Source organism: Mobula birostris, chromosome 6 (assembly GCF_030028105.1).
Source record: "Mobula birostris isolate sMobBir1 chromosome 6, sMobBir1.hap1, whole genome shotgun sequence".
NCBI classification, from domain to species: Eukaryota; Metazoa; Chordata; class Chondrichthyes; order Myliobatiformes; family Myliobatidae; genus Mobula; species Mobula birostris.
The window spans coordinates 18,335,518-18,541,666 of NC_092375.1; the positions used below are offsets into that span (position 1 = coordinate 18,335,518).

At 44.3% G+C, this 206,149-nt stretch overlaps 1 protein-coding gene and 1 long non-coding RNA gene across 13 annotated transcripts; one reads left to right on the top strand and one right to left on the bottom strand.

Annotated features, from left to right (window-relative positions):
- The first annotated feature begins 3,486 nt into the window (after positions 1-3,486).
- dop1b (DOP1 leucine zipper like protein B) lies at positions 3,487-197,436 on the top strand. Of its 10 annotated transcripts, none has more exons than XM_072259923.1 (39): positions 3,494-3,778; positions 6,485-6,610; positions 27,457-27,770; positions 35,705-35,868; positions 41,291-41,472; positions 44,437-44,607; positions 48,116-48,305; positions 49,583-49,681; positions 53,431-53,554; positions 59,666-59,766; positions 60,933-61,047; positions 65,956-66,070; positions 67,701-67,820; positions 69,361-69,469; positions 74,996-75,217; positions 80,499-81,129; positions 83,415-83,686; positions 91,148-91,300; positions 113,178-113,278; positions 115,749-115,939; positions 119,798-121,415; positions 130,216-130,327; positions 135,581-135,769; positions 137,502-137,627; positions 139,266-139,400; positions 140,979-141,034; positions 148,292-148,396; positions 150,493-150,559; positions 150,653-150,797; positions 156,948-157,030; positions 159,663-159,772; positions 164,667-164,816; positions 165,920-165,981; positions 174,425-174,553; positions 179,088-179,224; positions 180,614-180,663; positions 183,959-184,108; positions 190,876-191,005; positions 196,325-197,436. In XM_072259923.1, exons 4-39 carry the CDS (start codon positions 35,731-35,733, stop codon positions 196,601-196,603), a joined length of 6,867 nt encoding a protein of 2,288 aa, XP_072116024.1. In that variant the 5' UTR covers positions 3,494-3,778; positions 6,485-6,610; positions 27,457-27,770; positions 35,705-35,730; the 3' UTR covers positions 196,604-197,436. The 10 variants fall into 10 exon arrangements, with proteins under 10 accessions (XP_072116027.1, XP_072116024.1, XP_072116026.1 ...); XM_072259920.1 differs by lacking the exon at positions 3,494-3,778 and adding an exon at positions 3,788-4,150; XM_072259925.1 differs by lacking the exon at positions 6,485-6,610.
- LOC140198833 (uncharacterized) lies at positions 21,758-45,826 on the bottom strand. Of its 3 annotated transcripts, none has more exons than XR_011886268.1 (3): positions 45,757-45,826; positions 42,229-42,656; positions 21,758-22,651 (listed from the first exon to the last, which is right to left on the bottom strand). It is a non-coding gene; the product is annotated as an uncharacterized lncRNA (long non-coding RNA). The 3 variants fall into 3 exon arrangements; XR_011886269.1 differs by lacking the exon at positions 21,758-22,651 and adding an exon at positions 25,137-25,348; XR_011886267.1 differs by lacking the exon at positions 21,758-22,651 and adding an exon at positions 32,836-32,994.
- Positions 197,437-206,149: the final 8,713 nt, after the last annotated feature.

Here is a 206,149-nt window from a genome sequence, read left to right on the forward strand (position 1 = left end):
GTATACTTAATAAAGTGGCCACTGAGTGTATCTCACTCATGTATGTTTCTTCATCAATAATGGTGTCATCAGGGAAGTTATAGAAGGTGTTGGAGCTGTGCCTAGCCACACAGTTTTGTGTGCAGAGAGAGAGCAGAGCAGTGGGCTAAGTATGTATTCTTGAGAAGTGCTTATGTTGATTGTTAGTGAGAAGGAGATGTTATTACTGATCAACACTGACTTGGTCTCCTGATAAGGAAGTTGAGGATCCAGTAAGCATTCGGCACGGACTCGAAGGGCCGAGATGGCCTATTTCCGTGCTGTAATTGTTACATGGTTATATCTGGTTATCTCAATACAATTTAGATTCAAAAGATTCAAAAAAACTTTATTGTCATTCTAACCATACATCAGCTCTGCAGGGCAGAATGAGACAGCGTTTCTCAGGGGCAGTGCAATCATAACATAACAAACGCAACACTAAATAATAAACATAACAATAAATAGTAAAACACAACAGCCACATGTCAGTTAAAATCAGTTATGTGTCCAGTGCAAGTTAAAAGTGTCCACAGCAGAGTCAGGTGGAGCAGCTATTGAGCAGTCTGACTGCCTGTGGGAGGAAGCTGTTTAGTAGCCTTGTGGTTTTAGTTTTGATGCTCCTGTAATGTTTGCCTGATGGCAGAAGAACAAACAGTTCATGGAGAGGGTGTGAGGGGTCTTTAATGATGTACCGTGTCTTCTGGAGGCATCGACTCTGAAAGAGGTCTTGGACAGAAGGTAGGGAGACCCCAATAACCAATAAAATGTGGAGATTAGCAGCTCAATTTTACACATTGCACATTTCAATTAGTTTTCCCTTCAGCCTCCTCCAGTGGTCAGAAATTCCACCCCAGATGCTCATAGATTGCTGTATTTGCACATGAACCGTGGAGAGCATTCGAACTGGTTGTATCCCTGTCTGGTTTGGAAGGGCCATTGCACAGGGTTGCAAACTCAGCCAGCTCCATCGTGGGCACTAACCTCCCTAGCATTGGCAACATCTTCAAAAGCAATTGCCTGAAAAAGGTGGCATCCATCATTAAGGACCCCCACCACCCAAGACAAGCCAACTTCTCATTGCTACCATCACGGCTGAAGAACAGGAGCCTCAAGACCCACACTCAACATTTTAGGAACAACTTCTTCCCCTCCATCATGAGATGTCTGAACAATCTATGGACACTACCTTTCTATTTCACGCTACTACTTTCATTTCTGCACTACTTATTGATCTAATTGATTTTTAATCTATCTTTCATATTGAAACCTGTAGCAAATTTTTAATGTATTAGCTCTGTATTGCTGCAAAAAAACAACATATTTAATGACATACAGTACCTGGCAAAAGTCTTAAGTATATATATAAACTAGGGTGCCTTTGACTTTTGCACAATACTGTATTTGTCAAAGTGGAGCAGAGAGAGTTTGTAAATCTGCCAGGAGCAAAAGATTTTGGGAACGGTGAGGGTGGAGCGCTGTGGGAGGGGGAAGATTGAAAACACGTGGCAGACTAAGGAGTGCCAGGACCAGGAGATGGAGAAGGCGCAGACACACCTAACCCTGAGAATTAGGACTGCACAAATTATCCTAAGTGTGTGTAAGTGGAAGAAGAATCTCAGGGTGTGAGGGGTTCCTTCTGGATTGTAATGAGCAGGTATACTTTTCAAGACTCAGGATTGTTTAATGTCATTTCCAATACCTAAATGTAAAGGGGAATAAAATAATTGTTACTCTGGTTCCTATGCAACACAATAACAAAATAAGGAATACAGTAAAAAACATAATAAATATAAATAGGTACAAAAGATATTTTATATGCATAGATTGATTGTATGTCCAATCATACAATCCTGTATTTGGCAGTTTGTTTTGGGCCAAATGAGCGATCTGGCACTTGGCTGTCTCCAAGGGAGTTTGGTGAGTGTGCAGCCTGGAGACGGGCTATGAGCCCATGATCAACTCCATTTCTTGCCAGTCCCGCTGATTAAAGCATTGAGGAAGATTGAAATCAACCAGGATTTCAAATCTACTGTCTCTCTCTCCCTCTCATCTGCTGCTCCTGGAGGAGGGTGCCTACGTAAGAATGCCCTCTCTCTCTCTCTCTCTCACTCACTCAATGCAGTCAGAGGATGGTGCCAGAGTCCATGGGTCTTGGGCAAGGTTTAATCAACATGGTTTGTGGATTGGACTCTGTATTTCACGTTATGATGTGTTTCTAGTTTCTGGTTGCTCCTTTTTTTTTGTTGTTTTGTGCATTTTTGATCAGGCCGAATGAGTGCTATGGCTTGCAGATAGCTAGAGACATGGCACCGGATTGAACTGAACTGAACATGCCTGGACTCTAAATGTCTTAGATTTTTTTTATTGTGTTTTTCACTTTTTTGTCATTTGTGTGATTTGAATTTTTTTTGCGCATTGGGGTCTTTAGTTACGGCAGTCTGAGAGAAGAGGAATCTCAGGGTTGTATACTGCATACGTGCTAAGTGTACTTTGAATCTTGAATAGGTACAGTAATGTCTGTACACAAGGTGACTGACAGGAAATGATAAAGTAGCGGTGGAGGAGTGGGTTAGTGGTGGTGATGTTGATCAGCCTTACTGCTTGGAGGAAATAACAGTATTTGAGTCTGGTGGTCCTGACGGCAGCGGGATAAACAGTCCACGAGCTGGTGGATGGGATGCTTCCTGATGAAACAAGCTCCTTTCCGGATCCTTTCTCTACACGTGTTCCTGTTGGCGGGGAGGCCGGTGCCGGTGACGCATTGGGCAGTTTTGACTACCCGTTCTAAACGCATTCTCTCGGGAATAGATGGGCACGTGATGTTTAGGCACCAGTTTATGAGGCAGTTAATCAATCCCACATCCTCCTTCGATAACATTATGCAAAGAAGTCTGAAAACGTGGACTTAATCTACAACGTTTAATCAGAACTGGGAAATAATCAAACAGAAAAGATATTACAAGTGAACTGAAATATAATCCAAATGAATTGTTTTTTTTTAAATTGTAGCAGTGGGATGCGATAATGCAAACACAGCAGAAAAGATCCTGTGTGAAATTATTCCTACATTATGTCATAAAAATCATGAACTCTGAGAAACGATGAAATGTTGAAAATAGTCAACGTTTCGGGCAACTTCTCTGGAAATCGTGGCTGCAACCCACTCCGCTGAGCATTTCCAAAAAATGCTCAGTTTCATTGTACAGTAATTACAGAAAAAGCGGGGAGGCTTGAACGACCAAGCCGATATAAACTTGCAAAATGTATGTGTCATAACAATGACAATCCCCTCGCAAAAATAGATATATTCCAAATACTCCCAGATTGATTTAGCATTTTACCACTTACGACGTATTTATTTTAAGAGGAAATTGCAAGTCGTCTCCGCCGGGGATTGGATTCTACCACATCGGCGGGAACCGCGTTGGTAGTCATCCCGTGGAAGTGTTGTTTTGCACCGTGAGTCGTGGACACCTCTGCTTCGAGTTCGATTTTGTTACAAAAGCAGACGTAGAAGGTGGGGGAAACCCCTCTCATTGGGGGTTCCGGGCGGCGGATGACAGTGTTACATCGGCGGCATCCCCCACCCCTACAGCGGGAATGCCTGCGTTCCATCCGAACGTTGATACATGCGGAATGTCACCGCGTTCGTGGCTCTGTGAGCTCCTGACGTAAGTCCCCTCCCTGTCCTCAGCTGAGTGCGGACACCCTCCGAACCGGGCCAGTGTTCTCCGCCCCTGCTGTCCCTGCATATCTGGTGAGTAGCTACTTCCCAACACCTCATCTTTATTTGCTTATTCCTCTCTACCCCCGTGCCCCTTCGGACGACGGTATTGTTTTCTTCATATCTGTTTTGTCGAATTGTGGGTGTCAGTGTATAACATCCCCGGGATTAGAGACGATGTTGTCATGTCCGGCTTTGCACAACACCAATTCTGCTCCGAAAGCGTCAGATCATCCTTAAACGATGCATTAGCAAGCAGTTGGAGTTGCTGTCCAAGAACTACGCTGAAATAAATACCGAAGAGCAGAACGCACTTTGAAGAACGTGTAGGCAGTTACGAAGGTTTAAATCGATAACTCCAATAATCACATTGTTGGTTATTTGGAATAGCTGTCTTGTAGGCTGGTGAGTTGTGCCTTCGTGTACTTCATAAGGATTGCGACTTTGACTTCATGTTGAGCGTTTTGTTTCTGGCCTTGCTCTGTTTTGTAATAACTGAAGTCTCGGATGTTTTGCATTTTAATCTCATTTTATTTAGTTTAGGTGGCGAAATAAATTGTATTTATGTTCACTTGTAACCGCTTAGCTTGGAAACTTTCGCAATTACCCTAAAAGTTTTGGATCAATATTGCAACACTTTCATTCAATTTCCTTAGCAACGTTGTTCTTAGTAAGACATCCTGTGTGCAAATAGGAATCTGTTACTTTCTAGTCAGATTAACCTAGGAGCAAAAAGAAACTTCTGCTGTTAAGACCTAGTTCATCTGTTTGTTCTTTGCTGAAGTACAGTGCTGTATATACTTCGGAATTGTGTGTTATTCTACTCCTTGTTGATAGTGTAGTTTTAGATTTAAGTTTAGATTCCTTTAATATCAGAGAATATATACAGTATATAACCTGAAATTCGTACTCTTCACAGGCATATGAGAGACCCCATAGAATGAAATATAGAACATCAGAGTCCTGACCCCCCCCCACCCTTTGCAGAAGCAGCAGCAAATGTATCCTAATTTGAAGGTAACCATTCAGAGTCTTAGAGTCATACAACATGGAAATGGATACTTTGGCCCCACCAATTCATAGCAACTAAGATTGCCATCTAAGCCAGTCTCATTTGCCCGTCTTTGGCCTATATCCCTTAAACCAGTGGTTCCCCTACCATTAACTGAGAGGTCACTGGACCCCAGGTTTGAACCCTTTCCTAACTATTTATCTGTTTAGGTGTCTTTTACATGTTGTTAATGCATCTGCCTTGAAAACACTTCCTCTGGCAGCTCATTCCACGTGTGGGCCTCTTGTACAAAAAAGAAGAATTCTTGATTCTTGTGACGGTAGCTGTAACACCATATTCTGTTAATGCTTTTAATTCTCTACTTTGTTGATTTCCATACAGTATGTTTTAGCAGAAGGCAATGGCAAAACACTTCCGTAGAAAAATTTGCCCAGAACTATCGCAGTTAAATAAACAATGATCACCCACGTCCTATGACGTAGCACACGATGATGATGTGTTGAAATAATCTGTATGGATGGCTTGCAAAACTAATTTTGCACTCTATCTTCTGACAGTAATAAGTTATTTATTAATTACTGCCATCCAGGTGAAACAGTTGCTCCTTGGGTTCCTATTAAATCTCTCTTCCTTCCCCACTGTAGAAACCTATGTCCTCTGGTCCTTGATTCCCCAATCCTGGGAAAAGACTGTACACATTCAAATGAATCCATTTCCATTAGTTTGTGCTGTTCTCTTTATTTGATGCTATGCTGCTGTATGAAGCTTCCTCAGTGAAGACAAACACCTCAAGGTTGATCAACACCACCTTATAGAGCCCATCTAGTCTGTGCCGAACCACTAATCTGCCTAGTCCCATCAACCTGCACTTGGACTGTAGCCCTTCATAACCCCCACCCCCATCCATGTACCCATCCAAATTTCTCTTAAGTATTGAAATTGACCCCGCATCCACCACTTGTGCTGGCAGCTCGTTCCACACTCTCACCACTGTCTGAGTGGAGAAGTTACCCCTCATTTTCCCTTCAAAGATTTCACCTTTCATCCTTAACCCATGACCTCTAGTTCTCGTCCCACCCAACTCAGTGGAAAAAACCTGCTTGCATTGACCCTATCGTTGACCCTCATAATTTTGTATACTTCTATCAAATCTCCCCTCTGTCTTCTGTGTTTTGGGGAATGGTGTCCTTACCTGTTCAAATCTTCACCACACTCAGGTCCTCAAGTCCCAGCAACATCCTTGTAAATTATATGTGCACTCTTTCAATCTTATTTACATCTTTTCAGTAGGTAGGTGACCAAAACTGCACACAATACTCCACATTAGGCCTTATCAACACCTTATACAATTTCAACATTACATCCCAACTCCTGTACTTAGTACATTGATTTATGAAGGTTAATGTGCAGAGAGCTTTCTTTATTGTTCTGTCTACCTGTGATGCCACTTTTAAAGAATTTTAAATCCATATTCTCAGATCCCTCTGTTCTATCACACTCCTCAGTAGCCTACTGCTCACCATGTAAGACCTACCATAGTTGGCCCTCCCAAAGTGCAACACCTCACACTTGTCTGCATTAAATTCCGCCCGACTTTTTTCAGCCCAATTTTACACGTGACCCAGATCCTGTTACGAGCTTTGATAGTCTTCCTTGCTGTCCACTACACCCCCAATCTTGGTGTTATCTGCAAATCCGCTAATCCAGTTTACCATGTTATCATCCAGATCGTTGGTATCGATGACAAACAACAATGGACCCAGCACCAATCCCGAATGAATCTTCTTGACCAATCTCTCACGTGGGACCTTGTCAAAGTCCATGTCACTACTTTGACTTCATCAACTATCCTGGTAACTTCCTTGAAAAAATCTATAAGATTGGTTAGACATGACCTACCACAAACAAACCCATACTGACTATTACTAATCAGCCCCTGTCTATCCAAATACTTGTATATATGGTCCCTTTGAATGCCTTCCAATAACTTTCCTACTACTGATGTCAGGCTCGCTGACCTATAATTTCCTGGCTTATTCTTAGAGCCTTTCTTAAACAACATGACAATATTGGCTGTCCTCCAGTCTTTCAGCACTTGTCTAAAGATGTTTTAAATATCTCTGCTAGGGCCCCTACAATTTCTGCACTAACCTCCCTGAGGGTCCGAGGGAACAATTTGTCAAGCCTTGGGATTTATCCACCTTAATTTGTCCCAAGGCAACAAACACCTGCTCCCCTGTAATCTGTAAACCTCGCTGGTGCATTGCCTTGTCTGCTGGAACAACCACGTCTTCTTTTGCCCTCCTGATTTCCTCCTCAAGTGTTCTGTCACATTTCTCTTACTCCTCAAGTGCCTCCGTTGTTCCTGCCTGCCAACAGCTGCTATGCACCTCCTCCTGTTTCTTAAGTAGGGTTCAACATCACTCAAAAAACAAGATTCCCTGAACCTGTTCTCCTACCTTTTATTCTGACAGGAACAATAAAACTCTGTACTCTCAAAATTTCAGTTTTGAAGGCCTCCCTTTTGCCGGAGAACAACCTGCCCCAATCCACACTTGGTAGATCTTTTCTGATACCTTCAAAATTCACCTTTCTCCAATTTGGAATCTCAACCTGAGGACCAGATCTATTCTTTTCCATAATTACTTTGAAACGAATGGCATTGTGATCACTAAATGCAAAGTGTTCCCCTACACAAACTTCTATCACCTGCCCTGTCTCATTCCCTAATAGGAGATCAAGTATCGCAGTCGGTCTCGCTGGGACCTCCACGTACTGATTAAGGAAACTTTGCTGAACACATTTGACAAGCTCTTTCCCATCCAGCCCTTTTACAGTACGGGAGTACCAGTTTATATGTGGGAAGTTACAATCATCTTTTTAGATTAGATTAGATTATGAAGACACACAGTCCTCTTTTATTGTCATTTAGTGATGCATGCATTAAGAAATGATACAATATTCCTCCGGTGTGATATCACAGAAACACAGGACAGACCGAGACTGAAAAACTTACAAAAATCACATAATTATAACATATAGTTACAACAGTGCAACAATACCATAACTTGATGAAGAACAGTCCATGAGCACAGTAAAAAGTTCAAAGTCTCTCAAATGTCCCACACCTCACGCAGACGGGAGAAGGAAGAAAACTCTCCTTGCCATGCCCGACCACAGTCCGACTCTGAGTCGTCCGAAAGCTTCGAGCCTCTGATCAGCCCTCCGACACCGAGTACCGAGCACCATCTCTATCCGAACGATTCGACCTCAGCCTCGGTCGCCAGCAGCAGGCAAAGCCAGGGATTTTGGGGCCTTCCCTCTGGAAGATTCTCGATCACGCAGTAACAGCGGCAGCGAACCAGCATTTCAGAAATTTCTCCAGATGTTCCTCTCTGCTTTCACTTCTGTCTCCATCAAATCAGAATTGTCCACGGCCCTATTTAACAGATACAATATCATTTCACTGGAGAGCTGCACACGCTGTGTCGTGCTGCCACCTTCTCCTCCCGCCTCGCACAATCTAGTAGCACAATCTCAAAGGAGAAAATCTGCAGATTCTGGAAATCCGAGGAACACACACAAAATGTTAGAGGAACTCAGCAGGCCAGGCAGTATCTACGAAAAGAGTAAACGGTTGACATTTCTTCCCGAAACTTCGACTGTACTCTTTATCATAGATGCTGCCTGGCTGCTGAGTTCCTCCAGCATTTTGTGTGTGTTGCTCTAGTAGCACAATCTTGTGTTTCTTGCAACAGTCTGTGATCTCTCTACAAATTTGCTCCTCTAAATCCCGTGGACTGTTTGGTGGTCAAAAACATAATCCTGTTAACGTGGTCATACCTTTCTTATTCCTCAGTTCTACCCATACATCCCCACGAGATGACCTCCCCAGTCTGCCCTGACAGCCCTGCTGTACTATATTCCCTTCTCCCTTTAATCCATCCCGCTCTGTCAGGCTTAAAACAACAGGACCCCTTGAGCTGCCAGTCCTGCCCCAAGTCTCATGACTGGCTACAGTATCATAATCCCATGTGCTGATCCATGTCCTAAACTCATCTGCCTTTCCTCCAATTCCCCTTGCCTTGAAGTATATGCAGATTAGAACTTTAGTTCCACCAGGCTCAACCTTTTGATTCCTGAGCTTGTGTGTAGGCTTAACAACATCTTTTTCCACTATCTGTTGTGGCACCCTGCTTCTTAACCCCTGTAACTCTAGCTTAAATCCCCCCTGCCCCAATGCAGCTCTGTTAAACCTTGCTGCCCGGATAACATGTCGCCTTGGTAGCATAGTGGTGAGTGAGACACTGTTACAGCTAATGGCATCTCGGAGCTTGGAGTTCAGTTCCGGCGCCATCCTGCGCGGAATCTCTGCAATGCCTCTGCATGGAGCGCCTGTGTTTTCCCCGGGTGGTTTCCTCATGCAGTCCAAAGACGTACCAGGTAGGTTAATAGGTCGTTATAATTTGTCCTGTGATTAGTTTAAGGTTAATCGGGGTTGTGGGGTTTTTGGGGCCGTGTGCCTACTTTGCACTGTATTGCAAAATATGAAATATATATTAGTCCTCCTCTAGTTCAGGTGCAAGCATTCCCTTCTGCACAGGTCTCACCTTCCCTGCAAGAGAGCTCAGTGATCCAGATATCTGAAGCTCTCCTTACTGCACCAACTCCTGAGCCACATGTTAAGCTATATGATTTTCCTATTTCTGGCCTCGCCAGTACGTGGCACAGATAGCAATCCTAAGGTCACAGCCCTGGAGGTTCTGTCCTTTAACTTGCACCGAACTCACTGAGCTCACTTTGCAGGACCTCATCACCCACGCTACCCATGTCAGTGGTACTGGCATGGACCACAACCTCTGGGTGTTCACCCTCCTGCTTAAGAATGGTGTGGAATTGATCCAAGATGTCCTTGACTCTGACACCCCGGAGGCAACAAGCTATCTGGACACCTTGTTCTTGTCCACAGAACCTCCTTTCGGTTTCCCTAACCAACAAATCACCCATCACTACAGCTTGCCTCTTCCCTGCCCATTCTCAGCACACTAGCCATGTACTAACAGAAAAAAAAACTTACTCTGAGCCTGTCCTTGTGCTTACTCAAGCCTGTTCTTGCCAAAGTCTGACCATTCCAACACCCACAAAATGCTGGAGGAACTCAGCAGGCCAGGCAACATCCATGGAAAAGAGTAAACTGTTGACGTTTTGGGACTTTTTATGAGGATGGTCTTGAAATGAAACCATAAGACATTGGAGCAGAGTTAGACCAATTGGCCCATTGATCCACTCCACCATTCCATCATGGCTGATTTACTATCCCTCTCAATCCCATTCTCCTGCCTTCTCCTCATAACTTTTAATGTTCGAAAACCTACTAACCTCCGCTTTAAATACACCCAATGACATGGCTCCACAGACATCTGTGGCAATGAATTCCACAGATTCACCACCCTCTGGCAAAAGAAATTCCTCCTCATCTCTGTTCTGAAGGGAAGTCCTCCTACTCTGAGGCTGGGACCTCTGGGCCTAGAGTCCCCTCTATAGGAAACATCCTCTCCTGTCCACTCTGTCTAGGACTGTCTACTCAGGAGGTAGCAAATTTTGCTCAAGTTATCAGTGAAGAACAAAGCTGCATTGTGTTTGTGATGCAAAAATATAACCCTGAAGTTATTGCTTTATTTGATTTTCAACACTCTTTGCAGTATAATGTATGTGTTGCATGTTCTATGTTATGAATAAAAGACATCTGATTTGTGTTTCTGAATTGCAGTTTGTTTTATTTCATTCTTAATTTAATAAGATTATAATTGCATTATATCTGTGTTTTCTTCGGACTTGCTCAATCCAAAAAGGAGAGAATAAACAGACATGAAAGGGAAATCCTTATTCTGATTTGTTTCAGCATCTGCAACTCACGCTAAGTTTAAAGGGGTATGGGCCAAGCAGGGGCAATTGGGCTAGCTTTGATGGGCATTTTGGTCGGCAAGGTTGAGTGAGCTAAAGACTGTTTCTGTGCTGTGGTATTCCAAAATTCTACTATCCTTTTTGTTTTAAGACCATAAGACAGGGGAGCAGAATTAGGCTAGTCAGCCCATTGAGTCTGCTCTGCTATTCCATCATGTATGCTTTATTATCCCTTCCAACTCCATTCTTCTGCCTTCTCCCTGTAATCTTTGTAGGAGCTATGTATCTGTTTTTTGTCTGCATCGTATTTTGCATTGCGGGTTAATTATGTTTATTAGACCGTAAGACATAGGAGCAGAATTAGTCCATTCAGCCCATCGAGTCTGCTGTGCCATTCCATCATGGCTGATCCCAGATCCCACTCAACCCCATTTATTACGGTAGTTGGTCACATGGTGAGGCATGGTAAAAGTGAGGAGTTTAGTTATATATTTGTGTCCATTCAGAAATTGGATGGCAGAACAGAAGAAGCTGTTCCTGAATCATTGAATGTGTGCCTTCAGGCTGTGTAGCTCCTTCCTGATGGTAGCGATGAGAGCAAGGCATGACCAGGGTGATGGATGTCCTTAATGGTTGTTTGTTTGCTAGTTGTTTAATAAAGGATCAAATACATGTCCTTGACTTTGAACTTCACTATTGGATTGGATCAGAGGGCATGCCATACAGGGTAATTCCGTGTGCTTGGTCTCCAACAGCGGTGTTGGTTTGCTTGAGTAGCTGCTATAATCCTTAACAACCTTTGCATCAAACATACCCAATGACTTGGCCTCCAGCCACCTGTGACAATAAATTCCACAGATTCACCACACCCTCTGGCTGAAGAATTTCTTCCTCGTCTCTGTTCGAAAAGGATATCCTTGTGTGCTGAGGCTGTGCCCTCTTGTCCTAGATTCGCCCACTATTGGAAACCTCCTCTCCGCATCCAGCAGTTGAGTGTTGGTAAACTTACACTTATCCAGGCAAGGAGATTATTTCTGCACCGTGGCACGGTAGTGTCGTGGTTAGCACAATGCTTTACAGTACAGGCGACTCTACACTGTATCTCAATAAATAAAAAATAAATAATCCAAAGCACTCTTGTACTGTATACGGTGGAAAGACTTTGGAATGTTGGGAGGACATTTGCTCATTGCAGGATAACTAGCCTCCGTACTTTTGAAAGAAGAAATTTTGTGGCTAATCAATTGAGTTTCTGGTCAATGTTTTGCAAGATGTTGTTGATAGCAGATGGAGAAATGGCAATGCAACTGAATTTCAAAAGTAGGTGGTTAGATACCCTCTATTATGTTCTGAAGTACATATGGGACACCATGTGTATTGCCTGTGATTCTTTTGTTCTCCCCTCATTGCATATGGGACAGTTACCCAATCTGTGTAGTTATCTCAATAAACAAATTCCAGTATAATAAATAATTTAATTAGACAAATAATTCCCATTCCAAGATGTCAACCCATAGTTGAGGCCACTCTCAGGCTGGAGGAGCAACACCTCACTCTGTCAGTAGCCTCCAACCTGGTGGCATAAACATTGATTTCTCCAACTTTCTGGTAATTTCTGCCCCTTTGTTCCTTTCCCCACTCTGGCTCCTCTCTTACCTTTTCTCCTCACCTGCCTATCATCTTCCTTTTGTGCCCCTCCTCCTTCCCTTTCTCCCATGGTCTACTCTCCTCTCCTATCAGATTCCTCTTTCTTTAGCATTTCTTTACCTTTTCTGCTTATTGCCTCCCAGCTTCTCACTTCACCCCTCCCCTACCTGCTACCTTCTCTCTCACCTGGCTTCTCCTATCACCTTGTTGTGTTCCTTTCCTTCCCCCCCCCCCAACATATTTTTATTCTGGTTTCTTTCCTCTTCCTTTCCAGTCTTGATGAAGGGTCTTGGCCGAAAATGTCAACTATTTATTCCCCTCTGTAGGTGCTGCCTGACTTTCTTACTTCCTCTAGCATTTTGTGTGTTCGAGCTATCTGAATGTCACCTTTCCTGCTGCAGCTGGCTCCACTGTTTATTCTTCTTCTAGTCCCTGATTCACTGCTGCGATCTACTGTCAAAGACAAATTTATTATAGTTGAAGTATTGTTGTACCGCTCCGGGCCTTGTGGCGCATTGGGTGTCAACTTTGCCGTTTCTTTAGCGTTTGTCTGTTTTCTTTTTAACGAGGCTGAGTTGCTAGCTCATTGGTCAACCTAGCATGTATGGAAAGTGTACAAGGAGCCGGCCGGATTCGAACCCGGGACAACTCTGCTCGAAGTCCAGTGTGGATGCCACTACTCTGGCTGGCTAATCAAATTAGACTCCTGTGCTTGTGTTTTCTTTACATTTACAAGGAATCAAGTTTGGCCAGACATGACCCTCTATCTAATAAATGTGACGACCTTCATATTTAGATCCTGATGCTTCGTAATTGTGTGTTTGAGAAGGGGATACAATTTTTATTCCCAGCATGCTTCATTCCCTAAGTTTGTTCTATTTCCCTTTTCTTGATCATCATCATCATTATGTGACATGTCACATGATGTGGGCAACCATGGTCTCCCTGACCATGATTGTTTCTGACAATTTTTTTCTGCAGAAGTGGTTTACATTACCTGCTTCTGGACAATGTCTTTACAAGACGGGTGACCCCAGCCGTCATCAATACTCTTCAGAGATTGTCTGCCTGGCATCCATGGTCACATAACCAGGACTTGTGATATGCACCACCTGCTCCCATGGCTTTGTGTGACTCTGATTGGGGAGTTAAGCACCTTACCCAAGGGTGATCTGCAAGCTAGCAGAGGGAAGGAATGCCTTGCACCTCCTTCGGTAGAGTTGTATCTTCACCCCGCCACACCCTTTCTTAATAAAAGAATAATATTACCTATCCAGTTGGACTGGTTCCTTAAAGTTGTTTTAGCCAAGGTTGATAGTGGGAGATAAGATCCCACTATCTATTAAATGCTCCCAATGGCACACATCTCAAATAGCCTCTGATAACCAAGTCCAGCTCTTGGACTTTATGTACGGCTTAGCTACTAATCTTGGTGGAATCACTTCTACTGACGGGGCAGGAGCAGAGATGGCTTACTAGTGTCTTAAAACCAGTTGCTTCGGACAGTTGGGGCTCATCAGCTGTGGTTGGCAGTTCACCTACGAGAAGGAAAGCTCTGATCTCAAACCTCTGCTGCCTGGTAGCTATACTCACTCGTGGGGAAGGCTTTAGGAGTAAACCCCAAGGGAAAAATCTGGAGCTGGAGTTCCTAAGGTGATCCTCCATTGAGAATAATGCTGTCGGACAATTCCTACGGCACTGCTGGCGCCAAACTGTATCGGTCTCTGCCATTCCTTTGGATTCGTCCGCTGTGTAGAGAGGGGGAGCCTGCTGCACGGGCAACAGCTTGCTGTCCATATCGTACTGCCCTGCCTTGCATGTCACATAGACAGCTGGAACACAACATCCGTGGTGGACCCTGACCAACAGAGGGCCCCAAGTTGGACTATTTGCTTATCAAATCAATTTATTGTAAATTGGTTTATTATTGTCACTTCTACCGAGATACAGTGAATAACTTTATTTAATTTGCCATCCATTTTAATTCCACCAATTCAGGAGTAGGTTCTTCCCTTCCATCATCGGATTTCTGAATGGTCCGTGAACCCATGAACACTACCTTGATATTCCTTTTGTTTTGTACTATTTGTTTATTATAGAAGAAGAAGAAAGCCCTTAACTCCGAGTGGAGTCATTGAGAGGCTGTCATGACGGTGTTTTTTTTTAAGAAGGCTTTCTTATTTTTACAAGGCCGAGTTGCTAGCTCAGCCCTCAGCCCAGCACGGATGGAAAGCGTGCAAGGGTGCCGGCTGGATTCGAACTCGGGAGCCTTCGCTCCGAAGTCCGGCGCTGATGCCACTACGCCACCAGCTGGCTATTTGTTTATTATCCTTCTGTAATTTTAGATTTGTTAACTTGGCGCTGTACAGTTGCTGCAAAACGACACATTTTATGTAACGCAAACACAAGGAATTCTGCAGATGCTGGAAATTCAAGCAACACACATCAAAGTTGCTGGTGAATGCAGCAGGCCAGGCAGCATCTCCAGGGAGGTACAGTCGACGTTTCAGGCCAAGGCCCTTCGTCAGGACTAACTGAAGAAAGAGCTAGTGAGAGATTTAAAAGTCATTTTATGTACATTTTATGTAATTCCAGTGATAACAAGTCTGATTCCTCAATACATATCACTTCATCACAGCAGTTCTGGTCACCTACCTACAGGAAAGATGTTAACAAGGTTGAAAGAGTACAGAGAAAATTTATGTATTGCACTGTACTGCTGCTACAAAAAAAAAACAAATTTCATGACTTATGAGTGATGATAAACCTGATTCTGATACGGGTCTCCCTATTGTGGACTGAGAGTGGGAGGGGGGAAGGGAGAGGGGAATAATGGTTGGAGAGAGTGGAAAGGGGAGGGGAGGGAGTGAGAAGCACCAGAGAGACATTCTGAAATAATCAATAAACCATTGTTTGGAATCAAATGGCCTTGCGTGGTGTCTCAGGGGTGGGTGTGTCTGCACTCATGCCAACCCCCCCCCCCCAACTCCTGGCACTCCTTCTCTGCCACCTCTCCCACATTCCTCTCACGGTGCCCTATCTTCCTACCTTTGCCATTCCCAACATACTTTGCTCTTACCAGATTTACAACCATGAATAAGATGGTGACGGCTGGAGAGACATCAGACAGCACGGAAAGTCGGCAAATGGGGCAGCAAGGCCTAGCACCCCGAACTGCAGCTCCCAAACAAGCTACGAAGAACCCTTCTGAAACATACACCCGGGGGTGCCCGGGAGGTGGGGGAGGGGCCCAATCGGACAGACTCAAGTAAACGGACAATTGACTGTGAGCGTAGTCTGTATCTGCGGCAAGGTGTGCAAAACCCTGATTGGTCTGAAGATCCACCAGACTAAGATGGTCTGCTTGAGGAGGGAACGAGTGAAGTAACGCACAGGAGCAGTAGCTAGTACTGCAAGTTCTGTGGTGCTGACTACAGAACCTGGTCAGGCGGAGGAGGAGCCCGGCCCGGAGTCACCCCACAGTGCCCGGAACCTCCAAGCAACACAAGTCCCCCCAATGAGCAGAAAGTTGGAACAGCGTCAGGCGAAGTGGCCTGCCGCTAGCAAGAAGGAGTGGCTCCAGTTGGAAAAGGATGTCGACAAGATTCTGGAGGCGATATTGAAGGGCAATGCTGACCAGAAGCTCCGGACTATGTGCACCCTCATAATGAGCATAGGCTCAGAACGGATTGGTGTCAAGGAAAATCATGGAACAAGTAATTCAGCGAGACCAAACCGCTGGGAAGAGAAGATCAGCCAGCTGAGACAAGAACTCAGATCTCTGCAGCCCCAATTTAAGTTGGCCAAGGAGGAGGAGAAGACTGCCCTGTCAGACCTCACAGATATCATCAGGAGGAGGCTCATCACACTCAGGTGGGCTGAGTGGCACCGAAGGAAGGGCAAGGAGAGGGCCCGGAAGGGCAGTGCTTTCATTACCAATCCCTTCGGCTTCACCAAGAGGATACTAGGACAGAAGCAAAGTGGCTACCTCACTTGTTCTGTAGAGGAGATAAACCACCATCTCAGTATCACTTTCAGTGACACCTTGAGAGAGCAGGACCTCGGCCCGTGTGAGGCACTGGTGACATCTCCAAAACTGGTGACCCAATTCAACATCTCTGAACCCACCCTGAAGGAGGTCAAAGAAGCAGTCAAAGCTGCAAGAGCAAGTTGGCCCCAGTGGAGCGCCTTACAAAGTCTGCAAGCAGTGTCCAAGGCTCCTTGTGCGACTCTGGAAGACCTTAAAGGTGATCTGGTGGAGAGGAAAGGTTGCTGCTCAGTGCAGGCACGTGGAGGGTGTCTGGATACCAAAAGAGAGGATTCAAGCAACATCAAGCAGTTTCGTATTATCTGCTGCTCAGCTTTGAAGGGAAGATCTTCTTCAAGATTGTAGCCCAATGCTTAACTGAGTTTCTCTTGAAGAATGGATGCGCAGATGCCGCAGTACAAAAGGGGGGAGTCCCAGGAGTACCTGGATGCCTAGAGCACACGGGAGGGGTGACCCAGCTGATCCGGGAGGCAAGGGAGAACAAGAGACCGTGCAGCACTCTGGCTAGACCTAACCAACGCCTATGGATCCGTCCCACACAAGCTCGTGGAAACAGCACTGACAAGACACCAGGTTCCACAGATGATCCGAAACTTCATTCTGGACTATTACAGCAACTTCAGGTTGAGAGTCTCCTCAGGGTCATTAACATCCGCCTGGCATCGGCTGGAGAAGGGCATAATCACTGGCTGCACAATCTCAGTGTCACTCTTCTCATTGGCCATGAGCATGATTGTCAAGTCAGCGGAGGTGGAATGTAGAGGCCCCAAGTCTAGATCTGGTACTCGGCAGCCCCCCATAAGAGTATTCATGGATGATCTAACGGGGATGGCAACATCCGTTCCTGGGTGCAGATGGCTCCTTCCAGGGCTGGAACGGCTCGTCTCATGGGCAAGGATGAGCTTTAAACCAGCCAAGTCCGGGTCTCTGGTCCTGAAGAAGGGTAGAGTGGCCGACCGGTTCCGCTTTACCCTGGGAGGGACCCAGATTCCAGTGGTGACAGAAAAACCAGTCAAGAGCCTGGGCGCGATCTTTGACAGTTCCCTGAAGGACACAGCCGCGCTTCAACAAACCAGGAGCGACTTGATAACCTGGCTCACCACAACTGACGAATTGGGGCTTCCAGGAAAATTCAATGCCTGGATGTACCAACACAGAGTCCTGCCAAGGCTACTCTGGCCCCTTCTGGACTATGAGGTGCCAATGTCAACAGTGGAGGCTCTGGAGAAGGCCATCAGTCAGTCTCTCCGGAGGTGGTTGGTGCTCCCCTGGAGCTTAAGCTGCATTGCCCTGTATGGGCATTCCACCAAGCTGCAGCTCCCCATCAGCGGCCGATCGGAGGAGTTCAAAGTCACTCAAGCCAGGGAGGTTATGATGTACCGAGACTCCTCCGATGTTAAAGTTGCCTCAGCAGGAATCTGCGTAAAGACCGGAAGGAAGTGTCAGGCACAGGAAGCTGTCGACAGAGCGGAGGCACAGCTGTGGCACAATATCTTGGTGGGCAATGTGGCGGTGGGGCGGGCAGGACTGGACTGTTTTCCCAAACAACGCTACGACAAAACCCGTGGAAAGGAGAAGTGTCAACTGGTTCAGAATGAGATACGAGGAGAAGTGGAGGAAGAATGATACAGCAAGATGGCCGGCATGTACAAACAAGGTGCCTGGATTAGATGGGAGCATGCGGAACCTCGCAGGTTCACCTGGACAGAGCTCTGGAGAGCCAAACCATTGCACAGCAAGTTTCTCATCCAATCAGTCTATGATGTTCTCCCAAACCCGGACAACCTGCACAGGTGGGGCATGGCAAACACTCCAGCACGCCAACTGTGCCAGAAAAGGGGCACTTTGGAGCATTGGGGGAAGGGCAATACCGCTGGCGCCATGACCAAGTCCTAAGGTCTATTGCAGACGCATTCAGCACAGCGATTCAAGACAGCAAAAATCAACACGCTCCCAAACAGTCCATCACCTTTATTAGAGCGGGAGAGAAGGCTCAACATCGGCTTAGCTCCTCGGGAGGGCTTCTTGCCACTGCACGAGACTGGCAGCTCCAAGTCGACCTCGGGAGGCAACTCAAGTTCCCGGAGAACATCGCAGCCACTCCGCTCCGCCCGGACATGGTATTAATATCGGAGTCTACAAAGCAAGTGGTCCTGGTGAACTTTCTGTTCCCTGGGAAGACCGGATTGAAGAGGCCAACGAGTGCAAGAGGGCTAGATACACAGATCTTGTTGCAGAATGCTGGAGCAACGGCTGGAGAGCTCGCTGTGAGCCAGTCGAAGTTGGGTGCTGGGGCTTTGCCGGCCATTCGTTACAGCCGACTCCAAAACTCCTGGGAGTTAAAGGACTTGCTGTGGCTGTGGATACGGAAGGGGGATCCGTGGATTAGTGCGCCACTTGGACACAAGTCGGGGGCTGATCACCCCCGGCTGGGTTGCCCGGTCGAGGTTGTCTGATGATTAAAGACCCGAAACACCCTATGACCCCAGGTTCATCACTGAAGACGTGTCCAAGTAGCACCAGAAGGTGTATTCCACATCAACGAACCTCATTTCGTGACAGGAGCGAGATGTACCAGCGAGTTGAGTGCTGTTGCAGCAACCAGCTTGCACGCGGTGTCAGTAAGACCAAAGAGCTGCTTGTGGACTTTGGGAAGGTTAAGATGAGGGAAAATAAACTAATCCGCATAGAGGAATCAGTAGTAGAGAGAGTGAGCAATTTCAGGTTCCTGGGTGTTAATATCTCTGAGGTCCTAACCTGGTCCCAACATATCGATGTAGCTATAAAGAAAGCAAGACGGTGGCTATATTTCTTTCCAAGTTTGAGGAGATTTTGTACGTCATCAAAAGCACTCAAATTTCTACAGATGCATTGTGGAGAGCATTCTGACGGGCTGCATCATCGTCTGGTATGGGGGCGATGGGTTATTGCACAGGACCGAAGAACACTCTGCAGCTTACTTAAATTGGTCAGTTCCATGATGGGTACTAGTCATAGTCATACTTTATTGATCCCGAGGGAAATTAGGTTTCGTTACAGTTGCACCAACCAAGAATAGAGTATAAATATAGCAAAATAAAACCATAAATAATTAAATAATATGTAAATTATGCCAGATGGAAATAAGTCCAGGACCAGCCTATTGGCTCAGGGTGTCTGACCCTCCAAGGGAGGAGTTGTAAAGTTTGGTGGCCACAGGCAGGAATTACTTCCTGTGATGCTCTGTGTTGCATCTCGGTGGAATGAGTCTCTGGCTGAATGTACTCCTGTGCCCAACCAGTACATTATGTAGTGGATGGGAGACATTGTCCAAGATGGCATGCAACTTGGACAGCGTCCTCTTTTCAGACACCACCGTCAGAGAGTCCAGTTCCATCCCCACAACATCACTGGCCTTACAAATGAGTTTGTTGACTCTGTTGGTGTCTGCTACCCTCAGCCTGCTGCCCCAGCACACAACAGCAAACATGATAGCACTGGCCACCATAGACTCGTAGAACATCCTCAGCATCGTCCGACAGATGTTAAAGGACCTCAGTCTCCTCAGGAAATAGAGGCGGCTCTGACCTTTCTTGTAGACAGTCTCAGTGTTTTTTGACCAGTCCAGTTTATTGTCAGTTCGTATCTCCAGGTATTTGTAATCCTCCACCATGTCCACACTGACCCCCTGGATGGAAACAGGGGTCACCGGTGCCTTAGCCCTCCTCAGGTCCACCACCAGCTCCTTAGTCTTTTTCACATTAAGCTGCAGATAATTCTGCTCACACCATGTGATAAAGTTTCCTACCGTAGCCCTGTACTGAACCTCATCTCCCTTGCTGATGCATCCAATTATGGCAGAGTCATCAGAAAGCTTCTGAAGATGACAAGACTCTTTGCAGTTGCTGAAGTCCGAGGTGAAAATGGTGAAGAGATAGCCAGGACATCTTCAAGGAGCGGTGCCTCCGAAAGACAGTATCCATTGTTAAGTACCCCCACCACCCAGGGCATGCCCTCTTCTCATTGTTACCATGAGGAAGGAGGTACAGAAGCCTGAAGGCACACACCCAGCGATTCAGGAACAGCTTCTTCCCCTCTGACATCCAATTTCTGAATGGACATTGAACCCACGGACACTACCTCACTACTTTTTATATCTGTTTTTGCACTGCTTATTTAATTTAACTATTTTACATCTATTTACTGTAATTTACAGTTTTATATGTATTATGTTATCATGTATTGCATTGTTATGCTGCTGCAAAGTTAACAAACTTCACGACATATGCTGGTGATATTTAATCTGATTCCGACAAACATGCTTTCCACTCCACATCGAGAAATATAGTACTGTGCTAAAGTCTCAGTCAGCCTAGCTATATATATGTGACTTTGACTTTTACACAGTACAGTCGGCCCTCCTTATCCGCGAGTTCCGCATGCGCGAATTCAACCAACTGTGAATCGAGAAAACCCGGAAGTGCTCTTCCAGCACTTGTTCGAGCATGTGCAGACTTGTTTTTCTTGTCATTATTCCCTAAACAATGCAGTATAACAACTATTTTAGTTATAACATCAGCAAGGGAGATGAGGCTGAGTACAGGGCTACGATAGGAAACTTCGTCACGTGGTGTGAGCAGAATTATCTGCAGCTTAATGTGAAAAAGATTAAGGAGCTGGTGGTGGACCTGAGGAGAGCTAAGGTACCGGTGACCCCTGTTTCCATCCAGGGGGTCAGTGTGGACATGGTGGAGGATTACAAATACCTGGGGATACGAATTGACAATAAACTGGACTGGTCTAAGAACACTGAGGCTGTCTACAAGAAGGGTCAGAGTCGTCTCTATTTCCTGAGGAGACTGAGGTCCTTTAACATCTGTCGTACAATGCTGAGGATGTTCTACGAGTCTGTGGTGGCCAGTGCTATCATGTTTGCTGTTGTGTGCTGGGGCAGCAGGCTGAGGGTAGCAGACACCAACAGAATCAACAAACTCATTCGTAAGGCCAGTGATGTTGTGGGGATGAAACTGGACTCTCTGACGGTGGTGTCTGAAAAGAAGATGCTGTCTAAGTTGCATGCCATCTTGGACAATGTCTCCCATCCACTACATAATGTACTGGGTGGGCACAGGAGTACATTCAGCCAGAGACGCATTCCACTGAGATGCAACACAGAACGTCATAGGAAGTCATTCCTGCCTGTGGCCATCAAACTTTACAACTCCTCCCTTGGAGGGTCAGACACCCTGAGCCAATAGGCTGGTCCTGGACTTATTTCATAATTTATTGCCATAATTTACATATTACTATTTAACTATTTATGGTTTTATTACTATTTATTATTTATGGTGCAACTGTAACGAAAACCAATTTCCCCTGGGATCAATAAAGTATGACTATTTTACAGAGCATTTACATTGTATTAGGTATTATAAGTAATCTAGAGATGATTTAAAGTATATGGGAGGATGTGCGTAGGTTATCGTGGATTGAGATCGAAAAAAACCGGAAGCTCTCTTACTACGTAAGTCAGAACAGGTACATCTGGTATTATTTAGTATCAGTTAGTCAAATATTTGTCTTAGTATATAGTATATATTTTACCTTTCTATGCATATAAAACACTTAAGAAACATATGTTTCAGCGCCGGGCTCGGGAACGGAAATTCCCGAGTTCAATCCAGTGACAGATCGCTCCCGAGCGCACTGTCCGTCCCTGCTGGGTTGATGTGGAGGATCAAAAACCCAAAACCCAATAATTAAACCACTGCATTGCTGCGTAATAATTGTTGCTTTAATTGGGCAGGGCCTTTCTCACTTTATCTTTTAAAATTGTTCCTGTCGTTGACCGACTGTAGCCTAATGCTTTTTCAATGACCGATGGCGTTTCACCTCTTTCGGATCGCTTTATTATTTCCACTTTATTTTAAACTGTGATCGTGATTATTTTCGTGAACAGCAACACTGCAGATTCAGAGCTCCGCCACCGGGTCCTAATGCCCACTGCATTGAGACAGGTTAAATAAGGTCCGGGGTTCCGCTGGGTCCTAAGATCCACCGCATTGAGACAGGTTGAATACGGGACTTGAGCATCCGCGTGTTTTGGTATCCGCGAGGTGTCCCGGAACCATTCCCTCGCGGATAAGGAGGGCCGACTGTACTGTATAAAGTTCTGTATTGTGTTAACATGTCGATATTCTCTCCAATCATTGTAGATTTCCTTTCCTCCGCATGGGATAGGGATTTATTGAAATCATACCAGACACCAACATTGACAGGTCCACACTATATTCTTCTCCTGGGGTCACTGCAAGTCCTGTAATTGAGATTTGAGATAAAGATTAGCTGTATTTGTTGCATGTACATCAACACAAACTGTGAAATGCATCTTTTGCAGCAAATCAAATCACGTGAGGATGTGCTAGAGACTGGCTTCTGGCGCCAGTAAGTCATGCGGATATCTCACTAAATCAGAGTAGGTGGATTTACTGGTGATCAAAATCTGCAGATGGAAGTAATAACATGATATTTCCAGCTTGTGAACAGAAATTCTTTCTGTGACATGGCAAGGTTGCCTCTCGGTAAATGCTGAATCTAACTTTACAGTGCATAATTAACAAAAATACATCAACTTCAACTAATATTGCCCTGATTTAAATATGACCATAAATGCATGCAAGAATAAATTGATATATGTAAAGAATTGTACTTTAATCAGTTGGAGCTTTTTGTATTTGTTCTAAGCATGGTCTGCAGTATTGGAATACAGTACTCCCTATTATCTGCAACACACATCAAAGTTGCTGGTGAACGCAGCAGGCCAGGCAGCATCTCTAGGAAGAGGTACAGTCAACGTTTCAGGCCGAGACCCTTCATCAGGACTAACTGAAAGAAGAGCTAGTAAGAGATTTGAAAGTGGGAGGGGGAGATCCAAAATGATAGGAGAAGACAGGAGTGGGAGGGATGGAGCCAAGAGCTGGACAGGTGATTGGCAAAAGGGATATGAGAGGATCATGGGACAGGAGGCCCAGGGAGAAGGAAAAGTGGGGGGGGACCCAGAGGATGGGCAAGTGGTATAGGCAGAGGGACAGAGGGAGAAAAAGGAGAGAGAAAAAGAATGTGTGTATATAAATAAATAACGGATGGGGTATGAGGGGGAGGTGGGGCATTAGCGGAAGTTTGAGAAGTCTGTACCTCTTCCTAGAGATACTGCCTGGCCTGCTGCGTTCACCAGCAACTTTGATGTGTGTTGCTTGAAATTCCAGCATCTGCAGAATTCCTCGTGTTCGTGTATTACCTACTTGACATTTTTGTCCATTTTTATTTGGAGTTTTTAAAAATCCAGTTTCTTATTGAGTATGTACCTGGGAACCTTTACTAATAAAGATGTTTACTCAGTAAATGATTTTTTAAAAAAAAACCTGTGGATCCTGGACATTTGAAATAAAAATGGAAAATTCTGTAAACACTCATTAGGTCGCTATTGTCTATGAAAAGTGAAATGGAGATGGTTCATTGGGTCCATGGCCCTCTATTGTAAACATGTTTTATAGTTTAAGAACGCCAGTCATTAGTAAGCAGTGGTTTTTCAGGCATGCTTTTACACATAGGCATTTTCCTCGAAGCTTTAGCATTAGATTAGGAGATGGATTGCGACCTCAGTAATTCACTGCAGAGGCACACCTGAATATTCGCCCATCCAAATTTGCAAAACCTGTTTGTAATGGTATCTGCTCAGCATGCAAGAACACTGTACATAGTTTGGGTATATGTAAATGAGACGACTAAGTCCTGTAAAAGGGCTTTCTGTTCTTTAAAAAGCCGAGATGTGGCTGGAGCAGGTAGATGTGGCACAGTAGTGTGGTGGTTTGTGTGATACCATTACAGAGCCAGTGATCACCAGTCAGGGTTTAATTCTCTTTGCTGTCGGAAAGGAGTTCGCATGTTCTCTCTGTGACTGTGTGTGGGTTTCCTCTGGGTGCTCTGGTTTCCTCCCACATGCCAAAGATCCGAATGAGCACACATGCACGGAATGAGAGTGAGAGAGAGTGAGAGAGAGTGTGTGAGAAAGAGAGAGAGAGAGAGAGAGAATGAGAGAGTATGAGAATATCATAGAGGGAGAGGTAGGAGAGGCACAGAGAGAGAGCCATATATAATATGTATATTAAATAGTTAAATAATTAGTGCAAAAAGTAGAAATAAAAGAAGTACAAACAAGAGAAAATTTGTAGGTGCTGCAAATCTGAGTAACGCACACAAAATGCTGGAGGAACTCAGCAGGCCAGGCAGCATCTATGGAAGAGAGTCCAGTCGACGTTTCGGGCTGAGACCCTTTGGCAGGACTTGCAGTTTGTGTTGCTCGAGTGAAAGAAGTAGTGAGGTAGTGTTTATGGCTTCAGTGCTTAGAAATCCAGTGGGAGTGGGGAAGAAGCTGTTCCTGAATAGTTGTATGTGTGCCTTCAGGCTTTTGTACCTCCTTCCTGATAGTAGCAGTGAGAAGATGGCATGCCCTAGGTGATGGGGGGGATACTTACTGATGGACACCACCTTTTTGAGTCATTGCTCCTTGAAGATGTCCTGGATACTGTGGATGCTAGTGCCCATGATGGAGCTGACTAATTTTACAACTTTCTGCAGCTTACTTTGATCCTGTGCAGTAGCACCCCCCGCCCCATACCAGATGGTGATGCAGCCAGTTAGAATGCTCTCCATGGGTCAACTGTAGAAATTTGTGAGTGCTTTAGGTGACACACCAAGTCTCCTCAAACTCCAAATGAAATACAGCCACTGTCGCACCTTCTTTGTAGCTGCATCGATATGTTGGGCCCAGGATAGATCCTCAGAGACCCAGGAACTCAAAATTGTTCATTCTCTCCACTTCTGATCCCTCGATGAGGACTGGTGTATGTTCTGTTGTCTTGCACTTTCTGAAGTCCACAATCGGCTCTTTGGTGTTACTGACGTCAGCTGGTATATTTTGCTCCTGTATGCCCTCTGGCCACCATCTGAAATTCTGCCAACAATAATCGGGTCATCAGCAAATTTATAGATGCTGTTTGAGCTGTGCCTAGCTACACAGTCGTGGGTGTAGAAAGAGTAGAGCAGGTTAGTAGTTTAATTGGTCACATGGGTATAATTGAGCAGTGCAGGCTCAGATTCCTTGGGACAGAAGAGCCTGTTACCGTACCATATAGAAACATAGAAAATAGGTGCAGGAGTAGGCCATTCGGCCCTTCGAGCCTGCACCGCCATTTATTATGATCATGGCTGATCATCCAACTCAGAACCCCGCCCCAGCCTTCCCTCCATACCCCCTGACCCCCGTAGCCACAAGGGCCATATCTAACTCCCTCTTAAATATAGCCAATGAACTGGCCTCAACTGTTTCCTGTGGCAGAGAATTCCACAGATTCACCACTCTCTGTGTGAAGAAGTTTTTCCTAATCTCGGTCCTAAAAGGCTTCCCCTCTATCCTCAAACTGTGCCCCCTCATTCAATATCTCTAAATAAATATTATGAGGAGTCCTCAATGTGGGGAACTTGTAATATAGTTCCAGAGGCGAAGCTTCTCTGTTCTGAATATTATGTTCTAATCAAGCAGTTGTGTTTCTCATGACATAGAAGGAAACCCACTGGGTTTCTGCTGGCTATCAACAATTCCTTTAATCTCATTCCCCAACCCCCATGACTTCCCAATAATGCATTCTCTGTCAACTCCCTTCTCATTCACCTGCCACCCACCTACTGAGGTTCAATGTTCAATCGCCCATTAACTTACCAATCAGGACATGAAAGAAACATGAGTGAATCCCGTGTGGTCACAAGGCAAACATGGAAACTTCACACGGACAACACCAGAAGTCCGGGGGGGGGGGAACCTGGGTCCTGGAACCATGACGCAGGAGTGCTAATGCAATGTGCCTCCCCCTCCCCTCCCTCGATGCTCCAGTTCACTTCTGTGGAACACTGACTGGCTTACTCAGCTGGCAAAGCCTCCTGATATCCTTGTCTTCATTTTGCTCTCTCTGCAATGATTTAAATGTAACTGGTATTGCATATTTTTACTTCCTGCTGTCTAATGTTTGGAGTCTTCTGAAAGTCCATGAGCAGGTCTACTGGAGATGAACGATGATGATGGGAATCCTGGTCCGCATGGATGAGTTGGGTCGGAGGGGCCCTCTTCCAAGCTGTCTGACTCTGGACACAAAACGGGCCGTGAACAAAACGTGGCCACAATGGACCCCATCTTGGCATGCATGTTTGGCTCGGTTACTTCTCTGCATCCCAAATCCCATTTGCATCCTTAAGATTGTTTCCGAAACTGCTTCCTTTGACTTGTTTACAGTACAGTAGCTGCATAAACATTTATATTGATAAGGATGGGAGGAGAATATGGCAGCACGACGCAGCGCTCGTGGCCTCTCCAGTGATGAATATCTGTTATCTGTCAAGTAGGAGGCCATGCACAATTCTGATTTGATGGAGGCAGATGTGAGAGCACGGAGGAACATCTGGTGAAACTTCTGAAATGCCTGCTTCGCTGCCGCTGCTACTGTGCGATCCAGAATCTCCGGAGGAGAAGGCCCCGAATCCTCGGCTTTGCCTGTTGCTTGGCGGCCAGGGTTGGGGTTGAAGCACTCGGCAGAGATGTTGCTCGGTGTCGGAGGGCTGGTCGGAGGCTCGAAGTTTTCAGACGGACTCAGAGTCGGACTGTGGTCGGGTGCTTCCAGGATGCTGCATCGGCAAGTTTGCGGCGCTGGAAGCTCATGGCAGGGAGAGTTTCTCCCTTCTACCGTCTGCGTGAGGTGTTGGGGCTATCAGGACTTTGAGACTTTTTTTAAATGTGCCCATGGTCTGCTCTTATCAAATTACGGTATTGTTTTGCACTGTTGTAACTATATGTTATAAATATGTGGTTTTTGTCAGTTTTAGTCTTGGTTTGTCATGTGTTTCTGTGATGTCTTACCGGAGGAACATTGTATCATTTTTTAATGCATACATTTCTAAATGATAATAAACGAGGACTGCGTGTCCTCATAATCTAATCTAATCTAATGTCATGATATATTCTTAGTGAGAAATTATCTAAATGTACAAAATGGCTACTTTACTCCATTTCAGGACTGCAGACTTTGTTTGTGGATTTACTGTGCTGATGGCGAGGAAATAGTGACATTTTTGCATCACCAGCTGTGAACACCTTTCCAAGAATCAGAACGGAATTGGACAATTGACAACCTCAAGTTCCCCTCCATCCAGGCATTGTTCCCTTCTAGCTGCTGCCATTGGGAAGGAAGTACAGGAGCCTTGAGTCCCGCGCCACCAGGTTCAGGAACAGTCATTTCCCTTCAACCATCAAGCTCCTGAACCAGCGTGGATAACGTCACTCACCTCAACACTGAACTGATTCCACAAACTATGGACACATTTTCTAGGTCTCTACAAATCACGTTTTCAGTGTTATTTAGATGTTGTTTTTGTATTTGTGCTGATTGTCATCTTTTGCACATTGGTTGTTTGGTAGTCTTTATGTGTGGTTTGTCATTGATTCTGTTGTATTTCTGCGTTCTACTGTGAATTCCTGCAAGAAAGTGAATCTCAGGGTAGTATCTGACAACATACGCACTTTGTTAGTAAATTTCCTTTGAGCTTTGAACCTGAGAGAGCTTGGTCTTTGAAGCGGCTGCTTTGTTTAATGAGCAAGACACCCTACTAATCCTGAGACTCGAGATTCTGCGGATGCTGGACAGTTTGAGCAACATGCGTGCGCACGCACGCACACACACACACACACACACACACACACACACACACACACACACACACACACACAAAATGCTGGTGGAACTGGGAAGATAAGGCAGCATCTCTGGAGGGAAGTGAGCAGTCAATGTGATCTGTCTTGTGACTTTAATAATTTATTTGCTGATACACACCAAATGACTCAGAAGCTTGTGGGTGAAGATGGCCTCATTGCCGGAACAAGTAGTGAGGACTTCTGGGCTTGATCATGGAATTTCATTGAGATATGGCGTGGAATAGTGTCTCCTGGCCACCCCCCCCCTCCCCGATTTAACCCTAACCTAATCGCGGGACAATTTACAATGACCAGTTAACCTATCGACAGGTACGTCTTTGGACTGTGGGAGGAAACTGGAGTGTGCGGAGGAAACCCAGGCAGTCACGGGGAAAACGTACAAACTCCTTACAGGCAGCAGCGGGAAGGAGTTTGTACGCTTTCCTCTTGAGCGCGTACGTTTTCTCCAGGCGCTCTGGTTTTGTGAGGGGCGGGTCGTATCTGACAACGTGGTGGTCAGAGGGCCACAGTACTGTGTTGTACTGCTCTACGTTCTGTCAGAATCTGGGTGGAATTATACGTCTTCCACTGTGTGCCTTTTTACGATTGTTATTGGCTCTTGCGTTGTACGCTGCATTGGCAATTATGAAACAGAGGCACAGTGGTGCATATAATCAAGCTGCAGGCTCTGTTCCAGCAACCCGGATTCGAACAGGACTGTGGTGCTGTCAGGGTGGAGTCTGGACCTTCCCTCTGTGATTGCACCGGTATTCTCTAGGTATTCTGATATTTGTTCTCCCCACCCTCCTACCCCCAACCATCCTAAGAATGGTAATCAATTAACTGCTGTAAGTTGCTCCTAGTGTGTATGCGAATAGTTGCATCTCGGTCCTCAGTGGTTCCCAAAATGGGCAACATTGGTCCCCCTGGGGTCGGTGGGAGTTTCTAAGAGGGCGATCTAAGGCAGTTGGATCTGGAAGGGGCTGAATGACCAAGCCAAGCCTTCTCCTTTTCTTGAGCACAAACTTCCCAACAAAGCGGGCTGCATTCTGATTGTCATAGTCATACTTTATTGATCCCGGGGGAAATTGATTTTCGTTACGGTTGCACCATAAATAATTTAATTGAAGGATCAGGATGGCGTGTGGTTTCTCCTTCCTGCTTCTCCTCTGGTGGTACGAAGTCCAGGGGTCACCTGAAGTGCACTCATGCCATTGTTCTCTTAACAATCAGCCAGCTCACACACTGATGATAAACAGAAGCACCCTTTTTAAAGCAGGATAAGATAGTCAAAAAGAAGTGTCCAAGTAAAATTTATGATTAAAGTAAGTATGCATGGGATTTCTCCCCCAGTCTGGAGACATACCGAGTAGGTTAACTGGACATTGCAAATTGTCCTCTGATTAGGTTGGCGTTAATCGGGTTTATCAGGGTTGCTGGGACGGCGTGGCTTTTAGCGCCCCAATGGTTTACTCCGCGCTGTAGCCCCCAAATAAATAAATAAATAAATAAAATAAAATAGTTTTTTTTCTTGCAGGTATTTGCAGTAAAATAAAAAAATACTGTAGAATCTACGAAAAAGCCACACATAAGCAGATTGACAATCCAATTAACAAAAAAAGACAAATCGTGCAAATAAAACTTGAGTTGCAAAAAGTCTCTAAAAGTGAGGCTGTAGGTTGGGTTGTGGTGAGTGAAGTTATCCAGGTCAAAGGGTTAGGTGTAGGACATTCTGGTGGATCACGGATAATTATTGACCAGGTGATTTATTACTGAGTTACTGTTGAATTAATGGGGAGGTGAGTTCACTGAGTTAGATAAGACAGAGAGAACATTTCAAAGTAATTTACTCTGTTGGATGAGTTAATTTACCCAGAGAATAATCTTGGAACTGCAGTGTTTTTACCATTTTTAACCTTGTTAATAAATCAGAAAGTTTGATGTCTGTCTCCAGGACTCTAGTTAGGATTTTTCAAGAATCTGATCAGCTTGTTTTTTTAAATGTAATGGCGACACAAAGGAAATTTGAAATGCAATTGGAAATTCAGATTCTGATTAATTTTTTTAAATCATGTGTACATCAAAACATACCGTGAAATGCCACATTTGTGTTAACAACCAAGATACTCAAGGATGTGCTGGGGCAGTGCCCGCAACTGTTGTCACACATTCTGGTGCCAGCATAGTGTGCCCATAATGCTTGGTCGAACAACATAGAACACAACGAGCAACAAAACAATAACTGCAAAACAAGCCCTTTTCTTCCCTCCCTCCCCCGCCACCCACATGTGGATAGGAGGCTTCCAGTCTCCAGTCTCTGGGCTTTGGGCATTGGCTTCCAGACCTCTGATCAATGATTTTCCAATGCAAAAAAATCATAGTGGTGGGATCAATTGAAGTACCTGTGAGTAAGAATTTAGGCATCTAGGATTCCAAGAGATCTCCATGGCTTTCAAATTGATCTTTTGTTCATTTTATATTTGAGCTTTTCTTCTTGGCCTGAACACAGACCCGTGTTCCTCAACATTGTGCAAATTGTTCTGGTTGTAATATACCAAAACATTGGGCAATTTTTTTAAGATAAAAGTAACTCTGCTAGCATACACCAGTATTGCATCTGGTACAGACAATAAGGATCTGTTAGTTGACTCAATGTGTATTTATAAAGCTAAAATTTAAAAACTCTTTGTACTTGTAAAAGCAGTGATTTAGGGTCTGGTGGTAATTAATGGTGTTGCATTGTAGAAGCTGTTTCACTTGATGTCTGTGGTAAATGACCTTAAAAAGTTCAAATTTAATTGTCATTCAACCATATATGAATACCCATGAGTTTAGCCAAATGAAACAGTGTTACTCCAGGGCCAGGAGTGGAAAACACAGTACTGACAGTGACACACAGCACAAGGCACATGTAGGCTAGCAAGCACATATAAGATATCAGTAAAATACAGTCACACTAAACAAAAATTATAGTCCAAGACCCTGAGTCCGTGGATGTTGCAGCAGTCTGCAGCTGAGCACAATATAGCTTGTCTTCTGCCAAGTGAACACTGGGGGCAGCACTTACTCCAGCTTGGACGTCACGCCTCACTGCCTCTGGAGGAGTGCATCGACACCACCGTATCTCTCCTGGATAGTTGTAAACAGGCAACACTGTGGCTTGAGGTCTGGTCCTCGCTATAATGGAGGCCACATATTTCCCCCACTGTCTGCCAATAAAGCTGTGAATCAGACTTGCAGGATTCCACATTAACAAAGTTAAGATGGTAACAAAGACATTTTAATTTCCTGTCTATCAAAGATGATTGTGTAGCTGTGGGTGTATTGATGATTACAGCTAGTTGCATGTGACATGAAAAGCTACTGCTGATGGAATGCTTAGTCCCAGGAGATGTGACATGTTTAGGATTCAAAACCATATTTACACATTGGATTCATAAATTCATAGTTACATAGCACTAAGTCAGGCCTTTTTGGCCCAACATCCATGCTGATCAAGTGCCTTCCCAAGCTAGTTCCATTTGATTGTTTTTGTCCCATATCCCTCTTAATCAGAGGTTCCCAACTTGGGATCTACGGACTCCTTGCTTAATGATATTGGTCCATGGCGTAAAAAAGGTTGGGAACTCCTTTTGGAATCTAAACCTTTCCACCCATTTATCTGTATAAACACCTTCTAGACGTTGATTGTGTCTGCCTGTACCATTTCCTCTGGCAGCTCAATCCATTTTCCCACTATCCTCTGTGTGGTAACAGGTTTCCCTTGTGTCCCCGTTAAATTTCCTCTCCATTCACCTTAAACCTACACTCTCCAGCTTTATGGCTCTGTCCACCACACAAAGCAGGATCTATCACTTCATCTCTCCATGGCCTCCTCTACTGCTATGATGAGGCCAAACTCAGGTTGGAGGAGCAACACCTCATACTCTGTCTGGGTAGCCTCCAACCTGATGGCATCAGCATCAATTTCTCCGACTTTTGGTAATTTCTTTCCCTCCCTCGTCTCTCTTTTTCCATTTCCTTTTCTGATTACCCTATCACCCCTTCTCTTCCCCTCACCTGCCCATTATTTTTCTCTGGTGCCCCTCCACCTTCTCTTTCACCCATGATCTACTGTCCTCTCCTATTAGATTTCTTCTTCTTCAGCCCTTTACCTCTTCCCTCTATGACCTCCCAGTTTCTCACTTCATCCACTCTCCCCCTCGCCCACCCACCTTCCCCCTCACCTATCACTGGCCAGCTGGTACTCCTCCTCCTTCCCTCACCACCTTATTTTGGCTCCTGCCTCCTTCCTTTCCAGTCCTGATGAAGGATCTTGGCTTGAAACCACCTGTGTATTCTCTTCCATACAAGCTGCTTGACTTGAGGAGTCCCTCCAGTATTTTGTGTGTGTGTCCCCCAGTTCTAGTTTGCCCTGTTCTGGAGGGAAAATGTCAGTGTCCTTATTATGCCCCTCACAAGTTTATCTAATTCTATAAACTTACTGTTCAACCTCCTACACTTCAGCATAAATTAAAATTCCAGTCTTTCAAGCTTCGTGGTATTGCTTAAGCAGTTCAGTCCTGGTAACGTCCTTGGTGTACTCTCTCTCGAGCGTGGCTCGATGCTGAGGAGCTCCAGGTCTCGTGACGTATTTGCCAGTGTATTTAAGCCCCCCCCCCCCCCCAAATAAAGCATCAACAGATGTCATTGACTCTGGCTAATTTCTCTGGCGAGAAGATTGTCCAATCAAGAGAGACCAAACAATGTGGCTTTGTACTCTTTGGAGCTCAGAAGACTAAGAGATTGGAGATAGGTGGCTTTGAGGTCCTAACGTTCTTCTCTCATTCATTCTTTGGGATTTTCTTCTGTTTTGTGGATGTCTGTGGAGAGTAAGAATTTCAGGTCGTATATTGTTTATATTCTCTTATATTAAATGGAACTATTGAACATATAAGATCCTAGGAGGGTTTGAAAGGGCTGAGTTGTTTCTACTCGTGGGAGAGTCATGAATGAGGGGACATACTGGTATAGCAGGTGTAGGCAGTTTAAATGGTTTGACACAGACTAAAGGGCTGAAGGGCCTGTTTCTGTGCTGTACTTTGCAATGACGTGTGACTCTTAAGAAGCCGGTCATTTAAAACTGAGGTGTGTAGAAAATTCAGGTGTTGAATCTTCTGTTCCCCTGGATGGTGGAGACCAGATCACTTGATATATTTAGGGTGAAGATGGATGAATGTTTGAAAGATTGAGGGTTGTGGGAAACTGGCAAGGACGTGGACTTGTCCATAGATGGGCCACAGTCCTGTTGAATGTGGGACAGGTTGGAGGGGCCAAATGGCAGTCTAATTCTACTAAAATGATTAAAACTTCTGTTTATGAAGAGTCACTTTGGAATTGCAGGTCCATGTGATTCACTGCCTTCAAAAGAGAAGCAAAGATAACAAAACTACAACAGAGTATTCAGTTAAAATTCGGAAATCCATCTGGTTAATAATTGGTGTGTTTTGTTTCACTGTGTTAACTTCCAATTGTTCTGTCCCTGACATCTTTACTTGCCATCGATTTTAATTCCCCTCCCCACTCCCACACTGACCTGTCTATCCTCAGTCTACAAGGGTGAACCTGAACACAAACTACACCAAAAGCATCTGGTTCCTCCTGGATAGTCCATATCCCGTTGGAATGAACATTGATTTCTCCAATTTGTAGTGAACTGCCTCTGCCAAGCAAACCTTTTTTTCCCCCGTCTCCTTATGATCTACTCAGTTCCTCCTTCATCCACCAGGCACTCATCATCCACCCCGTACACACTCCACCTCCTCGCTTCACCCTTCCAGTATTTTCAGCCCTTTGTTGCCTCCGGCAGTCACCTCCCAGCCTCTGCCACCATTTCCACGCTCCCTCCTCCATCTGCCTATCACCTGTACTCAACTGAACCTCCCTATCACTTGTCAGCTCTTGCACCACCCCTTCATACTGCCACCTCCCCTTTTCTGGCTGTCTCCTGTTTATACTTCAGTCCAAATGAAGATAGAGCAAGGATTGAGTTCAAGAGCTGCGAGGTAATGTTTTGTTTATTTATTTATTTTGATATGGCGCGGAAAAGGCCATTCTGGCCTGTCGAGCCATGCTACCCAGCAATCCCCTGATTTAATCCTAGCCTAATCACAGGTCAATTTACAATGACTGATTAAATTACCGACTGGTATGCTTTTGGACTGTGGCAGGAAATCAGAGCACCCAGAGGAAACCTACCTGATCTCTCGCTTGCTGCTCCTGAGGGAAGGCCTCTGAATTTGAGTGAGCTCTCCCTCTCCCTCAATGTTACCACAGTTCTGCATTGATAGGCGGACTGAGTTCCAATTGGACTTTTTTCAGCTTTGTTTTTGTATTCTGTTTTCACCCTTTTTTGTTGCAGTCTGTGTGAATTGTTATTTTCCTTCCCCATGAGGGGAAGGTTTGAGGTTTGATGTTCTTGTTGCTGTTTGCACTTTTTTTTGCGTGGGGGCATGGGGGTGAAGTTTTTCTTTGAACGGCATCCATTGTTTTCTTTGTTCCATGGCAGTCTGGAGAAGACGAATCTCAGAGATGTGTACTGCATACATACTTTGATAATAAATGTACCTGTGACCCTTTAGAGCACAAGAGCATTTACAATGCCTAATTAATCTATCACCCGGTCCGCCTTTGGACTGTGGGAGGAAACTGGAGCACCCGGAGGAAACCCATGTGGTCACAGGGAGAGCGTACAAACTGCTTACGGGCATGGACGCGAAATGAACCTGGATTGCTGGTATTGTAAAGCGTTGTGCTAACCACTACGCTACCGTGCCTCCCTCCCTGAGCGAATATAGAGGCTTTATAAACCCTCCGTTTTCCTTTTGCTGTTTGGTTCAAGTTCAAAATTCATTTGGTTAATAAGTGGTGTATTTTGTTTGACTATGTGTTAACTTCCAATTCCTCTGACTGATGTCAGTATTTATTTGAATCTTGCTGTTAAGGTTGAGGAACACCCAAAGTCTGCATGTTGCCAAGGCCTTTGCCACATCTGGTACCAGGCAGAGTAATTCAATATCTAGTGAACTCATGTCAACAGCCCAGAGAGAATGGTTTAATTTTCAACAGGTTGACTTTGAATTGACTTGCGGCGCAGGATAGCATAAAGCCAACGTTGAAAATTAACACAAGATTCTGTTGATGTTGGAAACACACAAAATGCTGGGGGATCTGAGCAGGTCAGGCAGCAGGGTTTCCCAGCTTGGGGTTCATGGACCCCTTGGTTAATGGTAAAGCTTCACGGCATTAAAAATGGTTGGGACCCCCCCCAATCAGTGCTTTGGGCAGAGACTGCTTATCAGCTATGTTGAAAATTAAACCACTCTCTGGTTTAACAATGATGCACCCATGTTAATTAACTCCGGAAACAGCTGTTGAAAATCCATGGAAGTAAACGCAGTTTTATACCTCATTGTTTTCCTAGGGAGTAACCGAGATATGTGGAGCTAACTATGAAATGACCATTTAATATTTATATGCATCACCTGATAGTGATATCGTTTAACTGACCTGCAGTTGTCTCTTGTGCCCAAGATTAAGTGAGCTACGATGAGAAAGAGATGGATCAGGAAGAGCTGAACTTGATAAATGATTACAGATACAGAAGTTATTCTGCTACAATTGACAAAGCTCTGAAGAACTTTGAGTCATCCAGTGAATGGGCAGATCTTATCTCGTCACTGGGAAAGCTTATCAAGGTGAGCTTTGATGTCTTTGTATGAAAGGCCCTACTTTTTGTCGGCTTTTCCATTCAATACTATTGATACAAATTTAATATTGCTGTGGTAAGCTCTAGGTCCTTTTTGTCGTAAGTACAGTTATAATTGGTTGAAGGTATGTGCATATTCCTTCTTAGGAGTGTTTCAAAATTCAACAGCAGTAATTAGGACCATGGAAGGGAGGAACTCAGAAGATTTCAGTGTTTGATTTAGATTGAAGTGCTCCTGAAATCTAATCCTATAAGTGCGTGTGGCCTTGACTGCCTTTTCTCAAGTGTTTGTGATCCTTTGAGTGAAGTTCAGTGTGTACACTCAGTGTTAGGTGTACCTGTTAATGCAAGTGTTGGGCACATGGCCAAGTGGTTAAGGTGTTTATCTAGTGATCTGAAGGTTGCTAGTTCGAGCCTCAGCTGTGGCAGTGTGTTTGTGTGAGCAAGGCACTTAACCACACATTGCTGTAGTGTGCTCCACACAGACTTCCAATCTGCGTAAGGCATGAAAATGCCCGGCGCAGGCCTCTTATGGTCTGAGTCGATGTTCCCTCCCTCCCATTAATGCAAGTATCTAATAAGCCAATCATGTGACAGCAACTCGATGCTTAAAAGCATGTGGATATGGTCAAGAGGTTCAGACCAAACAACAGAATGTGACTTAAGTGACTTTGACTGTGGAATGATTGGTGCCAGATGGGATCGTTTGAGTGACTCAGAAACTGCTAACCTGCTGGGACTTTCACACAGAACAGTCTCTAGATTTTACAGAGAACAGTGTGGAAAGACAAGAAAAATCCAAAGGGGCAACAGTTCTGTGTTAATGAACTGTTAACACAGTTCACCTGGTTAATGGGAAAGGCCAGAGGAGAATGGCCAGACGGGTTCTAGTTGACAGAAAAGTAACAGTATCTCAAATAACCACAAAATAATCTGCAGATGCTGGGGTCAAAGCAACACTCACAACACGCTGGAGGAACTCAGCAGGTCGGGCAGCCGAAACCCTTCGTCAGGACTATAGAGGGAAGGGGCAGAGGCCCTATAGAGAAGGTGGGGGGGGGGGCTGGGAAGGAGAAGGCTGGTAGGTTCCAGGTGAGGAACCAGTAAGGGGAAAGATAAAGGGGTGGGGGAGGGGAGGCAGGGAGGGGATAGGCAGGAAAGGTGAAGAAGGAATAGGGGAAAATGCAATGGGTAGTAGAAGGAGGCAGAACCATGAGGGAGGTGATAGGCAGCTGGGGGAGGGGGCAGAGTGACATAGGGATAGGGGAAGGGAGGGGGAAGGAATTACCAGAAGTTGGAGAATTCTGTGTTCATGCCAAGGGGCTGGAGACTACCTAGACAGTATATGAGGTGTTGCTCCACACATTAACCACACATAACCACACATTTCAACAGTGGTGTGCAGAAGAGCATCTCTGTACATACAAAAACACCTCGAACCTTGAAGTGGCTAGTCTGTAGCAGCAGAAGACCATGAACAAAGAGGAGGTACCTAAATTTAGTGGCCACTGAATTTAGACAGGCAGAACTTACTGTCAAGATATAATGGCCTTAAATTTCTGTGGGCAATGGCTGATACTTGTGTAATAATTCCAGACAGATGAACCAATTTCCATTCCTGTGGAGACAGGTGTGAGCATTCTACAGCCATAGTAATTGGTCCTTGCCATTCAGTAATGGCCTTCCCTTTCATCACCAGGCCCGAAGCTGTCTGGGTATTGGTGCATGCAGACATGGACTTGCTGAAACGTTGCAAATGGGATAAATATTATGCACTCATTTGCAAATATCCCCACTTCTGATCTGGTAATGGAAGGACAGCCATTGAAGTAGATTGAAGATTCAAGCTTATTTATCATGTGTACATTGAAGCATACAGTGAAATGCGTCATTTGCGTTAGCAACCAAACTGGTGTGCTGGGGACAGCTGACAAGTGTCACTTCATCATTCTGGTGCTGACACAACATGCCCACAGAACACAACAAGCGATAAAACAATAGCAAAGACAAATCCCAGTTTTCCCTCCCACCTATCCACATACACAGCCCTCTAAACCCAAGACGGATCTTTTCTTTAGCCTCTAGTGTATTTGGATTTAGTCTTGGGCCTTTGACCAAATCAGGATTGTGCAGTGCCCCCTACTTGACAAATAACAGACATCACCACCAGAGTGGCCGCTGCGAGCTGCGTCGCGCCCCCATCTTCTCCATACTCTGTAATCTTTTGATTCAACCCTGACTCCACGATTCTCAGCATCAACCACAGGGCTGCAGATAACTACAGCAGGCCTCCAACTCCAGACTTGCTGCTGAAGGAATTTCGAACACCTGGCCTTGAACTGAAGATATTCGGGCTTTGGGCACTCTCCTGGAATGACTGATCTCTAGTAACTACACCCGTTAGAAAGTATTCTTCATGCTGCCCAATGACTTCTCTTTGAGTTGGGCTCCTTGATGTCACACCCGGTCAATTGCTTCCTGGGAGTCAAGGAACTCAACTCATTGGTGCATGTCAGAAGAGAAGTTGCTCTGGTAAAACCCAGACTAAGTATTAATCAAATAATTGTTATAATAATACTATTAATCATATCTTCCATCACTTTGGTTAGGCAAAAACTGGGTGATAATTAATTGGATTGGATTTGACCAATCATATTCACGTCGGTGGTGGGCAAACTGATGGAGAAGTTTCTTAGGAACAGGATTTATGAGCATTTGGAGAAGCATAATCTTATTAGGAATAGTCAGCATGATTTTGTGAAGGGCAGGTTGTGCCTCATGAACCTGATTGAGTTTTTCAAGAAGGTGATAACCCCAGTTGATGAAGGTAGAGCAGTTGATCAGAATCAAGTTTAATAATCCTGGCATATGTTGTGAAATTGGTTATTTTTGCGGTAGCAGTACAGTACAATACATAATAATAGGAAAATAAGATTGTGAATTATAGTAAATGTGTATATACCTTCTTCCTGATGGTAGCAACATGATGTAAGGTATTTAACAGGGTTCCAGAAAGTTATGAGGCATGGGATCCATGTAAACTTGGCTATGTTGATTCGGAACTGAAGGCAAGAAGGTGGTAGTAGATGGAGTGAATTCTGTCTAGAAGTCGGTGACTGGTGGTGTTCCAGAGGGATATATTCTGGGACCACTTGACTCTGGGACCAAGTGACTGGAATGGGGAAGTGGAAAGGTGGGGTAGCAAGTTTGCAGGTGACAAAGGTTGTTGGTGCTGTGGATGGTGTAGAAGGTTGTTGAGGGTTAGAAAGAACATTTGACGCTGCAGAGCTCTGAGGAGAAATGGCAGATGGAGTTCAATTCTGAAAAGTGTGAAGTGATATACTTTGGAAGATGGAACTTGAAGGTAGAGAACAAGGTTATCAGGAGGATTCTTGGCAGTGTGGAGGAACATCAGGATCTTGAAGTCCAAGACGATGGACCTCTCAGCTGTTGTGCAAGTTGACATGGTGGTTCAGAATGCATATGGTTTGCAAGCTTCGTCAGTCTGGCGATTGAGTACAAGAGTGTGAGGTACTGTTACACCTTTATAAAATTCTGGTTAGATCACACTTGGAGTATTGTGTTCAGTTCTGGTCATCTGATTATATAGGAAAGATGTGGAAGCTTTACAGAGGGTGCAGAGGACATTCACCAGGATGCTGCTGCCTGGATTAGAGAGCATGTCTTATGAGGAAAGGTTGTGTGAGTTAGGGCTTTTGCCTTTGAAGTGCAGGAGAATAAAAACAGACTTAATAAAGGTGCATAATATTGCCAGAGTCGGTCTGTGTTGGCAGAAACATCTTTAGCTCCATCACGCGCCATCGCCTCCCCTCCCAGGCTGCAAGCTCAGCCTGCTGCTGTTCACACTGTTGATGCATGACTGGACTTCTAGATCCAGTTCAAACCGAATCAGCAAGTTCGCTGATGACAACTGTGGTTGGCCTCACCAACAACAATGAAAGGATGGCATTCAGAAAGGAGGTAGGGTGGCTGGCAGGATGGCGCCAGCACAACTTGAGTCTCAATGCGGACAAGACCAAAGAGATGATTGTGGACTTTGAAAAGGTGCAGGATGCCCACTCCTCACTGCACGTGAACGGCTAATCTGTGGAGAGAGTTAGGAGCACCAGGTTTCTGGGAGTGCACATAACAGTCCATCTCACCCGCTCCCCCCACACCAGTTCTTTAGTCGAAAGAGTACAGCAGAATCTCCACTTTGAGGGATTGAGGTGAGGCTTCCCTGACTCCCCCCCCCCCCCCGCCATTCAAACTAATTCTTACAGGAGTATCATCAGGAGTGTCTTGACCAGCTGCATCACCGTCTGGCACAGGGAGTATGGAGCGCTGAGGGAGGGGTGTGGGGCAGGTGGCAGAGAGACAGAGAAGGAGTGCCAGGGTGTTGTGTGGCATGGGTGCAGACACACCTTGCCCTGAAGCACCAGGCAAGGTCAGTTGGTTCCAAATAATTGCTTTATTGATCACTATAGATTGTCCCTCTGGTGCTTCCTGCTTCCTCCCCTCTGCTTCCTCTTTTCCCAACCATGATTCCCCTCTTCCTGAGTCACTCTCAGTCTCAGTCGACAATAGAGACCCGTATTAGAATCAGGTTTATCATCACTCACGTGTCATGAAATGTGTGTGTTTTTTTTTGTGGCAGCAGTGCAGAGCAATACATAAAATTACTACAGTACTGTGCAAAAGTCCTGGGCACTCTACAGATATATATATCCAAGACTTTTGCACAGTACTATATGAGGCAAATTTTTTAACACAGCAAGTGATGGATGTCTGGTAGGGCTAGTAATGGAAGCAGATTTGGTTGTGGTGTTCAAGAGGATTTAATGAATTGCAGAGAATGGAGAGATATAGGCAGAAAAATATTAGTTTAATTTGGCATTGTGCTCAGAACTGACAATGTGGACCGAAGGTCCGGTCCTGTTCTGTTCTGTTCTTTGTTCCTGTACTGCCCTTTGTTAACATATCCTGTACTGTCCTTTGTTAGCATTTCCAGACTACTTGCACGCTGCGTGGGTAAGCTGGGAAGTTTTTTTAAGTTTAGAAATACAGTGCAGAATAGCCCTTTCTGGCCCAACAAACCGCACCACCCATCAAGCCACCTATTTAACCTCCCCCCTAGTCTGAGGACAATTTACAATGACTAACTAACTTACTAACTGGTACTAGGGGAGGAAACCGGGGGAAACCCACGCAGAGGTCACAGGGAGAACATACAAACTCATTGCAGGTGGGGGCAGGAATTGAACTCTGAACTCCAACAGCCCGAGCCGTAATAGTGTCACGCTAACTGCTACACTACCATGGTGTTATCTCACCCTTTGCGTTTATGAATGAATAATTCTGTTGTCTTTTCTCGACTTTGCTGCGTTAATAACCCTGTTCTGTACACACAGGCGCTCCAGAGCAGCTTGAAGTACTCACTCCTGCCGAAACGTCTGATTATCAGCAAAAGACTCGCACAATGCCTGCACCCAGCGCTGCCCATTGGTGTCCATCTGAAAGCACTGGAAACTTATGAAGTCATATTTAAAATCATTGGAACCAAATGGCTGGCCAAAGACTTGTTCTTTTACAGGTACAGTAGATAGTACCCCTGTATAAAAATATAATTGGAATTGGTTTATTATTGTCCGATGTCCTGAGTTGTAGTGGAAAATCTTTGGTTTAGCAGGGCATGTGGGAGAGGCCTTTGAGTTCCATTAGGAGTTTGAGGAGATTTGTTACGTCTCTGAAGACTGTAGCAGATTTCCATGGATGTACCGTGGGGAGCATTCGGACTGGTTGCATCACCGTCTGGTGTGGAGGCTCCAATGTGAAGGATCGGGAAAGGCTGCAGCATTGCAAACGCAGCCGGCGCCATCGTGGGCACCAACCTCCCCACCATCAAGAACATATTCTAAAGACGATGCCTCAAGAAGGCAACATCCATCATTAAGGACCCTCACCACCTAGGACATACCCTCCTCTCATTGCTACCATCAGGGAGGAGGTACAGGAGCCTGAAGAGACATATTCAACATTTTAGGAACAGCTTCTTCCCCTCTGCCATCCGATTTCAATAAGTTTTAAAAGGTACATTTAATGTCTGAGAAATGTATACAATATACATCCTGAAATTTTTTTTCTTCACAAACATCCATGAAAACAGAGGAGTGCCCCAAAAAATGAATGCCAGTTAAATATTAGAACCCCAAAGCCCCTCCATCTCCCCCTTCCCACGCATGAGCAGCAGCAAGGCAACGACCCCCCCCACCAGCAAAAAGCACGCCAAGCATGTAGCAAAGCATCAATAAAGACACAGACTTGCAGTACCCCAAAACTACTCACTTACCTGGTAATTCGACATATGTCAGGCTCGCTCTCTCTCCCTAACAAAGGAAAAAAGAGCTGTCTCTGTTTCACAGCGAGAGGGGAGACATAGCAAAACAGCTTGCTGGTTTATGGTGTTAAAAGTCTGTTGCGACGCTTTTTCTGAGCTCTGTGCCACAAAGTTCTCGGGTACCTGGGCACACAGCGAGCCGTCAGCACGTTGCCTCTAATCTTTCATGTAATTCCACAACACATCAGGCGGTGACACTGGCCTTGAATCAGCCCATCTCCAGAGCCACAAAAATCCGGCACCATGAAGGCGCGCTAATCTCCCAGGCTGCTTCCTTGGCATATCGTAAAGCGGCCGGTCGTGAGGCCCTGAGAGCGGGTGCCATTTCCGCAAAGATCCAAAGTCAGCGTGTAGCTCCAGATCAGCGTCTTCAAAAGGACCTTGAAAGGGAAAAAAAGGGATATTAAATAGACAACAGACAATAGGTGCAGGAGTAGGCCATTCGGCCCTTCGAGCCAGCACCGCCATTCACTGTGATCATGGCTGATCATCCACTATCAGTATCCAGTTCCTGCCTTATCCCCATAACCTTTGATTCCGCTATCTTTAAGAGCTCTATTGATCTCTTTGTTTGAAAGCATCCAGAGACTTGGCCTCCACAGCCTTCTGGGGCAGAGCATTCCATATATCCACCACTCTCTGGGTGAAAAAGTTTTTCCTCAACTATTTCTATTTCAAGATAGAAATAGATCTGTTTCTGAACAGTCCATGAGCCTATGAACTCTACCTTACTATTTTACTCTGTTTTTGCACTACTTATTGTTCTTATTGATTTTTAATACTATATTTCATATTGTAACCTGTAGTAAATTTTTAATGTATTGCACTGTATTGCTGCTACAAAACACAACATTTCACAACATATAGTACCTTGGAAAAGTCTTGGGTACATATATGTAACTAGGGTGCCTATAACGTTCACGCAGCACTGTATTTGTCAAAAGTGGAGCAGAAAGAGAGTTTGTAAATTTGGCAGGAGCATAAGATCTTGGGAATGGTGAGGGTGGAGTGCTGCAGGAGGGGCGTGAGACAAGTGCAGAGAAGGAGTGCGGGGGCCAGGAGATGGCGTGGGTGCAGATACACCTAACCCTGAGACACCAGGCAAGGTCATTTGATTCCAAATGATTGGTTTACTGATTATTACAGAATCAGATTATTACTGGTACTTCCCCTCTCCCTTCCCCTTTTCTCAACATGATTCCCCTCTCCCTACTCCTTTCCCACTTGCAATCCACAATAGAGACCCATATCAGAATCACTCATAGATGTCATAATTTTTTTTTGCGACAAAAAATATTGAGTACAGTGCAATACATAAAATTACCACAGTACTGTGTAAAAGTCAAAGGCACCCTAGCTATATATAATTGCCCAAGAGTTTTGCACAATTCTGTATGTCAGTGATGCTAAATCTGAGTCAGATTCTGATTACGGATGGGAGGCTGCTTTTCCTGTATCCAGTTTCTAGTGGCCTCGGGCAGAGCAGTTGCCATACCAAGCTGAGATGCATGAGGATGAGATGCTTTCAGTGGTCAATTATGATTTTCCCCATTCGTAATCAGCTTTTCAGGAATTATTGCTTGCTTGTTTTCTGCTTCACTAAGATGTGTAAAAACTGAATTTTGATTTGGATTTGATTGCAAAACTGAAAACAGAAATTTGACCCCTGGCATAGATTCACAGTGTGATCGCAACGCTCTGGCGTTGTGCTGAGTTCACTCTTATTTTTGGGTCTCACTGTTGGCCGCTTGTGAAAGGGTATATTCAGTATTGTGCACGGGGTAGGTTGACCAAGTTTAACAAAGACCCCACCCACCTGGTCATCTTCTCTTTTCCATATGTACCACCCGGCTTCTACTCCCACTGTTAGAAAACTTCTGAAGGGTTCCCACATAGGATTAAATGTACTATTGACCTCAATGTACCTCGTTATGACCTTGCATTGCATTGTCTACCTGCACAGTGCTTTCTCTGTAGCTGTTAAACTTTTTTCCTGCACTTTATGATCATTTTACCTTGACCTACCTCAATGCACTGTGGTAATCATTTGATTTGCATGAGCAGTGTACAAGTCGAGCCTTTCACTGTATCTCAGGATGTATAACATGAAGAAACCACCTCAAATTTGAAAACGATTAATTTCTATTTATACTCTTGTAGTTCCGGCCTGTTTCCTCTGCTGGGCAATGCTGCAATGTCAGTGAAGCCAGTGCTTCTTGGACTTTACGAGAAATACTACCTCCCTCTGCAAAAGTCCTTAAATCCCAGTCTTCAGGCGTTCATCACCGGATTGCTTCCGGGACTAGAGGAGGGATCAGAGATCTACGACAGGTGAGATCAAGAGCAAACTTCATTTCACCTACTTCAGAAACTTGTGTCTCAACTTTTGTGGGCGTAAGTCAGTAAAAGGATTAAGGAGTGGTTCCAAGTTTGAAAGGAACAGCTGTTTGTTTGATTACTGAAGCAATTTATGAGCAGATATACAAATCCCAGGGTCAAACGTGGTTTACATCCAGCCTGGACTGGAGAGAAACATCCCATCAATTTAGTGACTTAGTAGAATATATTATAGCGACCTTGAGCCAATTTCCAGAATACAGTTCTAACTGAAAACTGTCTGTAACTCAGTCCACAGCCACAGGTCCATGTAGGAAAATGGGAAAGCCTACCTTAATCCATAATGGTCAAAGTTCGAAGTAAATTTATTATCAATGTACATGTACGTCATTATACACTACCCTGAGATTCATTTTCTTGCAGGCATGCACATTGCTTAAGATACTCCTTGCATTAAAATAGACACATATCAAACCATCTGGCTGAGTGCTTCTTTGCTCCATCATCTGCCTGTCCTTCCTCACAAGCTGTCGCTACTCGTGCGCCAACCTCCCCATCTTATGCCTCTTCACTTCAGTTCCCACCTCCCTGCAAATCTAGTTTAAACCCTTCCCAGTAGCATTAGCAAACCTCCCTCCCGGGATATTGGTTCCCCTCCAGTTCAGGTGCAACCTGTCGCACTTGTACAGGTCACCCCTTCCCTAAAAAATGTTCCAGTGATCCAAGAGCTTGAAACCCTGCCCCCTGCACCATCTCCTCAGCCACTCATTCATCTGTGATATCTTCCTGTTCTGACCTTCCCTGGCTCGTTGCACCGGGAGTAATCCAGAGATGACCACCTTGGAGTTCCTGCTCTTTAGCCTCGTTCCTAACTCCCTAAATTTACTTTGCAGGACCTCAACCCCTCTCCTACCTATGTCATTGGTACCAACATGTACCACGACCTCCAGCTGCTCACGCTCCCCTTGGAGAATATTCTGCAACCACTCAGAGATGTCCTGGGCCCTAGCACCTGGGAGGCAACACACTATCTTGGCATCTCTTTTGCTGCTGCAGAACCCCCTCTTTGTCTCCCTAACTATAGAGTCCCGTATGACAATTGCTCTGCCTGACTTCAGCCTGCCCTTCTGAGGCTCTACATACCTGTCCAAATACTTTTTTAAATGCTGTTGATGTCCCTGCCCCAACCACGTCCTCTGGATCTTGTTCCATAGACTGACCACTCTAAGGGTTAAAAAAAAAAGTTGACCCTATCAGACTCACCATAAACCCATGGATGCTGGTTCTTGATTCTCCAACCCAGAGAAAAAGACTGCACCCATCTTATCTATGTGCGTCATGATGTTGTACATCTGGAGGCTGAAGATAGAGAAAGCTATGAATGTGTGCTAGGTCACTGAGAGACGCCAAGGTTTTTATGAGATGAAAGCTTGAACAAGACTGAAAGAATATGTGCAAGTACAGTTTGTGAAACCCGCTGTCAGGAGAGAACACATTATCCTCTAAGCTGGAATTAGAGTATTGCGGTTTGTACTAATTATAACTTGATATATTGGTATTGAACAGAAAGCTATTACTTTATTCAGATGAGTTATTTAGAATGCTGGTATTCTGTTGGACACTTTTTAAAACACACTATGGGGACGGGAGGATGCCAGAGGTAACTTTTTTTTACATCGGGTGGTGAGCGCATGGGGCATGCTGCCAAGAATGGTGGTAGAGGCAGATAAGTCAGGAGGATTTAGGAGAATCGTAGATAGGCATGCAAATGAAAGGAAAATGGAGGGCTAGGCAGGAGGGAAGCGTTAGATTGATCTTGGAGCAGGTTAAGGAGTTAGCACAATGTTGTGGGCTGAAGGGCCTGTACTGTTCTATGTTCTAACATTGTTATCATTAAAGGGTGGTGAAACTCTAAACAATGAATTCAGGAATTTCAGTTTTAAGGAAAATGAGAATTATTGCAGGTCTGAGGCTACTGTAATGAAGCCTTTTATTCTAGAACCCCTTTAACCCAGGTAATAAGTTTAGGATTTTGCTAAAATTGTCAAGCTATTCTATTAAATGATGAAGTAAAAGAGAGGTGGTATTAACAGTCTGTTTGCCTCTTAACCATGAAGTGATTAGGTGATTCATGAGTAGGCCGGGTGAAAGTGTATGACTAATGTATGAGTAATTAGGATATTGTCCACTAAAGTACGTTGCTAGGACTTGAGGACCTGAGTCGTAGGGAAAGGTTGAATAAGTTAGGGCTTTATTCCTAGAGTGCAGGAGAATGGGGCGGTGGGGGGGATCTTACAGGGCAGGGGTTCTCAAACTTTCTTCACGCCATGGAGCCTTCCCAGGTCGGCAGCCCCTGTTATAGGGATTGGGTGAGACCAGAGCTATTGTAGGGTGAAAGGTGAAATATTTAAGGGGATCTTCTCCACTCAGAGGGTGCTGCAAGTGTGGATCGAGCTGCCAAGCGAAGTGGTAGATCTGGGCTCAGTTATAACACGTAAGAGAAGTTTGGATAAGTACATGGACAGGAGGACTATGGTCCAGGGGGAGGTGGATGGGGCGAGGCAGAAGATCAGGTTGGCATGGACTAGATGGGCTGAAGGGTCTGTTTCTGTACTGCAGTACTTTTTGAATCTATGACTCTATTTATATCCATCGATTTACTGTGTTTGCATTACATTTGTAGCCAATGGAAAGAACAAGTTGAGTTTTACAGAGTGTGCACAACGTCAGAACTCTACCTCTGACTACTCTCTATCCAGTTAGGAACAGAAAACATAGAACAGTACAGCACAGGACAGGTCCTTCGGCCTACAATGTTGTGCCAACCTTTTAACCAATATAACCTGTCCCTCCCACATATTCCTTCATTTTTCTATTATCCCTGTGTTTACCTAAGAGTTCCTTAAATGTCCCAAATGTATCTGCCTCTATCACCAGCCCTGGCAGGGTGTTCCACACTCACATCAATCTCTGTGTGTAAAACAAAAAAAAACATAGCTTGCCTGTGATATCCTCCTTATACTTTCCTCCAATCATCTAACATTATGCCCCCTTGAATTGACCATTGGCACCCTGAGAAAAAAATCTCGGTTGTTGAATAGATCCTGTGAGAAAGTATTTGGTTCACACAGTGATAGTTAAAATGGCAGGTGATGTAATTGGGTTCCTAATCTTGGCTTGCAGACAGTCCTAACAGTTGTTTCTCTTTCGCCTCTTAATTCTCTGAAGCAAGATGCAATTGTAGTTTCATATCTACACCAGGCAGACACCAAATGTAATCGACCTGCCCCTGTGTATTGTTAGCTGGTACCTTTTGCCTTCACGGTGATTTACAAGCTGACAAGTACATCGATGAAATTTTATGTTTAGTATTCTGAGCTACTTGTTTGCCGTCTCGTCCTTGAAATCAGGATAACGTCAGTGTTTTATTGTGTTTCAAGGTCTGACATTTTAAGCTGCTAATTTTTGTTTTTGTCTCCCCTTCTCTCTATGCTCTCTGAAGGACGGACATCTTGCTGCAGAAGCTCATTCTGGTAGTAGGCCAGGAGGTCTTCTATGGGGCGCTGTGGGGCAGTGTCATTGTGAGCCCTTCCATTCGCCTCCCTGCTTCCCTCTTCATTGTCAGTCACATAAATAAATCTATGCAAAGGAAGGACCAGAAATACATGTTTGGCTCAGACCCTAACCTCGCTGTAAGTCTGTTAATCCAATCCAGCTACTGTTCTTGTGTGTTGCTTTTTTACTGGTGTCATACCCTCTGGAAAAGGGGGAACAAAGCAAGTGATTTGCAGTTTGTTGGAGCTGTGAGCGGCTGAGGAGTTTAGGATGAAGCTGATCAGATTCACATTTAGATTTGTCTATCACTTATACACCCAGTGGCCACTTTATTATGTTTGTGGTCTTCTGCTGCTGTAGCCCATCCACTTCGGGGTTCGATGTGTTGTGTTCGGAGATGCTCTTCTGCACACCACTATTGTAACATGTGGTTATTTGAGTTACAGTTGCCTTCCTGTTGGCTTGAACCAGGCTACTCATTCTCCTCCGGCATCTCTCATGAACAAGGCGGTTTTCATCCACAGAATTATATAACCATATAACAATTACAGCACGGAAACAGGCCATCTCTGCCCTTCTAGTCCGTGCTGAACTCTTACTCTCATCTTGTCCCACCGACCTGCACTCAGCCCATAACCCTCCATCCCTTTCCTGTCCATATATCTATCCAATTTAACTTTAAATGACATTGTGCTCACTGGATTTTTTTTTGGGTTTTTTTGCGCCATTCTCTGTAAACTCTAGGAAAACAGCATTTTCTGAGATACTTGGACAGCCTCCTCTGGTGCCAACAATCATTTCACAGTCAAGTTAGTGAGATCACATTCCTTCCCCATTCTGATGTTTGGTCTGAACAACAACTGAACCTCTTGACCATGTCTGCGTGCTTTTTTTGCATTGAGTTGCCGCCGCTTGATTGGCTGATTAGATATTTGCATTAACGGGCAGGTGTGCGGGGGTAGTGAATAAAGTGGTCACTGAGTGTATGCTTTAGTTTTTACTGCTCACCTTGTTTTCGGACAACCTCAGAAAGGAGGATAGCAATCTTCTGGGCAAAGACAGAGGAGAATGGCTCGACTGGTTCATACTGACACCAAGCTTTACAAAAGTGGTGTGCTGAAAAGCATCTCTGATCACAACACGTTGAACATTGTAGTGGATGGGCTAGAGCAGCAGTGAATCATGAACATGCACTCAGTAGCCACGTTTTTAGGGACAGGAGGTACGTAATAAAGTGGCCACTGTGGAAAGCGAAGTATTTTAGTTAGTGACCTTTTGTCAGAGTTGCCCAATTCTGATGTCACTGGTTCCTGTACCTAAGAGAATTGCCACAGAGTGTAGCTGCCAGGGGAAAATGATATGTTAATGTTCTCACCAGTCTTCTAATCTATTTGTCCATTTCTTTGTTTTTCAGGTGAAAGGTTTGTGTGCTTCTGTGAAGGATTCAAATGTTCTTGTGCAACGGAATACTTTAGAAATTTTATTTTACTTTTTTCCACTTAACACGTGCCTGGTAAGCAGTAACATTGATTTTAAAATCTACAGACTTACTGCAGCATCTCCATTGATCCACTGTGTTAGACTAACTTGCAGAAAGCAATGTGCAATGTCATAATTCACAGCAGAAGTTACTGTGAATTCTATGCATTTTGTTGGAAACGTTGTATTGTGTTAATCCTGTCATTAATCCTTAGTAGATGTTTTATTTGGAGATATAAATTGCACACGTTGCACACTTGAACTAATTGAACATTGAACACTACAGGTCATTCAGCCCACAATGTTCTGCCAGCCTTTTAACCTACTGTAAAATCAATCCAACCCTTCCCTCATACATACCCTCCATTTTTCTGTCATCCATATGCCCAAGTGTTTCTTAAATGCCCCTGATGTATCTGCCTCTACCACCACCTCTGGCAGTTTTCTGTGCACTCACCACTCTGTGTAAAGATCTTGCTTTTGACAACTCCCTCAGATTTTCTTCCAATCATCTTAAAATTATGCCCTTTTGTATTAGTCATTTCCACCCTGTGGGGGGGGGGGGGGAGTCTTTTGATCTATGTCCACTTGCTCTACACCTCCTATCATCTTGTGGAAAAGTGGTTGCTTTGAAAGGGTTACTAAGACTGAAGTATGTTACAATGTTTAAAATTATACAGTTAGCTAAGCAGAGAACCCTAATATTTTTGCCCCTGAACTAAAATTTGCTTCCACCATTTTGAGGTGCGATGGATGTGAAGTTGGCTAGCAGACTGCTGAAGTGTCAGAGTAAATATGTGCTTTACTGCATGATCCAATGATCTTGTTTTGAGTGGGGTGAAACATTCTTGCATTTCGCTTTTGTTATACAGGACGTGATATCTGGTTGCAATTGGCTGCAATGCAAATACCCGAGTTTGGTTCTTTTACTGAGCAATATCACTGTTTAAGCCTCGTCTACTGTTTTGTCGTTCTAGAACGGGTGCTCATTTGGTGGGCAGCTGAAGTGGTTGATGGTAACTTTCTGAGGCAGCACTTGTTGGTGAGAGCATTACTAGGGGTCAGAATCAGGTTTAATACCATTGACATCTGTCCTGAAATCTGCTTGCGGCAGCAGTCTCGTGCGATACATAAATTAAATTACAATAATATACTGTAAGTATAAAAAAATGAACAGGTAGTGCAAAAAGAGAGTAAAAATAATGCAGTGGTTATTAGATGGCTCATTGTCCGTTCAGAAATCTGATGGTGGAGAGGAAGAAGTTGTTCCTAAAATGTTGAGTGTCTGTGTTTCCTGTATCTCCTCTCTGGCAGTAAGAAGAAGATAGCAGGTCCTGGTTGACGATGGTCCTTAATGGTGGATGCCGTCTTGTTGAGGCATCCCCTTTTGAAGATGTCCTTGATGCTGGCGAGGCTAGTGCCCACGATGGAACTGGCTGCAACCCTCTGCGGTGGCCTCTCTACACCAGATGGTGATGCAGGGGCCATTACATAGGAGATGTGGAGTGACTGCTTTCATAGAACATAGAACATAGAATAGTACAGCACAGTACAGGCCCTTCGGCCCACAATGTTGTACCAACCCTCAAACCCTGCCTCCCATCTAAGCCCCCACCTTCAATTCCTCCATATACCTGTCCAGTAGTCTCTTAAACTTCACTAGTGTATCTGCCTCCACCACTGACTCAGGCAGTGTATTCCACGCACCAACCACTCTCTGAGTAAAAAAACCTTCCTCTAATATCCCCTTTGAACTTCCCACCCCTTACCTTAAAGCCATGTCCTCTTGTATTGAACAGTGGTGCCCAGGGGAAGAGGCGCTGGCTATCCACTCTATCTATTCCTCTTATTATCTTGTACACCTCTATCATGTCTCCTCTCATCCTCCTTCTTTCCAAAGAGAAAAGCCCTAGCTCACTTAATCTCTGATCATAATGCATACTCTCTAAACCAGGCAGCATCCTGGTAAATCTCCTCTGTACCCTTTCCAATGCTTCCACATCCTTCCTATAGTGAGGCGACCAGAACTGGACACAGTACTCCAATTGTGACCTAACCAGAGTTTTATAGAGCTGCATCATTACATCGCGGCTCTTAAGCTCTATCCCTCGACTTATGAAAGCTAACCCTCCATAAGCTTTCTTAACTACCCTATCCACCTGTGAGGCAACTTTCAGGGATCTGTGGACATGTACCCCGAGATCCCTCTGCTCCTCCACACTTCCAAGTATCCTGCCATTTACTTTGTACTCTGCCTTGGAGTTTGTCCTTCCAAAGTGTACCACCTCACACTTCTCCAGGTTGAACTCCATCTGCCACTCCTGCATCCTCTTCTGCATCCACAGTCAAGCTGACCATGTTTTGTGATGTGTGCACTCCTCATTTAAACAGAGTCGTCAGCTGTCTTATGAAAACAATAGGTTCTCTGAACCGACTCGAATAGGCAGAAAGATGCAAATACTAATTATCTGCAAAACTACGTTCATAAGGATGGAACTGAGCAAGCAATAAAATACCTATGGTGGTGTGCAGAGGCCCAGCTGGCTGCAGCACACCTCCCACTGGATCAGCGGCACTGTTCACAACCAGCGCAGCTGTGAGACATCAAAGAACTACCCCCATGTCCCCCCCCCACCGAAAGCTTTACTCTTCTACCCTCTCCACTGATATGAAATGCTGCAGTAAGTGGACCAATGCACAGCACCATCTCAAACCACCTAATCAGAACCGGTCGTCATTCACGAGTCCCACCCTGTGTTCGATTCTTTCCTGTTCCCAGTGTACTCCCATGCTGAGGAGCTGATGGTGGAGATATGTCTTTACCAAAGGAGGTGTAAAGCGATCCTTCCCTCTGCTAGCCTGCAGGTCACCCTTGGGCAAGGTGTAGCACTTGCTTAGCCCCTCCCCTATCAAGGTCATGTTAAACCATGGGGTCAGGTAGTGGTGTCGTGTGAGCAGCTGGTGCATATCACAATTCCTGGTTATGCGACCATTGACGCCAGGCAGACAAGCTCTGAAAAGTATTGGTAGTGGCTGGGGTCACCCATCTTGTAAAAACACTGCCCAGAAGAAGGCAATGGCAAACTGCTTCTGTAGAAATATTTGGCAAGAACAGTCATGGTCATGGAAAGACCATGGCACATACTGGTGATGGTGTATTCCCATTGTAGTAGTCAAAGCTCCTGCAGCCAGTTCTGTTGCATTCAAGACCACGGTGGCAGTGAGACATTTAACAAGCATAAAGACTAACCTTTTGCAATACACCATGAAGCACCTTCAATAACTCCAAAAGACTGAGGTTTGGTAAAATACTGAAAGGCTTTTATTCGCTGTACAATACGACCTCCACGGTGAGTGTCTGCCCCCGGACTGAGGGGGAGGGGCAAGGCGAAACACCTTTATACAGGATTCTGTGGGAGGAGCCACAGGGGCAGTCAGCAGAGGGGCGTGTCCAGACAGGTAACCGAGTTTCAACATATATATGGTTTACCACACACCAGCAAAAAGCAAAGTCTGATGATTGAGATAGTCCTTTTTTAACATTGTGCCCAACAGTACAATCTGTCTATGTAAAATCACTTGTGAACTGCATTGAATTCAAGTATCAGGTGAATCTGCTGCTCAAAGGACACTTGTTTAAGTTCCATATTAATTAAATTTCTTGTTTTTCCAATGTTGATTAAAAATAATTTCTAAAGGATGTTTATTTGGTGAAAAAATTATGGAGGCTTATCAGAATGGTGTGTGCTCTTGTTTTTAAAGCCACTGGCTATTTATTTCCAGGATCCAAATAAATCAGTTATCCTGATGACCCAGGCAGAAGTGGTGTACATTCTCTCCGCTGCTCTCCACGCCATACTGAGACGAGACATGTCACTGAATAGGCGGCTATATGCATGGCTATTGGGTAACATTTTGTATTTGTTCTTTTAATTACATTTGTACTTAATTTGTTTAAAAAATTATCTTTTTGAATTACCGTGTTACTATCTTCACAATGAGAGCTGCCAAGCAGTTAAGTTGTAAATGAGACCACGAGACCATAAGAGATAGGAGCAGAATTGGGCCATTGAGCTCATCAAGTCTGTACCGCCATTCCATCATGGTTGATTCATTTCCCTCTCACCCCCATTCTCCTGTCTTCTCCCCATAACCTTTCACACCCAGACTAATTAAGAACCCTACAACCTCCACCTTAAGTACACTCAATGACTTGGCCTCCGCAGCTGTCAGTGGCAATGAATTCCAGAGATTCATCACCCTCTGGCTAAAAAAATTCCTCCTCATCTCCATTCTAAATGGACGTCCCTCTGTTTGAGGCTGTGCCCTCTCGTCTTAGACTCCCCACTATAGGAAACATCCTCTCCACATCCACCCTGTCTAGGCCTTTCAACCTTCCATAGGTTTCAATGAGCTCCCTCCTCATTCTTCTAAACTCCAGGGAGTACAGGCCTAGAGCCATCAAATGCTCCTCATACAATAAGCCTTTCATTCCCAAAATCATTCCTGTGAACCTCCTGGGAACTCTCTCCAACGTCAGCATATTCTTTCTTAGATAAAGTGCCCAAAACTGCTCTCAATGCTCCAAGTGAGGCCTCACCAGTACCTTATAAAGTCTCAGCATTACATCCTTGCTTTTATATTCTAATCCTCTGGAAATGAATGCTAACATTGCATTTACTTTCCTCACCACTGACTCAACCTGCGAGTTAACCTTTAGGGAATCCTGCAGGAGGCTCAGATTGTTGAATTTTCTAACCATTTAGAAAATAGCCTATGCTTTTATTCCTTCTGCCAAAGTGCATGATTATACACTTCCCAATGCCGTATTCTACCTGCCACTTCTTTGCTCATTCTCCTAATCTCTCTTAAGTCCTTTTGCAGTCTCCCTGCTTCCCCAACTCTACCTGCCCCTCATCTTTGTATCATCTGCAAACTTGTTCACAAAGCCATCAATTCCATCATCCAAATCATGTAGCATATAAGAAGCAGGCCTAATACTGACCCCTGCTGAACACCACTAGTTACTAGTCGCCAACCAGAAAAGGCCCCCTTTATTCCTACTCTTTGCCTCCGACCTAATCCTTTATACATTCTGGTGTCTTTTCCTGTAATACCATGGCCTCTTATCTTGTTAGGCAGCCTCATGTGTGGCAGTTGTCAAAGGCCTTCAGAAAATCCAAATATATTAGCATCCGGTGATTCTCTTTGTCTATCCTGCTTGTTATTTCCTTAAAAATTCCAACAGATTTGTCAGGAAAGATTTCCCCCTATGGAAACCATGCTGACTTTGCCTTATTTTATCAGATGCCTCCAAGTACCCTGAGACCTTATCCTTCACAATCGACTCTAGTATCTTCCCATACTGAGGTCAGGTTAACCAGCCTATAATTTCCTTTCTTCTGCCTCCCTCCCTTCTTGAAGAGTGGGGTGACATTTGCAATTTTCCAGTCCTCTGGAACCATACCAGAATCTAGTGATTCTTGGAAAATCATTACTAATGCCTCCACACCACTTCAGCTCCCTCTTTCAGAGTCCATCTGGTCCAGGTGACTTATCTAACTTCAGACTTTTCAGTTTCCCAAGCACCTTCTCCCTAGTAATAGCAATTGTACTCACTTCTTCCCCTTGACACTCTTGAACTTCTGGCGTACTGCTAGTGTCTTCCACAGTGAAAGACGGATTCAAAGTGCTTATTTAGTTCGTCTGCCATTTTCTTGTTACCTGTTACTACTGCTCCAGCATCTTTTTCCAGTGGTCTGATATTTACTCTCACTTCTCTTTTACTCCTTGTATATCTGAAAAAATCTTTGGTATTCTTTTTGATATTGTTGGCTAGCTTACTTTCATATTTCAACTTTTCCCTCCTTGTGACTTTTTTAATAGCCTTCTGCTGGTTTTTGAAAGCATTCCAGTCCTCTAACTTTCCACTATTTACTAAGTGGCCTCTCTTCTGCTTCTATTCTGTCTTTGACTTCCCTTGTCACTCATGGTTGCCTCATCCTCCCTTTCAAATAGTTCTTCTTTGGAATATATCTATCCTGTGCCTTCCAAATTGCTCCCAGAAACTCCAGCCATTGCCTTTTTACCATCATCCCTGCTAGTGTCCCCTTCCAATCAAATTTGGCCAGCATCTCTCTCATGCCTCTGTAATTCTCCTTACTTGGCTATAATAGTGATACATCTGACTTTAGCTTCTCCTATTCAAATTGCAGGGTGAAGTCTATCTTATTATGATCACTGCCTCCTAAGGGTTCTTTTACCTTAAACTCCCAAATAAAATCCTGTTCATTACAGAACACCCATTTTAGAGTAGTCTTTCCCCTAGTGGGCTCATCTGCAAACTGCTCTAAAAATCAGTTTCATAAGTATTCTACAAATTTTCTCTCGGGATCCAGCATCAACCTGATTTTCCTAAACTACCTGCATATTGAAATCCCCCATGACTATTTCCCATGTGTCTTCTATCTCCCTTTGTAATTTGTACCCCATGTCCTGGATACTATTCAGAGGCCTGTATATAACTCAAATCAATGTCTTGCAATGTCTTAACTTTACCAACAAGGATTCGACATCTTCCTATCCTATGTTATCTCTTTCTAAGGATTTGATTTCATTTTTTTTTTACCAGAAGAGCCATATTACCAGCTTTGCCTATCTGGCTGTTCTTTCGATACAATGTGTATCCTTGGATGTTGAGCTCCCAACTATGATCTTTCAGCCACATCTCAGTGATGCCCAGAATGCCATAACTACCAATCTCTAACTGCACCACAAGATCATCTACCTTATTCTCTACACTGCGTGCATTCAAATCTAACACCTTCAGTCCTGTATATGTCACCCTCTTCGATTCCCCCCCCCCCTCAATGTTACATCTCAACTCATCCCCACTGACTGCAATTTTGCCTGTCTTTCCTTACAGTCTCACTCTGTAGTACACTCTAATCTTTTAATCTGATCATGAGTGCTAATTAGTTCCTGTGTGGAAATGATCCTACACTGTTTTCCTTCCTGACTTCCTGTGGAAAAACAGTAAAATTCCACTAATCTGGAAAAATTCAACCATGATCAAATGACTGAGGACACTCACTGAGCCAAGGGAGCAGAATTAGGCCACAAGTCTTATGGTCCTATACCTTGATAATAGGAACCAGGGAATAATAGTGCAGAATTGTATTTTTTAGACTGGATGCCCATGACTGGTAGTGCTGGAGAAGCAGATTTTCTGGATTAATGGATGCTGCACAGTAGAGCTATCAACTATCCAGAGCAGCTTTTGAGTGCGAAGGAACGTAGGAACTGGGGTCCCACTGAGTGAAAGCGGATCCAGCAATCAGCACCTTATGTGCCAGATGCCAAGTCATTCGGATTTCTGAATAGTCAGATAGCGGATTATTGGAATTTTGCTGGAGAGGAGGTGGGAGTTGGAAGCTGAAGCGTAGCCCAAGAAGTTATATCTGTTCTATCCTTCAGTAAAATTGTGTTAGATTTTGTCTAAAGTCCACATTGATGCCTTCTGATTCTCCTAGTGTCCAAAAATCTGGCAATTTTCTGATACTCTGGATGAGAGAATGCCCAAAGAAATGGGACTGTTGCCAAATTGTCACATGGCAGTTTTGTGAAGGGCAATTTTTCCCTAGAGAATGCTAAATGGCTGGAATAGTCCACTTGGGTAGTAAAGGAAGTAGGCAGTTCTGTCATCTTTTGGCTTTGTAGAATAACAATCACATTATTGTGGATTATTAAAATGTAGATCTGAGCATTGCATTCTCAAGGTGACTTCCTACAGCTGTGAAGAAATGTAGAATGGTGTAATAGGAATGGGTGTAAAATTTGATTTCTGGTTCGTCTTCATCCATTTCCTGCTTGAAAGTGCCAAAAAAGATTTAAACTATTTTTGTTTTCACAGCTCTGGTCTGACCTTGGCATTGATTGACTTCATAGACCAAGAAAAGGGGTGGGTGGAGAGTGGAAAATGAAGGGATTCTGATCTTGTGTGTAGACGTTATCCAGGTTGTCCTTTTGGCACTGATCAGACTACATTTGGAGTATCGTCAGCACTTTTGGGCCCCATATTTAAGAAAAGATGTGCTGACACTGGAGAGGGTCCAGGGGAGGTTTACAAGAATGATCCTATTAATGAAAGGGTTAACATATAAGGAACATTTGATACCTCTGGGCCTATAGTCACTGGAGTTTAGAAGAATGTGGTGGGGGGGAGGGGTGTGAAATCTCATTGAAACCTGTCAATTTTGTCGTGGACATGGAGAGGATATTTCCATAGTGAGGGAAGTCTAGGACAAGAGGGAATGGCCTCAGAATAGAGGAATGTCCATTTAGAAGAGATGTGAGGAGGGATTTCTTTAGCCAGAGGATAGTGAATCTGTGGAATTCATTGTCATAGATGGCTGTGGAGGCCAAGTCAATGGATATATTTAAAATGGATATTGACAGGTAGTGATTAGTAAGGCATCACAGGTTACAGAGAGAAGGGAGGAAAATGAAGATTTCTTTGTTCTACTGTTAATGCCTGCAAGAAATTGAATCACAGGATAGTATAAAGTGAAATAAAGAATTGAAAGTGCACTTGGAATAAGATGTTAACTGTCCAGTGTTGTCACCAGTGGGATCATCATTTGATCTGCCACCTGTCTTCAGGAGTTTCGGCCCACTTATGATCAAGGCTCCCTCGAGGTGGTGGGCCAGCAGTGCTAAAGCACCACCTCCCACTGGTGAGCTTAAAAACTTGGCATCTGCCTCTATCAGAGTTGTTGGTCACTTCCATCCAACAGATCGTCTACTCTTCAGGTGTCTATGCAACTACTGAAGGGTTTGCAAGATATTGTATACACTGTCTGACTATCTACCCCTCTGGACATACTTGGTCCACTCCCATGGTGATCCTGTCGCTGCTGCTCAGCTACAGCCCTGCTGGTTGACTTGATCTCTCTTCTAGTGAAGCCAAGGTCATGCAGCCACTTCTGGAAAATGAACATAATAAAGCCACGGCAGCCTACTTCGAATGGATAGCATGAGACCTTCCACCCTCTGTCTCTGCACTCTGATCTTAATTCTGCATACTTGGTTAACTTGCGCTCATGGGCTTCATCGATGTTGTCTTCCCAGGGGACCGTGAGTTCACCAATAACCACTTCTCTACTGGTGTCAGACCATGCGATTATATCTGGACGCAATGTGGTGCAAGCTACCTGCTCTGGGAAACTGCCTTTCTATCCATGTCGGCCTTGATACGCCAATCTTTGGCTGAAGAAAGTACGCTTGATCATGGGCCTGCACTGTACAGTCTTGACTTGGAGCCTTCTTTCACAAATGATATGCGACGTTCTGTGCAGCATGGGGCATGAGTTAAGTTGTGCTGCAGTACTCTCTGCTCAACCGCTTCTGTTACAACTTTGAGAACGTTGTTATGTCTCCAAGTGTACATGCCGCTGGAGAGATTGACTCTGTATGCACTCAAGATATGTTGAAGTGTTCCCTTCCCACCACAAGCAGCACACCTGTCTGTCTTATCTTCATACCAGGTGTTGAGGTTGGCAGGTGTTGGGAGCAGATCGTACGCTGCTCTGCATAGAAAAGAAATGCGGAGCGGTTCTATCTGCCACAGAACATTCCAAGATAGAAACAGTGAAATATGAATACTTTGATAGTAAAATTTTTACATTGATCTTTGAATGGGGTTGAAAGGGGAAAAAATAGCCATGATTAAATGGTAGAGCAAATTTTATGGGCCAAATAGTCATTTCTGCTTCTATGTCTTGTGGTTTTCCATAATCATCCTGCATTAATAACATAATTAGTAAAATAAAAGTGAGCTGATCTGAACTTACTAAATCTGTTGATATCTCTGTATTGTCCTTATGGAAATAATAATTTTTAACATTTGCATCTTTTTCATCTGTTAATTGTGCCGATGAAATCTTTTCTGCACAAAGTTTGGCAGCAAAGGCTGAGCTTGTTTTGTTTTCTCTGTGATGGTTCATATTGATTCCTTCAGGTACAGATATCAAAGGAGGCATGATGACTGCAGGTACAGAGTTTTCCGAAGACAAAACCAAGACTTATTTTGATGAGCATTCCAAGGACTTGCTAGTTCGAGTGAGTACATTTGTAATGATGGTTTAGCGGTCCTATCAAACCTGAGGAGGTGCTGTACCTACAATAGCGACAAACGTGACTTTACACTCAGTGGCCACTTTATTAGGTGCCTCCTGTGCCTACTAAACTAGCCACTGGGTGTATGTTCATGGTCTTCTGCTGCTGTAGCCCATTCTCTTCAAGGTTCGACATGTGTGTACAGAGATGCTGTTCTGCACACAACTGTTGTAATGTGTGGTCATTTGAGTTGCTGTTGCCTTCCTGTCAGCTTGAACCAGTCTGGTCATTCCCCACAGACCTCTCTCATTAACAAGGTTTTCATTCACAGAACTGCTGCCACCTGGATGTAGTAGTTGTTGTTTCTCGCACCATTCTCTGTCGACTCTAGATACTGTTGCGTGTGAAAATCACAGCAGATCAGCAGTTCCTGAGATGCTCAAAGCACCCCGTCTGGCACCAACAATCACTCCACCGTCAAAGTCATTTAGATCACATTTCTTCCCCATTCTGATGCTTGGTCTGAACAACAACAGAACCTCTTGACCATGTCTGCATGCTTTTATGCTTGGGTTGCTGCCACATGATTGGCTGATTAGATATGTGCATTAACAAGCAGGAGGACAGTTGTACTTAATAAAGAGGCCACTGACTGTAATTGTCATATTGTTTTGTAAGTCTTGAAGTTAATTTATTGACATCCTGTGAATGGCAAAAGTGGTAATTCTTCTGTAGCCTTGAATAAAATTTAAAAAAAATCTCAACTTGAGAAATTGTTGGGTTTTAATCAAAGGGAAAAATTAAATTCTTTATTTAAGGAGTGGAACTAAAGCCCCAATATATATAGTTGAGGACAGTTACTTTCCACAAGCAGTAAGGCTGATCAACACCTCCACCCATTAACCCACTCCGCAGCACCACTACTTTATCGTTTCCTATCAGAGTCACCTTATGTACAGACACTCCTGTGCCTAGCGTCACTTTATGGACCTACAATCAATCTATGTATATTGGCTATCTAGTGTATTTATATTTATTGTGGGTTTTTTTGTGCTGCATCAGACCCGGAGTAACAAATATTTCATTCTTGATTATACATGCGTACTGGAAATGATATTGAACAATTTGGATCTGAATTGGATTTTGTAACCCACATGCTTTATCCACAGGCATTGACAAAATCTTTGCAAGAGGTGATCCCGGAGAGTGATCAGGACCACGGGCCTCAAGGGCATCTGAAGCCCTTCCGGATTCTGATAAGTCTGCTTGATAAGCCTGATTTGGGTAAATTAGAAAATAATTTTCTTTTAATCTTTTGAAGTGAATAGTCCCTTAAGACTGGTATTATATTTGTATTAGAAGTTGGTTAAGGTCAATGGAGTTGAAACAAACTCCGTTTACTTTTGCAACAAATATCGTTTTATACCTTTGACTTATACATTGTGTTTTGCTTGACTGTTGATGAATGAGTAAGTCTTTTATTGGTGCGGTGTGTAAATCGAAGGTTGCATGTTTGGTCTTTGGTCTGGTGCTAAATTGATTGACCCTCAACCACTTAGTGGGCACTTTATCAGGTACAAGAGTGGCTGAATAAAGTGGCCTTCTGCTTTATGTGATCTTCTGCTGCTGCAGCCCATCCGCTTTAAGGCTTGACATGTTGTACACTTCGAGATGCTGTTCTGCACACCACTGTTGTAACACATGTCATGTGAGTTACTGTCATATTCTTGTCCGTTTGAAACAGTCTGACCATTCTCCCCTTACCTCTCTCATCAGCAAGGCATTTTCGCCCGAAGAACTGCCGTTCACTGGATATTTTTGTATCATTCTCTGTAAACTCTAGGCTTCTGTGTGTGTGAAAATCTTAGGTGATCAGCATTTTCTGAGATCCTCAAACCACCCCATCTGGCACCAACAATCATTCCATGGTCAAAGTCACTGAGATCACATTTCTTCCCCATTCTGACGTTTGGTCTGAACAACAACTGAACCTCTTGACCATGTCTGCATGCTTTTATGGATTGAGTTGCTGCCAAATGATTGGCTGTTTAGATATTTGCATTAAAGAGCAGCTTTACCTAATAAAGTAGCCACTGAGTTGTCTAGTTCATTAAATCTTCATTTCTTAAAGGGAAATCACAGGCTGCAGATTGTAGTGATAACAGTTTGGAAGATGAATAAATGGTACTTTAGTCAGCTGTCTGCAAAACATCACCATATATCGTAGTGGTTGAAGAATTAGGTTTGCCACCACCTTCTCAATGGGAGTTGAAGTTGGAGAATAAATGTTGGCACCTGTAAAATGATTTGAAAAAAAATTCTGCTTTCCCAGTTGGATGCTAGGAGAGAACTGTAATCAGATTAAACAAACAATGAGCACCTAAAGGTATGATATCGGAAGGACTGTTGCACTTTGGTTCCCAATATTGATTCTAGAGCAGCTGGGAACTGTTCAGTAAGTTGGCCTATGTCCACTAGCATAACAACCAAATACTGAAGTCAAACCAGGAATGAGGGGAGGAATATGGTAACACCTGGCTGATAGTGAAGGAAGAATCAATAATAATCTATCAGGCTGATCAGCTCTTCCACCCATTTACCCTACCCACTCCACCACATCCGCATCAGCCACTCCTGTCCACAGCACCTCAGCACCCTCCACTGCCACTTTATGCTTACACTCCATGCCTCATATCTATACTGACACACTCACTGTCCTATTGTATTTTCACATGTCCTGCTGCTAGCTGGATGAGTTCCTCTTGCCAAGGGTCATGCTGTAACTTTATAATGTCCTGTCAGAGCCAACTTATGTTCAGATGCTACTGCACCTAGCGTCTTTTTATCTGCATACAAGCCATCTATGTGTATGAACTGCTGTATATACGGCCATATTCAAACAGTCACTTGTAAACTGTGTTTTATAGGATTGCTTTTGTATATATATTGTGTTTTTGCTTATGTTTGTGTGTGTTCTTTCTTAAATGTTGCTTTGGATCTGGAGTAACAATCATTTCATTCTCCTTTTGGGATGGACAAGATAAGCTGAAGGGCCTGTTTCTTACGTGTAGAGTTCCATGACTCTATTACTCAATGACTTTACGCTCAAGTACTGAAGGATGACAATAAAGAGTCTAGAGTAATGTTCAAAGTGAAGTAAAATAGTTTAAATGACATGACCAAAAGTTGTGGCCACATCCACTGTGGGTAATAAATTGTTAAACTTTGAAATAGTTACGTGTTAGGAAGTTCTATTTTTAAAGCATTAAAAATAACCTAACTCAAAATTAGTGAGTTCACACATATCGTTATTCTGGCAGAATGATAGACTTGCAATGCTGATGAAAGTGTAGATACAGTACTGTGCAAAAGTCTTAGATGCATCTATATACTGTAGCTAGAATGCCTGAGACTTTTGCACGTTACTCGAGTAATATGTAAGGCATGTTCCTAGGCAGCAGGCTGAGGGTAGCAGACACCAACAGAATCAACAAACTCATTCATAAGGCCAGTGATGTTGTGGGGATGGAACTGGACTCTCTGATGGTGGTGTCTGAAAAGAGGACGCTGTCTAAGTTGCATGCCATCTTGGACAATGTCTCCCATCCACTACATAATGTACTGGTTGGGCACAGGAGTACATTCAGCCAGAGACTCATTCCACTGAGATGCAACACAGAGCGTCATAGGAAGTCATTCCTGCCTGTGGCAATCAAACTTTACAACTCCTCCCTTGGAGGGTCAGACACCCTGAGCCAATAGGCTGGTCCTGGACTTATTTCATAATTTCCTGGCATAATTTACATATTACTATTTAACTATTTATGGTTTTATTACTATTTAATTATTTATGATGCAACTGTAATGAAAACCAATTTCCCCCGGGATCAATAAAGTATGACTAATTTTATGTGTTGCACTGTGCTGTCGCCACAAAAAAAGAACAAATTTCTTGATGTATGTGAATGATGATAAACCTGATTCTGATCTGGGTCTCTGCTGTGGACTGAGAGTGGGAAGGGGGCAGGGAGAGGGGAACCATGCTTCGGAAATGGGGAGGGAGCAGGAAACACCAGAGAGATATTCTGTAATGATCAATAAGTCAATTGTTTGGGATCAAATGACTCTGCCTGGTGTCTCAAGTCTGGGTGTGTCTGCACCCATGCCATTCTCCACACTGGCACTCTTCTGTCACCTGCCCCACACCCCTCCTGTGATGCTCCACCCTCACCATTCCCAACATCCTTTGCTCCCACCATATTTACAAACTCGCTCTCTGCTCCATGTTGGCAAATACAGTACCGTGCAAGTCTTGGGCACCCTAGCTTATATACTGTGTCCATAAAAAGTATTCACCCCTCCCTCCCACTTGAAAGTTTTCATGTTCTAATGTTTTACAACATTGAATCACAATGGATTTAATTTGGCCTTTTTGACCCTACCAACAGAAAAGACTCTTTTCTACAAATTGGTCTAAATTTATTACAATTGTTAAACAATAATTGATTGCATAATTACTCATCCCCTTCAAGTCAGTATTTATTAGATGCACCTTTGGCAGCAATTACAGCCTGGAGTCTGTGTGGATAGGTCTCTGGCAGCATTACCTATCTGGACACTGCAAATTTTCCCTGTTCCTTATAAAGCTACTCAAACTCTGTCAGATTGCATGGGGATAGCGAGTGAACAGCCTTTTTCAAGTCCAGCTACAAATTCTCAATTGGATTGAGGTCCGGACTCTGACTTGGCAACTCTAGGACATTAATTTTGTTGTTTTTAAGCCATTTCCTGTGTAGCTTTGGCTTTTGTTGGAAAACAAATCTTCTCCCAAATCGCAGTTCTCTTGCAGACTGCATTAGGTTTTCCTGCAGGATTTCCCTGTATTTTGTTCCATTTATTTTACCCTCTGCCTTCACAAGCCTTCCAAGGCCTGCTGCAGTGAAGCATCCCCACAGCAAGGTGCAGCCACCACCATGCTTCATGGTAGGGATGGTGTGTTTTTGATGTGCTGTGTTTAGTTTAATGACCTAAAAGCATAATTTTGGTTTCATCAGACCATTGCACCTTCTTCCAGCTGATTTCAGAGTCTCCCACATGCCTTCTGTCAAACTGCAGCTAAGATTTCATGCGAGTTTTTTTCAACAGTGGTTTCCTCTTTGCCACCCTCCCTGGTGAAGCAACCGGGCAGCAGTTGTGTGTCACAAATGAGAGAAAATCTGCAGATGCTGGAAATCCAAGCCACACACACACAAAATGCTGGAGTCCTGCCAGAGGGTCTTGGCCTGAAACATCGACTGTACTCTTTTCCATAGATACTGCCTGGCCTTCCGAGTTCCCCCAACGTTCTGGACAGTTGTTGTATGTGCGGTCTCTCCCATCTCAGCCACTGAAGCTGGTAACTCCTCCAGATTTGTCACAGGTCGCTTGGTGGCCTCCCTCACTAGTCCCCGTGCACGGTCACGCAGTTTTTGAGGATGGCCTGCTCTAGGCAGATTTACAGCTGTGCATATGCTTTCTGTTTCTTGATGATTGACTCAACTGTACTCCAAGGGATATTCAGTGACTTGGAAATGTTCTTGTATCCATCTCCTGACTTGTGCTTTTCAATAACCTTTTGGTGGATTTGCTTGGAGTGTTCTTTTGTTTTCATGGTGCAGTTTTTGCCAGGATACTGACTCACCAGCAGTTGGACCTTCCAGATACAGGTGTATTTTTGCTACAATGAATTGAAACACCTTGACTGAACACAGGTGATCTCCATTTAACTAGTAGTGTAACTTCTGAAACCAACTGGCTGCACCAGTGATGATTTGGTGTGTTATATTAAAGGGGGGGGGAACACTTGTGCAATCAATTATTCTGAGTTTAATATTTGTAATTAATTTAGATTGTTTTGTGGAGATCTGTTTTCACTTGACACAAAAGAGTGCTTTTCTGTTAATCAGTGTCAAAATAAGCCAAATTAAATCCACTGTGATTCAATATTGTAAAAGAATAAAACATGAAAACTTCCGGGGTGGGGGGGGTGAATACTTTTTATAGGCACTGTGCGTGTGTGTATGAAATTGCAAATGTAGTGGAGTAATTAGATATTCATTGTGATTGTGATTAGGGTTTACAGATTTTTAACCCGCTCATTGATAACAGGAACAGACCACTGCCCTCTGAATTAATCATCTGTCCCTTTGTCAGGCCCACAGGTCATTGGGGACTTGCTACTGGAAGTGATTAGAGCATTTTACTCCATCTGCAAACAGCTGCTGGATTTAGATGTTCAGTCAAGTCGGAATGAAAGTCTGATCTTAAGGTACAGATAATGATTCCCGAGTCAGTTTGGATTGGCAAAAACATCTCCTCCATAATCTTCCTCAGAACAGGTACACCACAAGGCTTTGTGCTTAGCCCCCTGCTTTACACTTATGACTGTGAGGCTAAGCACAGCTCGAATCCCATATTTAAGTTTGCTGATGACACCAGAGTCGTTGGCCAAATCAAATCAAGTCGTTGGCCAAGTCAAAGGTGGTAACAAATCAGCATTTAGGAGGGTAATAGAAATGTCAGCAAGACCAAGGAACTGATTTTGTGGGAGGAAGCTGCAAGTGACCAGGTGACCCAGACGGGGGAGGTTGTATGATGTTGAAAGACCCGAAACACCCGATGATTCCAGGAATATCACTGAAGATGTGTCCAGAAGCATCAGTAGATGTATGTACACGGCAAGTGCATGAGCCAATCCTCACTGGGGGATCAGAAGTGGAGAGGGTCAGTAACTTTAAATTCCTCAACGTTAATCATCTCAGAGAACCTGTCGTGAGCCCAGCCCATAGGGACCATTATGAGAAAAGCACGGCAGTGCCTCTGCTTCCTTGGAAGTTTCGGAAGATTCAGCATGAGACTTAAATCTTTGACGAATTTCTCTAGATGTGTGGTGGAGAGTACATTGACTGGTTGCATCATGGCCTGGCAAAGAAACACCAAAGCCCTTGAATAGAAAATCCTATGAAAAGTAGTGGTTATGGCCCAGTCCATCATGGGTAAAGCTCTCCTCACCATTGAGCACATTTACACCGAGTGATACCGCAGGAAAGCAGCATGCACATTCACATAGTCCCCTCCCCTCCCCCCCCTTCCCCCACCCAGGCCATGCTGTCTTTTCACTGCTTCCATCGGGTTGAAGGTACAGGAGTCTCAGGACTCTCAACTGTTGAGGAACAGTTGCTACCCCTCAACCATCAGGCTCTTGAACCAATGACGATAACTTCACTGGCCCCATCACTGCTGTTTCCACAACCTATGGACTCACTATCGAGGACTCTTCATCTCATGTTCTCTATATTAATTGTTTGTTTATTTATTACTTTTGTTTTGTGTTTAGACAGTTTGTTGTCTTTTGCAAGTTGGTTATTTGTCCTGTTGGGTGCGGTCTTTCATTGATTCTATTGTGTTTCTTGGATTTACTGCGCATGCCTGCAAGATAACGATTCTTAGGGTTGTATATGGTGGTGATAAATGTTTTGATAATAAATTTGCTTTGAACTGTTCTGCTGGAGCCTAAATGCGTAAATATGCATGCTATTAAATTGCTGGTAGAATGTCTTCAGCTGTTGGTGTCTCATCGATTTTCTTTTCTATAGGCTTATTGCTTTCCTCAACTGCAGTTACAGTGACATATTTGCTATTTCTTTTCAATGGTCTTGTTGATCCTAAACTCTTTCCGGTTCAGTTTGTTTAATTCTGTCAGCATATTTTCAATACAAGTTCAAAGGAAATTTATTATCAAAGTGTGTATATGTCACCAAATACTATCCTGCGATTCATTTCCTGGTGGGCGTTCTGAGTAGAACAAAGAAACATCATTCATCTTCAAAAAGATGGCATTGGTGATACACAGTGGCATTTTCATGGGCAGCTCACAAATCTTTATCTTCCCTCTCCAGCAAAATGAAAGAAAATAAGAACGTATTGGAAGTAATAAAGACAGTGAACGTATTGATTGGCTCACTGAACACAGACTTCTTGTGGGATTATGTCACTAGACTCTTCGAGGACTGCATCAGGTAAATTTGGGATGAGACAAAATCATTGCGACTTCTATCTCAATTCAGTAAAGCATGCAGACGTGGTCAAGAGTCATTTGTTCTTCAGATCAGAATGGGGAAGAAATGTGATCTGAGTGACTTTGACAGTGGAATGATTATTGGTGCCAGATGGGGTGGTTTGAGTACCACAGAAACTGCTGATCTCCTGGGATTTTCATGCTAAACAGTCTCTAGAATTTCCCTCTACTATCATCAGATTTCTCAAGTTAGTGAACACTACCTCATTATTCCTTTTCTCCCCCATTTACAAAATATCAGTGTCAAAATGAAAGTTTTTGCACAGTATTGATGCCATAAAAGCAATGCGTTTCACAGACAAAACATAGAGGCAGGATGAGGTCGTTCGGCCAAAAAAGGCTGCCCCACCATTCCATCATGGCTGACTTATTATCCCTCCAACACCATTCCTCCATTAAAGGTTACAGGAAGTCTTCTTCCATTACTTTTGATACATTTACTAATCAAGATTCTATGAAACTCTGCTTTAAATATGCCCAATGACTTGGCTTCCACAGGTGTTTGTGGCAATGAATTCTACAGACTCGCCACCCCCTGGCTAAAGAAATTCCTTCTCATGACTTTTTTAAGGGGACGGCCTTCTATTGTGAGCCTTTGCCCTCTAGATTCTCCCACTACAGGAAACATCCTCCCCACATCCACAATATCCAGAACTTTCAACTTTCGATAGTTTCAATGAGATCCCCCTCTAATTCTTCTGATCTCCAGTGAGTATAGGCCCCGAGCCATCAAATGCTCCTCATACATTAACTCTTTCATGCCTGGGATCATTCTTATGAGCCTCCTCTGGACCTTCTCCAATGCCAGCACAGCCTTTTTCAGGTAAAGGCCCAAGGCTCCTCGCAGTAGTAAGTAGTGACCAATGCCTTGTAAAGCCCTCAGTATTACCTCCATGCTCTTATATTCTTGAAGACTCAAAATGAGTGCTAACATTGTATTTGCATGCCTTACCACAGACTCAACCCACAAGTTATTAACCTTTAGGGAATCGTGCACCAGGACTCCCAAGACAGCGATAATAAACCTGATTTTTGATCCTGTAAGGGCAGATGTATCATGGGCCAAAAACAGGAGCTGATGTATTGAGCGAATGTGTTTGGGTGTTGCCAGTGCAACAGGATGTTTCCACAGCAGAACATTGAGCAAACTGGATCCCATTTGTCCTTCTATCTGTCTCTTCCTTTATGTTTGTTCTCTGCATTTCCCTTCCGATGAAGTCTTCCCGACCAGGTGGGCTGAAGAGCAAAAAGAAAGATCCAAGAATTTATCAAGTACTCTAAAGCCATCCGTTCGGCTTTCAGTACCTGATATCTTCCGAAACATCATTGAACCTCGTGGTTGGGGATTGGTGTTCATTCTCTTCAGTAACATCAACAAACCGAAGACGTAATAAGCAACATTCTTAAAGCTTCAAGTAATGAACCGCGCACCACTGCTGAAATGAAGTGAGGAATGAAGGGCAATGTTTTCTGACTTGCAGGAACAGATCGCGAGTGATGAGCCAGGTGGCAGAGGAAGATGCAAGTCCCCCTCCCACAGTTGAAGAACTTTGCACTTTGTTAGTGTTCCTGTTGGAAGTCATCCCACTGGTATGTTGATATTGATCTGATGTGTAGAACAGGACCTCAGTGGTTCCCTGTTCACAGAAAACTTGATTTCCTTCCATTTTTTTTCAACTACTTTACAGTATTTAAGAGTAACACACGCAAAATGCTGGAGGACCTCGGCAGGTCGGGCAGCATCTAATGAGAGGATTCATGTCCACCCCCTCCCCGTTCTCTCTTTTTCTATTCCCATTCTGGCTTCTCCCTTAACAACACACACAAAATGCTGGAGGAACTCAGCAGGCCAGGCAGCGCCTATGGAAAAGAGTACAGTCGACGTTTCGGGCTGAAACCCTTCAGCAGCATCAACTGTACTCTTTTTCATAGGTGGTGTCTGACCTGCTGAGTTCCTGCAACATTTTGTGTGTGTTGCTCGGATTTCCAGCATCTATGGATTTTCTCTTGTTTGTGACTGGCTTTCCTCTTACCCCTTCCCGTCTCCTCGCCCGCCCATCACCTCTCTCTGGTGGCCCTCCAACTTCCCTTTCTCCCATGGTCCACTACCCTCTCCTATCGGATTCTTTCTTCTTCAGCATTTTACCTCTTCCACTTATCACCTTCCACCTTCTCACTTCATCACCCAGCTTCCCCTCACTTGTCTTCACTATCACCTGCCAGATTGTCCTCCTCCCCCCCCCCACCCCACCACTAACCTCCTTCTGCCCCTTCCTTCCCAGTCCCGATGAAGTGTCGTAGTTGAAATGTTGACTGTTTATTCCTCTCCGTAGATTCTGCCTGACCTTCTGAGTTCCTCCAGCATGGGGTGTGTGTGTTACTTCTGCGTTCCTAGCCACTGCAGGGTCTCTTCTTTACAGTATTAAATGATGCTTAGGCTGTATTAAGTTTCTGAATTTGATTACTGAACAGAACTGTGTTTATATGATGTGTCTTCCCAGGATGTTCCAAAGTAATTGAAATGTTGCAATGCGGGGAGTTTGAACAGCGCAGAATCACAGAATAATAATATCATCAGGAACCTGGTCTAGTTATACACATTGAGTAGTGTAGTGTCATAGTTATAGAAACGTAGAGCACAAAATCATGGCCCATCATATGCATACCGTCCATTCACCTATCCATATCTACTTAGACTATAGAAGATTAAGAGGAGATTTGATACAGGTGTACAAAATTGTGAGGGGTATAGATAAGGTAAATGTAAGCAGGCTTTTTCCACTGAGATTGAGTGGGGCAACAACTGGGTGTCATGGCTTAAGGGTAAAAGGTGAGAGGTTTAAGGGGAATGTGAGGGGAAACTTCTCCAGTCAGAGGTTCGTGAGAGTGTGGAATGCGCTGCCAGTACGTGGTCCATGCGAGCTCGATTTCAATGTTTAAGTGAAGTTTGGATAGGTACGTGGATGGTAAGGATATGGAGGGCTAGGGTCCCGGTGCAGGTCTTTGAAAGTAGACCGTTTAAATGGTTTTCAGCATAGACTAGATGGGCCAAAAGGCCTGTTTCTGTGCTATACTCCTCTGTGACTCTATGGTTCCATCTGCCATCTTAATGGTTCCATTTGTCACCTTCCTCACTGAACTGGTTCCAGCAATGTGTTCCTGCTTGCATCCCTCTAGTTCCCATCTCCACCCTCACTTTCCCTTCATCCCCTATCAGACTCTATCTACCTATCTTTTGTTTTCACCTGTCTCCGTCTCTGTCATCCACATGCATGTCTTTCACCTCCTCATTTCCCAGACCTGACTCTGAGCTTGACGTGCCTACCGTCTTTGACTTCGATTCAGTAAACCAGTTGCTCATGGTTTCTGTCTCCTGTCACTCCACTCTCAGTCCTGATTTTGCACAGTAACATTGCATTTACAGTGCCAGCAACTAGGGTTCATTTCTTGCTGCCCTGTTTATTCTCATTCTTTGCCTCCTGCCATTTCTGGTTGGCTGCCAGTAATTAGTGGTGTTCTGCACGAGTCAGAGTTCGGTCCACTTCTTTTCATGTTATATGTCTTATTATTTGGATGGCCTAGTGGCCAAGTTTGCGGACAATGCAAAGGTAGGTGGAGGGGCAGAGATTGCCCTTATGCCTATTCTTGTATTGTCCACAAACTTGGGGAAGTAGGGAATCTGCGGAAGGACTTGGATAGATCAGGCGAATGGGCAAAGAAGTGGCGGATGGAATATAGTGTAGGGAAGTGTAAGGTCATGCACTTTGGTAGAAGGAATAAAGGCACGGACTATTTTCTAAATGGGGAGAAACTTCAAAAATTAGAGGTGCAAATGGACTTGGGAGTCCTTGTGCAGAATTCCCTAAAGGTTAACTTGCAGGTTAAGTCGGTGATAAGGAAGGCAAATGCAATGTTAGTATTCATTTCAAGAGGATGAGAATATAAAGCCTCAGCATTACGTCCTTGCTTTTTATAAGGTATTGGTCACACTGCACTTTGAGTATTGTGAGCAGTTTTGGGCTTCTTAGCTGAGAAAAGATTTGGCATTGGAGAGGGTCCAGAAGAGGTTCATGAGAATAATTTCGGGAACGAAAAGATTAATGTTTGAGGAGTGTTTGATGGCTCTGGGTCTGTACTTGCCGGAGCTTAGAAGAATGAGGAGGATCTCATTGAAACCTATCAAATATTGTCAGGCCTAAATAGAGTGGATGTGGAGAGGATGTTTCTTATAGTGAGGGAGTCGAGGATCAGAGGGGATGGCCTCAGAATAAATGGATGTTCATTTAGAACAGAGATGAGGAGGAATTTCTTTAGCCAGAGGGTGGTGAATCTGTGGAATTCATTGCCACAGTCGGCTGTGCAGGCCAAGTCACTGGGTATATTTAAGGCAGAGGTTGATGGGTTCTTGTCTGGTCAGGCCATGGAAGGTTACGGAGTGAAGACTGGAGAATGGGGTTGAGGGAGATAGTGAATCAGCCATGATGGAATGAATGGTGGAGCAGACACAGTGGACCAAATGGCGTAATTCTGCACTTGTATCTTCTGTTGTTGTGGTATACGACATTGGCACTGGAATCACGACAACACTTATGAGCTGCCCCCAGCAAATCCTCGGCCTGTGTTAATCGTTGACACAAACAAAGTGTTTCACTGTACGTTGCGATGTATATGTGACAAATAAAGCTCGTCTAATCTAAGGAGAGGCAGGAGCGAGAACAATTCCTTCCCCAGCTGAGTTCCTCCAGCAGGTTTTTTGTCTCTGTATTTGAAGAATTCACATATGGAGTCACAAAGAGCCACATTATCAATTCTTAAATTCTCAGCATAGAGTTCATTTAGCATAGGATCCTACCATTGCCACTTGATGTCCGTAATCAGCATTACATTAAAACTTGCAATTTGGTGACGACTCCACAGGATGTCCCAGAGTTTCACTGGTTCAACTATGATACAGGGTTGCCACCAGTACAAATTTCTCTACAGAAATGGTTTGTCATTGTCTTCTTCTGGGCAGTGTCTTTACAAAACAGGTAATCCCAGCTATTATCAATACTCTCCAGAGCTGGTCTGCCTGCCTGGTCACATAACCAGGATGTGCACCGGCTGCTCACACGAACATCCACCACCTGCTCCCATGGCTTCATGCGACCCTGATCGGGGGTGAGGAGGGGCTAAGCCTAAGGCAGAGAGTCTAAAAGAAGGGGGCATATATTCAAGCTGAGCAGAACATGCAGCCTCTCCGAATGATATCATATTTGTGAAGTAGGATGCCGTGCACAATCCTGATTTGATGGAGGCAGACGTGAAGAAGCACGGAGGAACATCTGGAGAAATTTCTGAAATGCCTGCTTCGCTGCCGCTGCTACTGTGCGATCAAGAATCTCCGGAGGGGAAGGTTCCAAATCCTCGGCTTTGCCTATTGCCTGTTGCCGGGGCCGGGGTCGAAGCGCTCGGCAGAGATGGTGGTCGGTGCTCGATGTCGGAGGGCTGGTTGGAGGCTTGAAGTTTTTGAACGGACTCGGGGTCGGACTGTGGTCGGGGTGCTTCCAGGATGCTGCATCGGCAAGTTTGTGGCGCTGGAAGTTCGTGGCAGGAAGGGTTTTTCCCTTCAACCGTCTGCATGAGATGATGGGACTTTCAAGAGACATTGAGACTTTTTTTTTCACCGTGCCCATGGTCTGTTCTTCATCAAGTTATGGTACTGCTTGCACTGTTGTAATTATATGTTATAACTATGTGGTACTTGTCAGTTCTTTTAGTCTTGGTTTGTCTTGTGTCTCTGTGATATCATGCTGGAGGAACAAATTGTATCACTTAATGCATGCATTACTAAATGACAATAAAAGAGGACTGCGTGTCCTCATAATCTAATCTAATCTAAAATTTAGGAGAGGTAGTAGAAAAACAATATTTAAAAAAAAAAAAAAAAGATTTGGAGAGGGACATGGATCGGAAAAGTTCAAAGCAGGGGTTCCCAACCCGGGGTCCTCAGACCCCACAGTTATTGGTAGGGGTCCATGGCATACCAAAGGTTGGGAACCCCTGGGGAGGGATACAGGACCAGCTCAGGTGAACAGTTGGTCAGCATGGCTGAGATGGGCCAAAGGGAACTCTATGAATCTGATTCCATAGGGCCTTTGAAACTACTGCACGTAACCTTGTCTTTCTCTTTGTTCTCATTAACTTGCCTCACGGACCTGTCTTCAGAAGGTATGATCCGTTTAATAACTTCCATCATTTCTGTTGACATTCATTTAGCATAAAATTGAAAATGTCTTGTCACTCGGAAGAAAAATCAAAGCATTGAAAGATCAGCTTTTTATTTTGAGTTACAGACTAATTTATATTTCATTTTTCAATTGTGTTAAAGTTCAAACTGCATTTATTATCGAAGTGTGTATATTATATACATCCTTGAGATTTGTCTCCTTACAGGCAGCCACTAGACAAAGAAACCCAACAGCCCATTAAAACAAGACCAGCAAACACTCAATACGCAGAAAAATAACAAATTGTGCAAACAATAAAAGTCAGCAAATAACATTCAGAATTGAAGTTCATGAAAGTAAGTTCACGAAAGTGAGTCCACAGCCACGAAGCCAGTTATCACTGCAGCACTGAATTGCCTCCAAGTCTGCTCCAGCCATGCCTTGTTCCCCGCACTCGGGCTGGGCCCCACTGCCTCGATTTGGCCCGTACCCACCACTCCATCACTGTGCGCCACCTTCGAGACTTCAGTTCACACTGCAAAGGTGCCAGGTCGTGCAGGCAGTTCAGTTGCTCAACTTCGAAAGGGAAGTTGTAGGCTGTTGATCGCAGTGATCATATCTGGAAAATCTGTGATGGATACAGTAATCTGTAGTTTCTGTTTTGTTGGCTTTGCTACCAGCAAGTTGACCAGTGCCATCTTTGCCCAATATAGTGTTTGTTTTAAGAATGTGTCAGTGAGTGAGGGAGACAGACAACTGTTGAAAGGCAGAGATGAGCTGAGGTGAATATTGTAATGGTCTGGAGATGAGAACACATTTTTTTACCGTTTTACCCATGAGAGTCAAAAATTGTTTTCCTTGTTACTTGAGTATTTTTTTAAATGTTTTTTTTCACCATTGCCCTCAGGAGCTCTACATTGAGGTTCAGACTCAGTGTCTCCCTCAAATGCTGTGTCACGTCATACAGTGTTTGATGGAACACATGGAAAGCCTAAATCTGCAAGAGTTGACAAAGATCCTGAAGATGTGCTGTGTGACGCTCTCCAAAATACAGTTGCCTGCAGCGTTTATGGACACAGAGGCAGGAAGAACACAGGAAGCTGAGGTGGATACCAAACGACCATCTGAGGTGAGGGTTGGGGGGAGGGGGTTCAAGTCCTGTGGTTTAATCTCAGAGATGAGAGTGAAATGATCTTATTCATGTCACAAAATCCACAATTACTTTAGATGCCAACAGGTTACAGATGGGATGGGAAAAAAGTATAGTTCCCGTAATGTGTACAAACAAATTCGGGCCTATTCCGCCATTTGAGTCTGCTCCACCATTTGATCATGGCTGATTTATTTTTCCTCTTAACACTATTCTCCTACCTTCTTTTCCCATAACTTTTACACCCATACTAATTAAATACATATCAACCTCCGCTTTAAATGTGCTCAATGACTTGACCTCCACAGATGAATTTCACAGATTCACCTTCCTTTGGCTAAAGAAATTCCTTCTCATCCCTGTTCTGAATGGACATTGTTGTATTCTGAGTCTGTGCCCTCTGGTCCTAGACACTCTCACTACTGAAATATCCTCTCCATGTTCACTTTATCAAGGCCTTCCAAACACTCCTCGTACATTAACCCTTTCATTTCCAGGTGAATTCTTGTGAAGGTCCTCTGGAACCTCTCCAATGCCAGCACAATTTTTCTTACATAAGGGGCCCAAAACTGCTCACAATACTCTAAGTGAGGCCTTACCACTACCTTATAAAGCCCTTGGCATTACATCCTTGCTTTTATATTCTAGTTCTTTCAAAATACATGTAGCACATCTGTCTTAGATAATGGAGCCTAAACCTGCTCACTAGACTCCAAGCATCTCATGAACCCCTGCTCAAACATGGACAGTTATGGATGAAAGCACATGAACAAGCCCTTTGACCAACCATTATATCTTCCAAGGTTCAAGCTGACTTTATTATTTTGTGCCCAAAAGCAGTGAGGTAAAAGAATGAAAAATGCAAGTGTTTCTACAAATGCTGGAAATCCAGAGCAACACACACAAAATGATGGAGAAACTCAGCAGATCAGGCCTCCTGATGAATGGTCGGACCAAAGCGCCAACTGTTTATTTCACTCTATAGGTGTTGCCTGATCTGCTGTGATCCACCATCAACGTAATATATACTTAATATTGAACAGAGTACCTGGTCACCTCTGACCCACTAATGTGGTTTTCTGAGCAACACACACAAAATGCTGGAGGAACTCAGCAGGCCAGGCAGCACCTATGGAAAAAAAGTGCAGTCTACGTTTCAGCCCGAAGTATTGACGGTACTCTTTTCCACAGATGCTGCCTGACCTGCTGAGTTCCTCCAGTGTTTTGTGTATGTTGCTCGGATTTCCAGCATCTGCAGATTTTCTCTTGAATGTGGTTTTCTAACGTCAACGATTAGCTCCTTAAGTTTTGTTGACAGTAAATGTGAGTTTGTGTTTGTGGCATTGCTCGGGTTTCGATCTCATTGCTCTGCACTAACTCTTCACCACTAATCTGGCATGATTAGGTATTTATAGTGTGAATACCTTATCATTTCTATCTTATCCTTTTGCTGTTTCAACCCCACACAGGATACAGAATGATCCCCCAGTAATATTTCTTGTGACCGATAGTCTCCACATTCACACCAACACCACCACCCCACCCTGGATTCTACTTCAGTTCTGATCACCTCATCATAGGAAGGACCTGGAGACTTTGGAGAGAATGCAGAGGAGATTTACCAGGATGCTGCCTGGATTGGAGAGCATGTCTAATGAGGGAAAGTTTGAGGGAGCTGGGGCTTTTTACTTTGGAGCGAAGGCGGATGAGAGGTGACTTGTTAGAGGTGTACACGATGATAAGAGACATAGATTGAGTGAGCCGACAGCACCTTTTTCCCAGGGTGTAAATGGCTAATACGAAGGGGCATGATTTTAAGGTGACTGCAGGAAAGTATAGCAAGGAATATTAGAGGTGTAAACAACAGGAATTCTGCAGATGCTGGAAATTCAAGCAACACACATAAAAGTTGCTGGTGAACGCAGCAGGACAGGCAGCATCTGTAGGAAGAGGTGCAGTCGACGTTTCAGGCCGAGACCCTTCGTCAGGACTAACTGAAGGAAGAGTGAGTAAGGGATTTGAAAGTTGGAGGGGGAGGGGGAGATCCAAAATGATAGGACAAGACAGGAGGGGGAGGGATAGAGCCAAGAGCTGGACAGGTGATTGGCAAAAGGGGATACGAGAGGATCATGGGACAGGAGGTCCGGGAAGAAAGACAAGGAGGTGGGAGGGGAACCAGAGGATGAGCAAGGGGTATATACAGAGGGAGAAAAAGGAGAGAGAGAGAAAGAATGTGTGTATAAAAATAAGTGACAGATGGGGTATGAGGGGAAGGTGGGGCATTAGTGGAAGTTAGAGAAGTCGATGTTCATGCCATCAGGTTGGAGGCTACCCAGACGGAATATAAGGTGTTATTCCTCCAACCTGAGTGTGGCTTCATCTTTACAGTAGAGGAGGCCGTGGATAGACATGTCAGAATGGGAATGGGATGTGGAATTAAAATGTGTGGCCACTGGGAGATCCTGCTTTCTCTGGCGGACAGAGCGTAGATGTTCAGCAAAGCGGTCTCCCAGCCTGCGTCGGGTCTCGCCAATATATAAAAGGCCACATCGGGAGCACCGGACGCAGTATATCACCCCAGTCGACTCACAGGTGAAGTGTTGCCTCACCTGGAAGAACTGTTTGGGGCCCTGAATGGTGGTAAGGGAGGAAGTGTAAGGGCATGTGTAGCACTTGTTCCGCTTACATGGATAAGTGCCAGGAGGGAGGTCAGTGGGGAGGGATCGGGGGGACGAATGGACAAGTGAGTTGCGTAGGGAGTGATCCCTGCGGATTGCAGAGAGAGTGGGGGGAGGGAAAGATGTGCTTAGTGGTGGGATCCCGTTGGAGGTGGCGGAAGTTACGGAGAATAATATGTTGGACCCAGAGGCTGGTGGGGTGGTAGGTGAGGACCAGGGGAACCCTATTCCTAGTGGGGTGGAGTGAGAGCAGATGTGCGTGAAATGGGGGAGATGCGTTTAAGAGCAGAGTTGATAGTGGAGGAAGGGAAGCCCCTTTCTTTAAAAAAGGAAGACATCTCCCTTGTCCTAGAATGAAAAGCCTCATCATTAGAGGTGTTCTTTTCTTTACCCAGAGAATGGTGTTACCAGGAGTGGCAATAGAGGCATTAGGGTCATTTGACAGACCCTTAGTTGGGTACATGGATGAAAAAAAAATGGAGGGCTGTGGGGAAGGGAAGGGTTAGATTAGGGGTTCCCAATCTTGGATTCATGGACCTCTTGCTTAATGCTATTCACTCATGGCATAAAAAAGATTGTGAACGCCTGGGTTAGATTTATATTAGAGTAGGTTAAAAGGTTGGCAGAACATCATAAGGCCTTTACTGGTTTAAATTCAAAGTCCAAGGAGCCATTTACAATGGCCTATTAAATGACTAATTTGCATGTCTTTGGGATGTGAAAGGAAAATGGAGCAGTGTGGGGGGGGGGTGAAGGAAGAGGAAGAAGTACATGTTCACGACCTCCACGCTTACTGTCTCTCAGCCGTGCTGTCACCTGGTATATGTCATGTGACCTCCTTTCACTGTGGCCCATCCTCCACCTCGGAGGCCACAAACCCCTCGCACCTCTCTGGAAAGATCCAGGTGGGCAAGGTGAAGGGACATGAAATCAGGAAGTGAGTCCAGATGTCAAAAACTAACAGGTTACTTGTGTAATGTGAGGAGGTGTCAGTTGAAGTCTATAGCCCAAGTGGGAGAAGGCACTCTTTAAGAGCTGTGCAGTGAGCCAGAGGCTGAGAACTGGATATCCATTTTCAGCCACCGTGGCGAGAAAATGGCCTGGATTGCCTGAGAAACACAAACAAAACACTGGACGATCTCAGCAGCTCAGGCAGTGTCCTAAAGATAAAGATAGGCTTTGTCACATGTATATCGAAACGTACAACGAAATGTGTTGTTTGCGTCAAATTCAATCTGCGAGTCATGCGCTGGGTAGCCCACAAGTGTTGCCACGCTTCCAGCACTAACACAGCATGCCAGCAACTTGCTACCTGTGGAAGGGGAATAAGCAGCTCGATGTGTCGGGCTGAGACCCTTCATGAGGACTTGGGCCCGGAACATCAGCTGTTGATTTGCTGCCTGACCGGCTGAGTTCCTCCAGTGTTTTGTATGTGAAGATTCCCAGCAGCTGCAGAATGAGAATCAGGTTTAATATCGCTGCCGTAGGTCGTGAAATGCACTGTTTTGCGGCAGCAGTACGTTGAAATACATAAGAATAAAAAAACTGTAAATTACAATATGAAGTAGTTTGTTGTTCTGTGGTCTGATTGGCTATAAGTTTCAATCATTTTATAAAGAGCAGAAAAGCAAATAGTTGGTTACTGTTGGGATTTTTGCCCCACTCACAGCCCCTCCTGCACACTACCTTCCACTTCCAGCAACCTGGATTCCGATTCAAATTGTTCTCTTAAAATTGAAATTTGGGACACATTGAAGGCATTTCTGTCATTACAGTGGAGGCACTCGATGCTGGAATATGGGGCAAGGACGTTTGTGCTCTCTTTTTGCGAAACTGTCTTTTATGGAGGGGGTGGGGGGGGGGGTCACTGCACAGGACTGGAAAAATGTGGCAGAGGGTTGTAAACTCTGCCAGCTCCATCGTCAGCACCAGACTCCTCATCGTCGAGGCCATCTTCAAAAGCTGATGCTGCAAAAAGGTGGCATCCATTATGAAGGACCCTCACCTCCCAGGACATGGGTGAGGAAGAGTTTTCTTTTTAGCCAGAGGGTGGTGAATCTGTGGAATTCATTGCCACAGCTGGCTGTGCAGGCCAAATCATTGGGTATATTTAAGGCAGAGACTGATAGGTTCTCGATTAATCAGAGTGTCAAAGAGGAGAAGGCAGGGGAATAGGATTGAGAGAGACAATAAATCAGCCATGATGGAATGCTGGAGTAGACTCAATGGGCTGAATGGCCTAATTCTGCTCCCATGTCTTATGGTCTTATAATTTACAGTATATTTTATGTGTTGTACTGTACCGCTGCAGCAAAAGAACGTATGCCAGTGATGATCAACCTGATTCTGATGCTGAATAAATGACCTGCTGGAGGAACTCAGCCAGTCGATCGTATCAGGACCCTGTGTCCTGATGCAGGGTTTTGACCTGAGACATCTGCGGTTCCTTTCCCCCTGCACATGCTGCTTGACCCGCTGATTTTCCCTGGTAGCTTGCTTACTGCTGTTGATCCGAGACCCTTGTTTTGGTCCATATTTGCCTCTTCCTCGTGATGTACTTTTATTAACTGTGCCCGTTTCAGAGCCCTTCGCGGGAGGAAGCTGGTGAGATGGCGTCTGACGGAGACCACAGTCCAGGAGATGGCACGGACTCGACTTACCCCCCGCTGCGGTCAGAGGACAGTGGAATCGGTTTGAGTGTCATGCCGACGGAGCAATCCCAGGACGCTAGCCATCCTAAAGTGTCTTCCGAAAATGTCAATGTGTGGAGGAACAATGGGAGCATCCAGATGACCCTGAGGAACACACAGGGGCTCCTTGCGCACTTCACCTTGAAGTACATCTTTGGGATGAAATGTTGGGCCCAGGGGGAGAGCGAGAAAGCAGTCGCCAAGGAGGGCCAGAAGATGTGGGAGAAGGAGCAGATCACCATGCCGCAGTTTAAGCAGATGCTGTCCGAGTTCTTCTCCGTCCGTGGGCCGCCACTGAAGGTGAAGAGCCGTCAGCAAGGTGCCTTCCCGCCAGGCGACAGGGGGAGCGGGGACGAGAGCTGGAGCATGGATCGCATGCTGCAGGAAGTGAAGGAGGTGACGCAGGAGTGTCGGCTGGCGTTTGCCGCTATCTGCCAGCTGCTCCTGGACTGCAGCAGTTTTCCTGTCTATGTGTCCTTCAGGGAGATCGAGGCCCTTCACTCCTCAGCAGTCCAGTCTGTTGGTAAGCTCATGTCTGCTTCATAGAGCAGCACAGGTCTCTCGGCACATGATACTGTGCCAACCTGTTAGCCTATCAATCCAACACTTCCCTCTCACATAGCTCTCCACTTTCTTTCATCCATGTGCTTACTGAAGTCTTTTAAATGTCCCTAGTGTATCTGCCTCTGTCACCATCCCTGGCGGGCCATTCCACACTCTGTTTAAAACTTGCCTCAGACTTCCTCAACCTTTCCTCATAAGAGATGCTCTCTAGTCCAGCTGGTATCCTGGTAAATCTCCTTGTACCCTCTCTAAAGCTTCCACATCCTTCCAATAAAGAGGCAACCAAAACTGAACACAGTACAGTGTGGTCTAACCAGAGTTTTATAGAGCTGAAACATCACTTTGTGGCTGTTGAACTCAATTGACTAATGAAGGCCAACCTACCATAAGCCGCCTTAACCATCCTATCAATTTTACAGCAACTTTAAGAGGTCTATGCATGTGAACCTCAAGATCCCGCTGCTCTTCCACATTGCGAAGAGTCCTGCTATTAACCTTGAACTCTGCCTTCAAGTTAGGCCTCCTAAAGTGCATCACTTCACACTTTTCCAGATGGAATTCTATCTGCCCAGCTCTGCATCCTATCAGTGTCCTGCTGTAATCCTCAATCACCTTCTGTACTGTCCTCAACACCACCAACTTTCATGTCATCTGCAAACTTACTAACCCACCCTTTAATGTCCTCTTCCAAGTTATTATGAAAATCATCTTCCTTGGGCACAAACTCTGACTTTGCCGTTTATTACTGCTCTTTTTAAGTTCAGATGGCACACACAGTGGGGTGGAATGCTTTTTAGGGGTAAGGAGAAATTCCTCTTCCACCTATGCCCTCCCAGCTTCTTACTTCATCTTCATCCCCCTCCTCCACCCACCAGGACCTGCTGAAGGGTCTCAGCCCCAAACCTCAACTGGCCTGCTGAGTTCCTCCAGCATTTTGTGTTTACACCTTCCCTCTTACTTGGCCCCACCTATCAGTTTGTTCTCCTTCCCCTCCACTCACCTTCCTCACCGGTCCTGATGAAGGGTCAAAATGTTGGCTGTTTACTCCCCTCTGTCGGTGCTGACCTGCTGAGTTCCTCCGGCATTTTGTGTGTGTTCCTTTACATAAAGCATTGTGAATCTTGGGAATTTATCATCTGAGGTTGTGACCCCCGTGGACAGCAAACGCGTTATAGGCCAATAGATTTCTGGTCTAAAATTGAGGGGGTGAGTAGTGATCCAGCCTCCGATGATCTGGGTTTGCTCAGGACCTCTGGTGCTGCTCAGTGTGGAGTCGATAGGTTCACCCTACTGCCATGGTGATTTCCTTTGGCTGCTGTGCTTTCCTCCCAAGTTGTAAAGGCAGGCAGATGGGTAGGATATTTGGCTGCTGTAAGTGGCCCCTAGTGTGTAGGTGATTGGTAGAATGTGGGAGGAATTGGTGATACTACAGGAGGAATAAGATTGGTTGAGTATAAATGGTGGTTGATCCTTAGCACAGACTCGCTCCACTAGATGGTCTGATGCTCCACCTATTTAACCCTAGCCTAATCACATGACAATTTACAGTGATCAATTAACCTACCAACTGGTCTTTGGAGTGTGGGAGGAAACTGAGCACCCAGAAGAAACACACACTGTCAAGGGGAGAGTGTACAAACTCCTTCCAGACCCTGTTGGTGCCGGGTTTAATGATAAGAAAGGATGTGCTGACATTGGAGAGGGTTCAAAGGAGGTTCATGAAAGTGATTCTGGGATGGAAAGGCCTGTCACATGAGGAGTGTTTGATGGCTCTAGGCCTGTACTCACTGGAATTCAGAAGAATGAGGAGGTCCTCATTGAAACCTACCGAATGTTGAAGGGCCTTGATAGAATGGATGCGGAGAGGATGTTTCCTATGGTGGGGGAGTTAAGACCAGAGGACATGGCCTCAGAATAGAGGGGCATCCTTTCAGAACCAAGATGAGGAATTTCTCTAGCCAGTGGGTGGTGAATCTGTGGAATTCATTGCCACAGTTGGCTGTGGAGGCCAAGTCTTTATGTATATTTATGGCAAAGGTTGATAGATTCTTGATTGGTCAGGACGTGAAGGGATGTGGGGAGAAGGCAAGAGATTAGGGCTGAGAGGGAAATGGATCAGACATGATGAAATGGTGGGGCAGACTCGATGGGCCAAATGGCCTAATCTGCTCCTATATCTTAAGATCTTACAATAATATTAATGACATTAATAATGAGTTCTGCCCTTTTTTTTACATCCTGCAGGTGATGGTAATGCTTGTCTTCCTCTCTGGCTGAAATCACTCATGACTTTATCGTGTTGTATCAGCGATTGTGACGTGCAGAATGTTGCAATATCCACTTTGCTGGAAATCATCAATCGCTCTCACTCGTTAGCAGTTGTTATTGAAGACAAGGTCAAGCGTTACAAAACCTCTGAGTATAAAGCGTTTATCGAGAAGCTGCAGATGATAACCGCACCACCCATTACACAAACAACTCTGAAGCTGATTGCAGACAGCACTAATTTCTATCAGGTACCCGATGTGGAAATTATTATTTTAGTGTGAAGTTGGGATTTTTTCAACCTTTCAGATATTTGAAATCCATCACTGAAAACCGAATAAAATGTAACTTCGATAAAACTTAGGTCAGGGAGAGCGAGGAGGTGATAGAAAGGAGTTATAGGCAGGTGGTCACACCGGGGCCACGGGAGACAGACAAGTGGGTCACAGTCAGGAGGGGGAAGGGGAAGATTCAGGTACCAGAGAGTACCCCTGTAGCTGTGCCCCTTGACAATGAGTACTCCTGTTTGAGTACTGTTGGGGACAGCCTACCTGGGGGAAGCAACAGTGGCTGTGCCTCTGGCACAGAGTCCAGCCCTGTGGCTCAGAAGGGTAGGGAAAGGAAGAGGAAGGCGGTAGTGATAGGGGACTCTATAGTTAGGGGGTCAGACAGGCGATTCTGTGGACGCAGGAAAGAAACTCTGATCGTAGTTTGCCTCCCAGGTGCCAGGGTCCGGGATGTTTCAGATTATGTCCAAGATGTCCTGCAGTGGGAGGGAGAATAGCCAGAGGTCGTGGTACATATTGGTACCAATGACATAGGCAGGAAAAGGGAAGAGGTCCTGAAAAAAGACTACAGGGAGTTAGGAAGGAAATTGAGAAACAGGACCACAAAGGTAGTAATCTCGGGATTAGTGAGAATAGGAATAGAATGAAGTGGAGAATAAATGTGTGGCTGAGGGATTGGAGCAGGGGGCAAGGATTCAGATTTCTGGATCATTGGGACCTCTTTTGGGGCAGGTGTGACCTGTACAAAAAGGATGGGTTGCACTTGAATCCCAGGGGGAACCAGTATCCTGGCGGGGAGGACGTGGCAGACCAATTGAATAATTACTTTGGTTCTGTCTTCACTAAGGAGAACATAAATAATCTTCCAGAAATAGTAGGGGACAGAGGGTCCAGTGAGATGGAGGAACTGAGCGAAATACATGTTAGTAGGGAAGTGGTGTTAGGTAAATTGAAGGGATTAAAGGCAGATAAATCCCCAGGGCCAGATGGTCTGCATCCCAGAGTGCTTAAGGAAGTAGCCCAAGAAATAGTGGATGCATTAGTGATAATTTTTCAAAACTCGTTAGATTCTGGACTAGTTCCTGAGGATTGGAGGGTGGCTAATGTAACCCCACTTTTTAAAAAAGGAGGGAGAGAGAAACCGGGGAATTATAGACCGGTTAGCCTAACGCTGGTGGTGGGGAAACTGCTGGAGTCAGTTATCAAAGATGTGATAACAGCACATTTGGAAAGCGGTGAAATCATCGGACAAAGTCAGCATGGATTTGTGAAAGGAAAATCATGTCTGACGAATCTCATAGAATTTTTTGAGGATGTAACTAGTAGAGTGGATAGGGGAGAACCAGTGGATGTGGTATATTTGGATTTTCAAAAGGCTTTTGACAAGGTCCCACCCAGGAGATTAGTGTGCAAACTTAAAGCACACGGTATTGGGGGTAAGGTATTGATGTGGATAGAGAATTGGTTAGCAGACAGGAAGCAAAAAGTGGGAATAAACGGGACCTTTTCAGAATGGCAGGCAGTGACTAGTGGGGTACCGCAAGGCTCAGTGCTGGGACCCCAGTTGTTTACAATATATATTAATGACTTGGATGAGGGAATTAAATGCAGCATCTCCAAGTTTGCGGATGACACGAAGCTGGGTGGCAGTGTTAGCTGTGAGGAGGATGCTAAGAGGATGCAGGGTGACTTGGATAGGTTGGGTGAGTGGGCAAATTCATGGCAGATACAATTTAATGTGGATAAATGTGAAGTTATCCACTTTGGTGGCAAAAATAGGAAAACAGATTATTATCTGAATGGTGGCCGATTAGGAAAAGGGGAGGTGCAACGAGACCTGGGTGTCATTATACACCAGTCATTGAAAGTGGGCATGCAGGTACAGCAGGCGGTGAAAAAGGCGAATGGTATGCTGGCATTTATAGCGAGAGGATTCGAGTACAGGAGCAGGGAGGTACTACTGCAGTTGTACAAGGCCTTGGTGAGACCACACCTAGAGTATTGTGTGCAGTTTTGGTCCCCTAATCTGAGGAAAGACATCCTTGCCATAGAGGGAGTACAAAGAAGGTTCACCAGATTGATTCCTGGGATGGCAGGACTTCCATATGAAGAAAGACTGGATGAACTAGGCTTGTATTTGTTGGAATTTAGAAGATTGAGGGGGTATCTGATTGAAACGTATAAAATCCTAAAGGGATTGGACAGGCTAGATGCAGGGGGATTGTTCCCGATGTTGGGGAAGTCCAGAACGAGGGGTCACAGTTTGAGGATAAGGGGGAAGCCTTTTAGGACCGAGATTAGGAAAAACTTCTTCACACAGAGAGTGGTGAATCTGTGGAATTCTCTGCCACAGGAAACAGTTGAGGCCAGTTCATTGGCTATATTTAAGAAGGAGTTAGATATGGCCCTTGTGGCTACGGGGATCAGGAGGTATGGAGGGAAGGCTGGTGCAGGGTTCTGAGTTGGATGATCAGCCATGATCATAATAAATGGCGGTGCAGGCTCGAAGGGCCGAATGGCCTACTCCTGCACCTATTTTCTATGTTTCTATGTTTGCTAAGGCTACTGTGGAGAGTTTAAACTAGAATTGTTGGGGGCCGGGAACAGAACTAAAGAAACTGGGGAAGAGGAGGTTGGCTCACAAATAAAGAAAGCTTGGAGACGGTGTGTGAGGGAGGATAGGCAGGTGACGGAGAAGGGGCGCACTCAGACTGAAGGTTTGAGATGCGCCTATTTTAATGCAGGGAGCGTTGTGAACAAAGCAGATGAGCTTAGAGTGTGGATCAATACTTGGAGATATGATGTGGTGGCCATTACAGAGACTTGGATGGCTCAGGGACAGGAATGGTTACCAAATGCCGGGTTTTAGATGTTTCAGAAAGGACAGGGAGGGAGGAAAACGAGGTGGGGGCGTGGCACTGTTAATTAGAGATAGCGTCACAGCTGCAGAAAAAGTGGACATCATGGAGGGATTGTTTATAGAGTCTCTGTGGGTGGAAGTTAGGAACAGGAAGGGGTCAATAACTCTACTGGGTGTTTTTAATAGGCTGCCCAATAGTAACGGGGATATCGAGGAGCAGATAGGGAAACAGATCCTGGAAAAGTGTAATAATAACAGAGTTGTCATGATGGGAGATTTTAATTTCCCAAATATCGGTTGGCATCTCCCTAGAGCAAGGGGATTAGATGGGGCGGAGTTTGTTATGTGTGTTCAGGAAGGTTTCTTGACACAATATGTAGATAAGCCTACAAGAGGAGAGACTGTACTTGATTTGGTATTGGGAAATGAACCTGGTCAGGTGTCAGGTCTCTCAGTGGGAGAGCATTTTGGAGATAGTGATCATAATTCGATCTCCTTTACAATAGCCCTGGAGAGGGATAGGAACAGACAAGTTAGAAAAGCATTTAATTGGAGTAAGAGGAATTGTGAGGCTATCAGGCAGGAAATTGAAAGCTTAAATTTGAAACAGATGTTCTCAGGGAAAAGTACGGCAGAAATGTGGCAAATGTTCAGGGGATGTTTCTGTGGAGTTCTGCATAGGTACATTCCAATGAGACAGGGAAGTTATGGTAGGGTACAGGAACTGTGGTGTACAAAGGCTGTAATAAATATAGTCAAGAAGAAAAGAAAAGCTTACAGAAGGTTCGGAGAGCTAGGTAATGTTAGAGATCTAGAAGATTATAAGGCTAATAGGAAGGAGCTAAAGAAGGAAATTAGGAGAGCCAGAAGGGGCCATGAGAAGGCCTTGGTGGACAGGATTAAGGAAAACCCCAAGGCATTCTACAAGTATGTGAAGAGCAAGAGGATAAGACGTGAAAGAATAGGACCTATCAAGTGTGACAGTGGGAAAATATGTATGGAACTGGAGGAAACAGCAGAGGTACTTAATACTTAACTTCAGTATTCACTATGGAAAAGGATCTTGGTGATTGTAGTGATGACTTGCAGCAGACTGAAAAGCTTGAGCATGTAGATATTGTTAGGTACCCTGTAACTGGGTTGCCAAACCAGCAGAAATGGATCACTCAGTTGGAGTCTGGATTACTGGAACTAAGAAAGTTTTATTAAAGAAATAAGCAACACAGTACTCTATTCAAAAGGATAATAAATGCAACAGTTCAGCAATGATAAACACACATGTACACAGAACTAGGATAACAGGATCAATCAAGCTCTATCGTCGTCTAGGGGTAAATGACCAGTTTCAAAGTGACGCAAAGTTCAGTTCAATTGAGTTCAGTTCACAGTAATCACTGCCGTGGCGGTGGATGGGGGGGGGAGGGGGAAGGAGAGAGAGGGCAAAAGCGAATGAATATTCAAAACGGCTTCCACACAGACCTTCGATATTCCTCGCAGTCAGCTTTCGGGCGAGCCCTTTGTAATGTCTTCTGAGGTCACCGACTGTGACCCCTCTGTTTCAGATACGATCGTTCCTCTGCAGTGAACCTGGCACCCAGGCAAGGGCGGACATACACCAGGTTCCCACCGATCGTACCTTTCCACCCTGTGCGTCTATGGCTTGGTCCCGCGAGCAGCCCTCCAAAACTCCCACCGATTGGTGGGAGGCGCACCGCTTCCAGGGTCTCGTTGCCTTGTGGTGTCGTGTGTCCTGCCTTAGCGAACCTGTCCCTTTTTATCCCCCTGCTGGGGTATCGCCTGTCCTTCACTCTTCAAACAGTTCAGGGTTCAAAAAGGAGCTGATCTTGACAGCTCTCAGACCGTGTCTCCTTCCGTTAAACTCTCCCATCTCTTCATTAACATTTCCAAATGCTGCTCCATTGTCTTCCTTACCTCTCTTTCTCCTGAAGACAGGTGGCAGATCAACTGTTGATCCCACTGGTGCCAGCACAGGACAGTTAACATCTTAATCTATAGGTACTCTTTGTAACCCTCTTTCGTCACAATATTAAGAAAGAGGATATGCTGGTGCTTTTGAAAAGCATCAAATTGGATAAGTTACCGGGGCCGGATGAGATGTACCCCCACCCCAGGCTACTGTGGGAGGCGAGGGAGGAGATTGCTGAGCCTCTGGTGATGATCTTTGCATCATCAATGGGGACGCGAGAGGTTCCGGAGGATTGGAGGGTTGTGGATGTTGTTCCTTTATTCAAGAAAGAGAGTAGAGATAGCCCAGGAAATTATAGATCAGTGAGTCTTACCTCACTGGTTGGTAAGTTGATAGAGAAGATCGTGAGAGGCAGGATTTATGAACATTTGGAGAGGTATAATATGATTAGGAATAGTCAGCATGGTTTTGTCAAGGGCAGGTCATGCCTTACGAGCCTGATTGAATTTTTTGAGGATGTGACTAAACACATTGATGAAGGAAGAGCAATAGATGTAGTGTATATGGATTTCAGCAGGGCATTTGATAAGGTACCCCATGCAAGGCTTATTGAGAAAGTAAGGAGGCATGGGATCCAAGGGGACATTGCTTTGTGGATCTAGAACTGGCTTGCAAGAAGGCAAAGAGTGGTTGTAGATGGGTGATATTCTGCATGGAGTTCGGTCACCAGTGGAGTGCTCAGGGATCTGTTCTGGGACCCTTACTCTTCGTGATTTTTATAAATGACCTGGATGAGGAAGTGGAGGGATAGTTTAGTAAGTTTGCTGATGACACAAAGGTTGGAGGTGTTGTGGATAGTGTGGAGGGCTGCCAGAGATTACAGCGGGACATTGACAGGATGCAAAACTGGGCTGAGAAGTGGCAGATGGAGTTCAACCCAGATAAGTGTGGAGTGGTTCATTTTGGTAGGTCAAATATGATGACAGAATATGGTATTAATGGTAGGACTCTTGGCAGTGTGGAGGATCAGAGGGATCTTGGGGTCCGAGTCCATAGGACACTCAGAGCAGCTGCGCAGGTTGACTCCGTGGTTAAGAAGGCATACAGTGCATTGGCCTTCATCAATCGTGGAATTGAACTTAGGAGCCGAGCAGCTATATAGGACCCTGGTCAGACCCCACTTGGAGTACTGTGCTCAGTTCTAGTTGCCTCACTACAGGAAGGATGTGGAAGCCGTAGAAAGGGTGCCCAGGAGATTTACAAGGACGTTGCCTGGATTGGGGAGCATGCCTTATGAGAATAGGCTGAGTGAACTCATCCTTTTCTCTTTGGAGTAATGGAGGATGAGAGAGGTGTATAAGATGATGAGAAGCATTGATCGTGTGGATAGTCAGAGGCTTTTTCCTAGGGTTGAAATGGTTGCCACAAGAGGACACAGGTTTAAGGTACTGGGGAGTAGGTACAGAGGAGATGTCGGGTAAGTTTTTTACTCAGAGAGTGGTGAGTGCGTGGAACGGGTTGCCGGCAACGGTGGTGGAGACGGATACAATAGGGTCTTTTAAGAGAATTTTGGATAGGTGCATGGAGGTTAGAAAAATAGAGGGCTATGGGTAAGCCTAGTAATTTCTAAGGTAAGGACATGTTTGGCACAACTTTGTGGCCTCAAGGGCTTGTATTGTACTGTTGGTTTGTATGTTTCTAAAACTCTTTATTAACACATATTTTAGAATGCCAACAATACAGTTGATTTAAAGAATGGTTCTTGGGGGTTGCTTTGTGGGCAAAGGCCTGAATGCACCAGTGAGTAACCCTGACACAGATGGCAGGGGCTGTTTTTGAATGTCCTTGTTATTTATGGTTATTGCTAATTAATTGCAGGTATTATCGAAACTGAAATTTTGCATTTACCTGAGAATTTCTTTTGTAACTGGAAGTACTTGCTCTCGTCACAAATAGTTAAATACAACACCCCTAAACTAAACAAAAATTGAAAAATGTAAAGTCCACTCTGTACATGAACGCAGCAGGCCAGGCAGCATCTGTAGGAAGAGGTGCAGTCGACGTTTCAGGCCGAGACCCTTCGTCGGTCTCGGCCTGAAACGTCGACTGCACCTCTTCCTACAGATGCTGCCTGGCCTGCTGCGTTCACCAGCAACTTTGATGTGTGTTGCTTGAATTTCCAGCATCTGCAGAATTCCTGTTGTTGTCCACTCTGTACATGGTCTGTTTATATATTTTAAAAAAGACTTATTCTGTTTGCATAAACACAAGAGATTTGCATGTGTAGAGCAATACACTCACATTTCTGGAGGAATTCAGCAGGTCAGGCAGCATCTGTGGAGGGGAATAAAAGGTCCTCTGTACATTTCGGTGCAGTTTAAAAAAAATGATAGAGGTTAGGGCTAAGTATGTGTTAACCTATGGAGAAGAATTGGGCACTTGTTATTAAAGGGAAAATTAATCAACTATTAATTTCTGTAATGAATGGCAATTAAGTTGATAAATGCTGGAAACCATTTTGTTCTGTTGCTTTGCTCTGGAAGATGCTGAAGCCTGAATTCTTCCTGTTATTTTGCATTGTATGTTGAACCTGTGGAAACTGTTCAAGCTTACTCTTTCTCCAATTGCTTTAACACAGCGAGCTGCAAACGTGCTGTGGAACCAGCTGGGTAAGGAGAGCAGAGAACACCACTCTACCTGTGTTGAACTCTTCTATAAGCTGCACTGCCTTGCTCCATCCGCCAACCTTTGTGAGGACATTATTTGCCAGGCCTTGCTTCACAAGAATAAAGTAAGTTTCATTTGCTGAAGTGTTTTGCTCAAACACTGTGTAAATTTAACAGCTAGCTCTAAGGTCATCAACCATAAGACATAGGAGCAGAATTGGGCTGTTCAGCCCATTGAGTCTGTTCCATTGTGGATGATTTATTATCCCTGTCAACCGCATTCTCCTGCCACCTCCCTGTAACTTTTGACAACCTAACTAGTCAAGAACCTATCAACCTCCACCTTAAATATACGCAATGACTTGGCCTCCACAGCCATCTGTGGCAATGAATTCCACAGTTTCACTACCCTCTGATTAAAGAAATCCCTTCTCATCTCTGTTGTAAAGGGACATTCCCCTATTATGAGGCTTATTCCCTTTGTTAATCGACTCACCCACTTAGGAAACATCGTCTCCACATCCACTCTATCTGGGCCTTTCAATATTGAATAGGTTTCAATGAAATCCCCCCTCATTCTTCCGAACTCCAGTGAGTACAGGTCCAGAGCCATCAAACACTCATCGTATGTTAACCCTTTCATTCCCAGAATCATTCTTGTGACCCTCCTCTGGGTCCTCTCCACTGGCAGCACATCTTTGCGAAGATAAGTTTCACAAAACTGCTCATAATACCCCTCAAGTGCAGTCTGACTAATGCCTTGTTAAACCTCAGCATTAAATCCTTGCTCTTATATTCTAGTCCTTTCTAAATGAATGCTAACATTGTACTTGCCTTCCTTTATCACCGACTCAACCTGCAAGTTAACCTTTAGGGAATTCTGCACAAGGACTCCCAAGTCCCTTTTTCTCCCCATTTAGAAAGCTGTCTACACCTTTATTCCTTCTGCAAAGTGCATGACCGTACACTTCCCTACACTATATACCATCTCCACTTAGCCCATTCTCCTAATCTAGGTCCTCCTGCAGACTTCCTATTTCTTCAATACTACCTGTCCCTCCACCCATCTTTGTATCATCCGTGAACCTGACTACAAAGCCATCAATTCCAAATCATTGTAAAATCATTGAAAAGAAGTGGTCCTATTACTGACCCCGGTGGAACACCACTAGTCACTGACAGCCAACCAGAAAAGCCCTCCTTTATTCCCACTCATTGCCTCTTACCAATCAACCAATCTTCCATCTGTGCCAATACCTCTCCTGTATTACAATGGACTCTTAACTTGTTAAGCAGCCTCATGTGTGGCACCTTGTCAAAGACCTTCTGAAATTGCAAGTAAACAGCATCCACCGTCTCTCCTTTGTTTACCCAGCCTGTTAGTTCCTCAAAGAATTCCAATTTGGTTCAGAGTATAAGGGAATATACAGTGTCAATAGATTGTCAGGCAAGATTTCCTCTTAAGGAAACCATGTGAGTTTTGACCTACTTTATCATGTGCCTCAAAGTATTCCGAAACCTCATCCTTAATCATGGACTCCAATATCTTCCCACTATTATCACCTTTCAGCCACAACTTAATGATGTCCACAACATCATTGCTGACGACATTTAAATACATAAAAAGATCATTTACTTTATTTTGTGTGTTTTGTGTTACACTTCAGCTCATCTCACTGACTGCAGTTTTGCCCTATCATTGGCCTGTCTGTGCTAGCTGTCTCACTACACTTTGCCCGTTTGTAAACCAATTGCCCCATCATCAGCACTATCACTCCGTTTCCCATCCCCTTGCCAAATTAGTTTAAACCCACCCCAACAGCTGCAACAAAACTATCCGCAGGGGAATTGGTCCTCCGTGGGCTCAGGCGTAACCTGTCTTTTTGGTATAGGTTATACTTTCCCCAGAAGAGATCGCAATGATCCAGAAATCTGAACACCCTCCCCGTACCAATTCCTCAGCCGTGCATTCATGTGTCATACCATCCTAATCTTATCCTTGCTGGTGCTTACAACGTTCCTCTAGTTTTTTTTAAACAGCTGAGCAGACCAACCATTGCTCAGCATCGCATTCCTGCATGTAACTTAAGGCATAAAAATCCATGCTTGTGCTTGCTTTAACAAAGTCGTAGCTGGCTGTCCATGATCATGTTATAACGTAGTTAAACCGAATACCAGGGCCTGTGTCTTTGTTTAAGTCTAATCGGTGATAGTAATTTTCTCTGACACCCTTCCCCTTTAGAATGCTTCGACCCAATCTGTGTCATCCTTGACCCTGGCACCTGTGAGGCAACATACCATGTAGCTGTGTCTTTTATGTCCTCTGAGTCACCTGTCTGCTGCTCTACGGAGCCCCTATCACTTACTGCACTTCTCTTCTTCCCTCTTCCCTACTGAGGCACAGAGCGAGAGACCTGGTCACTGCGATTTCCCCCGGTAGGTCACTCCTCCGTCCCTCCCTCCCCGTCAGTATCCAAAGTGGTATACTTGTCATTGAGGGGAGTGGCCATTGGGGTACCCTGCACTGCGGCCTATTCTCTTTCCCTCTCCTGACAGTCACCCAGGTCCACAACAGAGAACCACATCAGAATCAGATGCCATAAAATTAGTTTGCTTTTTGCGACGGCAGTGCAATGCGATGCATACAATGACTACAGTACTTTGCAAATGCCTCGGCATCTGAGCTATATGCACGAGCCTGAGACCTTTGCACAGTATTGTACAAGTTGGTGTCGACAGGTCTTGTTGAAACATGGTGACCTTTGCAGGCTGCCCTGGCACATCCTCAGCCTGTGGTGGGCATTGATGCAAACGATGCATTGAACCGTATATTTTCAAATGTACACGTGACAAATAAAACTCAACCATCTGATCTAATAGTGGAGTGATTGCGAGAAGTAAAATTAATAGTCATAGTCATACTTTATTAATCCCGGGGGAAATTGGTTTTTGTTACAGTTGCACCATAAATAATAAATAGTTAAATAGTAATATGTAAATTATGCCAGGAAATTATGAAATAAGTCCAGGACCAGCCTATTGGCTCAGGGTGTCTGACCCTCCAAGGGAGGAGTTGTAAAGTTTGACGGCCACAGGCAGGAATGACTTCCTATGACTCTCTGTGTTGCATCTCGGTGGAATGAGTCTCTGGCTGAATGTACTCCTGTGCCCAACCAGTACATTATGTAGTGGATGGGAGACATTGTCCAAGATGGCATGCAACTTGGACAGCATCCTCTTTTCAGACACCACCGTCAGAGAGTCCAGTTCCATCCCCACAACATCACTGGCCTTACAAATGAGTTTGTTGATTCTGTTGGTGTCTGCTACCCTCAGCCTGCTGTCCCAGCACACAACAGCAAACATGAGTCTGAGAACACGGCAGCACCAATAGGAAGGAGACGTGTGACAGTTCAGAAGCCTGACAGCAGTGGCGGGAAAGCTGTTATAAAGCTGGACTCCTGGGTTTTTAAGCACTGGTATGTTCTCCCAGATGGCAGAAGAGAGAAAAGGGGATGGCTAGGCTGACAGGGTCGATGCTCTCGCTGTTCTACAGAAATGCACCAAGAAAGTGGACTGCATGGAAGGACGTAATCGGTCTGTGATACACTGGGTGATGTCTATCACTGTCAGCAGATTCATCAGTCCAGTGCTGACTGTGTCTATGACAATAATCTAACTTGAATCAACAGATATTGCAAGTATGGGGAGGCATAATTTTAAGGTCTTTGTAGGAAAGATGTCAGACAGAGTTGTGGGTGAATGAAACACCCTCTCGGGTGGTGGCAGAGGCAGATACAGTAGGAACATTTAAAAGACTTAGATAGGCGCATGGATGAAGCAGAAGTGAAGGAAATGTGGGAATGAAGCATTAGATTGATCTTAGAGTAGGTTACCTTTTCACCAAGTTGCCATCAGGGAGACGCTATAAGTCCACCACCACTAGGACTACACGTCTTCTCTGAAGCTTCTTTTCTGCAATTACCAGCTTCTCAACAAAACTCCCTTGGGTGTAATTCCTTAGCTGTCCCTGCACAACATCTGTTCAATGGTCCTTTCTGCTCTCCTGGTTCTGTTGGGGCTGCTCATATGTTAATTAGATTAGATTAGATTCAACTTTATTGTCATTGTGCCGAGTACAGATACAAAGCCAATGAAATGCAGTTAGCATCTAACCAGAAATGCAAAGAATAGTGTTAATCTCACCCGGTCCCTCAACACCAGCTCCATAGCCAAGAAAGCCCAGCTGCGTCTCTACTTTCTGCGAAGGCTGAGAAAAGTCCATCTCCCCACCCCTCATCCTCACCACATTCTACAGAGGTTGTATCAAGAGCATCCTGAGCAGCTGCATCACTACCTGGTTCGGAAATTGCACCATCTCGGATCGCAAGACCCTTCAGTGGATAGTGAGGTCAGCTGAGAAGATCATCGGGGTCTCTCTTCCCGCCATTACAGACATTTACACCACACGCTGCATCCGTAAAACAAACAGCATTATGAAGGACTCGACGCACCCCTCATACAAACTCTTCTCCCTCCTGCCATCTGGCAAAAGGCACCGAAGTATTCGGGCTGTCATGACCAGACTATGTAACAGCTTCTTCCCCCAAGCCATCAGATTCCTCAGTACCCAGAGCCTGGACTGACACCAACCTACTGCCCTCTACTGTGCCTATTGTCTTGTTTATTATTCATTGTAATGTCTGCACTGATTTGTGCACTTTATGCAGTCCCGGGCAGGACTATAGTCTAGTGTAGTCTTGTGTTTTTTTACATAGTTCAGTGTAGTTTTTGTATTGTTCATGTAGCACCATGGTCCAGAAAAACGTCGTCTCGTTTTTACTGTGTACTGTACCAACAGTTATGGTCGAAATGACAATAAAAAGTGACGACTTATTTACAAAATAACTGCGAATAAAAAGTAAGTACAGCACACAAATGTAAAAGTACTGAGACAGTACAATATGGGTGCAATACTGCTTAGCACTGTGATGTGAGGTTCAGCAGGGTCGGGGAAGAAGCTCTTCCTGTGCCTGCTGGTGCGGGAGCAGAGGCTCCTGTAGCGCCTACCATTTTATGCTTGACACCGAACCACAATCAGTTCTGGTATGTTTCACATACTGGCAATGAAGTGATTCTGATTCAAGTCAGCCTAACATAGTGGGGCAAAGTGCCTGTACTGTGCAAGTCAGCCTAACATAGTGGGGCAAAGTGCCTGTACTGTGCAAGTCAGCCTAACATAGTGGGGCAAAGGGCCTGTACGGTGCAAATCAGCCTAACATTGTGGGGCAAAGGGCCTGTACTGTGCAAGTCAGCCTAACATTGTGGGACAAAGGGCCTGTGCTGTGCAAGTCAGCCTAACATTGAGGGGCAAAGGGCCTGTGCTGTGCTGGCCTGTACGGTGCAAATCAGCCTAACATTGAGGGGCAAAGGGCCTGTGCTGGCCTGGCCTGTACGGTGCAGATCAGCCTAACATTGAGGGACAAAGGGCCTGTACTGTGCAGTACTGTTCCACGTTCAGAGCAGTGGCCATACTTGGCGGCAATGCAACTTGTCAGGAAACTTTTCCTGTAGCATATCTGTAAATGATCAAGGGAATCCTGTTAGGCATATTAGTTGTTTTTATCCATGCTGATAATTTTCGGAGGGCTAAATCTGTTAATTTACTCTGCTGTGGTACTTCATGAGGAATCTAGTGATCACCTAGTCCTGTTGACTTTCCTTTGGGTTGTCCTGGGGAATTGCCACGAGGATACAAACCCCTAAAACCCATTGGTTTTGATTGAACTACAGGTCAAAGATAATTAGACCATAAGACATAGGAGCAGAATTAATCCATTTGGCCCATCGAGTCTGCTCCACCATTTCATCATGGCTGATCCATTTCCCTCTCAGCCCCAATCCCCTGCCTCACCCTATATCCTTTCATGCCCTGGCCAATCAAGAATCTAATACTGGAGAAGGTAATTGTGTTTTTTTTTGGTTTAATGGTTTTTGATTACTTGTTGCTTTGTGTTTTTAGAACCTTTTTAGTACTTCATTAAAGTATGAAAATAACTTTTATTGGCTCTGAATGTCTACAGAATTTTAAAAACTATTGAAATATGCGAACCTGGGTTTGACTGGACTTTGTGTGGCTTTGTACACTTTAGATATTGTGTATAATTCTAGTTGTCCCAGTGCAGGAAGGATGTGAAGGCCTTGGAGAGGGTGCTGAAGTGGTTTTCCAGGCCGCTGTTTGGATTGGAGGGTATGAGCTGTCAAGAGAGGTTGGGCAAATTTGGGCTGTTTTTTTTTCTGGAGTGTCTGAGGCTAAAGGCAGCTTTGATACAAGTTTATAAGATTGAGAGAGATAGATTGGTTAGACAGTCAGAATCTTTTACCCAGGGCAGAAATGTACTAAAAGTACTAGAAGACATGCCTTTAAGGTGAGGGGGTAGTTTAAAGGAGAGGCAAGATTTTTTTATTGACACAGAGTGGTCAGGTCTTGGAGTGGGCTGTCAGAAAGCAGATAAGGTAGTACTGTTAAAGAGGCTTCCAGTAAGATGATGGCGTGCTGGGTTCCAGTGACTTTTATGGGGTCAAACAAAGGAGTTAATTGTCTTTCCAAAATGTATTTTTTATGATAGTAAGATGGACATTAAGAACTTAAAGTACTGCAGGTTTACCCCATCTATGAGTTGCTTATTGACAGAGAAACTGAAGGAGCAGTACTTGGAACGGATCGTGCTGATGTCTGCGCCAGCGGGGTGTTAAGACAATAAGACCATAAAACGTAGGAGCAGGATTAGGCAATCTGGCCCATCGAGTCTGCCCCGCCGTTCAATCATGGCTGATCCTATTTATTTATTTATTTTTTATCTCTTCCTCAACCCCAGTTCTCAGCCTTCTCCCTGTAACCTTTGATGCCATGTCCAAGCAAGAACATAATCATTCTCTGCCTTAAGTACACCCAACGACCTGTCCTCCACAGGTGCATGTAGCAACAAATTCCACAAATTCAGAACCCTTTGGCTAAAGAAATTTCTCTGCATCTCTGTTTTGAATGGACGCCCCTCTATCCTGAGGCTGTGCCCTCTTGTCCTAGACTCTCCCACCATGGCAAACATCCTTTCCACATCTACTCTGTCTAGGCCTTTCAACATTCGAAAGGTTTCAATGAGATCTCCCCTCATTCTTCTGAATTCCAGCGAGTACAAATCCAGAGCTATCAAATGTTCCTCATATGATAACCCTTTCATTCCTGGAATCATCCTTGTGAACCTCCTCTGCACCTTCTCCAATGCCAGCACATCTTTTCTAAGATGAGGGGCCCAAAACTTCACAATACTCAAGGTGAGGCCTCACCAGTGTCTTATAAAGTCTCAGCATCACATTCCTGCTCTTGTATTCTAGACCTTTTGAAATGAATGCTAACATGGCATTTGCCTTCCTCACCACCGACTCAACCTGCAAGTTGACCTTCAGGGTGTTCTGCACAAGGACAACCAAGTCCCGCTGCATCTCAGATTCCTGAACTTTCTCCCTGTTCAGAAAATAGTCTGCACATTTATTTCTACTACCAAAGTGCATGACCATGCATTTTCCAATACTGTATTTCATTTGCCACTTTCTTGCCCATTCTCCTAATCTGTCTAGGTCCTTTTGCATCCTGCCTGGTTCCTCAACACTACCTTGCCCCTTCACCAATCTTCCTATCTTCTGCTAACTTAGCAACAAAGCCATCTATTCCATCATCTAAATCATTTATATACAGCATAAAAAGAAGTGGTCCCAACACAGACCCCTGCGGAACACCACTAGTCACTGGCAGCCAACCAGACAGGGGTCCTTTTATTAGCACTCGCTTCCTCCTACCAATCAGCCAATGCTCTAACCATGTTAGTAACTTTCCTGTAATACCATAGGCTCTTAACTTGGTAAGCAGCCTCATGTGTGGCACCCTGTCAAAGGAATTCTGAAAGTCCAAATATACCAACATACACTGCATCCCCTTTATCTATCCAACTTGTATCTCCTCAAAGTATTCCAACAGGTTTGTCAGGCAGGACTTTCCCTTAAGGAAACCATGCTGGCTTTGTACTATCTAGTCCTGTGTCACCAAGTACTCCATCACCTCATCCTTAACAATTGACTCTAACATCTTCCCAACCACTGAGGTCAGGCTAACTGGTCTATAATTTCCTTTCTGCTGCCTTCCTCCATTCTTAAAGAGTGGAATAACATTTGCAGTTTTCCAGTCCTCTGGCACCATGCCAGAGTCCAATGATTTTTGAAAGATCATTTCTAATGCCATCACAATCTCTAACACTACCTCTTTCAGAACCCTAGGGTGCAGTTCCTCTGGTCCGGGTGACTTATGTACCTTTAGGTCTTTCAGTTTTTTGAGCACCTTCTCTCTTGTAACAGTAACTGCATTCACTTCTCTTCCTTCACACACTACAACATCAGGCATACTGCTAGTGTCTTCCACAAAATACTCATTTAATTCATCAGCCACCTCCTTGTCCCTCATTATTATTTCTCCTGCCTCATTTTCTAGCAGTCCTATATCCACTTTCATTTCTCTTTTATTTTTTAACATATTTGAAAAAACTTTTACTATCCACTTTGATATTATTTGCTGGCTTGCTTTTCTATTTCAACTTTTCTCTTCTCAGGGTGTTTTTATTTGCTCTCTGTAGGTTTTTTTAAAAAAAACTTCCCAATTCTCTATCTTCCCACTAATTTTTCCTTTGTTGTATGCCATTTCTTTTGTTTTTACAATGGCTTTGACTTCCTTTGTCAGCCACGGTTGTACTATTTTACCATTTGAGTATTTCTTCATTTCTGGAATATGTCTGTCCTCTGCCTTCCGCATTTTTCCCAGAACCGCACGCCAGTGCTGCTCTGCTGACATCCCTGCTAGCCACTCCTTCCAATTTACTTTTGTGTTGGAGGAGTCCGTGCGTGAAGGTGTGCAGTCTTAACAGCGAGCGATCGACTTAGTTGCTTTTCTCGTCATCGCAAGTCCCCGCTGGACGTTGTTAATGTGGAATGCTGCAAATCCAAATCACTGATTTATTGGCGGATGGTGGGGGAGCTGCGTGGCTTCAGTCATAAACAGGACTAGGCCACAAGCTGCAGTGTTGCCTGTTTGCAACCGCCCAGGAGTCGGTGTGCTCCACCGGAGTGCTGGTGATGGTGCGGTGCAGCGTCCAAGCTGGAGTCAGTGCTGCCCCCCAGTGTTCGCTCAGCAGAAGATGAGCTATGTTGTATTTGAGTGCAGACATTCATAGATTCAAGGTCTTGGACTATGTCTGTTTTGTGTGACTGTATTTTACTGCTATCTTGTATGTGCTTGCTATCCTATATGTGCCTCGTACTGTCTGTGACTGTTAGTACTGTATTTTGCACCTTGGCCCCAGAGTAATGTTGTTTCGTTTGTTTGTGTTCATGGGCATTCGTATAGGTATGGTTGAATGACAGTTAAACGAGCTTGAACTAGCATGTGGAGAGAGTGGAGAAAATGGATCTTTTACAGGCACAAGAGAATTTATTGATTTTTGCACTGTTCCTGACTGGAAGGGCATGCTCCTGTGCTGTACTGGTCTGTGTTCTAAATGGTAATAATTGATAGTTGGAAAAGCTCAGCCACAGCTTTGCAAGGGGTATTCAGGAGTGAGACCTCCTCCTTATGCAGTTTGATACCTGGTAATACTCCAGTCCCTTTCGGTGGACTCCCAAACAAATAATGACATGGTCAGACCACAGAAATCAGCTTTGGAAAGAACCACGTTATTAGGAACAGGGAGTGGAACCCGGTGTGGTCTTCCGCTGCTGCAGGCTGCCCACTTCCACTTTTGATGTGTTGAGCAGTCAGAGTTCTTCTGCACATCACTGTTGTAACACATGGTTATTTGAGTTACCATCATCTTCTTGTCAGTTTGAACAAGTCTAGCTATTCTCTTCCAACTTCTTCTCCCTTAACACGGCGTTTTTACCCACAGAACTGCCACACGCTGGATGTTTCTTGCTTTTCGCACCATTCTCTGTAAACTCTAGAGCTGTTGTACGTGAAAATCCCAGGAGATCAGCAGTTTCCAAGATACTCAAACCACCCTGTCTGGCACCAAAACTCATTCCACAGTCAAAGTCACTTAGAGCACATTTCTTCCGCGTTCTCATGTTTGGTCTGAACAACAACTGAGCCACTTGACCACACCTGCTTGTGCTGCCATATGATTGGCTGATTAGACGTTTGCATTAACAAGCATGTGTACAGGTGTACACCCTATCCTCGTTATATGCGAGGGGATACGTTCCTCGAAGTCAACGCATAATGTGAAAGCGCATAACATAAATAATTATTTAAATGGAGAAAATAGGGATGAGTTCTTGAGGGCCTCCTAAATATGTTTTATCTGTAATTTATTCATATTTTCATACCAATACGACACAAAAGGAGTACTACAAGGCAACATTCGTACTTCATCAATTTAAGATGATAGCATATAAATCATAGAAAGTTAACATACTAGGATGTACAGTACTCACCAACAGTGGTAGGTGTGTTCGCTCTGGGAGATATGTGGTTGTTGTAGTGTCGGGCAGTTTTACACAGATAAGGTGGATGGTTGTGGTCGTCAGGATCATCAAGGACAGCAAGGGGTGAAGGAAGACTCACAGAACTCTCAGTACTGCTGGCAGCAGGAGATGACACCAGTTTGAAGAAAGTGGTGAGGATTGTTTGCTTGGCAGCATTTTGTTTTTCACCATAAATTTGTTTGTAGGGAAGAAGGCTTGACTGCAGGGAACGACTGAAATGCTGACTCCGTTCTAAACGTGGGTCCACGTCCATCGCCATTTGTGCCAAGTGTTCTGCAGCCTTAAAAAAATTCTGCCAGTTGCTTCAGAGTGGAAGACCTGACCTCTTTCCAGGATTCATCGATGTTGTTGATGGCATGTCTGATGTTGAAGGTCTTCCACCATGCCCTCACCGTTGGTAAACTCCCGGGATTTTCAAAATCATCTGTTGCTTGCAGTGTCTGAGAGACGGTTCGCTGTAAAAAAAAATGCCTTGAATGTGGATATCACACCTTGGTCGAGTGGTTGAATCAGCGATGTTGTGTTTGGCGACAGGAAACGCACTGTTATGTTAGGATGAATGCTATCCAAGTGTTTAGGATGGGCTGGCACATTGTCAAGCAACAAAAGAACTTTAAAGGCAAGATTCTGTTCCTGGTAGTAGCGTTCAACTTCAACAGCAAAATGATTAGCAAACCAATCTTCAAAGATTTGACCAGTGACCCATGCTTTTTTGTTAGCTGCCCAGTGGACAGGAAGCATATTCTTACACAAACCTTTAAGAGCACGGGGGTTTAGTGAATGGTAAGCTAAGAGAGGCTTCATCTTACAGTCTCCTTCAGCATTGGAACACATAAGCAAAGTCAATCTATCCTTTGCTGCCTTGAAACCTGACGCAGTTTTTTCATCCTTACTTATGTAAGTGCGTTTCGGCATACACTTCCAAAAAAGTCCGGTCTCGTCTGCATTAAATGCCTGCTTTGGTGTAATGCCCAACTCAGCTATCATAGCCCACAACTGCACAGGGTAGCGTCCCAGAGCTGTGTCACCTTCACCTGACGCCGCCCTGTTTATAATTTCCAACTTTTTTCCCCCCAATTGTTAAAGCGGTTCTCTGCCGATTGGCTGATAGCCCAGGACTTGACGTCGGATGCTTAGGAGGCATAGTTAAATATTTCAAGCACAAAATCACTGCACCGTAGGTAAAAACACAAAAGTTTAAGAGCGCAAGGAGACTGGCGGGAGTGAGACTGTGAAGCATGCGCACGTGACTTGTATTGGTGGGAAAGCAGTGCTCCTCGCATAACTGTGAGTTTTGGACACATATAAATGAGAAGTTGGTTGAAATAGGTTCCTCGCATAACTGAATCCGCGTTGTCTGAAGACGCATATAATGAGGATAGGGTGTACCTAATAAAGAAGTCACTAAGTGAATATCACGGGGAAACTACAAATCCTGAAAGTTTACTGATGGTAGATTATTTACTGGAGCTCAAATTCTCTGCCTGTTGAATTTTATCCACACTTCCGCTTGGTTCCCTAATTCTTGCATGGTGATGTGTTGAATTCTCAGGAAAATCTCCGTGGATTGGGATTAGGCTCCTGACTTCAAATTATTCTTGTTCATGAACAAAGCTGATATGTTTTAAATTTCTTAATTCTACCTCAGAAGTACAGGACTTTGCTTCTGATTGACAGGATTTAATTGCTATTATACGTTGAGGTTCTGATTAGTTTCACTTCTCACTTGCAAGATAACAATATGCTTAGGTTAATTTTTCCATTAAATTTGTGCTAGTCACTGACGTTGTGGTGTAGAACTTGCACTTGTATTAGACACGCTACCAATGGCTGGTGAAAGGAACACTTCTCTTTATTCAAACTTTTGATTGTAAACACATGTTCAAGCTCTTACGGATTGCACGGTACACCACTGGCAGGGGTTGAGGGGAGACAAGGGTGGGTGGTATGGTAGCGCTAGTGATCCAGGTTCAATTTCCCTGCTGTCTGTACGGAGTTTGTAGATTCTCCCCATAACCACATGGGTTTTGCTTGGTTTCCTTCCACAAAGGTGTATAGGTTAGGAGGTTAATTGGTCACATGGGTGTAATCGGATAGTGCGGGCTCATTGGGCTGGAAAGGCCGGTTACTATGCTGTGTGTCTCTAAAATAAAATAAAGAATAATGATGCGTTGTGATCAGTCTCAGTCAGAACTGGGGAGTCCAGTATTGTGGGACCCAGACTTTGCGTCTCTGCCTGTGATTGTTGGCCCTTGGCTCTTGTGTGGTCTCCAGTAATTGTCTGTAACAGAGCTTGGTCGAGTTAAATCCTTTTTCCCTCCTATTTCTTTCCAATGGGAATTTTCCACTCAGTGTCTTTCAGTTATGACTCATTTCCACTATCGTTATTCTATGTGGCAGGACTGTTTGTAGCCACACCTTGTGTGGCAACCTAGTTACTGATACGAAGCCAATGGACACAGAGGAATTTGGAATTGAATACTCTTGGTCTTTCCTAGAAGGGTCTCAGTCCCCACTTGAGTCTGATGACTAGGCATATTTCTGCCTTACTATCGTTCTCTGGTTATCATTGCTACATAATGATAGTCAGCTTTTCTGTTTGCTGTGTGGGATTGGAAATGTCCTAAGAGTGAGCCCAGTGCTCCTTTCCTCTCTGTGGCCCAATAGTACCTGTTGTTTATTGACGTCATTTAGTGAAACTGAGAGAATGTCACATTTAGGACTTGTCTCTTGTCTGGTTGCAGCCTGTTGTTGTTCCTTTTCATTGCCTTACAGTGCATCAGGCGGCAACTAGCTGTTCCTTCAGCATTGTTTTTTGTCTGTTTTGTTTTAACGAGGCTGAGTTGCTAGCTTAACGCTCAACCCAGCATGGATGGAAAGCAGGCAAGGAGCCAGCTAGATTCGAACCCGGGACCATTCACCTCAAAGTCTGGTGCTGATGCCACCAGCTAGCGCAAGATTACAGCCTGTTGTTGCATTGATTTCTAGTTACTTAATTGCCATCAGTGGCTTTTCAGGCTAATTACTGATTCTAGAATTCTGTGAAATCAGGCCTGGAGATTCAGTTCTTCAGTTCATCGTCATCATCATTATGTGTCATGTTGTATAATGTCGACAATCATGGTCTTCCATCTACTTGTTGCTCTAATTCTTTTCTTTATCCATGACCAGGATTATTCTTGGAAAATGTTTTTACAGAAATGGTTTGCCATTGCCTTCTTACAAGGTGGGTGACCACAGCCATTATTAATACTCTTCGGAGATTGTCTGCCTGGCGTCAGTGATAGGCACCGGCTGCTCATATGACCATCCACCATCTGCTCCCATGGCTTCATGTGACCCTGATCGGGGGGCTAAGCAGGTGCTACACCTTGCCCAAGGGTGACCTGCAGGCTAGCAGAGAGAAGGAGCGCCTTACACCTCCTTTGGTAGAGATGCATCTACTCCCTGCCACCCAATTCTTGAATTAAGTTGACAAATTCTAGAAAAATCGAGGTAGGTTGTAAGTGTTACATTTGTTCTTAATAAACATAAACAGTGTGGGTAAAAACGAACACGCCTTTGTTCGGGATACCCCAGTCACGACTTCAGCTCAACATGAGTGTGTACAACCAGCTGTCCAATGTCACTTCTAGTTCAGGAGTGAATCACCCACATTGCCCACTGGGCACTGCAGTTGACTTTATTAACTTTGCCTCCAACTTTTACCCTGCCCTCAAGTTTACCTGGTCCATTTCCGACACCTCCCTCCCCTTTCTAGATCTTTCTGTCTCCATCTCTGGAGACAGCTTATCCACTGATGTCTACTATAAGCCTACTGACTCTCACAGCTATCTGGACTATTCCTCTTCTCACCCTGTCTCTTGCAAAAATGCCATCCCCTTCTCGCAATTCCTCTGTCTCCACTGCATCTGCTCTCAGGATGAGGCTTTTCATTCCAGGACGAGGGAGATGTCCTCCTTTTTTAAAGAAAGGGGCTTCTCTTCCTCCACCATCAACTCTGCTCTCAAACGCATCTCCCCCATTTCACACACATCTGCTCTCACTCCATCCTCCCGCCACCCCACTAGGAATAGGGTTCCCGTGGTCCTCACCTACCACCCCACCAGCCTCCGGGTCCAACATACTATTCTCCGTAACTTCCACCACCTCCAGCGGGATCCCACCACTAAGCACATCTTTCCGTCTGCCCACCCCCTCTGCTTTCCACAGAGATTGCTCCCTACGTCATTCCCTTGTCCATTCGTCCCCCCCATCCCTCCCCACTGATCTCCCTCCTGGCACTTATCCTTGTAAGCGGAACAAGTGCTACACATGCCCTTACACTTCCTCCCTTACCACTATTCAGGGCCCCAAACAGTCCTTCCAGGTGAGGCGACACTTCACCTGTGAGTCGGCTGGGGTGATATACTGCGTCCGGTGCTCCCAATGTGACCTTCTATATATTGGCGAGACCTGACGCAGACTGGGAGACCGCTTTGCTGAACACCTGCTTTCTCTGGCGGACAGAGCGTAGGATCTCCCAGTGGCCACACATTTTAATTCCACATCCCATTCCCATTCTGACATGTCTATCCACGGCCTCCTCTACTGTAAAGATGAAACCACACTCAGGTTGGAGGAACAACACCTTATATTCCGTCTGGGTAGCCTCCAACCTGATGGCATGAACATTGACTTCTCTAACTTCTGCTAATGCCCCACCTCCCCCTCGTACCCCATCCAACTCTTGGCTCCATCCCTCCCCCTCCTGTCTTCTCCTATCATTTTGGATCTCCCCCTACTCCTCCCACTTTCAAATCTCTTACTAACTCTTCCTTCAGTTAGTCCTGACGAAGGGTCTCGGCCCGAAACGTCGATTGTACCTCTTCCTAGAGATGCTGCCTGACCTGCTGCGTTCACCAGCAACTTTGATGTGAACTGCAGTTCTTTACTATGTACACATACAATAACACGCCTTCCCCCTTTAAAGAAAAAACAAACACAATACTATATTGTCATAAATCTGCAAGAAGCAATAATGCTTTCCAACAAAGATATTTACATGAGCTTTAATTGTAATGAGCAAATACAGTACCCTATTCACTCATTAACTCTCAGTCGGTCTCTGAGGTGGTTTGGTTATCCTTTTCGGTCTGCTCTTTGTCTCCAGAGATGTATAGTTTTCACTTTCTATGTTAATATTAGTGTCTTTTTGAGAACTCTGATAAACATTTTCATTTCTTTCATAACTTCCTGCCAAGATCTAATCTGTTGGTCTTTGTTATTGTTTTCTTGCTGTGTGCCCATAATTTACTCCACATGTCTCATAATGGAGCCCTGGGTTCCATCTAGTGAGTCTTTGCACAAGTTCCAACTGAATTTGTGCCCTCAATTCATAAAGCTCCTTTTGTTGGCTGCGTATCTCAGATAGCAACTCCTCCTGAAGTTTGGAAATGGACCAGGACAGCAACTTTTCTGACAACAGTTGAGTTAACCACGCACAAAGGGCCAGATTGTACCTGCACTTGATCCTTGTGGCTTCAACGGATTGTTGGAGCGCGGGTGGGGAGGGTCCAGAGTAGACCGTGCAAGTACAGTACCCGCTGGATGGAACATTTCTGTTATCTGACCAAAATAACTTAAAAGTGGTTGAAAAGGATTCAATTTTATCTCGTTTTTTTTAATTCCTTAAATTAGTTACTAGAAATTAACTGAAATGCAAGCAGGATGAAGAGGGTATGAAACATGTAAATGCAGAAGTGATTTAGTTTGATTTGGCATTGTGTTTGGTATTGACATTGTGGGCCAAAGGTCATTTTCCTGTGCTGTGCTGTTCCAGGTTCTCGCCTGAATGGTCAGTGCAACAAGTTGATAAGTTTGACTGGAGCTGTGTGATCAATGTATGGTCAGTTCGGGGGCACCCTGTAATGTTTACCAGACTCTTGTCTGCTCCGGTCCTTCAGAATGAACCAGAATCCTCAAGATTGAGATGGGAACAAGAGGTCATGGGTTAAGGGTGAAAGGTGAAGTGTTTAAGGGGAATACAAGGGGCAATACCTTCTCTCAGAGGGTGGTAAGAGTGTAGAATGAGCTGCCAGCGGAAGTGGTGGATGCAGGATCGACTTCAACAATTAAGATAAATTTGGAAAGGTACTTGGATCGGAGGATATGGAGAGCTATGGTCCAGGCACAGGTCGATGGGGCGAGGCAGCATAATAGTTCGGCCTGCCTGAAGGGCCTGTTTCTGTGCTGTAGTGTTCTATGATTCCTTTATCCCAATGACTCCCCCTTGTTCTACAATTGTGCTAATGAGAGAAGTCCAGCTGAGCAGTTTATGACTCTGGTAACCATGGGAATGTAAAGTCCCATGATGCCTCGCACTCAGACCAGAGTTCTCCATTTTATAATATAATCTGTGTCTATATGTAGTTTCCTTTGCCATGGTTGACCTCAACAGACTACATGTGGTTCATTTAACATCCCTATTGCTTAGTACTTAATTGTACTCCTTTTGTTTCTCATCATCTTGTACAATGCAGCCCATCAGCTTTATTCTGTTTTGATGCAGGAAAATTTATTTGATAAAGATGCGCACAAAAAATGCTGGAGGAACTCAGCAGGTCAGGCAGCACCAAGAAGCAGTTGAAGTTTTGGGCCGAGGCCCTTGATTGGAGCTGGAAAGGAAGGGGGAAGAAGCCAAAGTAAGAAGGTGGGGGGAGGGAAGGATTACAAGCTGGTAGGTAAAAGGTAAAATGCGATGAGGGGAAAGGTGGGTGGGGCATTGTTGAAGTAAGAAGCTGGGGGAGGTGATAGGTGGAGGAGGTAAAGAACTGAAGAAGGAGTCTGATAGGAGGGAAGAGTGGACTATAGGTAAAAGTGAAGGGGCAGGTGAGAGGGGTGGCAGAACAGGGAATAGAAATGAGGGAAGGGGGAGTAATTTTCCTATTACCTGCCAGCTTGTCATCCTTGCCCCTCCCTCCATCACCTTTCTTTGGCTTCTTCCCCCTTCCTTTCCAGTCCTGCTGAAGTGTCTTGGTCCAAAACGTTGACTCCTTATTCCTCTCTATAGATGTTGTCTGACTTGATGAGTTTCCCCAGCATTTTGCGTGTGTTGCTCTGGATTTCCAACATTTGCAGAGTATCTTGTATTTATAATTTGTTTAAAATTGGTCTTTAGTTAAGACTTAGTCCTGAACTATCAGAAATTTTGTTTGAGTCTGTAAGCTAACTTATGAGGAACAACACCTTATATTCCGTCTGGGTAGCCTCCAACCTGATGGCATGAACATCGACTTCTCTAACTTCCGCTAAGGCCCCACCTCCCCCTTGTACCCCATCTGTTACTTATTTTTATGCACACATTCTTTCTCTCACTCTCCTTTTTCTCCCTCTGTCCCTCTGAATATACCTCTCGCCCATCCTCTGGGTCCCCCCCCTTGTCTTTCTTCCCGGACCTCCTGTCCCATGATCCTCTCGTATCCCCTTTTGCCAATCACCTGTCCAGCTCTTGGCTCCATCCCTCCCCCTCCTGTCTTCTCCTATCATTTTGGATCTCCCCCTCCCCCTCCAACTTTCAAATCCCTTACTCACTCTTCCTTCAGTTAGTCCTGACGAAGGGTCTCGGCCTGAAACGTCGACTGCACCTCTTCCTACAGATGCTGCCTGGCCTGCTGCGTTCACCAGCAACTTTGATGTATGTTGCTTGAATTTCCAGCATCTGCAGAATTCCTGTTGTTTATGTGATCTGTAGCTCAGCTGGAAGTAAGAGGAACAAGTTCTGGGTTCAGGGCCCACTCTTGAGTATGGAAACGTGGCTGCCGCCCCGTGTCGAATGAGGAGACAGGATGTTCTCAACTTTTGCACGTGTTGTATTTTGGTTGAGTTTTAAAAAATTGTGCTCACAGTTGGGTATAGACTTGAGAGCAGTTGGGGTTGACTATTTCTGAGAGGTTATGCCAGCAGTTCTTGTAGTTCTTGCATTACAGCAGTGATCACATGAAAATTGGCTTGGTTCTCTTCTCTTCTTTCCCTCTGCTTTGATAATTAGCTCTGTGCTCTGATAACACTGGACAACAAATTTTTCTTTTTGAAAGTGTTCTTCCTCAGAATTTTTTTTTGTTTATGATAAACTACTAGAAGCTGAACACAAAAATAATTTCAGACTACTTGTATCACATAGGAATTTGGAGAAACAAGAACGTTACTTAGTTGCCCAGCAGTGCTGACACTTTGCAATAGTTCAACTAAGCTCAAAATGTTTTGTTAATAAGAACGTAAGAACATAAGAAACAGGAGCAGGAGTAGGCCATCCGGCCCATCGAGCCTGTCCACCATTCAATAAGATCATGGCTGATCTGTCCGTAACTCAACTCCATCTCCCTGCCTTTTCCCCATAACCCTTAATTCCTTTAATATGTAAAAACCTATCTAACTGTATCTTAAATATATTTAGTGAAAAAGCCTCAACTGCTTCCCTGGGCAGAGAATTCCACAGATTCACCACTCTCTGGGAAAACCGGTTTCTCATCTCTGTCCTAAATCTTCTCCCCTGAATCTTGAGGCAATGTCCCCTAATTCTAGTCTCACCTACCAATGGAAACAACTTTTCTACTTCTATCTTATCTATCTCTTTCAAAATTTTGTATCTATAAGATCCCCTCTCACACTTCTGAACTCCAGAGAGTATAGTCCCAAGCGACTCAATTTATCCTCATAGGTTAACCCCTTCATCTCTGGAATCAACCTGGTGAATCTCCTCTGCACTGCCTCCAAAGCCAGTATATCCTTCCTCAAGTATGGAGACCAGAGCTGCACACAGTATTCCAGGTGCGGCCTCACCAGTACCCTGTACAATTGCAGCATGACCTCCCTGCTCTTGAATTCAATCCCTCTAGCAATGAAGGCCAACATTCCGTTTGCCTTCTTGATAACCTGTTGTACCTGCCAGCCAACTTTTTGTGATTCATTAACAAGTCCCTCAGCACAACAGCATGCTGCAATCTTTCACTATTTAAATAATAATCTCTTCTATTATTCCTTCCAAAGTAGATGATCTCGCATTTACCAACATTGTATTCCATCTGTCAGACCGTGGACCACTCACTTAACCTATCTATATCCCTCTGCAGACTCTCCACATCCTCTGTACAATTTGCTTTTCCACTCAGTTTAGTGTCATCAGCAAATTTTGCTCCACTACACTCAGTCCCCTCTTCCAAATCATCGATGTTAATGGTAAACAGCTGCAGGCCCAGCACCAACCCCCATGGCACCCCACTCACCACTGACTGCCAACAGGAGAATCACTCATTCATACCAACTCTCTGCCTTGTGTCGGTTAACCAATCCGCTATCCATGCCAATACACTTTCATGCACCCGTATCTCATAAGTCTTTTGTGTGGCACCTTATTGAATGCCTTCTGGAAATCCAATTATATGACATCGGCCTGCTCCCCTCTATCCACTGCATTCATTATGTCCTCAAAGAACTCCAGTAAGTTTGTCAAACAGGACCTGCCCTTTCTGAATCCATGCTGCATCTATCTAATGGAACCACTCCTTTCTAAATGTTTCGCTATTTCTTCCTAAGTGACAGCTTCAAGCATTTTCCCGACTACAGATGTTAAGCTAACTGGCCTATAGTTGCCTGCCTTTTGCCTACATCCTTTTTTAAAAAGTGGCGTGGTATGTGCTGTCTTCCAATTTTGTTGATAATTTTCATTTGTATTTGGTGTGTGAGGCTTCTCACTAGTGTCCCAACAGTAATCAGCCAGCATTGATGGATTCCAGTTGCCCTGATACTGTTTCTTCATGACCGTAATGTCCTGGTGAAACCTTTCACCACTGACAGTGCCGAGTTTTGCAGGGAAGAAGTCAAAATGGGAATGCAGAAAATGAATCTTTCGTGACATGTTGCACTCCATAGTTTTGTATCCTTGAAGCATGTTGTCAACCAGCTGTACCTAGTTTGGTGCTCTGCAGTTGCCAAGAAAATTTTCAACAACATCCTTGAATTTATTCCATGCAATTGTCTCTGGTTCTATTAGAAGTTCTTTGAGTTGCCTGTTATTGATGACTCGTTTGATTTGTGGGCCAATAAAAATGACTTCCTTAATCTTGACTTCAGTTGTTCTGGGAAGCATCTGTGTCGAATATCGAAATCTTTCACGGAAATTTATAGTCTTTTTAAAACATGGCCTGCCACGCAGCAACCACCATGCCTGGACAAGATAAAGAAACTTCTCAGCTTACGTTGTGGGGAACATTTTAATTGACTTGAATTATGGATTGAAATAATAAATCTCATCAATTTCAAAATAAAATGGTGCATGATTGGGAAATTTCATGGTGATTTTCATGATCAGCAACCCAAAATCCATAAGGTTCACCCAAAGGTATTCATGAAGTGAAATCATCTTGTGTGCTTTGATAACCAGCTCTGTGCGCTTTGATAACTGGCTCTGTTCTGTGATAACTAGTTGTGTGTCCTCTTCTAGACCCAGATGAAACTGATGAATCTAACTAAAAAAAAAGTGCAGCCAAGAGTAAAAGTGTCATGCTGTTTTTTTTTCCCATTTTGTCTTGCCATGATTGTTCAGTGTGATATTTGTTTGTAACATTTACTCCCAATACTGTGATCGGTACTCCAGCTGAATTCTGAAGAACTCCCAGTCAAATGTTCCATTTAGTCATGGCGTAATACAGAATGGAAACAGGCCATTCAGCCCAATTCATCCATGCTGACCATGGTGACCGACAATTGAGTCCTATTTGTTCATGTTTGGCCCATTTCCCTCTAAACCTCTCCTATCTATGTACTTATCCAAATGTCTTTCAAATGCCATTGTTGTACCAGCCTTAACTACTTCCTCTGGTAGCCAGCGCCATCCTCTGTGAGGAGAAATTTTCCTTCAGGTGCCATTTCTTTTTCAAATCATTCATCTCTCATCTTAAATCTTGTTTTTAGCTCCACTTCCAAGGGGGAAAAGCCATAAGACATAGGAGCAGAATTAGTCCATTCAGCCCATTGGCTCTGGTCTGTCTTTCAGGAATGGCTGATTTGCTTTTCCTCTGAAACCTTTTCTAATGATACCATGACTAATCATGGACCCATCAACCTAACCCTATCTCTACCTTTGTGATTTTAGAGAATGTTATAAGGTTACCCCTCTGTTTGCTGCGGTCCAGGGAACAGAGCCTGCTTAACCTCTCCAATTAACTTGGGCCATTGAATCTATGCAACATGCTGTAAATCTTCTCTGCACTCTTTCTACGACAGAGCGATCAGAACTCTACGCAATACTCCAAGTGTGGTCACTTCTATAAAATTGCTGGTGACTGAGTTCTACAGTCATTTTGCAAGATGACGTTTCTGATGTCGAACATGGATAACGTATCCACCACTAATTATTCACTTGTATTTCTCTCCCAGGGAATCCGCTTGGAAACACTCTTCAGGTTTTCGGTATTGTGGCACTTTACCCGGGACATTCAAGGGAACAGGACATCTTTCTGCACTCGTTCATTTGATAGGTAATATAGTGGACCGAAAAGGAAAACCTTTTCCAGTTTGTCTTGTCGTTCTGGGATTGACTGCAGCCTTTTTAAATCGTTCCCAGTGTAGGTAGGTGGTAGGAGAACTGGGGTGGAGTTGATGTTATATGGTGAGAAATTAGATTATAGGGAAATGGGTGAAGAAAACCGAGGTTGAAAGCAGACATAGATTCAGTGAATTGAATAGCCTCCTTCATTATGAGAAATATGGAAAAGTATAACACCCACATTAACTAAGACGGCCAGGTCCATGTCCTTTGACACTAGAAGCCTGCTCTGGATTCAAGAGAGGCGGTGGCAGGAAAAATATGGTAATATTGGGCACTCCCAGTATTTTGGCCTGTGGTCTATGCCGGGTACACACATACATATCGTGGACCACCTTCACACAATGTAGTCTGGGCATCTTGGGTTCTGAAATCCGAAATAAAAACAGAAAATGCGGAAACACTCAGGTCACGCAGTATCTGTGTGGTTTATATTTTAGGTTGGAGATTCTTTGTCAGAATAGAACATTGAACATTACAGCGTAGTAAAAGCCCTTCAGCTCACAATGCTGACCTTTTAACCGACTCAAGATCAATCTAATCCATCCCTCCTACATAGCCTTCTTTTCATCCATGTGCATATCCAAGTGTTTCTGAAATGCCTCTAAAGTATTTGCCTCCAGTACTTGTATCTGCCTTTGTGGCATTAAGCATAAAGAAAAAGATGTTGCTACCAAGTTCTGATATTGGCTCAAGTTTTCTCTCTGTGACACCGCTTACCATTTCTGGATGTTTACACTCCATGTTCTTATCCTCTTTTCACAAACTGTACAATCGGAGGAAGGTGATTTCTCTCCCTAACTGCCCATCAACTTGATTCCCTCATTTGCTGATTATCCCCATGGCAACCCTGGCCTTGACCTGTCAAAGGTGTTCCTTTTATTCTATCCCTTCCTCCCTACAGTTGATGTTTTCATCTGGTAAATAGGACTAGCCTGGATGGGGCATCTTGGTCACATTGAACAGTTGGGCCAAAGGCCTGATTTTGTGCTGTTGAAGAGTCCGCTTCTCGCTCAGTTCTGACAAAGGATTTCAATCTGAAACACCTACTCTGTTTCTCTTTGCACTAATGCTGCCTGACCTGCTCAGTGTCTGATGTGTAGTGGAGAGTACATCGACTAGCTGCATCACACCCTCGTATACAAATACCAATGCCCTTGAATGAGAAATCTTAAAGTAGAGGATACGGTCTAGTCTGTCATGGGTAAAGCCTTCCCCACCATTGAGCACATCTACACGAAGCATTGTCGCAGGGAACCAGCGTCGATCACCAGGGACCCCCACCACCCAGGACGTGCTCTCTTCTCGCTGCTGCTGCCATCTGGAAGAAGGTACAGGAGCCTCAGGACTCACACCACCAGGTTCAGGAATAGTTATTATCCCAACCATTGGACCCTTGAACCAAAGGAATAATTTCATAGAACTTCACTTGTCCCTCCACTGTACTGTTCCCACAGCCTATGGACTTGCTTTCAAGGACTTTTTATCTCATGTTCTCAATATTTATTGCTTATTTATTTATTATTATTATTTCTTTTTGTATTTGCACAGTTTGTTGTTTTTTTGCACACTGGTTGAATGCCCAATTTGGTGCAGTCTTTTATTTGCTCTATTATGGTTATTATTTTATTATGGACTTATTAAGTATGCCCACAAGAAAATGAATCTCAGGATTGTATATGGTGACGTGCAGGTATATGTACTTTGATAATACACTTACTTTGAAATTTGAACTTTCTTTTCTGTTACAGTCAGAATGAGACCATAAAACATAGGAGTGCCATTAGGCCATTTGGCCCATTACACCTGCTCCGCCATTTGACCATATCTGATTTATTTTCCCTCTCAACCATTCTCTGCCCTTCTCCCAATAACCTTTGACACCCTTACTAATCAAGAACCTATCCACCTCTGCTTTAATTATACCCAATAACGTGACCTCCACTGCTGTCTGTGGCAATGAATTCCACAGAGCCAGCACCCTCCTCATCTCTGTTCTAAAGAGAGGTCCTTGTATTCTGAGGCTGTGCCTGCTGGTCCTAGACTCTCCTACTATTGAAAATAACTTTTCCATTGCCACTCTATCTAGGCCTTACAATATTAGGTAGGTTTCAATGAAATTCTCCCTTCATTCTTCTAAACTCTGGTGAAGACAGGCCCAGAGCCATCGAATGCTCCTCATATGTTAATCCTTTCATTCGCAGGATCATTCTTGCAAACCCCTTCTGGACCCTCTCCAATGCTAGCACTTCCTTTCTCAGATAAGGGGGCCAAAACTGCTCGCCATACTCCGTGTGGTTTGACCAATGCCTTATAAAGCCTCAGTGTTACATCCTCGCTTTTATATCTGGAAATGAACACTAACATTGCATTTGCCTTGAATGTTTAATTCCCTTGCTCAGGTGCCTGTTTGTGGTGTTGGACAGCCTCAACTGTTGGGATGGAGCGATAGGAGCAGCTGCACAGGGCTGGCTTGTCCGAGCCCTGAGCCTGAACGATGTCTCTCGAATCCTAGAACCAGTCTTCCTCCTGCTTCTCCACCCGAAGACCCAACGCAACTCCATCCAGTTCCTAAAGAAGAAAGTTATGGGAGGTAATATCAATGACTATATGGATGGTTGAAATCTGCCTTTCCTCCATTGTACCCAATCTGTGGGTTGTACGTATGGAATTGCCAGCTAATGAGATTGACCTTTCCCTGCCAGAGCTTAATTAAAATGAGACTTAGAGTAATACAGCACCAAAACAGGCCCTTCGGCCCAACTCATCCATGCCAACCAAGGTGCCTGTCTAGGCTAATCTCATGCTCCCTGATTTGGGCCATATCCCTCTTTGCCTCTATGTGGACAGGTACCGTACATTGATAGGAAAGGTTTAGAGCCCAAATCTTTCCTATCAATGTGCATGTCCAAATTTCTTTTAAGTGTTATCTTCTTCTTTAGTCCATCACCCCTACTAGGCCGCCGGTAGCAGCTCAGCTGAGTCCTCTGTCCTGGGTCAATAGAAGGTTGATCTTCCGTTCTCACCACTTCATATGTCGTCAAGGTGAAGGTCCTTCCTCCCCCAGGAAGGAGGTATTTCGAGCTTCTGCTGGTGTTTCTGTAGCTCTGAGTTTTTACAAGATGGGGTTCCTAGCCCCATGCCCAACCCTCCTCCTTTCACAGCTAGGCTTGGACTGTCCCTGTTATCATACATACCTTATCCAGCTCCTCTGGCACCTCATACCACCCTCTGCATTAAGACGTTGTCCATTAAGTTCCACTTAACTCTTTCATCTCTCACCTTAAACCTATGTCCACTTGTTCTTGTCAAATTTTTCTACAGAAGTGGTTTGCCACTGTCTTCTTAAGGGCTTCTTAAGGGCAGTGGCTTTGCAAGATGGGGGATCCCAGCCATTATCAATACTGTTCAGAGATTGTCTGCCTGGCGTCAGTGGTCACATAACCAGGACTTGTGATGTGCATCAGCTGCTCATACAACCATCCACCACCTGCTTCCCTGGCTTCATGTGACCCTGATCGGAGGGCTAAGCGGGTACTACACCCTCACCCAAGGGTGACCTACAGGCTAGCAGAAGGAAGGTGCACCTTACACCTCCTTTGGTAGAGATGTATCTCCAACCTACCACCCTCATGATTTTATAACATCCCTGTAAGATCATCCTTTAGTAATGCTCTAAGGAATAAAGTACTATCTTGCCAAACCTCCCTATAACTTGGGTGCTTAATTTGTGGCAACATTATTATAGAACTACTTTCCTGCTTAGTTATATCTTTGCATATATTTTTGTTATCCTATTACAGCAATGCTCCAGGTGTGGCCTCCCCAACGTCTTGTGGAACTGTAACATAACGTCCCAACTCGTGTACTCACTGTCCTGAATGATGAAGGCCAGTGTGTCAAATGCCACTTTCACTCCCTATCTACCTGTGTGCCACATTCAGGGAGATGTGTACTTGTTCTCCTAGGTCCCTCTGTTCTACAAACTACTTGAATTCCTAGGTCCAAGGAGTTGACATGGATGTCTCCATAATACAGTCAAGATGGTGACTAATGAGTCAATCATGGAAATTAGGAAGAGATGCTTTACAAAGTGGGTTAGAATTTGGACCTCACTACCACAGGCAGGTAGTATAGACCAAGCGTTCCCAACCTTTTTTTTAATGCCATGGACCCCTACCATTAACCAAAGAGTCCATGGACCCACCCCCCGCCCCAGGCTGGGAACCCCTGGTATAGACGGACATCTTCAGGTACAGGTCTTCCCAGGTTACAGCAAAGTTTTGTTTCTGTGACGACAAGGTAAGGACAATTTGCAAGGTGGAAGCTTGCACAGAGTTTCCACCTGATAGATGGCTAATACCAGAGGATGTGAGTTTCAGGTGATTAGGGGAAAGTATAGAAGGGATGCCAGTTATTTCCTTTTACACAGAGATTCATAAGTTCTTGGGACATTCTGCCATAGGTGATGGTAGAGGGAGATATATTAGGGACATTTAAGAGACTTTTAGATAGGCACATGGATGAAAGAAGAATGGAAAGTTATCCAGGAGGAAGGGGTTAGATTGATCTTGGAGTAGCTTAGAAGGATAGAAGATAGTGTAAAAGGTTGTCATATGTTACAACAGGACATTGACAAATGCAGAGCCAGGCTGAGGAGTGGCAGATGGAGTTCACCTGGAAAGGTGTGAGGTGATTCACTTTGGAAGACTGAATTTGAAGGTAGAGTACAGGGTTAACGATAGGATTCTTAGCAGTGTGGAGGAACGGAGGGATTTTGCGGTCCATGCCCATAGATCCATTGAAGTTGCTGCACAAGTTGGTAGGGTTGTTAAGAAGGTGTATGGTGTGTTGGCTTTCATTAGTTGGGGGACTGAATTGAAGAGCCGCGAGGTAATGTTGTAGCTCTATAAAACCCTGATTAGACCACAGTTGGAATATTGCATTGAGTTCTGGTTCCCTCTTAGGGAGGATGTGGAAGCTTCGGAGAGGGTACAGAGGAGATTTACCAGGAAGCTGTTTGGATCAGAGAGCATGTTTTATGAGGAAAGGCTGAGCAAGCTGGGGCTTTTCTCTTTGGAGCAATGGAGAATGAGAGGTGACTTGATAGACGTGTATAAGATGATAAGAGGTGTAGATCGAGTGGACAGCCAGACTTTTTCCCAGGGTGGAAATGGCTAATATGAGGGGTGCATAAATCTAAGGTGATTGGAGGGAAGTATAGGAGGGGTGCCAGAGGTAAGTTTTTTTACACTGAGGGTCATAGGTGCGAGGACCGTGATATCAGGGGGTGGTCCTAGAGGTAGATATATTAAGGACATTTAAGAAACTTTTAGATTGGCATAAGAATGATTGAAAATGGGGGCTATGTTGGAGGGAAGGGATTGATCGATCTTATGGTAGGTTAAAGGTTAAGCACAACACTGTCGACCAAAGGACTTGTACGGTGTAATAATGTTATGTGTTCTTTTTTATATTAAAAAAAAGAGCTTTCTTCTAACAGTGGTGAGCTATGGGTATTGAGCTTGAATTTTACATGATATTATAAAGTTTGAAGAAAATAAAAAATGGCTGATATAGAGCAAGTGTTTACAGTACCATTGGTCACCATTTGGAGTTGATTCCTGCCACCGTCTGTAAGGAGTTTGCACGTTCTCCCCATGACTGCGTGGGTTTCCTCTGGGTGCTCCAGTTTTCTCCCACTTCCAAACATATATGGTTAGGGTAAGTGAGTTTTTGGCATGCTATATCGGCACCGAGAACTTGGCAACACTTGCGGGCATCCCCCAGCACATCCTTGTAGTATGTTGGTCATTGACATAAATAACACATTTCACGACTATGTTTTGATGTACATGTGACAAATGAAGCTGATCTTTTAATTCTTGCAACTTAACCCAGGATTATCTCAGCCAATTATCACCATACGAATTGTGAAGGGTAATGAAGTTCGGGTGGTGGAGTGGAGATACAACTCTACCAAAGGAAGTCTGTGGCACTCCTTCCCTCCGCTAGCCTGCAGGTCACCTTTAGTCCCCCCGACCCCGACCATGGGCATGTTGAAGCCATGCGAGCAGGTGGTGGATGGTCATATGAGCAGCTAATACATATCACAAGTCCTGGTTATGCGACCACTTTCACCAGGCAGGCAATCTCTGACGAGTACTGATAATGGCTAGGGTCACCCATCTTGTAAAGACACGGCCCAGAAGAAGGCAATGGCAGACCACTTCTGCGGAAAAGTTTGCCAAGAACAATCATGGTCACAAGACCACTCTTGCCCATGTCATATGGCATGGCACGTGATGATGATGGTGAATCAAGTTTAGTTGCAATGCAATTTTTGAATCTTTGTTCTGTCTTTGGGCTCTTCAAAGTGATACAAGTACTGTTTGAGGTTTGACTGGAACAGAACGGAGAAGTATTAATTTGTCTTGTGATTGTGTTTCAGAGGACCTTCGCTTGTTGTACAACCGGGTGTCTGCTTATCCGAAAGCATTCAGCACGCCGCTGGAAGTGGCAGAAAGCAGCTCTGAAGAGAGCTTCAAAACTGCCTATATCTCCTCGGTGGACAGGGACGCTCTTTGGGCTGAAGTGGAAGGAGAACCCGATAGGCCGGCCCATCAACCAAGCCTGAAAAAAATCACCAGTCACCCCGCCAATGAGCTACGTCAAGGTGTCCACACGGAAGAAGGCAAGGACAGCAGTGAGCACACGGAATCTATAGACACCAGCTCAGGAGCGGTTTCTTCGGGGCTCACTTCCTCTGCATCGCCACCATCTCCTGAACATCAGGATACTATGAGCGCCACCGACGATGAAGGACACGCGCCGCCTGATAGGGTTACCACGGACAAGCTGGTCAACGGCGACCCACTGCCGAACAGCCAGCTGATGCTGGTCCACACCGATTCTGACAGAACTCAGATGTCGCAGTCCCTGTCCAGTGACGAGGAAGAGATAGATCTGGAAATGCAGCTGATCACTCGAGAAAAGGTTTTAAAACGTCAGAGGGAGAAGCACGCCTTCGTGGAAGCTTTGTTTAAGCACATCTTGTTATACATCCAGCCATACGATTCTAAAAGGGTGTTGTATGCTTTTTCTGTTCTGGAAGCTGTGTTAAAAACTACTCCCAAAGAATTCATTGAAGCCCTCTGTTCCACATTAGTGGATACCAATTCCACCAGCCAGCTGAACCTCATTCACAATCTCCTCACTCGCCATCAAGAATCGCTCATTGGCCTGAGCTTCTACGGGAAGCTTCCAACTCCAGCATTGCCCACAATCCATCGCCAATCCTCGCTGATGGAATTGCTGACTTATCTTTGCCTGAATTTCCTGAGATCCTATTACCCCTGTCAGATGAAACTGAGCCACAAGGATTTGTTGGGGAACAGGGACGTCCAGGTGAACAGTGTGCAGGTCCTGATTCGGATTGTGACACAACTGATCGCCAACGCGAAATCGCCAGATGGCAAAAGCCTTGATGTTATCAGGAGCTGGCTGACCAAGTGCAAGGTTCAGGAGTACGTGCTGCTCTCCCTGTCTGCCTCCATGTACCTCAGCGAGAAGAGCTACGTGCTCAGCTTGGCAGAATCTAGCGACGAGCTCATTGAGGAAGGTCTGTCAGAGGAAAACCTCGTGAACTTTGGCCAGGACCAGATCTGGAGCGAGCACCCGCTTCAGATTGAGCTCCTCAAGTTGCTTCAGGTGCTCATCGTGCTGGAGCACCACCTCGGCCAGACAGCCGATGATCACGAGGGCCCTTCTGACCTCTCGAAGGAGTGGCACAAGGTCATGGGTTTCCAGATGTCTATCACTGCCATGGGCTATGTGCAGACTCAGCCAATCACTGCCCAGGGGATGTTCGTGTCAGCTGTTGTCAGGGCCTTGCAGCCACAGTACGGTTATAGCATTCACCCGCCGTGGGTGAGCCTGGTCACTCTCTCTCTTCCTTACCTCGGCAAATCCCTGGGACTGGTTGTCGCACCGTTTGTCGCCCAGGTCTGCAGAAACCTGAACGATCTTGTCCGACAGTATGAAGGTGAAGATAAAAAGAGCACAGCAAGGTAGAGAAATAACTTTCCTTTTTTTTCATATATTCACCATAGAAGCCTTGCTGAGGGAGAATTATGATTCAATCATCCAACTGCTGTTACATTTGCTTAGGTATCATCGCGGGTTGTTGTACCACAATAATATGGGCAGTCAGTATTGATAGTGGGCACATGGCCAAGTGGTTAAGGCATTGGACTAGCGACCTGAAGGTCATGAGTTCGAGCCCCAGCCGAAACAACGTGTTGTGTCCTTGAGCAAGGCACTTAATCACACATTGCTCTGCGATGACACTGGTGCCAAGCTGTATGGGTCCTAATGCCCTTCCCTTGGACAACATTGGTGTTGTGGAGAGGGGAGACTTGCAGCATGGGCAACTGCTGGTCTTCCATACAACCTTGCCCAGGCCTGTGCCCTGGAGAATGAAGACTTTCCAGGCGCAGATCCATGGTCTCGCAAGACTAATGGATGCCTTTACTTACTTTACATTACTGATACCACGGCTATGATAACACTACATCAGGAATCTTTTAGTTAAAATCAGAATCCTTTATTATGGCTGACATACAGTATGTTGTGGAATTTGTTGTTTTGTGACGGCAGTGTTAAAATTATCTTAAATTATTAAAAGTAGCGATACAAAGTAAAGAGTGCAAAAGAGGAATAGCGAGGTAGTGTTCATGGACTGTACAGAAATTTGATAGCAGAGGGGGAGTAAGCTGTTCCTAAAACTTTAAGGCACGGCTCTGTATGAATAAAATTGGAGGGGATGCTGTCCAGCACTGAAACCTGAGTCACACTCAGCCAGCTCCAACAGGCAAGCCTTACTTCAGACTCCCGAAACAGACACTTCACACCAGGTCCTGTCCAGGATTTTCTGAAAACCTCCTTGAAATGGAGCAAGCTCACGGATTCTAGTCCCACAACTGCTCGAAACGCAGAAGGAACACTTGGGGTGGCATTAGGGACCTTCAGTTCATCCAGTGGAGACACACACACAAATGCCCCACTTCCCAAATAATCAACCTGCCCAGATTGCCGACCACCTACTGATGGTACCAAATCTCCTCAAACTACTAATGAGATATCGCTGCTGCTACTGTATTCATGAAGCAAATGGTTTATTGCAATGCGAGTTTTGATATTTCAATATACATGTGACAGAAGAGATCTCAATGATCCAGAAATCTGAAACCCAGCCTCCTGCACTAATTCCTCAGCCAAGCATTCATGTGTCATGCCATCCTGTTCTTACCCTCACTGGTATGAGCAATGTTTCCTCTAATTTCTTTAACAGCTGCGCGGACCAACCATTGCTCTGAGCAGGAAATGTTTACTCAGCCTGAGAACTGCGTGGCACTTTAAATTGATTTTTTTATATAATATACACATCAGACAAACACAAACCACAACTCACAACCCAAATAAATGATGTCAGGCTGTCAAAACAACTCTCAGGCACAATAGCAAGCGTAAAGTATCTTGACTAGATGGTGACGATGTTCAGTGGGCCAGCAGTTTATGATAAGTATCTAATCAGCCAATCATGTAGCAGCAACTCAATGCATAAAAGCATGCTGATATGGTCAAGAGGTTCGGACCAAACATCAGAATGGGGATGAGATATGATCTAACTGACTTAGATCGTGAAATGATTGTTGTTGCCCAATGGGGAGGTTGGAATCTCTCAGAAACTGCTGATCTTCTGGGATTTTCACGCTCAACAGTCTCTAGACTTTACAGAGCATGGTGCAAGAAACAGAAAATATCCAGTGAGCAGCAGTTCTGTTGATGAAAGAGGTCAGAGGAGAATGCCCAGACTGGTTCAAGGCGACAGTAACTGAAATAACCACGCATGAACAACAGTGGTGAGCAGAAGAGTGTCTCTGAACACACAGCTTGTTGAAACTTGAGGTCGATAGACTACAACAGCAGAAGATCACACTGGGTTTCACTTCCTATTTGCAATAAAGTTGCCTCTGACTGTAGATGAGTGGTGATTCACTTCCCCTGGGGCATAGGAGGAGGAAGTGAATCATACCAGGCCCTAACTGGTCTAATGAGTGAGGGAGGAATGGGTAGGGTAAAAGGAATGTTTCTGATGCACTGCTGATAATTTCCAGCATTCTGCTTTTAGTTTTGTGTTCCTACCACAGCTTTGGGTAGCGTTTTACAGGTTTACTACCTCCCATTACTTATTTTCTTTCTCACTAAGCCTACATATAGCGTAGCCGTACGTAAGGAGTTTGCACATTCTATTAACAGTCAGCTACTGATTTCCAGCTTATTCATTTAATATTGAAATATAGTGTGGAAATGGTCCTTTTGGCCTTGCGAGCCACACCACCCAGTAACCCCCAGTTTAACTCTACCCTAACAATGGAACAATTTGCAACTACCAGTTAACGTACCAACTGGTACATCTTTGGACAGTAGGAGGAAACCGAGGTGGTCACAGGGAGAAAGTACAAGCTCCCTGCAGACAGCAGCGGGAATTGAACCCGGGTCACTGGTGCCAGTAAGCATTGTGCGAGCGACTACACTACCATGCTGTAGTAGAGTGCTCAGTGACGCTGGGGCATTGGTTTACATATTCCGACAATGCATTTTGGAGGATTTTACAGCGATAGTTTTCCTGGTTTATATCCAATGATCTCCTGTTGCAGGAAAAGCCAGAAGCAGGTAGGAAGGCGGACATCATTGCCGTGGGAGCCCAGGGGCCTTGTATTGGATTTGATGTGCTGCTCTTTAGCCACTCTTCTTCTGTTGGCCAAAGGTCGTGGGGGCACTAGAGACGATGGTGTATTTCGACATATGGAATGAGCTTTGATGGGGATTCTTGGTAGGCATGCACCAGATGGGTTGAAGGGCCTGTTTCCATGCCTCATAACGCTGATTATCAACTGCCTGAGGAAGTGGTTGAGGCAGGTACAATAATAGCATTGAAAAGACACTTGGACAGGTACATGGATAGGAAAGGTTTAGATCAAGGGTTCCCAATCTGGGGTTCACGAATCCCTCAATTAATGTTAGGGGTCCATGGCATAAAAAAGGTTGGGAACCCCTTGTTTAGATGAATTTTGGCCAAAGGCACGAGCTCAGATTGGCATCTTGGTTGGCATGGTTGTTCTCAAGGGGCTGTTTTTGTACATTATGACTATTGACTAAAACAGAAGAGATTCTGCAGATGCTGCAAGTTCAGAGTGACACACAGAAAGTGCTGGAGAAACTCAGCAGGTTAGGCAGCATCTGTGGAGTGGAATAAAGAGGTGTTTGGGCCAACACCCTTCATCACTGACTTCTGCCCTCTTTGACAGGTGGCTGTAAGATATAGGATGGGCTCCATGTTTCTCAGGTAGTGGGGGGAGTCACAATAGACCATCTATTGCTGTAAGTAATTGTATAATCAGTGGGGTACAAGACCAAAGACGCTTTCATGTGTTATCGATTACATTGACAGTGCCTTGTCTTCCAGTTGTGTGCAACCCAAGTTTCATTTGTGCACTTCTGCTCAGTGACTGAGGTTGGATTATAATTCCTTCTGGAATGAAGGTGACCTTGTTTGGATGTTAGTCCTTTAGATTGCAGCTCTCCTCGGGTGCAGAGCTGGCATTGTGATGAGAATGATTGAGGGAAGTGTTGGGAGTAAATGGTTTCTTATGGACCACTCCCAATGTCATGAGACTGTTAGACATAGGAGCAGAATTAGGTCATGATTAAATATGTAAATGCCCTCTGGCAATAAAATTTGACAGGCTTTTAACACTAATTCCTATTGTCTGCAGGTAACCTGTGAGGAAATGATTTTGAGAAACAATGTTTAGATTATTACACATGTATGACGGGACTTCCGGTAAACATTATATTGCATTATATGACTGATTTATAGGATCGGTCCATGGTTTGCAGGTACATACTAGAAAAAGAAACAAGCCAGTATTAGAGATTTTTTGGCAGATTATCAGAATCAGCTTTAATATCATCAGCATATGTCATGAAATTTGTTGTTTTGTGACCGCAGTACGTTGTAGTACATAATAGTGAAAAAAATTTACAATAATAAAAATATATAAAAAGTTAAATTAACCAAGCAGTGCTAAAATACCATATACTACCCTGAGATTAATTTTCTTGTGGGCATTCTCAGTAGATACAAAGAAACACAAAAGAATCAATAAAATACCGTACGCGAAGGTGGATAAGCAACCAATGTGCAAACTGTGAAAATACAAAAATAATTGAAAATTATAAAAGAAAAAATGGATAAGGTTAACATTATTATATGTATTACTAGCAGTTTTATTGGTGTAAAATAAACAACTTAGCAAAGTCCTGAAATGTTTTTCTTAGTTCTATTTGGTTAAAAACCCAACAGCTTGAAAAATAGTTAACTTGAACTGGGTATGTTATGAATTTGAAATGAGTAGTCATCAGCTAAAATCAGGCACATGTGTAAACTCTCTTAATATTGATTTCTATAATTTCTGGTAATTTCTCTCTCCACTCCCTTCCTACTTATTCCATTTCCAACTCTGATTTTCTTCAACCCTTTACCTCTTCCATCTATCACCCCTCAGCTTCTCACTTCATCCTGCCTGCCCCCACCAACCCACCATCCCTTTCACCGATCACCTCCCAGATTGTTCTCCTTCCCCTCCCCTCCCCTCTCCTTTTCTGGCTTCTCAATAGGTAAATTTAATGTCAGAGAAATGTATATAATATACATCCTGAAATTATTCTTCTTCGCAAATATCCACGAAAACAGAGGCATGCCCGAAAGAATGAATGACATTAAAATGTTAGAACCCCAAAGCCCCCCAGCTCCCTCCTCCCATGCACAAGCAGCAGCAAAGCAAAGCCCCCTCTCCCACCAGCAAAAAAAAGCATCAGCACGCCCCCACCGAGCACTCAAGCGTGCAGCAAAGCATCAATAAATTCACAGTCTTGCAGTACCCCAAAGACTACTCGTTTACCCGGTAATTCAACATACCACAGGCTCTCTCTCTCTCCCTAATAAGGGAAAAAGAGGTGTCCCCATTTCACAGCGAGAAGGGAGACCAGACAAAGCTACTCTCTGATTTATGGTGTTAAAATTCTGTTGCGCCGCTCCTGCCGAGCTCCGTGCCTGAAGAACTCAGGTCTCCGCACACAGCTAGCAGCCAGCTCACTGCTTATGATCTTCCGTCTCCCACGCGCATCAGGCAGTGGTGGCACTGGCCTCGAATCTGCCCGCCTCCAGAACCGTGAAAATCTGGCACCCTGAAGGTGCGGTAGTCTTCCAGGCATATCGAAAAGCGGTCGGTCGTGAGGCCCCGAGAGCGGGTCTCAATTCCGCAGAGGGCCGAAGTCGGCGTGTAACTCCAGGTCAGGGTCTTCAAAAGAACCTTGAAAAGGGGGAAAAAAAAAGAGATGTCAAAGGTAGAAATAGAGCTGTTTCTGAAGATGCGAGCAATGGAGTTCTCCTTCCTTTCCAGACCTGATGAGCCTTAGCTTGGCACAACATGTGGCCTGTTTATTCCTCTTCATGGATGCTACCTGATCTTCAGTTCCTCAAGTTGTTTCTCTGGATTTCCAGCATCTGCACAATCTCTATTCATTTCTCTTTTATCAATCTTGGTTTCAAATCCAGTGATAGAGTATTCCAAATTTTTCCGCATTTCCATTCTAAATGGCCTGGGCCTTGTGACTGCGACCCACTAGCTCAGACACTTCTTACCAGAGTAAACATTCTCCCAGTAACTACCCTGCCAAGTTCTATGTTTCAACCCATGCAAAACAGTGCAAGAACTCAGCCAGTCAGGCAGCATCTATGGCGGGGGAATGAACAGCCACTGTTTTGGGCTGAGACCCTTCATCACAAGCATCAACTGTTTACTCCTCTCTATAGGTGCTGCCTGACTTGCTGAGTTCATCACTCACTGTGTGTGTGTGTGTGTGTGTGTGTGTGTGTGTTGCTCAGGTTCCCAGTATCTGCAGAATCTCTTGTGTCTACGTTTCAACACTATATTGCCAGATCTGAACTGGCTTTATGGGTGACACAGTAGTGTAGTGGTTAGTACTGTCACTTTACAGTGCCAGCAATCGACGATCACGGTTCAATTCCCACTGCTGTCTGTAAGGAGTTTGTATGTTCTCCTCATGACCATGCAGGCCTCCTCCAGGTGCTCCAGTTTCCTCCGCTGTTCCAAAGACATATGGGTTAGGGTTAGTAAATTGTGGGCTTGATACGATGGGGCTGAACTGTGTATTCACTGATGTAAATGACACATTTCAGTGTAAGCTTTGATGTTTCGATGTACATGTTACAAATAATCTTTATCAGCCAAATTTAGGCTGCAGGCATTGTCTGTGACTGGAATTTCCAGCCATTACTCCCATCCATGAGTGAACCCACAGGTAACACAGGATGTGTCACTCTGCTCCAGTTCTATGTGTCCAGTGGGAGCCCAGAATTCCACTTATTCCCCCAGATCTTCACTGAGCAATCAGCACTCAAGCCCTGTGCCAGATCAAAGGATCATTAATATGAGCAGACCCATGGTAAATTGGGGGACCGCTTCATCAAGCACGTTCATACCATCCGCCAAAATTGGCGCTTCCCCTTGGCCAGACATTTTAATTCCCATTCCCGTTCCCATTCCAACATGTCAATCCATGGCTTCCTCTTGTGCCAAGATGAGGCCAAGCTCAGGATGGAGGAGCAACATCTTATTTTCTGTCCGGATACCCTCCCAACTTGATGGTATGAGTATCCATTTCTCCTTCCAGTAAACACAATTCCATTCCTCTCGCCTCCCTCTATTCCCCACTCTAACCTTTTACTTCTTTTAACCTATCACCCCCCCCAGATCCCCCCTCCTTCCTTTTCTCCAAAGGTCCACTCTCCTCTCCTATCAGATTCTTTCTTCTTCATCCCTTGACCTTTTCCACCTGCCTGACTTCACCTATCACCTTCCAGCTAGCCTCTTTCTCCTCCCCCCACTTTTAAATTTAGGCATCCCGCTCCCCCCCCCCCGCCCCAACCAGTCCTGAGGAAGGGTCGCAGCCTGACATGTCGACTGTTTCCTCTTTTCCTTAGATGCTGCCTGGCATCTGAGGTCCTCCAGCATTTTGTGTGTGTTGCTTTGATTTCCAGCATCTGCAGATTTTGTTGTGTTTGAGACGTTCTTTACCTACAGGCTGGGAAAAGAAGAGAAGATGGTGGCGCGACGCAGCATGCAGTGGCCACTCCGGAATGAATATCTGTTATCTGTCAAGTAGGATGCCGTGCACAATCCTGATTTGATGGAGATGGATGTGAGAAGCACAGAAGAACATCTGGTGAAACTTCTGAAATGCCTGTTTCACTGCTGCTGCTGCTGTGCGATCCAGAATCTCCGGAGGGGAAGGTCCCGAATCCTTGGATTTGCCTGTTGCTTGGCGGTCTGGGCCGGGGTCGAAGCATTCAGCAGAGATGGTGCTGGGTGTCGGAGGGCTGGTCGGAGGCTCGAAGTTTTCGGACGGACTCAGAGTTGGACTGTGGTCGAGTGCTTCCAGGATGCTGGATCGGCAAGTTTGCGACGCTGGAGGTTCATGGCAGGGAGAATTTTTCTTCCTTCTACCGTCTGCGTAAGATGATGGGGCTATCAGGACTTTGAGACTTTTTTACCATGCCCATGGTCTGTTCTTTATCAAATTACTGTATTGCTTTGCACTGTTGTAACTATATGTTATAATTATGTGGTTTTTGTCAGTTTTAGTCTTGGTCTGTCTTGTGTTTCTGTGATATCATATTGGAGGAACATTGTATCATTTCTTAATGCATGTATTACTAAATAACAATAAACAAGGTCTGAGTGTCCTCATAATCTAATCTAATTACTCAATTGCCTGATGTCATAAATCTGTTCACACTTGACCCTTTTCCAGAAGCAGGGAAGGGGGGGGTTATTTTGCCCACACACCACTCCTGGGTACAGAGAAGCAGTGCTGACCATTTTGGGAGTGGGCACATGTTAATGTGAACATTGGGATGGGTCCCAGAAGATATAGCACCATTTACAGTCGCCGAGGTTTGGAGTGCGAAGCTGGGAGGTGATTAGTGGAAAAGAGAAAGGACTGAAGGAGAGGGAATCTGATAAGAGAGGAGAATGGACCTTGGGAGAAAGGGAAAGAGAAGGGGCACTAGAAGGAGGTGATGGGCAGGTGAGAAGAAATGAATGGGTAAGTGGTGGAGTGAGAATGTGGAATGGAAAATGTGGAAGAGAGAAACGGGGGAGAAATTACCAGAGTTTAGAGAAATCGATGTTCTTGCTGTCAGGTTGGAGGCTACCCAGGCGAAATATGAGATATCGCTTTTTCTACCTGAAACGAATTAGCCTAAATACTAATGAATGTTTATTTATTTTTATTTGGCAATGCAATGCGGAGTTGGCTCCTCCATCCCTTCAAGCCACACCGTCCCAGCAACCCCACGACCCCAATGAACCCTACCCTATTCAATGATTTACAATGATCAGATAACCTACCCGGTAGGTCTTTGGACTGCGGGAGGAAACTGGGGACCCGGAGGAAACCCCTGCATTCCACAGGGAGGACATACAGAGACTCCTTAGAGAATGTCGCCGGGATTGAACTCCTAAACGCCCCGAGGTGTAGTGTCATCGTGCTAACTGCTGCACTGCCGTGGTGAATAGAGGAATAGGCTGGATTGGGCCAAGTGGACTACTGCTATTGCAGGGTTTCTGTTAACCTTGAGCACAATTAGGCATTTCTGGGGTCAGACAAAATGCATTCAATTAATTTTATCAATTTCTTTTGCTTTTTGTTCCTCAGCACGACTTTAAAGAAGGAAAATATTCCACCGGACTACCCACTCACTCTTTTGGAAGGACTCACAACCATTTCTCACTATTGCCTTCTGGATACCTCGGCACAGGCAAAAAAGGTACTTTGCTGTTAAACAAGGAACTTCCACTAGCTCAGCTTTGATGTGACTATACCAGTGGCTACAGTGGTAGATTGAGAAGAGTAAATTGAGTTGGAAGGGTGAAGAAAGACAGTTGTATGCACAGATGGATTCAGTGGCCATTTTATTAATTACACCTTTACACCTGCTCATTAATGTAAATATCTAATCAGCCAATCATGTGCAGCAACAAAGTGCATAAAAGCATGCCAACATGGTCAGGAGGTTCAGACCAAACATCAGAATGGGGATGAGATATGATCTAAATGACTTAGATCGTGAAATGATTATTGTTGCCCAATGGGGAGGTTGGAATATCTCAGAAACTGCTGATCTTCTGGGATTTTCACGCTCAACAGTCTCTAGAGTTTACAGAACATGATGCAAGAAACTAAACACATCCAGTGAACAGCAGTTCTGTTGATGAAAGAGGTCAGAGGAGAATGCCCAGATTGGTTCAAGCTGACAGAAATAACCACGCGTTAACAAAAGAGATGCAAAAGAGCATCTCTGAACACACAACTTTTCGAATCTTGAAGTGGATAGACTACAGCAGCAGAAGACCACACTGGGTTCCACTTACTGTATCCAATAAAGTTGCCTCTGACTGTAGATGAGTGGTGATTCACTTCATCTGGGGCATGGGAGGAGGAAGTGAATTATACCAGGCCCTAACTGGTCTAATGAGTGAGGGAGGAATGGGTAGGGTAAAAGGAATGTTTCTGATACACTGCTGAAAATTTCCAGCATTCTGCTTTTAGTTTTGTGTTCCCGCCACAGCTTTGAGTAGCGTTTTATAGATTTACTACCTCCCATTACTTGTTTTCTTTCTCTCCAAGCCCCCGTTTAGCGTAGCTGTATGTAAGGAGTTTGCACATTCTGCCGTGAACTGCGTGGGTTTCCTCCGGGTGCTCTGGTTTCCTCTCATAGTCCAAAGACGTACTGGTTAATTGGTCATTGTAAATCATCGTGTGATTAGGCTGGGGTTAAATAGGTGGGTTGCTAGACAGTGCGGAAGGGCCTGTTCCATGCTGTATCTCTAAATAAAATAAAATTAATTAATTAAAGTACCAAACTGCTCGGTAAACATGAGAGTCATCCTGGCTTCGTGTTCAAAGCCAATGTGTTTACTTGTTGAAGAAGGGTCTTGGCCTGAAACGACGGCGGTTTACTCTTTTCCATAGATGCTGCTTGACCATCTGAGTTCATCCAGCTTCTCATGTGGGTAGCTTTGGATATCCAGCATCTGCAGACTTTCTAATGTTTGTGTGTTAGAGTGATTTTTGGGTTTAGGTCATTTACATTTAGCAAATGGCTTTGGCTACCAGTCTTCTGTTCCTTGAAAATATTTTGTAGATTTAATTTGGAACAATGCATTCCTGGAAGCTGTGAATCCTAGTTCACAGAACTGCTGGCATCTGTGGGTTGGATGCGAATCAGAAGGTGTGAAGTATGTTGCTTCAAAAGAAAGCATCGTCTATACTTTGTAAATACAGAATTGTCCTTTGTGTTTAGCAAATAAATATCGAGCCCCATGTTGGGCCAGCAGACCTTTCCACCAAAAGTGTCTCCATATGATGCCTGCTATATATTGTTTTGTCGAATAAAGAAGCTGCTTTGTATCTACCAGTAACTCTCTCCAGTGATTTCATTCACGCAACAACAATGTTTTCTTGTTTTCCCATTTCAAATGAAGGGCCCAACTTGAAATGTTTCTCTGTCCACAGATGCTGCCTGACCTACTGTGCATTTTCAGCACTTTCTGTTTTATTTTGCTTTTCCTTCCACTATAACCCCACTTCTCCAGTTGATTTGGACCCTCAGGTGTCAGAGTGCTGTGTGAAGTTTGCTTATCATCTCTCTGATCTCTGCTTCCATCCACAGTGAAAACAGTGGGCAATAATTTGCTGATAGAAACTGCACATAAAAATGCATTCCATAAGCAGAAGTTAGGGAGCTGGCTATATTTATGATCTAAGCATTGATATCATGGGCAGGTACATGGATGGGAGGGTATGGAGATTAGTAGTTCAGCGTGAGCTAGATGGACCTAAGGCACTGTTTTATTGCAGTAGGCTCTATGTCCAGGTTAATCCTTTTCAATGTGACTTGTAGCTCTCTACAACAAGCCCTAGGTTAGGTGTCATTAACACAAGAGATTCTGTAGATGCTGGAATTCTTGAGCAACACACGCAAGATGCTGGAGGAACTCAGTAGGTAAGGCAGCATCTATGGAAGAGAATAAACAGTTGATGTTTCGGGCTGAAACCCTTATGGCACGCGTGACCAAGGTGGCACAAGATGAAGTGTCGAACCTGGATTCTTTGAACCTGACCATAATACAAAGATGCATGGTTATCAGTGGTTACCTTTGCTGCCGAATGAACCAAGGAATGATAATTTTTACAACCCAAGAGTAGCGGGATGTTTTCACAGGAAACCGTCTCACGCTGGCTTGGCGATAACAATTAAAATACTTTTTAGAAATTGTACCATCTACTACGGTATGGTAGCGTAGTGGTTAGCACAATGCTTTACGGTACGAGTGACCCGGGCTCATTTCCTGCTGCTGCGTGTAAGGAGTTTGTACATTACCCCCCGTGACCGCTTGGGTTACCTCCGGCTGCTCTGGTTTCCTCCCTCAGCCCGAAGACCTACCAGTTGGTAGGTTAATTGGTGAATTGTCGTGTGATTCAGCTGGCATTAAGTTGGATCGCGTGGGCCAGCTGGTGGCATAACGACATTGGCGGTGGACCCAGGAGCGGAGGTTCCCGTGTTCGAAACTAGTTGGATCTGCCCCCGAGTACGCTTTCCATCCGTGCCGGGTTGAGTGTTGAGATCGCAACTCGACCTCGTAGAATAAAAAAAGAGGGAAAATACTGCGAAAATGTCTGTGTGGGGAGTGGCGTGCCACACAGTCTCTCTCTCTCTCGCTCAGCAGCTTGTAAAAGCCATGAAAAAGACATCATAACGGACACACGCACGGAGGCACAGACGCATATGCACAGATGCGCACGTACAAACTTGCACGCATGCAGGCACATGCCAAAAAAGAAAGTTGGGGGATCATGGGGTAGCATGAGCCAGAGGGACCTGCTTTGCAATTACTCTCTCAATAAATACGTAAATAAACACAAAAAACAAAAAAAAATGGGTTTTCTAAAATGCTTCATTTATTTCAATCTGTTGCACTTCTATAAATAGTATTTTGATTAATTTATTGTATTTCAGTAACTATATGTAAATAGCTAACAGGACTCATCTACCTCCCTTAAAGTCCATGATTATTATTGTTATCAATGATCATTTCTCCTCTGAAATACCATGGCATCTGAGAGAATTGTTTTAGGAGATTGTTGCCAATTTGTGCACACACTCTTTAAGAGGCTCCCCACCCCTGCTGTAGTGTGTAACCAAATGGTAACGTCTGAGAATGCAAACACGAGGAATTCTGTAGATGCTGGAAATTCAAGCAACACACATCAAAGTTGCAGGTGAATGCAGCAGACCAGGCAGCATCTCTAGGAAGAGGTACAGTCGACGTTTCGGGCCGAGACCCTTCATCAGGACTAACTGAAGGAAGAACTAGTAACAGATTTGAGAGGGGGAGGGGAGATCTGAAATGATAGGAGAAGACAGGAGGGGGAGGGATGGAGCCAAGAGCTGGACAGGTGATTGGCAAAAGGGATATGAGAGGATCATGGGACAGGAGGCCCAGGGAGAAAGAAAAGGGGAGAGGGGGAGAAAAACAGAAGATGGGCAAGGGGTATAGTCAGAGGGACAGAGGGAGAAAAAGGAGAGAGAGAGAAAGAATGTGTGTGTGTGTGTGTGTGTGTGTGTGTGTGTGTGTGTGTGTGTGTGTATATAAATAAATAATGAATGGGGTATGGGGGGGAGGTGGGGTATTAGCAGAAGTTTGAGAAGTCAATGTTCATACCATCAGGTTGGAGGCTACCCAGATGGAATATAAGGTGTTGTTCCTCCAACCTGAGTGTGGCTTCATCTTTATGGTAGAGGAGGCCGTGGATAGACATATGGGAATGGGACGTGGAATTAAAATGTGGGGCCACGGCCACACATTATATGTCTATCCACAGCCTCCTCTACTGTAAAGATGAAGTAACTCAGGTTGGAGGAACAACACCTTGTATTCCGTCTGGGTAGCCTCCAACCTGATAGCATGAACATTGACTTCTCAAACCTCGGCTAATGCCCCACCTCCCCCTTGTACCTCATCCATTATTTATTTATATACACACATTCTTTCTCTCTCTCTCCTTTTTCTCCCTCTGTCCCTCTCACTATACCCTTTGCCCATCTTCTGGGTTTTTCCCCTCCTCCCTTTTTCCTTCTCCCTGGGCCTCCTGTCCCATGATCCTCTCATAATCCCTTTTGCCAATGAACTGTCCAGCTCTTGGCTCCATCCCTCCCCCTCCTGTCTTCTCCTATCATTTTGGATCTCCCCCTCCCCCTCCCACTTTCAAATCTCTTACTAGCTCTTCTTTCAGTTAGTCCTGACAAAGGGTCTCGGCCCGAAACGTCGACTGTACCTCTTCCTAGAGATGCTGCCTGGCCTTCTGCGTTCACCAGCAACTTTGATGTGTGTTGGTAGAATCTGAGGATAGAATGCAAGGGGAACAAGATTACTGCGGAATGAGTGTAAATGGGTGGTTGATATTGTGGACTCAGTGGGTTGGAGGGCTTGTTTCTATGGTGCACTTCCCCATAAGTTGGTAGTCTGCTGGGTTTTGAGGGACCTGAATGAAATGGGATAAACATTCTTAAGCTAGGTACAAGTTTCACAGAACTGTCTTTAACTTAACAGCTAATCGACGTCCTTGACCAGGACATGTTTAAGGAAGATATTAGCGTTCTGTCCATGTTCTCCTGAGGTCGGGGCTACGGTTCTTTGTTGTCTAGAGTGGTGGAAGTTTATTCAGAATTTACCCTGATAGATCAGAATAGGGAAAGTTTAACACAAATACTAGATACATGAGGTAACGAAGGTCTCACTCCTCATTTTTAAAAAATGATCTGACTCTTATGTTAGAAATCTGAAATAAAATTTTGGTGAAAGGTACTTTGGGATGGGGGGGGACAACTTATAAATGGACTCCTTTTCTAACCCCTGGTCTGAAGTGATTTAAGATGTGCTTATGCTTTTGTGAGGGCTGTGTGTCTCTAACACTGCATTCATCAACTGTAACAAAGTTGCTTTTCTTCCTGTACTAGTCTGCCACCTTGGGTGATTCCACAAGCCTGAAGAATGCCAAGAATGCCATCCTGGAAGAACTGCCATTAATCATCGACTCCATGTCTCTCCTCTGGGGAATCATCCAGCGGGAGGAATCCCAGAGAAAACCCATGAACTTACTCAATACCACGAAGGGCTCATCTTCAGTTTACTTCAAGTCGACAAAGGTATGTAGCAACTTGTCACCGTGAGAGGAAATGGGAGATGCAGGAAAAACTTTTACTTTGCAGAGGGTACAGTCACAGACTTGGTGGAAACTAATTTAATCAGAGATGTTCAAAGGCAAGTTTGTTATCCATTTGGTGGGGGAGGGTCGGGCGGTCGGTCGGAGGAGGTGAGAGCAAGAATAGTTTGTGCTGTTATCTCTCAGCTCCAGTGACCTGGATTTGACATTGACCCCCAGTGCTGTCTTTGTGGAGTTTCACATTCTCCCTTTGACTGTCTGGGGTTTGCCCAGGTGCTCCTCTTTTCTCTCGGATTTGCATAGGCGTACTGATAGGTTAATTGGCCGTTGTGAAATCATTCCTCATGGAGAGAAGTGGCCAAGTGAGAGCTGATGAGTAGTGTGTTCAAAGGAAATTTATTATCGAAGCACATATATGTCATCATATGTTACTCTGAGATTCATTTTCTTGCCGGCATTCCCAGTAGATACAAAGAAACAAAATAGAATCAATAAAATAACCACATGCAAAGATGGACAACCAAAAATGACAAACTGTGCAAATATAAAAAGAAAACTGAATATAATTATAAATAAATAGGTAATAAAGTATTATCTAATTAATGACTAGGGTTACAGGGAAATAAGTTGGGGAGATGGAGCAATGGGAATATTTGGCTGGATGAACCCTTCTGTATCATAATCTATATGTTATGGGAAAGGTTTAGCAGGATTGCTGTACATAGGGTTGGCATAGACTCAATGGGCTGAATGGCATCCCACAATATTCAGTGGGCCACCGTGATAGCGTAGTGGTTAGTGTGACGCCATTACAGCTCGAGGTGTCGGAGTTTGGAGTTCAATTCCGGTGTTAGTTGTAAGGAGTTTGTATGTTCTACCTGTGAATACGTGGGCTTCCTCCGAGAGCTCCGGTTTCTTCCCACAGTCCAAAGATGTACTGGTTAGTGGATTAACTGGCTAGGGTTAAATAGTTGGGTTGCTGGGCAGTGTGACTCATTGGGCCAGAAGAATATGTTCTGAGCTGTATCTCTAAATAAAACAAAATATATCCAAACATCCTGAATAATTTGGGCCACAAACTCTGCTGTCTCTAAAATCCAAGGCAGTCTTATCATGCTTCAAGCTTCAAGCGGACTTTGTCTTGGACTAGGTGACTATTTGTAGCTGAGCCTGAATACAAAAATAGTTCCAAAATTAGGATCCTTTTGAGTTGTACAGTGCATTCTTCGGACGATCTGGCGTTTAAACCTTGACCTACAGTGTGTAATAAGTCCCTGTTTGTTTTTTTGCAATATGAATAGAAGTTTTGTTCAGTTTTATGGGGAGCTTTTGCTTTGTGATTCAGATTCAGCTTTATTTACCACGCCTTCATTGAAACATACAGATTTGAAATGCATTGTTTGCACCAGCGGCCAGCACTATCTAGGTCTTGTATACAGGGTGAAGGCAGGAGATTGTGGCTGAGAGGGCAAATAGATCAGCCATGATGAAATTACAGAGCAGACTCGATGGGTCAAATGGCCTCATTCTGCTCCTGTATTTCATGGTTTTATATGCTGGGGCCAGCAAGCAAGTGTCAACACACATTTTGACACCAATGGTTATGCTGGGTTATCCTTTGAGATGAGGATTAGTCTGAATGAATGGGCTGTGAAAAGTTGGGGAAAATTGTGTTTTAAGCCACTTTAAAAATAACCTTGATTGTCTATTTTAAGACACTGAGGCAGAAAATTCTGGACCTTCTTAACCCATTTGCTGCTCAGATGGGCATTCACCTGATGGCAGCCGTAGCAACAGTGTGGAACAAGAGGAAAAGCAGCAAGAAAGTGAACCAAAGTAAGGTACGGACCAAGGCTAATCACTCGAGACTTTGTCGCAAGGTTTCAGCTTTAATTTCGTTCTCGACTGTCATTGAGTCCAGAATCATCCTGCCTACTGGTTCGCCGTTTTTCCAGTCATCTCTTAAATACTATGTAGTTCTAGATAGATTGTCTTGTACAGAGTAATTCTTCTTCAAAAAAAACTCTTTAACTTTTTTTAGTTTTAAAGTCTCTGCAACTTTAGGGAAATCTTTTAAAAGTAATCTTATAAAACTTAAATGTACAAACAGCTATTATATACTGTTCATTCATAGACTTTGTTAATAAATCAGTTTATGTGCATAACAGTTACTTGTACATTGTTTTACAGAATTGCTCTTGTATTTATTGTATTTTTTATTCCTCATGGATCTGGAATATCGTGTTCAAGTTTTTTTTTAAAGATTTGCTTTATTTGTCACGTACATGGAATAGGGGTAGCAGGCTGGAGATTCGTCTCTACCAAAGGAGGTGTAAGGCGTTCCTTCCCTCCGCTAGCCTGCAGGTTACCCCTGGGCAAGGCGTAACACCTGCTTACCTCCCTGATCAGGGTCACGTCAATCTAAAAGGGCAGGGGGTGGATGGTCGTAAGAGCAGCTGGTGCAGATCACAAGTCCTGGTTGTGCGACCACTGACACCAGGCAGACAATCTCTGAAGAGTGTTGATAATGGCTGGGGTCACCCGTCTTGTAAAGACACTGCCCAGAAGAAAGCAATGGCAAACCACTTCTTTAGAAACATTTTTCCAAGAACTGTCATGGTCATGTTGACTGTAATTGCCCACGTCATACAACACGCCGCAGAATGATGATGGTGATACATAAAAACATACAATGAAATGCGTTATTTTGCGGCAATTTTGTGATGCGCTGGGGACAGCCCAAGTGTCCAGCACCAACACCTTCTGTATTTGACAACACAAATCTGTGTCCCCTCTTATCTCAAGCTATGTCCCACTCTATTTTGTATTTTCATCTTCATCCTTGTAGAAAGACTCTGACGTCTACCCTATCTGTGTCTTCCATAATTTTATATACTTCTATTGAGCTGCCTCTCTGCTGATCTAGGAAAAGGCATTCTAAGTTTTTCTAATCTCTCCTAGTAGCTAATACTTTCCAATCTAGGTAACATCCTGGGGAACCTCTTTCAAAGACTTCACATCGTTCCTGTAGTGTGGCAGCCAGAACTGTACACAACACTCCGGAGTTAGAAACACAAGAGGTTCTCTGGATGCTGGAAGTCATGAGCAATGCACACACTGTGCTGGACGAGCTTCTGTCAGGCTGTATCTGTGGAGAGGAATAAACAGTTGATATTTTGGGCCAAAACATTCACTGTTTATTCCCTTCCATAGATGCTGCCTAACCTGCTGATTTTCTCCAGCATTCTGTATGTGATATCCAGTTTTATACAGCGGCAGCACGGGCTGCCAATTTGTGCTCAATATCCGAGTAATGAAGGTGATTATGCATTACTCCTTTTTAACTGTCCTATCTGCTTGTGTTGGAAGAACTTCTGGTGTTGAAAAAGGCCATTAAAATATTTTGTGTATGTAACTGCGGCATTTTGCCAGGGGTATGGATTATACATTGAAGGCTCTTTTCATCCTTGTCTTCGCAGGTTTTGCCGGTAGCTGGTGAAGCTCAGCTGACGTTGGTAGGGCTAGTCCAAGCACTGGAAACACTCAACACTGACAGCATATTACAGCTGATAAGGGAGGTTGTCAAAAAGCCACCCCAAACCAAGGGGGAAGAGGTAATTTATGAAGTTCTGGCCTGACTTTGATGCAAGTATAGCTCCAAGCAGTTGGTCTCGCATTTATTGTTTAGTAGGTTTGGATGTTTGATATGGATTTGGGATGGGACTGCAAGCTACTCGTCTCAGCTTTTGCAGAGTGATACTAGTGGAACTGTTGCTGTGGAAATGTTGTCACTTTTATTTAAAGATACAGCATGGAAATGGGCCCTTTCAATCCAACGAGATGGATAGACAAAGGAGAGTCGGTGGATGTTGTGTACTTGGATTTTCAGAAGGCCTTTGACAAGGTGCCACACATGAGGCTGCTTAACCAGTTAGGAGCCCATGATACTACAGGAAAGGTTTTAGCGTGGATAAAGCAGTGGCTGATTAGCAGGAAGCAAAGTGTGGGAATAGAGACAACCTCTTCTGGTTGGCTGCCAGTGACTAGAGGTGTTCCACAGGGGTCTTGTGGTGGTACTGATTCTTTCTATGTTATATGTCAATGACTTGGGTGATGGGATTGATGGCTTTGTGGCCAGGTTTGTGGATAATACGAAGATAGGTGGAGGGGTAGGTAATTTTGAGGAAGTAGAGAGGCTACAGAAGGACTTAGACGAGGAGAATGGGCAAAGTGGCAGATGGAAAACAGTGTTGAGAAGTGTATAGTTATGCACTTTGACAGAAAAAATAAAAACATAGGCTTATTTTCTAAATGGAGAGAAAATCTAAAATCTGAGGAGCAAAGGGACTTGTGAGTCCTCATGCGGAATTCACTAAAGGTTAATTTGCAGTTTGAGTCAGTGGTGAAGCAGGCAAATACAATGTTAGCATTCATTTCAAGAAGACTAGAATATAAAAGTAAGAATGTAATGTTTGAGGCTTTATAAAGCAAAGATGAGGCCTCACTTGGAGTATTGTCAGCAGTTTTGGGCCCCTTACCATGAGATATAGGAGCAGAATAGGGCAATTTGGCCCATCTAGTCTGCTTACCCAAGCAAGGGTGTGCTGACATTGGAGAGGGTTCAACGGAGGTTCAAGAAAATAATTCTGAGATTGAAAGGCTTGTTATATGAGGAGCATTGATGGCTCTGGTCCTGTATTCACTGGAGTTGAAAAAAATGAGGGTGACCTTATTGAAACTTATCAAATAGAGTGGATGTGGAGAGGATGTTTCCCATGGGGGGGGGGGTGTCTAAGACAGGAGTTAAGAGGAATTTATTTAGCCAAAGAGTGGTGAATCTGTGGAATTCATTCCCGCGGATGGCTGTGGAGCCTAAATCGCTGTGTTTATTTTAAGCATAGGTTGATAGATTCTTAATTAGTCAGTGCATGACGGGATATAAGGAGAAGGTAGGAGATTGGGACTGGGAGGGAAAATGGATCAGCCATGATGAAATGACAGAGCAGCCTCAATGGGCCAGATGGCCTAAATCTGCTTCTATATCATATGGTCCTAAATCTTATGGTCTTGTATCATAATTATGTGGTGCACTTATTCATGGACACAAAGCTCTTGATTCATTCTAATGGTGCAACTGGCTGATGTGTTGAAATGCAATTGAAGTTGAAGAATTTGTCAATTTTTTTTTTCAGAAGCCAACTTTGGTTGATATCCCAATGCTGCAGTTCAGTTTTGCATTACTTCAAAGGTAAATATCTTTCAGAAAGCTTCATGTATATACTTTAAGAGAAGATGCAACAATAACATGAAAGAGTTATTGAAATAATTTGGGGAGATTTTACTAACTGCACAAGGTAATGTAACAACACAAAATGATTGAACAAGGTTTTCAGGGAAACCTTTGGAGCCACAGAGATATAGTATACTTCCTGTTCTTCATGTGCTTTGTGTGTTACACACTTGGGCGATCATGGCTCTCCACATTGAACAATCCCTTGCAGCGTCAAATGATATCTCGCACACTTAGATTACACGACAGCACAGAAATAGCCGTATTCAACCCACCTAGTCCATGCTGAATCATTAATCTGCCTACTCCTATCAACCTGCACCGGGACCATAGCCCCCCATTTCCATCTTATCTATGTAACTATCCAAACTTTTCTTAAATGTTAAAATTGAACCCACATCCACCACTTGCACTGGTAGCTTGTTCCATACTCTCAGTAGCCTCTGAATGAAGAAGTTTCCCCTCATGTTCCCCTTAAAAATTTCACCTTTCAACCTTAATCCATGACCTCTAGTTGTAGTCTCCCCCAATGTCAGTGAAAAAGTCCTTGTATTTACCCTACCTATACCACACATAATTTTGTATACCTCTGTCAAATCTCCACTGTCAATCTTCTATGTTTTTGGGAATAAAGTTCTAACCTCTTCAACCTGTCCCTATAACTCAGGACCTCCAGACCCAGCTACATCTTTGTGAATTTTCTCTGCACTCTTTCAATTTTGTTGATATCTTTCCTGTAGGTAGGCGACCAAAACTGCACACAGTGCTCCAAATTAGGCCTCATCAACATCTTGTGTAACTTCAACATAAAATCCCAATTCCTGTACATAGTATGTTGATTTATGAAGGCCAATGTACCAAAAGCATTCTTTATGACCCTATCTACCTGTGACGTCATTTTTAAGGAATTCAGGATCTCCATTCCCAGATCCCTTCGTGCCCTCCCATTCAGTGTGTAAGACCTACTCTGGTTGGTCCTCCTAAAATGCACCTCCTCGTACTTGTCTGCATTGAATTCCATTTGCCAATTTTCAGGCCACTTTTCCAGCTGGTACAGATCCTGCTGCAAGCTTGATAGTTTACTTGTTTAATTAGCAAGACAGCACAAAACAGGCCCTTTCAGCCTAATGAACTGCACTGCCCAGCAGCCCACCTGTTTAACCCGAGCCTAATGACAAAAGACAACTTACAATGACCAATTAACCTATTAACTGGTACATCTTTGGACTGTGGGAGGAAACTGGAGCACCTGGAGGAAACCCATGTGGTCATGGGGAGAACCATACAAACTCCTTACAGGTGCTGCCGGAATTGAACTCCAAGCTCCGATGCCCTGAGCTATAATATCATCTTTCAAACTGCTACACTACCATGGTATCTAGTTCCTCCAGCATTTTGTGTGTGTTATTCTGGATTTTCAGCATCTGCAGAATCTCTTGCGTTTCTGTCCTTTGACAGACTTCTATAGGTGTGTGGTGGAGAGTATATTGACTAGCTGCATCATGGTCTGGTATGGAAACTCCAATGCCTTTGAACAGAAAACCCTCCAAAAAGTAGTGGATTTGGCCCAGAATATCATGAGTAAGACCCTCCCAACCATTGAGCACATCTACATGAAACACTGTTGTATGAAAAGACAGTGCATTATCAGGGATCCCCACTGGCCAGGTCATGCTGTCTTCTCGCTGCAGCTATCAGGCAGAAGCTATCATACCACCAGGTTAAGGAACAGTTACTACCCCTCAACCATCAGGCTCTTGAACAAAGATGTGTTAACCACACGCAGCACATGCCCCATCATTGAAGTGTTCCCACAGTCAATGATCTCACTTTCAAGGACTTTTTATCTCATGTTCTCATTATTTATTGCTATTTATTTATATTTGCATTTACACAGTTTGTTGTCTTCTGCACTCTGGTTGACCTTTCATTGATTCTGCTATAGTTACTATAATATAGATTTGTTGAGTATGCTCACAGGAAAACGGATCTTGGTTGTGTACGCTGACATATATGTACTTTGATAATAAATTTACTTTGAGCTTTGAAGAGTTTTGAGAAGGTAGTGATGAAACACATCAACTCTTGTCTAAGAAACGATTGGACCCCTTCCATTTTGTTACTGTCACAACAAGTCAACAGCAGGTGCCATTTCGTTGGCTGTTCATTGAACCCTGGAACATCTGGACAGTGAGGGTGTATACATTGAAATGCTCTTCACTGATCACAGCTCAGCATTCAATACCTAATCCCCTCAAAGCTAATCAATAAGCTTCAAGTGCTAGGCCTCAATACCTCCTTGTGCAACTGGATCCTCTGTTTTCTCACTTGCAGACCCCAGTCTGTTCAGAATGGCAACAACAGTTCCTCCACGATCTCTATCAGCAAAGGTGCACCACAAGGTTGTGTGCTTAGGCCCCTGCCTTACTCCTAGGACTGTGAGGCTAAGCACAGCTCCAACACCATATTTAAGTTTGCTGATGACATCACTGTCACTGGCTAGGTCAGAGATGGTGACTTCTCAGTATATAGGAGGGAGATTGAAAATCTGCCTAAGTGGTGTCACAACAACAACCTCACACTCAATATCAGCAAGAGCAAGGAGCTGATGACTGAATTCAGGAGGAGGAAACTCAGGTTCATGAGCCAGTCCTCATCGAGGGATCCGAGGCAGAGAGGGTCAGCATCTTTAAGTTCCTCAGTGTTATCATTTCACGTAAGTGCAATTGCGAAGAAAGCATGGCAGTGCCTCTACTTTCTTCGAAGTTTGTGAAGATTCAGCATGTCATCTAAAACTTTGACAAACTTCTATAGATGTGTGGTGCGTTGACTGATTCCAGTAACCAATATGGAAACATCAATGCCTTTGAACAGAAAAGCCTACAAAAATTATTAATACATCCGTTGAAACAAGAGTTTTTTCTGATGCTTTCAAAACCGCAGATGTCAAACCCCTAGTTAAAAAGTCAAACCTTGATAGTGAGATACTAGCTAGCTATAGGCCTATATATCTCCATCCTGGGCAATATTCTTGAAGTAATTTTAAATCAGCTCAACTTTCTGAATGAGAACAATATTTCTGAGAAGTTTCAGTCAGGTTTTGGAGTAAACCACAGCATAGAGACAGACCTCATTAAGATTGTCAGCAGCCTTATGCTCAGCACAGATGCCAAGAGAGTCATATTTCAAATTCTTCTGGATCTAAGTGCTGCTTTAGACACAATTGATCACAGTATTCTCCTAAATTGCCTTGAGAACCGGGTTGGCCATTTTGGTAGTGCCCTTCATTGGTTTGGTTCATATATCTTAGAGAGAAAATGTTTTGCCTGTCTTGGAGACCAATTTCTAAGAGATACAAAGTACCTTTTGGTGTTGCTCAGAGAAGCTGTTTTGGTTTCCTACTCTTATCCTTATACGTGATCCCCTTAGGAGACAACATTGGAGAATACAGGTGATCTCCACAGTTACGCAGATAACACACAGTTATATATCTTGGTTGAACAAATGATGAGCAATAATTTCCTAAACTAAATAATGCTAAAGTTGAAATACTTTACATTGGTCTCAAAGCCAAAAGGGATAAACTACTTGGTAAACGTAGAAACCAGCTGGTGTCTTCATAGATAAGTTCAACCTCTCACTCCAGCAGTGTGGCTTCAAGCAGGCTTCAATTGTACTGGTGCCCAAGAAGAGCGTAGTAACCTGTCTCAATGACATTTGCCCAGTGGCACCTCCATCCACAGTGATGAAGAGTTTTGAGAGGCTGGTGTTGAAGCGTATCAGCCCCTGTCTGAATGGCGACTTGGATCCGTTCCGATTTGCCTCTTGATGCAACAGGTCCACAGCAGATGCCATCTCATTGGCTCTTCACACAACTCTGGGACATCAGAACAGCAAAGATGCATACATCCATATGCTCTTTATTGATTGCAGCTCAGCATTGAACACCATCATCCCCTCAAAACTAATCAGTAGCCTCCAGGACTTGGGCCTCAATACCCTCTTGTGCAGTTGGACCATGGATTTCCTCATTTTCAGACCCCAGTCAGTTCAGATTAGCAAAAACATCTCTACAATCTCCATCTGCACAGTAGCACCACAGGGATGTGTGCCTAGCCCCCTTCTCTTTTTGCTTTACACCTATGGTTGTGTGGCTACAGCTCCAATCCCATATGCAAGTTTGTTGCTGTGGGCTGTATCGAAGGTGGTGATGAATCAGCATTCAAGAGGGAGATGGAAAACTTGGTTGAGTGGTGTAATAACAACAACCTTTCACTCATTGTCAATGAGACCAAGGAACAGGTTGTAGACATCATGAGAGGGAAACCAGAGGTCCATGAGCCAATAATCATCCAAGGATCAGAGATGGAGAGGGGTCAGTAACTTTAAATTCCTGGGTGTTACTATCTCAGAGGACCTGTCCTGGACCCATCGTATAAATATAATTGCAAAGAAAGCACAAGAGCACCTCTACTTCCTCAGGAGTCTGTGGAGATTCGGCATGTCATCAAAAACCTTGGCAAACTTCTACAGATGTATGGTGGAAAGTCTACTGACTGGATGCATTATGGCCTGATATGAGAATACTAATTCCTCTGAGTGGAAAATACTACAAAAGGTAGTGGATTCGGGGTAAAACCCTGCCAACCATTCAGCACATTTCCAGGAAACATTGTTGTAGAAAAGCAGCATCCATCATCAAAGATCTTCACCACCCGGACCATGCTCCTTTACCACTACTGCCACCAGGTAGAAGGTACAAGAGCCTCGGGACTCTCACCACCAGGTTCAAGAACAGTTACTACCCCTCAACCATCAGGCTCTTGAACAAAAGGGGATAACGACACTCATTCAGCTTCTGGTGTGCACACAACCGAGGGTCTCACTTTAAGGACTGTGTCTTGTTATTTATTTCTGTCTGCATTTGCACGATTTGTTGTCCATTGATCCTGTTTACAGTTACTGTTCTATCAATTTGCTATGTATGCCCGCAGGAAAAAGAATCTCAGGGTTGTATTGGTGACATGTATTTACTCTGATAATAGATTTTACTTTGAGCCTGGCTCACCTTGTAAAATCAGAAGTAACTACCCTGGGTGTTGTCCTTGATTCAGATTTGAATTTTAAATCCCACATAAAGAAAGTGGCCAGAGCAGCACTTTTACACTTAAGAAATATTGCAAAGGTATGTTTGTTTCTATCACGTAATGATGCTGAAAAACTAATTCAAGCCTTTATATTGAATAGACTAGGTCAGTGCAACACACTTTTTACTGGCCTTCCAAAACAATCTATTGGTAAACTGCAACTCCAACTGCTGCTAGAATATTAACCAAAACCAGAATGAGTGAGCATATCACTCCCATCTGATCTACTCTGCATTGGCTTCCTGTGTCTTTCAGAATTGATTTTAAAATTCTCTTGTTTTTAAAGCTGTTTATGGTCTGGAACCAGAGTACACGTCAGAGTATTTTTTTGTTTTATAATCCTGCTCAAGCTTCAGGTCTTCTTCCACCAGTATCTTAAATGTGAACAATTTCCCTCAAAAGATAATTGGTAGGTCAGCATTTTTTTTTGAATTACGCTCCCAAATTGTGGAACTCAATACCTAAAACTATAAGGGATGCAAGCTCAGTTGAGACTTTTAAACACCAGCTCAGAACTTATTCATTTAACCTTGCTTTTAACTAACATCCTTTTGTCTTTTATTTTCATGTTTGCTGTTATTTTTTATCTTTTATTTTATTTTCATGTTTTCTTGTATCCCATTGTAAAGCACTTTGAGCAAAGTAGTCTGTATAAAAATGCTCTATAATTAAAAATATTGGAAAGAAGAGTAGTGAACACAGCCTAGTCCATTGTGGGTAAAACTGTCCTCACTGTTGAATACATTTGTGTAGAGCTCTGTCACACGAAAGCAGCATCCACCATCGTGCTCACTGCGCAGGGCCTCTTTTCTCTTTTCTGCCTATGTCTTTGATACCAATGTGCACTGCGACCTCTGGCTGCTCACCCTCTCCCTTGAGAATATTCGGCAGCTTCTCTGAGCCATTCCTGACCCTGGCACCTGGGAGACAACGTACCATCCTGGTGTCTCTTTCACAGCCACAGAATCTTCTGTCTGTCCCCCTATAGTCTCCTATCAGTATTGCTCTGCTTGACTTTCCTTCCCTGCTGGCCACAATGCTACTGGCCTGACTGCTGTGCCCTGATATGTCGTCCTTCCAGCAGTGTCCTAAGGGGCAGAGTTGTTGCTGTGGGGAATGGCCATGGGGAACCCTGCATTGACTGCTTACTCCCCTCACTTCTCCAGGTGGTCACCCATCTGTTATCTGAAGTCTGCACTCTGGGTGTGACCACCTCAGTAAAAGTTTCATCTCTGAGGTTTTCAGCCTCCTGCGTGGTCCTGAGTGCATCCTGCTCCAGCTCCAGTTCCTTGACCTTGTCACCCAGGAGCTGAAGCTTGGTACACTTACTGCAGATGTGGTCATCAGGGTGACCGTCAGGTATCTTGCAATCCCACATCTCACAGGAGGAGCATTCCACCACCTTAACCATCCTGCCGACACTGAACAAAGGACAATAGAGTCACAAACAATTAAAAAGAAACTTGCCCGTTGTTACCTGTATCTTCTCACTGAAACCTTTTGAGTTTTGCACTCGACTCGCCTGTTCTCACCGAAGCCTATTGAGCCAAACACAGACCACTTTAACACTGCCCCACTCCAACAATGGCAGCTCCGCTTACACCTCCCTTCTTTTTATTGGCTTAAATAACTCTATCCTGACGAGACTTGCTGCCCTGCAAAATGTCACTCTCTCACCCACTACTTCAAAGAATGATTCACTCCCGACAGATTTGCTGCTTGCTGTAAAATCTATTTCTTGTTTCAATGATATGCTTAACTTTATGGAAGCTTATATGGCATATAGCTCCGGGGTTGTGTTCCCAATGGTTTTTTTTTTGGTTTTTTTTTGTTTTAGTTATTAGGGGTTCTTCTTTCCTTTTTTTCCAAAAAAAAGTTTTAACATTTTATTTTTTCTTCTTACTGATATATTGTTTAGCTTTGATCAGTTATTTGATAATTTACTTTACATATTGACATGTTGACTTGATTAATGTATTTTTTTTGATTTTCAATAATAATAAAAAAGATTTGAAGATGAAATGAAATGATATGCGTATCTGACCTTCACTACTGTGCTTTGTCACAGGCTTTACTTTGCTGATCCGCAGGTTGTTCTCCCGTCATTGCTGTACCTCTTAAAAGAATCTGTGTCGTTGAACTTGGCCCCGCCAGGACATTTCCTGTTACTTGGGTAAGGAAGTGCACTTCTGTTTATTTGAATCTTCTCTGTGGACTTCCTTGTTTTGGCAAATTTTAAAGGTGAAATTTCTTCCTTGAAGTATCAGACCAGTTTGTTAATGGTGATAACAAAAGAGACAGTCCAGGGGAGGCTTAGGGGAGTGATTCTGGCAATGAAAGGGGAGTGTTTGATGGCTCTGAGCCTGTACTCGCTGGAGTTTAAAAGAATGAGGGGGCAGTCCTCACTGAAACCTATTGAATATTGAAAATCTTAGATAGAGTGGATGTGAAGAGGATGTTCCTAGTGGAGAGTCTGGCACCAGAGAGCACAACCTCAAAATAAAGGGGTGTGCATTTAGAGGAGATGGGAGGATTTCCTTTAGCCAGAGGATGGTTAATCTGTGGAACTCATTGCCACAGACAGCTGTGAAGGCCAAGTAGTTAGGTATATTTAAAGTGGAGTTTGAAGGTCTTGGTTAGCAAGGGCATCAAATGTAATGGGGAAGACAGGAGAATGGGGTTGAGAGGGAAAATCGGCCATGATAGAATGGTGAAGCAGAATCGGCAGGTCAAATAGCCTAATTTTGCTCCTATGTCTTATGATTTTTAAACCTGTCCATTTTAGAGCACAGCATCATTTTATTATCTCTCTCCGCCGTCTTCGCAGTAATAGAGCGAATTTTGTTTTGGCCTTGGTTTCCCACGATTGGAAGAATATTTCCATACAGCATGGATTGGAGCCCATAATGGTTTCACGTGACATTTCTTGTTTTGCGGGCTTCTTTGCAGATGAGTCATTGCATGTAGAGACAGCTTTCACAGAGCCTTCTTTCCCCACAGATCGTGAAGCAGCACCAGGCACCTGCCTTCATGAGCACAGCTTCAATAATGCTTAAGAAGCTTGGCACCTTACATGATAGAGCAGCCTACTTGATAGGCACCCGATAAGAAATTGGAGCAGAATTAGGCCATTTGACCCATCAAGTCAGCTCTGCTATTCAATAATGACTGCTTTATTACTCATCTCAAGCCCATTTATCACCATTCACTTGCTCCATCACCACATGGCAGAGCAGTTTGTATCCCTTGCTAGACATACTGCAGCAACTCACCAAAACTCCTTAGACATGCCTATGACCTCTACCAGTTAGAAGTTCAGGGGTACCAAAAGTAGCAGCTGGGAGTTGCCCTCCAAGCCACACACCATCCTACTGTGAGGTGTGTCACTGATTTCGTTTCTACTACCGCTGGGTCAAAAATATTGGAACTCCTTCGCCAACAGCATCGTGGATCTATTCTCACTTCAAGTACTGTAGTAGTTCAAGGAGGCAGCTCTTCACCATCTTCTCAAGGGTAATTAGGGATGGGTGGTGGCAAGGAAACTAAATGCAATGTTAGCATTCATTTCAAGAAGACTAGAATATAAAAGCAAGAATGTAATGCTGAGATGATATAAGGCATTGATCCAAACAGCACTTGGACAATTGTGAGCAATTTTGGGCCCTTTATCTAAGAAAGGATGTGCTTGAATCGGAGAGGGTCCAGAGGAGATTCACGAGAATGCTCTTGGGAATGAAAGGGTTAACACGCAAGAAGCATTGATGGCTCTAGACCTGTACTTGCTGGAATTTAGAAGAATGAGGAGTGATCTCATTGAGTTTTTAAAGTCCTAGGTAGAGTGGATGTGGAGTGGATGTTTTCTATAATGGGGGAGTCTTGAACCAGAGGGCACTGCCTCGTCGTAATGGAAGGATGTCCCTTTAGAAAAGAGGTGAGGAGGAAATTCTTTAGCCAAAGGATGGTGAATCTGTGGAACTTATTGCCACAGAAGGCTGTGGAGGCCAAGTTATTGGGTATATTTAAAGCAGAAGTTCTTGATTAGCAAGTGTGTCAGAGGTTACAGGGGAAGACAGGAGAATAGGGCTGAAGGGGAAATGAATCAGCCATGATGGAAATGACAAATTCTGCTCCTCTGTATTATGGTCTGGTGTCAATTAAATGGTGGCTTTGCCCATGAAGCCCACTAGAATTTAAAAAGTTGCTATCTTCTGGTGTAGCAGTAATTTTATTTCAGTTTCAAAAAAGCTTTCTTTTAAATTTAATTTGCAGAATACTGAATGACTTCATGTCTAGAAATCCTAATTTGGAAAATAAGAAGGATCAGAGGGATCTTCAGGTGAGGCTCAACAGCTTGTGTGAAAGGCCACACATTAGACTTGTAAATTCTGTATGCAGGATGATTTTTTTTTAATATAATGTTCTCTCTTAGGAAGTGGCCCAGAAAATGATTGAAGCAGTGGGAAATGTTGTCGGCTCCTCCCTGGAACAGACCAGCTGGCTGAGCAGAAACCTGGAGGTTAAGGCAGGACCTCAAGTTTACTTGGAGGATGCTAATTCTGACACTGTTGAAGACGGTGAATACTTTGACTCTGAATCCTTCTTTGAAGCCTACTCCTGTAACACCAGTTGCTTAATATCTTATGGTCATTAAACTTGGAAATACCAGTTACGGTATTGGCTGTCATGCAAGTGAACAAAACTCCCCTTGCCTCCCACCCACCCACAATTAGTCCATAGGCAGGATGGGCAATTTCTAAGTACAATAGAAGGGCATGTGCAATATTTGGGTTTAAATGGGACAGCTACCTTCCTTTGATTTCAGAGCTCTTTGTTATTTATATTTCAGTTTTAGTTCTTGATGCCATTTTATACTTAATCATTGTATTTTGTAACATGGGCGAGTGCAACGGGGCAGCGGCTGTTTCTTTTAATTTTAGAGATTTTGTTTTTAAATCAGTTGTCATTCTAAATAACTCAGGCGTTATTTTAAATTTAGTGGCTGTGTTTTTAGTCGTTGATTTGCCAGTGTGCTGTTTTACACTGAATGGGGGTGCACTGCAGTCTCATTGTCCTCAGCAATGACAATAAAGCTCTGACATTTATTAGTAGACGGGAGGGGAGGGTTTGTGCCCATCCCTCATTTATCTATCTATCTATCTATTCATTCATTTATTCATTCATTCATTCATTCCCACCTTTTTTCCTCACTTTTTTCTCCCTCTGACCCTCTCACTATAACTCCTTGCCTGCTCTCCACCCTCTGGGCTCCCATCCCATGATCCTCTCCCTTCTCCAGCTCTTAGATCCACCTCTCCCCTCTTGTCTTCTCCTATCATTTCGGATCTCCCCCTCCCCCTTCCACTTTCAAATCTCTTACTAGCTCTTCTTTCAGTTAGTCCTGACGAAGGGTCCCGGCCCGAAACGTCGACTGTACCTCTTCCTATAGATGCTGCCTGACCTGCTGCGTTCACCAGCATTTTTGTGTGTGTTGCTTGAAATTCCAGCATCTGCAGATTTCCTCGTGACTACCAATGTATTATATAATTTCCCCGCGACAATGACAAAATGGCTGTTTGTATCTGATATTGTTTTGTGGAGCTCAAAGAGAATGTTTTGATTTATGAAAATTTGAGAATCCCCTGGCCTTAGCCTGAAAAGTGGAGTGGAAGTGCTGCCCCACCCATCGTGACATAAGGCGAGAATTGTCAGAACTGCGAATGTGTGTTTCTTGTAAAAATGCAATTGCTGTATTAAACTGTTTGAGATGTGAGAACACCTTCCTTCTTTTAACAGGGTGATTCAGCCCCTTGACATTCCAGCTTACAAAATTTAACGGACTAACCGTTCTCCTTTAAAAGAGATACAGGTTGATATGCATAAGTGGTGTCAAGATTTCGGGTATCAGCTCTGAGGCAAAAATGGAAAACAAAGAGAAACAGGGCAGAAATAAATTCTGTGTAACAAGGACTTATAAGGGTTCTTAAAACAGTACTGGCATTGGAGTACCCTTCCCTCGCTCCCCCAACCCGCAACAAGACAGCTGCCAGAGAGCATAGCGGCAAGCTCTTAAGAACCATAAACATCCAACAGTACAACTTCCTGTCACTCGTAGCATCATCTTCAACTCCGTTAGTGATATTTAAAGGAAACAGTAAGCATTCCACACTCCTAAACTGACCTTGTGCTTGGTGACAGACAAAACAATTCCCCCAAAGTTTATTAAACATGGCTCTGAAAAATAAACCATAAAACAGGAATATAAACTGATAATTGAAGAAACAAATAAGAAATAAAACATAAACAGACTTTACCCAGTGCTCTTCCCACGAAGGGTTATATAGAGTTCACTGAATTGAAAGTAAAAAGAAATACTCTCTCAAGAGAGCAGTCTGAATAAATATTATTCCACCTGTTGCTGTAGAGTTTACTGAATTGCGTGGTAGTCAGTACCTAACCCGGCCAAACCAGACCAGACCTTGCTATCCAAGCACTGCTAACGTTACCTGGTAGAGGGTATGGGAGAAAAGTATTTTGTGAAGAATTCGACGTAGTGGGGAGGCTGTCGATGCATTTCTGTGCTTTGTCTACCAAGCGTAGCCACTTCTTGACACCGCTGGGAAGAGTGATACGGAGCTGTGCAGGGTATAGTAGAAAAGGCCTGACTCCTTGGTTGTATAGTTCCATCATTACTTCTCCGTACTCGGCTCGCAGGCTCAAAACTTCGGGAGAGTAGTCCTCCACAACCAGAATCTGCTGGCCGCAGTGTTCTAGCTTCCCTCTCTGCCGGGCCTCTCTAACTGGAGGATCTTTAATCTGGTAGCGGTGCAGGTGAAGAATGACGGGGCGCGGTCTCTGTCCTGGGGCTGGTTTAGCTATTGGTGAACAATGGGCTCTATCAACCTCCGGTGGGAATGGAAGTGTCTCCTTCCCAAAGATCTCACAAAGCAGACTGGAAAAAAATTTAATAGGACACACGCCTTCAATAGAGTCCGGCAGGCCCAAGTTGTATAGGTTCTGCCATCTGCTCCGGCCCTCCAGGTCAGTAATTTTACGGGCAATTGTCCTGTATCAGACCGCAAAGCACTCCAGCGGGTGGTGAAAACTGCCCAGCGGATTATCGGCACCCAATTGCCCACCATTGAGAAAACTACCATAAACGCTGCCTGGGCAGGGCGAAAAGCATTATCAATGATGCATCTCACCCTAACCATGGATTTTTTACTCTCCTCCCATCCGGTAGGCGCTACAGGAGCCTCTGCTTCCGCACCAGCAGACACAGGAAGAGCTTCTTCCCTGAGGCTGTGACCCTGCTGATCCTCACATCACAGCGCTAAGCAGTATTGCACCCATATTGGACTGTCTCAGTACTTTTATATTTGTACGCTGTAGCACTTACTTTTTATTCACAGTTATTTTGTAAATAACTCTATTCTTTGCATTTCTGGTCAGATGCTAACTGCATTTCGTTGGCTTTGTACCTGTACTCGGCACAATGACAATAAAGTTGAATTGTATCTAATCTAATCTAATCTTTAGCCATTAACTTGGTATTATTTTCACATAAGCTGGAACAAATGTTTTCCAGCTCACTAATACAGGTTGTCCGTAGCAAGCTCGAGAGAGGGTAGGCGCTGGGCGTGATCCTCCACTTTGCATTGGATTTGGTTGAGTTTCGTTTCCAGCAGACTGAAGAAAGATATAACTTCGGCCGCTAACGCCTCACGGTGTTGGTCTAGCAGCGTGGAGGTAGCCTCGACTGTCAACCCAGCCGCCAAATCGTCTTGTTTTCCCGGAGTTGGTACTCTTTGAGGTCATTTTGAAGTGAGCGTAGTCGCAGGCAGGGGGAAGAGCAAAAGGTCCAACAGTTTGGTATGAGAAAAGGGGGAAGAAGGAGTGTGGAAATAAAAATAGAACGGAGCGTCCATTCTCTGCAACTACTCCATGTAGCTGCCAACTGGAAGTCCAATACTTTGTTTTTAATGACTTCACTACAGCATTTTTGAGCACACGAGTAGCACAACTGTCTTTTATTTTGAGAGCCCTGTTGATTTTTGTTTTAACAAGGTCCAGCTTGCTATTTATTCTCCTCCAGCATTTTGGAGACATTAATCACATTAGCTGATGATTCATTACTGATCACATGTCCCTTGTACAGAATTTACCTAGGGCTGCTGGTAAACAGTTATGACGTTTCCTCATTCTTTGTTTCTATAAAGAAACTTGTGTCCTGTGCAAAAAAAAAAAGTATTGAGCTTTCAATCATATGGTTCTATTTTCTTGATTGAGACCAAAGAGTCAGGATAATACTAGTAAGAAAGCAAAAAGAAATGTAGCAGCTCCTGATAAACTTGCCATCTTGGCCATTTCTCATCAGGCACTTACATTCTCAGCAAGCAGTAGCATTTCATAAACACGAATCCTGCAGATGTTGAAATCCAGAGCAGCAAACACAAAATGCTGGAGCATGCATGGAGAGGAATAAGCAGACATTGTTTTGGGCTGAGACCCTTCATGACCCGAAATGTTGACCTTTTATTCCTCCATGGAATGGCCGTTGAAGGGTTTTGGTTTGGACAGGAGGAGGATATAGATTAAATACAGAACAGAAAACTAATAGAAACAGCAGCAGGTTAAACAGTATCTATGCAGGATAGAACAGAGTGGAGATTTTGACACATCTTTCTTTTAAAGACCTGTATCCTTAAATTTTTTTTTGTTTACAATTTCTTTTATTTTGCTTGTGTGTCACGTGGTTTTGCTATTGCTGGGACGGTACTGAATTGTCATTGATTGTAAGGAGGGTAATCTTGTGTCACAGGATGAAGTTGATCAGCTGATAAATTAATTGGGTAGAGCAGTAGCTTTTAAATTTAATCTAGATTAAAATCAAAGTCAAATTTATTGTCATATGCACAAGTACATGACTGCATAGGTGCTATAAAAAAACTTACAGCAGTAAGACAGGCACAGAGCATCAGATGAACAGCTTTCACAAGTAAAACTTAACTTAAACAAAAGATGCAACCCAAATTTTACAAGAAAGAACATAATTAGAACAAAATATACCGAAGTCCATTGTGGTGCAAAATGCTCATCGTGTTGATATACTGGGGTAGTGATTATGCTTGTGCAGCTTGGTTCAAGAACCAGATGGTTCGAAGGCAAGTAGCCGTTCTTGAACCTGGTGGTGTGGAACTTCAGGTCTCTGTAGCTCCTGCCTGATGGTTGCTGTGAGAAGATGGCATGGCTCGATGGTGGCGGTAATGGACGTTGCCTTCTTGAGAGAGTGCCGCATATCAGTTCCACTGCTGGTGGGACGGTGTGCCTGTGATGTATTGGCTTGAGTCTCCAGCTTCTTGCATCCCTGTGCGTTTGAACTGTTGTACCACACAATGGTGCAGCTAGTCAGCATATTTTTAACATTGCATCGATGTAAGCTTATTAGTGTTTGGTAACATGGCAAACTTCCTCAATCTTCTAAGATGGGTTCCCAACCTTTTTTATGCCATGGACTAATACCATTAAGCAAGGGATGTGTAGCCCCAGGTTGGGAACCCCTGTTCTAAGAGGTGATGCATTCTTGACAGTCTTAATTGGTGCAGGACATACCATTCCTGGTATGGCCCAAAGGAGTGTAGGGATGTTCAAGTCCAAGGAACCATGAGAGTGGCAGCAGACGGAGATGGAGTGGTGCAGAAGGCATATGGGATGCTTGCCTTTGTCAGCAGGGGCACAAAATGCAAGTCCAGGGAGGTCCTGTCACAACTTTATAAAAGAGAGAAAATCTGCAGATGCTGTAAGTCAAAGTAATGCACACAATATGCTGGAGGAACTCGGCAGCCAAGATGTTGACTGTTTACTCTTTTCCATGCATGCTGCCTGGCCTGCTGAGTTCCTCCAGCTTTAGTCTGTGTTACAACTTCATAAAACATTGGTCTGGCCACAGCCTCGACTGTTCTGGTCACCGCATTATAGGAAGGACATGATTGTAATGGAGAGGCTATAGATGAGATGCACCAGGGCGTTGTATAGGTCGAAACTTCTCAGAGTGGGATTGTTTCCCTAGGAGTGGTAAATGGGATGAGTAGATGGGTACTCGATAGTTGGCTTACGTATGATAGGCTAAAGGCCTTCTTCAGTGTGGGATGAATGTGACTCAGAAATGGCTATTGATACCAACAATATATTTTTTGAAGAACTTGTTGAATTGCCGATAAAAATGGCACAAGTCAGAAAGGTTTTTTTTTTAAGTCAGATTTGGGGTGTGACTCTCACATGGGAAGCAGAAAATGCTGTTTAATTTTTGCTGCTGTCATGTTGTGTATCCTCATATATTGCCATAGAATTAAATGCAGTCATAGCCCAAAAAAAAACACCTCCATGAAAACACACTGTTAAGATGATTATGCTTCAGTCCATTCAGAAAGTGGTATTTTTGTTCTGTGGGACTGTGTGGTGCTAGAGATGAACGTATTGGTGCTGAGTGTTGCACTGTGCTAACACGACTTGCCAAACACATATGTACAATAAGTAACTTGGATCGATTCGCATTCTATTTATTTAAATATTGTCCAGTTCAGAGTTATATATTTGATCAAACCGATATATTTTGTAAGTATCTTATACAGAATGCAACATATAGTTTGTGTCTTCCAACAGTAAGTGAATGATATTAATGTGTCACTGATTAAAGTAAAGCCAGATTCTTTGTTTCTGACTCCAAGGCTCTTCCCCTCCACCTTCTGCTGTGGTGTCGACGACAGTTGCTTCTCTGTACAGTGTGCAAGCTCTAACTTTGCTGGCTGAGGTATGTAAATATGTGCAAATTTATAACTTCCCCAGCAACGATCATGTTAATTTTTATCAATAAATATTTTTGAGCAACCTGAAATGCCATCCATATTTTCAGATTCAATCAACGATTGTGTAAATTCTTTCAAATTAATTTTTTACAGTGGAATCCTTCCTCATTGCTACATGTTCGGTAAATTCATTGTTTTGCAGTAACTGGGCTTGCCTGAGGGTGAAGGAGCTGTAGTTAGAATTGTCACAGCAATTCAGAAAATTGCCTAGTGTAACTACTACCAGTTCAGTAATTATATCAGTCCTATTCCTGCACCCATTGTACTGGGAATTGTTCCCTCTCAAGCGCCTATTTCCCCCATTGAGATGATAATTCAATTTCCGCCACTTTCTGATCATAAATTCCCGATCTGAACCACAATTCCATAGCTTTCCTTAACGCTTCCGAAGTTTCTTTTGCACAGAATTTTACTTCCTTGTTCCCTAGTCATTCAACCATCTCATTTGCATAGTTCATGACAAGTTTAGAGAAGCTTTCTTTACTCTTTCCTCTACAGCAAGGGTTCCCAGCCTGGGGTCCACAGATCCCTTGCTGAATGTATTGGTCCATGGCATAAGCAAGGCTGGGAACCCCTACTCTATAGTTCAAAAACAAATAGCATTAGCACAGGAGCCAGGAACCTCTGATTGTCATACGCCACATAATCACCAAATGGCATGAAATTCCTTCAGGTTCACTAATGTACTTGAGGAAAGAAATGTCTAAATCTTACTCGGCCAGTGGCAGTATATGATCTCCTAATATATTTGACTCTTAAGTGTCTCTGTAATAACCTGGCAAGCCACTCTTTTCAGGTTGCCAATAGAAACTGACAATGAATATTGGCTGTGCCCGTCACATCCACATCACATGTACAAGCAAGTAAAATGAAACTTAGATTTGCCATGCTGTCATACTGGTAACAATGGTGAAGGGTGAGCAACGCCATTCACTTCTTGTCAAGCAGACTTGCCTCAGAGTCATAGAAAACTACAGCACAGAAAGAGGCCTTTCAGTCCGTCCAGTCCCTGCCAACCAGATTGACTTCTTAGTCCCATCTACCCGCACCTGGACCATATCCTTCCAAACCCTCTCCTGCATTGACCTGCACCCGGACCATATCCCTCCAAATCCTCTCATGCATCTACCTGCACCTGGACCATATCTTTCCATGTACGTATCTTTCTGATGTAACGGTATCACAGTTGAATCAAGGTAAATGCACATTCATTCTTTCGCAGTAACTGGGCTTGCCTTTGACGGTGAAGGAGCTGGAGTCGGAATCGTCATAGCAATTCAGAAAATCGCCTAGTGTAACTGCTACCAGTTCAGCAATCATATCAGTCCTATTCCTGCACCCATTCAGCTCATCGAGTCTGCTCCGCCATTTTATCATGAGCTGATCCTTTCTCCCATTTAGTCCCACTCCCTTGCTTTCTCACAATAACCTTTGATGCCATGGCTACTCAGATACCTATCAATCTCTGCCTTAAATACACCCAATGACTTGGCCTCCACTGCCACCAGTGGCAACAAATTCCATAGATTCACCACCCTCTGGCTAAAAAAATTTTTTCACATTTCTGTTCTGAATGGGCGCCCTTCAATCCTTAAGTCATGCCCTCTCGTACTAGACTCCCCCATCATGGGAAACAATTTTGCCACATCCACTTTGTCCATGCCTTTCAACATTCGAAATGTTTCTATAAGGTCTCCCCTCATTCTTCTAAATTCCAAGGAATACAGTCCAAGAGCGGACAAATGTTCCTCATATGTTAACCCTCTCATTCCCGGAATCATTCTAGTGAATCTTCTCTGTACCCTCTCCAACGTCAGCACATTCTTTTAAATAAGGAGACCAAAACTGCCCACAGTACTCCAAGTGAGGTCTCACCAGCGCCTTATAGAGCCTCAACATCACATCCCTGCTCCTATACTCTATTCCTCTAGAAATGAATGCCAACATTGCATTCGCCTTCTTCACCACCGACTCAACCTGGAGGTTAACCTCAAGGGTATCCTGTCTGAGGACTCCCAAGTCCCGTTGCATCTCCGAACTTTGAATTCTCTCTTCATTTAAATAATAGTCTGCCCATTTATTTCTTCTTCCAAAATGCATAACCATACACTTTCCAACATTGTATTTCATTTGCCACTTCTTTGCCCATCCTTCTAGTTGGTAACTGGTGCCCAAAGCACTGAAATGTTGAGAGAAGTTTTTATATATTGTTCAGGGGGAGCAGGATAAATTAGCAGTTTTAGCAGTGCTATACAATTCTAGCTGTAGGATCAGGGTTCAATTCCACTAGTGCCTGTAAGGAGTTTGTTGCTTCTCCCAGTGACTGCATGGGTTTCTTCTGGGTGTTCTAGTTTCCTCCCATATTCCAAAGATGTACAAGTTAGGGTTAGTAAGTTGTGGGCATTATTTGTTGGCACTGGCCCTGCGACGATGCTTATGGACTGCCCCAGCACATCCCTGGTGCAAGTGACACATTCCACTGTATGTTTCAATGTACTTGTGACAAATGAAGCCAATCTTTTTTTTTAAATCTGTTTCTGACATGCTTTATTTGAATTTCATTTTGCAAATGGTCAGCTGCTGGCTCATCTCCTGGACGTTATCTACCGGAGCGATGAGAAGGAGAAGGCAGTGCCCCTTATCTCTCGGCTGCTATACTATGTCTTCCCGTACTTGAGAAACCACAGGTAATTAAAAGAGATGTTTCCGTGGTTTAAGTGTGAATTGAAAGAAATCCGAGTTTCAGGACAAAATTGACAAAAGCTGGATTTAAATACGACCGAGTATATCAATAACACAAGAGCTTTGAATATATCCATGCATACTGTATATCTCCACTTTATCTAGTGATGTTAGCCTAATATTGTTTTGGAATCTGAAACTGTTTCTCCTTCCTCAGACTCACTCCAAGCCCACTAAGTGTTTGCAAAATTTTCTGCTTTTATTTCTCATTTCCAGAATCTACAGCTTTACTTTAAGTTTCTCATTGCTTCATGGTTATATTGACCAGTTTATGCTCTTCCTTCTAAAATACTCTCAGTGGCCACTTCATTAGGTGCAGGAATGGAACCTGATGTGGTCTTCTGCTGTTGCAGCCCATCCACGTCAAGGTTTGGCATGTTGCGCTTCCAGAGATACTCTTCTCCACATCACTGATGTAACGTGTGGTTATCTGAGTTGCTGTCACCTTCCTGTCAGCTTGAACCAGTCTGGCGTTCTCCTCTGACCTCTCTCATTAACAAGGCATTTTCATCCACAGAACTGCCGCTCACTGGATGATTTTTTTTGTTTCTTTGCACCATTCTCTGTAAACTCTAGAGCAGGGGTTCCCAATCCTTTCTATGCCATGGACCAATGGCATTAAGCAAGAGGTCCATGGACCCTCCTCTGGAGACTGTTGTGTGTGAAAATCCCGGGAGATCAGCAGTTTCTGAGATACTCAAACCACCCCATCTGGCGCCATGTCACTTAGATCACATTCCTTTTCCATTCTGATATTTGCTCTGAACACAACTAAACCTCTGGACCACGTATGGATTCTTTTATGCATTGAGTTGCGGCCACATGATTGGCTGGTTAGGTTTTTGCATGAATGAGCAGGTGGACCAAACAAAGTGGCCACTGAATATTTGTCTCATGTGGTGAGCTGGGCGATATTGTAGGCACAGCTCCTTTGTAGTGAGTTGTTTCGTGTTCTCAGCTCTGGCACATTTCGCTCAGTAGTGCAGAATGAATGTATGAACCAGCAGTAACTCAGATTGGTAGTGCATCATGAAATGCTCTGACAGAAGATTTGCTAGAGTGTTCCACTGCCCTGTCAAGTTTTGAAAAGAGTTGAGTTATTAAATATACAAAATCAATGATTTAGCCGAGTTGGCAGAGTGCATGCCACATTTCACCAAAAAATGCTAAGATATTTTCACTTGAGGTTGGGTGAGACTTAGAACTGGAGGTCGTAGATTTAGGGTGAAAGGTGAAATATTCAAGGGGAACCTTGAGGGGGAACGGTGTGAGTGTGGAATGAGCTGCCAGCGGAAGTGGTGGATGCAGGCTGAATTTGAGATAAGTTGGATAGCTACATGGATGAGAGAGGCTTAGAGGGGCTAAGAACGGGTGCAGGTGGAAAGGACTAGGCAGAAAACCCAGCTGACATAGACTAGATGGGACAAATGGCCTGTTGCTGTGCTGCAGTACTTTGTGGCTCTGTAACTGAATCTGAGATTAGTGTAAAGCAGGGGTCCCCAACCCTTTTTGCACCGCGGACTGGTTTAATATTGACAATATTCTTGTGGACTGGCCAACCCAAGTAGAGTTAAACTCACCTCAACATGTCTTTTACAGTTAGGGTTGCCAACTTTCTCACTCCCAAATAAGAGACAAAAGTAGCAGTCAAATGCCGGGACAATTTACCCCTGGGAAGACTACCATGACCATGAAGCCTTGCGCGGGCACCTTTGTGCGCATGTGTGACGTGCGCCTGTGTTGTGCGCATGCGCATACGTGCCGATTTTTTTTTTCTCTCCCCACAAATTGGTTTTGCCTTCATCTTCCCGACTAAACTGTACATACATTATTTCTACTTTATATATAGGCTGTGTATTTATCATATCATTCCTGCTTTTACTGTATGTTGGTGTTATTTATTTGCGGTTTTATGTGTTATTTGGTTTGATTTGGGTCTGGGAACGCTCAAAACTTTTTCCCATATAAATTAATGGTAATTGCTTCTTCGCTTCACGCCATTTCGGCACGAGAGGTTTCATAGGAACGCTCTACCTTAGCGAGGGGAAATACGAGACAAACCAACTTAGCCCAATATGTGGGATGTCCCGGCAAATACGGGACAGTTGGGAACCCTATGTTTAAGTTCAACAGTGTGTGACAGGGAATGAGGAAAGGTGCAGCTGACTCGTATTGTTTCCTCGCAGCCCGGTACCAGTCCGCGGCCCAGTGGTTGGGGACCGCTGGTGTAAAGTGACAGTGAACAGGGAGAACAGAAGGGAGTTTGATAAATCGGAAATAAGTTTAAAATGAGAGTGGGCGAATAATCCCCACATCCCCACACAGTAGAGTTCTACAGCACTTCAGCTCTGAAACAGGCCTTTCGGTCCATCTAGTCCACACTGAACTATTCTTCTCTCCAGTCCCCTCGACCTGTAGCTGGACCATAGTCCTCCATATCCTTTTCATCCACGTATCTATCCAAACTTCTCTCAATGTTAAAATCAAACCTGCATCTATCACCTCCTCTGGAGGCGTTTTCCACACTCTCACCACCCTCTGAGTGAAGAAAATCCCCCTCATGTTCCCTTTAAATATTTCACCTGTCACCCTTAACCTACGACTTTTAGTTTTAGTGTCACCAAACATCAGTGGAAAAAGCTCCCTTGTGTTAACCCTATGTATACTTCTCATAATTTTACACATCTCTATCAAACCTCCCCTTATTCTCCTACGCTTCACAGAATAAAGTCCTGAGCTATTAAGCTATTCAACTATTCCCTATAACTCAGGTCATCAAGTCCTGGCTAAATCCTTGCAAATTTTCTCTCCACTTTTCCTATTTTAACATTCCTGTACATAGGTGACCAGAATTGCACAGAATCATCCAGTAAGGTCAAGGGTTATCTGATCACAGGCCTTGGAGCTGTTGCCTCATTCCAGTAAATCTTAATTTAGAAACCTTTGTATCTGTGCCTTGAATATACATTCAGTGGCTACTTTATTAGGTACAGGAGTGTACACAAGAATGGAACCAGGTGTGATCTTCTGCTGCTCTAGCCCATCCACTTCAAAGTTTGACGTGTGTACAGAGATGCTCTTCTGCACACACTGTTGTAATGTGTGGTTATTTGAGTTGCTGATGCCTTCCTGTCAGCTTGAACCAGTCTGGCCATCCTCCTCTGACCTCTCTCATTAACAAGGCATTTTCATCCTCTGAACTGCCACTCACTGATTTTCTTTTTTGTTTTTCCGCACCATTCTCTGTAAACTCTAGAGACTGTCGTGCATGAAAATCCCAGGAGATCAGTAGTTTCTGAGATACTCAAGTCACCCCGTCTGACACCAACAATAATTCCATGGCCAAAATCACTTAGATCACATTTCTTCCCCATTCTGATGTTTGGTCTGAACAACTAAACATGTGTTTATGCATTGAGATGTTCCCACGTGTTTGGCTGATTAGATATTTGCATTAATGAGCAAGTGTACAGGTGTACCTAATAAAGTGGCCACTGAGTGTGCGTGCTAGCCTGGATACACCACCCAAAATCCATGGCTTTCACATCGTTGAAGAGTGGAACTATGTGTGGTTTTCTGCTGTAGCCCGTCCACTTCAAGGTTTGATGTGTTGTGCATTCAGAGATGCTGTCCTGCACACCACTGTTGTAACATGTGGTTGTTTGAGTTACTGTACCTTCCTGTCAGCATGAACCAGTCTGGCCGTTCTCCTCTGACCTCTCTCATTATTAGGGCACTTTTGCCCATGAGTTGCCGCTCACTGGATGCCCTTATCTCTGTGCTTTACATCTGGGTTTCTGGATGATGTGATTCTTTTATTTTAGTCTTTATTTTCCCATCAGTTTAATTGTGTTGGTGCAGATTTATAATTTTTTGTTCAAATCTATTTATGAACATGTTCTGGTAAGAGAACTTTTTGAATATTTTATCAATGAATGTAAATGAATGCAACTACTTTGGAAAGCATGCAGAAACTGGAGTGGAAAAATAAACAGGTGGACAAACTCAGACCAAAACACATAGGACCATAAGACATAGGAGCAGAATTAGGCCATTCAGCTCATCAACTCTATTCCGCCATTCCATCGTGGCTGATTTATTATCCCTCTCAACTCAATTCCCCTGCTTTCTCCCTGTAACCTTTCACACCCTTACTAATCAAGAACCTAACAACCTCTGCTTTAAGCATATACAATGAATTGATATTCACAAGGGCGAAGAATTCCACAGATTCACCACCCTCTGGCGAAAAAAATTCCTCCTTAACTCTGTTCTAAAGGATGTACTTCTGTTCTGAGGCTGTGTCCTCTGGTCCTAGACTCTCCCATTATTGGAAGCATCCTCTCCATATCCATTCTCTCAAGGCCTTTCAATACTTGATCGGTTCAGTGGGAATCCCCCCTCCCCATTCTTTGAAACTCCAGCAAGTACAGGCCCAAACATCAAATGCTCCTCATACATTAACCCTTTCATTCCTGTAATCATCCTTGTGATCCTCTTCAGGACCCTTCCAGTGCCAGCACATCTTCTCTCAGATACAGGGCCCAAAACAGTTCACAATACTCCAAGAACGGTTTGGCCAATATCTTATAGAGCCTCAGCCAACTCAGTGGATCAGACAGCATCTACGGAGGCGAAGGGATGATTGATGTTTGCAGTCCTAAAGCAGAGTCTCAACCCGAATTGTTGACTGTCCCATCCATTGCATCTGTAGATTTTGAGACTTGCTGAGTTTGTACAGCAGAGCTTTTGTTTTGTTGAGGTGCAAGTATGTTCTATCTACCAAATAGTGGATTTTTTTCCTCTTTTCTGAAAGTATGACCTTTTGTTTCTTTATAGTGTGCACAACATACCAAGTTTTCGAGCTGCCGCTCAGTTACTGAGCAGTTTAAGTGGCTACGCGTACACTAAGAGGGCTTGGAAAAAGGAAGCCTTTGATCTCTTCATGGACCCACTCTTCTTTCAGATGGACTCGTCATGTATTAATCAGTAAGTCCCGCTAAATTTATGAGTCCACAGCCATGATTCAAGCAAGAATATTACCACTGAGCTATCTTCTTATCTTCAAGTCAGAATGTTCAAATGTTGAAATATTTTTGTGTCATTTTGATTGGTTGTCCATCATTTCTGACAATAACAGCAAACCTGTGCAGGGGAGTTTTTAATGTGGGAAAGCTGTTGCACTGGGGGCATTTTCACTCTCTTGACCTTGGAAGTCCGGGTCCAGTGGTATGGGTAATCTTCGCAGACTGGGGTGTCCCTTAGTTCCAGTGGATGACCATGACGGGTTTTGTGCCTCGTCATGCCCTTCACTCTCCGTGAAGCATTATTTCACTGCCTTCCTGGCCCTTGGATCTCACTGTAGATCTCAACCGCCCTGTTCTCCAAACCTGACCCCGTGCTAGCTCAGGCTTACCTTTTGAAGTGATGTAATGGGGGTGACCGCTGTTGTGTGCGAACAGCTACTTGGAGCCACAGGTGAGAGCTGAATGTTCTGTGGGGACCAAAGGTGACTGAGCTGCCGGGGAATGGAGGTGACCCACCCCTTCACCAGAGGTGCTGCACCTCCCTGGACACCCCTTTGCACCCCTGTCCTTCGATATTTTGTATAAATAGTGGCTCGGATGCTGGGAGGAGGGGAGTTTGTTTTTGCAGTAAAACTTGCCAGTCACTTCAGCGCAGCAGTGAGGAGTGGGACACCCTCACCGATATCAGCTTCCAGATGAGATGTTACCCGTGGATCAAATGGCAGTGAAGTTATATGTCATCTTTCCAGTCTCACTCAGATCCTAATAAATGAAGCTTCTGTTGGAATATCGGTGTCACTGCTCAGGTGATGAGCAGGACTTTACCTGGGGGTATTGCACAGTAGAAGCACAACATTGGGGACGTTTAAGCAACTCTTAGATATAACATGGATGATAGAACAATAGAGGGCTATGTGGGAGGGAGACTTAGATTGATCTTAGAGTAGGTTCAGAGATCAGTACAGCATCATGGGTTGAATACCGTGTACTGTGCTGCATTGTTCTATGTTCTGTTATTCAGAGACAGAAGAATAAATGATTACGAAATTGTCTTTTTGTTCCCAGCTGGAAGTCCATCATTGATCACCTGTTGACTCATGAGAAAACAATGTTCAAGGATTTGATGAGTAAGTCCAGTTTATTGTGGTTTCAAATAGTCATTCAAACTAGCATTCAATCCAAGTGTAAGCAGTTTTGCTATTTGAATATCAAGTTACACACACAAGATGGTGGCAGAACTTGGCAGGTCGGTCAGCGTCTATGGAGAGGAATACGTAGTTGACGTTTTGAACCTAGACCCTTCATCCAGACTGCTCTGCATAATCTGGTGTGTTTATGAATACTAAGCTGTTACTTGATGAGAATGTTTGAAACAGCAATTGTTAGCAACGGTAGACAATGAGCATATAAGACACAGAAACAGAATTAGACCATTCAGCTCATTGAGTCTGCTCTGCCATTCCATCATGGCTGATTTATTAACCCTCACAACCCCATTATTCTGTCTTTTCTCCATAACCTTTGACACCCTTACTAATGAAGACCCTCTCAACCTCTGCTTTAAATATTCATTGCCACAATGACTTGAGCTCCACAAGTATTTGTGGCAATGAATTCTAATTTGTCTACCAGAGCAACAGGTACCATTTCATTGCCTCCTCACTCAACCCTGGAAGATCTGGACAGCAAAGATGCTTACATGAAGATGCTCTTTATAGACTACATCTTGGCATTCAATGCCATCATTACAGCCCCCCCCCCCCAAATCTATCAAGCTCAAAACCTTGACCTTAATACATCCTTGTGCACTTGAATCCTCAATTTCCTCACTTGTAGACCCCAGTCAGTTTGGACTGGCAGCAACATCTCTTCCACAATCTTTATCAGCACAAGTGCCTCATAAGGTTGTATGCTTAACTCCCTGCCTTACTTGTTTTACATTTATAACTGTTGCTAAGCACAGCTCCAACACCATATTCCAGTCTGCTGATGACACCAGTGTCATTGGCTGAATCAAAGTTGGTGATGAATCAGCGTATAGGAGGGAATTTGAAAATCTGGCTGGTGGTGCCATAACAACAACCACTCAGTCAATGTTATCAAGAGAAAGGAGATGATTATTGACTTCAGGAGGAGCAAACCAGAGATCCATTTGCAGCCCTCGGCAGAGGTGGAGAGGGCCAGCAACTTTAAATTTTTCAGTAGTATCCTTTCCGAGGACCTGTCCTGGGCCCAGTGGGTAAAGACAATTATGAAGAAATCACAGCAGTGTCTCTACTTCGTGAAGATTTGGCATGACATCTAAAACTTTGAGAAGCTTCTATATGTGTGAGGGGGAGAGATTATTGACTGGCTGAATCATAGCCTGGTATGGAAACATCGACACACTCGAAAGGAAAAACCTTCAAAACGTAGTGGATACGGCAGTCGATTACGAGTAAAGCTCTCCCCACCACTGAGCAGATCTACACAAGCATTGTTGTCGGAAAGCAGCATCTATCATCAAGGACCCCCACCTCCCAGGTCATGCTCTCTTCTTGCTCCTGCCATCAGGAAGAAGGTACGGGAACCTCTGGATTCTCACCACCAGACTCAGGAACAGTTATTACCCCTCAAGCATCAGGCCCTTGAACCAAAGGGGATAACTTCGCTCAGCTTCGCTTCACCTGTCATTGAAGTGTTCCCACAACCTATGGACTCATTTCAAGCACTCTGCGTCACATGCTCTCAATACTTATTGCTTTTTTATTTATTATTATTTTTTCTTTCTTTCTTGTATTTGCAACAGTTTGTTGTCTTTTGAATACTGGTTGATTGCCCAGGTAGGTGAGGTGTTTCCTTGATTGTATTGTAGTTATTTTCTTATTATGGACTTATTGAGTATGCCAGCAAGAAAGCAAATCTCAAGGTTTTAAATATTGACATATATGTACTTTGATAATAAATTGACTTTGAATTTTGAAGTTTAAGCATGATTGTTATGGCTGAATTCCAGTTGTTCATGAAGGAAAAGCTTTTGAACATATTGTATTCATGTAAATTTATTGAAATGAATAAATAGGAATACAAGCATGTTTTCATGTTGAATGAACAAACATGAAGTCCTTAAGGCAAGGACATGTGCCATATGGAAGTATGCCAATGCCAGAAAGGAAGTCTCCACAAGATGAGTTGAAGAACAGGGTTGGAACTCAGTGGTGATATATTGGCCAGTTATATTTAAGTTTGCCGACTGTCGATGGCGGAATCAAAGATGATGCTGAATCTGCATAGAGGAGGGAGATTGAAAACATGGGCGAGCGGTGCCATAACAACGACCTGTTGCTCAATGTCAGCAACACCAAGGAGCTGACTATTGACTTCAGGAGGAGGAAACCAGAGGTCTATGATCAATCCTCATCGGGGGAACAGAGGTGGAGAAGGTCAGCTGCTTTAAGTTCCATGGTGTTATCATTTCGGAGGACCTGCCTTGGGCCCTGCATGTAAGTGCAATTACGAAGGAAGTCTCTGCTTCCTTAGACATTTGTGAAGATTCAGCATGACATCCAAAACTTTGACAAACTTCTAGGTGTGTGGTGGAGAGTATATTGACTGGTTGCACCAGAGCCTGGAATGGAAAGACCAATGTTCTTGAATGCAAAATCCTACAGAGTTAGTGGATACAGCCCAGTCCATCACAGGTAAAGTAGCATCCATCATCAGACCATGCTCTCTTCTCACTGCTACCATCAGGAAGAAGGTACAGATGCCTCATGACCCACACCACCAGGTTCAAGAACAAGTATTATCCCTCAACCATCAGGCTGGTGAACCAAAGGGGTGAACTTCACTCAACTTCACTCACTCTGTCACTGAACTGTCCCCACAACCTATGGACTCACTTTCAAGGACTCTTCATCTCATGTTCTCAACATTTATTTATTATTATTATTATTATTTTCCTTTGTATTTGCACAGTTTGTTGTCTTTTGCACATTGGTTGTTTGTCTGCTCTGTGAGTGTGGTCTTTCATTGAATCTATCATGGTTCTTAGATTTACTGAGTAATCCCACAAGAAAATAAACCTCAGTTTTATATACTGTATAGATAGATGCTATAATTTCCTTTGCGGTCAATAAAGTGTCACAGTAGCACTACAAGTGCACAGATATACAAATGTACAAAGTTAGAAAGTATAAAAGATGAGTTACCTCATATATGTACTTAGATAATTACTTTGAATAATATGTTGGACAGAAGGTACAAGGATACAAGAGTTGGTATTTTCACTTAATCTGCCAGTGTGAGAATATAAAGCTAAAGATGGTGACATGTAAGAGTGGACATAAAATGACAGTGGTTGGTGTCTTTGCTGATAATAAAATAAAATAATTGGGCCCAGAACATACACGCTTACAACTCGAACCACACTTTATTTTACTTGTGCACAAGGAGAACAGCATGGCCCCTATCACCCACACTGTTCTAAATTCTGAACAGAGAAATACCATTTCAAATCAGAATTAACCAGCAGTTATGGACATTGAGTATTTGGTGAAGTATGAATGTTTGAATCCCTTACTTGCAAGAACAATCACCATTAACAATACAGGTGCTAAGAGTCACTAGAAACTGTAAGCTGACAACTAATGATACTTTGAAGTTAGTTAGGCAATTGGTGCATGCCTTCTCATCTCCAGACTCCTTGTGTCCAAAGGGAAGCTATGTTCTTCGGAGACTTTTAATACCCAGGCTGCCCATACTCTATCTGCAGTCTATCCCTGCCTGGATATTATGTTAACCCTTGCCTTACCACTTAACATGATGAGAAAAAAATGCTGGCGTTGAACAAGAAAACAAGTGAATTTATATTTCCCCCCCAGCTTTAATTGCCTCTGTTCAAGGTTGTAGTGAACTATTGACTCGTTTATTTCATCCTGTCCTTCCTTCCATTTCCTTCCTCAACTCATTATGTTTAAAGAGCAGCTGAAAGTGGACTACATAAGCATGTGTTTACTGTTAATGCAATACATATGACTGTGACTAAGGCATAAGTAAAAGATAAAAAATAGATTAGAACATACAACATAGAAAATCTACAGCACATTACAGGCCCTTCAGCCCACAATGTTGTGCTGATCATGTAACCTACTCTAGAAGCTGCTTAGAAATTCCCTACTGCATAGCCCTCTAATTTTTCTAAGCCCCATGTACCTATCTAAAAGTCTCTTAAAAGACCCTATTGTATCTGCCTCCACCACCTTCACTGGTAGTGCATTCCACACACCCACCACTCTCTGTGTGGAAAAACTTACCTCTGACATCCCCCTTGTATCTACTTCCAAGCACCTTAAAACTATGCTCCCTCATTTAAGCCATTTCAGCCCTGGAAAAAATCCTCTGGCTATCCACATGATCAATGCCTCTCATCATCTTATACAGCTCTATCAGGTCACCCCTCATCCACCATCGCTCCACGGAGAAAAGGCCAAGTTCACTCAACCTATTCTCATAAGGAATGCTCTCCAATCCAGGCAACAACCTTGTAAATCTCATCTGCACGCTCTCTATAGCATCCACATAATTCCTGTAATGAGTGACCAGAACTGAACACAGTACTCCAAGTGGGGCTTAACTAAGGTCTTGTGTAACTGTGACATTACCTCAACGGCTCTTGAACTCAGTCTCACGGTTGATGAAGGCAAACACACCTTACGCCTTCTTAACAACACTGTCAACCTGCACGGCAGCTGTGAGTGCTCCATTGACATGGACCCCAAGAACTTGTTGATCCTCCACACTGCCGAGAGTCTTGCCACTTATATTCTGTCTTCAAATTCGACCTACCGAAATGAACCACTTCACACTTATCCGGGTTGAACTCCGTCTGCCACTTCTATTGGATTTGTGACATATACATCAAAACATATAGTGAAACGTGACATTTGCATCGAATCAAATCAGTGAGGATTGTGCTGTGGGCCAAGCCCATAAGAGTCGCCGTGCTTCCTGCGCCAACATAGCATGCCCACAACTCACTAACCCCAACCTTGTGTCTTTGGAATGTGGGAGGAAACTGGAGCACGCAGGGGAAATTCCTCACAGGCATGAGAAGAATGTTAAAAGTCCTTACAGGCAGTTGTGAGAATTGAAGCCCAATTGGTGACCACTGGCATGGTAAAGCCATTGCCCTAACCACTACTCTACCATGCCACTTGTGTTTCATGCCCCAGCACGTTTCTCTTTCTGGCCTGCAGAACTTGCTGTAACATGTCACATCTTGATGTTACAGGAGTGTTATCTCTTAATTGTGAGGTATAAATCTGTAATTTACACATGTTTATTCTGCTACTTCTTACCTGTTAGCCACATGTTGAGAATGTAACGGCTGCTTTTTTTATTGTATCTGCTGGTATTGTACAAAACAATAGTTGGAACTTCAGCTATTTACCATTTTGTGTCTTGCCTCTGAGTTGACAGGTGGCAAGTTTAGTCGGAGACATTAGAGAGAACATCCTTTTTGAAAATGAGTCTAATAGGTCGAATACAAAAAGAGATGAGTGTTTATAGATCTGCCAGACCAAAGTAGGGTAGAGATTAACAAGGTCATAAAGTTGCAGATCTTTGAACTGACTTTTAGTGGTGCAATTCAATGCGTCAATATTTGAACATAAAGAATGATTAGATAAATGAAGTTGTCGGCTGTTTTCTTTGTTCTTTATATACCAATGAAGGTGAATGAACATTCTACAAATTGTAAAAATTTCAGTTTAATTGCTTTTTTTTAAAAAAATCTTTCTCCAGGACTAAACTCAGTGGCCCCTTTATTAATTTCATCCTGTACCTCATAAAATGGCTACTGAGTATACGTTTGCGGTCGTCTTCTGCTATAACTCATCTACTTCAAGTTTCGAAGTGATGCTCCTCTGCACACCACTGTTGTAATGCCTGGTTATTTGAGTTACTGTCACCTTCCTGCTAAGGTAAAGCTGGAGGTGCCTGGAAAGGTGTCAGAGCAATGGCCAGCCTCCATACTCACCAGCCTCCATCCCGCCCAGGTCAGGAGGAATGTGTAGTGTTTACAGAAGGACCGAACAGCTTTTACTGCAGGTTTGATCAGCACAACTTCACACTGGCGGTGGGGGAGTTGACCACCATGCTTCTATCAGATGCACCAAGCAGCACCAATTTAGAATTTCAACCAAGAGAGGTGGAGAGAGTGCTCAGGAGAACAAACCCCAGGTAAAGCACCAGGTCCAGACAACATCAGTGGATGGAGACTGAAGCTCTGCTGTAGACAACTGTCAGCGGTTTTCTGTCATCTCTTCAAACACTGTCTGCCTGAACATTCCATACCAACTATCTGGAAAACCGCCATCATATTCCCAATTCCCAAGAAGAGCAATCCCACCTGCAATAATGACCACCGTCCTGCAGCTCTAACATGGCTGGTAATGAAGTCCTTTGAAAGGCTCCACCTTCCACAGCTACAGGTGATGGTGAGTGGGCTCCCTGACCCACTCCGGTTTGCTTATAGGCCGAAGAGAAGCCTGGATGATGCAGTACTGACGTTACTGCACCATACCTACACATAACTGGGGAGGCCCGGAGTATTTGTTAGGATGTTGCCTGTTGTTTCTCCAGCGCACTTAACATGGTGCAACCTCATGTCATGGGACGCAAACTCCAGCAGATGAATGTAAACCCCAACCTCATCCCCTCCTTCCTCACAGACAGGAGTGAGATATAACGGTCGTATGAGCACCAACAGGCAAGTATCAACTGGAGCACCACAGGGCTCGGTTATCTCACCAGCCTTGTTCACACACTACACAGACGACTGCAAAAGCTCACACCCAGACATGCAGTGCATCAGGTACTCAGATGATACAGTCATCGTTGACACGACCGAATCTGATGACTGCATCAATGAAGAAATCAATAAATTTCCTGGACGGTGCATAAACAACTATCTGGACCTGAACCCCAGTAAAACTAAGGAAATGGTAGTGGGCTTTAGAAAACAACGTGCACTGTCCCAACCCTGGAAATTAAGTGGCCAGTCGATAAAGCATGTTGGAGAATACAAGTACTTCAGCACAACTATAGATAAGAACATCACCTTTCAGGCCAATGGTGGGTTGGTACTCTCCAAGTGCCAACAATGGCTCTTTTTCCTTAGGAAGATGAGGAAACTTTACGTCCAGCCATCAATTCTCCAGATATTTTATAAATGCTTCATTGAATCAATATTAACCTACAACATCACGGCATGGTTCGGAGCAATGAGCATTGTCAAACTCAGCCCACTCAACAGAATTGTCAGAATAAGTAGTAAAATCATTGGCCAGGAACAAGAGTCACTCAGTAGCATCCATTAAAGACAGACAATAAAGAAAGCTCAGCAAATAGTAGGTGACATTACACAGACACTTCACACACACACACACACACACACACACACACACACACACACACACACACACACACACACACACACACACACACACACACACACACACACACACACACACACACACACACACACACACACACACACACACAGACACACACATACACACACATACACACACACACACACACACACAGACACACACACACACACACACACAGACACACACACACACACACACACACACACACACACAGACACACACACACACACACACACACACAGACACACACATACACACACACACACACACACACACACACACACACAGACACACACACACACAGACACACACACACACACACACACACACACACACACACACACACACACACACACACTACACTCTCGTGCCATCTGGACGCTGCAACAGCTCCCTGCCCATCAGCACCAGAAGAGCCTTATCCAGTTTTGTGCCTTCCTCCATTCCCCTCCTCAACACCCAGTTTTGAATATATAGTATGCACAGCACCCTTGACAGTAAAAACAGTTAGTTTTATTATGTGTATTTGTATTTTAAATTACATGCATTAATTTTTAGTATTTATTATCTATTGAGAGTATTTTATGGTGTGTTTAACTATATGTAGTGTGGAACTATGTATCGTAAGTTCTGTCACATTGTCCTTACCACTGCACAAACAAAGTTCCTCATGGAAAATAGAGTGAATTGAAAGCTTGAAAGCTGTCAACGGAACCTCTTGACCATGTCTGCGTGCTTCTATGAATTGAGCTGCTGGCACATGATTAGCTGATCAGATATTTGCATTAATGAGGAGGTGTATGCAATAAAGTGCCCTTTGTTTGTTTATTTATTTATTGAGCTACAGCACAGGATAGGCCCTTCAAGCAATCCCCAAATTAATCCTAGCCTAATCATGGGACAATTTACAATGACCAATTAACCCTTCAACCGGTATGTCTTTGGACTGTGGGAGGAAACCAGAGCGCCCAGAGGAGACTGATGTGGTCACAGTGAGAATGTGAAAATTCCTCTTGAACCCTGGGCCACTCGTACTGAGAAGCGTTGTGCTAACCACTACGCTACCCTGCCGCCCTTAGTTTGCATAGTTTTTTTTTGCTGTTGCATTTTTCTAATTGATGTTTTCTCTCTTCAGGTATGCAGAGCAGTTCATTAAAGCTTTTTGCTAATTATGAGCAAAAAGCGATGCTGCTGAAGCGCCAAGCCTTTGCAATCTTCAGTGGTGAAGTCGACCAGTATCATCTGTACCTCCCACTCATCCAAGGTGACCTGCATTAATTGTTCACAAAAAATGATACCTTTGATCAAACAGAAAGAAGCGTGACCAAAACAGGTTAAAGTACAACATTAAGATGACATTTTTTCGAATAGTTTTTTGAGAAGCGTCCTTGGGTTTCCTGCTTCTAACCTACGACTGTGGTTGAAAATTGTGCTTAGCAGTTAGCACATTTTGGTCAACAGCAAAGTTCCTTATGAACGTAATAAAACACTAAGCCCAAAGCAGCTTATAACACATAAGCTCTGTAAAATGAGTAACATTAAAATTAGAATCATGTTTATTATCAATGACATACAGTCTGTATGTCACGAAATTGGTTGTTTTGAGGCAGCAGTGCTGTGCAAGACATTAAATTGCAGGTTACTAAATTAAATAAATGGTGCAAAAGACAAATACTGAGCTAGTATTCATGAGGTCATGTACTATTTAGAAATCTGATGGTAGAGGAAAAGAAGAACTTATTTTTAAAACATTGACTCTGGGTCTTCAAGCTCCTGTACTTCCTACTTGAAGGTAGTAATGAGAAGAGGGCATGTCCCTGGATGGTGAGGGTTTTTAATGATGGATGCTGCCTTCTTGAGGCACACCCTCTTGTAGATGTCCTCGATGGTGCCCATGATGGAAGTGGCTGATTCTACAACTCTCTGCAGCCTCTTGCAATCCTGTGCATTGGAGCCTCCATTTCAGACAATGATGCAACCAGTCAGAATGGTTTCCATGGTATATCTGTAGAAATTTGCAGGAGTCTTTGGTGACGTACCAAATTTCCTCAAACTCCTGATGAAGTGGAGCTTCTCACATCAGTATGTTGGACCCAGGGTAGATCCTCTGAGATGTTGATGCCCAGGAACTTGAAGCTGCTCACCCTTTCCACCACTGAACTCTTAATGAGAACTGGTGTGTGTTCTCCTGACTTTCCCTTCCTGAGTGACAGGTGCCACAGATTGTTGGTTCCTGGCAATCCAGCCTGTTATTCCACCGATTGAACACTGGAGGGCGGCACTGACAGGCAAGGCCACCCTGCACTGGCCTCCAGTGTCTTCTCACCTGGACTGCAGCAGCAGGCAAGCCTGTGGCTTGAGGCCTAGTCCATGTTACAACCAAGGTTATGTTGCTGCCTTGCCGCCCATCTCACCATCAGACAAGGGAAACAGGCCTGCGGCAATCAATGTTCAACAAGGTGTTGCGATAGCAAGAGAAACGTTCAAGCCTATCAATTATTGTCCCTCATTCCTTCGCATCAGTTGACGTGGAGGTTTTCAAATTTGTATTGTGAACTTCAGCATGGGACTCTGACACAGGTGACTGCAGGTGCTGCAAACTGCAGCAACCAACAAGCTGCTGGAGGAACTCAGCAGCATCTGTAGAGGAAAATGGACAGTCCCAATGAAGGATCTTGACCCCAAAACTTTGCCCATTTCCTCTCTGCAAATGCAGCCTCACCAAGTTCTTCTAGCAGTTTGTTTTCAGCTTACATTTTATTGTAGAGGTGTCCCCTGCTTTTCGAACGTTCGCTTTACGAAACCTCACTGTTAAGAAAGACCTACATTAGTTCCCTGTTTTCACTAACAGAAGGTGTTTTCACTGTTACGAAAAAATCAGCGTGCACCCCGAGCAGCCGCTCTCCCCCAGATTCGGAACGTCATTCTCGCTGGCATTGCTTAAACACGTGCCTGTGAGCAGCCGTTAGCAAGATGAGTTCTAAGGTATTGGAAAAGCCTAAAAGAGCTCGTAAGGGTGTTACACTTAGTGTAAAACTAGACATAATTAAGCATTTTGATCGTGATGAAAGAAGTAAGGACAAAGTGAGTTTGCCTTGTGGAAGCTGACGAAGATGATGTTGAAGAGGTTTTGGCATCCCATGACCAGGAACTGATAGATGAAGAGCTGATGCAATTGGAAGAGGAAAGGATAACAATCAAAACCGAATGAGTAATGACAAAGTACGACTTTAATTTTGAAAGAGTACGTTGATTTAGGGCATATTTGCGGGATGGTTTGAGTCCTTACAAAGATCTGTATGATCTAAAAATGCGCGAGGCTCAGCAGTCAAGCAAGCCTTCCATATCAGCCACAACAGACGATGAACATCGGCCTTCGACATCGAGGCGGGCAGTCATAGGAGAAGATGAGCTGCCTGCCCTAATGGAAACAGACAACGATGAGATGACACCCCAGTGTCCCACCACCCCAACCCCCAGGCCGCGGACAGATACCGATTCGCGGAGAATGCAGCGGTAGCCGGGAGGCACACAGCACATCTTTAAGAAAAAAGCTGAAATAAACATGCTAATTAATTAGGTGCTGCCCGGCACGTAATTGTCGGCCCAAATCAGAGGCGATGCAATCGGCAATCACCTCTGATCTGGACCAACGATTACGTGCCGGGTGGCGCCTAATTAATTAGCATGTTTATTTCGGTTTTTTTCTTAAAGATGTGCTGGGTGCCTCCCGGCTGCCGCTGTACCCCTGCATGCTTCACAGATCGGTATTGGTTTGCTGCCCGGAGGGTGGGGGCCACTGCACCACCCTAACCTCCGACAACTCAGTCTAACACACCATCATCAATGTGCTCGACGCTGACTTCTGGATTCCCGTAAGTGATAATACACTGTACATACATTATTTCTACTTTATATAAGCTGTGTATTTTTATGTGTTTTTGGTATGATTTGGCAGCTTCGTAGCTTAAAGGTTACTGGAGAGTGCTTACGCCGTGTTTTTGCTGACGGCACTTGCGTGAGATTTTCGCTACGGAGAACAGTTCAGGCAATGATTGTGGAAAAGTATTTCTACTTTATATAAGCTGTGTATTTATCATATCATTCCTGCTTTTACTATATGTCACTGTTATTTTAGATTTTATGTGTTATTTGGCATGATTTGGTAGGTTATTTTTGGGTCTGTGAACGCTCACAAATTTTTCCCATATAAATAAATGGTAATCGCTTCTTCGCTTTACGACATTCCGCTTATGAACCGTTTCATAGGAACACTCTACCTTCGGATGGCGGGGAAAACCTGTACAGTACTGTGCAAAAGGCTTATGCACATATATAGAATGTCTCTCTGGTGTTTCCTGCTCCCTTCCCCTTTTCCCAACCATGACTCCAATCTCAGTCCACAATAGAGACCCATATCAGAATCAGGTTTATCATCACTCACGTATGTCATGAAATTTGCTTTTTTTTTGCAACAGTAGTACAGTACAATACATACAAGTACTACACTACTGTGCACAGGTCTTGGGTACCTTAGCTATATATATGTGCCTAACAGTTTTGCACAGAACTTTACTTCAGTTGCAAAACAATTACAGATGACTCTGTGATCAGAGTCTACCAACGTCATATTGCTCATGGTAGCAAGTTGAAACACACTTGTCTGATTCTATCTCCCATTTTTAACAATTGACACTGAATGTCTAAATAGTTGAGTGCAATCCTGCTTTAGAATAGAGGGCATAAAATGGTATAACTCAGTAGTAATAATCGTATTTGAGCAATCACTCGAGTCGAGTGTGAAGTTCTCCTCAGGAGCTGTCCACTGGTGAGTCCTCAGGTGGCTGGGCCTGATCCAGGATCCACATATTTTGGTGCAGTGCGGACAAGAGGAAGCGGTGGCTGGGTCTTTTCGTTGTTCTGTCTCTCCTTTCGCAGCTGCCACTGGTTTGCTGCAGCGGCGGAACATGGTACGGGCCCTTTGGCCCACGATGTTGTGCTGACCTTTCAAACTATTCCAAGATCCATCTAACCACGGGGGTTCTCAGCCTGGGGTCCACAAACCCCTTGGTTAATGGTAGTATTGGTCGTCTACTACTACTACTACTACTACTACTACTACAACAACATGGGATAAAAAAGATCAGGGATGCCTGATCTAACACTTCCCTCCCATGCAGCTCTCCATTTTCCTTCAACCATGTGCCTAAGAGTCTCTTAAATGTCCCTAATGTACGTGCCTCTATCACCTGTTTATTTCATAATTAGGCACTTCCTGATGATTTGGTGATTTGCACTGAGCATAAGCAAGGTCAATATGATATATGGTTCCATGCAATGTAGAAAAGTCCATTTGGTCCATTGAGTCAGTGCTACCCATGAGCAATCCCATATGATCGATACATTTAATACACTTTCTTACAAGCTTAGGAGAGCAGATACACTGTTAAACTAGTTAAAGCAGACTAGGTTAACTTAAAGCTGGGAGAGGGAGAGAGGTTGTACAGGCACATGAGGCATTGCATTTTCAAGCTCCTGTCCTGAGTATCCTGTAGGGCTCGGAGAGAAGGCTTTGTTCCCAACCTTTTTTAATGTCATGGACCCCTACCATTAATGGAGAGGTCCGTGAACCTCTGATCCCATCATAGGATGCTGTCTGGCATTGAAAGGACTTTGGGGGAATTGGCAGGAAATAACTGTTTCATATGAGGAGTGGGATTGAAAATAAATTTTGCACATATTGAGGAAATGATCTGCCTCTCAATCGTTCCTAATATTTAATACATTGTCATTTTTAGAACGTTTGACGGAAACTCTTCGTGTGGGGATGTCGTCCGTTGTAACGGCTCAGATGTTTTTGGCCTTCAGAGTGCTGCTGACAAGAATATCACCTCAGCATCTGACTTCACTGTGGCCCATCATGGTAACTGAGCTGGTAAGAGCAATGCCTGGCAGTTTTGCAAGATTCATCAATAGACTTGGAAGACAGTGACTCATATTTGTGGTTGTATAATCAAGCTGTTCAGTGCTAGAGAGACTGGTTGTTTCTTGCATCTCTGTCTCCTGTGGTTAGCATTGAGAGAGGAAGTGGGATTTCAAAATAATTTTGAATAGAACTCCAACCTGATAGAATAATGCTAGGCGCAAAGTCCAAGTAATGCATTATATAATTACGTATATGTTACCATAGCCACCTTGAGATTCATCTTGTTTGATTGTTTATTGAGATGCAGTGCGGCGGAGCAGGCCCTTCTGGTCCTTTGAGCTGTGCTGCGCAGTAACAGCCATTCACCCTCAGCCTAATCACTGGACAATTTGCAATGACCAATTAACCAAATAGTACGTCTTTGGACTGTGGGAGGACACCCGAGCACCTAGAGGAATCTCCATGCAGACATGGGGAGAATGTGCAAACTCATTACAGGCAATAGTGGGAATTGAACCTGAGTTGCTGGTACTGTAAAGCATTGTGCTAACCACTACGCTACTGTGCCACCTCAATTTTCTTACAGACATTTACAGGAAATCAATGAAACACAATAGCATTTATTTTAAAAATTTATGTGTTTTCCTTTCAAACCCAAAGCTCTGGGCATCTCTAATCAACCTCTGCTCTGGAGTGACAAGTTTGCCACTGGTTTGTCTGGCAGCAACTGAATGCCAGAACTTTCCTTCAGCACCACAGCCTGAAACCAGCCTCATATGTGCCAACAAGTTTCTGCATTGTGTAAAGTTGGTCCAACTTTGCATGTGAAAAATGTTTGGCTCAACAATGCTGGACCATGTGTGCTGTAAGCCAGACTTGAATGAGTGCTTCTCACCTCCCCCTGGTGCCCCTCCTCCTTCACATTCTCCTATATCCACTCTCCTATCCTATCAGATTCCTCCTCTCCAGCCCTTTATCTTTCTCACCTGCCTGGCTTCATCTATCACCTTTTAGCTAGTCCTCCTTCCCCGCTTTCTATTCTGGTGTCTTCCCCCTTCCTTTCCAGCCCTAAAGAAGTGTCTCCACCCAACTGTTTGTTCATTTCCATGGATGCTGTGTGACCTGAAACATTGGCTCTCCATATTCCTCGCCGTAGATGCTCTCTGATCTATTGAGTTCTTCCAGCATTTTGTGTGTGTTGCTCTGGATTTCCAGCATCGGCAGTCTCCTTTGTGTAAACAGTAATTGTACCCTTTAATGTACAAACACTATTTTTGTTCGGCATCTGATTTGAAAATGTCTGAAATATGTATGTGTCAGAATTTCCGATTAATGATGAATTAACCTCAGCAGGATCCTCTGGTTATAATGTAACGAGTTTCTTTATGTTACCTTTAGGTTCAGGTATTCATCCAATTAGAAGAGGATTTACTTGAAATTGTTTCAAAGTAAGTTTTTTATTATGATTATATATATATATATATATATATTTGGTGTCTAAGACTTTTACTCAGTACTATATCTGTCGAGGTGGAGTGGAGAGTGAGCTTGTAAATCTGGCCGGAGCAAAAGATGTTGGGAGTGGCAGGGTTGGCATACCACAGAAGGTGTGTGGGACAGATGGCAGAAATTTCCCTTTCCCGGCCCCTCCACACTCTCAGTCCACAACAGAGACCCATATCAGTTTATCATCATTCACATATGTCATGGAATTTGTTTTTTTTGCACTGGCAGTACAGGACAATACATAAAATTACCACAGTACTGTGCAAAAGTCACCCTAGATATGTGCCTAAGACCTTTGCACAAAACTGTAGATGTTTGAGTTCTGATGAGTTCTTCATGCAAATCTCATGCTGAGTATTAGCTTAATTGAAATTTGTAGTATAGAGGGTCGGTAAAAATGGAGGTGAGTGAGGAAGTGCTCTATCCTCTATAGTCCATGCTATGCCAATCAACAAGGTTTTATCTCTAGTCTGGGTTAGGCTCATCAACACGCTGATGGTTGAAGTAGTTATCAGTGATTCATCCTGGGAGTTGTTTCTCAAGACCAAGAGACTTAGGGAGTGTTTGTGAATACTGATGGCATGTATTCTAAACCAAATTAATTAATGGTTGCACTGGAGCTATCAGGGTGGCCAAGGCACAATGAATAAAATTCCTTCTGCAGAAACGCAGGTGTTCTGGTCTCCACCTGGGGATGTGGGTTCGAATTTCACTCCTGACATCTGCTGACTCTTAAGAGTGTCACGGTAGCATTAGTGGTTAGTGCAATGTTGGCACGCTCCATAGTTCGGAATCCAATTCCAGCGCCCTCTGCAAGGAGTTTATACATTGTCCCCATCACCACGTGGATTTCCTCCAGGTGCGCTGGTTTCCACCCACAGTCCAAAGACATTCTGGTTAGTAGGCTAATTGGTCATTGTAAATTGACCTGTGATGAGGCTAGAGTTAAATTGGTGGGTTGCTGGGCAGTGTGGTTTGTTGGGAAGGAAGAGCCTGCTCTGTGCAGTATCTCTAAGCAAATAAATAGATTCAAAAAATATATATATATCTATTAGTATATCCTGCTCTCTTTAAATTGATTAACTCACGGCCACCACTTGTACTTGCATCAGCAACCTTAAGAGCACAATTATGCTGCTTCTGCCAAATTCAAATAAACTGGAATTTTCAGAATCAGAACATTGCTATTTTATTTGTTTAGCGATACAATACAGAACATTGCTACTTTATTTGTTTAGCGATACAATACAGAACATTGCTATTTTATTTGTTTAGCGATACAATACAGAACATTACTATTTTATTTGTTTCAAGATACAATGCAGAACATTGCTATTTAAAAAATGCAAACACGAGGAAATCTGCGGATGCTGGAATTTCAAGCAACACACATAAAAGTTGCAGGTGAACGCAGCAGACCAGGAAGTATCTCTAGGAAGAGGTACAGTTGAGGTTTTGGGCTGAGACCCTTCGTCAGGACTAACTGAAAGAAGAGCTAGTAAGAGATTTGAAAGTGGGAGAGGGAGGGGGAGATCCGAAATGATAGGAGAAGACAGGATGGGGAGGGATGGAGCTAAGAGCTGGACAGGTGATTGGCAAAAGGGATATGAGAGGATCATGGGACAGGAGGCCCAGGGAGAAAGAAAGGGGGGAGGTGGAAAGCCCAGAGGATGGGCAAGGAGTATAGTGAGAGGGACAGAGGGAGAAAAAGGAGAGAGAGAGAAAGAATGTGTGTATATAAATAAATAAATAACGGATGGGGTACGAGGGGGAGGTGGGGCATTAGCAGAAGTTTGAGAAGTCAATGTTCATGCCATCAGGTTGGAGGCTACCCAGATGGAATATAAGGTGGTGTTCCTCCAACCTAAGTGTGGCTTCATCTTTACAGTAGAGGAGGCTGTGGATAGACATATCAGAATGGGACGTGGATATCCTCGGCCTCCTCTACTGTAAAGATGAAGCCACACTCAGGTTGGAGGAACAACACCTTATATTCTGTCTGGGTAGCCTCCAATCTGATGGCATGAACACTGACTTCTCTCACTTCCGCTAATGCCCCACCTCCCCCTCGTACTCCATCCGTTATTTATTTATTTATATACACACATTCTTTTTCTCTCTCTCTCTCCTGTTTCTCCTTCTGCCCCTCCCACTATACCCCTTGCCCATCCTCTGGGTTCCCCCCCCTCTTTTCTTTCTCTCCAGGCCTCCTGTCCCATGATCTTCTCATATCCCTTTTGCCAATCACCTGTCCAGCTCTTGGCTCCATCCCTCCCCCTCCTGTCTTCTCCTATCATTTTGGATCTCCCCCTCCCCCTCCCACTTTCAAATCTCTTACTAGCTCTTCCTTCAGTTAGTCCTGATGAAGGGTCTCGGCCCGAAACGTCGACTGTACCTCTTCCTAGAGATGCTGCCTGGCCTGCTGCGTTCACCAGCAACTTTGATGTGTGTTACATTGTTATTTTATTTGTTTCGAGATACAATACAGAACTCTGCTATTTTATTTGTTTAGCCATACAATACAGAACAGGCCAATGAGCTGCACCACCTATTTAACATCAGCCTCATCACAGGATAATTGACAATAACCAATTAACGTGTTAACCTGCACGTCTTTGGACAGTAGCAGGAAACCGAAGTACCCAGAAGAAACCCATGTGGTCACAGTTTGTTGTCATTCTTTTTCACACCTTGTGCATTGGGCAGCATTTTTGCCGCTTCCATAGAATTTGACTGTTATTTTTTTTTACGAGGCTTAGTTGCTAGCTTGACGCTCAACCCAGCATGGATGGACAGTGTGCAAGGAGCCAGCTGGATTCAAACTCGGGACCATTCACCCCACAACCCGGTGCTGATGCCACTACACCCCCCATGTGGTCACAGGGAGAGCGGCGGGAGCTGAATCCCGACTGGCGATTGCTGGTGCTGTAAGGCATTGTGCTAACTGCTATACAACTGTGCCGTCTAGGGATTTTGCTGAAGCTTACAGTGGAAATTAGCAAAAGAGATGTGGTTTTGAGCACTGATGAGGTCAGAATTGTCAGACCACCATGAGGTTAAGGGGTAGCATGACACCTTTCAAAACTTGCTTCATGATTAGTCAATATTTAAATGAGGAAAATGTGGTGAATAAATGGAGTTAAGCATATAAACACATCAGGGAGAGTCATTTTATTGAGTTTCCAGAACTGTGTGTGTCCATTGCATTTAGAGATAACAAACTAATCTTTCTTACAGTAAAGTAGGTCAAAAGTCTCCATCTAACCATGCAAATGGATCCTATCTGCAAGATCTGGAGCAAAAGGAACTTGATATGTATTTATCCGCTTGTAAATTTTTGGATACAGCACTCTGTTTCCCTCAAGAAGCAATGCCTTTATTCCAAATGTAAGTATGGGTGAGAAACTCTTTTTCTTTTGCTCTACTTTATCACTGTGCATCAGTATTCCAGCAATATCTTCCCAAATGGGACTCAAGATATTAATGAATCAAGGAATTGGGGATTAGTGCAGAAGCTGAAAGATCAGGATCAGAATCGGGTTTAATATCACTGACGTGTCATGAAATTTTGTTGTTTAGATCATAAGACATAAATCTGGCCATTCGGCCCATTGAGTCTGCTCTGCCATTTCATCATGGCTGATCCATTTCCCTCTCAACCCCATTCTTCTGCCTTCTCCCCGTAACCTTTTACATCCTGACTAATCAAGAACATGCCAACCTCTGACTAAGTGCATCCAATGACCTGACTCCACAACCAGCTGTGGAAATGAATTCCACAGATTCACTACTGTCTGGCTAAAGAAGTTCAAACTCATCTCTGTCGCTGGTTTGAGTGACATCCCTCTATTCTGAGGTTTTGCTCTCTGGTCCTAGACTCCCACACTATAGGAAACATCCTTTCCACATCCACTCTATCTAGGCCTTTCAATGTGCGATAGGTTTCAATAAGGTCCTCCCTCATTCTTCTAAATTCCAGCGAGTAAAGGCCCAGAGCCAGTAGTCGCTCCTCATGTGCCTTTCATTTCCATAAACCTCCTCTGAATCCTCTCCAATCTCAGCAAATCCTTTCTTAAATAAGGACCCAAAACTGCTCTCAGTAGTCCAAGTGAGGCTTCACCAGTGTCTTATAAAGCCTCAGCATTACATCATTTTCTATTCTAGTCCTCTCAAAATGAATGCTAACATTGTAATTTCCTTCCTCATCACTGACTTAGCCTGCAAATTAACCTTCAGGGGATCCTGCACAAGGACTCCCAAGTCCCTTTGCATCTCGGAATTTTGAATTTTCTCCCCGTTTGGAAAATAGTCAATGCTTTTATTCCTTCTACCAGAGTGCATGAGCATATACTTTCCTGGACTGTATTCCATCTGCCACTCTGCATGAGTCCTTCTGTAGCTTGTCTACCTCCCCAAAACCACCTGCCCCTCCACCTACTCTGTCTTCGTATTTAGCATCAGCAGGATAGTGTAATACATAACAACAAACTATAAATTACAATAAGAAATATATATTTTAAGAAATTAACAGTGCAAATAGCAAAAATAGTGAGGTGGTGTTCATAGGTTGGTTCATTTTCCATTTGGAAATCTGATGGCACAGGGGAAGAAGCTGTTCCTAAAACGTTGAGTGTGTGTCTTCGGGCTCCTGTACCACCTCCCTGATGGTCGCCATGAGAAGAGAGCATGTCATGCGGGGCTTGGAATAAAAGGTTCACCATCAAGGCTTTTTCCTTATCTTTACGAGAAAATATGAAGGTATCAATGCAGGCATGCTGGCCATACCTCCATAAGAACATATGCAATAGAAGGTGAGGCCACTCAGCCCTTCAGGCCTGCTCCGGCATTCAGCAACATCACACGGTATGCACTGTGGAGAGCATGCTAATTTGTTGCGTCTCCATCTGGTACGCAGGGGCCACTGCACAGGATTGGAAAAAGCTGCAGAGGGTTGCAAACTCAGCCAGCTAGCTCATGGGCACTAGCCACTCCAGCATCGAGTACATCTTCAAAAGTTGTCCTGCAATTGTACCCTCCAGATGAGAAAATCCGCAGATGATGGAATGAAGCAACACACATAAAATGCTGGAGGAACTCAGCAGGCCTCCAGTTCATTGTACCTTTCTCCTCCTTCCTACATAATCAATATGTATCACGTTTATCCTTGTCTAAGAAAGGATGTGCTGACATTGGGGAAGGGTTCAAAGGGAGGATCATGAAACTGATTCCAGGATGGAAAAGCTTATCATATAGAGTTTTTGATGGCTCTGGGTCTCTACTCGCTAGAATTCAGATGAATGAAGGGTGACCTCACTGAAGCCTATCGAATGTTGAAAGGTCTTGATAGAGTGGATGTGGAACAACGTTTCCTGTGGGGAGGGGGGTGGAATCTAAGCCTAGAGGACGCAGCCTCAGAATGGACTGCAATGATATAAGACCACAAGACATAGGAGCAGAATTAGGTCATTTAGCCCATCAAGTCTGCTCTGCCATTCCATCATGGCTGATCCTGGATCCTACTCAACTCCATACACCTGGTTTCTCGCCAGGAAACTATCAACTTCCACATTAAATATACCCACGGACTTGACCTTCACCACAGTCTGAGGCAGAACATTCCACAGATTCACTACTCTCTGGAAAAAAAAAGTCCTCCTTATCTCTGTTCTAAACGGTCACCCCTCAATTTTGAGGCTGTGCCCTCTAGTTTTGGATACCCCCACCACAGGAAACATCCTCTCCACATCCACCTTATCTAGTCCTTTCAACATTCGGTAGGTTTCAATGAGGTCACCACACATTCTTCTAAATTCCAGTGAGTACAGGCCCAAAGCTGCTAAACACTCCTCATATCTTAACCCCTTCAGTCCCAGAATTATCCTTGTGAACCTCCTCTGGACTCTCCAATGACAACACATCCTTTCTGAGACATGGGGCCCAAAATTGTTGACAATACTCCAAGTGCGGCTTGATTAGTGTCTTATAAAGGCTCAGAATTATCTCCTTGCTTTTATATTCTATTCCCCTTGAAATAAATGCCAGCATTGCATTTGCCTTCTTTACCATAGACTCAACCTGCAAATTAACCTTCTGGGAGTCTTGCATGAGGACTCCTAAGTCCCTCTGCACCTCTGATGTATGAACCTTCTCCCCATTTAGATAATAGTCCACACTATTGTTCCTTTTGCCAAAATGCATTATCATATATTTCCCAACACTGTATTCCATCTGCCATTTTTTGGCCCACTCTTCCAATTTGTCCAAGTCCTGCTGCAATCACTTTGCTTCCTTAGTACTACCTATCCTTCCACCTATCTTTGTATCATCTGCAAACTTTGCCACATATCCATCAATTCCATTATCTCATTCATTGACAAACAATGTGAAAAGTAGTGTTCCCAGTACTAACCACTAGTTACTGGCAGCCAACCAAAAAAGGTCCCTTTTATTCCCACTCACTGCTTCCTGCCTGTCAGCCATTCCCCTATCCATGCCAGTATCTTTCCTGTAACGCCACAGGATTTTATCTTGTTAAGCAGCTTCATGTGTGGCACCTTATCAAATGCCTTCTGAAAATCCAAGTAAATGACACCCACTGCCTCTCCTTTGTCCACCCTGCTTGTTACTTTCTTGAAGAACTCTTAACAGATTTGTCAGGCAAGATTTCCCTTTACAGAAACCATGCTGATTTTGACTTATTTTTATCATTTGTCTGCAAGTACCCCAAAACCTCAAACTTAATAATAGACTCCAGCACTTTCCCAACCACTGAGGTTAGGATAACTGGCCTATAATTTCCTTTCTTTTGCCTTCCTCCCTTAACGAATGGAGTGACATTTGCAATCTTCCAGTCCTCCTGGACCATGCCAGAATCAAGTGACCAATGCATCCGTTATCTCTTCAGCAACCTCTCTCAGGACTCTGGGATGTGGTCCATCTGGTGCAGGTAACTTTTGCACCTTAAGGCCTTTGCATTTGCCTAGCACTTTTCCCTCGGTAATAGTAATGCCACTCACTCTTGCCTACTGACACTCACGGACCTCTGGCATACTGGTAGTGTATTCCACAGTGAAGACAGATGCAAAGTACCCATTAAGTGCATCTGCCATTTCTTTGTCCCCCATTACTACCTCACCAGCATCATTTTCCAGTGGTCCAATATCAACTCTCACTTCCCTTTTACTCTTTATATAACCGAAAGAACTTTGGTATGTTGCTTTATGTTATTGGCTAGTTTGCCCTCATATTTCATTATTTCCCTTTTTATAGCTTTTTTAGTTGCCTTTTGTTGGATTGTAAAAGCTTCCCAATCATCCAACTTCCCACTCACTTTTGCTACTTATATGCCCTGTCATTGGCTTTATGCAGTCCTTAATTTCCCCCTTGTCAGCCATGGTTGCCTAACTCTGCCATTTGAGAAACTACTTCTGTGGGACATATCTATCCTGTGCCTTGTGAATATTCCCAGAAACTTCAGCCACCTCTGCTTTGCTGTCATCCCTGGCAGTATCCTCCTCCAATCCACCTGGGCAAGCTCCTCTCTCATGCCTCTGTAATTCCCTTTATTCCATTGAAATACTGATACATGTGACTTCTGCTTCCTATCAATTTGCAGTATGAATTCAATCATAATCACTGTCTCCTAAGGGTTCCTTTACATTAAGCTCCCTAATAAGATCTAGGTTAGTACAGAACACACAATCTCATATAGCCTTTCCCTGAGTAGGCTCAAGCACAAGCTGCTCTGAAAAGTCATCTCTTAGGCATTCAACAAATTCCCTCTCTTGTGATCAAACACCAACCCGATTTTCCCAATCCCCTTGCATATTGAAGTCCCCCATTACAACTGTGTCAATACCCTTATTATATGCTCTTTCCAGCTCCCTCTGCAATTTCAATCCCACATCTTGACTACTATTTGGAAGCCTATATATGATTCCCATAAATTTTTTTTACCCTTGCAGTTTCTTAACTCCACCCACAAAGATTCAACATTCTCTGACCCTACGTCACCTCTTTCTAAAGATGTAATTCCATCTCTTACCAACAGAGCCACAGCACTGCCTGTGTCTTCCTGCCTGTCCTTTCAATACAAAGTATATCTTTTGATGTTAAGCTCCCAACTATGTTCTTCTTTCAGCCATGACTCAGTGATGCCCACAATGTCATACTGATCAATCTCTAATTGCGCCATGAGTTTGTCCACCTTTTCCAAATGCTGCATGTATTTAAATACAGCACCTCTAGTCCCGCATTCTTTCCCCTTTTGAATTTTGCCTGTGTGGTAAAATCTAACTCTTTGCTTTGTCTGCATTTGTACCCAAGCATTGACTGGTCCTTTCTTACATTCATTGTATACCCAACATCTACTTGTAAACGAGTTGGCTCATCCTCATCTCGATCATACTGGTTCCCATCCCCCTACCATATTAGATGTTGCTGAAGCTTTGATGTCTAGAGTTCTACCTGCTCTTGGTGCTGTTTGTTTCTGTGGTTGGCCAGGATGTTGCAATACAGAATATGTGCTCTATGAGTTATCAGCAGCTCTGCTGTCACTCTGTTTGTTGGATTAAGTTCATTACTGAAGAAATTACTTAAATTTATTTGTTTTTTATTGAGATACAGCATGGAGTAGGCCCTTCCAGCCCCTCGAGCCACACCACCCAGCAATCCCCCAATTTAACCCTTGCCCCATCATGGGACAATTTACAATGACCAATTAACCTACCAACCAATATGTCTTCGGACTGTGGGAGGAACCCGGAGCTCCCGGAGGAAACTCGCATGGTCATGGAGAGAGCATACAGACAGTGGCGTGAAATGAACCTGGGTCACTGGTACTGTAAAGCATTGTGCTAGCCACTATGCTGCTATCACAATTAAATCTTCAGGAACTTAATTTCTCTGAATCCTTGTGTAAGTCAAGTGCTTTGTGTTTTTTTTTCAGGTCACTAAGGTTCTTCGAGCACAGATACAGGGACTTTGGTATACTTAGTAGTTATCCTGCCTAATCCCAATGACCTGCAGTGGGACCATAGCTCTCTGTAACCCTTCTATCCCTGTATTTATCCAAATTTATCTTCAATGCTGCAATTAAACCAGCATCTACTACTTTCACTGGCAGCTCGTTCTACACTCGTATCATCCTCCGAGAGAAGAAGTTCCTACTCAGGTTCCCTTTAAATATTTCACCTTTCACCCTTAACCCTTGAACTCCAGTTCTAGTCTCATCCAACTTCTGTGGAAAAAGCCTGCTTGCATTGAACCTATCTATACCCCTCATAATTTTGTATACCTCTATCAAATCTCTCTTTATTCTCCTGAAATCCAGATTTTAAAAAAACATACTGACCAATACAAACTTTCCCTATAACCCAGATCCTCAAGTCCTGGCAACACCCTTGTAAATTTTCTCTGCACCTATTAAATCTTACTGATCTCTTTCCTGCAGGTAGGTGACCAGAACTACATACAATATTCGTCCGAGTATTAGTAGGCTATTCAATTTGCAAGTGTAGTTGCAGAGAAGCTTGATCACATCCTTTTTCTGTTCAATGCACATACATCCTCATCATTGGCCTCAACTCCTGTGAAATTGCTTCTAGTGACTTCATTCTTCACTATCATTGGCCCCAATACTGACTGGCTGGCACTAACGCTGACTTCTCTATCATGAATATTTTCAGTTAACTTAATCTTAAATATTTTTAAATTAATGCAACATCAGATTAGCCTAGAAACTGGAGTGAAGCCACCTGACCTCATGAAAACACTTTGTGTATCTCTCTCTCTTCTGCCTATTGCTATCAATAAATTTCCTTTAAGAAATTGTGATTATCTGTCTTAAGAGAGCTTGAGGGCCACACATTTTGGAAAAGATATTACACACTGAGTATTTAAACCTGCAGCGACAATAGGAGGATGTGCTGAATGGATTCTGAACAAGGTGAGGCCTCTGCACTGAGATCCTCCATAGCAACAGCCTAGGCTATAACTTTGGCAAAACAGGCTCTGTAGTACATTGCCAATGACCCCACGTCTACTGATCAGTTCCACGTTGGATTGAAAGAATTGCACAGAGCATGTTTTCACTGTAAGCTGGAGCATCTTTGTAACTACATGTTGAAAAATCTTTATTGTTGTGATATTTTTAGGTACAGATGGGCTTTCGTTCCTGAGGTGGATGCTGAAGATTGTAGTCCATACATGGACATTGTGGAGTCGTTCCACGCATATAAACCCTACGCCGTGCGGATTCTAGATATTCTGGATCAAAATTTTGGGGTAATAAAATTCTCTAAAAATGTTTTTATTCCCATAAGACAATCTAAATTTTTTTTTAAATTAGATATTTATTTATTTAGCTAGTGATACAGCACGGATCAGGTCTTTCCAGCTCAATGAATTGTACCACCCAGCAACCCACCTATTTAACCCTAGCCTAATCAGCTAAAAGTTCCTTCGTTAAAGTATGGGGTTTCCCTCCCTCCACTATTGATGTTGCCCTCACCTGCATCTCCTCCATTTCCCATATATCCGTGCTCATCCCATTTTTCCGTCGGCTTAATAGTGATAGGGTTCCTCTTGTCCTTACCTACCACCTGATCAGCCTCTGCATCCAACACATTATCCTCCACAACTTTTGCCATTTCCAAAGTGATCATACCACAAAACATATCTTTACCCCCCCCCCACTTTCCGCGGGGATTGCTCCCTCCGCGATTCCCACAACCACTCATCCCCACTAATCTCCACCCTGGTACTTATCCTTGCAGGCGGCCCAAGTGCTAGACCCACCCATACACCTCCTCCGTCACCTCCATTTAGGGCCCCAGGCAGTCCTTCCGAGTGAGGCAACACTTCTTTCTGGTGACCAAACATTTTCATTTACATTCCCATCCTGATGTATCGGTCTATGTCTTCCTCTTGTGCCAAGATGAGGCCACCCTCAAGATGGAGGAGCAACACCTTGTATTCTGTCTGGGTAGCCTCCAACCTGATGGTGTGAATATCGAATTCTTCCGGTAAACAAACCACCCCCCCCCCCCCCATTCCCCACTCTGACCTTTTACCTACCTATTACTTCCTCCTGGGTTATCTCCTGCTCCCCTTTCCCCTCTGGTCCACTGTCCTCTCCTCTCCTCTCCTATCCCATTCCTTCTTCTCCAGCCCTTGACCTTCCCCACCCACCTGGCTTCACCTATCACTTTCCAGTTAGCCGCCTTCCTCTCCCTCCACCTTTACATTCTGGCGTTTTCCCCCTTCCTTCTCAGTGCTGAAGAAGTGCTGCAGCCTAAAACACTGACTGTCTATTCAGTTCCATAGATACTGCCTGACCTGCTGAGTCCCTCTAGCATTGTGTGTGTGTGTTGCACTGCACACTATAGATATTGGTGTTCAACCTAACCTAACTTCAGAACACAAGAGCAGGAGTAGGCCTATTGAGCCTACCTACCCTGCCATGATGGCTGATCTGGCCATGGACTTGACTCCACTTAACTGCTTTTTTGCCATGATCCTTAACTCCCCTATTATGCAAAAATCTATCAAACTCTCTTAAATATATTTAATGAGGTAGCCTGTACCACTTCCCTGGGCAGGGAATTTCACAAATCCACTACTCTCTGGGAAAGCATATTCTCTTAATCTCAGATGCAAGTCTATTCCTCCAAAACTTGAGGCTATGACCCTTGTTCTAGTCTCTCCTTCCAATGGAAGCAATCTTCTTGCTTTAATAAACACAAGAGATTCTGCAGATACAAGGAAATCTGCAGATGCTGGAATTTCAAGCAACACACATCAAAGTTGCTGGTGAACGCAGCAGGCCGGGCAGCATCTCTAGGAAGAGGTACAGTCGACGTTTTGGGCCAAGACCCTTCGTCAGGACTAACTGAAAGAAGAGCTAATAAGAGATTTGAAAGTGGGAGGGGGAGATCCGAAATGATAGAAGACAGGAGGGGGAGGGATGGAGCCAAGAGCTGGACAGTTGATTGGCAAAAGGGATATGAGAGGATCATGGGACAGGAGGCCTGGGGAGAAAGAAAAGGTGGAGGGTGGGAAAAAAGCCCAGAGGATAGGCAAGGGGTATAGAGAGAGGGACAAAGGGAGAAAAGGGGGGGGGGGGGAGAGAGAGAGAGAGAGAGAGAGATTTTATATAAATAAATAACGGATAGGGTACGAGGGGGAGGTGGGGCATTAGCGGAAGTTTGAGAAGTCAGTGTTCGTGCCATCAGGTTGGAGGCTACCCAGACGGAATATAAGGTGTTGTTCCTCCAACCTGAGTGTGGCTTCATCTTTACAGTAGAGGAGGCTGTGGATAGACATATCAGAATGGGAATGGGATGTGGAATTAAAATGTGTGGCCACTGGGAGATCCTGCTTTCTCTGGTGGCATCCAGAACAACACACAGAATGTTGGAGAAACTTAACAGGCTGGGTGGCATCTACAGAATGGGATACAAAGTTGAAGTTTTGGGCCGACCACTTCTGTCTTTTTATCTGGAAAATTGCAAATGTCACTCCACACTTTAAGGAGGGAGGGAGAAGAAAGGAAATTATAGGCCAGTAAGCCTGATTTCAGAGGTTGGGAAGATGACCATTATTAAGGAAGAGATTTCTGGGTACTTGGAGGCATATGATAAAATAGGCCAAAGTCAGTATTGTTTCTTTAAGGGGAAATGCTGTCTGACAAATCTGTTGGAACTCTTTGAGGAAATAACAGGCAGTATCAACAAAGGAAAGTCAGTGGATGTTGTTTTCTTGGATTTCCAGAAGGCTTTTGACAAGTGCCACATATGAGGCTGCTTAAGAAGACTAGAGCCTATTGTTTTCCAGGAAAGATACGAGCATGGATAGAAGATTGGCTGACTGGCAGGAGGCAAAGAGTGGGAATAAAAGGGCCTTTCCTGGCTGGCTGCCTGCCGTGACTAAAGGTGTTCCGCAGGATTCGGTGCTGGGGTCACTCCTTTTCATATTATATGTGAATGACTTGGATGACAGAATTGATGGTTTTGTGGCCAGGTTTGTGGACACTATGAAGATAGACGCGGGGCAGGTAGTGTTGAGGAAGCAGGGAGGCTGCAGAAGTACTTAGACTGATTAGGAGAATGGGCAAAGTAGTGGCAGAAGGAATAGAGTGTAGGGTTGTGTATGGTCATGCACTTCAGTAGAAGGAATAAAGGCATGGACTATTTTCTATATGGGGCAGAAAATTCAAAAATCGGAGGTGCAAAGGGACTTGGGAGACCTTGTGCAGGATTCCTTGCTTTTGTATTCTAGTCCTCTCAAAATGAATGTTAGCGTTCATTTCGAGAGGACTAGAGTATAAGGCGCAAGGATGTAATGGTGTGGCTTTACAAGGCATTGGTCAAACCACTCTTATGGGCTCCTTATCTAAGAAAGTATGTGCGGGCATTGGAAAGGGTCCAGAGGAGGTTCGTGAGAATGATTCCAAGAATGAAAAAGTTGATATGTGAGGATTGTTTGATGGCTGTGAGCCTGTACTCGCCCAGAGTGGAGGAGGCTGAGGAGAGACATGATAGGGGTACACAAAACTGTGAGGGATGTAAGGTTCACAGTAAAATACCAATCCCCAGAACAGAAATGTAAAACTAAAGAGCAAATGTTTACAGTAAAGGTTTAGGGGAGACCCAAGGAGGATTTTCTTTTGATCCGGAGGGTGGCTGGAATCTGGAACACAGTCTGAGTAGATGGTTGAGGCAGGTAAGCTCACAGCATTTAAGGAAGATCCAAACGAGGGTGGCAGAGTAGCGGCTAGCACAACACTATACAGTGCCGCCTGTAAGATGGGGGGGGGGGTTCAATTTCCGCGGCTAACCGTAACGAGTTTGTATGCTCTCCCTGTGTTCACTTGAGTTTTCTCTGGATGCTCTGATTTAGGGTTAGTGAGTCGTGAGCATGCTAATGTTGTCGCCAGGAACATGGCGACACTTGCGGGCTGCCCCCTCGGACTGTGATCGGTGATGTAAAATGCACATTTCACTGTACGTTTCCGTACAAATATGATGGCAGAATATAGTATTAATGGTAAGACTCTTGGCAGTGTGGAGGATCAGAGGGATCTTGGGCTTTGAGTCTGTAGGACCCTCAAAGCAGTTGTGTAGGTTGACTCTGTGGTTAAGAAGGCATACAGTGTATTGGCCTCATCAATCGTGGGATTGAGTTTAGGAGCCGAGAGGTAATGTTGTAGCTATATACAGACATCCCACCTCTGCCGGAACTTCCGGGAGTCTCCTGCATATTAATAGTGGCTCCCTGATGCCCGCAAATTATATACAACATCACAGAAATCAATTTTTTTGAGAGCGAGCGAGAGAAAAGCAAGAGAGAGCGAGAGCGACTACGAGAGAGAGCAAGAGCGAAGGCAAGCGAGCGTGAAAGCGAGAGTGCGTGAGCGAGAGAGAGCGCGAGCGCGCCATGGCAGAGTGTTCCAAAAAATATATAAAACGTACATCACCCCAGACTACACTAAAGTGTACCCCTGCCTAATAGGGGTCAAAATAATGACAGTGTTGCCTGCTGCACTGTTTGCAACAGTGACTTTTCTATTGCCCATGGTGGGTTAAGACTGTAAAAGACGTGTTGAGGTGAGTTTAACAGGTGTCATTTGTTCATTAGCATAGCTAACGTTATTTAAACTAGCTGGCTAGCTGCTAAGGAGCTACTCTATTGCAGACATCCCACCTCTCCCAGAAGTCTCCCGCAAATTGATGGTGCTACCTCCCTGAAATGAGTTTTTGCAGGGTGGGATGTCTGTATGTAGGACATTGTTCAGACCCCACTTGGGAGTACTGTGCTCAGTTCTGGTTGCCTCACTACAGGAAGGATGTGGAAGCCATAGAAAGGGTGCAGAGGGGATTTACAAGAGTGTTGCCTGGATTGGGGAGCATGCCTTATGAAAACAGGTTAAGTGAACTCGGGCTTTTCTCCTTGGAGCGACGGAGGTTGAGAGGTGACCTGATAGATGTGTATAAGATGATGAGAGGCATTGATCATGTGGATAGTCAGAGGCTTTTTCCCAGGGCTGAAATGGTTGCCACAAGAGGACACAGGTCTAAGGTGCTGGGGAGTAGATACAGAGGAAATGTCAGGGGTAAGTTTTTTACTCAGAGTTTTCAGTGTGTGGAATGGGCTGCCAGCAACGGTGGTAGAGGCGGATACAATAGGTCTTTTAAGAGACTTTTAGATAGGTACATGGAGCTTAGAAAAGTAGAGGGCTATGGGCAAGTCTAGTAATTTCTAAGGTAGGGACATGTTCGGCACAACTTTGTGGGCCAAAGGGCCTGTATTGTGCTGTAAGATTTTCTATGTTTTGATCCACATGTGACAAATAAAGCTAATCTAATCTAAATTTAAATGAGCCCCTGATTGCCAAGGCAGAGAAGGTTACAGACCAAATTCTGATAAATGGGATTAGTGTAGATGTGTATTTGCTAGTCAGCATGAATTTGTTGGGCTGAAGTGTTTGTTTCAGTGCTTTTTGACGACATGGAATGAATCCAACTCCATTGCAAAGACACTTAATAAGTGGGTTAAAAGGGTGAAAAATTTTTAAAAATGTATTTTTTTTCTAATTTAACCCAGGAGGTGAATGGTGAAGAAGAGATGACATCCAGCTGTGTGTATGAATCTCCTCTCCTGACTCGACGGTCTGTTTCCAGCATTCGGATGCTTACTCACTTTTTCAGAGTACTGTGTAACGTGTTCAAAACCCAACCAAATGGAACACTTGGAGCACCAAATGCATACCATCTTCAAGACTTGATTTCTCCAACAAAACCTGCCACCGATGCCGATGTTGTTTTACGAAGAATAGAAGAAAATATAGCATTTGACTTTCTGGAAATGGCAACAGAACATTGAATTGAATATATCTTAACAATAACAGTAAAATAACAGATACTGGAAGAAATTGTTACTTTAGTCACACGCCAGAAATTTACCCTTCTAATGTTATTACTGTTACAGAACTGTTAACTGCAGAAGTTGCAAAGTTATATAATAAATGAAAATGAGGAACTCCATTTTAAATTGTATGCTTTGTAAATTTTCAGTAGTTTGAATAAGGTGCAGGGCAGAAATTAGTTCCATTTTCTAGGGGATAAATTATTGGGACCAATCCATACTTAATTTCCTGCAGTTAGAATCTAAATTGGACAACTTTTAATATGTATGCTGAAGAGGAGAATGGGTGAAACCCTGCAGGGTGATAGATTGTCTCTTATCCAGGCTAGCAGTGGCCTTACAATAAATCTTCTTTGACACAGTTCTTCCATCAAGGGCCTATCATCCTCAAAATTGCTTGTGATGGCAGTTAATAATACTAGTATATCTGATAACATAAACTAACATGACTATTTAAGATTTTGACCACTGTGAATGTGTGTAAATATAAACAATTCTGTATATACAGTTGTTTTCAGACTGAATTGCCTTTGTATCTAAACTGCATTAACACTGCACAGGTTTTGTACCCACCATCACCCCCACCCCCCACGCCCTGCCTACTTCCTGGTGGCCTCTACTAAGGAATAATCCTTCAAGGTATCCAAATGAAAATGTAAATTTAAGGGCTTGAAGAAAGGAAAACTTTTATTGCTTAAACTGGATTGATCTTTGTTTACAACATTATTTTCCATTGTTGCATATTTAATACTTTGAATGTGTGCCAAGAATAAATGCCTGTCAAATGATAACCCAAGTACTATTTTTGTCATCATTATTATGCACCATGTTGTATGATGTACGTGATCATGTTTGTTCTTGGTAAGTGATTTGCCATTGCTACCTTCTGGGCAGTGTCTTTACAAGATGGGTGACCCCAGCCATTATCTATACTCTTCAGAGATTATCTCCCTGGTGTCAGTGGTCACATCACCAGTACTTGTGATATGCACCAGCCGCTCACATGACCATCCACCACCTGCTCCCATGGCTTCACGTGACCCTGGTCAGGGGGCTAAGCAGGTGCTACACCTTGCCCAAGGGTGACCAGCAGACGAGCGGAGGGAAGGTGCACCTTACACCTCCTTTGGTAGAGATGTATTTCTACCCTGTTGCCCATTCTATCTATATCCCTCATAATTGGCATAGAGTCGTGTCAGCCTATTTTAACACAATAATAAAGAGCGCTGCAAGTCCATCTACTAGCATACATAGGAACTGATGTCAGTTCCTTACCCCTAGAGCCTTGGACAGAGCAGAGTCAACAAAGTGTACAGTTAAGTCCTGACGAAGGATCTCGGCCCGAAACATCGCCTGTACCTCTTCCTATAGATGCTGCCTGGCCTGCTCAATTTTTTATGTGTGTTGCTTGAAATTCCAGCATCTGCAGATTTCCTTGTGTGTACAATACCTAACTGGTATTCGTTGGCCTGAACAACATGCCAGCTAACAGTTAATATCAGAAAGATGCATGCAGTTCTTGAAAGGTTAGCTTTGGCACCTGTACAAAGATGCGTCATTTGCATCAGCTCAAATCAGCAAGTATTGTGTTGGGCAGATTACAAGTGCCACAACATTTCCAGCGTCAAAACAACTTGCCCCCCAACTCACTGATCTTAACTGTACTATTTTGGAATGTGGAAGAAAACCAGAACAGCCAGAGGAAACCTACATGGTCACAGGGAAAACGTACAAACTCCTCACAAACAGCGATGGGAACTGAATCCTGATCACACAGTTGGCGCTATAAAGCTCTGTACTCAGGCTATGAATACAGTGAGTGCTCTGAAACAGAAAAACACTTGGGTTGCCCTTTGATCAGACTTGTGGACCATTTCTTTCCAATGATCGTGTCACAAGATGGCGGCAGTGTAATTGACACAGCAGTCACGCCGGCTCCAACAAACAGTGAAATTTCTTGTCCTGTTTGTCTTTCTATCAACATTAAGGACACTAATATCTGCAAGTCTGCCTCGCTAGTGAGCAGAATAACAAAGGTGCTGCTCAGTTACGGATTAATGTGGGGAGCTGACTCTCCACACTGCGGCCTACTAGAGCTAGTCGGGAAGTGGGCGTCAAAAGAGGTGTACTCGAACACAGAGTGTGCCGGTGATAAAGTGAGACTTGAAGCAGGTCCCCGCAGTTCAACACTCACATTGATTCTACTTGCTAACATCCAATTGCTGGAAAATAAACTGGACTACCCGCTGCTGGGTCTGAACCAGCAGGAGACGAGGGACTGTTGCACACTTGTCCTGACACCAGGCTCCAGGACATCACTCCAGAGTCAGCCATCGAACTAGAAGGACCAATCTCCTTTCGCAGGGGGTGGTGAGGGGAGGGAGTCAGAAATCCTGTGAACTCTGGCAGGACTCATGCAGGAGGTCCATGTGTCTACATTGAAAAGAGCAGGTGTGTGAACACCTCGGAGAAATGGCCCACTGCTCACTACAGACAGAGCTGCCTTGTGGCTATACGCACTCATGGGAAAGGCTTCGGGAGTAAACCCCGAGGAAGAAATCCGGAGTCGGAGACCCTAAGGCAGTCTGATGTTGATTCAATGACATTCTGGCAGCTCCTGCAATTCAGCTGTCATCAAAACATTATGCCTGGCATCCCTTTTGACATAAGCATCTGGATCAAGAGGAGGATCATGATGCATGGGCAACTCATGGTCTTCATACACTTCCTGCCCAGGATTTGGTAATGCCAAGCTCCACAACCAACTCAAGATCTGGAGCAATGGGCAAGTGACGATGGTGCTGGGAGCCAATAGTCACGGACCTGCACTCAGGCAGCCAAGGCAGGATGGACGCTCTCTTCTCATGGGGCAAGGGCAGTGTTCAGCAGCCACGTTGGTGACAGATCAGCCCTCTTCAGGGACTGCACTGCTTTCCACCCCCTCCCACCCCCAATTGAAAAGGGTCTGGAAAAAGTGACCTAAAGAAAGCTTGCCTCATCCTATCCTACCACAGCTGACTGGACATCTATTTTGTGGTCAAACTACCTCAAAAGCCACAAAAGGAAGAAGAACCACCAGAAAGCAGAGCAAACTCTTGAGTTGGAGCATGGAGCGTCAGGACACTCATGGACAACAAGACCAGTAACAGGCCAGAGAGCTGAGCGGCACTTGTAGGACATGTGCTTCAGAAGTACAATGTCGACATTGCAGTGCTCAGTGAGACACGCCTGGCTGAGACTGGTGAAATCACAGAAGTAGGGGCTGGCTACATGTTTTTCTGGAGTGGCAAGGGAAAGGATGAGGCTAGAGAAGCTGGAATTGGCTTTGCCATCCAGACCACGATCATCAGGAACCTGGAGTTCCTCCCCAGAGGCATCTACAATTGCCTCTTGGTAATGAGGCTGCCTCTGGAAGCCAAGACTCATCTGACTCTGATCAGTGCCTATGCACCCACCATGACCTACACCTCTGAACAGAAAGAACTGTTCTACCAGGAGCTTGGCCAGCTACTACGCTCTGTCCCCAAAGACGACAGGATCCTGCTACCCGGCGATTATAATGCCCAAGCAGACAGTGATCATCAGTCTTGGCCGGAAGTCATTGGCAAGGATAACCTTGGAAAGGACAATTCAAATGGGCAGCTACTGTTCGCCTTCTGTGCAGAAAATGGGTCGTCAATCACCAACACCCTCTTTCAGCTTCCAGACATCCACGAGGCAACCTGGATGCACCTGCGCTCCAAGAACTGGCACCGGATTGATTACGTGATCACAAGGCGCCGGGACATCAGGGATGTGATCATCACCAGAGCGACGAGGGGTGCAGACTGCTGGACTGACCACATGCTGCTGAGAAGCAGGCTGTCATTTCAGATCGCTGGGGTGCTCAGGCGCCATGAGGCTGACACTAAGCAGAGGGTGAACATTCAACGGCTCGCTGACCCCAGCATCAAAGAAGAGCTGGTCAGCAAACTGGAGGAACAACTTGAGCAACTGCCTGAGGAAGCAGAACCAGAAGCAGCATGGGCTGTCTTCAGAAACACCCTGTATAGTGCTGTAAGTGCTATTCTCGGGCACTCCAAGAGGAAGCATCAGGATTGGTTCCATGAGAACAACTCTGATATTGTCACCCCTCCCAAGCAGAAGCAGGAAGCCTTTGCAAGCTAGCTCGGTGACAAGTGGTCAACCTCCAAACATGACCGCTTGAAGCACCTCCATAGTTACGTCCAGGCTGAGCTGTGGAAGATGAAAGATCAGTGATGGGAGGCCAAAGTGGGAGAGCTTCAGCACTACGCCGACCAGAACAACACAAAGACGTTTCTTGATGGTCTAAGGGCAGTGTACGGACCTTCCTCCAACATTATGGCACCAGTCCGCTCCTTGGATGGAGTGTCACCCACTGACAAAGGTGGCATTGTCCAACGCTGGGCAGACCATTTCAACCAGCTGCTGAACAGGCCATCCCAGATAGATGACCAGGCCATAGAAGACATGCCCCAGTGCCCAGCCTTGGAGGCTCTTGCCGATCCCCTCCACATTGGTAGGAGCTAGGAAGGCAGCCAACCAGCTGCAGCCAGGTAGGGCCCCTGGCCCAGATGGGATCCCACCAGAAGTCTTCAAGAAGGGTGGCAAATCCCTCCTTCAGAGACTGACAGAGCTCATGCAGCCATTCTGGAAGATAGCCTGTGTACCACAGGACTTTAGGGATGCAAACACCATCCACAAATACAAGAGCAAGGGGAACAGGGCATCCTGTGACAACCACAGAGGCATATCTCTCCTGAGCATAACCGGGAAGATCAAGGCCGTTTCATACTGAACAGGATTACCTCTCACCTCCTTGATGACATTGTCTCAGAGAGCCAATGTGGATTCAGGTCTAACAGAGGGACAGTGGACGTGATTTTTGCTGTCAGACAGATGCAGAAGTGTCAGAAACAGAACCAGAATCTCTATGTCCTCGTTGTGGACCTGATGAAGGCAATTGATACCATCAGTCGCACAGGCCTTTGGTGCACCCTTGAGTTAGGCTGCCCCCCCAAGGCTGGTCAGCATTGTCAGGTCATTCCACAACGGCACGATACCAATGTCATCGAAAACAGCTGCACCTCTGACTTCTTCCTAGTAACCAGTGGTGTTAAGCAGGGCTGTGTCCTTACTCTGTTCAGCCTGCTGTTTGCCGTGATGCTGTTCTCCTCTCTCTCACAGACTAATGCAGGAATACCAAATTGCTACAGGACTGACAGATGCTTTTTTAAAAATCTGTGTTGCCTCAAGGCCAAGGCCAAAGTGCTGGAAGCAATAGTACGAGACCTCCTCTTCGCAGATGACTGCGCTCTTGCAGCGCACACTGAAAGGGACCTGCAGGAGCTCACTGACTGTCTCGCTGTGGCAGCAAGAAAATTTGCCCTAACCATCAGCCTGCAGAAAACAGAAGTTCTACTTCAGCCCGCGCCCCATACCGACCCTGTGGCACCACAAATTGAGATTGAAAGCACACAGCTCAGCAATGTTGATCACCTACCTGGGAAGGTGCCTCACCCTCCTGCAGTCTAAATCAAGAGGTCTCAAATAGACTTGCAAAAGCTGGAGAATCCTTTGGCTGGCTATGGACTCGTGTGTGGGGAGAATGTGGCATCAGGCTGAAGACAAAGATGGCAGTCTACAGAGCAGTCATCCTGACTTCTCTGCTGTATGGTTGTGAAACATGGACCCCATACCACAGGCACATCAAGATGCTTGACCAGTTCCGCCCGTGATGCCTTTGCAAGATCATGGGCATCTCTTGGCAAGACAAAGCCCCCACCACAGAAGTGCTATGAAGGGCCAAGAGCTCTGGCACAAAGACACTGATCATGAAGGCTCAACTTCGATGGGTTGGACATGTGTCCAGATGGAAGATAACCACCTTCCAAAGATGATATACTTTTCCAAGTTGGCACAGCAGCAGAAAGCAGGGAGACCCCACAAAGCACTATAAAGGCTGTGTGAAAGTGTCCTTGAAGGCAGGCAATATCCCTGTGACTGACTGGGAGGCCTTGGCCAAAGACTGCAACGCCTGGCACCTGGCAGTCTACAAAGGCACCAGCACATTGCAGAACAGTGGCTGAAGGACCTTGATCAAAAGCGCCAGGACCGCAAAGAGAGACAACCTGACCCTTAAAGTGCCCAAGTTGCGGGCGCATCTGCACTTCCCAGTTCCGGCTTTGCTCTCATCAGAGGCATCACTGACGTCATGGTCGTTCCCGACGGACATCTGAGACTATCAAAATTCTACCCGTGTTTGTGGAACCTACAAGCTAACCCTAACCCTGCCCTCACCTCAGATCCTCAGACCACATATCCATTTTGCTAATCCCTGCATACAGACCACTGGTTAGACAAGTCAAACCAGTCCAAAGGGAGATCAGGACTTGGCCAGGCAGTGCCATGTCAGTGCTGCAGATCTGCTTCAAAAGCACAAAATGAAGCATATTCGGGCAGGAGGCTACTTGTAATCATCATGTCAATGTTGATGAATACTAAATGTGACTGGTTACATAGGAAAATGCATTGAGGACGTTACCATGATTGAATGGCCAGGGCAAATGCAGAGGTTCATGCACTTCTTAGGGATTGGGGAACAGGACAACTCTAAAGTCAGCAAGACCCACGCTCTCCCATGCCATCAGGAAGGCAAAGCATGAGTATGCACAGAAAATCCACAAACACTTCTGTGACACCGGGGCACGCAGTGCACGTGGCAAGTTATACAAACCTTAATTGATTACAAGTCCATCCTGCATGTCAACAACAGTGACATCTCTCTTGTTGATAGGCTGAATGCTTTCCATGCACGATTTGACCAATTGAATGATGTGACATTGAGCATAGCCCCCCCTCTTCCTGAGGAACAGGTAGTTTGTCTTGCCACAACTGAGGTGTGGAGAACTTAGCCAGGGTAAACCCCACACAAAGCTGTACATTTCCAGACAACATACCCGGTCAGGTGCTGAGTAACTGTGTGGCCCAGACAACAGCGGTCTTAGATATCTTTACTATCTCTCTGAACCGTCCACTATCCCTGCAGGCTTCAAGGCAGCCACCATTGTGCTGGTGCCCAAGAGAGGAACAGCAACTGGCCTAAATGTTTACTGAGCTCAGCAATTATTTAGTGCTTTGAGCGCCAGGTAATGGATCGTATGAAATCCCACCTTCCAGCTACATTGGACCCTTTCCAGTTTGGTTAATGCTCAAACCAGTCCACTGATGATGCCATAGGCTTGGCCCTGCACTCCATCCTGTCCCACCTAGGAAATAATGCCTCATGTGCCAGTATGTGGTTCATCGACTTCACCCTGGTATTTAACATGATCGTCCCTCAGAGACCGGTGGTAAACTGTCCTCTTTGGGACTCAACACCCCTCTCTGTAACTGGATCTTGGACTTCTTGATGGAAAGACCCCTGTCAGTCTGAGTTGGCAGCAACATCTGAAGCTCCCTCACACTGAGCACTGGTGTCCCCCAGGGTTGTGTGCTCAGTCCACTGCTGTTCACGCTGTTGACTCACGACTACACTGCCAGATCCAGCTCAAACCGCATCATCAAGTTCACTGACGATACTACAGTGGTTGTGCTCATCAGAAACAATGATGAGTCAGCATGCAGAGAAGAGGTAGAGAGGCTTGTTAAATAGTGCGAGAACAACAACCTGAATCTCAACATGGATAAGATAAAAGAGGTGATTGTGGACTTCAGGAAGGCACATGTCAACTACTCCATTGCACATCAACGACTCCACTGTGGAGAAAGTAAAGAGCATAAATGTTTCTTGGAGTGCACATAACAGATGATCTAATTTGGACCCACACCTCCCCTTCTCTAGTCAAGAAATTACAGCGGCATCTACACTTTTTGAGGAGATGGAGGCATGCAAGGCTCCCCACCCCCCATTCTGCAGGAGCACCATCAAGGGTGTCCTGACTGGCTGCATCATTGTGTGGAACAGAAGTTGCAAGGCATTGGACTAAAAGACCCAACGGAGGACAGTAAAAACCTTTGAAAGGATCACCGTGGACTCCCTCTCCCCTATTTGTGACATTTACCAGGAGCATTGCAGACAATGGGCCCAAAGCACTGTTGAAGATCCCTACCACACATCCTGCAATCTCTTTGATGCATTACCATCTTGAAGGAAGTACAGAAGCATCAGGACTAGAACAGCCAGACTCGGTAACAGCTTCTTCCCTCAGGCTGTGAGACTAACGAATACTCTGCCACCACTAAGGTCTTGTCACTCGAAAGTACCCAGGGGAAACCACGCAGTCATGGAGAGCACATACAAACTCCTCATAAATGGCGCTGGAATTGGACTCGAAACGCTCACATCTTGAGCCCCTATGCTACTGTTGCGCCGGTGGTCACCACTGGGACTCAATTCCCGTTGCTGCCTGTTAAGAAGTTTGCTCATTCTCCTTGTGACCGTGTGTGATTCCTCCGAGTGCCTTGGTTTCCTCCCACATTCCAAAGGCATACAGTTAGTGTTAGTGAGTTGTAGGCACGCTATGTTGTTGAGGGAAGTGGGGCAACACTTGCAGGCTGCCTCGAGCAAAATTAAAATTTCACTTATTTTCAAAGCATGTATACTATATACAACTTTGAGATGCGTCTCCTTACAGGCAGCCACAAAACCAAGGAACCCAATAGAACACATTTAAACAAAAGACTGTCTAACACCTAATGCGCAGAAAAAGAAACAAATTGTGCAAACAATAAAAGTACGCAAATAACATTCTCACCTGCATTGGTTGTACTGGGTTGATGCAAATGACGCATTTCAAAGACTCAAAGATTCAAAGCACATTTATTATCAAAGAATGCATGTTTCGATGTACCAATGAGAAATATAGCAAACCTTTAATCTTCTTCAAGAATGTAATTCCATCTCACCAATGCATTTGATTCATAGCTCGAGCAGTTAGGGGTGGCCAATAACTAACCGCCCCACAGCGATATAATGAAAAGAAACAAATGGATTAGGGGTGCGAACAACAGGAATTCTGCAGATGCTGGAAATTCAAGCAACACACATCAAAGTTGCTGGTGAACGCAGCAGGCCAGGCAGCATCTCTAGGAAGAGGTACAGTCGACGTTTCAGGCCAAGACCCTTCGTCAGGACCCTCCTGATGAAGGGTCTCGGCCCGAAACGTCGACGGTACCTCTTCCTAGAGATGCTGCCTGGCCTGCTGCGTTCACCAGCAACTTTGATGTGTGTTAAATGGATTAGGGGAATGTGTTTTGAAGAAGACCACGTGCTTTACATTGCAGAAGGTCCAGAGGCTTGGAATGGGATGATAGCAGCTTGATTTTGCTAATTTCTGTAAATGGAGAATTTGCTTTTGCTAATGATACTATAAAGTATTTTAACAAACATATTTTGAAGTTCATTCCTTATTCTTTCCTGATTCAGCAGCAAATAAAGGAGGTAGTGTGCACATGTTAAAGGTCATAAGAAATTACTTAAAA

What these genes read in the sequence shown, in the direction of transcription:
- dop1b (XM_072259923.1), top strand. Translation starts at nt 35,731, where the DNA reads ATGGATCAGGAAGAGCTGAACTTGATAAATGATTACAGATACAGAAGT. An exon ending in TGTTGGAAGTCATCCCACTG is followed by an intron (nt 69,470 to 74,995) that starts GTATGTTGATAT and finishes CATTGCCCTCAG; the next exon opens with GAGCTCTACATTGAGGTTCA. An exon ending in AATGTTCAAGGATTTGATGA is followed by an intron (nt 165,982 to 174,424) that starts GTAAGTCCAGTT and finishes TTCTCTCTTCAG; the next exon opens with GTATGCAGAGCAGTTCATTA.